This window comes from Diabrotica undecimpunctata, chromosome 9, assembly GCF_040954645.1.
Source record: "Diabrotica undecimpunctata isolate CICGRU chromosome 9, icDiaUnde3, whole genome shotgun sequence".
Lineage (NCBI taxonomy): Eukaryota > Metazoa > Arthropoda > Insecta > Coleoptera > Chrysomelidae > Diabrotica > Diabrotica undecimpunctata.
The window spans coordinates 101,308,328-101,544,341 of record NC_092811.1 but is presented as its reverse complement, the minus strand read 5'-3'; the positions used below and the strand labels follow the sequence as shown (position 1 = coordinate 101,544,341).

Below are 236,014 nucleotides of genomic sequence, written 5' to 3'. Positions count from 1 at the left end.
CTGAAATCGGTATATACATGGTGTTCCAAGATGTTTTTAACAGCCTATTTCAGGAAGTAATGAATGATTTTATTTGAAAATTGGGAAATGTCAATTGGACCTACAATACTATCAATTGATGTATACATCAGATCTGTGACGTCGTCACGGGCGCCGTGACGTCATTACAATGGAAAAACTTCAAAGGATCATGAAGGTGAAAGTTAGGCCAAACAAAAGGCTTTTTATCTCAAATTCAATGGTGTACCATAATGAGGATATTAACGTTAATAAATACGCTAAATTTTCAATTTGATGGAACCTTTATCTAATTAACTTTTAGCATGTTTTTATAGTTTTTACAAATTGACAAGAAAATTAAGTTGCCCTTAAGATTTATTAGTTCACTCACTAATACACGTTCATTGTAGTTTTAAAACCGAATATTTTGAAATATTGTGAGTTCATACTGTAGTAAAAATGCCTTTCCTATCCACATCTAATGAATATGTAGAAATATTGTTGACTTATGGTGAATGTAGGAAAAATGCTTGAAATGCTCAAACCTTTTACACGAAACGGGTTTACACACACGAACACCATGTATATTTTGCTATAGATGAAGAGAAGATGCGGTATGGTTTATATCGGAACGGTAAACATAGAGATCATGTCAAACCAATAGAGACCGAACAAAACTTGGTGAATTTCTCAGCATATGTAACGATTAATCTATATTGGTGTGTCTTTAAATACTATTCAAAGGATTTTAAAAAACCCCCATTACCATTCATTTAAACTGTGCTTGGTTCATGAATTATAACCCACCAATTTTGATCGAAAACTAACCTTCTTCGCCATAATGCAAGTGATGATTCAAGACACTCATGACTTTTTGACTAGAATTTTGTTGAGAGATGAAACTCGCTTCATAACGAATTAATGTTTGGTGTGGGTTATTTAATGGGCGATTAATAGGTTCATATTTTTTAAAGAATATTTAAATGGTCAGAGATATCAAAATTTTCTGAAAAATAAGTTTATCTTTGTTACTGGAGAATATTCCTTTGCGTGAAAAAGAAGTTATGGTAAGGCAACAAGATAGCCCACACCCACATAACAGCGGTATTGTTAATCAATTACCTTAATGCTACATTTCTAAACAGATGGATTCGAACTAACGGACCCGTGTGATGGCGTCCAAGATCGCCTGTGCTGTAACATACAAAATGAGAAGCTATGGATACGGCGGAGCCATGACAGGACTAATCTTATCTTATTTGGGCGGCCGGAGCTTTAAGGTTCGGATATGACAAGTCCTGTCCAAGCACGGAGCTCTAGAGGCCGGTCGGTCTTGTCACCTTTACTGTATACAATATACACCGCCGATGTTCCAAAAACACCAGAAATGCTACTCTTTATGACGATGATGCAGCAATTGCGGCTAAACACAGAAACATTGATGTAGTTGTAAACAACTTACAGACGGCATCGGATAACATAGAATAATGGAGTATCCAATGGAAAATAGCCATCAACTCAGAAAAAACGCAAGCAGTCATGTTCAAAAAGAGAAGAGAAATCCCAGACGAATAGCTGACAGTGCAAAACAATCCCATCGAATGGAATAGAGAAGCCTACACTAGGAGTCACAATACCTAGGAGTCATAATGGATGGAACTAACCTTCACGCAACATGTCGACCAAACCATCCACAAACAACCACAGTCAGAGCGGCAATAAGAGGACTCATAGGTAGAAGTAACAGCAGAAGCAGAAGATTAACAGCATCATACTGCCAATAATAGCATATCCATCTCTCGCATGGGGACACATAAGTAAATCAAACAAAAAGAGGATACAAGCAGGACATAATAACAGCCGCAAAGAAGCAGTCAATATTACCCCGATACGTTTCTGAAAGTTTCTTGTTCAGAGAACTGAAACAAGTAAGGGTGACAGACATGATGGAAGAAAAATCCAGAACAAAGTTTGCTGAGCTAGAGAACCACCCAAGCTCGATACTGTGAGAGATAAGAAGATACGATAGATGCACAAAGACCAAAACAGCAAATCCTGGCCAACATATAAAATCTAGAAAATCGTAGCTCTATCAATAGAACACAACCCAGCACATAGCACTGGCAATTTTAATAATGACTAATGATATTACTTTTCAGACATCTCTCAAAAAAATTACAAAAAACTTAAAAAACGGCTTCGGTCACAAAAAAATTACAAAACTACTAACAAAAAGGCGAAAGCCACCAAAAAATTAACAAAAAACCCTAAGCCCGGACACAAGAGGCCCACATTTCAGAGGAAAGCAATTTCAGATTCGATGATAAGTCACCAGAGGTAGCAGGAAAAGAGCGCCTTACACTAACCTGCATTGATCAAGATAGGATATCATGTTTAAGTTCTTGTACCCAGAACTTCCACACGACAAGCACTTTATTGAAAGAGAGCCCCTATCGCGCATCAGAGTGCTATTATAGGAAAGAAAGTGATGTTCTAGAGCATTAGGGCTTGGTAGAGTGACTTCTGAGTACAAAAGTTATCCTCCTCACCCCAATGAATTGTAATACCCGAGTGTCATTCTAAGGGATGTACAAGTCTCACAGGCTGGGTTAAATTAAATTGATTGCTTGCTTGCCTTCGAATGCTAACGCTGAGGTTACAGTTGACTATTTTGATGAAGCTTTCTTATTTTGATGAATCTAGATTTTGCTGTTTCAATTAGGACCTAAATCTCTACGTCTAGACCCCCACTTATCATTTACTGTATATCCCAGATATATGAATCGGTGTACTCTTTCAATATGTTCGGTTTCAATATGCAGGTAGAGTTTTTTTCGTATCTCTTACGATAAATGAGTAATTGGAGTTCCTTACACTAAATATTAACTTTAACCTAAATTAATCTTTACCTTGGATTAAACCGTTTTAACGAAATCAAATTACTTTACCAAGAGAAGTAACTCATCATTGTTCTTTTATATTATAATGCTCGTATATAATTAGTTACAACACAAGAAAAGGATCATGTCTCCTTGTCCTCTTTTATGGCTTCTTCATAATTATACAGTCGTATCTCCTGTAGTTTGCTGATCATAATCGCCATTTGGTAATTAGAAATGGTAATAAAAGGTTTTGAACATTACAACAATTTGTTTCAATTTGTCAGTGGCTTTTACTCTTCAGTTATCACTATTGAAAATTCGTAGAAATTGACTACCGACAATTATAATAAGAAAATCTGAGGTATTTTAGTATAAAATTTCTAGATTTTTTCTATTTTTATCTGTGACGTAGCATTATTAAATAAAGTTATGACTTTATTATGTATAATTTTATCAATTATTATGATTACTTTATTGTATCCTATTCCCTATTGAATTCATAAACATTATCATCATTTTGTTTGCCTTTATTCATATGCAGGAAGGTTGCATAAGTTACAATCTTAGGTTATACCAATTAATTTTCTTCACAGAAACTTCATGTCTAAGCGTTTCATACCAAGTCTTCCACTGCTTCCAAGAACGTGAATTTAGCATCAATTTATTTATCCTTAATTTTATCCTTTTTTGTCGCTTCATCCACTATCTAAGCATTCTTATTTTCACGATATCCATTCGTTGTTCTTCTTTCTTTTTATAACTGTCTAACATTTAGTTGCGTTTTTCAGAAGGTTACCCTGTAGTTTTCTTGAACACTAAAGCCTCCAGTTAAAAGCGTCGATATTCCTAAGCGTATTCCTCCATTCGGTCCTATTCCTTGCAGTACGATGTCATTTGGCCACATAAACCTCCCTGAAATCTTCATCTACACCATCTGTTCATCTCAATCTTAGTCTACTTCTTCCTCTAGTTCCCTCAGCTTTCTACAATAGAATTCGTCTTGCAGGGTAGGTTTCACTTACTCTAGCTGGATATTATATATTATCATCATCATCATCATCATCATCATTATCATCATTCTCAGCGTATTCTACCGATTATGGTGCAGCCTTCCTTACATAGTCGTTCTTCATTTCTGCCCACCATTGTGTAATATTTGCTTTTCTGTGCCATGTTGTACCGGCTTGTTTCCTTCTGTCATAGTCCCATCTTAAATCTGGACGTCTTCTTGGTGACTTGACGGTTCTTGGATCTTCTTCTTCTCATTGCGCCGTCTCCTTTCGAAAGTTGGCGATCCAAATGGCAATTGTAGTTTTGGAAACTGCTGCGCGAAAGATCTCTGCGGATGAGCGGTCGAACCATCTCCTCAGGTCTTTCAGCCACGAGTTCTGGCGTCTTCCTACTGATCTTTTGCCCTGTACTTTTCCTTCCAGTATAACTTGAAGTAATTCATATCTTTCGCCTCTCAGCACATGACCCAAGTATTGCATTTTCCTCTCTTTGATTATTCTTAGTAATTCTTTTTGTTTACACATGCGACGAAGTACCTCAACATTAGTAACTCTTTGTACCCATGGAATCCTCAACATTCGTCTGTATATATACATCTCAAAGGCATCTATTCTTTTTTCTATTTCAGAGTCCATTGTCCAACTTTCACAGCCATACAGTAAGACAGAAAAAACGTAACATCTGATCATTCGGATTCTAAGCTGTAGACTAAGGTCTGATCTTGTAAAAAATGTTTTAATGCTCATGAATGTTTTCCTTGCTTGTTCGATTCTTGATAGGATTTCTTTTTTTGGATTACACTGACTATGGATATTTGTTCCCAAATATTTTATGGAATTTACCTGTTCTATTATTTGACCCTTGGCATACACCTGTACGTTTATTGGTGTCTTTGAAAATACTAAAGTTTTAGTTTTGGAAACGTTTAGATGTAAACCGAACATTTCGCTGTGGTGAACTACCGCATTTATTATATTTTGTAGTTCTTGTGCGTTGCTTGCTATTAAGACGGTATCATCAGCATATCTGATGTTGTCTATGCTGATTCCATTAATCTTAATTCCGCCTTGGACATCGTCTAATGCTTCTCTGAATATAGACTCCGAATACAAATTAAAGAGTAGCGGTGATAAGACGCAACCCTGTCTCACTCCTCGTCGGATTTGTATGTCTTCAGATGTTGTGTGCTCTATTTCAATTGTTGCCGTTTGTTGCCAGTATAGTTCTGAGATAATTCGCAAGTCTTGTTCGTCAACTCCAGTTGTTCTCAGAATTTCGATCATCTTTTGATGGTTAACGCAGTCAAATGCTTTTCGATAGTCAATAAAACATGCATATACATCTACATTCATGTCTCTGCATCGTTGCGTTAACACATTTAAAGCAAAAAGAGCCTCTCGTGTTCCCAATCCGTTTCGAAATCCGAATTGAGTGTCACTCATCTGGAACTCGCACTTCTTGTAAATTCGTGTATGGATAATTCTGAGAAAAGTTTTAAGGACATGAGACATCAAGCTTAATATTCGATAATCATCGCATTGTGAGGAATTCGATTTTTTTGGTAATGCTACGAATGTTGATTTTAGCCAGTCTGTTGGTATTTTACCTGTGTCATATATCTTATTGAATAGTGCTGTTATTAAATCTAGGCTTTTACTTTCGTTATCTGCAATTAGTTTAAGTATTTCGACATTGATATTGTCTGGACCGGTGGCTTTTCCATCTTTCTGAGATTTTACTGCATGAATCACTTCTTCTTTGGTTATTTCTGGGCCTTTTTCATTTATTCGATTATCTGTGGATGGTGGAAAACAAGGTCTATCGTCGTCAAAAAGGGTTTGTATGTATTCTTTCCATCTCTTTAGTTTGTCTTCTGTACCCATAATTATTTCGTTATTATCATTTTTTAATATTGTTGCTTGTCTCTTTTTGTGTCTACCTGTCATTTCTTTTACTTTTTTATGAATATTAAAGATGTCGTATTTTTCCTGAAGTTGTTCGATTTCTAGGCATTTTGTTGACATCCAGTTTTCTTTCGCTTCCCTGCACTTTTTTCTAATGATTTTGTTGATTCGCTTGTATTCTATTGGGCTTGTTTTATGTTTTCGTCTTACGTCCATGAGGTCCATGATCTCTTGCGTTATCCATTCTTGTTTTTTGTTGTGTTTTATGAACCATACTTGTTGTGTTTTATAAACCGTTCTTGGATACCAAAGTGTAATTCTAGTGGACCATCTTGTCCATTTTTCTCGCAAAATGTCCCGCCCACTGCCATTTTAAAGATTTAGTTCTGTGGATTACATCAGTGACCTTGATTTTCTGTCTGATCCATTTTATTCTTTTTCGATCTCTCTTCGATTGATTTTTGAGTGACTTTGAGTTTCGATATTGTCCCTTTCTTTAGTGTCCAAGTTTCGCAGCCGTATGTCATGACAGGTAGCATACACTGATCGAATGTTTTTTCTTCAGGTGGAGTGGCATCCGGGATTTGAATATAACTGAATTTTTACCAAAAGATGCCCAAGCCAGTTTCACTCTTCTGTTGATTTTGGGATAAGGTACCAGATTTATGTACTAATTTTCCCAGGTGTACATACTCGTCTACTTTCTCAAGTGTAGTGTTTTTTATTATTATATCTTGGACATCCACTAGCTCGTTGTACATGTTTTTTGTTTTTGTCAGGTTCATTTTTAGGCTAATTTCATTGCTAGCTGCATTTAGGTCGCATTAGTTCTTGTAGTTCTGCAGGATTATTAGCAATCAGAACGATGTGGTCTACAAATCTTAGATGTCTAAGTTATTCTTCATCAATGGGTATGCCTTTGTTCTGCCAGTTCATGTTGATAAATGTATTTTCTAGAGTTGCAGTGAAGAGCTGTGGTGATATTAAAATTCCCGTTTTATTAAAGACAGAATAGAAACAGACAGAAAGACTTGACGGAATATTAGTAGGTGTTAATGCTTTCTTATGTACCTCTCGTACACACTGTGCTATCTCGTATATTTAAATAGGTTTACTAGGGTGGCTCAGCAGCCTAGCGGCGCTGTAATACGATTTAAAGGGCGCGAAAATTGAAACATCATGGGGTTGCAGTTTGTTACTAATATGAGGAGGTAGTCAGTATGATTACACTATTATCCTTTGCCAGTTGAACAACGTGATATGTTACGTGACTTTCGTGATTATCGTAGATCAGTATGGAAGGGTTTTCAATTGAACTGTTGCTAAACTTGATGAAGTGTTTCATAACGTCGACAAACAGCTCGCTATTCATCCATCCACTTTGATTTGCCCAACCCAGTGTGCCAGGTGGAGCACCTTGTGTCATATGCTCCTTATAATATTTCCTTGGAAAACCATGACAGGGAGCAGAAATGTACCATTCGCACATACAACGGTACATGTGGTAATAAGAATACCCCTTTCACCGCTAGTACAACTATTCAGCTGTTTTACACCTTTCTCCGCCACGACTTTCTTAGGTTGCTGCACTTTTTTTGTACTAGTCTCATCAAGGTATCCATCAGGTTTGTCTAATATCCATCCTGATGTTGGATCTGTAACTTTCACGAGGTCACGAATCAAATGATGTTATTTTGACTGGCTCTGTCAAATGACATTTCTGTGATAATCTTGGTTGCAGAATTGAATCTTGGCGGTAAATTTGAAAAATTATTAGATTGTCTTATTATGCATTATGTCTCATTGTATACTACTCTCCCCTGTCTCAATTTTTTTGGACTTAATATCTATTTTCCAATTTAATCATACTTTGTATTTTATTTTTATAGTTTTTATTACACTCGGCCCAATCCAATTCAAGAAGTTTTGAGAACAGGATTACCTACTCTTTTTACTCATAAACCATCCCAGATTTAATCGGTTCATTTGGTATAAAATTCTAATAAGATTGTGTAATCACTTTTCCACTCCCATTGCTTAGGAAATCAAAGATAAAAGAAAGAAAGGAACGAACATGAGCACGGCCACCCCCGCTGTACGTGTAGAGAAAATCAATCTTCAACGATTACGTAGCCATTAGGTAAGCAATTGTTTTACGCTATAATAATCAGAGGATACTGCGATTAACGGGCGACATAACGCATTGGCGTAGTACCTAAATATTCCCAAAAGTTTGAGTTACGTAAGAAAATAATTGCAAAAGTGGATGTAACTTTTGTACGGTATGTTTAAATTTGCTATTTTATGATTAAATCGCAATATGGAAACTTCGTATAAAATAAATAAATAAAGCACAGATAAAATCTCTTCGTGAGACTTTGTAATTAATATTGTTGGAAATGAACAATAAATAAATAAACTATGATTATTATTTATGGTTTACTAAATACTATGGTTTATGTCGGGTCGTAGTGGGAGCTACGGTGTTACTAATGCAAAAGCCTCTGGGCGAGGGATGAATTATTTAATAACTCTACTTTCCCGTAGTTCCAGCCCATATATTCAAATGGACGTATGACCATATATGTATATCAGTCATCATCTTTTTCTTGTAGTGCCTATTCGTTTCGAATGTTGGCTATCATCATGGCAATCTGTATTTTGCAAACTGCTGCTCTGAATAGATTTGTGGTTGTTGTGTTGAACCACGTACGTAGATTGTTCAGCCAGGAAATCCTTTGCCTTCCTGGTCCTCGTTTTGCTTCTACTTTTCCCTGTAAAATTAATTGAAGCAACCCATATTTTTCGCTGTCTCTCGTGATGTAACCGAGGTGTTCGATTTTAGCTGTTTTTATTGTGGTTAACAGCTCTTTTTCTTTTTGTCTTAATAAAACGTCCTGATTAGTAACGTGGTCGGTAGAGGAAATGGTCCGAATATGGGCCCTCACTTGTGTTTTATAGGATAACAGTTTCAATGTTTTACCAATTTCCTTACAGTTTTGTGCAGATCTTCTACAAACTTTATAGCATTACGTAGTGCATTCTGTTTTCCAAAAAAATTGAGTTCAAAAATGATATTCACAAAAATTTAAAACCTTGTACTCCTACCACACCGCTCTAAATATGAACCACCTTCTGTCACCTAACTAAACACAAAATAAATATTTTCCAGATATCATTATTTGCAAAAATCACAAATATAATTGTCCTGTTCTGCGCCACAACATTGTTCATTTGCTCATAATTGGCACATGAGCCAACAAATCCATAGCTCTCCTCCTTTGTCTTCTGAAAATCGATCATCACAAAACATGCACTCTGTGTCATTGTTTTCTGGAATAATACCTACTTATTCTAAATCATTGTCTTCGTCAGCTGGTACAAAATCTTCATTTTCTTCTGAATCGCTTTCAGGTTTCTTCTGTTTTTTCCTGACTTTTTCTTTGCTAATTCAGAAGTAGCAAAAACCTTACTTTTTGCTTTTTCTTTTTCTGCAGCTTTTACAGCTGCCTTTTTCCAATGAGATCCCCAAATCTTGTTTGTACGGGGACGATGTTATAATTTTTGATTTAGCAGGCTTTCTGCCTCGGGTGGCCGTTTTCTTCTTAATAGCTGGTAAAGGTGATATGTGAAATGGAGAAAAACAAATCAGTCGTTGCTAAATATTTTCTTGAACAGCTAGGAGAATGAATGTTTTTGCTGCATCCCGGTTGCGACTTCATGTCTGTTGTCGATTTTGGTGATACCATGTCTGTTGTCGATTTTGGTAATACAACAGTCTTGTGTACAGAATCGCTTGGATAATAAAAAAGATATTTTTCTTTGCTACTTTCCGGTTTTTCCTAATTTACAAGAAGTGCGAGTTCCAGATGAGTGACACTCAATTCGGATTTCGAAACGGATTTAGAACACGAGAGGCTCTTTTTGCTTTAATTTGTTAACGCAACGATGCAGAGACATGAATGTAGATGTATATGTATGTTTTATTGACTATCGAAAAGCATTTGACTGGGTTAACCATCAAAACAATTGAAATAGAGCACACGACATCCGAAGACATACAAATCCAACGAGGAGTGAGACAGAGATGCGTCTTATCACCGCTACTGTTTAATTTGTATTCGGAGTCTATATTCAGAGAAGCATTAGACGAGGTCCAAGGCGGAATTAAGATTAACGGAATCAGCATGGACAACATCAGATATGCTGATGATACCGTCTTAATAGGAAGCAACGCACAAGAACTACAAAATATAATAAATGCGGTAGTTCACCATAGCGAAATGTTCGGTGTACATCTAAACGTTTCCAAAACTAAAACTTTAGTATTTTCAAAGACACCAATAAACGTACAGGTGTATGCCAAGGGTCAAATAATAGAACAGGTAAATTCCATAAAATATTTGGGAGCAAATATTAATAGTCAGTGTAATCCAAAAAAAGAAATCCTATCAATAATCGAACAAGCAAGGAATACATTCATGAGCATGAAAACATTTTTTACAAGATCAGACCTCAGTCTACAGCTTAGAATCCGAATGTTCAGATGTTACGTTGTTTCTGTCTTACTGTATGGCTGTGAAAGTTGGACAATGGACTCTCAAATAAAAAAAAAGAATAGATGCCATTGAGAAGTACATATACAGAAAAATGTTGAGAATTCCATGGGTACAAAGAGTTACTAATGTTGAGGTACTTTGTCGCATGTGTAAACAAAAAGAATTACTAAGAATAATCAAAGAGAGGAAAATGCAATGCTTGGGTCATATGTTGAGAGGCGAAAGATATAAATTACTTCAAGTTATACTGGAAGGAAAAGTACAGGGCAAAAGATCAGTAGGAAGACGCCAGAACTCGTGGCTGAAAGACCTACGGAGATGGTTCGACCGCTTATCCGCAGAAAGCTTTCGCGCAGTAGTTTCCAAAACTACAATTGCCATTTGGATCGCCAACCTTTGAAAGGATACGGCGCCATGACAAGAAAAACTTTCCGGTTGAGACTCGATGTCTTTCGCCGATTTTGGTGGTGCATCATTTGGTTCACTATAGTTCTGTAAATAAGCAGAACTGCAATTTCAGTTTTTTGACATTTAAGAAACGCTTTACCAAGCAACTCTGACAAATCATACGCTGTTAAAGCTTGTTGATTTTCCCTAAGACAAACACGTATTTCTTCGCCATAATATATTTTAAAAGCGCCCATAAATGTTTTATCTGAGGACTGGAGCTTGTGAGTCGTATGTGGCTGTAATACCCATCCAGTACGGGAAGAACTGGCGACTCTTTACTTAGTTTAACAAATTTGTGAAAATGCTGAAATCATTGAGTTGAACTATTCTGTTGAACCCAAACGCTAGGATGAACTTCATAAATTGATTCAGCTGACGCTCCAAGTATCAGTTGGCCGTTTCTATTTTTCCTAGGAAAAATTAACGTTAGTGGAATATATTGACCTCCAGCATTCATATAAATAATTAGTGATATAAGGTTGAATGTTCGAATAATTGAACTTTAATCAAATGAAAGGCAGATATCGAGCACAGTTTATTAATTAAATCTTGCCCAAGTACTTTCGCTTCTAGAGCATCTTCAGGGGCATTTCGTCATTTCGGGATAGGCCAAATTTGACGAAATGCCCCCGAAGGTGCTCTAGGAGCGAAAGTACTTTAGCAAGATTTAATTAATATACTGTGCTCGATATCTGCCTTTCATTTGATTAAATAAACAATTAGTGTTACCTAATATTTAAATGGGAATAAGCCACAATTAAAGGTTAAAATACATTTATTGACGTTTCAATTTCCACTTCGGAAATCGTTCTCAAAATACAAACATTAGTAAATTACTAATTTTAAATTAAAAAATTAAATTAGTAAATTTACTAATGTTTGTATTTTGAGAACGATTTCCGAAGTGGAAATTGAAACGTCAATAAATGTATTTTAACCTTTAATTGTGGCTTATTCCCATTTAAATATTAATTAATTTAAAATGCCACAAGAAAATAGCTTCAGAACAATAATTAGTGTTACCAGTGACTCATGCTCTGCCGATGTTAATGCAGCGATCTGCCTTTCGCCTTTGCGCCCCACAACTCTCGGAATTTTACTTTGCACCACTGATAGACCCGTCTCGTCTACGTTAAATATTCTATGCAGTTCAAAATTATGTTTTGAATATTCAAGATCCAATAAGTTGAAAAATTCGTGAACGTTTTCACCTGTTAAATCCAAGAGCTCTAGAAACGAAGTTCCAGTTGGCCTACGTAATGACAAAACTGTTTTATGCCTCATCAAAAACGAGTCTATACAACTGCGTCCTGCTGTTTCGTTTTTTAAAAAGTGTCTTATTCTATTCCTTACAGCTAATAAGTATGCCATATACATATGTTCTTTTTGGTCAAACCATAAAAGACTGCATGCAATGGTAAGACATACTGTACTAACTCAGCTTCTACTTCATTTCCCACTACTGTTTTTTCCCAATTTTGACTGAACTACTTTAGAAGGTTTAGCGTTTCATTTTTGACATTGGTGCACAATCACCAACACCATGTCGCTTTCTTCCATACCTTCCTAATTCGATTTTTAGGAGATTTTCTGTTATTTCCCCGTTATTATCAAATGATCATAATATGAGCCCGGGTCCATATTGGCAATAGTAGAAGGGCCCATATTGCCAACAATAAAAGGGCCCATATTAAACTCAACACGTTTGAAAGTTTTACTTGCTATTAGTGATATTTATTTATTATATTAGTATAATCTGTTAAGTGATATGATATATATATATATATATATATATATATATATATATATATATATATATATATATATATATATAACATGTTTTACTTGCAGAAATGGCTAGTTATATTACTTAGTACTTGACATTATTTAACATACTAAATTTACATTTTTTTAGAATGTAAATGTAGGAAGAAAAAGAAAAAGGCAGATAAATAGACAAAAGAAAACAAAAATATTAAAAGATTCTGGAGAGGAATATAAAAAAAACAGAGGAAGTGGTGGTGAAGTAAGCAAGAAAGCAGTTGGGCATCCATGTACATGTAAAAGAAAATGTTTTGAGATAATATCAGCAGATGAGCGATCCAAAATATTTTCTAAGTTCTGGCAGCTCTCAAGCGATGATATACAAAATACTTATCTATTCGGATGTATGCGTAGAAACAATATAAAACGAAAGACCAGAAAAAGAGATACGAGGAGGACTTCTACTTTTGAATACTCTATTCAATCAAACAACAAAAATTTAAAAATTTGCAAAAATGCATTTATTTCTTTGCATGGAATCGGTAGAGGTCGAGTGAAATATATTGTGAGTAAGCTTAAGTAGGGTGTTATTGTTCTTGAAAAAGACCGCAGAGTCCAAAAACAAAGTATTTGCAAAACGACATTGACGTAGTTCATCGTTTCATAGACTCTTTACCTCGATATGAAAGTCATTACAGCCGACCTGATAACACGGGTAAAGAGGATATGAGCCTTGATTGCAATATTAAAATATATGAAAAGTACATAGAAAGTCGTCAAGAACAAAAACTTAAATTTGTTTCTTCAGACATTTCAAGTTCAGAAGAATTTTTACAGAGGACTATAATATTTATTTTAAAACTCCTAAATCTGACACTTGTGCAAAGTGCGATGAGTTCCAAATTAATATAAACCATTCTAAAGAAATTGGTGATAATGAAAAACTTAAGGAACTAGAAACTTCTAAAGAGTTACACTTAAGAAAAGCAAAAGCTGCAAGAGACGTTCCAAGAAAAAGCAGTGGAACAGTCTAAGGAAAACGACGTACATGTGATAACGTTTGATCTGCAACAAGCTCTTCCTACACCTAAATTAACCACCGGTCCATGTTTTTATATAAAAAAAACTTTGGTGTTATAACTTTACTGTCCATTGCTGAAACAAGCCAGAAGATGGCTACTTTTTCCTTTGGGACGAATCTATTGCTAAACGAGGATCCGATGAAATTGCTAGTTGCTTAAAGAAATATTTTGATAAGTTTGATGTTCGTGGTGACACACTTTATGCTGTATCTGATAACTGCTGTGGTCAAAACAAGAATTGGACTATCATAGGATTTTGGCTACAACTCCTGGCATCTAAAAGGTTTAAAAAAAGAATTCACGTTTTTCTACAAATAGGGAACATTATGCTACGTAGTGATAGAGATTTTGCATTAGTGGAAAAAATCGCAAAAACTAAGAATGCAGTGTACTCTCCTAGTGAATGTGAAGAAGTTCTGAAAGGAGCCAAAAAGAAAAGGCCATTTATTGAAACGCCTCTTAAGCGAGAAGATTTTTAATCGAATTTTGGAATAAGCAACTCCGTGAAGCTGGAGTTTAATATTAATAATCCTTATGCCATGCTTTCTTATGACACATACAATGGAATTCCACAATCCATTAGTCTTAAAAGAAAAAGGGGTAGGGACATAGTCTCTCATTGGAAGAAGATTTTAATAGAAACTTGACTCAAAAGTATCCAGAAGCGTTGCCTATAGAAGAGTCAAAACTAGGCCATGTGATGTCATGCCTCCAGTGGATTCCACCAGTACATCATTCTTTCTACTACTCACTTAAATCCCAAGATTCAACAGTTTAAAATTATTTTTTATGTTCATTTGTTGTTTAAATTCTGTTCATCTCTTGTTTTCTTATAAACTTTGCTCAAATAAAGTTATCTTAAACTAAACAATTTTATGCTAACTTGACCCAGTGATTAATAACCTGTTAAGTGTCTTTATAGTTTCTTAACAGATTTTTATTTCCTTAACTAAGACGTATAAAAAACTTGTTAAGTACCATTTTTTTTAAATTTCTTCTTGTTAAAATTTGAATTAATAAAAAACAATGTCCTTTATATTTCTAAATTATTATTATATTTCTAAAATATTTTATTTAACGGCTGATTTCAAAAAAAATTAATTTGTTAGTCTTTAGATTCAAAATGTGATATCAATTTTTTTATTTTGTCACTTAACAAGTTTTGCGACCGAGCCCTTCAAATATTGATATTAAATCAATATATATTTTTAACTATTATGTTTTTCTGTATGCCATATTGCCATATTTATTTTCATTAATAAACTATTCAAAATACTTTCTAAAAATCTAAAATCTACCAGGAGTCTCGCGGTGGTTTCTTTTATTACGGACTGATTGGTGATCTTGTGGCTATATAATCAATAAGCAAACCATAAAAATATTTGGTATTGCACCCTTGTAATAGAATCGTCCAACCCTTGAATGGGTCTTTAAAATTAACACTATCCGCCTAAGACACACGCTTGCGCAATCTTTTTTCTCCTTACCACCCTCCATCTTTTAACAGCTGTTGCTTCCTAACGTGTTGCGCAGTTGACTATTTCCCTCCCCCGGTAACATGTGACCTCACGTAGCAGAAAAACCCGGCAGTAAATAGAGGAGAAAATATGGAGTTATCCACCTCGCGCGGGATGAAATTATAAATAGATTGGAGACGGTGCCTGAATATGACAACGGGACGGAATTGTATAGTGGTTTGGTAATTGGCATTGCCGATGACGCACGCCGGGATGTTATTAAACAAATAGATACATAACACAAAATTTGCTTTGATATTTCTGTTTTAAACAGGGAACATAATTGCTTGAAATAAAAATCATCAATGTATAAATTAATGAAACTATTATTTTTAGCAGAGGAATTACTAAAAAACATACGTGTAAGTCTGGGAAGCAATGATATTGATAAAATACAATAACACATCAAACTTCAATCAACAAACAAGGTGCTGTCTCTAATCGAGGTTGGCGATAGCTTATGCGAACTCGACTCTATCCTGTGCTTTTCTTATTAGGTTTCGGAGTTCTAGTCTTGTCCAATCCTTGATGTTACGCAGCCTTGTTTCCTTCTATTTTTCCTTTTATTATTAGTTGAAGGACGTTATATCTCTCGTGTCTGTATATGTATCCAAGATAAGACGTTTTCCGTTTTTTAATAAGTTCTACAAGTTCACGATCTCTATTCATACGTCTTAAAACTTATTTATTTCTAACATAGTCACTTCGTGGAATTTTTAGAATGCATTGGAATATCCACATCTCAAAGTTCTCCAGGCGTCGTAACGAGATAATTGTTATCGTCCAGGCTTCCATGCCATGTAAAGTTAGACCAAGATCTCGCTTTTCATTTTTAGAAATGTGTCTCTGGGTTGTTCTATTCTACATTTTACTTCTTGTTCTGAGGTGAAGGTCTCATGTATCCAGCATCCTAGATATTTAAACTTGTTCAATTAGTTTGTCATTTACTAATATGTTTATGTTTGGAGTATTCTTTTTCGTGATTACCGATTTCTGTTTCTATTTTTTTGCATTTATTTGAAGACCATATTTTTCACCTTCGCTCACAACCCTGTTCAGCAGATTTTGTAGTTCTTGTTCGCTTCCGGCAATTACTACTGTATCGTCGGCATATCTGATACTACACTGGGGTGGAAAATTAATAGGATATTCAGATTTTTTTGTTTTTTGTTGGTGTTAAGTTCAAAACTTGTTTAATTTGTTTGAATTGTATTTTATGCCTTCTTAGCGATAACGTTTTTCTCTTCTTTGAACTTGTTTAGGTGTTTTGTGCGAACAACAACACTTTTGTATTAATTTAAGTTTATTGTGGAGCTGTATCTGATTATAAGTTCGACTGTAAATTTTTGTATTGTCTCCTGTGTAAAACTTGCATTAAAGAAATTATGGCACCAGAAGAAGTAGCACAAGCTGTTGCTTTACAGGATGATGGGCGGAGCATTCGTTACATAGCAAATGCTTTAGGAATTTCTCGAAGTATAGTGTTTGATGCAATACAAAGACAACAAAGACAACAGAACAACACACCAGGAGGCCAGGTCAAGGTAGACGAAGAACCTCAAGTCAAATTGAAGATGGCTTTCTTAGGTTACAAGCGTTACGCGATGGTACATTATTAGCACCAGTACTTGTTCAACGAATAAATTATGTCCATAGAATCACTCATGTAAGAAATACCTTGTCTTTGTCAAGACAAGTCATCAGAAGAAAACTTTTACAAGTCCATACCCAGTAAATGGTCTTGGGTAGAGAAGCGTTCAATGGAGTTATTCGAAGCCCTCTACAGAGCGTCCGAGGATTTAGAAGGAGTTAAGACCCATATTAATTCCCCCGAGACGATAGTTACCATCATAGCTATCTTATTCTGAACTGCGTTTGTCTGTTATTTTTCGTTGCATAATATTTTGTAGCAATCCATATTTGGGACCTCTCATTAAATGTTCGAACTACTCCAGCTTTCTCTGCTTGATGCTTTTTATAATCTCAGTAGTCTTGCTAAGACTTTCTAATATTGTGGAGTTCGAATCTTCTCCACCCAAGAATATTTTAAAATTTTTCTATAGCACCACATTTCGAAAGCCTGAAGGCGATTTAGATCACTTTTATTCACAGACCAAGACTCGACACCATAAAGTAAGATCGAGATCACGTAGCAGCGAAGAAGACATCCTTCTAAAAACGGCTCTGGTTTGCTTAATTCTGAATCTAATTTCACCGCGACTCTCTACATTACAGTTTAATTGATATCCAAGTTAAACTATTTGATCATCTTGCTTAAGTTTTGTACTATTAACATGTATTGACGGTTTTGTATTATGTTCTTTACTTATTACGAGTATTTTGGTTTTCCTCATGTTCAGATCAAGACCCTAACAGCTCTCAACGACATTGTCAAGTAATGTTTGCAGTTCTTCTTGAGTAGATGCTATGAGTAACTTAAAGGTTTTCACTTACGAAGGTACTTTCTAAAAAGACCCTTTAATAGCTTTTACATACACATACAACTATACTGCAATGCTTTATTGATTAAAAATAACTGAATTTAATTACAATTGTATTTCTTTTATATAAAAATAAAATGCTGACAAAACTGCTGATTGGAATTGCTGACCTCCGGGGTTACTGCACCGTAATTTCTCCATTCCCTTGGAAGTTTTATGAGGGAGGAACAAAACTGAAGGTATAGATTCTGGATAAGCTGTATCTTCTTCTTCAGTTTGCTTCTTTTTCCATAACTCTCGTAGTTTGTAAACCAAAATAATGATAACGGCTGTTGCCAAGATATATATTCGTTTTTCGTTGTTTTTGCTAGTTGCCGTTGCTCCATTCAATCCAATATGTTTTCTGTCATCCAAGCCTCCTTTTTTATTTTAGCTGCCTTTTAAATTCCTTTCACAGATTTTCTTAACGGTTGTTACAATTTGATCCAATCCCTCATCGACCTTCTCACCAATATTTTCCCAAACTAAATTTTCGTTCAGTTGTCTTTGACGCGTTTCCTTAACTTTCTCGTCTTGTAGTTGGGTTATATCAATACTTTTGCAAGTCTTCATTTTGATCACCTTTTTAAATTGTAAGGTCTTCTCGGTAGTAATTTGAAGTAAGTATTCGATATAATGAAATCGTGTTCTTCGCAGAACTGGATGAGTCGATATCGATGATCATTTCTGTTTCCCAAGCTATAATTTCCCACAATATTCAAACAGCGTCCTTTGCGACTTTGGCGTTAAAATCTCCGAGGACTATGGTATTTTCTACTGCTTTAACAAGATCCATATTATCGGTAATATTTTTGTAAAATGCTTCTAAATTATCTTCATCACTGGATGATGTTGGGGCATATATCTGAATTACGTTGGTAATGAACGGCTTTGAATTAAATTTCACTAGGATTACTCTATCAGATATGGGGACATAATTTACTACTGATTGAGCTATTTTACCTACCTCAAACATGCTTCTGACGTTCCATGTGGCTATTTTGCAAGCAGTTCGCTATTAACGACCTGAGAGGCCCTGCAGTCTTGAGATTGTCTTCTCTTGTTTTGACTTAAATTATTTATAGCTATGATAGTTGAAACTAGGAAACTAGAAATAGGCCTTTAATGCAATAGTTCTGCTTTGCTTTCTGCATCCTTCCGCCGTTGACTAATTATAGTTTCTCTGCCTTCGGAACCAATTTCTCAATTCCAGGACAAAATAAAGCCCACACTTACAAACTAATTCGCCCAAAGCCGTTGTTCGGTAAGTAGGGGATTGCTTATACCGACAATCACTCTGACGTCAGAGTTTCGTTTGTTAAGCCGCAGGATGCATCGGATAATCAGAATCAAGTTCATCACACGGGCAGGTGAGGTTGACATTTGAGTTGACCTCTGAGTACAGGTTGAATACTAAAGGTGAGAGTATAAAACCTTGTCCAACTCCTCTTTAGATTTATATGATCTCAGTGTCCCCCATCTCCTTTCTAATAAATACATTTTGGTTCCAATAGAGTTCACGTATTAGTTTATATCATTGGGATCAATGTTATTTTTTCTTTTTTATTAACAGTACTAAAAAAAATTACAATTAACAACAAATCCAACCGACAAGCATAATTTCAAAAGACCAAGAGGGTATTAAAAATCTTAATTGTCTACCAAAAAATCAATCAACCCAGTTACTTAACTGCAATAGATTCTTCTATGAATAGTGAGCACTAGTTAGAAAATGTTACCTACTTCTTAATGTGCCTCATCAAGTCTCCTTGGGGATTAACAAGTCCAAGACTGTCTCTGTCTTAAGCTATTCTGAACCATGGTATAATGAACACAGGTATGGCGCATGACATTTGACTGCTGAGTCAGGCGTGTGACGTAGCAAAGATCTTTTAGGCCAATTTATTTGTAATGATAGTTTAACGACTTTTTTGACATTGTAGCAATTTATCGCGTTTTTCCTTCAGTTAAAGCATTATACTGTCTTGAAAAATACCTGTGGTGTTTAGTTGCTGTTTAGTTTATTATATTGTGTAGTAGGTTTTTTGTAAAACTTGTAGTTAACTTGTTTTTAGTGCTTTGGAGTACGGCATCAAATAGTATGAATTTTTTACGTTTTTTTGTTAGTGTTTTCTCTCAATGGATTGTTAAGGAGCAAAAATATATCTCGAAGGGCAAAACTAAGGACATACAAGATCGTAATAAAGCCGATAGTGACGTATGCTTCTGAAATAGGCTCAGAACAAAAAACACCGAGAGGTGTTATTAGTTTGGGAGCGGAAAATACTACACAACATTTTTGGTAAAAAAAATTTAAATGGGCAATGGAAAAGAAGAACAAATATCGAGCTAACGGAGCTCTATTAAGAACCCAACATATTTGCGGTAATTAATGCACACAGACTGAGATGGTTTAGCCATGTACAGAGAATGATTTCGTCAGAAAGGTACTATCTAGTGCATTGGCAGGCAAAAGGTGAAGAGGAAGACCGAGTTAAGATGGTTTAACGAAGTTAAAGAAGATAAGAGAAGACTTAACGCAACGAACTGGGAAATAAAAGCAACTGACAAAAGGAAGTGGAAAAGAATAGTACATCAAGCCATGGGTCTACTAGGCTCGTAGTGCTTACATATTATTATTATTATTATTATTATTAAACAACAGCAAGTTAACTGTATGTGTGAAAATCATAAAAGATGGCATTTAAAACATTGTGTAATATTGTGTGACCTCGCTGTTCTCATATTCAATGGCCAGTTAGCTCATCCGATCTAAATAAAGTTGACTTTATCATTATTTATTTCGATTTTGTGTTTAGTTATTTAGTATAGCATATTTGAAAATAATTTTAAAATTTGTAGCTGTACTCCACCCATTTTTATGTAGATATTACTTTTTTGTATCTTTTTAAACAACTGAAATATCGAACTCTGGAGTATAAGTTGATCATCCTGTATGTGTAATAAAAAATAATTAAAACATGTTTTATAAAGGATATCTTTATTAACAAAATAACTGTACTCAAAAATCAATAAAATTAAATTAACTACAAAATATTTTTATGATTATAATAACACAACTTTATAATCTCTGTATAATTACTATAATTAAATTAGCCAAATTATACTTAAAATTTTATGTCTTTCATATACAACTGCATTCAAATGTTGCGTGAAGAAGGGATCTTTACTACATCATGCGCGAAGAGAACCGATTTTGGTACATTATGTATCATACCTCATGATGATTCTGAACAGTTATTCGACTCTCCGTATCCTGGTTCATTATTTGACATCCGTCAACCACAAGGCTTGCTTTCTATCAATTGCCCTGCGTGCTTCGATTTTACTCATCAGTCGAAGAATATTGTACTGTTTTCCTCGCATTATATGTCCAACATATGCTATTTTCCTGGATTTTTGTAACAATTAGTGTCACAGGTTTTGTGAGTTTTGCTTCATACTTGACCTTCTTTATTATCAACCAGGTAATAATTTTCACTCTAGTTGAAACACTGGAAGGTTGATTTTCTAAAAGAACACTGCGATATGGAGCATTATCATCACAATTAATGATAACTCGTCTAAATTGGAAATAAATTCTCACTTATCCATTTAGTAAAAATTTCATTGATCATTTTCCCATGATAATCAGCTACTTTAAATTTTGAGCAAAATAATAAACTTGCTTCAGTAACAAATCCTTTCAAATAACCAGCAGCGTGAACAATTATATCCCTTGGAGTATATCCACATTTCGTCCTTAAAAACAAGGTCTCTTGGATGCACACTATAAGGATTTTCCATATATTGACGAAGGAAACTTGGCGCTTAAAGCCACAGCTGAATCAAATCACTGTCTGGAGTAATTGCGGGGTAGCTCTGCGGTTACCAAAACCGGTCCCAAGCCCGGATAAAATATGAAGGGTGATAGGCATGGTTGGCAACTTACCAATCGTAACAACGAATATTGCTCATGAAAACAATATGAAGCGTCAGAACCGGATTGATAATATGAAGATGACCACGGCAAGAATAAGAACAAGAGAAAAATATCCAAAATCCAGATGAAAATTATTACACGCAACATCAGATCGCTTAACACAAGAGACCAAGAAATAGCCCAAGTGCTGAAAGAGAAACAACTATAGACATATGCGCTCTACAGGAAACAAAAAATAAAGGAAAAGGACAATCAAAAATTAGTTGAATGTAAATGTATACTAATCTACAGTAGAGTAGCAAAAGAAAACAGGCTTTACTAATACACCAGAGGTACCAAAATCACATCAAAGAGTGTCAATTCATAAAGGAAAGGATTGTAACAGCAAAGATAAGAATCGAGAAAGAAGACCTGAACATCATCGGAGTGTACGGCCCAGAAATAGCAAGCCTCAAACAACAAAAGAAACTTTTTCTGACGAATTACAAGTAGTAGATCAAGTCTGAGCGAAGATGATAAGATTGGGGGATTTTAACACTTGAATAGGCAACCAAGTAGTACCCGGAATTAAGCAAAAACTTAAGCATAACGAGAATGTTGATAACGAAAATGGAGAACTGATGATAAACTTCTGGACGAATAGCGAACTTAGAATATACAACACATTTTTGACCACAAAGACTAACACAAATGTACATTTAATAACACCCGTGGACAAATATCAATGATAAATTATGTTATAACCAAGAAAGATATCATCATCGTCAACTAGTCTATATTTGTCCACTGCATTTTAAGTCAAACGTATATCGTTGTCTTAAAGACACGTAGACATTCCTTCTCATTTGTCATTTTGGTCACGTGGTCGATAAACTCGGCAAATTAAAAAGAGTTTTCTTTATCGCACTGGGGGAACGCGGATGTATAGCAGCGCTCAGTCTATTTCGACTCATCCAGCGAAGACTGTACTAACTCATTTTTTGAAGTTTTCGAATAAAGCAAGATAAAGTCTTGATTAGCACAAAAAATCAGGGGTTCTTATTTATTAAATTCTTTTTATATTTATCCATTGTGTTTACCGTATTGTTCCATTTGTGCTTTTAAACATGTCAATTTTGTTTCTTTATCTGGATTTTGAATGAGTTAGTACAGTATTCGCTGGAAAAAAATCGGGAATGTAAATAATACATACCATCGTTCTGTGGAATTGTATTTATGATTAAAGTCTACATTGAAGTTAAATTACAAAATATTATAAACAAACGTTATTGCAGTTCTTCGTAGTCACTGCTAGCAGTGATTTCATACTTTTCTGATGTATCAGAATGTAGACTTCTACAGAAGCCATGATACATAGTAGGAATTTTTCCAGTATCACAAAGCCATAATAAGCCAGTTAACTTCTTCTTATCTATTGGCAAAAGATTTTTGTATACTTTAGATGGAAATTGATCAATACGAGATGGACGTACTCTTTTAGCTTTTGTTAGATCACACCTGATAGAGTCGGAACTTAAATCATACTTAAAAAAAAATAACATTTGGTATGTTATACGAAGTACTGATTTCCTTTATTTGACTGATTTTGATCATTCCTTTTTCATTGTTAGTTTTCCAATTTTTGTTGCCAACAAGGTTTTTGAAATCTAGGAAGTCTTCTTGTGACATTTCTGTTACATTTTATACTTTTCCGACAGTTTTGGCTATTCTTATCAAAGTAATCCATTGTTCAGGAACATACAAGACCGACTGACGTTTTTTCGCGTTTTCAATTACAGCATCCATGCTGTCTCCCTCATTTTGGGCGTGACCCTTTTCTAAAAATTAAATATGAATAATACTAACTTGGAAATAGACAGCTGCATAAGAGAACATTGAAAATATGGTGTGGTTTCTGTTTTGCCCACCACAGTTATCCGAATAGAAGATCGGTGATTTAATTTCCTTCTTTTTTTGGGTCTCTATAAACTTCCACAAACAACTAGCAACTTCGTTTGAACCTCGTTTAGGAATTTGTTCATGCCATACATAACAGATACCATCATTGTTGCCTATATCAAATATGGTGAAGTTGTATGTAACATACTTACTTTTATAATAAAAATCGCTTTCATTCGATTGGGGAGTCGCTAAAAGTTTTTGGAGATCGAAACATGAAACGCAGATGGTCTTATCTATTAAGGCGAGTTCTTTGTCACTGTTTTTTTATATTTCTAGCCACTATTTTATTGGCTAAGTGACGTTCATAGTTCTCCCGTAAGTCGACCTTCCCAGTTTCATCAGCTAGGTTAAAGACTGAACAGAAATCGCACTGATCTTTCTTTGGTCTAAAGAAACATATTAAATTCAGTGTTAAAGATGTCTCTATACTGGCGATGCGTAGCAAGTTGTCCAATAATGTTTTCATCGCCATAAAGTTCCGTATATAGTTTATACAATTTTTGAATGCTTAAACCCTCCTCCAGATTCATCCTCTTAGAATCCTTTCGAATATAATGTGAGGGTACACACGGAAATAATTTTATGTGCTTTCTCACACTTTCTGCAATATCTGGAGTAAGTCTATGTGGTCGAACTTTATGTTTTCCACGTTGATCTGATTGTAAAACTCTAGTTTCCTTTCTTTTAGTCAATGCTGTATTTACCCATGTTTGTGAAACCAAGAGTTTTTAAAGACATATTTGGTTTTGTTCACCGCCGAGCTGAAAATGATATTGCCCAGAAAAATTCCTACGAGAGTACACACCAGCAGAAATAGTACTTTGTTTTTTCTCTATCTGTGTCACATGCTGTACAATAAAGTCCCATTACCTTGTATGATCTTGCAAGTTCCAAAAGTCTTTAAAAATCTTCTGTCTCATTTCTTGATTCATTTTTGTGTTACACTTAAGTCTGCATGTTTGTTGGCAAGGTTCGCCTATTTTTCTTGCCTTAACCAGTTTTCCCTGTCGATTTGTATGTTCCATCCCAACTTAATCTTAAAATGCGAAAACTGTATTAACTCGCGAGACAACGGCGCTTCCGTTCGGAATGCCGAGGAAGACTATACTAACTTAAGATAGGATAGTTTTCGTTGGAAAATGTATAGATATACAAGTTAGTACAATATTGAAGTGCAAAATTGGTTGCCTAAACATGGTCAAATTAACTTAGAACTTTATTCGTTGAAAGATATGACGGTAATCTACTTATTCGGGGGTGTAACTCAAAAACGCCAAAAATTGAGTTAGTACAGTCTTCGTTGGACGAGTCGATTTGTTTTATATGTCTATGTAAGCAAAACATCTTATAAATATCTATGTTTATGGTAATGGTTATTTAAAATAATTAAGTAAAAATTTTTACTTCAAGGCAACTAAAATGATTGAAAAATTTAAATAATACAAAAATTAGTAAGACATACACAAGAACGCTGTCATTTTGACATTCTTAAAACTTGAAATTTCCAGTATCTACAAATCATTGTCTGTCATTATATCCGCTATCTTTGTTGGCTATTATGTTTATGGTAATGGTTATTTAAAATAATTAAGTAAAAATTTTTACTTCAAGGCAACTAAAATGATTGAAAAATTTAAATAATACAAAAATTAGTAAGACATACACAAGAACGCTGTCATTTTGACATTCTTAAAACTTGAAATTTCCAGTATCTACAAATCATTGTCTGTCATTATATCCGCTATCTTTGTTGGCTATTATCATTATTATGGATGAACAAATGGCTATAATGTAACGGTTTTGCGTCTATAAGTAGAAAAAGACGCAATATAAAGAAATATCCATGAATAATGTAATATAATGCGCAAAAATGAAAAGACGTAGCTTATTTGTAATTTTAATTTTTCTTCGTGACATCGTAAGATTGCCAAATGTCCACAATATAAAGCGATTAGTTGTATCAAACATATTCACTTTTTTAACATTTAAATAATTTTAATCGTAATTATTGTTAGTAATTTTGTTAACGATATTAAAATAACTGTCTCGCGTTCCATGGAGAACTCTATTGCACAGTTCTGTGCGTTCCGTTATGTTCGGTCACATCTCGATGCTTGATATCGCGCGCGTCGCTTCTTTCAGTCAGTGTTTACCAACAATCGAGAAGGGACGCGCACGTTCTCTGAATCTAGTGCGGTTACATGTGCACAACGTAACCAGTTTACATAACAAGCAAGTAAAACGACGCAGGGCTTAACCTGATGAACGCAGTGACGGTTCGGCAAGGGGCTGTTATTACGTAACGTGAGAGTTCAAACAGTTGAGGAATCACAGTGTGTTGAATAATTGCGCAAGTAATACCTTCATAGATCAATAAAGTAGGCACCACATGAGGTAACTTAACATGGAATAAGAGTTACACAATGCAGCGGGAGAGTGGTAATGTATTAGAACAGGCTGAAAACTTCTTACAGAAGTACCCGGATTTGATAACCTCACTTTACAGTTATCACAAGAAGTCTAAGCTAAAGTCCGAGGGAAGGATCTTACGTAGGGACACAGAGAGAATCAGGAGGTATAGAAAGTTTAGAAAAGAGCCCAATTCGCGGCTGAAACAATTCGAAAACGCATTTTTTCAAGCGATGGACCAAAAACCTCTTCTCTTTACTTGTCCCGTGTGTAGAAGCGTCCTTAGGACGCCGGTGACCATCGAGTGCGGGCATACCTTTTGTAACGACTGTTTAAGTTCGCCAGAAAATAATTTTTCCAACAGATGTGCCGTTTGTGCCGCGGAGTTAGTGCTCGAAAGGCGGTGTATCAATGTTTTGGTTCAACATCTGGTCGAAAAATGGAGGGAACGAAATAAACACATTGATGATACAGGTAAGTCGGATTCATTTTATAGTTATATAACTCCTTATATTCCAAAGTACGCTTTTTGTGATTAGGAGAATTTTTGGACGGAAACTGACAGCATTAGGACTTTTAAAAAACATTCGAGGGGTTACATAACTCCTTATCAATTATTACGCCTCAACATATTGCGGTTGGATTATTATATTTTGGTTGTTTGGGTGTATTATTCAACAGCTCTATTGTTTGAATATGTGTGGGTAGTACTGATATCTTTTAAATTTGAAAATATAATAAGTAATATCCGCGCCACAATGAATTAATCAGTAAAATTATCAATGTTATGATTGTTATGTACCTATTAATAATCAAAATATGTATTAGAAATGCTGCTGCAATTCTATTCTTAACTTTTTAATGTCGATGTCTTTGTATATTTCATGGTACCAGTTAGTTAGGGCTACCGTTTTATCTAGTGTATCTTTCAGTAGGTAACCCCTTATTATTTTTGTTGACTGTACTCAGAAAAAATATCATTTTAATTTGTGCAATGCTGATACTTTTAATTTAAACGAAAAATACTTGACGTTTAAAGAATATTTTCAAAATAATTTCCCCAGTTCTATGTAAGTTATGTTCAGAACTTATAATGAAAGAAGTTCTGTATAAATCTGAGACATTCAAAAGCCTTCTTGTGCCGAGTATCTTGCATAACAGATAACAGTGCATCCTGAAATGCACGAATTGTTAAGAAACATACCTTGTTTCAACTTCGTATTTTGTAAAAGTTAATTTTCTAAACAAAATTTGTAGACCATGAATATTCTTATCCATATATCAGTATCAGTTGTGGCAAATATATCAGATAACATCATCAGTTCCGCGATACGTCCGAAAGTTTTGCTTGAAAGTGACTAAACAGCTGCAAGTCATAACTCTTTCACTGAAACAGCTCAAAGTTGTATTACGAATATGAATGAATGCTGATTTATTACGCTCATACTTTTCCAAAATTACTTTATAAACTTACATAACCCAATTTTCTGTATTCAACCTTCAATGTGCATGTCTTGTTATATAACTGCGGTATTTTTATCAAAAATAAGTTTTGATGTTTGCTTTTGATATATGGTGTATAACTTTTAGCGCATTTCATTAGGTTAGTAGATACTACATAGGGACTACTTTTATGCAGTAAGGAGAAGTTTTTGAAGGAAAAGGTTCGTTTGACTAGCTTTTAATGCGAGTGTTTTTTTATCTTGTGTTTTAGTCGAATTAAAATTTTCTTACATTTTGAATCAGTTCAAATTTTGAACCCTCCAATCAATCTATCACCTTCTAACCACTGTATTGTTTCTTCTGAATTCAAATTCTCACTGCTTGGTAGATAATTACAAAGCTGTCCAATTTAATAAACTGTAACAACGTCCATTTCCTCTATTGAGGTTGTTTCATCTGTTCTACATTTTAAGATCAACTCATGTACTGGCAGCATCGCAATCGCAAATAGTGTATGCTTTCCAAAATTCATTCACAGAATTTACATCATTACTTAAATGTAAACAAACTTTCAATAAAATAGTTTCTATAACAGTGTTTCATGTTTTCAATGATGCATTGGTTCATGTATTGTGTGCTTGAAGTTTTATTCCCTGTAAGAAAGAAGCATCTTGTTTTGCCATCGTCACTTTTTATCTCACAATTAGAGTGAGTTGGTGCACTATTCATTAGCAACAATGCTGTCTATGACAATGGTAATTTCGACAATGAGCCTAATCTTTGGCAGGTAGATGATCAATTTTTTTGAATTAACGAGGCTTTTGTGATTTTCCAACCACTAGAAGGGGTAGTCTCTAGTTGCCGATATAATTTGCTCAAACCATTACCCTGATCGGATCTTTTTGAACTTTAAAACTTAAAGCAATTTTGTCAGATAGTGCTACTAATGTCTTTTGTGGCAAAGCCTTCCAATTTAGTCTGGTATAGTCAGCTTTATAGACAAATCAATGCTGAAAATGTGAGTATTAGACATTGTTATAGAAAAAATCATAATCAAAAACATCAGTTTATCAGATTTTAGATAAAAATAATTATTAAAATTATAGACTGGACTAAAAGTGTGGACCTTTTTCCATCTTTATTGGAGACCTTTTAAAAACACACAAAACAACTGTCAGCTTTAAACGTCAAGCTATTGATAATTTTATGAATTAATGTCAAAATCTGAGTAATTATTTTTAAATGTAATTTTTATTGCAATCAATTGATTTAATCCTATATAAATACAATGTTTAACATCACAAGAAATAAGAGAAAAGCAAAAAAATCACGATAAGAAATTATCATTTGAAGAGCTCAAAGCTAAAAGAATGAGGGTCCATTATTTGTCATTATGCAGATAATACTAATTTCTTGTACTTGTGTCTCATGTAAAATATTTTATGGTATCTAACTAAGCACAAAGGATAAAGGTGTACAAGCCATTCAGCTCTGAAAAATTCGCCTTTTAGGCTAAAAGAATGAAGGTGCTACATATGCCAGCTAAAACGATGACAGTACATCTAGTTCAAATTGCTGACCACACAGGTCTCTGCTATTAGTGATGTTTGTTGCCCAGATGTTTTGTAAACATACATACCTGTGTTTATTTTACAGCTTTCTATTCTGGTGTAGATTGGTGTTATGGTTATGTATCCATGAGTTAGGACCAGACTGTAAGTGTTTAAAACTTGAGTGCTTTAAAAACATAAGTTTAAGTGAAAGACAAGATATTATTTCAAGTTCAACCTGCTCTCATCACATGACAAACAATAAATGTATCTTGGTGGACTGATAGTATGCTGTCCTATCATGCACCATAGGCCTAAAAAGCCCGAAGCTGAAGCAGATTTTCACACATTTTTGTATACTTACAAGGTAAGAGTAAGAAATGAGCAGGTAGTTAGAAATACCTATATGGTATAAAGCATTTCTGTCTCTTCACGGCATCACGGCCAAAAGAGTACAGAATTTACAGAGCCTAAAAACTACAGGCGTAGCACCATTGGACATGCGAGGAAAGCATTGTTCGAAGCCTAATAAGATTCCAGATGATATTATTGCCTCTGTAATTGATCACATTAAATCCTTCAAAACTAGAAACTCACACTACGGGTTAGCAGAATCCAAAAAACAATACTTAACTGAAGAGCTTAATGTAAGTAAAATGTATTCTTTATAAAAAAAATACCTTATCCAGATAATAAAGTATCTCTGGAAAAGTACAGGCAAATATTTAATTCTAATTTTAACTTGTCTTTTGGCTATCCTAGCTGGGACACCTGCAGCACCTGTGATGAACTTACAGTAAATATTGACGCAATATAAACTAAGTTAACCCTACCTGCTACAGCCGATAATCACAATGATCTTGCAAAACTAAACTGTGAACTAAAAATTCTTTTGCAAAAAAAAAGAATTGCATTTGAGGAAAGCTGCTTCTTTTTACAAAATTAAGAAAAGTGCGAGGCTTAAAGCACAAAAAGACAAAACAAAAGAAGCGTTTGCAATGGATTTCCAAAAGAATCTGCCTGTCCCAAACATTAGTACTTCCGATGTTTATTATCGTAGGCAACTATCATTTTACATGTTCAACATACACAAATTTTCAGACACAGAATCTTTTTTTATACCTATGCAGAAGTCTATGACATGAAAGGAGGAGATGAGGTTTGTTCCTGTCTTTGGAGGAATATGGGCTTAATCAATCAAAAATCTGTGGTTGAAACTCCTTTTGAGTGGAACGAAATGTGAACACACCAGATCCAAACCAACACCATTTTGAGATATTTCTTGCGAGAACCAGGAAATATTTAAGTCATGGACTAAGTTTATTTCTCCGGTGGATAAGTACAAAAAGTCGTCCTTTCAAAACACGACTTGTACGATAACTAAGCATCGTTTCTCATCACCCTCGAATGATGTTACATCATCAGACTGTTAATGACCTAAATGAAGAAAGTATTGTTGCTAAGCCTAAGAGGCTACCAGAAGCCTGTTTTCACCTGCCAGAGCCAGCATATTGTGGACTTTTACAACTAAATAAAGCGGAATAAGACGATATTCAGCATTTGAAAAAATTTTGTTCTATAAAGTCTCAAGCATAGTTTGACGCACTGCCACATGCTTAAAGCTTTTCATTGCATCCATTACTACCAATCTTCTAGTGTATTTCTGTAATCAACAGGAGCAGATCTGTATATTACTTTTGAAAATATAGACTAATCTGTATTTTTAGTTTCATTTTAAGACACGTTAGTGGACCCCCATCCATTTACCCTGAGATTTCATGACATCAAAAGATAAATAAATTTATATTTGTAGTATTCATGAATTAGTAACCAAAATGAGTCCTTTCGTTGTTATTTTTATATCTAGTTTTAAAACTTAAAAACCTAATTTCTCAAAACTTGTTTTTTTGGACCCCCATCCTTTTAGCCCTGACCTCTTCATTTGTATGATACAATATATACTTTCAAGACTACTTTTCAATAAATTTAAACGTATAAGGTAATTACTTTACCACAAATAGTGTTAAAGGTATGTTTGTTTTGATAAGTACAATACTACAGGCGATTATGACTATGCCGCTGACTTAGAGTGCTTTTAATTTCAATTATTGAAAAATTTCTTATCTTTCATTTATGACTAATATAGTTTATCTACTTACACCATATTTAAACACATCGCAAATAGTGCTGTTAAAAGCTCACTGTCCTACATTATCATTTAAAATAGATACCATATTGATGTCGCGTTACGTAATTTCCTATGTAAAAACAAAAAGCATTGTTTCAAATTACGCATATAATAAAAACTTTATACAACACGAAAAGTAGATAATCAGTACTCTGGCGCCAATAAAACATTGTGAAGACATGCTCAATTTGTTAAGCTCGTTTTAATATAGCATATATTGTAAATTGTAACAAAGTTATGCTTGCTTCAGAGTTCGTGATGTCACCGAGTAGAAGGGAACTGTTAATAGTAGTAGCCTCGGTTGTTAAGTGGACATGATTTTTCGGTACCAAGTGGGTTCGAATCCCATCCTCCGGAGTTCTTCGTTTGTCTCACAAACCGCGCAGTAGACCTTTAAAGGAAATAACGAAATTCATTCGTTTTCTTACTTTGATCTTTAGTGACAATTATATTTCTTTTAGCTTAAAGTGAGAAAGTTCCCGACGTTTGATACGTTGTATACCATAGCAGTTAAAATACTTTACAATGAAGTAAAAACATCCCAGTATACTTAATTGGTATATGTTCAATTAAACGTTAAAGAACCAACTGGGTTACAATTGTTCAGAACGAACATTTTTGGTCTTATTAGACCGTCTTCGATAAACTTCAGTGACCTTGCAAGTACTTCTAATAGGTTCACTGAAGATGGTTTGATAAGAGAGATTTGTTGTCTTTAAAAAGACAACCACATGCAGCGATGACGGTAAAATTCTTCTGTTAGTGATCCCATAATATATCATGAGGAAAAAATCTCATATTATCCCGACGTATATTTATAAATAAAAAGAAAATACCACTGTTGGTGAGTCAATAACATTTAGAGGATACATCATTTATGTTTTTAAATAACATACACAAAAAATCAGAATTTGGTGTTTATATTGAGAGTAGACTAAATGTAAGACAAAAAACTTACCATCTCGGGATAGTATCATGAGGTTTTTTCCTGTTTTTTTTCTCATGATTTAGTATGGAATTACCAACAGGAGAATTTTACTGTCATCATTGCATGTAGTTAGTTGTCTTTTTAAGGCAAGTAAGTGTCTTTCAGCTATTATTTTCACCTACTAAACCAATATAAAATTACAACTTGTTCTTTAGCTAAATTATTTCCTCTTTCATCGATCAATTTTCATCAATCAGTCAACAATTATTTCTCTAACAACATTTTACACACAACCAAAAACAATTTTTTTTCAGGTACCAAAATTCAACCACTTTCAACATACAACTTATTATTATCTAAGTTACATTAAACCATGTCTAACAACAATAACCCCCCACATTGTGTTAATACACCTACAATCATACAGATAATACAAATTTTCTCAGAATCCGTTTAAAGTTTAATAGGTGGTAAGTACATTAAAGGATCATCTTACCAATCCATATACTCACTCATACATCTATCCACATTATTACACCTTTTTCTTTATTATGTGTATATATGTATGTATTGATGTTTGCCTACCTATATTTCAAATATTGTCTAAGGTCATCCCATCTATACAATTGTTCTAGAATTAACCCTTTAAGGGGCAGAACTATTTTTTTTTTGTAAAAATATGCTTTTGAATATACTCTGTTCGCTATTCACAGTCCGAACTGTCTAGTGAATTTAAAATTATTTTTTTGCGAAGTTAGTTACTTTTTGCCAGACTAAAAGTGGCTGGAAATTACTATACAACCAAGCACACGTACCCATAGCCAATATTAATAGTAAACAAACTAAATAGTAAATAAAATAGAACTTTGTGAATTACCGATAATCAATATTTATTTATCTGCACCATATAATAAATAGTTATGTTAAATTATAACAACTAAATTATATATTATTTAAATATATACTACCCAAAATTTGATGCGTTTAGTATACACTTCCACTATTTAGAATAATTCTTCTTTTTTTAAAGAAAGAAGTCTGCAATAGTAGGATACTTGAGCTATTAATACTGAGAAGTAGGAATTGTTGTGTTGTAGGTTTCCGACAATGAATCTGTCAAAATATGCCCGAGCTAAGCGAATGAAGTATAGTAAAAGTAATTCATTATGCATCATTAACAAGACAAAAAATATTTAAAAAATTCTTTCTTTCTCAGAAGGACTGGAAAGGGTGGTAGATGTGCATTTTGACAAACAAGTAATACTTAGGGGGCAATGGTATATATAGCGACCCGTAAAAACAATTACAAAAATTCATAAAAAAATACTTTATTTTGAAAATATAAAAAAAACTAAATACAGGAATATTTTGAATTTAGTATCTAAGAACATTCTATCTACTATGGTACGGTGCAAAGCAGTCTTTGCATAGAGCAACTTTACAAACTTGACAAATTACATTGCTGCTCATTTGTTTCTTTTTATATAATGCACAAAGGGCACCGCGCCTATAAGTTCCTTTGGTGGGTAAGTGTGAACCAGCATTCAAAGTTGAGTTTGATAGAGGTCCAGTCTCCTTATATAAATTATAGCTTTTACTATTGCTGCGTCTAAAAGGTAGTAAAATATTATTACCCACCAACGTCTTGATTTCCTTGTGATGGAGTAGTTAGCATGATATTTATCGAATAGATCTACTCCATCCATGTATTTGTGATAATCGGCTATTGCCTGAGGACATGGTACTTGATCTCTATTTCCGATTTTGTTTCTTGTCTCAAATTATGTTTTTTCTTGAAAATTATGTAGGGTACTTACAACACTAACACATTTTAAGCTTCTATCTTTCCATTATACACAGATATTTCCCCAGAACTAACCGAATCTGACTGATGTTGGGAAAGCTCTTTATCGACACATACTTAATATTTGTTTTGGAAAATATTTTCTTGTTTGCCTTACAGTGCCACAAGCAAAAGTGTTCATTCCAGTAGTTTCTGCATCAGTGGTATTTTGGTGGAAAAATTATCAAAGTATACGCAATAACCACGATGATATTTCGACGTAAATTCTAAAAGAACACGTTCGCTTAACATATTTGACTTGATTCAGTGGCTTTTCCTTGATATATTTGAAAATTTAGAAGATATCCCATTTTAGCACATGCCGATGCCCAAATTTTAAAGCCTCTTTTTATTGGTTTCATTGGCATGTACTGTTTTAGTGATGTACGCCCTTTGAAAGCACACCTGCTTTCATCAATAGATAGGTGTCTATATGGCGTAAAAGCATTTTGAAAGGTCTCTAAAAGATATGAGATATGAGTGGTCTAAGTTTGTAGAGCCTATCAAACTCTTTAGTTTTCGGTTGGGGCGTATTTTCATTATTGTTTAGATGCAAAAATATCAAGACTTTCAGGAACCTTTTTAATATAAATACTTTAGTCACACGTTCATCATGGAAGTTTTCATTGCTGGACCAGTATGACCTTATTGTTGGAAGGCTTTGGAACCCCATGACTCTAAGTATTCCCAAGAAAGCGTCGAGTTTTTCCATATCCATAAAAAGTAGCGAATTCTTCTTTGTAGCGTAGAGGTTCGTTTCTTTGGAAGTTGTTTGACAGATACTCTCACTAAAGAAAACTCTGAAGAAGTCGATTGGCTTACTCGAATTAATGTCAACATTGACGCTTGAAGACTCAGTAAAATCAAATGATTCGAAAAGGAGATTGGGGACAGAGCTTGTTCCTCTTTCTCGTCTTTATCGCCAGGAGTTAAGGAATTTGTTGCTTGAAGTAATATTAACAGTTGTTTATCCTCGTCTTCTTCATCAGAACAAATTTTTTTTAAGAAATAACCTAGCCAACTTGTTGTGTTTTAAACCAAATCGATCATCTGGAGCAAAGTCAGGATCTTGATCCGAATCATTAAAATCTTCGTTTCCGCTTGAATTATTTGTCTTTCTTGTAAGAGTACATTGGCGCACCCTTTTTAAGTGCTGTACTGAAGTTCTGGAACATGTCGGCTGGCTGTCTATACAAGTAGCCGAGGATTGTGACGGAGTTCTAGAAATTGAGTTTATCTCAGGGAAATTGTCGTCCGCATCCTCATCGCCATCAAATTGGGAAAGACAATACTCTTCATCACTTAGATGGTCCGCTATATACTGTAGTTCAGCTTCTGTAAGCGGTCGGTTTTGAGACATCTAAAAAAAACAAATAATGTACTGGAAAAAAGGTAATGACAAATAGGCCTAATAAATAATTTAAAGTCTTTTAGAACCTTGCCTAGCAAATAAATACTAAACTTTGCTTTAATGTATCCGTAAAAATTTTAGTATTGTGCGTAAACTACGATCTCGATATTTTTTTGGTTTAGTATGTGAAAAAATCTTTTATTTGCTACAATCCCCAAAATGATTAAAAACATTTTTCTAGCGCTAATGTCTAACAACAAGATTTTTATAGAGATTTGTTGCCACAATATTGTTTATTAACTGGCATAAGTTTCAAAACTAATAAATAAAAATTGTTTTTATGCCGGGATAATAAAAACAATGAATTTTGGGGTTAGAATTCTTATGAAACATATTTATTCCTGCAATAACTATTCCAGTGCTTTTAAAGAATTATCTGATAGTTAAAAATAATGAAAAAAGTACACTTGACACCTACCTTCAATTTTTGTCCAAGTATTTTATTCCAAATGACACGTGTGCAAAAAAACAAAAATAAAATTGAACGATTTTTTACATAGACTGTTGCAGAAAGGCACGCTGGTAGCTTATCATACCAGTTTTGTGAAAAGCACGTGGTTGCCACGCCGTATACAGGTTTTCGGTATTTATAGCTACCAGCAAGCATTCAGTGTATGGATTGCGCCTATAAGGATTGTTTTCACCACAATTCTGAAGGCAAAATAAGCCTTAATAGCTTGTGGTATATATATCTACCAGATAGCGTTAAATGGTTAATAAGATAAAACCGGTAAGTGAAAAAACCAATAGCTGCAAGAGAAAAGCAAAAACAGAAATGACTAGATCTCTATTGACCTAAAAATGCATTCAAAGAGCCTGTATATACAACTAAGTATATTTCTTATCTATTGAAATACACCTATAGTCATATAATATTTTTTAAAATAAATAATCGATTTTTGCAGGCTCCATAAAATTTTTCTCGACTATTTAAGTACTAATCGCATGTAGTAATACATACTGATTAGGAAAATACATTATATACTTTTTAGTCCAATTACAGAGTTACATAAGTCGATTCGAAGGATGAAAATTAGTCACGTTATTATATAAGTCGTATTATATTTCATATATATTTCATACATTATTAATCTACATTGTTTGGTTGTGGCAAATTTATTCTAAAGGTTATTTTTAATAATATGGGTACAATACAATTGTTATACATTTGATATTCAAGCGAACACAAAAAGATTTTAAAATACGGCTTGTAGACGATTACTGAACATCCATTGAAACTGTTAGAATAAATAACTTTTAATATTTGAATATTTGCATACTTTTTCTTGTACATACATTTCCCTTATGGCTTTTCATTTGGTTGCTTAAGCTGTCATCTGTTTGCTCTATCTACTGCATCTTAACGCAATATACGCCTACCCGCTGAAAGCGTATAGCACTTAAAGAAGAAGAATATCGCAGCGAATTTTAATTTACTTTACTTGTAACTTTTTTAGATTTCTTTCTGTTATTGAAGCGATTCTTCTTCTTCTTACGGTACCTATCCGCTCCGGATGTTGGCCATCAGCATAGCTGCCTAACTTTACTTGCAGCTATTTGGAATAGTCCAGTTGTAGACGTACTGAACCACTTCCTTAGGTTTTGAAGCCAAGATATTCTTCTTCTACCTGGTCCTCTCTTTCCAAATACCTTGCCCTGAAGAATGAGTTGCAATAAGCGATATCTGTGTTCATTTCTCATAACATGGCCAAGATATTCTAATTTGCGCTCCTTGATTGTGTTAGTGATCTCGCATTCCTTGCCCATTCTACATAGGACCTCAATATTAGTCACACGATCCACCCATGACATTTGTAAGATGTGGATGTGTGTAAGAAAATACATAGCATCTGATAGAGATTTTGGTACTAAGTGGTAAATCGTGACTTCTGAAAAGAAACTTTATCTTTACCACTTGTTGGTTTACCAAAAGATGTGTATTTAATATTTCGCGCTTACTAACTACCATGTGCTTTGTTTTGTTCGTATTGAGATCCAGCCCATATTCTCGACTTATATCTGATATGCGCGACATTATTGCTTGTAAACCATTTAGGATATCTGCAAAAACTCCTGCGTCGTCAGCATATCTAATGTTGTTTAGACGCACTCCGTTAACTAAGACGCCTTCCTGTTGTTGTCCCAGTGCTTGCTCGAAGATACGCTCCGAGTACATGTTAAATGGTACTGGAGACAGAATGCATCCTTGTCTCACTCCTCTATCTATGGAGATTATCTCTGTCAACTGGTTATCCACTTTAATGTTGGCAGTTTGGTTGTAATATAAATTATATATAAGTAATTCGCAAGTCTCTATCATCCAAACCCGCTTCTTTCAAGATGGATATGAGCTTGTCATGTTTTACTCTATCAAATGCCTTTTTGTACTCGATAAAACAAATATATACATCACAGTTGACATCCCTGCACATCTGGATAAGCACTTGTATAGCGAATAGAGCTACTCGGGTGCCTAAGGTATTGCGGAATCCAAATTGTGTCCATGACACTTGTTCTTCACATTTTCTTCACTTTTAAAAACGTTTTAAGTAAGTGGCTCATTAGGCTAATTATTCTGTAGTCTTCGCATGTTTTTGAATTGAATTTTTTTGGTATAGTTACGATGGTCGACTTTAACCAGCTTTGGGGAATATTTCCAGTTATATATATTTTGTTAAATATTGTCGTTATCCATTTTATTCCTTGTTCGTCCATAAGTTTCAGGAATTCTGTATAAAATTTTTCAGGCTCTACAGCCTTACCATCTTTAGTTTTTCTAATAGCTGCCGTGACTTCTTCAATGGTAATCGGGGGTCCTGTTTGGCATTCTATGCAATGGCAATCTGCCTTTCAATTGCAAATGGTACTTCCACATATTTCTTCCAAGTGTCTAGTATCCCACACTTACTAGTGGATTACCTTGGTTGTCTGCCAAACATCCAACTCTTCTAGGCTGGTATAAGCCTACAGCTTCTTTAACTTTTTTGTGCGTATTGAATGAATCGTGCTTCTGTTGTATTAGCTGTATTTCCGCACATTGTTCTTTCAGCTGTGTGTCCTTAGCAATTCTGATTGCTCTTTTGATCTCTTTGTCTATTCTTTTGTATAATGTCTTGTCCTGATCTTTGACTTTTCGCTTCTCTTCCATCATATCTAGAATCTCATTTGTTATTCACGATTTTTTCTTAATTTTTGGTAGTTTGAGTAATTTTTCTTGTATGTCTTGTGAAACTCTATGCAATTTTTCAACCTCCTAGTCTATTAAATCCATATGAATAACGGTATTCAAATTGCTATGTATATACTTATGGTCTAACTTGATATCGGATGCGATTCATTTGTGAATTATCCAACAGCGCTATCTCAGTTATACTTTCAAGAACTACTTATACACTTTTTTAGTTCTTTCAATAGGGAACAGGGTAAATTCAGAAATATGATGAATATCAGTAGAGCACCACAAGGCTAAAGTGAACAAACAAGGATAAAACTAATAAAAGCAGGTTTTATGAAGCTGAGCTAGACTTTAAATAATAAAATATATCCCCAATATTTAAGAACTAATATCTGCCTCGACAGTCGAGCATAGTGGGTATTCGCTTCTTAAGCGAGAAGTCAGGAGTCATGAAGTTAGTGTACGAAGGTATCCTGCGGACCTGCAGCTTAAATATATAGGATTCACCAATTGAAGAATCTGCGCCTCTAGGGGTATTCCTACTTAACACACGAACGTATCACTGGACACAAAATAAATCAAAACTTCTGCAAACATATCTTAGTTACCTCAAACTAAAAAACAAGAAGAATAAGAGAAGTGATAGAAATAGAAGCACGAGAAAGCTTCAACAATACAGAAGGCGTCTTAAACCTCCACAGGTAGTTTAAATCACTAGTTCAAACGATTCCCAACATAGGATTTTACAACAGACAACCACACTGATGATACAATCTAGTAAGTACGTGTCTTCTTCTTCTTCTCGTAGCACTACAACCCGGCGTGGGTCTTGGCTAATTGCATAACTCACTTGCATCTCGAACGATCGTCGATAATAGTTGGGTCAATGGGTAGCCCCATTGTTCTTAAATCTGACCACATGTTTGTTATCTCTCCATCGCATTTGCGGACGTCTTAAGGGCCTTTTCCCTATCGGGGCTTTCTCCCAGATTAACTTGGTAAGGCGGTTATTAGACATTGCCAGCCCATCTTAGACGTTGGGATTTAATCTCTTGGGCTATTGGTTTGTTTTACCTTGGCGTTTGTCCTCATTCGGTATTGGTTAGTATTCGGGTCGTGATAGGGTCCAAAGATTCTTCTGAGGATTTTTCGCTTAAAACATCTGAGTTTTCTTTCCATTCCTTGTGGCAGTGTCCACGTTTCGCGCCCATACATGAGCACCGGTCTAATCACTGTTTTATATATCCTGATTTTTTATGTTTGTGTTAAACGCTTTGATTTAATAGTGTTGTGGAGGCTATAAATACATCTGTTGGCTGGCTGAATTCTCCCTTTCATCTGTTCCGTGATATTGTTATCTGTGGTGAATGTTGCTCAGAGATATTTAAAACTCTTCATTCTTCATTCTCGGCTATTTTGTCTGTTGATGCACATATAAGTATTTGGTTTTCTCTTCATTCTTCAGACCGGCCTTTTTTGCCTCTATCTCTAATTTATTCAAAGTTTCCTTTACATTCGTGACTATGTTTGCCACTATGTCAATGTCATCCTGTAGCGAAATAAACGCCACTTAATTGGGTAACAATGGATATAGCTTCATTTGACAAGAAATGATCTGAGTAAACGACTTAAATTTTCTGTAAGGACGTGATTTTTCTGGCTCATGAGAGATTAGCCCTAATTATACTTTAGGCGAGAGAACCGTTTCGGGTAAAAGAACTTTAGTTTTTTAAGGAATTCGGTATCTGGGCTACAGAAAGCGACATGTGAATGGGCTTAGGAAATGTGTTCCTAAATTCACAAATGGCAAAAGGTTCTTAGAAGCGAAGGTTTGGAAGACGACAAAACACACAAGCTATTGAGTTGTTTCGGAGAAGGAAATGCTCATATGAATACAATGATCTGTCCTCGATATGCCAATTAGAATGCGTAGTATCAACCTTCTGAGGATTTCTTAGCCATGGGCGAATGGGCGTAGCTAAAATAAATTTCTAAGAGAAAAAAATTGGCAGAAATTGCGAGATTATGGAGAACATTCTTCAATCCGCGTAGGCTAGCAGTGATTTTGGTCCGCTTACTGTCAGTAGTTCTGTGTTAATGTGTGCTGTTCTTGCCACTTTCACCAGGATTATATTAAAAAGGAGAGGTGACAGCATGTTTTTTTTTAATAGTACGAATTAGTGCTTACGATTAAATGTAATACGGAAAGAAATATTTGGTAAATTAAAGCGACGTAAAATTTTATTATTCGTTTAAATGACTAGTGCAAAAATCCACAATCAACAGGAAACTTACAAAAGATTGTTAAATCAAGAAGCAAGCATGCTAAATACTATGTATCTATGGTGTTGTCGCGGACCACAGTATAAGCCACCCCTAACTTATATTGTCAAGCATCAAGAACGATGATATGAACTATACGTCAGTGCTGGTGTTGAGGTAAACAAACAACTTGCGTGCACCATTCCTAATTAAAATTTGTTAAAATAAACGTTTTTAATAACTTAAAATCAGTTTATTGCTTAATTTGCTACTCATTATAAATGCTCAATGTCAGTCAATAATGACGTTAACGTTATATAATTTTTTAAAATTCTACAAGTTCATAATGGTGATTCAATAGGGTCTTGGTGTTATGTAACTAGACTTATTATATATTCAATTTAGAATAAATTATTCTGATTGAGACGTGGATTATTTTATTTGTATATTTTTATCAAGTCGAACAGTGTTATAAAATCGTTTTTAATCATTAAAATTATACAATACTAGTAGTCTGAATTGCTTCTATTAAAAATGGGATATTCGATTGGATTATCTAGTTCGTCTTCAATTTCTTATGCCCTGTTAATTTGGGATACTGATATCGTCCAGGGAAAATATCTTCTTCTTCTTAAGGTGCCCTCTCCATTAACTACAGCAAATTGCTCTCTATCTTGAGTTGTTCTTAGTATCGAATGTGTGTCCATGCCTATCCAGTCTCTTACATTTTTCAGCCAGGAGCATTTTCTTCTTCCTGGACTTCTTCTTCCTTCCACTTTCCCTTCCATTATCAGTCGTAGGAAGTTATATTTTTCTCCTCTGTAAATATGTCCTAGATAACTCGTTTTTCTGGTTTTTACAATATTTAGGAGTTGTCTCTCAGTCCCCATCCGTCAACACCTCGTTGTTGGTCACGTGCTATGTCCAAGAGATCTTCAGCATCCTTCGAAAAACCCACATCTCAAAGGCTTCTACACGTCTCATACTTGTGATTCCGAGAGTCCATGTTTCCACTCCGTATAGCAATATGAAATAAATGAATGTTTTTACAAATTGGTGTCGGATATCCAACGATAAGATAGAATTTATTAGTAATTTTTTCATTCTTTGAAAAGCAGACCTAGCATACTCTATACGACCAAGTATTTCAACGTCGTAGTCAAGATGGTTTGTTATCCAGCAACCACAAGCTACTGGAATTTTTGTACGGGTTCTATCTGTTTGCTGTTGATACGAATATTAATGTCGGCATTTGGTGAACGTGTAACGGCCATTACTTTTGTTTTATTTGTGTTTATATTCAACCCCAAGCTATCTCCCTCACTGGTTATGGCATTCTAAAGTCGTTGCAAACCCTCAGCACTGTCCGCAATAATGACGGTGTCGTCTGCGTATCTTAAGTTGTTTACATATTCTCCGTTGATTTTTATTCCTTCTTTAATATTTTCGAGGGCATTTTGGAAGATCTTTTCGGAATATATATTAAACAATAGTGGAGAAAGTACACAGCCCTGGCGAACTCCTCTTTTTATTGACATTTCTGCTGTCATATGATTGTCTATTTTAATCGACGCGACGCCATTTGATCCTAATATAGGTTTTTAATAAGGGAAAATGTATAAATTCTATAAATAATATCAGCCAAAACTTATTCAGGAGCGGACATATCCTCCGACCACAACCCGGTTGTTTTGTTGATGAAAATAGAAACTAAAGACTGTAAAGAGAATCTGTCAAGAAAAGAGGAGGAGTAGGCTCAAACAGGTCATATACAGAAAGGAAATTTAAAATGCACGAGAACTTAAAAAAATCAAAAAAGATAATGCGAAAACTCTCAACTGTTGACCATTATTGAAAAAAAAAATCAACTTACTTTGTCTCTTTTGGGAAAAAACCCTCAAACCGACTCTCAAAACAAACCTGAGAAGTACGCAGAAAAAAATAAAGCAAAATATCTGAATAAATACAAAGAAATTCAAGGAAACTTAACTGTTAAGAGAAATATTACACACACAATAGAGAAAAGTGCAGTGAGAACATAATTAAATACAACTTTCCTGAACGTTGGATTGTTCGTGGTAGTCATATTCCTTGGTCATGTGGTGAGATATTAATATAATTATTTAATTCATAAAATTCCCAAACGAATACTTTATTATTATATTATGTTTATTATATATTATACTTATTATAAATACTGCAACAGTTTTTTTAGAACCAATGATGCTATTTAATACGAGACGATCATTTATGAAATGTTTTGACAAATGAATTAAAGAAAATGGTGGACATATCGAACACTTACTTTGACAAAACGTTTAATGTTATTAAGTTTAACTATTTCTTAATTTGGTTTATAAATAAAATATTTTGATTATGACTTTAATTTAATACAAAACGTAAAATGTTCGATGTAAAATCCAATTATTCTGTTATTTTGTCAAATCCTACTATTCTATCCTGCAAATATAGTTATTTTATTTAATATTTCGTTAACTATTAACTTTATTAAATGCATTTTATACCAAAATTCAGAACTATTAATATTTTTGTCTAATTTTCTTTCGTGGCTTGGAGTAATTGCGTTAAATCTGAACTATGTAGTTGATTTGTAAAATGCGATTATCTCGAAAACTGTTGAGTTTTGAAGTTATTAACAGGTATACCTTTTTTTTGTTAAAACAATGTGTCTTTAATATTTTATATCACAAACACCGGTAACTTAAAGAGCAAAAATGTTAAGTGCAAATGTATGCTACATATGTGGCATATGTGGCGCCCTCTATTAGCTACATTAAAGCATGCTTCAAATTATAATTTATGATGTTCAATAGTATCCAGTTATGAATTTTGACACATGAATGTTTACAAACATAAAAGTTATAGCAAAAATTAAAATTTTAAATGTCCACTTTAACACCCTGTATCTTTCTTAATATCAACATTTTATTAAAGCAATTTGGCTTAAATCGTAATATTTTAAAGTGTACAATCTACGGTTTCTTTTTGTACAATTACTTAAGGACCACTCTGTATAACTAATGTTTGGGGAGCTATTGATGATTTGATTGGAAAATAGCTGCTTTCGAAAACAAAAGTCGTAATATCTCAACTACTTTCTTCTATTTCCTCTAGTTTTCGGTATATCCTCACTTAGTTTGTTGTCATTTCAGAGTGAATCATTTTGTTGTCTTTCTGTTAATTAATTTTTTTTATTAGTAATTATCTTTTTTGTTATTTTAAGGTGCTAGCGCTCACTATGAGAGATATGCGCCTTTCCTAGGGGGTCGCGTCCCACTGTTTGAGAAACGCTGGATTAGACGGCTCCTTAACTTTTCCTTAGATAATTTCTGATTATCTCCCGTCTCATTAATCGTCTTATAATGTTTTGAATAAAAATTAAAATGGTGCATGTTTATTAATTGGATGCCAACAATCGTAGCGATAACATTGATTGTTTTGCAATTAAGATTATCGTTTTGAAACTAATAATCCTGATAAAGTTGATAATGCAAAAATACAAAATGTGTTAATTATATTGAGGCACGATGATAAAATGGGTAATGTTTTCATGATTTATTTATGTGAATGAAAGCTAAACGATCGAAATGCAATCAGATTGCGGAAAACTTTTATGTATTCTGTATTGTTTTTCAAGTGTTATCACTTGAATTATGACTTTTGAATTAATATTTTATTTTACATACATTTTACATTGTAAGCTAAGCAAAAAGATAAATTTTATCTAATTCCGTATTAAATACCCTGCAAGCTAGACGTCGAAGATTAAACAAGAAAGTAGATATGTATGTTTACTTTTTTAAATCGTCTTCCTTATTGCTCACTTGTTCTCCGATGTTCTTCATTCTATTGTTAAATTCTTTTTTAATGTTATCTTTTATGCTTACATAGTCAAAGTTAAGTATATTGGTTTTTGGTGTTTGTCGCTGGTTTCGTTTTAATCTTAGTTTAATATTTGCAACACAAGAGGTTGGGGATCAGTTCCAAAATCTGCTCCTGGAAATGTAGTGACTTTTTTGACGGCATTTCGGAAGCGCTCACTTACAATTAGATAATCTATTTGATTTATTGAAGACCCAGGGTTGCTGCCATCAAATTCAATATCTAGTAATTTATTATTTCGACATCCCTTAACTTTCTTCTTTAACCATTAACGTTTTTCCAGATATTCTGCTTATTATCCTCATGTCTGTTGTTTCCAGTATTTCTCGATATTACCACTAAGTCTGTACAGTGGGTGATCTAATTATTTTGATCGCTGCAAAAAACTTTGTATTTTGGTGTTTAATAAAGAATAAAACTGCATATAAGCATCTTATGATATGAGTATAATATAAAAATAGATCAGGAACACGTTCTTTTACAAAATTTTGAAATATTTTTTTCTTTGACCTTAAATAAAACTTTTTTTTAATATTTCGTGTGATCTCCTTTGGCTTCGATGACAGCTTGGATCCTTCTTGGCATGCTTTGAATGTTTTTAAGGCAGTCTTCCTTTATTTTATCGTCTCTGCCAGGTGGCATTGAGTCTATCGATTAACTGCCGCTTATTTGTGACAATTTCTTGGGCAATCCCCCTCTTCATGACCTCCCATAGATTTTCGATTGGGTTGAGGTCTGGGGAATTACCTGGCCACTTCAGTACTTTAATTTTCTCTTTTCTCCAGGTATGATGTTACTGTTTTTGCCTTATGACACGGAGCTGAATCGTGCATAAAGGTAAAATCTTCCGATTCGCCAAACTAGTCTTTAATTTGTGGCATAAGCTTTTTTTCCAAAACTTCAATATCCCTACTGATGTTGGTTCATCATTCCCTTCATAATTACAGCCTCCTTACTGATCACACACCATACCATGATCTTAAGAGGATGCTTTACTCACTTCACTATGCAATCCTTGTGATATTTTTCACCCACCCGTCCCGAAACAGTTGTTTATAGGGATTTAAACTTTAATAGTGATGTAGTTTGCCTTATTTATTCCAATCCTCAATTGTCCAATTTTGGGGTTCTTTGGCAAATTGCAGTCTCTTTTTAATCATTGCGACGGTTAACTTTGTCTTTTTGGCAGGGCAACATGATTTGAAACCTTGCCAAATGGGATGCCAAAAATTGGTGTCCCAGCTTCACGAATAAGTCTCGTGAAAATTTTTCGTGATTTCTTTCTGTTGGTTTACGAAGATATCCCTCATTTTTCTCTCTGGGTGTAGTGACACGCTTTAGACCACATTTTTGGGCACGTTGAGGGGTCAGGGGTTTGTTATTTTCTTGATATTGCTCACTGCTGCTTGCGTTTCTTTTCATTGTTTACCTATCAGACGTTGAGAAAGCTTTGTATTCCATAAAAGTGTCTTTATCTCCACTATTTTAGTTTCAGGAATGTCTTTAACTTTACATATTACGATTTTATTTTCAAAAATTGATATTTTTTAAAAATGTCTTTAAAATTAAAACTGATAGGTAATCTTTTTACTCACAATCGCCACTAATACATTTCAAACATACTATATAGATAAAATGATTATTAATCTTGCAAAAACAAAGTAAAAACAGACAAATTCAATTCTAACCTCCACGCTCAAAAACTTAAAATTTTGTGACTGATCATAATAATTTGATCACCTAGTGTATGTCGTTATTGACTGAATCGGAGTTTTAGAAATTCCAGCCTAGATTTGATCTCTATTTTATGTGTTTGCTTCATCACCATATCACTTATTTAGGTATACTGCTACTCTTGTCACTTTTGCAATTTTTTGACATGTTCTAGGACCAGTTTCCATTCCTTCCTATTCCCGTGCGATAATATCTTCAACAGGCTCTAAAAAATTATCCCCTTTCGCCAAAATTTACAGTCAGTCTACTTAGAATGCCCAATACTGCACTTAGTCTCTTTGGTTTGGTCTCTCAGGTTTCGCTGTAAATTCAGCCGAAGATAGCACACCAACAACTACACCAACGCACACTCTCATCCAACTACACCAACTCGATGCTGATCTATACTTCTCTTAATTAAACTCACTCCGTTTTGAATTTACCCTTCGTTTCAATGCCTCTTCCATAATAGTCACTGTCACGACCGCAGATGCTTAGCGGAGTCTGGTTAGCGGAGTCCACAAGCAAGAATCCTCAGCGGCATGTGAAAACGCATCACCTCACCATAGGAATGTTCCACAAGATATCTGTGCATCTGCGGAACACACGTACTCATATTCAAGCTCTCTAGTTCACATATTACATCCTCGTTGGTTTTCGTTTTGTACTTCTGTTTTTAATTTTTAATTATGCTAAATGAGACCAATTGAGTCGCAAATTCCTCAACAGTGTGCAGTAGGATCTGATCACCCATATTAAAAGAAGAAATCAATGAAACGAAAATACCACTATTAGTAACTGTTTTTTCTATGGACGCATTGCCCTTCTACCATTCTCCAAAAGTCTTTTCCGAACAGTTGAGTCATCAATCACTACACCTGATGCTGCCAGATCTTGTTGGAGCTCTTGGCTTGTTTATCTTGGGTCTAATTTGCTCTTTTGAAGTAAAAATCTTTCATCTGCTGGTGCACTTTTTCTCTTTCTTCCTTGTTCCGCATTATTCATTCGCACAATACTATAGGTTGGATATGAATGGGTGCTAAACCACCCTTCCACTCGACCTAAGAGGTCTATGGTTGCTCATCCCTAGGCTAAAGTGGTCTTTTCAGTCCAGCCTTTTTAATAAAGTCATAAATTATGGCCTTTAGTGACACTAGTCGTAGAGCTCCCGTTGGTAATGCTCAAATTATAAGCCTATCCAACCCTGACAAAATCTGCAATCCGCTCTTTCTGTCAGTTCCATTTTATTCATGTCCTCCTTGAAGCGATAGTGCCCTGTTAGGAGATCTACGATAATTCGCAGATCATTCCTATTCATATCAAGTAGATATGATCTGGATCTCTTCTTTGAAGATTCATGTATAAAAGCCTTCGAATATTTAAGACGGAATTGTTTGTACCAGTGGTACCACTTTTGGCTGTGCTTCTTATCATGCCAACGGCAGTTTCTGGGCCTATGAATGTTTCTTTTGCTCGTCATCTGTCAAGTATGTCCGCTTTTTTGTTCCCTTCAGTTCTAGTATGTCCAAAAACCCAGACTAAACTTATTTTGTAAGTTTTTTCGATCCGAATCAGATTTTGAAAATAATTCCAAACTAACTTCAATTCGATTCGATTTTAGTGCCTTTAATACCGCCTGGCTATTTGATATAATTTTTATAGATCTGTCCATGTAGTTTCTCTTTATTAGTTCCTGCTGGCACATCTCTATAGAATAAATTTCTGCTTGGAAGATAGTGGAGTGATTCAATACTCCATCACTGGATTAGCAATCATATTCATACATGATTGCCACTTCGCTGTTAGTTATATAGGGTGTATACGCCACATCCATTCTAATGGACGGCTTCTTTTTTAAAGTCGCTCTCTACCATTTACGCAATTTATATTCACTCTTCCTTGTAAGAATCTAAGTTTTTGTAGAGCAAAAAAACAACTGGTTTAGACGTCAGATGAACAGGCAAATACGACATCAGACTGGTATATTGTAAATTAAATTGTAACTATAAAAATTAATAATGTCCGAGGTCGGTACTGCAGAGACATGAGAAAATGGATGCGTGCAGTAAAATTAAAGCACGATGTATAAAATGGAAGAAAGCGAATAGTGTGTGACAGGAAAAGTTGTTTATATAAAATTGAGAATAATACTAGATGAGCAAAATGACCAAAAAAAGTTCGGGTCTTGTTTTTTTTACAGTTAGTTTTTGACAAATGTTCTAGTAAAATAAAGTGAGATAACACAGATAAAATAAGGTGAGAAACGAATATTACATAACTATTTCATATAAATAATATCTATTGTTATAAAATTATATCTGCTTTGGGTATAAAAAAATTCATCCACTATAAAGTCATACTTTCTAACGAACCTTATATAGATTCGTTGTTTGTGAAAAGTACCTACAGTAAAGATAATATTAATCCGCTAACGCTATATATAAACACAATTAGGTTGCATAATATCGATAACTTGGTCGCTTAGGTACCAATTTTATCATTTTTTACGTTTGTATAGTTATGTAAGCGACATTGAAAATTTTAAGTTGTTTCCAAGCAGGTATAGTTAATTTATACAATGAGTTCAACATTTGGTTATTTATAGAAGATTTTTCGTGTCCACGATAAACATTTTTAGAAAAGAATTAAATATTTGAGTCAACGTGGATTTCGCTCAGTATGTTGGCGATCATAACGGCAATTCTCAATTTTTTAATACGCTTACGGAATACGAAAGGGGTAAATGGACTGTCAGATGCATACTGTGATGGACAGAGAGAGAGCTAGATGCATGTGACGGCCAACATCCAGTCGCAGAATTAGAAGAGGACAATATATTTCAAACTGACTGTTTGAGTTTCAACTTTAGATGTATGTGTACAGTGTAAAATATCGATCCACCTACATAAAAATGTGATGCAATTTGTTAATTTAATAGTAATAACTGCCTTGCGATTTGTCAAAAGTGTGGCAGTTGAACTTCGAGTTTGAAATTTGACATTGTCAATGAGGGCAGTAGTTAAAATTTATACTTTTGGGATTTCGGTGTGTATTCATGTCTGTGGTGGTATATTTTGCTTTTAGTGTGAATGTATCTCTATTTTCTTCTACCTTCTTTTAATACTTACTAATCTTAGAGTATGAGAAAACAGTGAGTCTAAATTCTTGTAATGTATCTATTGAAATCATATTTGAAAAATTAGCCAATTTAGACATTTATAAGGGCTCTGGGCCAGATGGAATTCCACCCATACTATTAAAAAAATGTAGATGTACTTTAACCCATCCCTTATATTTTCTGTTTTCTTATTCACTTGATTCAGGTATTTGTCCAAGTTTGTGGAAATCTAGTTTTATTGTTCCTATTCATAAATCAGGTGACAGGAGTAACATAGCTAACTACAGACCAATAAGCATTCTTTCTTCTATTCCTAAAATACTAGAGAGTATAATATGTGACTCTATTAAAACACCTTTATGCAATGTACTAATTGAAGAGCAACATGGTTTTCTTTCAGGTAGATCAACTTCGACAAATCTTTTACTTTTCAAGCAATACATATCTGATGCTTTGGAAAGGAGACTACAGGTGGATGCTATTTATACAGATTTCTCCAAAGCATTTGACACTGTGAATCATAAATTGTTGTGTAACAAGCTTAAAACTATTGGATTTACAGGCAATCTGTATAACTGGTTATGTAGTTACCTAACTAGCAGAATACAACTTGTTAAAATTAAACACTTTCAATCTAGTGAGATCTCCGTAACATCTGGTGTTCCACAAGGAAGCCACTTAGGGCCTTTCCTTTTTAATATATTTGTTAATGACATTAAATCTCAAATTAACTCTAAATTTTTGGTATTTGCTGATGATTTAAAAATCTATAGAATTATCGAAGACGTTTCAGATTGTGAAAAACTCCAAATTGATATTAACAAAATTATGGCATGGTGCAATTGGAACCAAATGAGCATTCATGTTGGAAAATGTCACTTTATTAGTTTCTGTAGAAGAATTAACAACCTCTCTTATAATTACAAATTAGCTGAAGAACCACTGAAGGCTGTCTCAACTGTAAGAGATCTAGGTGTTCAATTAGATTCCAAACCAAATTTTTGCGCTCATTTTGATTATGTGAATAACCAGGCATTTAAAATGTTAGGCTTCATTATTAGAACCTCTAGATGTTTGCATAACATTAATTCCATCAGACTGATTTACATTTCCCTAGTTAGATCTGTTCTTGAGTATTGCTCAGTCGTTTGGTCACCCACTTATGAAGTCCATATAGCCAAGCTTGAAAAAGTCCAAAATAAATTCATTAGGTACTTAAGTTTTAAATTACACAAACCTTTAAGCGACCATTCCTACTCCTACTACGAAATTAGAAATACATTAAACCTTCCTAGGCTACCTTACAGACGGATGTATGCTGATGTTTTGTTTCTTCATAAACTACTGCATTCAAAAATTAATTGCAATGATCTACTGTCTCTAATTGACTTTAATGTTCCCTCTAGAGTTACTAGAACATCTCATAATTTTGCAATTAAATTTCATCGCTCTAACTTTGGTAGGCATTCTCCACTGAGTAGAATCATTCTAAATGGAAATAGAATAGACTTTGATTTGTTGCTGTGCGCTTCGGAAAATGTCTGTAGAATGTGTTTAAAAAAAAATTTTGTAATTTTATGTGATTTATATTTGCTATGTGCTTTATATAATTTTAATATTTGTTTTTTTTTTCTATATAGCTGCATCGCCAATTCTTTTCATACATATTTACTATATCTTTATAATTATTGTATCACTAGATAATACTTGTAATACTTTTGTGTATATATTAAATTGGGTGGTATCCCGTTAATAAATAAATAAATAAATTTTAGAATTTTTTCCAGAATTAAATTAAAAATTACAGTATACTATGATCTATCATCTATTATCTATCATCGATACTGAGTAGCTTTTATCATAAGCAAAACTATTAGAAAATCAGTGCTAGGTGTGATTCAAATCTCAGAAAGAATAATAATGCTAAAAATTCAAGCACGGAACTGTAATATTAATATGGTCCAAGTCTATGCTTCCACAGCTGATAAGATCGAAAAGTTTTATTCAGAATTGCACAATACAATCAAGTTAACAAAATCTAGAGATATTACTTACATTTTAGGAGAGTTTAATGCAAAAATTGGAGTAGGCACAGTTGAAAATATAGTTGGACAGTTCGGATTAGAAACTAGAAACGTGAGAGGAGAAAGTCTCATAGAATTCTGCCAAGAAAAGAATACGGTAATTACCAATACTTGGTTTTAGCTTCCTAAGAGAAGACTATATACATGGACGTCTCCTTCACATACAGAAAACCACATTGTCAGAAACCAGATAGACTTTATACTCGTAAAGTTCTGGAAGCGACGATACTTAGGTCACTCGAGCTGACCCCCACACACCGCCCTATCATCATGGTGACGGTTCTGTTCAGGAGAAACTGCCACATTCCAAATCTATTTGACAGAACGAAGTCTGTCGGGTCCGCTAGTTTCATATAAATATAATCTCGGATTTTTACAATTATCAGTAATATATTATTTAAATTTAAGAAATACAGAAAACATAGCATGAAGCTTTGCGCTACTCGACTGTACCGCCTGCTGTACCACTGTCTTTATTGTTTGAATGCAAATGTTGTTTGTATCTTATAATTATTTTGAGACAGTTAAATATTTAGATAAACGTTTGAACGTAAACCTCCAAAAGGAATTTAAGATAATTCTAAAGGTTCTTGATGACAAATGCTAAATACTATCCGGAATTTAAGATAATTCTAAAGGTTCTTGATGACAAATGCTAAATACTATCCTAATTTAAAACTGAATTTTATGGAGGAAGCATACAGTTCTATTCTCTTAACAAATATTTGCGGCAGCTGCTATTGATTTAGTTACCACCAGAGTACCTGCAGAACTAAAACTTATTTTTCGTCGCGCTTATGTACAATGTTTTTAACGTTACAATCAGTCACCAACGTCTTTTTCTACCTCTCATCATTGGCGCAACTGTCTCTTTCTACTTCGTGTAATTCATTTAAATAAGTTTAACCCATATTGTTACGATAATTCAAATGAATTTGACCTGATTTAGCAGATACACTTTAAATATTTTCAATGCCATTTGCAAAAGTTACATAACTCTTTCTTAAAAGAATACAATTGGTCACGACTGGTTATATAAGTATTATTATTTCTTTAACTACATAGTAGCGAGTGTGTCTAAATATAATACGGATATTGCTGAGCACTATGAAATAATCTACACTGTACGAGGGATTGTAAAGAAGTAGACAACAAAATTAAACAACATACAGAATGTTTTAAATAAAAGAAAAGTCTATAGGATTACCTGAAAACTGATATAATTTTATGTAAACAGTGATCAGTAACGGATGGGTTGGAGGTAGAGAATGTTGACAAACAAGTTCGAAACTGGTTATTAAACTTACATCACATGCAATATAAAGTTTCTGATACTCCTAATTTCGAATAGTATAAAACAGATGTTTAGCTTTTGTATATTTCACTTCAATATTATTTTGCATTTTAATAATTATCTAAAAACAAGGTATCTATAGTACAGTGTAACCTCAATATAACGAAACTGAAGGAAATTAGAAAATATTCGGTATACCAAGGAGTTTGTTACGATGAATTTTGTTATATAAAGGTTAGGTTGGTCTACGATTCATCTTAACTAGGTAAAAAATGTTTATTAATCTCAACTTTACCTAGGTACTAATCTGCTTACCATGTTATAACGTACCATTTTAACTAAGAAATGAAAACACTGTATTTTTTATTTCTAAATTGTTTATACAGGTTTGTTATAAAACAATAGTGGTACGGTTTAAAAATACAAACAGATCTACACCCAACTTAACACTGAAGTTAAATAAAGACCGTTGCAGAGTGGTTTCAGCTCTTTCCATTCAACTAAGATGAAAGGCCTTCATCCATCATGTATCCTGGTAACTATGTATTGATAAACTCCATGACCAGTACAAAAATTCCTTTAAATCCCTTCTAGGGTACCGTACTTGCATTAGGAAGATTGGTTTGTTGCTATTTCCGAATATTGCCTGGTGTTTACCCGAGGTGATAGTGGCAACTATCTGTCGAAATACCTTATAGTATTTTACACTAGAACAACACCTGAAAAGCAGAGTTAAAAATCATGTGCTATCAAGCGCTGCTTCTTCAGCCAACGTCCATTATAAACACTTGCACAAAAACAATATAAATAACCAATTCTGAAGAAGGCTCTAAAGAGAGATCAAAAATTATAACATTTGCGGCTCCAAACGATTCTCATTTAACTCTGAGTACATTGTGGACTTGAATTATTGTGCAAAAATTCCACCAGTCGGTTTTTGCCACTGGAGACACTGCTTACCTAAGTTAGCAATAGCCTAGCTTTCTGCAAGGTAGATAAATAAACATCTAAAGTAGATCATAACAAAATATCAGGAGATTTTTTAAATAATTAAATCAAAATCCAACACACCCTGGCATGACCTTATGACCTTTAGAAGATCTAACACCTCTTAAAACAGTGAGATGGAGAACACGTAGATTGGGTTCTTCTTATTTGTTTATCTTTAAACTTTAAAAGTGTAGTAATGTACTTGCCGGAATATCGTCTACTATTGTATGTTTTACTTTCATAATTTCCCTTATTCTGTTGTTCGTTACTTTTTCTAGTCTAGATTTTCCAGCTGAACGTCTCCAGAAATCCATTTCCGTTGCCTCAAGTTTTCTCTTGTATCTTTCCTTTATTTGCCATACTTCACTACTGTAGGCAATTATACTTTTAATGATTGTATTATATATCTTGTGCTTTTTATTATTAGAGATTGATTGATCCCACAGGATACCATTGAGAAGGGAAATTCCTCTTCTTGATTGGTTGTTTTTCTCCTCAAATTTATATGTGTTGCAATGTTTGATAACTTCTCCATCTTCCAATATGAGGTCCTGTCCATATACTCGGTTTTTTGGATATTTATTTCAAGTCCCCATTTTTTATACTCCTCGATTAATTTTCGAGTCATATACTCAATATCTTCATAAACTTGTGCTATCACTAGTTGATCATCTGCAAATGACAAAGTGTATATGTTATTGTTGTTAATCGGCATTCCCATATTTCTACATTTGCGTTTCCACAGTTTTAGAGCCTGTTCTAGATAAATTTTAAATAATGTCGGGGAGAGACAGCAGCCCTGCTTAAGGCCTTTATTCATTTGGAATCCACTTGACAGATTATTTAAAAACCTTTACCTTTGAGTTAGCATTAGCGTACAGTTCCTTCGTCGCATTTATTAAATTCATGCTTATGTTTGTTTTCTCTAACGCTTCCCATAATTTATAACGTGGTACGCCTTTCGTAGGTCTGCATACAATAAATGTACTTCTTGATTAACGGCTATTTTCTTTTCAATAATCTGTGTAATGCAAAACAAATGGTCAACAGTAGATCTACCTGCCCTAAATCCTGCCTGTTCCTCAGCCTCTAAGTCTTTATATTCGCTTTCTATTCTGTTTTTAATTACTTTTTCGTATATTCTACTGACCGAGTTTGTCACGGCAATGCCTCTGTAATTGTCACATTCATCCCTTCTGCCTTTTTTTGTGTATAGTGGATATGAATGATGTCTTCCACTCCTCTGGGGTTGTCATTCCATTAATGCAGTTTTGGAACAGTTTGGCTAAACTTGTATATAATTTGGTTGTACCGTGTTTAATTAACTCTGCAGGGATGTTACCTGGACCCGGTGCTTTGTTTTTTTTTAGAGATCTACATACATCTTCCACTTCTTTCGTTGTTATTCATATGGGCGAAGTTAAAATATTTATATTTTGTGTTTCGTTGCTGTCTTTAAATTGCGGTCTATCTTCCCTTAGGAGTTTTTCAAGATATTGGTCCCAGTCATCCATATTTATTGTTGACACTATGTCTCTCTTCTTATCTTGTCGTAAATATTTTAAGACTCTTCAACTTTCTGTGCTTCTTCGTCCTCCTAGATGTGAATTTATCATGTTACATTTTTGTTACCATGCTTCATTTGTCTTCCGACATATCATTTTTCGTACTTTAGCTTGAGACTCCTTGTAGATTATTTTATCCGTTATATTATTTGTATTTAAGAATTTTTGATATTGATCTCTTTTCTTCTTTATTTCTTGTTCTATTTCTTCGTCAAACCAATATGGAAGTTTTCTTTGATTCTGGATTTGGTATCCAATGGATTCTGTTGCTGCCTCCTGGAGACACCTTTTTATGTGAGTGTAATGTTCTTCATTGTTATTAAATTGTTTATTTTCCAACTTTTGATTTAATCTATTCCTGTATAATTCTCTCACGCTTTCTTGTTCTAAGCTGATTAGGTTATACCTCTTCTGTATTACTTTCTCCCTTTCATTTCCTTCTTTAGGTTTATTTACTACAAATGTGATCTTAGCTTTTAATAAGTGGTGATCGCTTCCACAGGTAGCTCCCCTCAAGACTCTTACATCTTGTACAATCATATTTGTCTTTTGTCGTATGATTGTGTAGTCTATGATTGATTTTAACCCTCTCTTATTTTGCGTCCATGTATATTTGTGTATGTCTCTGTGTTGAAAAAATCCATTTGCAATTATCATTTCATTTTGTTCGCATAATGATATTAGATTTTTGTGCCTATCCTATATCTCCTGTATTGTCCATGTTTATCGTTTTCGGAAGTCTTAGCGGCTGATGTCGAGGCCGTGTTTTCAGCAGGCCGTGTTTTTTCTTTACTATTTTTTCGTAGTTTATCTTCATCTTCGGAAATATGAGATGTAACTGGATCCAGTTCTATAGTTTCCAAATAACTGCTTAGGTTGCGTCGTTCCTCTTACTTGTCTTGTTGTTCCTAGTCCATTGTCGTGCTCATTGTGCCATAAAGCCATCAAGTCGATAGATGGCTTGATTGTATTTATATAGCTTTGTTCAGATGTCTGCGTTTTTGACTTGTTTCGCCTCTATATCGATTTTCCCTCATTGTATGTCCCAGATAAAACATTTTCTGGTGTTTAGCAGTCTTTAGCAATTCTCTGTCTTTGTTGACCCTCCTTAGTACTGCTTCAGCATTTGCCTATGAACCCACATTTCCAATGCTTCCTTCCCAAGTTGTACCCGATGGTCGAACCGACCGATGTGGTTGTACAACCGTACAATCTATCTAGTCGGGACGTGACAACACTTTTTGTCGGTCAACAAGCCTACACACACGCGCGCACCAATCGTCGGGCCCAACGTTGTCACGGCAGTTGAGTGGTTTTGTCTTCTGGAAATTCTTCATCTCTGTTTTTATGATGAGTAAACTTATTTATGATTAGATGGTTTGAACGTTTGAATTTAATAGAATATTGAAAATTAAAGTACTTTATTGATTGATTACATGAATTATTTGAAAATTGTTATTGAAATCTGTTTTATAAACCTATCCGAAATCGAAACATTAGCAAATTACATTACTTTAGTTGTACACAGGGTATACTCGTATATTTTTGATTAAAAATATTGTCTTAATAATAAAAATCGTATCCAACCCTCAAATACGATAATCTTCCCTTTGTAATCGTTTTACTAAACTTCCCAATACATTATCCTGATAACGGGATTTAAAAAAACTTGTTGCTTGTTTCGCATATCCAATCGAGACCTCACTTTTATTCTATTGTGCACCATTCTACGAACAAGTTCATGTTCACGGTTTTTGCAACATTGTCAACTGCTATTATTATTAATTTTCCCGCTTCTTAATACTAATTAGATAGTGGTTTGTGATGTACAAGCTATATGTCACGTTCAATTAAAGTGTTTAATGGAAATGTTGCACTCGATTGTAAGTAATATACAATGATACCAGGATCGTAATGCGTAGGAAATAATCGTAATAAAATTTCGAGCAAATGTTTTTTTCTCTTTCTGGAACGAAAATGCTTTTCTAAATTAGTATATAAAGTCCCACCGTTCCCAACTATTTTCTGAACCATAAGCCTTAAATGCATACATTTTTGTAACTGAACTAAGACTCCTATCCAAACTTTTTAATGTGTAATCGTCATTTAGAAGTTTGTGTGTCACTCAGTATGGTCCTACAGTTTTGTGCGGTTCTGTCGTGCTGTTGCAAGAGGGCAACAGTTCGATGTCGAAACTGTTCTACTGAACTGAAAATGAACTACCATTAATAATTTAGTCTATTACAATAATTTATATATAGAATGCTAGAATTCATTGACATTTATCTTAAATGACAATAAATGCCGGGTTACATATTATTGAAAGTCTTGAATATAACTTTCACACTGTATAATCGTCGTCCACATACATTAAAAGACGAAAGCTGTACAAACCTCTTGATGTATCAAGGTCATAGACTCATTTTCATTATAGATGGCGGCTTAATGCGAAACATTTCCATTGGGGTTCCAGATTCAGTTCCAGAAAAAAACGATTATACTGCAATAAACAATTATAATTTCTCTCTGTAGGTAAACTCACCTATTGACCAAAGGTTCCAAATAAGATACCTGTCTTAATTACCTTCTATGTCGTAAAACATATTGCGTCTAACTATATACACGTGGGAGAAGCATGGAATATAAATTCGGATCATTTTCCTATTTTCCTTAATGACTTTATTATACAGAAAGAAAGCTCACCACGAATAACAAATAAAAGATTGAGCTTGCTTCCGATTATAACTACAAATGACTACTGACCTCTCTGGTTCATTGATAATCCCTGAATAATTCCTATAAGGCTGTAGAAAAATTGACCAATATGTGAATTCACCGCCGATGAAAGCAACTAAATGGTTCAAAAGGCCAATTCTGCAGAATCCTCCTAGTTAAGAATAGCCATGGTACTTGGACGTGCAGTAATATAAAAAAGCTACAATATTTGCAGATCATCTAAAACCACATGATGGAGGAGAACTTCAAGAATTAATGGAAACCAATGTTAAGATGATAAATCATCATATATTACTCCTATATATAACTAGAAGCAGATATAAAAAACAACATGAATCCGAAAAAAGCGCTTGGCTTTAATCTCATAACTGGTGAGATATTATACCAGTTGCCGAAGAAAACTATTATAAGATTAACTCACATTTTCATTACCTCATATAGATTCAAATATGTTCCTAAGTTGTGGAAAGTCGCGGAAGTGATTATGATACCTAAACCTGACATGGCACCTTACTAGATATCGTCATATAAACCCATGTTACTCCTTTCTGGGATTTCAAAGTTTTATGAAAAATGGTCGTAAAAGACTGAATCCAAAAATTAACGAAATAATTTGGAATTAAAGAAAGCCATTCTACTATTAACCAGGTGCACAGGATCACTAACATCGTAGAAATGTCATTTAAAAAAAGTTTGCACCACCGTCTTCCTGGATATGGCCTTAACTTTTGTGAAGGTATGGCATAAAGGATTCATACCCAAACTACAATATTATCGACCAGAACAGTACTATCTACTTCTAAAAGCATAATATCAACCAGATGCTTCAGAATCAAGTAGGAAGCCATACTCTGATTTGAGAGTGATTAGACCCGGTGTCCCACAAGGAAGTGTTCTTGGATCAGTTCTGTACATTTTATACACCAGAGATATGTCCAAACTAAATCAAGATGCTATTGCCACATATCTCTAAACTTAATAAGATATATTCGCTGATGACATGGCAGTTATGTCAGTTAAGTGATATTACAAATGCAGAGCATTTGGTGGTTGGTTTTCCTAAGGTGGTCTGCACATTTTTATTAGCGACATGATGGAATGCCGTACAGCATTGGCTGTTTTACGTTATTCCAATTATATTAGTTATATATTCTGTTTTTATCTGCTTCTAAAGGCTTAGTTTGTGTACAACTTTTTTTATTTGGTTATTCAAATAAATTTTTCAACATTTCTTTATAATCGTTGTATATCATACATAGGATACAAGGTTTGTTGGCGTAAGTTTTCGAGGATATTAAACACCCAAGTTCAACAAGGGTACATACAAACTTGTAGTAAGTCACAACTCAATTTTGTGGCCAACATTAGATTTTGGACGACATTCACTAAATTCATCCTGCAGTGAACCACAACAAATATTTTGAACCTGTTCATTTTTATTTTATAGTTATATACAGAGGTTTTTATACAGAGGTATATTTTGTAAAGAAAAAAAATCAATATCAAAGAAAAAAGAAACACAAGCTTCGTTTAAAGCAGCCACGTTAGTACGACTAGAACAGAACATTATAAAGACTTTTAAAATAATATAATTTTTGTGATCTTTTGAATTACATATGGTGCGAACGGCTTGGCTTGGTTGATACCCAATTGAGCGCGATTTTTTAATAAAATAAAATATAGGATCATGAACCAAACTTTGATATATTTTGTTTAAATTTGTATTATTTTATTTTCCTAATACGTTTATACTTGTTTCAGGTATGTGGAGCACTATATCAAAACCTGCGTACAGGACTAATCATAAGTATCGAAGGACCATTACTCATTTTTAAAATTGTTAAGCTAGTAGCTAGGTAGTCTAATTATTGTCTTTTGTTTTGCAACTTGATGATTTCCTAGAAAATTGTGGACAACTTGTTTAAAACTAACCAATGCTTCTTATAGTACGTAAGAGTTATAGTTTTTTCAAAATTGTCATCTTTCATTAGCTTCCTAATGTCAGTGCCTACAAAAACACCATCAATTGTGGCTGCAGATAAATTAGGAAATGCAGATCGAAGATGTTAATAACACGCATCATCTTCATCGAGAGCTTTTGTAAATTGTTTCATTAATCCTAATTTTACATGAAGAGGTAGTATAAGCACTTTCTTTGAGTCAACAAGACTTTCATGTAGAACGTTGTTCGGACCAATTACCCACTCTGATCTTTTTGGCCACTATAAGCTGACAAAAGGATTTAACATTTTGAAATTTTCAACAAATGAGCCATAAGCCGAAAACAATAAAAGCCGACATTAATAACTCGCTAACTCTAATAAAATCAAATTACTGGTTGATTTCTTTGGTTGTAGTTTTTTCTATCCCTTAGATTTTTTGCTCAATCGAACTAAGGAAGTCAAGACTTTTGACTCAACTAATATATCCTGCAAATATAATCTCTTGAACTAGTTTAAATGGTCATAAAATCCAGGCGCCAAAAAAATCCTAGAAGTAAATTGCGACGCACAATTTTACCGCCACTCATAAAATTTATTAATATCTCTCAAAATAAGTAGATATCCGTTACATATAGAATTTATAGAGATGTATTAGTTATGTAAGATGCACATCTTGATACGTTTTCATCTACAGAAAGAAGTTAAAATTATCAAATTGTTATGATATTCCAAATGTTCATAACAAAAGATAACGTGGCTGTATTAGTGGGAAATAATTGAAACGTTGTATAACTAAAACAAACACGGGTTATCGAACTCGAGAGATCTTCTCCAAAACTAATATTTGAGTTCAACAACAGGTTCCAATTTGATTATTACAATCTGAATATTTAAACTGTCATTAGGAATTGTTAGTTAAATTGTATTAAAAACCACTTACTAAAAAAGTTATTGTTATAGCTTCTACGTAGAACGAAACGTTGAATATTTTATCGGGTACAGTACAGGATTGAGTATTTTCACTTACTGAGATTGATTTTTTTCTACTTTGGACCGATTTTTCTGAAGCGATTCTTATGTGGCGATTTTACTGTTGTAATTAATATACAATGGAATGAAATTAACAAAAATAATTGTATAATCTCATTATATTTTCTTACATTTTTAAATTACAAGTTTTGTACTTTTTTCTTCAAAATCTCATATATTCTTTCAATAAGCACCGGACTCAGACAGGGAGACCCGCTGTCCCCATTACTATTTAACCTAGCATTGGAATATGCAATGCGAAAAATCTATACCAGAGTCAAACCAGACATAACTGCCAGAGGAGCAAAGATTATTCTCGCATTTGCAGATGATGTAGATGCAGTAGCACAGACAACACTGGAAGTTAAGGATATAGTATCGAACTTTGAAGAAGCAACACTAAGCGTAGGCCTGAAAATAAACGAAGAAAAAACTAAATACATGGTCGTATCAAAAAAGGAACGACAGCGAATAAGACAAAACATTACCATAAACGATCATAATTTTGAGGTGGTCAAAGAATTCAAATACCTAGGAGCAACAATTACCAGTGAAAACACAGGAGAACGGGAGGTTGAAATAAGAATACTGGCGGGGAATAAATCATTCTTTGCCATTCAACATCTAATGAGGTCAAAGCTTCTCTCAAGGCGTGCCAAAATCCAAATGTACAAAACCATAATACGACCAGCAGTGACATATGGAAGTGAAACATGGACATTGAGAAAGAAAGAAATCAATAAGCTATTAGTATGGGAACGCAAAATCCTGCGAATTATATATGGTCCTTGCAGGGACAGCGTGACAAATAAATGGAGGAGCAGATACAACAATGAAATAGAGACTCTCTTCGGGAAAGGAAACATCGTAAGATACATAAAAGCCAATAGATTAAGATGGGCAGGCCACGTGGTACGGAGTGATGACGACAGACTGATTAGCAATGTGTTTTGGGAAAGACCAGATGGTAGAAGATCGACAGGAAGGCCTAGAAAAAGGTGGAAAGACGCAGTCAGGGAAGACCTGGAGAAGATGGAAGTAAGGCCATGGGAAATAATAGCACAGGATCGGAATCAATGGAAGGCAATAGTAAACGCGGCAAAAACTCACGAAGAGTTGTAAAAGCCAATGATGATGATGAAGGCGAAGAACTCCATGGTTTTGTACAGAAGTGAAGGAAAAATGTAAACAAAAGAAAAAAACTTACCTGAAATACATGTCAACCAAAACACAAGAGACATACCATAATTACAAGACAATTAGAAACGAAACACATGCACTTGTAAGAAAAATAAAAAATATTCACTGGGAACGTTTTTCGAAAGAAATGGAACATGACTTTTACGGTCTGCAAAAGGAAGTATGGCGCTTCATAAGAGATCAAAGAACGGAGGTAAAGGAACTAATAGGACCAAAACACATAGAAAAGGATACGTGGATTGACTACCTAAAAAAGCTCTATGCAGAGGAAGAACAAACGGCGCTAGAACCAGAAACACCAGAAATTACCGCAAATGAAGAACAATATAAATGTTCAGTAATTTCGGAAAATACTTGAAAAGCTGAAGAACAGAAAAGTGTACAGTGTATAAATGAATGGACACAAAATAGAAAAAAAGAATGGAATAACCACATAAGCAAAAAAGAGGAGACCCGTGTCGTCAAAATAGCAAGAGATAAGTCACCAATCGGCAAAAGAAATATCGGACAACCGCGCAAAAGATGGAGCGACAACCTTCCATAGAGGTATTAATTCACCAATGAACAAGCAGAATTATTTATATAGAGGAAGAAGAAGAAGAAGATGATGAATTGGTTGATATCAAAACCTACACCAATTTTTAATGCAATTCATTTACATTACTTAGGCTCTTTAATGCTCTGACGTCTTTGTGAGTGAAACTTTATTATCTGGTGCCAGTTCATTAAGGAGTAAGTAGTGCCGACTCCACTAATGAAAATTCGCTATAACCATTACTTTTTCCTTCGATTTTACCCATCATAATTCGCTGCAACAACTCGTACTTCTTATTTCTAAGTATTGCCCCAAATATGCTGTCTTTCTTCTTTTAATGATGGTCAAAAGTTCTCTGTCTCTTACCATTCTGTGCAACACGATTTCGTTCGTAATATGATCGGTCCATGGAATTTTCAAAATTTTTCTAAAAAGCCATATCTCAAAAGCTTCCAGCTGTCTCATTAACTCAACAATAACAGTCTAAGCTTTGGCACCATAAAGAAGAATAGAGTGGATATAAGATTTTACCATACGATATCGGATTTGCAGATGGAGACTTTGGTTACTTAGTCGGTTACTACCAGTAGGTTATCGGTTTTTATCTCGTCAATTACATCTTCAACATTTTTCTATAATACCATATGTCAAATAACTTGTTTGTATTGTCTTTTTTAAGTACCCCATTTTTTAATTCCATATATCAATCTTGAGAACATCTTAAATTCAAGTATTCTTGTTCACAGTTTCTTTAAAATATCCTGACTGTATAGAAACGTTCTCATTTTATTGAAAACATTTCTGGTTGTTTCGATCCTTGTTCTCGTTTCTCCCTCTTGGTATTATTTTGTGTTGTCTAAATCCTCAAATATTTAGAGTTTTCTAGTTTCTCCAACTGCACTTGAGCTGAGCCCAAAAATTGGTTCCTCAAGTCCGGTGCCAATAATTTTTGTGTAGTTATTCAACAGATCATCATGTATTGTTGACTTTGAGTTTTAGGATAGTCCCATAAAAAATGAGCGCTCCAACAAGAGGAGATTAGTGGTAGCCTCTAAATGATACTATTCCTTTTGTGTCTGTATATTTAGGAGCGTTTGTGGGAGAGTGGTGAGACTGGATGAACACGTCATTACTGATCCACATTTACATGTTACCAGTGGACTTATCACTGTTGTGTACAATCAACAGATTGTCACTATTAACCTTCGAACCTCAGAGTGTATGAGAATGAAAGAAAAGAAAAAAATCTGGAGGGACATCGGAAAGATATTACAAAGTGCTGTCTTATTAACAATAGGTACTCGGTTTATTCTTATACTTTACTCTAAGATCCTGACATCACGATATGCAACATTAATACCAACATTTTGGTAAATTTCAGGTGACCTAGATGTATTTGGTATCTTTGTTAGTCGATCATTAGGCAGAGCAATTACTACAAAAAGTCAAAACCTATCTCTGCGTACAGAGTATTTGTTTTAATATTGAGCCCATTTACAATTTCGTACCTAATATATCGTAAAGATATGTTTGAACAAAAGCAGTCAAAACGGTGGAGAATTCGAGATATTTTGTTGATTTCACCAATAAAAGGAGTCAATACATTCCAGTCACAATAAATTTATTCTGATATTTATTCCCGATGACCTGGCACCCACCAATTTAACCCTGTCATGCTCCTCCAATCTATCAAGTTCTCGGTATTCCTACACTAGCCTAGAGACTAATTTAAGGCTCCTAAAAGCCCTCATAGCCGCTTGACTAAATGTTCACGATATATTGATCTGCTTATGTTTAAAAGCCCGCCTGTTGATTTCACTTGCACAATCCAAGAATGCATAAATTTTTTTCTGGAATACAGAGGTATATTGTTCCTCTATTAATGTGTGTTCCCTGTGTCCCATTTCTTTCGTGGGTGGATGTCCATTTGAAATCGCAAATACGTTACGAATGGCAGAAAAAATTACGAAAATACGTCGGTTCGTAGATCTCACGGGGCATCTTCATAATTGAATGTTTGCAGTATTTGAGAATTATTTTGATCATTTTAATATTTATAATGAAAAATATTTTCCACATGAAAATATGAGAACCAAAGACAGAGGGCAGTACTAAATTCTAAGGAACAGAATTTACATAGACCTGTTCTATGCAAATCACCTTTTTCTTCATATAATAGAAGAGTTTTTGTAACAAACAAATACCAGTATTCCACCATGTAATTGTATTTTTGCTTACTGTTTCATAATTTTACCATTTTATATAACTGTCGAGACGTAAAAAAAGAACTGTGAAGGTATTCAATTTTTTTCCGTTAGTAATGATTACCTGTCGTGGTTTTTGGACCTGAAACCCGAAAGACAGATGTTTTTACCCAGCCCGGTGTCAGATGTTTCAAGTTTAGAGTTCAGTGACCAAGAAATTCGGCGAGTTTTTAAAAATAAAACATTACACACGGCAAAAGGCAAGTCAAGAGGCAACAATGACGATAATTCTTTAGATAAGCACAATATTTACAGTTTTATTTTGAGCTCATTAACTTTATCATGTAATTAATGGTAAATATACATAGTGATATTATAAAACATAAATGTACTATTTGCAAATAAGCTTGAATTGGGCTTAAATTTATGTATATACGAGGAGCAGTCAGTTCGACATTTGAAAAATGTTTTTTTTTTTAAATTTCTAATTTATTATATATTACATATTGTGTATATACTAAAAAATCTAGGATGCATAAAGAGGCATACAAAACAGTCTATATGAGAGTTACAAAAAGTACAGCGTTGTATAAATTACTGGGAAAGCTTCCTAACTTCATAAAAAGCAATTGAATGTTGAAGAAGAAGATTCCATATACATTCAATAAAACAAGAAATATGTTTAATATGAAAATTAATGAATTCCAAAGTAGGTACTACTTGCTTCTTCGTTATTCTATTTTCTCTCTCTCATCGAAGACGAAACCTTGGGACACTGGACGGAATTTTGTCTAAGAAAACTACTAAAATTGACGTACTTACTTACCTATATAATGCAAAAAAGTTATATCGTCAATTAAATAATGCAAAAAAATTATATCGTCATTAAAATAAACTTAAAAAAAACGTTTATTCAATACTCAAAAAATATAACGGCGCATATTAACATCAATTACCTTATTACTAAATAGATTGCGACCCTTAAAAAATCGATATAAAAGATTATTTGAAACTTTAAAATTAATTACTACTTAAAATTTCACAAAGATTGATAAAAAAGGAGTTCAAACTGCAATATTTCAAACCCCGAAAAAGCTTTTTGAAAAAAAGACACAACATTCTTGTAATGTTAAAAGAATGCGTAAAAATACATACAAATGTAATTATAAGATGAATTAATATTTTTATTTCAATCATATGGAAAAATTCTTAATCATTAAATGTCACAATAAAAAGATTACGTAATGCTCGATAAATAAAATACGTATAAATTCATTCATAAAATGAATTATACTAATGTCCCTAACTGGCCTTAAACTATTAACAAAAATAGTCTATAAAACAATATTTATACTCACCATTGGAAGTTGTTAACCTGTGGAGACCATCTGTTAATGCAAAAAAACATTGAACATCAACCCTTGAACCAGGTGGAATTACCTTCTTGCCTCGTCGATGAAAAAGGAAGATTAATAACATATTGACGAACGGCGTTAAAACTGCATAGGTGATGGGTACGGCTACTGGATGCCGCAGGAAAAAACGCAATCACACAACCGTATTTTAACGTCACCAGCCATTTTTCTTCTTCATGTCACATGACCTTTTAGAAGGTTGGTTACCATCGTAGCTATCTTAATTTTATTGACCAGCCATTGCAACAACAAAACTAATAACGAATCGAAGTATGGGCGTTTGTATGTTTTATACCCTTTTTTTTTCAGATAACTTGTAAAAGTTCATATCAACATTTTTATTGACTACGACTATTTTATTTCTATGGACGCTAGAATCGGAAACACCAGAAATTACCACAAATGAAGAACTTAATATAATAAATGTACAGGAAGTTCGAAAAATACTTGAAAACCTGAAGAACAGAAAAGCAGCAGGTAAAGACGGGATACCAAACGAGTTACTGAAATATTGTGGAGCAGCAATGAAAGAACAATTAACAACATTAATTAATAAGATTATAAAATACAATAAAATACCGGAAGAATAGAGAACGAGCGAACTAATTCTACTATTCAGAAAAGGAGATAAAAAACAGCCAGAAAACTACAGAGGTATAAACTTGTTAAATACTACGCTAAAACTTACAACTAAAATTTGTGCAAATAGGTGCTAATAAATCAGAAGATAAGTTTAGCAGATGAACAACAGGGTTTTCGTAGTGGAAAATCGTGTACAGATGCAATATTCGTTATAAAGCAAATTACCGAGAAATCACTAGAGTATAATAGAAAAGACATTTCTCTGTATAATTGACCTAAAGAAAGCGTTTGATAGAGTAAGACTCAAAGATGTAATTCATCTTCTGTATAATAGAGAAGCTCCCCTAAATATTATAAAAACTATCCCAAAACAACAAAATGGAAGTCAGAATAGATGGACAACTTACAGAACCTATAGAAATAGTCAGCGGAATAAGACAAGGGGATTCATTGAGCCCCATGTTTTTCAATTTGATCATGGATGAAATCATCAAAAGCGTTAACAAAGGAAGGGGATACAGAATGGGAAACAAAGAAATCAAAATATTCTGTTACGCAGACGACGCAATATTGATAGCCCAAGATGAAGATAGTTTGCAAAGACTGGTCCACAGATTTAACACAAGAGCAAAAGAATTTAATATGACAATCTCATCTCAGAAAACTAAAACCAGAGTAGTCAGCAAAGAACCAACCAGATGTAAAATAGAAATTGATGACATCTTTATTGAACAAGTAATGGAAATAAAATACCTGGGAATTACACTGTCTAGCTAAGGAGACCTGGACAAAGAAGTGAGAGATCAAGTACAAAAAGCAAATAGACTGGGAGGATTCCTTAATAACACTATATGTCGAAACAGACACATTAACACTGAGATGAAATCAAGAATTTATAAAGCCAGTGTAAGACCAATAATGACATATGCCTCAGAAACAAGACTTGATACAGCCACAACGCAAAGGCTACTGGAAACGGCAGAGATTAAAGTACTGAGGAGTTACAGGAAATACGCTGAGAGATCGAAAGAGAAGTGAAGACATTAGAAGAAAATGTAACGTACAATGTATAAATGAATAGACACAAAATAGAAAAAAAAAATGGAATAACCACATAAGCAGAATGGAGGAGACTCGTGTCGTCAAAATAGCAAGAGATAAGTCACCAATCGGCAGAAGAAGTATCGGACCACCGCGCGATAGAGTGACTTTCATAGAGGTAATAATCCGCCAATGAACAAGCAGAATTGCTTATAAAGAAGAAAAAGAAGAAGAAGAACATTTTTATTAGGTACATGGGGGAAAGAGAGTGCAACAGCGAATATAATAAGCAATTTGTTTCGTGAGAAAAATTACTAACTTCTAAACATAATCACACCCAGACAAAACTAATCGCATGAGAACTGAAGTACTGCGTACTTAGACGTAATAAAAAACAGCCTACGAGATAGTATAGTCAGATTTTGGTAAAGCACTAACAAAAATTTTAAAGGCTAGAGAAATGAAACGCTTCAATACAATAATTTTTTTGGGTAATTGCTCAACCTGTGGACCAAATCTTGAAACCTCTGTTGCCGTATGAAAACTAGCCAAGCCTCGGCTAAATATTTCTCTCATGATTATATATTCGTATTTGGATTTAGCTATTTCTTCTACAGTTCTTTCTGTCAACACGCATTTTTTTTATTTATTTTATTTTCCGTCCCGTTTGCCCTTCATCATTTTTTCTTTGAATCCATTTTATCCTAAATAGTTTCGCCCTTTTTCTTCCTGATAGTTAACTGATCTTGATCATTGATATACTATTAATTCATTCATAATTGTTTTATTATTATTAGAATATTCATCAAGTCTAGTGGTTTTGTTTGTTGGTCTAGTGGTTAATTGTTTGTTTGTTTGGAAATCATTGAATATAATTTTAGATTTGGATATAGTTGGAGATATAATTTGACGGGAGAGTGTGAGAAATAAGAAGGTATACCTTACTCGAATAAGATGTCTGGCATATATATGGAGCCACAATCCATATAATTTAGAGAAAATACCAATCTTCAAACGTTATAGGTCTTTACTGTCATCTGTTATCTGTTCATAACTTGATAGAGCATTGATTCGTGATAAAAAATATCATTTAAACAAAGCAATGGTTTGATAATTATTTGGACTCGTTTCTTTGGAAACAAGCGTTTAGGGATGCTATGTCGCCCACAAATTAGGCAATTTTTTCGGAAAACTTTCGAAAAGTGCGTAACATATAATAGCAGCAGCGTGCTATAGCAGAGAAGTTGAAGATATCAGTAAGAAGTGTATTCGTCATTTTTGACATATCGCGTGCCGCTTTTTTAGTCACAGCAATCGTTGTTTTCAACTATTTTAGTTAAATAAATATGTTAGTGCACATTATCAGCCAAAGCAACGAAAAGAGCAAACATCTTCTACCAAGGTTTTGGCTTTCCGTTTTTCGGGAAGCACAAGGTATTTTATTTTGCAATTACTTTGAAAAAGGAAGAACCATTAATACAATGTTACTATGAAGCGTTGTTGGTTGTTGGTGTGTGGTGAAGAAAGAATTAAAAAAAGGACCGGCTACGAATAAAGAATCATAAGTGACAAAAGTACATAAACTGCAATTCAAATTATTTTCGCGTCCACTGTATTCTTTAGATCTGATTCGCAGGGACCAATAACATTTTGTAGACCTTAAAAGGATGTTCAGGGAAAGAGATTTGGATCAAATGAAGTCTGAATGAATAGTCGATATTATTGCTTCATACACCATAGAAAAATCGTTCTACAAAAAGGCATCGAATTTTTAGAGAAACGTTGGTGAATGACGTCAATGTTTCAAAAAAGGATCATTCGACCATATTTTTTTCAATCTATTCCTACTGATTGATCATTTTTCTTTCTGATTTATTGGGTTTATCAAGATTTTTTAATTGTTATTATTTGAGTAATCAATTCAATTATTTACGAGGAATTCTACAAAAATTCGCACCTTAACTGGAGCCAAATATGTTGATATTGCAATTTGCTGCCCGTACCCCGCAATAACAATTTTTTTCTGTAGGTTGATACCAAAAAACACGTTTTCAGGTGCGAGCCTCAAAAAAAAAGGCAAGTTTAAGTTTTTTCCAACAAAAAACTGATTTTTTCGCTAAAGCTATTTCATTCTTCTAGCGATCTGCCTCGAAAAACGAGTGAAAGAGACTTCTATACTTGGAGCACACGTACATATCAGGTACCAATCGCTTCGTGTTGGTCTCCAGAAGGAACTCTGACCCTTTGAAGAGCCAAGAAACACCTGCTCAAAGCGTGGCAAGCGGCTATTCAGTCCCTAAAATCGACGTTTTTTTCATTTTTTCGCGATTTTCCAAACTTTCCTTCAACAACTGAGTTTTCCAAAGGCGATTGGATCGTAGTAATTTATGATCAATGCATACACAAAACGTTTTATCAACTTAAGTTTTATGTAAAATAGAATCGCCAGAACTAACCACATTTAGAAATAAAATAATGTACAATATCAGTGAAAATCAGAAAAAAATGATTGAAAATAATGTAAAAAATAATATAATTATATGATATATTTGGTATAATTTATATAATTAATATAATTTCTTTTTGAATCTAAAACAGTATTAAAATTTTGTTTATTTCATATTATTCGAGCTTTAATATTTATTGTTTCTGTTAAACACAAGATTATTTAATATTATATGCCAAGTTCTTTTTTATAGTATTTAATTATAATTATAAATATTTAGAATATTTTTGATGTATTGTATTCTATGTATTTATTTTTTTTTACTTGACTAACTTTTATCTCGTTCTAATACTCATACTAACAAAAAAAAGTTTGTTATAAAAAAAAGAAGAAAAAAAATTGAATCGTATTTTCTTACTTAAAACACGATAAATTAATATGTGAAGGTTTTCAGCTATATTACAACTTACTATCTATAATTTGATGACGGATCAGGTTACATACTGAGGATCAAGGCACCAGCTTCCGATAGGTAGATGAACCTCACTTACAGAAGTCATTTTAACTTGATTTTCCGGTAAAATCGCGAAAAAATGAAAAAAACGTCGATTTTAGGGACTGAATAACCGCTTGCCACGCTTTGAGCAGTTGTTTCTTGGTTCTTCAAAGGGTTAGAATTCATTCTGGGGATCAAGACGAAGCGATCGGTACCTAATATGTATGTGTGCTCCAACTATAGAGGTATCTTTTAATCTATTTTCGGATAAAATCGCGAAAAAATGAAAAAAAACGTCGATTTTAGGAACTGAATAACCGTTTGCCACGCTTTGAGCTTTTTTTTTGGTTCTTCAAAGGGTCAGAGTTCATTCTGGGGACCAAGACGAAGCAATTGGTACCTAATATGTATGTGTGCTCCAACTATAGAGGTATCTTTTAATCTATTTTCGGGTAAAATCGCGAAAAAATGAAAAAAACGTCGATTTTAGTGACTGAATAACCGCTGGCCACGCTTTGAGCAGGTGTTTCTGGGCTCTTCAAAGGGTCAGAGTTCCTTCTGGAGACCAAGACGAAGCGATTGGTACCTGATATGTACGTGTGCTCCATGTATAGAAGTCTCTTAGCGAACAAATCAGTTTTTTGTTGGAAAAAACTTAAATTTGCCTTTTTTTTTGAGGCTCGCACCTGAAAACATGTTTTTTGGTATCAACTTACAACTGGTATCAACTTTGGTATCAACTAGTACAGAAAAAAATTGTTTCTGCGGGGTTCGGGCAGCAAATTGCAATATCACCATATTTGGCTCCAGTTAAGGTGCGAATTTTTGTAGAATTCCTCTTACACGTTTTTTTCATATATGTGGCAGCTAATATTTGTACTAATATATTATTTAATACAGCAAGGAACCTTCAATAAATTCGATCCAATTTATTTTTTAAACGAATCTTACGAAATGTTCAAACTACACAATCGAAAATTTTGTCAATGACTGTACGAGTATATGTAACAACTGAAAGTTGATTGTGTAACGTTCTCTTCACTCTCTTCTCTTTTCATAATTGTTATTTAAGCAGTCTCCTTTTTAATCAGATTATGTTTTAACAAATTACTTTTGTTAAAAAATAATCTTTATTTTTAACTGAACGAGAGAGTTCTATTGAAATAATAGATGTCATCTCGAACAAAGTAATTTTATTAGATTAAATATCAAGAATTACCCAATACCACGACACATTTTTACACCAGAAACTTTGAGAATTGATTCGTTTAAAGAAAATAAAATTTGTCAAAATGCCATATCTATAACTAAGTTTTAGCTATGATACAACGTCTTTGGGTGTTCATGAGGCTTGTGTAATTGGGAAAAGGGCCTCTTACATATTTATAGTTTTTTTACTTTGCGACAGTTATTTCTGTAGAGCACATTGAGCACATCTAAGTCCATTGATAGGTTTCACTTCTCAGAGATCTAAGTCCATTGGTATGTTTTACTTTCTAAAGATCTAAGTGCCATCACAGAGTATTTCATAGTAGAAATTTCTGTTTTCTTCATCAATGAAACCTAACATGCTTCCAAAGTCCTTTTTTTGTTTTCTGCTAGTGGAACCTTTGTTGGTAGAGTAGTAAGCTCCATGGAAGCTATGTATTCAATAGAAATATTTTTCTTGAGGACGTAGCAATTTTTGTCAAACTCATACACTTCGCTGAAGTTTTTCTTGGTAAGTACGTAGCCAGGTTCGTTTTTATCAATCTTGAAATAAGACACTTTGGATATCATTAAATCTTTAGTGTTGATACACGTTGCAGATGCTTCATCAAAGTTAAAAAGTCTATCCACTTGGAATGGTCTTGATGGTCTGGCTAATCTAATTACGTTTTCCACATCTTTAACAGTTTGCATTTTTGCTACCTTAGATCTCTTTTCTATAACTGCGAAGTCCCGGTCTGCTGCAGAAAAGCTGTGACCAGGTACCAAGAACTTATGCTCTACATACTCAAATAGGCCCAAAGATACTATGTAAATGTACAAGAAAACCAACATACGTTTTTTGACTTGACCACCGCAGTTGTCACTCCATACAAGTTTTTTCTTGTAAGCCGGCAACATATCTGTATTTAAGGCTTGCAATGTACAGGAAGCCATCTGACTCCCTCCTCTTTCTGATTGGCCCTCATGCCATACACTCATAATACAGTCATTGGTATCGGTAATATGACTATTAAAATTGTAGCCTTAAGATAATTGCCTTAAATATCGCTATGTGTAAGTTTCGGAAGAGGAAATTCCTTTTGAAGGTCAATCACTACACAACACACTCCACTATTTAGCATTGTGCTGTCAGATACATCTTTTTTTAATGTACTTAAGGCTTTTTCACTTTTTCTATGATGTAGTTCTAGCTCTGCCTTGGCTTTATTTGCTGCAGCAACATCTCATGTTTTGTGGTCTGAATATGAAAATAACCATGGCTAAATGGGCTTGGGCCGGACATGTTGCCAGATTAACGGATGATAGATGGACCAGAAAGATTCTGGAATGGCGACCAAGGCAAGAGGCATATCGAAGCCGAGGACGACCACCGACTAGATGGACGGATGATATCAAGCGCATCACCACAAACTGGATGCAAGAAGCACAAGATAGAAATAGGTGGAAAATTTTACGGGAGGCCTACGTTCAGCAGTGGACAAATATAGGCTAATTGATGATGCTGATGAAGATAGTCGCACGTTTTACAAGTGTCTACCCTTGGTCTTTTGAACGATAAATTTGGGAAGTCTTTTAAAAATACTTTTCGATAGAATTTCGATAGCCTAGTCATGTTCAATTCGGAGCTTAACTACTCCTTTTAGGACTTTGAACGGCCGTAGTGGTCCTCTTCTCGGGGCAAAGAATTAATGTGGTTTTTAATATGTTTCCTCTCATGCTCCGCAAATTTAAATGTAGTGGGGCCACCACGATTATCTTTAAAAACCACGTCATCACTTTTCTTCTTCTGCACAATAAGGGAGATTTTTTGAGGTGAAACTCCAAAAATATTTAGAAAAGTTTTTTTACATACTATAAGGAACTCTTCGCCATCAGGTACCTTGTAACTTAGAGTCCTTTGCCTTCAGCTGCTTTCTGGCTCATCGTAAGAACCGTTTCGCCGTCTGAAAATAGGAAGAATGTTTATCAAACCCATCAAATAAGAACCTTGGTCATTCAATTCAAGTTGGTGGTAGGACTTAAACAGTGTCCTCTTCATTTCAAATGAAACTTGATTGCATCTGTTTTTACACTTGCAAATTACCTGAAAAAAAAAAAAAGAAATGAATTAGGGTATATGTTTTGAATGGTAATGTGTAAAATGTGGATCGAATAGTGATACCGGTAACCAAAACCTATTCATTAGATTCTAATAGGAAACTGTTAAGATAAATAAACTTGTTATTAACGATCACACATGTACATAAACAGCAGAATGACCTAAATTACAAAATTTTGTAAATAAATATACTAACCTCTTCAAACGGCAGTGGCTTTTTCTGGTGTGACTTCTGAACCCTGGTTAACCACTCGCCTTTAATTTTTCTATCTCTTCGGGTGTGCTCTGTATCTTTGTTTGGCTTTTATACAGTTCTCGGTAGAATTCTTCGACTGTTATAAAGATTTCATTGCTGTTAGATGTTGTTTCACCTTTTGTGTTTCTCAGCTTTATAATTTCTTTTCTGTCGCTATTTAGCTTTCTTCTCGGAACTTTCTTGCTTTGATTTTGTTCGATTGCTTGTTGTGTCTGCTCTTTATTGTAGCGCCTAATGTCATTTCGGATACTTTTGGAGATTTCGTCGTTTGTAGAACTTATTTCTTGAGATTTTAGATTGATGCGATTCAACTCTCTTCGTTGTTCCATAATGCTTTGGTTTGGAAGCGAATTTTATCCTTTGTCACGCTTTTGATAGCGTTCGTTGTTGTGTTTATTAGTGTTTGTTATTGTCTTGTTTAACTTGTTAATATACGTGAACTCTACTGGAACCAAAACGCCTCTGTCAGAACTGAAATGGGTGATACTGAAACCATAAACATCCAAAGAGGAGTTAGACAAGGTTGTATACTGTCACCATTATTATTCAACTTGTACTCAGAGGACATCTTTGCACATGCTCTAGATGAAGCACAAGAAGGAATAAAAGTCAATGGAAAAATCGTGAACAATATCAGGTATGCCGTTGATACAGTACTGATTGCTGGCAGTGAAGAAGAACTACAAATTCTGTTAACTAAAATAGTGCGAGAAGGAGAACTATACGCCCTTAAGGTGAATGTAAAAAAAAACCAAAACAATGGTAATTTCAAAATAACACACACCAGTTATAAACATACTAGTCAACAACAATCTAGTTGAACAAGTGAAAAAGTTTAAGTATCTAGGCTGTTGGATACATGAAACCTTAGACCAAGAACAAGAGGTTAAATGTAGAATAGAACAGGCAAGAAACACCTTCTTAAAGATGCGACAGTTACTCACTACCCGTAATCTTGATTTGTCCCTACGATACCGCATGATAAAGTGTTATGTATATAGTGTATTATTACACGGCGTGGAAGCTTGGACGTTAACGGTCAGCTCATTACAACGTTTAGAGAGCTTAGAGAGATTTGAGATGTGGGTATTTCGTCGTATGCTGAAAATTCCTTGGACCGACCGCGTTAGAAATGAAGAATTTTTAAGGCGTATGAATAGAGAACGTGAACTCACAGAAATTGTCAAGAAGCGTAAAACGTCTTATCTTGGACATATATTTAGACACGACAGGTATAACTTCCTTTAGCTTATTATAGAAGGGAAAATAGAAGGCAGACGCGGCCCGGGTAGACGACAAATGACCTGGCTGCGCAACATCAAAGATTGGACAGGATTAGACTTTCAAAGTTTAATAAGGAAAGCCCAAAATAGGGAAGACTTTGCAGAGGTCATCGCCAACCTTCGCTAAGAAGACGGCACCTCAAGAAAAAGAACTTGTTAATGTCTGTTGTCTCTGTCTTCAGTTACAGTTTTTTCGAACTTTTGTGAGTTTTTATCTTGCCTTGCTTTTATCATTCGCGATTCAATTCATGCATTGAGCTGTACATAGATTGTTATCGAGGATTGTGTGTATTTTCCCGTTGTGCCATTGGGTAAGTACATGGAGATGCCTGAAATATAGCTGGAACACGATTAATGAAGTGGATGTAGACGAATTTGGTAGGAGACAAAAAACTCTTTCAGGATCCTAATATACATACTACCTACTCTTGTGATATCACTACAAGAGTAGCCAATTATTGGTGATATTTAATGCTGTGTAGTTGAAAGTAATGAAGAACGATAAATGCATGTTGCAAACTTAAGTGCAATTTAACGAAATAAATTAAAACGATTTGGTGGTTAAAGATTGTGAAGAAAAGAGGAAATTGATGTTTGGGAAGAATATTAACGCTACTTTCAATACTTTATAAACTTATTAGATGTGACAGGGAAAGCGCCAAGAAAATAATGAGTAACCAATTCCACGTAAATATTTAGCATAATCAAAAAAACTTTTAATTCTGATTTAAAACTTTTATTTACTTGCATTCTTTTATATAATTGTTTTTCCTTAATATCTAATTCTCCTAAACTATTTTAATCCTTTTCCTAATGTCTAAAATTAGATTTATACAAAAATGAAGTCAATTTTGTCGAACTTCTGAGATCATATCGTATAAATTAGTGAGTAAAGTGGTTGGTATGCCGTTTCCGGTTAGACAAATATCCTGCTTTGCAGAATTAAGATACATACTCATACTTTGTTATTTTAATGTTGGACTTTAGTTGTTTTATATCCACATCGTTTCATCTGCAAATACAATAACAGCTGTATTAATCGACGCAAAAAAAAATTATGCACGGGAGCAGAAGTTGTTGCATTTTAATTTTATTGTCCTGTTAGAGTAGCGACCCAGATCTTTTTAAAAGAGATTTTTCTTTTGTCATCTATTTCTAGTTAAATATCATCATGACTTCTTTAATCGTATTTGCCGCTGTGATATTTAAAAAAATCGATTTTTAAAGTGTGTATACGAATCTTGAATTATACGGTATTCTTTGGGACCAAAATCCACAGCAGATATGTCGATGAGGACAAAGAGAATCCACTAATAGAGAAGAAGTAGAAGAAGTTCCTTTTATCAACAAGTAACAGAAGGATTATTATCCCAGAACATTCTGAAAACTCAAATATCGATATAAAAACGGAGTAAGAAAAATCTGCCAATTTTTCTGCTAATAATAAGATAAGCAAATGTTTACGCATAACCAAGAAATTAAAATAATCATATAATCTTCTGTTTTTATGTAGACATATTGCCTATGTTTTGTCTAAGTTTCTTTTCGAATTTTCATCCATTCATTTATGTTGTCTATCCTGCACACGTTTCTGATGTCGTTACTTCTTGATCTCCCCACAGCGTCTTTCCTGTTCTTCTTATGATACTCAGTTCTCTTATTTTCAAGTATTTTCCTGTTGGGTTATTTTCTGGTCTAGTTTTTGAGTCTTCACATATGTCATGATATGTTTGTCCATATTGTATCGTTAAGGCGTCTTGCTACCCTACTTACTTTTGCCAGTTGTTCCCTCACTTCTTCATAGATATTGCTGTCACTTGACAAATTATTTCCAAGGTATTTAAATTTCATTATTTGTTGACATTACAAAGCACAGGTGCTGGCTGGTTTATTGTTCTATAAATTTCTTAACTTTTCGCCTGACTACAGAAACCGCATCGTTAATAGATCTTTCGCTTCTGAATCCTTTTGATTCATCTGATATATTAAGTATTTTTGATTTTTTCGTTCGTACTTTTGTTAGAAGTTTCCTCTGTGATTGTTAATTCTTACATTAGTTCGTTTGCTATTGCATGTTTTCCGGAGCCTTTATATTTTGCAATTTCTCTAGAGGTTCTTCCACTTTCAATACATTTTGGGGAAGGGAATATGCCAAGGATGCATTTTATCTCCCTTATTACTTCACATCTATACAGAATTCATAATGCGCAAGGTATTTGTTTGGGAGGGAGGAGTAAATCTAGGCGGTGTCAAGAGATCTAACGTACGTTTCGCAGATCATACTACACTTCTAGCTTCTTCTCCAGAAGAAATCACCTAAAAACATTCGAGGTAGAAAGTGCTAAGTTTGGACTTTACAACAAAACCAAAATCATGGTTATTGACCGGTTATTGTTCCTGAGACCCAAACTATCGCGGGATCCAAGGTGGTCTCTTCTATGATATATCTTGAAGCTCTGGTTAACACCACAGGTAGAATTTGAACACGCATACAGCTTGCAAGAGTGGCAATGACTCAGTTAAACCGAGTCTGGCATGATCGTTACATTACACTAACAAACCAGAAGATGCTCGTTTCAACTCTAGCCTTTTTCATATTTTACTTTACATGCGAGACTTGGACGATTAATGAATCGTATAGACGACGCATATCGCTTTTGAGATGTGAGCATGGTGAACTTCGAATTCGATGGACGACTCGCCGCACGAGTATCTCGGTTCTGAATGAAATTAAAGCCAATCTATGTTTTTCTAGTGCAGTTTACTGTAGAATTTTAAAGTTCTTTGGTCATATCCATCGAAGCCATTATAAAATGGAGTGGTTGTTTGTCCAAGGAAGGCCTCGAAAGTCAGCCCCAACGCGGTAAATCTCTACAGCGATGGGCATACATTACAAAAAACCTTCTCGACAAACATTACACTGAGGCGGCACATATAACAGTTAGCCGAGACCAATGGAGAAACATCATTAACTAAACTATCCGAGCTACTGAAACTCAATTATGAAGCACTACACATCTGTCAAGATGTTAATGGCTATGGTAATGATGATGATCTTCCACTTCACTTTCCGTTATTTGCGTTAATTCATTTGATGTTATTTCCGGTGTTTCAGAAGTTCTATTAGTTTCCATTTTTTGGTATGCTTATTATGGTTATTTGAAGTATGTTATCCACTTATCTTTGGTAATATGGTTTACATTTATCAGATCTTTCATTTCCGTTCTTTGCCCTGCTATGAAGCTCCGCATCTTATTCTGCAGTCCGTAAATGTAATACTCCATTTCTATGGAGAATTTTCCCCACTTTTCTGTTTTTCTCTACCTTACAAGTGCATGTGTCTCATTACGACCGCTGTAACGATCGTGTAATCATGTAAGTCTTAGTTCAAGTATTTCAAAATCCTTTAACTGGATAACTTTTGGTTGACGCTTTATAAAGCGTCGTGTGCTTATAAATTCGAAGGAATGATTTTTATTGAACACAACGGGGTAACACAAGATGCCGAGAAGATCGGAGTCGGCAACTGGAAAATGCAAGCGAGGGACAGAATAGAATGGCGTAGAAAGCTTGAGAAGGTCGAGGCCCTCTAAGGGCTGTAGCACCAAGATGATGATGATGATGATTTTTATTGAACATTTCTTCAAGATCTCTTTATCGGAGCACTTTGGTTTACTGGCAATTCACAAAATTTAAAAGTGTTTGTGTTATTTAATCCAAATTGTCTTGGGTAATCGTTTCTCTATAATATCTGATAGTATCTATTAGCCTTAGTAGCTATCATTTATCTAATTTTTCTTCTTTTCAATTTTTCAATGCAAGTAGGAATGATCCAAAGAGCCACGCCCACATCTCCTCCGATCCTGAGCAACGCGACCTGGTTTATTTGGTGTGCCCCAAACAATCCATAACGTTTTGAGTACTACAATGCTCTTGTTCTATTTATAGAGTTCCTGCGTTCTTTTAGATGAATATTCCAAGTAAGAAATTTTGTTTCGTCAGAGAACCGCAGTACGCACTTTTTTGTTTGAATTGTTATTTTTTTTTCTCCAAAAGTTTGCTGCCCTCATATTTTTTTTGTTAATATTTGTTAATTTTTTGTTCCTTTTATGCCTAATGTTTTTCCTTGTTCTCAGTTGTTCCCTCAGCTTAGTATCGAAACATTACAGAAATAGTGCAAAATGTAAAGGATAAACACTTAAAGACAGATAGATTAATGAAGAAAACATCATAGATGGCAGATGAGATCCTGAAACTAATGGACGAGAGAACAGAAGCCAAAAATGACCCAGACTAATATAAAACCATAGATATATTAATAAGAAAGAAAATCAGAGAAGCGAAAGAAAAAGAAGCAAGGGAAAGATGCGAAGAAATTGAGACTGCAGTCAAAGTACGATAGTCACAATGTACATAGGAAAGTTAAAGAACTCACAGGGGGACTAAGACGAAGGCAGAAAGAAAATATAACTGATTCTGACGGAAACATCAGCATCAGCAGTATACGCATGTCTGGTTGATTACGAGAAAGCGTTTGATCGAGTACAGCACGCCAAGATGATGCAAATACTAAAAGAAGCAGGAATTAACAACCAAGATCTGAAAATAATTAGAAATCTTTACTGGAATCAGACAGCAAATCTCAGAGTTGAAGGTGAACACACTGACTATGTGAAAATCATGCGTAGAGTGAGGCAAGGCTGTATTTTGTCTCCTCTAATTTTCAATCTTACTATGAAAGAATATTTATCGAAGCTTTGCACGAAACTGAAAAAGGTATTCTACTAAATAGTTACCAGCTAAACAACATTAGAAGACCTACAAGTTCTTATAAACAAAATCATGTATTACAGTCAACAATATGGACTCAATATAAACGTTATGAATACAAAGCGTATGATAATTAGCAAGAAAAGGATAACAGAAGTTCAACTCTACGTCAACCAATCGCCTGTAGAAAGAGTGACGCACTACAACTACCTCGGCACCATAATAAATTATGAATGGACCAACAACCAGGAGATTAGAGCACGCATCGGAAAAGCTAGATCCACTTTCAATCGAATGGGGGGCCTTCTTCAAGAGTCACAACCTCTCTCTTGATACAAAAGTAAGAATGCTGCGATGCTACGTCTTCTCTGTCCTTTTTTATGGTGTTGAATCGTGGACCTTGAACAAAGTAATATGCAGAAAACTGGAAACATTTGAGATGTGGCTATATCGGAGAATACTTTAGATCCCGTGGACTGACCGAGTCACAAATGAGGAGGTCCCCAGAAGAATGAATAAGAACCGAGAGATACTGACCACCATCAAATCTCGTAACTTACAATTCTTCGGACATATTAAGCGAAATGAATCCAGATATGCTCTCCTTCAAGCCATCCTGCAAGGAAAAATATTTGGAAAACTAGCTCCAGGAAGAATAAGAACATCTTGGTTAAAGAACCTCAGAATCTGGTTCAATACAACATATGTGCAGCTTTTCCGCGCTGCTGCAGATAAGATAAATATTCCCATGATGATCGCCAACATTCGTAACGGATAGGCACATCAAGAAGAAGAAGACCAAGAGTCTCTCCTTCTTTTTCCTGAATTGGGACAGGCAAAGATACCGGAAGTAAGTTCTGAGCTGTTAGATCCATCCATTCATAGCCCCTTTTACTTTTGGCGAAGTTTAATTTCAATACTACAAGTGAATAATGGAGGGAACTAAATGCTTTCCGGAACAATTCGTACCGACAACAATACAGAACCAGGAAGGCCGTTATAACAGAATATTGAAGGATTTGCAACAGAGACATAGTACAGACCTACTGCACATACCAGTACTTCGTAGTAGTAAAGTAAGTAGTAGTAAACTAAGTAGTCCAATATCATTACCAGAACAAACGGACAAAAAACTTTTGACAGGAAAAAAAAAACCGCTGTTTGTCTAATTAAATTATCAACAATAATTTATTCGATAAATGGCGTCTAGACATTTTTAATACAAATGATCAAGATCGCTTCAAATGATAGGAAACGATAATTTACAAACTATACATTAAAAAAAAAATTAAAGAAGTGTACACTTTTTCGTTCATATAATTATAATTTTTTCTCAAGTTACAATGCCTTCCTGTTCCGATTTTTTCAGTCTTGTGGAGTACCAGTAATACCTGTCTAATATTAACTTTTGTTAAATACTAAAGAACAGTCATCGTTAATGTTTATCCTATTAAAAATATGTAACCTCGAGACTGGATTTCTCATTTAAACATTTAAACGAGCAGAAATGTTCGTTTCGACTTCCTGTTTTTACATTAGATGATAAAATCAGTGACCCCGTCGTGTTAATGAATCTTTTTTACCTTCCTGATTGAATTAAAATGTTGAAAAAGGTCATTACGGAAGAGCTTTCAAGCGATGCGGATGGTATTTTCTCCATTAATAAGACGTACCTGAACAGTCGGAAAAGAGAAGCCATTAACGATTGTTGACCGTGGAATGACGTCAAGGTCGGACACCAGAGACGTTATTCAGTGATTTATTGTTGTAGCAGGATTTTTACACTGATAAATTGGGAGAAATTTTACAATTTTGTGACTAAAAACTACGGAAAGGTTACAAATGAATTCATCGTTATCGGTCTGTCACTGTTTGTTTCATGTTATCTACTGAAATTATAGCTGATGCTATATTTAACACTTTAATTGCATGTCATGGTTTATCAATATTTCCTCAAATATAGTAAACATTCTATTGGATAAAACAGAATGGAGCATACAACAGGTTTATTTTGAAAAACTTGTATGTGCATAAAGATTTGATTACATTAAACATGTTGCAAGGAAAAAAGTTCTCGATCTAATATACTTCCTCAAACGTTTCTTCAATAACAAACAAAAAACGTTTTTTTAAGTATTGGCAATAGAAGGAAGTCAGAAAGTGGTACATTTAGGACATAGGGAGATATTTTAATAATTAATTCTTCAACTGTGTCAGTTTTCCAATTGAGCCATTACCAGGTGGTAACTTTTACCTTAACTTACTACCAGGTAAAATATTCATTTTGAAATATGTATCAAAAACTAGGAGTTGTAAACTTTCCAACTGATGTTTTTAGACCCAGATCAACGCGTATGGATCCCAGGTCAGTAATCCGGATCTCGAGTAAGTTGGATCTACTGATAGAATTTCCGTCTTAAAAATACAAGCTTAAGTTACAGTTCTTCGGACATATTATGCGAAATGAATCCAGATATGCACTCCTTCAAGCCATCCTGCAAAAAAAATATTTGGAAAACGAGGTCCAGGAAGAAGAAGAACATCTTGGTTAAAGAACCTCAGAATCTCAATACAACATATGTGCAGCTTTTCCGCGCTGCTGCAGATAAGATAAATATTGCCATGATGATCGCCAACATTCGTAACGGATAGGCACATCAAGAAGAAGAAAGAGTCTTAATGTGTCTAACGGATCTTCAGTTAGTTAAAAACGGTAATAAACTTCTAAAATAATAAAAGTAAAAAGAGTAATAAAAATAAAAATTTTAGTTATACAAATTATTCGCAAATAAAAAATAATCACTTGTAAAGAAAGCGAAGATGCGGTCCTCGGATCACATTCGATCCGTCGTCTAAGGCCCTCGGGGAGGTCGTATTGGGACCGTCAATGTCAAGATCTGGGCGTGGCGTGACGACCCATCACTACCCATAGCTGGGCCCGTTGTTTTGGTTTAGGTAAAAGTGATTAATGCACGTTTCCATCTTCTTCTTCTGGTGCACTCCACTATGCGATCACTACATCAAAATGTTTTCTATTCTGCGCCACTCTTAGTAATTGTTGACATGCCTCTTCTTCGGCCCTCTATCTTCCCTTCAATTATTAATCCTAGCAGGTTATATTTGTCATTTCTCATTATGTTCTTTTCTTAATCGTTTTTGTAAGTTCTAACTCTATTTATGGTATTTAATACTGTTCGATTCGTAGTGCGTTCTTCCCGTGATATTCTGACCGTTCTGCGATAAAGCCACATTACAAAGGCTTCTAACCAGCCGTCTCATCTGATTTGGCTCTCCTAATATTGAGCATCACTCTCTCCAGCGCAGCCGCACTCTTCATTGTCTTCCGGGCTAACCGCCATATTAGTGTAGCGTCGCTCCCAGATATTTGACGCGTTTCTTTGATGTTAGCTGTAACCCTGCACATTGGAGTTCCATCCCTTGCCTTTTCCGTTTACCCTTCAGATTGATGGCTTCGGTCTTCCCTGCCGCGAGTTCGAGTCCGTGATCTGTCATTGGGTCCTTCACGACATTGCCTGTATGTCTTACCCGAAATCCGACTCGTCCCGCGCTGCTACCAGCACAGAGAGATCATCCGCAAAAGCGAAGAGGGTTATATCTTCATATTTTATGACCCCGTTATATTCCAGGTTCCATAACCTCAGACTCAAGACCGATCCCTGTGGTACTCCAGCCGTTACGCCAACGAGCGTGCCCTTCTTAACCAAGATCCTTCTCTCGGAAAGATATTTCGCCATCACATTCATCAGATAGCTAGGATACTCCCTCTCCTCCAATGCCCGCATCACCTATTTCCAATGCAGAGCATATATCAATATAAAGTTTCCATATATTTGACATCCTTTATTTTTTGGCCTTTTTTCATGAGACCTATTTCGTTTTCGATTTCGGATACCATTTTGTATAGGTAGTTGTTGGGGACCACTGCTATTTTGATCCCCATTAGAAAAATTCTTAACTTCTACCGCCACAACATTTGTTTCTTGGTGTTTCCTTTGATGTTATGTAAATTGTTGATGGTTTACTCCAATGTTGGTTTCTTTTCCGATGTTGAGGAGAGTGGCGACCCTTCCTTAGTCTGCTGTAGATTATTCTGTTTGGAAGTACTTTTTGGGTCTTTCTTAAAGTTTTCTGTTTTTTATGTTTGTTGATTTGGTCCATTCTGGTTTCCTGATTATGCGAGAAATAAGGATCCATACCTAGGAAGCTCCCAATATAGGTATAGGACTTAATGTAAAAGAAGGTGTTCCTGGAGCTTTCGCTAGACGTGCGTGATAGTAATTTTAATATGCAATAGTCAAAGACGTATACAATATACCTTTACCTTGCGTGAACCTGTGCTCTTGGTCTTCTTGCGGTGGTGGTCTGCCTGGCCCTTAAGCACATTAAGCACGATGGAGAAGATATACATATGTATTACTTAAAGTGGAACCAACTTGGTAAAACGAAAACTGTACCTAAAAGTATTGTGTAATAAAATATTACGCAAAAGTTTTGGAGATTTATTACATTATTGATAAAATTATAAAAGACTGTTAATACTTCGTCTTATCATCTCCTGTAACATTATTATTTATATTTTCGAGACTAGGAACGCCATAGACTATTTTCACTAAATTATTTACTGCGGGAATCTGTTAAAACTCACATTTCGATTACGCTAAGTGATTCATCCGGTTTCCTATCAACAACATGATGTCAGCGTAAAACTTTTCCCAGAATTGTAGGAGAAAATACGTTAATAACATAACAACAAAAGCGTCATAATCAGTAGTATAAAAGAATAACAAACATGACTGAATGCAAATGCACGTCTGCGGTTAGCAATAATGCTTCATCGTTGGTGCATTGACATTATTATTATTTTTTTAACGGCGCAGGAGAACAAAATAAATTGTCGTCACCGAGCCCATTGTTTTATGCCCAGACGAATTTGTCTCAAACGGGGTCAAACTCATTTAAGTACTGTGCAATAACGTTGGCATGCTCTATTAAATTTTAGTGGTAATGTATATGTATACCAGGCTCGCTCACAGAGCAATATGTTAATGTTGCATCATTATTGATATTTAAAACCAGTGTCGGGTATTTAGTAATAATTGTAACCTTCTCATCGTCTCTTAATGAAGATAAATGTATTCCCGGTGTTTCTGAAAATAGACTATCATTATGAAATATGATGTTCTTGCATCTTTTAAAAAATGGTGTCTAACTGTGGAAGATCAAACATTAATTATTCTTCTCTAATAAACGTAATATCTTTATGGTAGACAATATCGGAACTTGCAGAGAAAAAGTAGTAATAATTATAATAATTAAGGGCAAAAAATGGCATTGAACACACATATGAAATACACTATATGAAAAAGTATACTTGAAGGAGGAGTTTAAGGGAGGCCTATGTCCAAAACAGGCAAAATTTCGGTCTAAAAATGTCCACCGAAATACAAAGGTGGGAATCTATAAAACCTTAATTCGACCAATAGCATGCTATGGCAGTGAAGCATGAGTCCTAGAAGAAACATCCAAAAGCAAACTCGATTCATTTGAAAGGAAAGTACTGAGGAGCATACTAGGACCTGTGAAGCAAACGGAATCTTCAGAAGTCGATACAACAACGAGTTTTACCAAGTTTATAAGGAAGCACCACTGACAGACTTCATTAGAATACCAAGATTGCAATGGGTCGGACATGTGATAAGAATGGGAGAGGATAGGCTACCAAAAAGAGCACTGAATGCTAGAATGCAGGGAAAGAGACCGGTTGAGAGCAGCGGCCAAGAAAGCGCTGGGAAGACACAGTAAACAGCGACGCACAAGCCCTTTTAGAAGTCCGTGTATGGAGAAGATCAGCCACAGACAAGCAAGGGTGGAGGCAAAAAATAAAGGAGGCCAAGGCTCAATTTGGGCTGTAGTGCCGTAGAAGAAGAGGAAGATATATTTACAGAGTTTATCTGTGCTAAAAAACAGTAATTATTTCAATAGTAATTTTTTGAGATACTAATTCTAACCTCACTTTTTGTGCAGTTGTAAATGCATATTTACTGTTATATAAATTGAGCAAATTTTTCCTTTTTTTTTTAATTCTAGTTTAATTTCATCAAGCAACATTATTTTTAACTGATTGTTTTTTAATTTTAAGACCAAAAATATGAAATTATTGGAACATATTTTCTTAAAAAAGAAATAAATTTAAATTCAAACCCCAAGAAATTCGTGTATACTTATACTTTTCAGCCCTGGAGATGGCAACGACTAAATGAAAAAACGTCGGATGGTCTAATTAGCAATTTCGTACAATACTCACGTTAATTTTAACATTTAAACAATTTATTATTATATAACCTAATTGATTTGTAATGCTCGGCGTAATGTGTACAGCAAGATGAATTTCATATAAAAGTGTGTTATACAACTATGGATCAGACTTCAAAACGAGACAGAGATGGCTCTTGATTTTACTTGTTTTTGCGGGAGTGTTTTAGTTCATTATTGAAAAAAATGTCTTAACATGTTAGTTACAGTATTTCAGTATTGGTAAAACTTAAATCTATCCGTCGTCTTGTTATACTGCAATTTCAATTTTTCAGTAACTATTAAGTAGTCTTGAAATTTTTAAAGCTGAATATTTGTGATAGTTTGTCAAAGTTTTTTTGTGTATTTTTAGAAAAGTTTAATATTAATTTTCAAAAAATCGACTTTTGAAGATATGTTTGCGCAACAAATTAACAAAAATAACTTTACAGAAACCCTCTTTTTCCCATATAATTCACCGGTCTTCACCTTAAGTATTTAAAATCAAATAGCGACCTTACATTGTTTATAAGTAAAAAATGACGTTTAACCTTTTCCTTATTTGTTTATTACATATTGTTTTCACCAAATTTATCAAAAGCATTTGTTAGATACCTGTTAGATACCATCACCGAATGCCATAGGAAAATCGTTAGTTCTCTGGTCTAAGTCTCGCTTACTTGCGATTCATTATTCAGATGTGTTGTAATCATCTGATAAACCGAAGTGTTTTGTTTGGTACTTCACAGAAAGACTGTCGAGACATTAGAGGACGTTTAATGCCGATATTCACAAGGCAATCCGCTGCCTAATCTTAAGTCCAACTTCTGCAGTGAGCTTTGCCACTAGTTACGCCGGCTACACACATGGGGGCCAACGTTGGCCCCAACAGTGTTCGTCCAATGTGTGTACTGCTAAAACTGTGTTGGAGCCAATGTTGGCGCCAACGTTTTTATGACTTGCTCCAACGTTGGGAGTTTTCCGTGGAAAACGATGCGTCGTTGATGCGTTGAAACGAAAACGGGTCGTTGATTCCGACCACACATTGGCGCTACAGCAGTGTTTCAATCGGCGTATAATTATGCTATTTGCGCATAATTTAGTTGTTGGCGCGTAATTTAGGTTTCTAATTTTGCACAATCTAGCAAAGCAAAAGAAAGTAAACCAAGGACAAGCCACAGTTTATAAAAAGAGTCCTCGTCTTCTTTTTTATCTTAAAACACTTGTGCTACCATTTTACATAGCATTCTTTTTTGAAAATAAAAATTACTTTATAAAAAAAAATTTCCATTCCATGACGGCATTAAAAAACAAATTTACAACATGTAAAAATCGATCTTCGGCCACCTGAGCCACCTCTGAGTTGTTTAGGATTAACACTCCGATACACGACGGTGGTCTATCAGAACGGGGTTTATGCTCAAAAGGCGATTTCTTACATAAATATATAATATACTGTTTTTTTCAGTACCTTTCAGGCGCAAAAAAATGTACATTTCTAAATATTTAACAAAAATATATCCTTTTAATTTTGGAATATAAATCATTTTGTACTAATAGACCACCGTCGTGTGGTCATGTAACTTTTAAAATATGTACTTCCATATATCGGCTGTGGATTAAAGTCACGTTTGATGTAGACTATAGCCAAAATAGAAGGCTAAGAAATTTGGGAATTGAGTTAATTTTATCAAATATACTTTTACTAATACCTAAAAAAGTGTTAAATTTTTTGTTTATGTATTTTTATAATTTTTTCAAATAAAAGTGTAAAAATATCAAGCTTTTCGTTGACGTTGGCTCTAACTCTAGAGGAACACACAGATATCGCCCCAATACTCAACCGAATGTGTGGATGCCTCACCGAACGTGGGAACACAGTTGACCCAACGTTGACGCCAACGTTGGATCCCATGTGTGGAGCCGGCAATAGTGTCACTATCGTTCATTTTAAACTATTTTAAGTGATAACCACTGCTTAATTTTATTGTTTCTTGAGAAATGACCGTTAGAATTACTTAACTTCTTTAAAAATTAAAAATCTTCTTCTTCCCCTTTATAAGCAATTCTGCTTGTCCATTGGCGGATTAATACCTCTATGGAAGGTTGTCACTCCATCTTTTACGCGGTCGTCCGGTACTTCTTCTGCCGATTGGTGACTTATCTCTCTATTTTGACGACACGGGTCTCCTCCATTCTGCTTATGTGGTTATTCCATTCTTTTTTTCTATTTTGTGTCCATTCTTCACTTCTCTTTCCAGTTTTCAGTAGCCTTTGCGTTGTGGCTGTGTCGGGTCTTGTTTCTGAGGCATATGCCATTGTTGGTCTTACAATGACTTTATAAATTCTTGATTTCATCTCAGTGTTAATGTGTCTGTGTCGCCATATAGTGTTATTAACGCATCCTGCCAGTCTATTTGCTTTTTGTACTTGATCTCTCACTTCTTTGTCCAGGACTTCATAGCTAGACAGTATCACTTTCTGTGATATATGTATTTCTGCTATTTTCGGATATTCTTTTTTGGAATAGCTCTCTTGTGGAGTCATCCTGTAAGCTTTCGACTTTTATCTTTGTGATGTATTCTGGTGTTTTGTTATCACATATATGTGTTTTCATTTGGATTTTGCACAATACTAATTTATGATCGCGTCCTATTTCTACTGATGTTAGTGCTCTTACATCCAAAATTTGAGAGGGCTGTAACTCTCTATTCGACAGAATATAGTTTATCATTTATCTTTGTCTTCTACTGTTTTCAAAAGTATATTTGTATTGTTTTTTGTGACGGAAAAATGTATTATTAATATGTATCTCGTTTATGCTGCAGATGTTCGTCAGAAGATCTCCGTTTTCATTTCTGATGTTATCGTCATATCCCTGTTTTATTCCTGGAACTATATCATTTATAACACGGGCGTTAAAATCATCCATAATGGTTATAAATTCATCATTTAGGGTCTCGTTTATTACAGTCTGAAAAAAAAATTAAAAATCACCGTGGCATATTTAGCTATATTTTGGGTTATATTTTGTTCCTTGTTTAAATAATAAGTCTAAAGCTGCATGACAAAGAAGTTACGGACTTATAATAACAAAAACTTCTTTTGGTATAATACATTTTGTTATTTATTTTGAAAAATAGGAATCTCGTAGCCTGAAACCATCACTGCGTAGGATCAATGAACAAAATTCATCACTCGTAGAGCCGCGTAATCGGCGTTCAGAAACAAAACAGACACTTTCGTTACATAATTTACATTATGGGAGGCTGCGTAATGATGTTACGCGAGAGACCAATGCTTCTGTGTTCGACTACGGCTCGGTCGTAAAATCGTGACCATTTGCTATAGTTTCAATAACAGAGAATAGAAAATATGTTCTAATAATAAAAGATATTAAGCGGGAAATGACACGAATCGTGTGTCTACCTGCAGGACCGTACCGGGTGAATTTGGCTGTTTGATAATCAAGTCTAATCCTACTTGCTTCTATAGTCGTAACGTTATGTCTGTAGCCTTACTTCCTTACTAACATATTGAATACTTCTATTTTATGTAACTTGTTCCTGTTGGACATATAAATTAAGGCTTTGATGATAAAATTTTTGTTAAATTCAGAAATCAGTCTTATGTGCTTCTGGCTATTATTTTTACTTCTGATTCTAAATCTAAATCATTTCTATTATGCTTCTCGAAAATCAGAACTTATTTTCTCATTTAATCTGCTGATCGTTGCCAGGTAAGGTGTTATTTTCACATTTTATTTTTATATATACTTAAAATTTTCTTTATGTACCTTGTGATTTTCTTTGTATTCTCTCCTTTCGTTCACAATTTGTAGAATCTCCAAAGGCGCATCTATTACGGTTATTATCTGTGCTGTGATTTGCAGCGTAATATTTCGAATGCCACTGTATCATTATCATCTTTCATTAAATTTTGATTTTAGCATGCTTTTATTAACTTACTCTGTCTGTGTCTTCAGGTGGAATATTTTAATCGATTTTAAATCAACTTCACTCTAAGCTACACCCTTGATATTTTAAACCGCTTAAGACGTGATGCCAATGCAGTTATATTGAGAGTTGTTTATATCCCGAACTGTGGATTGAATGAATTAATATATTATTGGTGTATTGTTATGTTTTTATTAATTCTAATTTATTGTTTTTATTTATTTATTAAAGGTTCTATTTATAAGACTCACAAATTTATTAAAGTCTTTATTACTAATTTATCTTACACTAACAATTATACAATTTATTATAATACGTGCGTTACATTTTAAAACGCGGCGCGATCTTCAAAAACTAACTGTTCCTCTAAATAAAATGTCCCATATATAAAATGCCGTTATCTAGAAGGATCTGGCGATGAATCGATGACCTTCCACCCATTAGACGACAAGGTGACTCATGGACTGGTCTTTCGGCAAAGGGACTAGAGATTTCTGCCGGCAGGTAAACAGGTCTTTCAACTGAGCGCCGAAATTACTAGAAATAGAAAAGAATTAGTCATAATATATTTACAGTTTTATACGCCATAATATTTATTATCGTAACAGTATTGTAAATTTCAAAGGAGTCGATGGGTGGTAGACCTTTCCACACTGCGATCTGACAAATATTTTTTGTATACCCAACATACTCTAGTCAATCAAATCTAGGCTTCTAAAAAAGCCTATTACATATTAAGGAGAGATATTTGTTACCTGGCCAGGCTCTAAAAAGGCCTGCTCTAAGTACTTATAGAGCAAGCTAATTATTGCCGTGCTTGAACTGGTAGGCTCTCTAACACCGTTCAACTGTAGCTGAATAAATATTCTTCCGGCTGGGTACAAGTATTTTATGTACAAATTACTTCGGATTCTTCCTTCGACCTTTGGTGTATCATCATTAAGCGGTGGTTCTTTCTTATTTTATGGATTTAAAATACGCTGCTCTTACTCAGTAAAAATGTATAAGGTCAAATTACAAACAGTATATTTTTAAATAGTTCGTTGGATAGTTGATAGATATGTATATAGATATAGATCGATAGATAGATGATAGATGCCATTTATTTGCTCTGTGCATTGGTATAAAAAATATTGACTATAGTTGATACGTGACCGGATCGTTTTCTGGCGTAGCTGCTTTCTTCGGCAGATGAAATGTAAGAGAATGAAAGTTCGTTGTGAAATCTCAAGTCAAATTTTAGACAACGCCGTGTAGCTGCGAGGAGAAAGAAGTAAGAGCGTTGCTGCCAAGGTTGGATTAATTCCGAACACCTGCGGTTGCAGACAATATGTTCTTTGCTTTTTCGAAGAATTTTCATGTTGTTTGGTCCATTTTGGCCATTTTACAGAGATAGTATCTAAATGAGCAATGTTCATTGAACAAACACTAGATTTGCGTAGCGATATAAGGTTGTAATAACCTTTTTGCTTGCCTTAACCTCGAATATTTTCCCAGTACAACATCCTTTTTTCATTTTTGGACATCCTCCACTATACGCCTTTTTGGTACATCACAGAATAGTTTTGGTTCGATCAAAGGAGTATTTGCTCCTTGTTACTATTGGACCAATAGGTGTAAAGATACGTATCTAATGCCTTTATGACAGATGTTTGATTTTTTCTTCTTTTTTAAGTGCCATCTCCGCGGCGACGGTTGGCAATCATCATGGCTATTCTGACCTTCGAGGCAGCTGCTCTGAACAATTGCCTTGGGCTACAACCAAACCACTCTCTCAGGTTCTTCAACCAGGAAACGCGTCTTCTTCCTACGCTTCTCCTACCCTCTACTTTTCCTTGAATTATGAGTCTCAAGATGTTGTATCTTTCGCCTCTCATCACATGTCCGAGATATTGCAATTTCCTTTCTTTTATTGTATTTTCCATCTCCCTCTCTCTGCCTATTCTCCTTAACACTTCTGTATTCGTGATTCTATCTACCCATGGAATCCTTAACAATCTTGATTTTTTTATAGCATTCAATTCTATTCGTTAAATTCTATCACGTGACACCTCGCACATCCGTGCTCGTTAAACCTTTGGATGCTGCATGCCCCTTACCACCAACCCTTCATTATTTACTTCTTGAGCTACCCTCTTTCTTCTCATACGACATGATTCGACGAAGCTGTTCTATTCTCACCACAAATCGTTCAAAAAATAACCAGAATGAACCTCGGAATTTTTTTCAAAATTTCTCCAGATCTAGGGAAGAAATAAGTCAAAATGACCCGTTTTTCACGTTAAAATGTCCCGTTCTCCCCCAGATTTGGGGAAAAAATATTGTGCGGCCGTATTATAGTGCTTCCTAATTACGTGTATGTAAAGGAGCATTTACAAGAACACACTGAACAAATTTACTATAGAAGGACTAATCCCACAGTAAAAATTATAAATCTGCGAAAGTGTTGATTGAGTACCTAGGCCACATAATGGGAAATGGCAAGTATAAACTACTACGATTAATAATTAAAGGGGAAATAGAGGGCCGAAAAGGGGTACGTAGAAGAGCCATGTCATGGCTTCGCAATATTAGAACTTGGACGGGCATGAACGTTGAACAATTACTAAGAGTGGCGCAGAATAGAGAACATTTTGATGTAGTGATCGCAAACCTCCAGTAATAGGGTGCACCAGAAGAAGAATACCAAAATTATAGTAAATTTTGAACCATATGCCATCAATAAATTTGCCTTTAAATAATTTTAAAGTTTCGGCAAAAATATTGTTTGTTTGTATTGTATTGTTTTAGCATTAATCTTGAAAAGAAATGGAAGAAAATATGACTTTGTCTTACTTCATGAAATATTTTAATAGTATTAATGTGCAAGTCTTTACTCATACTAAAAACTTGATATTTTGATAAAAATACCTTCTCTGTATATAGCTTTGGTAATCAGAGAACCGTTTTTTCGATTCACGAATAAAATTATTTAGACAATACAACAATGTCACAGTGCTCTACTTATTCTGCTAAAATAACCCTTTGCCAACACTTTTTTTCTGGCAAAGAACAATAAGATATAAATCATTGTGCAAGTCGTTTGAACAGTTTAGCATTATACAATGCTCATTTATTACGAGGAGTATTCTATAAATTGTCAACTCTTCCGTAGCTTTGATATATGTTAACTATTATAGCCAAACTATTTATTTAGACAGTTCGAGAACCTAGTTTTTGGACAGTCATAAACTAGTTAAAAACATAAACAAGTTTTAAATAAAGAAGCCTTTTCAATTTAGCCAAATCGAAAAATAGAAAAATCGTTTGATAGTAAAGTGGAATCCATTTTATATTTTTTTCGCAGTTTTTTTTCCAACTATTTGTTCCAACAAGCCACCTTTGTTTTAAAAAATCCGTAAATAAACGACAAATTCTATGACGATCAACATTTTAGGTTTTGAGGCACGAACAAAAATCATTTGGACCATGATCTAGACTAGAAAGTCGTGCATTGGTTTCAGGTTTATAGGCAGGGTCTTCGTGTAATGATGCCAGAAGAAAACATTATTTGGAAGCAGGTTCTTTTCAATGTTAAGTAGTTAAGGGAGAATAACGACACATCTTTGTTTGACGAAGTCTACGTTTATTCTGATTTTACAATTGAATGCAAAAGTGTATTCTTGGAATGACACAAATTGCTTTGCACAGCAGACGCGTAGCATTACATTTCACGTTACAAAACAAAAATAATATTTTGTTAAGGTTCTGAAGCTGCTTTCTTGTGGCATGGTTAAGTTAAATATTTAGTTCTTTATGAGATTAAGCCACAATTATTGGTTGTGATTGTGATGAAAATTACATTTTTAATTAACTAATATATGGCGTTTGATTTCCACTCCGGAAATCGTTCTCAAAAAATGTTTTTTTTTTTACAAATTATGTAAAAATGTGTATAACCAAAGATTTTGTTATTGGTTATAATAATATTTTGTTATTTAATACTAATCTAGGTTTTGATTGGTCTTTCTATTATATAAAGAACCAAATATTCCTTCTCCGACTACGGCAAACGTTATAAAAGGCGATGCAGCAGTAATCTCTTCTCTTCTCATTCACTGTTGATTTTCCCCGAGAATATATAGTGTTTCTTCGAATAAAATTTAGTGTTGGTCTTGTCTGATGATGTGATGTAAACAACAGGGTTTGCTTATAAACAAAATGTGGATCTCAACGATACGAAATACAAAACCTCTCGACAGAAGCACCAAAATTTCGAACACCGATTCGAATCAATCAATCGATAGATCCCGAGGGAATACCCAAACTTCAAAGTAGTTGAATATGAAAGACTGCGATTAATTAATCTTCCTCGAAGCAAGGTACAATTCGGTGTTCCCGAAATACATGGTCGTCTCAAAACAAGAACGACGGTGAATAAGGCAAAACATTACTATAAATGATCACAACTTCGAAGTGGTTAAAGAATTTAAATATCTAGGAGCAACAATCACAAATGACAACATATTAGAGCGAAAAGTTGAAACGAGAATAATGGCAGGAAACAGATCTTTCTTTGCAATGCAACATCTAATAAAGTCAAAACTTCTTTCACGAGACACAAAAATCCGGATATATAAGACCATAATACGACCAACAGTCGCGTATGGAAGCGAAACATGGACGCTAACAAAAAGAGAAATAAATAAATTGCTGGTGTGGGAACGTAAAATTCTTCGAATGATATATGGCCCTTGCAGAGACAACGTGACAAACGAAAGGAGGGGCAGATACAATAACGAGCTAGAGTCTCTATTCGGAAAAGAAAATCTATTCAGATATATAAAGGCCAATAGACTCAGATGGGCAGGGCATGTAATACGCAGTAACGACAATCGCCTTATTAACAATGTGTTCTGGGAAAGGCCAGAGGGAAGAAGGTCTGTAGGGCGGCCTAGAAAAAGGTGGAAAGATGCAGTCAAAGAAGATCTAGAATAAATGGGAGTGCGACAATGGGAATTACTGGCACAGGACCGACAAATATGGAAGGCAATAGTAAACGCGGCAAAGACTCACGAAGAGTTGTAGCGCCATTGATGATGATGATGATTAAATATTGTAGACTTATAAGTATTTTTTATTTTATTTAAGCACAGTTAATTCTACAAACACTGTTATTTTAGAATTTTTTTTTTTTTAATAACTAAACTAAACTTTAAATGATCGCTTTGCTATGTCGAGTATGTACGTTTAATACGTAGAAATAGCGAGTTGTGCACTAAGGTGAGATAATATGTAATTGTACGTAGAGCGCGAGATGAATTGTCCGACTACAGACTAGAGAATATGATTGTGATGTGAGAGACGTGATATTGCCTATTATCTGTTTCAGCAAAGAACTAGCAATTTATATGGATTTTAGGCAAAGGGAAATTTTACGACCTTTTGTATGCTTTCTAGTTTGTAAATTCAAAACAATAAAATGTTTTTATGATCGACTATTAAAAAACCTTCTGGTGAGAATCGAGTAATACAACCTGCAGCGTGTATATAAAGGGTCGATTCTTATTGTTTTTTATAACGGTTTATGACCTGGTTTCACTTATAGTTGGCGGTTCAGATATTGTGTAAATAATATATACAAAAGAGTCTGATTTACATGTGCAGACCATTAATAAAGAAATATGTTAAACCGTATTATGGTATCTAACAGGCTGTAACAAACGTAAGACTATATATTTGTTTAGCAGCTATATAAAGGATCATTAAATTGTTGTACCACACTGGGTGATCGTTTACCAATTTTCAACCATTGCAAATAATTTCTTTTTAAACATCCCTAGCAGGGATAATAGGTTTTGGGCTGATTAAAATAAACGTCATTTATATCTTCAAGAACAAATAGTTAACATCTGTCCTTATTTAAAGTCCCGGACATAGTAGGATGCTTTTATAGACATCGATTCAATAGTCTCCACAACAGAACAACTCGTCATGCTTTCTAAGCAATCTGTTTTAGATTGTCCTTTTAAAATCGTTCAAATATTGTCAATTAACACTAATTTTTCTCTTCTCGTTCTTTGGTAGCGCATACAATTTCCCTCGTATTATGTTGGCATGCGAATATATTTTTCTAACAGAGTGTCGAGTACAATTGTTTTTTGCATATTATATTTATTACGTTTGTAGTTCTAGCTGGATCGATTACATAACATTTTATTCAAATGCATGTGTTTGAATTATTCATACGCCTGCAAAGAGTTAAACATGTTCGCCTGAGGTCTCAGAAACTATTACATCAATTGTAACGGTATCCGTCATAAAATTGTAATCGTAAAAACTACATCTAAACAATTTAATATATTGTATTACTTTATTAAATAAATCTCTAAAATTGAACCAGCTTTATTTACCTCAAATTGTTTGTGCAAGTGAGCTTTTTTATGAAACAAGAAACCCATAGCTTTTTTGTTCGGTTTTTTAAAGATAAATAAAAGTTATTTGATTCAGTTTAGAATGTGGAGGTTTTGTTTCCAAAAAGTCATTTTTCTAGACCGATTAAGATAGGAGATTTGACGTCAACACACAACTTGTTTGGAAAAAAAGATAAACAAAATGAGATATGCTAAATTAAAATGTGCAAAAGATAGGCCAGATCGGTTGAATAGTTTTTGCGAAATTTAATTTGTTTATAAGATTTTTTAAAAAATAAGCTAATTTCTAAGGCCGGTCCAGGTAATTTGACTGAATGTATCAATAATCCGGGGCTTATTTTCTGTGTTCAGACGTATATTAATAACCTATGGAAAAAAAATTACATTTATGTACACAAAATGATTTAACAATAACACTTTTAGGGCCAATTGTTCGAACGCTAATCAAAACTTGATTGTAATCAAATATTTAATTAAAATCAAGTACGTCACATTTTGAGGTTATGTTGACTGATTTATTTTATTCAATTTTATTATTTTGCGTTTTAATTTAAAATGAACCTCTTTCTGATGTTAATTTCATGTTTTTATTTACAAATCAATAATAATAATAAGCAATTTTTAATAATTTTGACAGCTGCTGTGACGTATTTGATTGTAATTAAATATTTGATTACAATCAAGATTTTATTAGCGTTCGAACAATCGGCCTATAAACATTTACAATAACTCCGTAGAATTTAGTTTAAATTAAACGGCAAAGAATACTCGGAAAGCCGGTTAAAAAACACAACTTTTAGAAAAAAAAAAAGAGTTTCTACGACCATTAGGAGCCAAGATGCCCCCTTTTTTTTTAAATCACTGTTACGTTAATTAACAAAATTAATTAACCAATTTATGAGAAAAGTAATTTTTCAAGAAAAGTTTTTAACAAAACTTTTAGCAAACAAAATTATTGAAAATTATTTAGACAGGAGTGTTGTAAACAAAGAGTACTTTTCATTCCGACTAGAGTAAAAGGAGCGGGTCTAGCCACATGGAGGGCCAGCCGCGTTCTCCAATCATCCAACACAGTTGCAAGATAGAGCGCTCGGAAAAAATGACATCTCAGGTTCTACTGGACTAAATTTGCTCTTTCTTTTTTTAAACTGGCGTACAACGTTAAAATAATAACATTTATTGCATATTCATTACAAAATTATCCAAAACAAAGCAGCTAATAACTACGGGATGTACACAACTTTTCTTAAGTCGCTTTTTATTGTTATTTTTTATTTGTTTAAAATATAATTATATTAAATAATTATTTATACCATACCATACCATTAATAACAATATTAAATTCTTATTTATAAACAATTTTTCCTAATACTCTTATTAAATTTGAACAAGTCAGTTTTTTTACTGTCTGCTAATAATTTTGGGATTTTCCATCTTTCTGAAGGCTCCCCTAATATCATACAACCTACTAGATGAGTGTCTTATTCTTTTTTTGAACCTATATCATAAAAAGAGTAAAATAATCGCTTTTGATCTTGCGAAGTTATTTTTGCAAAACATTTTTCTACACGACAGTTAAGGACAACAGAAAATGTCTTATCCTGTACAGTTTTTCCCGTAAATTTTGACACATATTCCTGACCACTCTGTCTCTTAGATTTTGCCACGTTTTCTCTCCAATGGTATTTCTAAATAAGTTTCCTTTTTGCACCTTTTGACACTGCATTATCTAAAATAGCTTTACGACTAGCCATTGCATTAAGAATACACTTAAACTTACAGTTAAAAATATAAGTTCAATCACATTGTCAGAAATTCACCAAAACAGAGTTGATTTAGAGGCACAAATCTTTCTTAGCTGTTCCAACACTTCACTAAAAAAAGTTTTGTACCAACGTAAAAAACTGTAATATCGTAGAATAATTTGGTGGACTCGCAGAGAACAACATGAAGAATTCGGGCGGGCATGTTTTCGACGCTGAAGTACCTGAGGGTCTTAAAAGTACCCTTGTTTTGGACGCTGCCGGAAGGATTATCGCAGGTACCAGATATTAGATATAATTAGGGTTTAATGATGGTCATTGAAATTTACTTAGTTACTAGTTATTAGTTTGTCAGAGAATAGTGAAAAGTGAACATGGAAATTTCAACGTTAGTAAGTAATCGTGGTAAAATTTTGCTCAAAGTGAACAGTTTTACTTTTTCTCAAGATAAAGTACTAAAATCGGGAGAAACGTATTGGAGGTGCGTAAAACGGTCGTGTAAAGTGAAGATATTCAGTAATCTAGAACATAATCACGAGTGTGATATCAAGACGCTTAATAGACAGATTGTGCGTAGTAGTGCCAAAAGGAAGGCTAAGGATAATTTGACCGAAAGGCCGTCCAAAATCATACATAGTGCGTTGAAAGAAAATGTAGATTGCTTGAGCCACATGTCTGTTAAAGACGTTAATTTAATACGAAATCAAATATACAGTGAACGGCGAATGGCTCAACCGAAACTATCCAAAAGTAAAGAAGAAACTATTGCTGCGGTAAATATTATGAATATCAAAACACTTAAAGACGAGCATTTTATATTTGCGGTTGAACTAAGTTCTAACATTATCATCTTCTCGTATCATCTTCTCGTGTAACACTAACATGCGTTTTCTGTTCGGCAGTGAAACGATTTATATGGACGGTACATTTAGTTACTGTGCTCAATATTTCAAGCAATTTTTTACCATACATGTATTTATCAATGGACATTATATACCATTGTGTTATTGTTTACTTCCCGACAAATCGGAACAAACCTATATAAAACTATTTAATGTTTTGAAACGCAAATGTGAAGTAATTGGTCTAAAATTCAATCCAAAAATCATTTTCTCCGATTTTGAAATTGCTATCCACAGTGCTGCGCGTTTTGAATTTCCAAATGTGCACATTAAAGGGTGCCGTTTTCATCTTATGCAAGCTTGGTATCGTAATATCGGTGGTTGTGGCTTAATTCGGGAATATAAATTGGCAGACAGTGAAATATCTAAATGGCTGAAATATATTTTTGGGCTGCCATTTTTACCTCCCTCAGAAGTCGAAGAATCTTTCATATATGATTTTATGGCTATTCAACCAAAGGATTCAAAAATTGAAAAGTTTTCCGACTACTTATTGGACAACTACATTGGCGACCACGCAACATTTCCGTCGGAGATGTGGGCTGCGATGAGTGAGAGTTTACAATTAACAACTAATGCTTGTGAATCGTTCCACTCGCGTTTTAATGATAATTTTTACCATGCTCATCCAAATATTTTCCATTTTATTGATGTTTTAAAAAATTTTCAAACTGAAACTTACATTAAAATTAATAGTGTCTGTAATAGTGAAAGTAATAGACTTAAAGATCCAAAGAGTAGAAAAAAAATTATGTTCGTTAGAAATAGGATACATGAGTATCAAACTAACTGTATCGATCGATTCCATTTCCTAAAATGTATGTCGTATTTATTTCAAAGTAACAAATAAACCTTATCAAGCTTAATCTCTAGAATTTTATTACCTGACTTTCCATTTACATTTCAATTACACCCAGCGTCCAAATCATGTATGCAGAAACAGGTAATTTTATTTTTCAGTGTCGAATTTTAAATTTAGCGTCCAAATCATGCACGCCCAAGAATTCAATTCTGTGTTCTCCGAAAGAATAGCCCATAGGCCTATAGGCTCTTATTTTCGCCACCGCTTCAATTTTGTGTTTCAATCCAACTAAATTTTTCAATATTAATTCATGCACAGCATCGATGTTTTTGGACGCAATAACCGTGTTTGAACAAACTTCACGAAGTTAGTTCATCCTGGAGCGAAATTAAATTTAGAAAATAAGTGAAGCATAATTATCGATTGTTGATGAATAATTGAAAATGATTACAAAATATTATTGCTCAACTATAACAAATGCGTTTCGTATTATCACTTTGGTTATTTGAAAACTTTTTTTAAGAATAAAATATAGTTTGGCTTTCACAAAGTTGAATTCATTAAAAATACTACTTGCAATCGATGCACTAGCTATCTACTAAATTGCAACTGAGTCTAGCTATTACTTAATGTTTGTATGCACTTAAATATTTAAAAGGAAATAACAATTTTATGACAATGATAGACACGTTAATTAAAAAACTTTATTACAAACTTTACTTCCTCGAAGATGAAACATCCCAAAAAGATACATATTATCTTTTGTTATGTAATTCATAGACGGGACAAATTACCGACAAAGCATTGAAGCCAGAAACAACTGGAGTCAAAATAAATTGAATTATGATAGGCAATATGTGCTATGCGAATTATAAGGAAACAGTTATTGGAAGTTTGGAAGGACTCGGGAAGTTTGAAAATCAAATAGGAGTATATTGTAAGGACTCCAATAAAACTTATGAGAAGCAAGAATAAAAGCATCAATAAAATGTTGGGGGACTAAGAAATATGTACTAAAAAACTTACATACCTCGTCTCTTTAATAAATAATAAACCATTACAATAGACTATCGAAGTATCAAGAAAAACAACTTGTTTTAACCTTCAGAATAATCGCAATTTGTATGCCTTAGAATCTCATCGGTTTGACGATATGGGACGTGTATTTTCGAAAAATTTATATATATATATATAGACAATCGACAGATAAATAAGTTGTGACGAGTTTGAAGAATATTTCGACAGCCTTGTTAACAAATTTCTTGCCGAGGGTAACTATAATTCCAAACATACCTTTTGGGGATCTAGGATTATAAACCCTAAAGGAAGATAGCTCCTCAGAGCTATGCAAAATAACAACCTTATCCACCTGTCCACTGGAGATCCTACGTATTGGCCTACTGACAGAAACAAAATGCCTGATCTGCTCGACTTCGGTATTACCAAAAGCATTCCAAAAATACTTTTGTCTGCAAAGTCATGTTTTGACTTATCTTCCGACCACTACCTTGCTCTAATAACGGTAAATTCTAAAGCAGTTATAAGGGACAATCCAACGTTTCTCAGTAATAACTATACTAATTGGAACCACTTTAGAATCATCTTAGATGAAAAACTGCAACTAAATATCCCACTAAAAACTAGTTCCCAAATCTACACAGCCGTAGAACACTTCACCCGTTTAGTACAGGCAATCTACGCCTAATCAAAGAAAAAATATGTAGTACAATACTTATGACTTACAATCACTTAACAATTACGAGAATTTGGGCGTTAACAACTACCTTGACGCTACGAAAAAAATTAGCCCCAACTCCTAATCCACCCAATCCGTCGGGAAATGGTAACTGGTCCAGAACTAACCAGGAAGCAGCTGAAACGTTTGCTAACCACTTAGACGGCGTTTTTCAACCTCATCTCTTGAGTCTGAACCCCAAGGAAGACAATGATATTTATAACCTCCTGGACAGTCCGTTCCAGCTTGAAATCCCACTTGCAAATTTTAAAATCAACAAAGTTAAAGAAACCATTAACGCTAAAATGAACACAAAGGTGTCTTCTGGTCACGATCTCATTACAACGACAATAGTTAAAGAATTACCTATCCAAGAGCTAAAGGTTTTAATACAAATCTGTAATTCCGTTCTAAGGACCGCTCACTTCCCGACACAGTGGAAACTAGCGAAAGTTATACTCATCCTCAAGCCTGAGAAACCTCTGAATAGTGCCACCTCCTATAGATCAATTAGTCTGTTGTCAATTCCAGGAAAACTACTTGAAATGCTTTTACTCCCAAACTTAGAATCCATATTGAAAAATCTCTAGATAGTACCAAATCGGTTTGGGACCGCAACACGCAACCATCGAACAAATACATCGAGTAACAAAAAAGATGTCAATACATTGAAGACAAACTGTATTGTTCTGCGGCATTTTTAGACATTTCCCAGGCACTTGATAAGGTCTGGCATACTGGTCTCTCCTATAAATTCAGAAAACTTCTACCTGTTAACCATTTACTGATTCTCCACTCCTGCCTACAAAACCGACAATTGTCGTGACTCAGTATGAAGACTACTCTAGCGTCCTTCCAATCCAAGCTGGAGTTCCTCCGGGCAGTGTGCTTGGAGCGGTCTTGTACCTTTTCTACACTGCCGACTTACCAACGATAACGACAGTTCACCCCATTATAGCCACATATGCAGACAATACCGCCATTTTGAGATCACACTCCGATCAAATTACCGCTTCACATCGACTCCAGAAAATGATAAATGATATCCAGAAGTAGTCTGTAACTAAGAAACAATTAATTTTTGGGTCTTGGAGCAATAACTTTTAATCAGCATGACCAAAGCTACATCTCGTCAAAGTTTCAGCGAATTTATTTGAAACCACTTTTACATCAGAAAAGTGCCGGGGTCCTTTATTATTAAAAGTAATATTAATATTAAAATCATGAATGTGTTGCTTGTGTGAGTCCATTTCAAAAGGTAAAAGAAATAATAAATTAGACTTACTCACAATCAATTTAATTTAACTATCCAGACGACCGGTTTCGCTTTCTACAATATGCAAAGCATCTTCAGGTCTCGATACAAAGTTAAATAAATGCTGAAATAATAAACCCATATTAGGGTGTTGTCTAATAAAGATAGACAAAGATAGATGATATAAATTATATAAATTACAGTAATTATGCCAATATTACATGTCTGTGGTTTTTCAAAATGAATAAAATGTTTAAGCAGACAAGGTAAGACCCACAAATTGGTAACATAGTCTATTAAACTGTAATGAATTAATAAATAAACAAATAAATAAACATTACTTACATGCCGGTACTCTATTAATTGATGGTTGAAAGAACATGGTTCAAACTATCCTGTATTGTTGATTGGAGAACTCAAGTCTGCTATTGTAATTGTTTGACAGTAAACGGGGAAGTTCTTGAGGAGACAGATTTTATCCAATGAAGTAGAGATAGGTGTAATGTAATTGTTTGTTTGATGAAAGTAATGTTCTATACCATTGAGTTATTTAAAAGTTATTTATATTTATTCTAGAGATATATTTATGAAATATGTGTTATTTATTGAGATTTTATTTTTGAAGGTGACTGTTGTGAGACAATAATTACAATTAACTTGTAATTATCAAATTTCTTTAATAAAGTTCTGTTGTAATATGTGGCTCATGGTTGTTAAGTCCAATAATTAAAGTTAAAAAATTAAAAATTAAAATTGAGGACACTTTAAAAGACACACAGAAAACACTTAAAAAAGGGGGGGGGGCGAAACAGACATTAAATTTAAAAAGGGGGAGGATTTGAAAGCACTACATCTCTTACTTGGAGACAATTAGTTTTTATGTTATTTATTAGATTTTAGAGGTAAATTTGACAAATGTAGGTTAAAGTGTGACAGTTCTTCTTCTATTTTAAATGCTGTAAGTTAAGTTATCCATGCCAGTCGTCTGGATAGTTAAATTAAATTGATTGTGAGTAAGTCTAATTTATTATTTCTTTTACCTTTTTTAATATTAATATATTTATTTTCGTCCCACTGGATTTTTTAAACTTATAAATTTTGTAGTTTATATACTTTCAAAATGTGTCTTTCTAGTTAAAAAAATATAAAAAATAGTCCAACATGATAGTACATTGTTTTCGGGGTAAAAAGTTTATAGTCTGGAATTGTTTGTTCCTGAAGTTGCATCGGCAAATGCGACGGGCATTATCAAAGACAATGCAGCGAAACTTGAGGAAAAAACAATTCCAGGCCAAGGCCTATAAACCTCGGTATTATAACAATTTACCATCACAAAACGTTGACCGTGAAAGTCTACACACCCATTGTAGTTGAAAATAAATTCTTTTTGAGACAATTTGTCTTAGCTGATATTTTCGTGAATGTTTTTGTCATGTTATAAAGGCATGGTTAATAAATTTTATCAATTTTCGTATTATATTTTGTCTCCAAACTTGACCTAACCCTAAGTAAAAAATCTTAATAAGTACTGACATTCCATTATCTAGAAGTGTCAGATAAAAATTATTTTTGTTTGCACAAATCAAACCAAACAAACACTGACGTCATGCATTTTAATGTTTACCTTCGCTTTTTAAATATTTTTTGTTTTAGTAATAAAATTAAAAAGAATTACTTTATCCTCATCCACACCTTCAGTGAATTTAGGATGATGGCCTCAATATCTCTTGTTTTATTGCCCAGTTAACCTTGCCGTGTGAAACAACAACTGTTTCAATTATTTTAAAATCGACGGCACTTTTGTAATACTGAGCGTGGAAAAATAAGTATTTAATTAGCGGATAATACAATTTTAGTAGAGCATTTTATTTCTAATTCAATTACAGTAAAACGAAAGATGTTATCTTTATGAAGTTTATGAAATTGTCTTATTATGCTTTATCAATTTTAATCCTTAATTACTATCGTTGCAGATATGTCACATAATCGATAACCTTAGAGACTTAACATAGTCTCACAGATTCCCAAAAAACCAATATATTTTTGAGGAGCTTAAGTTAGTTTTTTATCAGTGTAAAATCAGTATTACATTTATTAGAAGTCATAAATTAAATACACTTTGTTTAGTGGAATGTTACTAAATTTTATTGGCAACATTTTTAACTGATATGCTTAAAACTGTAATATTGTTCTAATCTTAGGTATAATGCTTTAAACTTTATTTTATGAAAAAAATTTAACTGATGTGTAAAGCATGGCTTCAAAACATTCAAAAAAAAGAGCAGTTTTATTAACTTAAGAAATGCAAATATACTTCGTGTCTTTTGAAGTGGATAATGAGTATTGTTAACTGATTAAATACTGATTTCTAAATAAAATCTCACTTAAAAAACTTGGCATGACATTTTCAACGAAATAAAAATTGAAAATAATTGTCGCACCTAAATTCTCTAAAGTAGAATTTGTATAAGAAAAAAGCAAAAATATGGCAGATTTTATTGGTGAATCTTCTATTCAATATCTTATAGGAACCTTCTTCTTCTTAAGGCTGCCTGTACATTTCTAGGCCTGCTCTTAACCAGGGAGCGTATTTATCTTTGATTCAAATCTTGCCACTTTTCTCTTGAAGTATCGGAAATTTCCTTAAGTGTCCCAGATTGAAGATCGCGAAGGCTTAGCTGTTTATAGAAACGATCCCAGACTTGTCCGATCGGATTACAGTCCGGCAAACGAGGAGGCTACTCCATACGAAGAATATCGAACTCTTTTAGAACCAAATTCACAATTTCTGCTCTGTGAAGTCGACGAGTTTTCACTCACAATAGCAAAATTTGTGCCGAACTGACGAAAAAATCGGTCAAGCATCGAACCATGTGGCATATCTGTAACTATTCATTGTGGTCGTGTCCAGAATAAGCTTCTCCGTGAACAATTTTAAAGAAATTACAACCTTAACACTAACATAATTTCCTCCAAATACTTAACTTGAAGCTATATTTTTTTCGAGGCGTTTCTCTCTATCAAAGTCAGAATAAATTCGTTCTGTTCTGGCTCTAAATCCATTTGCGTGCAATATTCTGTGAATGGTAAACAAACATACTTAATTCCAATTTGTGCCAATGTAGATTTCTTTCAGCTGTCTTAATGACAAAATGGCCCTGTCATCTGGACGATGTTCATTGTTTGTCAACTACCCCCGTGCCGTATATTAGCTCTATTAGGGTACTGGAAACGATTCCAATTACACTCTGGTTATGGTTATGGTAGATTCAGACAGGGTCCATTTGTGAGCCCCTCAGACAAATAGACCTCATAAGGCGGGTCCATTGTATCACCTCTATCATACGGACTAGGCCCATAAGGACCTGGTTTTCGGCGTTTTGGATCCCAAGCTGTTCCGGCCTTCCATATCTCCTAGAATCAGCAGGGGCTCCAAATCTAAGCTTTTCCTTCCGTTCCGAATGTTTAATCCTTTAGTAACTTTGTGGTCTCTCAAAAAGCCACAAGTCTCTTTAAATTCCTTCATTACATCGGCTGCTAAAGGGCGACGGCCAGTGCCGGGCACTTCCAGAGTACATGTGGGGAGGTTTTCTTCCCACATGTTCATTAGAGAGCATCTTCTACGGTTTAGAAGGAGAATTTGGGCTTTGAGACTTTTGGATGGCCCCACTATGTGGAGCCTAGCCTGTCTCATACCTGCACCACATACTTAAGGGTACTCCAATCACAGGTTCGGGTCCAATCACTCTGAAAAACGTAGATCATTTGGTATGCTACTTCGCTGGCGGAGAGGTTATATGTAACATATCTGTGGAATTCCCAAGGGCTTGAATAATATTATATGGAAGATATATAGTAAGCTGCAAATGAAAATCGTACTTTTACGGCAACAGTATCGAAAGGGCTAAGGAGTACCTGGCTAAATTTTATTTTAACGACATGTCACACTGCCACAAGTCTTCCAAGGAAAATACGTACCAAAGGAATCGGCTTTAAACCTTGCTTTTCTTATAAAAATTTCATATGAAATATAAGTTTTCATCATCATTCAATCTTCGCTTATCCACTGCTGGACATAGATCTCCCTCATAATTTTCCATCTATTTCGATCTTGTGCCTCTTGCATCCAATTCCTATGACAACGTTTTAGATCGTTAGTCCAACGTGTTGGTGGACGACCTCTGCTTCGGTAGGCATCATCTCTTGGTCTCCATTCCAGTATCCGCTTTGTCCATCTATTATCTGTCATTCGAGCCACGTGACCTGCCCAGTTCCATTTCAGTGTTGCTACTCTCTCTACTTCATCAGCCACTCCTGTTCTTTGTCGTAGCTGGCGATTTGGGATCTTGTCTCGTAGTGAAACGCCCAACATAGCACGCTCCATCGCCTTTTGACACACACGGATCTTTTGAACTGTTCTCCTTGTCATGGTCAACGTTTCGGCACCGTAAGTTAACACTGGCAAAACACACTGATTAAACGTTTTTCTTTTAAGGCATATTGGTATATCAGACGATTTGAAAATATGGTTCAGCTTGCCGAAGGCTGCCCAAGTCAGTCTTATACGACGGAGAAGCTCAACGGTTTGGTTATCTTTTCCTATGCGAATCTCATGACCTAGGTATTTATAGGCCATTACCTGGTCTATGGATCTTGTTCCTACGCATATATCTTCGCTGACTACAAGATTTGTCATCATCTGGGTTTTAGATATATTTATTTTCAATCCCCCTTCTAGCGAGGAAAGGTAGAGCTGATTTAAAAGTTCTTTGGCCTCATCTATCCTATCAGCTATTAGTACAATAGCTGATAGGATAGCTATGAAATATAAGTTTTACTATACAGCGTTCCACGTTAAGAAAATAACATTGCGGAGATAGGGCCATGTATTTCTTATGGACGATAGAAGCGCAGCGATGCCACGATGAACACAAGCACGATTCAGGGTTGTATAATTTGTATTTTCGTTTTCACAGACATGAATTAAATAATTGTTTTTTAACGTAATTGACCAAAAGTGTCCATTCGAAACAAGAGATGAAAAGTAGGGAAAATGATTTTAATTAAATAAATAGTATGTATTTACAAAAGATAATTTTATTTTATCTTATTTTAATTATAGTAACGACAGTTTATTTGTTTTTCGGTAAGAATATCATATACCATGAATCATAGACATCAGTAGAAAATATTGCTTAGTTAAATCATGCACTTTGCCGGCAATTAAAGATTTAAAAGCAAATAAACGAACCGCTTGAAATGCGTATATCTAATTACTAATTGCAACTTAAAATAATACGGTGTGCGTATGTCAGCGATTTTATGTCGTTCTCTGAGACTACATAATGATAATAAGGCTTTGTGGTTCTTCAGTTGTTATTCTGACTTTACAGTTAAATGTTAATTGAAAATGGAAATTCGAAAAATATATCGACAATCTAGTAAACCGCATGCCTGAGAGTTTTGGCAACACTGATCTCCATAAGCCTAATGTTATTTTCTTAACGTGAAACGCTCTATAGACGTAAAATCCTCAACTTGAAAAATATTAACTTAATCTTATCTAAATTATATGGTAAATATTATTTGTAATTATTTATTTGGTTGGCATTCTTAGTACCTTATCTATAAAAAGAATTCAATACGGTCTGGCGTAAAAATTTATTTAAAGTACACATTGCAGTTGTTTAGTAAATTGCAGTTCTAATATATTTTTCCTGTGCCTTGATATTAACCTAGTATCTAATCCGGAAATGTTTAATGGTTCCTTGTATATGTGTTCACCTTCTCGGCACCGACGAGGTAATCCCTCTGAAACACACGGAGGGCAATATCAGTCATCTATTTTAATGGCAATCTAGACCAGAGCTTTTGATGAAATACACAACAAGTTTATGCGATAACAGTAAGCTTTTAAAACAGTTGTATTGCTTCTCAAAGCATTCTAGATCAAGATTTCTCATTAATTGCCAATTAATTAACATCCTTTTTTTATTATAAAATATTTTGGCGTTCCTTTCCTCTAGTAGCTGTAGTTTCTTCCATGACTGTGTTAGTTGTAGGCTCCAACATAGCGTCTCCTGAGAACTCTATTTCTTATTTCTGGCTAGTGATTTAATTTGAATCCAAGATTTTTCCATTGCTTTCCCTTCGTGCAGGATTGTCCTTTTCCAAGTTTGCTTAGGTCTGCATACTTCCTGTCTACGGAATGTGTGACCCAGTTATCTTTATTCTCTTCATCTTATTTGCTTTATGACACAATGCCATTATATAGCTGTCTAATATTACTACCTATCACGCCAAAAAAACTCCATTACAAGTAGCGTACACCAGTTGTTTTTTGAATTAAAACCTCAACAAAACATGGGACGTGACCTCACCACTGATGTTAGGTGTTAAGGATGTGATAAGTTTTATAGACATGATAAATACATTCATAAACATTTGTAAATTGTACGAAAACACAAAAATAATGTTAGACATTAAAAATGCGTTCAGAAAATAAACGAAGACCAGCTACGTATTGATTGTTTTATATAAACATTACCGATTCTGTTTGTAAAAAAACTAGAACAACCGATGCACAAGAAAGTATAATAATTTTGCAAAATTGTTGTTTTTTTAACAACAACCATAATAATAAATAATATGTTGTTAATAAATACAATGTGCGAAGTTGATTACTTATAATTCTCTACGTTACATCATTGAATGACAAACAAAACAATGTGGTAATCAATACAGAGCCATTACTAATACACGTTTCCAATTATTCTTTTTAATATATTATTAATGGATCTTAAAGTATTCTATCTAGGGTAGGAATTTTACTACAATTTTTATATATCTACGTTGAAAATACCACGTAGCTTTATTAGATAGAAATGGAGTTCTATTAATAAAGAAATTACTATTTCCATAATCATTCAGTACAAAGGAAATATGATCTCGAAAGTGGTTAGTGTGAAATATTTATTAGTTGACCTTGACATCTTCTTGTAATACCTACCTGATGCTGATGTTGTCTGACATCATTGACCGTTGTCCTAAAAGTCCTGTTGTAGATAGTAGTCCTATAGTAGATAGTAGTCCTATAGTAGATAGTAGTCCTTCTTCCTTCTGCCTCCTGGACCTTCACCTTCCATACTCTTTGCCCTGCAGTATGATTTTAAGTTGAAGAAGCTTGTTCATTGTGCATTATTATGACCTAGATATTCCAATTTGCATCGTTTGATGGATATATTTCTCGACTCTTTTCTCATTATTTGTAGAATATTTTTATTGGTAATCCCTTCTATTCAAGGGACCCTTAATATGCGTATATAAGCACCACATCTCAAACGCTTCGAATTTTTTAATTGACGTCTCAGTTAAAATCCACGATGGAATTGCACACAATTATTATTATAATTCTTTGCTTATACTATTATCTCCTTTTATCTGTCGCCTTAGTTCTATAAGGGCTTTCGTAGGTTGACTTAGTTTTTCATCTTTTTTGTGTGTTGGACAATATATAGTTTGAACCTGTTGCATTGTGGTGACCCTTTGTTCAGTATATAGATGTCTGTTATTGCCTCTTTCAATGACGTTCTTCCTGCTAAAATATCTAGAGCATCTTTTTGCTCCCGTTTTCGACAAACCTGCCTTTTTATTGTTGCTCTCATAGTTATGAGAACTTGGCACTGTACTTATTCCAATTTCTATGTGAGTGCTCACTCACACATGTCACTCACTCACCAAGCTCACTCATCTCACTCACTCGCTCACCTCAATCATTCCCTTACCTCAATCACTCACTCACTCACCTCAATCACTCACCTAACTCACTCCTAAATGCTTATAACACCATCAATTTTGCTTCGAACACTTTGAGATTTTAACTGAATACTCTTTCCCTTTTTCCTAAATGAATAAATATTGATGGTGAGATGCTTAGTCATCTACGATTCGCAGATGATATTGTTCTGATTTCAGATGACCTAAAGTCTGTCAGTGATATGTTGAATGAACTCAGTGATTCAGCACGTAAAGTAGGTCTAAATATTAACTACCAAAAGACAAAAATGATGACTAATTTAGTTCCGAGCCATCCTTTAAGGGTAGAAGACGTCGAAATTGAAATTGTTGACAGCTACATATACCTTGGACATACTGTAAAAATTAGCAGAGATAATCAAACTGCTGAGCTGCTAAGAAGAATAATACTGGGATAGGCAGTATATGGAAGACTGCGTGATATTTTTAAAGGTGATATACCTATCAGCTTAAAAAGAAGAGCCTTTAATCAGTGTGTCTTGCCTGTCCTTACATATGGCGCAGAGACACTTACCCTAACAAGGACATCTACACGAAAAAGTGACGCAACGTAGAATGGAAAGATCATTGTTAGGCATAACGTTGCGAGATAGGGTAAGAAACGAAGAAATCCGTAGAAAAAGTGGTGTAGAAGACATTATAAAACACATAGCCAAAATTTAATGGAGGTGGACAGGACACGTCGCTAGAATGAAGGATAATAGGTGGACCAAAAAATCTTGGAGTGGAGACCGAGAGCGGATAGACGAAAGCCGGAAAGACCACCCACAAGATGGACTGACGACATAAAAAGGATTTGTACCAACTGGATTGCAGCAGCGCAACATAGACCTGAATTGAGGTGTTTCGAGGAGGCCTATGTTCAGCAGTGGACGACTATGGGCTGATGATGATGATGATGATGACTCTTGAAGAGTTATGCTATCAATTAAAAAAATTTTAAAAACGCATAAAATACCCTACCTGCTCCCCTACCCTACGAACCAAATATAATTCCTGTTTTCTTGTTTGATCATTGAGTAATTGTGATCTATTATATTATAAAATCGCATACAAATCATACAACGACGTTCTTAGAAAAAAACAACACAATAATTAGATTATTTTCTGTTTCCTAATTTTAGTTTTATAAAATTTTTGTTGTTGATCTTTATAAGGCAATATTCTACCACACACGTTGTATTTTTGTCGCAAAAGTAGACTTAAATTGCAGTTAACCTTCTGAAAAGTAGAACACTTCTGACAACTTATCTTAAAAAAATCTCTTGGCATTTTTCACAGCACTTTTCGTTCCATATACCGCCACACTCCATTTACTATTTTATCGATTTGTCCTTAGAATATTTGTTATATAATATGTTGATCATGACATATACGTAGTCTGTTGAATATATCATGTAAATTATATAATTGTATGAGTACTAACAACAGGATTTCAGAGTTATTTTTATAGAAATATGTTTTTTCAGACACGGGCGTGTTATGTAATTTTTATTGTTTTTGTAGATTTTACGTTATTGTTTTTATTATTTGCGTTGTTATTGCCAATTAATACTTGATTAGTTTTTTATCAAGTACGAGGTTCTAGGAAAGCTGACTGTTATGCAATATCAAATTAAATGAAATATAAAATTATTATCGATAATATTTTCCTGCGACCTCCAAAAACAAGATTATTTGTGCCGGACAGATGTTTGATTCGATATGTTTTTTTTTCGGATCGCCCTCTTTTTTATCTTTATAATGTATTGTAATTTTATCTTTATAATGTCTATTTCTTGTTGGAATATGGTTGCTGGTGTCCAAGAAAAGGAAGACCACATAGCATTAACATTTATGGTAAATGGAAAAGTTAAAGATAAGATAATCCAGTTTAAAAGACTGGGGTAGCAGATAGGAATATACGCGGGACGTCACGTCCCGCACTTTTGTCCCGCGGGACCGGACAGCGATTTTTGCTGCGGGAAGGGACAGCGTTTTTTCTGCGGGACGGGTCCGGCGCTTTGTGCTGCAACAACTGCACTGGTATGTAAAAAATGTTTTGGTTTAGGTCCTCCTAATAAACCGTCATCCGACATTACGGTGACACCACCAGATGATGATACCTTTGGATCTGAGCGTGAATCTGATAAATAAAAAGAACTTTCTTGCCCTTACTTTCTTCTGCGTCACTAATTCAAAATTAATACCATTCAGAATCCAAGAAGCACAATGGGATTTACTAAAACCAATTGAAGGTTTCTTAAAAAACTGCAAAAGAGAAGAGACAAAACTCTCAGTGACAGAGATAGTGTCATTTCTTTTATTTTATCAATTCTAATTAGCGATTAGACGCTTGCTGTCAAAAATTCATTGGTTTGTCAGTGCATCCTAGATTAAATATCGATATATAGACAAATTGTAAATTAATAGGAAATTTAAAAAAATAATAAACATGTTATCAATAATACAATTTAATAATATCACTCCAAAATTCCTCATAAAATTCCAATATTTCATTTAAAATAAGAAAGCTTACAGCGATTTTCAGTCTAACCAAAAGTAGTAATTAATAAAAAAAAATTAAATCAGAAGGTGGAGCCTCTTTTACCTCCCCCACCTGGTCTAAATTTTCAGAAATATGTGACAATAAAACATTGAAAACTTCTAATTAAATTGTTGTGTGAATGATCCTATATAGTATAGTATCTAAAACAATTTAAACGGGAGAAATTCCAAAGAAATAGACATTGTTAAACAATATATTGTACAGGAAAAGGGACCACTTGTAGAAACTGAAGTAATTATTCAATTGGTCTAATAATATAATTTGTATGTTTAATTGTTAAGAGAATTTGTAAAAACAAAAGATCCTCAGAAAAAAATATAAATTATAATTTGTCTTTCTACCATTATTATAAAAATATATTTACTTATTTAGAAAAAATAATTTAGCCTTGCGGGCACACAATGAAAAACAAAATCGCACTCTCTTAATTTAGTTCCCGTAGAAGATAGACGTTCTTGGCTGCTCTCTTAGTGAACGACTACTCAAACAGAAAGAGACAAGTGATTTGAAGTACCGCGAATCCGTTAAAAACAAACACCTCGAGTTTGAAACAAAACTTATAGACTAGGCGGTCTCTGTAGAAATTTAGACCATAATGGACATTTTCCATAGGAAGCTATTTTTTTGCTGGAATCCCTTCAGGATGTGCCCAATATCGATAATCACGATCTGCGTCAGTCGCAAATCCTGTGCTAAATTTTTTATTTAACAAAATCTGAAAACAATTGAAAATTTCTCATTTTTTTGCTCTTATTTTCGTTTATAATTCGGAAAATATTGATCCTAGAGAAAAAAATTATAAGAAGTAAAAAGTTTCGTTATTCAATTTTACACAATATTTCGTTAGCTAGAAATTAAAAATTTAATGTTTATTGTTGAAAAATAGCAATAATTGGAAAAAAAGTACAAAAAAATGAAGTTAATCCTTTAAATGTTTTCGACTTTCTAAACTTGACTTACAAGCTCCATATTCCGCCTAAAAAAACCTTTTAATATGTTTAAAACGTGTGCTAAATTTTGTTAAGATCGGTTGGATAGGTTTTGCATAATAATTTTGCAATCCAGCATACTGGAAAAAAATCCAAATTTTAAAATTTATAGTAGGCCCTAAATAAGACTCTCAGATACTTGCAAATTTTTTTGCATAGATATAAAGGAAGGCTCAAACTTTCAAACGCTTTTTGTAAAATTCAAATCGGTTCACTAGGAGAGCCTAGAAAATTTTTTATATGACCCAGATATTGAATCTTTCTAATTTTAACAGTTTTTATGACTGCACATTCTTTCATTCTTTGTAACACCTCTATATTAGTTACTTTTTCAGTCCACGATATCACGATTCCATGCCGTATAGTAAAGTAGAAAAAACGTAACAACGTAGCATTCTTGTGCGGATCTCTAGATTAAGGTTACGGTTGCAAAGTAAGTTCTTCAATTTTATGAACCCGTTTCTTGCTATTTCTATTCTAGATCTGATTTCTTTTGTTTGATCTCCATCTTCGGTTAGCCACGTTCCTAAATATTTATATGTTGTTACTCTTTCGATCGTTGTATTATTGATGATCAGGTTATCTACATTTTGTGTTTTTTTTTTGAGAATATCATTGATTTCGTTTTCTTGAGATTCATTTGCAGTCCGTACCTTTCACATGCATTGTATACATGTTGTATTATGTACTGTAGACCTTCCATGTCACTTGCAAATATGACCGTATCGTCCGCATATCTAATATTATTAATGCTATTTCCGTTGACCAAAATACCTTCCACAATATCCAATAAAGCTTTTTGAAATATCACTTCACTGTAGACGTTGAATAAGAGTGGTGAAAGTATGCACCCTTGTCGAACTCCTCTAAGTATACTTACTTCCTCTGTCAGTTCTCCTTCGACCCTTATTCTTGCTTTCTGATTTTGATACAGATTCGATATAATTTGTAGATCTCTACTATCTATGTTTTTGGTCTTAAGAATACTTAAAAGCTTTTTATGTTGAACTCTGTCAAAAGCTTTTTTAAAGTCTATGAAGCAAGCATATATGTCCTGATTCATATCCAGACATCGTTGTGTCAGAACATTGACTCCGAATAATGCTTCTCTAGTTCCTAGACCCTTTCTAAAACCCATCTGTGTATCACTTATTTCTTGTTCTAATTTCATATGGATTCTGTTATGTATGATTTTAAGGAAGGTTTTCAATGTGTGGCTCATTAATACAAGCAAGCAAGCAAGCAATTTAATTAAACCCAGCCTGTAAGAAATGTTCACCCCTAAGAATTACGTTCGGGTGTAACAATTCATTGGAGCGAGGTGTATTAACTCGAGTAAAAACAGGAGTCACTCCACCGCGCTCGAATGCTCCAGACCATCCCTTTCCCCCCTATAGCACTCTGATGCGCGATAGGGGCACAACTATCAGCCAAATGCTCTTCATGTGGAGATCCTGGGTAATAGAACCCCAACATGGTTTCCTAACCGAATTCAAAACTCAGGACAGCGCATTGTCGCTATATTCCTGTTATCTTAATGTGGCTTATCCGCGAACTAAAATTGCTTACTTGGGCCTCAAGTCTCCGCTCTGAGCTAGGCTCAGTTCGGCGACTTGGTGCTCAAGGGGTTGGGCCCTACATGCCCGAGTTTTTAGTGGTTTTTGTTAATATTTTTTTGTGGCTTGCGCCGGTTTTTGTTAGTAGTTTTTTGATTTTTTTGGTGGCCGAAGCCGTTTTTTTGTTGTTTTTTGGATTTTTTTTTGTAGGATGCCTGAAACATAAAATCAGAATTAGTGCATATTTATATAATAAATTATCTACATAAAATTTACTGGGTCCACGCTGTACGTTGCGATTGTCCACAAGGGTTATGAGCTACGAACTATCTTCATTGTGCGTGGTTGTTGTTTTTTGAAGTGTTTTCTCTCTGGTGTTTTGTTTTCTCTCTGGTGTGATTGTTGATTTTCTCTCTAGTATTATGATTTTATTCTACTATTTGTTGTTTGGGTCTTTTGTGCTTCCATCTGTGGAAAGCGTCATACCTCAATATCTCTCGCAATATGTGGTTGGGGTGGTTCTCTATCTCCGCGAACTTTGTCCTAGCTTTTTCTTTCATTGTGTCGGTCACTCTGATTTGTTGTAGTTCTCTAAAGAGAAATCTTTCTGCTACGTATCTCGGTACGTTGACTGCTTCTCTTAGGCTGTTGTTATGTGCCGCTTGTATTTTCTTTTTTGATGTATTGCATATGTGTCCCCATGCGAGAGATGCATATGTTAGTATAGGAAGAATTATACAATTTATTAATCTTATTTTTGTTTTCAATCTAAGTTTGCTTTTTCTTCCTGCTAGGCCTCTTATTGATGCTCTTGCCATGTTGGCTTTTTGTACTGTAGCTTCTACATGTTTGCTAAATGTTAAGCCTTTGTCCATGATTACTCCGAGGTATTTTGCTTCACTTTTCCACTCGATAGGATTGTCTTGCACAGTTACCTGTTCTTCTGGTTGTTGGTGCCTCTTTTTGAAAAGTACAGCCTGTGTCTTTTCGGAGTTTATAGCGATTTTCCATTTTAAACTCCATTCTTCTATGTCATCTAGCGCTGTTTGTAAGTTGTTTACCGCTATGTCTACATTTCTGTGTTTGGCCGCTATCGCTGTGTCGTCGGCATAGAGGCTTAGTAGTGTACCTGGTGTTCTAGGTATGTCTGCTGTGTATATCGTATACAGTAGAGGTGACAGTACCGCTCCCTGTGGTACTCCAGCCTCCGGGTTCCCGAGTTCGGATAGGACTTGTCCTATCCGGACTCTGAAACTACGATTGCTTAAGTACGAAGAGATTAGTCTTGTCATTGCTCCGCTGTAGCCGTATCGTCTCATTTTGTAGATAAGTCCTTTATGCCAGACTCTGTCGAAAGCTTTGCTTACATCTAGGAAGACAGCTCCTGTGAATTGTTTGTCATTAAATCCAGCTGCTATGTACTCTGTTAATCTGAGTACTTGTAGCTCACTGGAATGTTCTGATCTAAAACCGAATTGGGCTTCGGGTATTATATCTAATCTGTCTGTTTCAGCTTGGAGTCTGACGAGTATTATTCTCTCTACAATCTTGCTGATTGCAGGTAGTAAGCTTATTGGCCTGTAGTTTTGCGGGAATGTGCTGTTTTTTCCGGGCTTTGGTAACATTATGACATGAGCCTCTTTCCATCTGTTTGGGAATTTCTTGAATCTTAGCATCGCGTTGATAATATTTGTTAGATATACTATGGCTCTCGCTGGTAAGTATTTTAGAGCCCTGTTCGTTATTTGATCAGGACCAGGTGCTTTTTTCGGCGAGCTATTTTTAATTAGCTCGTTTATCTCCTCCGGTGATGTAGGAGGGATGATTTCGTTCGGGTTTTCGGGTCTTCCTCTTTGTCTTTCGACTTCTTCTATGAAGTCGATGTCCTCATCTGGGTGGTAATTTAATGTACACTCTCTTTCGAGAGTACTCCTCATTACTTCTGCTTTTTCCTCTGTGGTGTAGACTATTCCGTTTTCTCCATGTAATGGAGGGATTTGCTTTCTGTCGTTTCTCAGTATTCTCTGGAGCCTCCAAATATTTTGCATATTTGGTCCTTGCTCCTCCATGTCTCTTATGTGGTTTTCCCAGCTTTCACTACGGTGTTGTTGTAGTGCTGTTTTGACCTCTCTGTTTAGCCTATTTGCTCTATTTTTGTCTGCGTGGTTCCTTGTCCTTCTCGCTGTCTGCTTTGCTCTGTTCTTTTCCCTTATTAAGTCTTTTATTGCTTGTGGTATATCCTTAAATCTTCCCGTGTGCATTTCTACTTCCTCTTCTGTAGTGCTGTTTCTGAGTGCTTGTTGGATGATGTTTTCCAACTCTAGGACTCTGTCTTCTATTTCTCGTGGGTTGTCTATCACTGGAACTATGTTAATTCCAGTGCTCACGAGTCTTTTAAAGTTTGTCCACTTTGTTTTCTTTTTAACTCTTTTGATTGTACTTTCTTCTTCCCACGTTCCTAGTTCTAATAGGATGGGGTTGTGGTCCGTTGTGCCTTCGTTTAATGTTTGTATTTCTGTTTGTAGTCCTAGGTTTCTTGCTACTACAATGTCTATGTGTGTAGGAAGTCCGTTTCCTGGGTAATGCGTTGGGTCTGTAGGGCCCATTGCCATAACGTCGTCATTATTTTCTATGTATGTGTTTAGTAGTCTTCCGTTTCTGTTCGTAGCTCTGTCGTTCCAGTTTGGGGATCTTGCGTTTAGGTCTCCTATTATGATTGAGGGTTCGTTGTTTAGGAACATATTTAAGTCGTCTTCAATCAGTAGGTCTTGTGGTCTTACGTAGGCGGAGGTAATTCTGACTTCTCCTTGCCTCATTTGTACTCTTATTGTTGTTGCTTGCATAGTATTTAGTTGTGGTGTTAGAATTCTGATGTGACCTATGCCTTTTTTCACTAATATTGCTGTGCCACCTGATCTTGCTGTGTTGTCGTTCCTGTATATGTCGTAGCCTGGAAACTTGATGTTGATGTTGTTCGTGAGCTTTGTTTCCTGTATTGCCACGACGTCCATTTCATATCTATTGACCAGTTCGTCCAGTATATTCTGGTTGGTCCTTATGCCTCCTGGGTTCCAGGAGCCTATCCTCAAGTATCCCCTGTTTGCTTGCACTAGTTCAGTGCTAGCTTTATATCTGCAATCGCCTCGTGGACAATTCTAGTGACCAGTTCCTTAACTGAGTTCACTAGGCCGTCTTGCTGTTGTTTCGAGATCAAGATGGTGTTCTCGGTATTTTGCGCTTTTGCTGCCTGTGCGTAGGAAGGTCCGCTTGATGTTTGTTGCGGCCTTGTTTGCGGGGCTTGTTGTCTCTGTGGTTGTTTTCTTCCCCAGGTTGGGCATCTGGGGCATCCTCTGAAGTTTGCCGGGTGTTGACCCTGGCAGTTGGCACATTTTGCCTTTTGTTCTCGGGGCATTTGGCAGTTTCTTGTGGAGTGATTTTCTACGCATCGTACGCATCGAGGTGTCTTAAAACACGCTCTCTGCGCGTGGTGGTACCCCTGGCAGTTGAAACACTGCGTGGGCCCAGTTGCTTTTCTGAGGTCTTCGATGTGAACCTTCATATGCATCAGATTAGTAATGCGCCTGGCTTTTTCCACGTCCTCCTTCTCCAGTGTCAGCACAAACATTGGTAGATTTCTTTTATCACTCTTTCTGGAAATCATATTCTTTATTGATTCACATTCGATATCATACTCTTCTTTGAGAGTATTGAACATTTCTGTAACGTCTGTGTTTGGAGGTAGTCCTCTTAAAACCATTCTTGGTTTTATGTCTTCCTCTAGTGGGAAGGCAATCCACTGTATAGGTGTTTTTTGACTATACTCCTCTATGATTTTTACCATAGACCTATAATCTTCTGGATTTTTCGCTTGTATTAACGTTTCTCGTCCACTTCTCGATAGTCTATTCGACGTTATCACCTTCTTTTTCTGAGCAATGTCTAGTATTGCTCCTGTCTGGCTGACGCTCTGTAATTTAATTACAGGCGGCTTTGGTTTCCACGTTGGTTTATCTTGTTTCGTGGTTTGTTCTCCGTCGGTTTCCATTGCTTGTGCTTGGCATGGAGTCGGAGGGCGTGGTGTAGCGCGCGCATCTCTTTCCTGATGACACTCTAGTTCTGTTGCACTAGGGGTCGCTAGTGGAGGGAAGTCTTCCTTCACGGCCTTCTTCTTGCTGTTTTTGGGTTCTTCTGCTTGTTTTCCCTTTTTTGTATTTTCTATTGTTGTTTTTGTCTTTGGGATTGTTCCCGTGGACTTTTCTGCGGTTGCTTTTGTCTTTGGGATTGTTCCCGTAGACTTTTCCGGTTTTGACGCCTTTTTGGCTTGGGTTTCCCATGTATCTTCTTTGCTGCTCTCTTTTGAGACCGTTTCTGTTGTCTTCTTGGTTTTTTTATTTTCTTTTCCATTGCTAAGTTCTTGGAACTTTGAGTCAATGTGGCCAATTATTGTTTTTTGCGAGGTTACTATCGTATCCTGCAGTTCTTCAATTTTCTGTTTTAGTGCTGCTATTTCGGCGTCCTTTTCTTTCAATATCATCTTCATCTTTGCCAGTGCGGACTTTTCGTCCTCACTGCTCCTCTGTCTCATCCTTTTTGTAGTGGCTCGTTTTTCGAGTGGTACGTCGTCGTCAGTGGAGTACATTTCTTTTTCGCGGTTTCCCTCCGCGCGGTCTTTTGTTCGTTTTTTCTTGGTCTTGGGGCGTTTGAAGTCCCCTTCGTGTATGTCCTCGGTGGGGAGATTTTCAAAGATCTCGTAATTTGTGTCCTGGTCTTCTAGGAGGGCATCATAGATATTATAGTTGAGTTTATACCTCGAACTATAACCATTGGGGCTTGGAGTGGCCTTTCGGCAGGGTGGGGATCGTGACCGATCCATAATCGCGTGGGGTGGAAGTCCTAATCTTTGGAGGAAAGCTTATTTTTTTGACCGTCTGACCCGTTGTCAGCACGGCTTCTGGGTGCCACCCAGTACCTTTACTCGGAAGTTCACGCTCTAGGCAGAACTAGAGTGGGATCCGCTTGAATTTCTTTCCTCCCTGACCTTGGGGCCGTGTCTGCCAGGTGTAATTTCTAAAATATTACACCTCACAGTGTCATCCCAATCGTAGTACAGGAAGTATCCCGACGGGCTAAGCCCGTTTACTTTTTCACTTGCCTATGCCTTGATTTTGGCCTCCGTGAAGATTCGATTAATACAAATCTCCCCGGTTCAGCTTTGTCTCGGCATAGGCTTTTGCCTCTAGTGGCCTCGGCCGCGGCTAACGCAAGTCTCCGCTCTGCCGTGCTTACATTCACGGCACAGACTGATAAGTCCGGCTTCGACTCAACGCTGCAGCTCCTCGGCGGTCTTCAGGTGTCGCTTCTACTGCACGTCCGTACTGTTCAGCGGCTGACGCTGAACTTCATTAATACAATTGCCCGATAGCCATTGCAATCTTTAGCATTTGTGATTTTTGGAATCGTTACAAAAGTTGAGAGAAGCCATTCTTTGGGTATGTCTTCGGGTCCTGGAGCTTTTCTACCTTTTGTGTGTTATAAATTAAAAATATAAACAAGCACCGGTTAATTTTAGAACAGAAGTGATAAAAGCCAAAAAACAAAGTTGAAAAGACAAATTCCAGGACCTGGACAACACATGTACTGTAGGGCAAAAATTTAAAGAATGCTGGAAATTTATAAAAATCTGAGAACAAACAAAAAGGGAAGAAGTGGTGGTAAACCCCATAACAGCATCGAAATGGGAAGAACATTACAAAACAGTATTGGAAGAATCAATACCAGAATATAGTAGTCCATCAGTAGATGTTTTGCAGGTTTTGGATTAAGATAAATGAGGAGATTAAAAAAGCAGTAACTTTGTTAAAAATGGTCCTAAAGGAATACCTGCAGAACTATAGAATGAATCTACTGGATTAAAAAAATACTCAAGTGTTATAACAGATACATAAATGGGGAGCCTGTACCACAGATATGGAAAGAAGGATGGACAGATTCTTATTTCTTTTGAATAGTTATTATGGTTCCTTCTTAGGAACTCCCAGACATTTTTGATGGGGCTTATATCTGGGAGTTGTCGGTCATGGTAATAGAGGAATTTCTTGTCTCTTAGAAAACTTTCAATGCTTTTAGCCGTATGACAAGGTGCTCCATCCTGCATAAAAACCTTTCGACCATTAAACCATTCGTTCATTTGAGTCTATTTTGTCTGCAAGACTCTTTTATACTGTTACTGTCGCATATTTCGTTCTACCACATAATAAACGTCCCATTCCTTTGCTATTCATTACAGACCAGATCATTACTGAGATGTGATGTTTAATCGTTTTTATTACACGCCCCTTTTCATATTTTTCCCTGGACGTCTTCGGCCAAATCATCCATAATTTGAAATGTTGTTTCATCGCTAAATCAAACACGCTAGAGTAAATAAAAATTATAAAATATGAAAACAAAATAATTTATCCAACTTTTTCCCAATAATCAATCGTCCAGTTTTTATCCAAATTGGCCCAAGCTAAGCCTTTCTTAAGCATTTGTGGTGTTAGTTTAGGCTTCTTAACAGGACTGCGAGATTTGAATCCCATGTTGGAGTACAGTGGCCAAAGATACTGCACACCCTGTTTCTTACAATTTACTCCTTAAGTATGTCTTTATGGGTGGCCTTTTTGCGTTTTACAGCCAAAGTCTTTAAAATTCGTTTCCCCCTTTAACTGGAAAATTTCTGCCACAGCGACTTTTCCGAATCAACGCGACTTTCTTGTTTTTGTTTCAACCTTCGATTTGACGATTGGGATACGTTACATTTTTTTGTAATGTTTTTTTAACTATATGTGGTATTTTCTAATACAGCAGTAACAGAAGAGATTTGCTCATCAGAAACATATTTACATTTACCTATATAAAAAAATTCCAATCGGAGATTAATTGTCTTGTTTTAGGGTTATGATTTCACCACATTCAAAAATAACATTCCTATAGAATAATATCTACACTCACCACTACAAATTTTGAAACCGGTCCCTAATTTAATTAAACACCAAAGTTGGAAAAAGTTAAGTTACTGCACGCTTTTAGCATATTCTATTGCCACCTGTCAAGTTTTGACAATTCAATCAAAAAGTTCCACCATTTTTAAGTTTCTTATCTAACATGATTATTCACTTGCTTTTTTTTATATAGACATGACCTCATCTGTTTTTCAACGTGCTTCCAGTAAGTTGTTCCATCATTTTCATGGTCTTCTACTGATTATCTTTCTATTGAGGAACAGTCTCTTGCCGTCTTTACTACTCTATTTGTTGTCATTCGGCTTATATGATCGATCTATTCTACTCTTCTATTTCTTACCTTGTCCTTGATATTCTCCACCTTGCATCTACGTCGTATATCTATACTTCTGGCTCTGTCCCATAGTGTTTTACCTTCAATTTTTCTAAGTGTTTTCCTCTCTGCTGTTTCTAACATCCTTTTTGTCTTCGCTGTGCCAGGTCGTGTTTCTACTGCCTGTGTCATTATTGATCTGATGACTGTTTTGTAAATTCTGCCTTTCATTTCTTTCCATGTATTTTTATTTCTCCATATTGTTTTATTCAGGAAACCTACGACTCTGTTTGCTCTATTCACTTGATCTTCCGCTTCTGCTCCGAGCTTTCCATAGCTAGATAATGTGATGCCTAGATATTTAAACTCCATCACTTATTCTATTATCTGACCTTCCAGCTTCAATTTACATCTTAGTAAATTTGCTGTTATAACCATGCATTTTGTCTTTCTTGGGGAAATTAATATGTTAAATTTTCTGGCGGCTATATTAAATTGGTGCAGCATACGTTATAAATCATCTTAACTTTGAGAGAGTAGTATTGCGTCGTCTGCATAGCAGATTATTTTAAGCTGTTTTTCTCTCATTTGGTATCCTTTTTTTGTTCTTACTCTTTTTATTATTTCATCCATAATCAGGTTGAACAATAGAGGACTCAGGGAATCTCCCTTTCTAAGGTACACAAAACAAATATATGCCGGTTGGTTGTATTTTAATGATTTCTCTTGCGCTTGCGTCCAAGAGAGATATTAGGATGCTTAATCTCCATTCTTGAGGAATTCTGTTTTGTTCTATTATTTTTTTAATTAGTTTTAGTAGGTGTTTGGTCAGATCTGGCCCTCCGTACTTCAGAAGTTCGTTTGGTATTCTGTCCTCTCCTGGTGATTTTCTGTTTTTTAATTTCCTTAATGCTGCCTTCATCTCTTCCCCTTTAATATTTATTTCTTCGTTTGCCGTCACCTCTATTGTTGGTAGTTCATTATCGTCACCTTTAGCAAATACGGATCGAAAGTAGTCTGCCCATGTTTCCTTCTGAATGTGTTTCGTTTTTATTAGTTCGTTCATCCCTTTTCTTTAGCCTCTGATTATTCTCCATATTTCTTTCTGTGTTCCATAGAAGTCGTGTTCCATCTGTCTTGAGAAGCTCTGCCAATGTTCCCTTTTTATTTGTCTAACTAAAGTATTCGTTTCATTTCTGATTCGTTTATAGTGGTTGCATACCTGTTGTGTTTGTTGTGTTCTGTATTGTAAAAAGCCTTTCTTCTTTTATGATTGCATCTTAATCTTCTATGATTGCATCTGCTGAGTTGAGGCATCTTACGTCGATTACTTTTGGTGGATGTAGGTATATCTCTGTTGGTTATAACGTACTATATTCTATATCACTAATTGTTTTGCAACCTATTTAGCAGCTCTTTATCACTGTGAAGATACTTTTACGGCGCTTGAAATTAAAAAACTGGAATTTGTATGGTGAGTCTAGCATCTCAACATCGCCTAGGTCTGAGGCGTGCTGAGGTTCTTTGCTTTTATGTAGCTCTTCAAGATACATCATGATCTTGAACAAAACTTTTGATTCATTCCGATGACTGAAGTTCCACCTACTGGAATTAGCTTTCAAGTGTATATTTTTTTGTTCACACCTTCATTTGATATTCATTATATTATAAGAAATGTATCCACCTAGCTAGAAGATAGCAGACTGGAAAGGCAATAAAATTGTTTGTAATTCATGAACAGTCCATGTAACACCAAGCCAGTCACGTTGTGCTTAGACTATTCTATTCAATTGTTTGTTTCATATTGCAACATTTTTTTTAAAGTCCAGTAAACGATGGGAGTCAGCTAGGCTTGATATTTTGATAATAAAGTGTTGTATGACTTATGATCCTGGAGTATAGTTTGTCAAAGAAAGGGAAGACACCTGAAAATTACCTTGTTCCCCCATTATCTCGCAAATAATTCTAAAGAGTCAGCAAAACTCCTGAGGTGTGGTGAAGGGATTCGAGGGAAGGCTAATCCCTTCAGCTGCGCTCATGACAATAGGTAAGGTATATATAGAATATCGAACGCTGGAATGTTACAACTGAATCAACAGATGTCATTTATTCGCCTGGTAATAAAGATTTATTCTTAAATAAATCTAAAGAGAACAATACGAACACAAAATATTAAAGTAACCGATAATTAAATGTTACATTTAATTATCGGTAATGTAAAAGGTACATTTTTTGCAATATCCTTGACTAGGATTTTATTATTTATTACTAAAACCAAAATAAGATTGTTTAATGCCATGCAAAAAGTATTATTAAAGAAACAATTTTATTGTAAATTTACGTTATTGTTACAAAAGTGTCATTTATTTGGGTCGTAACAAAGTGATTTATCCTTAAATGAAATCAAAGGAGAACAGAACGAGCAATACAAAGTAAGAAGGTAACCGATAATTGTGAAACGAGCACAAGGACTTATTTGAAAGTGCGCGGATTAAATTTTCATAATTTACCTACTACTATTATTCAATACGGTAATTATTATTTATGCAATGCAATGTATTTCATTAATGGTTTTTTATTTTTTTCGCCGTGCGTTGTTTACTTTATTTTTGCAAAACAATACAGCGTGAGCACATTTTTGCGAGAGCCTACAAAATTTCTAGATCGGAAAAACGAGGCCACTGATCATTTTTGTTGTTGCAGATGTTTTGCACAAGATGTGAAAGAGTGTGTGTAACTAGAGATTGTGTATTCTAGGATTTCATATTTTTTAATGATAGTGATTGAGAGATATTATAAAAGTAATAAATAATATTATAAAAGACTCCAAAATAACTTATATAAATGATATTTTTTTAGTCGAGAAGGTGTCTTTTAGTAATATTAAAACGTTCCACGTCGCCTGGTTGCATCTATCGTATATTTATTTTAAAAACAGGTTCTTTTCTGGAAGCAGGAAATACAAATAAGAATTTAGGATTAAAATGCTGGTTTACATTCAACGATATACTTATTACGTTTAGCAGGATTTTAGCAGATTAAGTTTATTTTGGTTCTCCAGGATCTTCTAGGAAAAGCTGTATTCCTTCTAGCTATATGGCTGCATTCTGTAATTTTTTTATCCATCCCTGTCGCTGGCCCTTCATATATATTGTTACCTTTTCTACAGGCTGACTCAGAGGCGTAACAGAGGCCCCCGTAGCGTGAAGCTTGTGGGGGAGCCCAATATATTAGGGCCTCATCTTGTCACCTAATATATGTAAAAATACGCAACATTTTTTAAGCAGTGCCTCAAAATATTTAAACACAATACATACTGCTCCTCTCATAAACGGAAACTTATTCCTTTCCAGTCTCTATGTTTGTTCGGGTTTGTATGTGACTATTGAAAGGTTTGAGAATTGCAGTTTTGGGAATTTTAGTACAATATTTCTAGATCTAGAAATGCGTTTTCAGTTTATTGAGATTCTTAGAAGGAATAACGAAAGGGGGCATTTAACGGTATTTTTTGGGGTAAAACCCCGCCGCTAGCCGCCGGCATAGTTTGGATATTACGTGCTGTAGAGTTGAGTTAAAGCTCTCATAGAAGTCAGTCGCAAAATCTCGCAAGTCCATTTTTATCTTTATCTTCTTCTTCTTCTTAGCCTTCTCTCATTAATTTTTGGACATAGGCCTCTCCCAACTCCTTCCATCGATCTCTATCCTGAGCAACATACTTCCAATTTGTTCCGGCTATTATTTTGATATCGTCCACCCATTTCATCTGTGGTCTTCCTCTTGGTCGTCTACCGTTGTAAGGTTATATTATTCTTTATAAATATTATTAAATCAATAATTGATAGTAATTAGTATTTTTTAAAACCGCAGTCATAAGTTAAATACTTTCATTCAAACCTGTGTTGCCAGTACTTCGCTTTTAACATAGAAATGACATTCCGCCAAGCAATTATACTTATAATTAAATATAATATTGAAATTAGCCGCAGTGAAAAGTGTAGTGAAATATTCCACAACACGTTGTTACCGGACAGCTGTCAGAAATTCCTATTTAATCCTAGTATTAAATATATAAGTTAGTGTTTAATCTGTTTTTCATTCCAACCTAGGCTGGTGGTCCTTCGTTTCTTCTCTTTACACTTTTTTACACCAGGTATAATAAAGTTTGTTTACAACGGAAATGTTAATTAATAAATGTCTTGTATAAATAACAAATTTATTTAGTCCAAATATTTAAATTGATATATTTTTTTATATTCCAGGTAAGCAGTTTTCTATTGGTTGATGATCACGTTCAGATTCGTACTAGTTTTTTGTTTGGTAATGGTAAGTAGCTACTTTCTATATATATTTTTACCCTTGTTTATTAGCTGTTCTGTAAATTACAAATATTGTGAAATATGTTATTCGAAGGGAGAAAACTTTCGAAAGAATAATACCAAAGTCGGTAAGACAATTACGCAGAGTAATGATTACAGACACATGCCAGGATGTCGAGAAGTCTGAATCTGAAATTTTGCGGAAGGAATTATTTACTATCTTTTAGCACTTTTTCGTGATGGATATCATAAAAGTTTCTTGAGAGGTGTTAATTTGCGTGTTACAAATCTTCAAAATAGAAACACTTTTATAATTGCGTCTCAAAATCTTCGAAGAGAATAAACATGGCCAAATTATTTATTACATTAGCAAATGCTGCTAACAGAATCTAAGTGTTTGTTTGAGATATACCTCTGGGACGTCTGAACGGAAAATATATATAGAAGTGGAAGGAAAAGAAGTTATATTGTTCTGAAGCTTTTTCGTTGTCGCATGTTAATGCAATTTCTTTTTTTAATGGGAATAAGCCACACTTTAAGTTTAAAATAAGTTTATTTTTGACGTTTCGATTTTCACTTCGGAAATCGTTCTCAAAATACAAAACGTCGATAAATTAAACAAATTTTGTTTTTTTGTTACTTGGTGAAAAATTCTTCTAATAATTTAATTTTATCTGACTTACATTGACAATTCAGACATATATTATACATTTTAATGTAGACGACTTTAAAATGATATTGCTAATATTGCGGCGTCAGATAAAATTAAATTATTAGAAGAATTTTTCACCAAGTAACAAAAAAACAAAATTTGTTTAATTTATCAATGTTTTGTATTTTGAGAATGATAAAAAGCAGTGGAAAGTAAATAGCAGTACATGCAGTGTGAACTATAACTTCTGTTTATATAAAAGACTAGACAAAATTAGACAAGTAAACAAACAACTTTTTGTACACGATCTAAATTCTCGAAAATTTTATATAATCGATCCACCTACTGCACTACACACAAGTTGAAAAACAGGTCGTCCTCAGAGGTCGTTGAAAATTTTCAACACGCGATCTGTTTTGGCTCAATTTGGGGATGTGGTCTCACCAAATTGGTCGTTGGCTTGTGGTTCACTGCAGTATACAGAGTGTCACATTGTAAGCTGAAACTTAAATTGGATTTCTAAGTCGTAGAAGGGTTATTTATTAATCTATTTTGATCTGATAGGGATCGACGATTACTACAACACTTCACGGGCTATCACAGTACAATGGAACGCAGGAACAGGAAATTTACCTATTAACGCAGTTCTGTAGGAAATAAATACACAAATCAGGAAGGACTCAGTTTTTATAAGATTGAATCGTATTTTTTATTGGATGCGTAATTTGTTCATTACTCAATGATTTAGGCGAAAGAAAAACCTCTGTTAACAGAAAAGCAAAAAAACAAATCGCTTTAATTGGGCACAATCGAAGATTTCGTGGGTCTAGGAAGATGGTAGTGGAAAGTACAATTAAGGAAGGTACAAGGACAATAACGTTAATGTCCTCTCATGCCCTTTGAACACACCAGGCCTTAATGTCATTGAGACATTGTGACGTAAGATGAAAAAGAAATTACGCAATGATACCCAGAGATCCGTCGCAAAATTGAAGAGAAAATTAGGTGAATTATGGGATAGTTTCGACTCTGACTTGTGTCAATCCTTAGTAAGAACAATGCCAGACAGAATTACCGCAGTTGTAAAAACGCGTAGCGATGTAACCCCATATTAAAATAGTAATTTCTTGAATTGTCCGAACATTTAGTTGCCATTTCGGTTTATTTTTCTGTAACACTGCAGTTGAAAGTTTATAAAAACCAATCCATTTCAATATGTACTATTAATGATAGACTTTAATATATTATTGATCTCGTTCTTTAAGCAAGGATATAAATATCAACGTTTTCAATAAATTTTTGAATACATTTTCGTTTGACCGAACATTTAGTTGTTAGGGCTCGTATCTTGGCAATACACGGTTGGTGTGGAGGGTATTATCGCCTAGAAGGCATCAAATGACTTAAATCATGTCAAGAATATTTTAAGCCGATAAAAAATTGTTTTTGAATTTTAAGAATATTTTGTGGGAATAAGGACTCTTAAAGTAAAAACCTGTGACATATCAGAGTCACTACATAGCTACGGCAAAACGATTTTTACAAATGTACGAACAAATACAGTGCGTCATGTGATGAATGTACGACGGAGACAATCGGTACAAATATAAAAACATCATTGTCGCTACTCATCAGCATCCATACAGTGGTTAAACGACTTCAATGGGCCGATGGCGGTGATGGGTTCGAATTTGTTGTTGTTAATCATTATGAGTGTCTGGGAATGTCCTAACAATAAGAGGCTAATGGGAATGACCTGTGAATTTACACAGACAGACCCGCAATCAGGATGTTGTTGTTTTGTAAATGAACAAATAACCAAATATAGTTTTTGTCTGTTTACATTTATATTTAATGTCTCTATTAACAAATTAAAGTCATTTATGCTGCAAAATAGCCACCATAATAAAAACAATTTGCGAAACAGTTTTTCAATAAGTATCTAAAATAATTTAATTGAAAAGACTTTTTTGTTTCTTCCTGTTTACTGTTTTATTTATAAATATAAGACGTTATATGAGTACAAATTAAAAATCTTTGTTTAAGTTTCACCATTTCGGTACATCGTTAAGCCTAGTGTAAATTACAATTATGTAAGACAATATTAACGTTTCCTTAACACCACTTGGACATCGCAGCTTGACATAAGATGGCCACATCTTACTGAATCCGTCATAAGTTTTTTCTGTATAATCTTCTGTTTTTTCAGAATCTGTATATATTGCAGTTTTGTCTTGAATCCTTAGAAGTGTTACGTAAAAATATGAGTCATAGTTTTTAACCTTTAAAACATGTTTTTATTCTAATATGTTGTAGAGATTACGAGAGGCCTCGATTTACCTGAGCGACCTTCCAGAACCAGTGCGAGGGAAATCCAGTTTGCCTTTACCGTTTCGCCATCGAAGGTTTTGGATTTTTCGAGATAACGGCACTGGTATATAATAACGGAACTTTATTTGGAAGGGACAGTTAATTCGGACGACGCGCTCGCGATAAAATGTTACGTTCGCTTTTTAATAAATTATGTATGTTTAGTGAAAATAAATAAATATCAGTCATTGTGCTTTTTAATGAATTAAGATAAGAACAAGACATTATAAATTCAAGACTTAACAATTAATAAATTCACAACAAATGGTGTCAGAGTGAGATCGAACATAAATTAGACTTATAATAATAATACAAGTGAATATAAAATAAATTGTGAAAATGGCTACGATTTATGAGCTGACAGTGACTAATTTAAGAAGACATCTTGAAGACAGAGAATTAGCTTCTACCGGAAAAAAGGCTGAGTTAGTCCAACGACTAAAGAACGCTTTGCTAGAAGAAGGACTAGATCCAGAGACTTATATATTTGAAGACAAACATGATGCTGTCCTCTCGTCGATTTCGAAAATTTCTGGTGACATCGCATCATTAGAGAACAAAGTTTCCGGCGACATCGCTTCTTTGGAAGACAAAGTTTCTAACGAGATTTCTTCGCTGGAAAGCAAAGTCTCTGCTAATATCTCTTTGGAAATCTCTAAAGTCACTTCTGAGATGTCTGCCCTGGACGATAGAATATCTTCGTTAAAAAACCAAGTGGCTGCCGATATGTTGGCCTTCGAAGAAAAGATATGGAAAGAGATGGAAAAGAAGCTGGAGGAAACAGGGACAGCAGAGAGAGGAAACAATCCAATTACAGTGGAGACAAAAGAAGACGAGACGAAATGTAAGTTGGAAACACGACCGAAATTTGAAGGAAGTGGAGGTTCTGTCCATGTTAAAGTCCCAACTTTCGACGGAAAATCATCATGGAACAACTACATGAAACAGTTCGAATCAGCCGCAAGAGCAAATGGATGGTCTGAAAAAGAAAAGGCGGTAAACCTGACTATCGCTCTTCGAGGAGATGCCTTAGATGTGCTTCAGACCATAGCAGTAGAGGAGACCGATGATTTCGAACAACTGAAGAAGAGGTTAAATATGCGATATGGCCACGAACATTTGGAGCATGTATATCAGTCGCAGCTTAAAAATCGTAGACAGAAGAAAGATGAGGCTCTTCAAGAATATGAGGTAGATATTGCCAGATTAGTACGATATGCTTATCCAACAGCTCCCGAAGACATGATGGAAAAATTGGCCGTTCAAACGTTTATTGATGGTCTTCGTGATCATGAAATGCAGAGAACACTACGATTAGCTCGTCACAAGACGCTGGTTGATGTCTTATCCGCCGCCCTCGAATACGAGTCAGCTACGCAGGCCTCTGGTGGGTACAGTAAAGTTAGGACTGTAAAAGAGGAAGGAGATGAAGATAAACTTGACCAGCTCGTTAATATGATGAAAAGCATGACATATAAGAAAACGAAGACCATCAGATGCTGGAATTGTGGCGAAATAGGACACGTGCGAAGCTCCTGTAAGCACCCTAGGTACGACGCAAATCAAGAAACTCACCATCAGGAAAACTAGAACGGGTCAGCCTTAGGGGGGCAGCTTCGACCCAGAACTTTTCCAAAGACCCTCTCATACTAATAGCTTCTTTGAAATGTCGTGAAGATAGTGTATATGTAGATGGAGACATAAATGGTAAAAAGCATACGTTGTTGGTGGATACCGGAGCGACCAGAACCATTATACGCCCGACAGTTATAAACAGCCGAAAGAAACTGTTACCAACGAGGTTACGACTTCGGACCGCTACAGGTGAAAATGCCAACATTCATGGAGAAATCCAGGTACAATTGGGAATTGGGGCAGAAAAGTTTGTCCATACTGTTATAGTTGCTGACATCGAAGAGGATGTTATATTAGGAATGGACGTAATGAATATGCATGGATTCCAATTGGATTTTAAGAATAAGGTAATCAAAGTTGGCAACGAGGAGGTATTTCTCCATCCACATAATGACAACACTGTGCAAGCAGCCATTACAGAAGATACAGTCGTGCCTGCGAGAAGCGAAACGATCATAGTAGCGCGACTACAGGGAATTGTAGACGAAGGGAGACCTGTTATGATGGAGCCTTGGAACCACGACGATGAGGTTGGCCGTGGAATCATAATTGGAAAGGAATTGGTGACTTCGGCTAAAGAAATTCCTGTGAGACTTATCAATGTCAACGACTACCCAGTGACCATAAAGAAAGAGACAAAAGTAGGAACTTGTGTACCTGTGACATCCATAATTCGTCAGGCGACAACATCTGATAATTCCAACGACAAATTCGACCAAATGGTTGCAGTTGCAGGACAGTCTCTAAATCAGATGGAGAAAAGGAAATTAAGGGAATTTCTTCCGCAGTATCGTGATATTTTCGTACCGAAAGGAGGAAAGACGGGAAGAACTACCGTTGTTAAGCATAAAATTGATACTGGTAATGCTAAGCCAATTCGTCAAACAGCTCGACGATTACCACAGGCGAAGAGAGAGGAAGCTGAAACGATTGTTCAGGAAATGAAGAAAGACGGGGTGATAGAACCTTCTACGAGTCCATGGGTCTCTCCGGTGGTCCTGGTTAAGAAGAAAGACGGAACGACGAGGTTCTGTGTGGATTACCGTTTGCTGAACAACGTTACCAAGAAAGATAGTTATCCTCTGCCTCGGATCGATGACACATTGGACACATTGGCTGGAAGTAAATTGTTTTCTACTTTAGATTTGAAGTCTGGATACTGGCAGGTAGAAATGGACCCAGTCGATAAAGAAAAGACAGCCTTCACCACAGGATCTGGATTGTGGCAATTCAACGTTATGCCATTTGGACTTTGTAATGCTCCTGCGACATTTGAGAGGCTTATGGAAAATGTGTTGAGAGGGTTATCTTGGAAAACATGCCTGGTTTATTTAGATGACATAATCGTCTTGGGGGAGACATTCGAAGATCATTTGAGGAATTTAGAAAACGTTTTTAATCGACTTAAAGCTGCCCAATTGATGCTAAACCCCAAGAAGTGCCAGCTATTTCAAGGTAAAGTCAATTATCTGGGTCATATAGTCAGTAAAGAAGGAGTGGCCGTGGATAAGGGAAAAATCGATTCCATTAAGGAATGGCCAAAACCAACTGACAAACATCAAGTGAGAAGTTTTCTTGGACTATGTACTTACTACCGGAGGTTTATTAAGAAGTTTGCAGATATCGCTAAGCCGTTAACGCGACTTACAGAGGAAGCAAGAGAATACCGCTGGGATATAGACTGCCAAAATGCCTTTGAAACGTTGAAAAAGCATTTAATAACCGCACCAATTTTGGGGTATCCACTGCCAGAAGGAGAGTTCATCTTAGATACGGATGCAAGTAACGTGGGAATTGGAGGAGTGCTGTCTCAGATTCAAGGAGGACAGGAACGAGTCCTCGGATATTGTAGTAAAGTCCTTTCAAAACCTGAGCGGAATTATTGCGTCACGAGAAGAGAACTTCTAGCAGTAGTTAAATCAGTAGAGCACTTCTACCAATACCTCTATGGCAGAAAGTTTCTAATCCGAACCGACCATGCCGCCCTTAAGTGGTTGATGCAGTTTAAGAATCCAGAGGGTCAGATAGCCAGGTGGATCGAACGACTCCAAGAATACGATTTTAAGATTGAGCACCGGGCCGGAGTTAGCCACAGAAACGCTGATTCTCTTTCCAGAAGGCCATGCCCAGCAGAGTGTTCCCACTGCAACAAAACGGAATCCAAGGAAGCAGCAGTGCTAAGAACGACGATTGTCAACGACGACTGGACGCCTACTAAGATAAGGGAAGAACAAGAGAGAGATCCAGTTATACAGAAAATCCGAAAATGGAAAGAGGAAAACCGTCGACCACCTTGGCAGGAAATATCAAACCTATGCTCAGTAGTTAAGACGTATTGGGCCCAGTGGGACTCATTTATCATCGAAGATGGCTTGCTCAAACGAGTCCTGGAAAATGATGACGGTTCAGAGAAGAGAAGACAGTTGGTGATCCCAAAGAGCAGAATAGCCGAAGTACTTCGTCAGTTACACGACAGTCCATCGGGAGGGCATTTTGGTGTAAGGAAAACCCTTCAGCGAATTCGGGAACGGTTTTATTGGATGAACAGTTCCGACGACGTAAAAGACTGGTGTAAGAAATGTACTATTTGTGCTACGAGTAACGGGCCTCACCGGAAAAGGAGAGCTCCTATGAGACAATATAATGTTGGAAGCCCGTTTGAAAGAATAGCTTTGGACATTGCAGGGCCATTTCCAGAAAGTGAAAATGGGGGCAAGTACATGTTGGTAGTAATGGATTACTTCACTAAGTGGGTCGAGATTTACGCACTTCCAGACCAGAAGGCCGCCACCGTTGCAGATAAGTTGATCCAAGAATATATCAGCCGATTTGGAGTGCCTTTGGAGATCCATAGTGACCAAGGCAGGAACTTCGAAAGTGATCTATTCCAAGGAATATGTGATAGACTAGGCATGAAGAAAACAAGAACTACCGCGTATCATCCGCAATCGGATGGTATGGTAGAACGAATGAATAGGACAGTTGGCAAGTATTTGACAAAGATGGTGTCCGATCATCAGCGAGACTGGGACCAATACCTTCCGTTCTTCACAATGGCCTACAGATCTGCTGTTAACGAATCAACGGGCCAGACACCAGCCAGAGTCCTATTCGGACGCGAAATGCGACTACCTTGTGATCTAGAATTTGGGTGTCGACCTGGAGAAGATGTAGCAGGTGAAGATTATGTGATCGAATTACGAAGAAGAATGGACGATGTACATGAGTTGGTCCGTTCCCACCTTCAGATCGCTAGCGACCGAATGAAGAAACGGTACGATACACAAGCCGAAAAGGGTTGCTTTAAGAAGAACGACAAAGTATGGCTGTATAATCCCAAGAAGCGAAAAGGTTGTTCTCCCAAATTGCAGCAGTTTTGGGAAGGTCCATACCTCATCATGGAGAAGATCAACGATGTCATCTACCGAATAAGCAAGATTCCGAGGGGAAAACCGATGATAGTACACCATAACCGGTTGGCATCTTTCGAAGGTGACCACGACGTAGATGAAGAAGTGGAAGTAAACCAAGTCCAAGATGTGTCTGACCTCACGTTTGAGGAATTCATGGGTGCCTATGGAGGTACCGGTAAAGCGAGACATGGTGTTACCACTGAAGAAAAGCAAGATCTACTCGCGCTCCCCGATGACTACTCGCTGGCCCTTACCATCCCGGCCAGTATCAAAGACGCACCAGGGTTGGCATCCGTCTTTCGAAGGAAGTTTGGTCGAGTTGCAGAACTTCAATGCCAAGTGCCAGCTCCCGGTAAAACCTTGAAACTCCAAGATGCATCACGTTACCTTTTCTACCTGGTAACAAAAGACACTGCCCGTGACCAACCTACCTACCGAGATGTATGGGAAGCCTTACTTCAATTGAGAGGGCACGTACTAGAGTCCGACGTGCAAAAGTTAGCCATGCCAAAGTTGGAGTGCCGCCAATTAGATTGGAGAGTTATCCGAAATATGGTGGAGGAGATCTTTAAAGACACCGAAGTCCAGGTGTTAGTCTGTTGCAATCCGCATAGTTACTGGTGCGGAGAGAAAACCGTCCCTTGTCATTTTTATACAACTGGAAGTTGTAAAAGAGGGTCCAGTTGCCGATACCAGCATACCGTTCCAGTTCTAGTCCCAACAAGGTTCCAGGAGGAACCATCTTTTGAGAGGGGGGCAATGTTACGTAAAAATATGAGTCATAGTTTTTAACCTTTAAAACATGTTTTTATTCTAATATGTTGTAGAGATTACGAGAGGCCTCGATTTACCTGAGCGACCTTCCAGAACCAGTGCGAGGGAAATCCAGTTTGCCTTTACCGTTTCGCCATCGAAGGTTTTGGATTTTTCGAGATAACGGCACTGGTATATAATAACGGAACTTTATTTGGAAGGGACAGTTAATTCGGACGACGCGCTCGCGATAAAATGTTACGTTCGCTTTTTAATAAATTATGTATGTTTAGTGAAAATAAATAAATATCAGTCATTGTGCTTTTTAATGAATTAAGATAAGAACAAGACATTATAAATTCAAGACTTAACAATTAATAAATTCACAACAGAAGGATAGATGGACCGTACAGAACTAACACATTTTTTTAAATTTTACTTCGATCCAAAATTTAACGCATTATTATGGTTTTTTTCAAATTTCTTAATTTGCAATGTATCATCATCAGCCCATAGTCGTCCACTGATGAACATAGGTCTCCTCGAAAAACCTCCATTCAGATCTATCTTGCGCTGCTTCAATCCAGTTGGTACAAATCCTCTTTATGTCGTCACTCCATCTTGTGGGTGGTCTTCCCGGGTTTCGTCTATCCGCTCTCGGTCTCCACTCCAAGATTTGTAATGTATACAATAATAATATAATTTATCAGTTCATTTACTTAGACATTTTTCTATAACCAGTCACCTTAAATAAATGTATTGTGTACTTAATAATAAATGGTTCGTTGGTTTGGGAATGTGTTTTTTGAATATTGAAAACTTTAACATCCTAAAACGAACATAGTTGCATTTTAGTTTCATTGGATTTTTACTGACCCCTAACACATCATTGGCATCCTTCCATTCCATTCATCCTGCTCTAACTCTACTACTAGCATCGTCATCAATTTATCCATTGCTGTGATTATAGACAACTAAAACTAAAACTATTAATTTTTACAATCATTTCACCGGTTACAGCCTTTAACATATCATAATATGTCTTTATTAAATACGCCTTTATATTATATTTCCTTGTAAATATATTTACCGCAAAAAAGGTGGAGTTTTCGTAAAATGTCTTTTTAAGTTTGTATCTCATAAATCACAGACCTTTTCATATACACATTCTAAAAAGGATTCTTTACAGAATATCTGATTGGCCAATCCAACATTATCGGTACAAAACAAACAATTTGAATCGATCCTTTTACACACCTGCATATATAAATCAGACCCTTTTTCTTTTTCTTCTTCGTCTTCCTTTTATAAGCAAGTCTGCTTGTTCATTGGCGGATTAATACCTCTATGGAAGGTTAGCACTCCATCTTTTTCGCGGTTGTCCGATACTTCTTCTGCCGATTGGTGACTTATCTCTTGCTATTTTGACGACACGGATCGCGCCAATTCTGCTTATGTAGTTATTCCATTCTTTTTTCTATTTAGTGTCTATTCCTTTATAGACTGTACGTTACATTTTTTTCTAATGTCTTCACTTCACTTTCGATCTCTCAGCGTATTTCCTGTAATTATTCTCCAGTACTCTCACCTCTGCCGTTTCCAGTAGCTTTTGTGCTGTGGCTGTATGGGGTCTTGTTTCTGAGGCATATGTCATTATTGGTCTTAAACTGGCTTTATAAATTCTTTACTTCATATCAGTGTTAATGTGTCTGTTTCGCCATATAGTGCTATTAAGGCATCCTGCCAGTCTATTTACTTTTTGTACTTGATTTCTAACTTCCTTTTCCAGGTCTCCATAGCTGAACAGTGTAATTCTAGGGTATCTTATTTCCATGACTTATTCAATACTGATGCCATCAATTTTTTTTATATCTGGTTGGTACTTTGCTGATTACTATCATTTTAGTTTTCTGAGATGAGATTGCCATATTAAATTCTTTTACTCTTATGTTAAATCTGTGGACCAGTCTTTGCAGATTTTGTATATATAATTTCACAATAACCGAAGTGCTAATTTCAAGCGTCAGTAATTTAGGTCAAAATGTCTTTTGTGCTCACGAGAAACAATTCAAACCACATACATACCTGCATTTTTTATCTATTCTGACTAAAAGTTTTAATAGCCGGTCATAAAATATTTTATTGCTTTTGAATTTGAACAAAACTACAAATCCATAAAAAACTAGTAAAAAATCTTCCCTCGTTTAGAATCTTTATATAAGCTGGTTCTTCACACCCTCAATACAATCTCTAGTCAGCAGTCGGACAATTATCTAGACGCTCTATACGCATTGTATATCGCAGTTCTCAGTTAATACAACAATATCTCGCCTTAGTTCACATCTCGCTCCCTCTTCGTATTAAACATAAATACTCGACATAGCAAAGGGGTCATTTAAGCTCAGTTATTTTCAAGATAAATTGTAAAATAAAAGTGGCTGTAAATTTAACTATGCTCGAATAAAAAAATACTTAACTCATAGCACAGTATTTCTTCAACATACAATTTGTACCTTGCTATCAATTAATCGGAGTCCTTCATAATCAACCCCTTCGAAGTTTCGTTCTCGTCTTATGTTGGAGGAAAGGGACATTTATAACATCACCATCTAAAATTGATTATCTTTTTTGTAGTGGTGACTCTGTATTTTAAAATGACTCTTATTCAATATTCCTATTTTTGTCAGTTTCAAACCTATTTCTTCAAGGAAGATCCTTTCGTGAAATGTTTATCACTTTTTTTGTAGGTATATATTGTGACAGCCAAATGCCAATATTTAATTGTAAATCTAAAACACAGTTTTGAGTAATAATTTAACACCAAGTTTCATGATAAGGATAATCTATGCGTTAATCAGAATAACTAAGAATATTTATTGCTGTCTTTCAAGTTTTACAGTGATACATTTTGATACTCAACTTCAAGTTTATCTTGATTGCTATCGATATGTATTGTAAAAACACTAAACTTGTACTAGAACAAATGTTTTAATAGTATCATAGGAAATTCTCCACGAAAGTCGGTCGTCAGAAAATCAAATGATCTTTCACTAATGTTCACGTCCTAGGTACGCATCTCACATACCCGTTCAAGTTGTATTTAGAATGAAAAAGGTTAAGTAAAGGTAAGTAGAGTGGGCGAAATTAAATTCAATGCGAAGTACTATTCAATCACTTCGTTCAATTCAGTTCATGTGTCAAGGGAGGTAATTGTATTCTATAAAATAAGATGGTAATTTTGAATAGTGAAAAGATTTTAAAAACTAGTGTCATCTCTCATTTTTGTTGTACCCGTTTGGACTTATCCATGTTTACTTTCGTTGAGGTTCGTTCAAAAAATGAGTTCATCACAGAAACCTGTTTCTCTTCCTAATAGTTCAGAAGTATATGGATTCTATCATTCGTTTTATCATATCCATACTTTTCCATTCTGCTTGCATATGTAATTATTTTGCTTGGTAATTTGGAGGGCATTGAAACCTCCCGTTATCAATGTTAATCTTCCAATTAACGACCGATACATAACAGGCAGCTTCCAGAGAAACAAAAATGGTAATTTATACTTCTTTTCTTATAAGGCGATAGGTAATCTTTACTTCTTTTCGTATAGGCCGATGGAAACCTGTTCAAAGGATTCTTCTATATATATATCATCATCGTTATATGTACTTAGTTATTAGAGCACATGCTTGGATGATTGTTAAGTAAGTTTTTTCATTTTAAGTATAACATGTCTATATAATATATCCTTTGTAATCCTTACGTGAATTTTTCAATTTTGGTAGATCGTATTCTGTTAAAGCTGTTGTCATTATTGACTTTAAAAGCAGATTTCCAGATAATTACGTGGTTTGCTAGCTTTTTTTGCTTTTTGTTTTACTAGATTAACGATATCTTTCCTCTTCTTCGGGTGCCATCTCTGCTACGGAGGTTGGAATCATCATAGCTATTTTAATTTTTGAGGCAGTAGCTCTAAATAGTTGTTTTGAATGTTTGCATCCAAACCATTCTCTCAAGTTCTTGAGCCATGAAATTCGTCTTCTTCCGATGCTTCTTCTGCCATCTATCTTTCCTTGCATTATGAGTCGCAGGATGCCATACTTCTCACCCCGCATCACATGTCCGAGATACTGTAGCTTTCTTTCTTTAATTGTAAGTTCAACTTCCTTTTCTTTACCTATTCTTCTCAGTACTTCATTGTTCGTAACTTTACCCAGGAAACCCTCATAATTCTTCTATAGGTCCACATTTAAAAGGCGTTAAGTCGTCTCATTGTGTCTAGATTTAACGTCCATGATTCCACTCCATAGTATAGTACACTGTATACGTAAAATTTTGTTAGGCGTACTTTAAGAACTAATGTTAAATCTTTGCCACATAGGACCTTTTTCATTTTCATAAAATTAGAACGTGCTTTTTCGATTCTGACTTTGATTTCTGAAGTGTAGTCATTATTTTCTGTTTTAAGTGTTCCTAGGTAAGTGTATTTTTTTACTCTTTCGATCTGCTGGCCTTCTACTGTCAAGATTTCGTTAGTATTATGGTTGTTTTTACAAATTTTCATAAACTTTGTCTTTTTGATATTGAGCGAGAGTCCGTACTCCCTACTACACATTACTATTTTACTTATGAGTCTTTCCAGATCTTGTAAACTATCTGCTATTATTACTGTATCATCTGCATATCTGATGTTGTTAACTAAGACTCCTAAGACTCCATTTACTCTTATGCCGACTGTTTCATCTTCAAGAGTTTCTCGAATTACCTCTTCAGAATAAGCGTTAAATAATAGAGGTGATAGTATGCAGCCTTGTCTGACTCCTCTCTTTATTTCCATTTCTTCAGATGTCTCTTTTTAATTTCTTACTATTGCTCGCTGATTCTAATAAAGGTTTATTATTAGCCGTAAATTTCTTTCATCTAGGTTTTTATTTTTTAGAATTTCCATGAGTCGGTCATGTTTTACTTTATCAAACGCTTTATTGTAGTCTATAAAACAGACGTAAAGAGGACGGTTAACATTCAAACATCTCTGCGTCAGCACGTTGATGGAGAATAGTGCCTCTCTGGTACCCATACCATTGCGGAACCCATATTGTGTGTCACTAATATCCAGCTCCAGTTTAGAGTGAACTCTGGTGTGGATAATTTTCAACAGAATTTTCAAGGTATGTGACATTAAGCTTATGGTTCGATAGTCACTGCACTCTTTGGCATTCACTTTCTTTGGCAAACACACAAATGAAAACGATATCTTACTACATATTAAATAGTTCCTCCTCCAGTTCACGAACCTTTATATTTTTTACCATGGTTCTTATATTATTGGTTCCAATTTTATTGACTGTTCCTTGAAGCAAACCAGGTTACAGGTGTGCAATTGTGAATGGTTATCTGTACCCACTTGTGGTAATAATCCTTTTGATTTATTATTAGACGTTCAGTGCCGGGCTTGTTACACAAGTTAACATTTCTTTCAACCTCTTTCAAACTCTAGAGGTTTGTGGCAGTAGAAACTCGTTAACCACCTTCCAACGTTTTTATTGTAGTCATAACTCAGGCAAACATGTATACATCCATTGGCAATTCCTCATTGTAGTTCTGCTAATTATTACCTGAGTCTAAAACCGTAGATGCTTATTAAGAAAAAGTCATGAAGAACTTAAAATACATGCAAACGTATGGGTTAATAGGCCAATATTCAATTTGATTAACAAATGGTAAGCTCCTGCTGGGTCGATAAGTCTTTAAACAAGTTTGATTTTATGGTATTCAATTATGAAAATGTACTAGTTAAAGCAAACTGACCGTGACTCAAAAATTATATACTTTTGATTGGAAACCGTTGATAAGGTAATTAAAAAAAAGTCTGGGAAGATGAATAAAGGCTTTACTTGCCTTTAAAAATATTTGAAAATACGCTGATTGAACTTAAAAAAAACATGTCAAAAGAGTTACATGATGTCTGTTTTTGCAATGTTTTATATTTTTACTGTTAACATAATAAACATAAACTAACAACGGAAACATTTTTTTTGGAAAAATATAAAAATTAAATCAAAGATTACGTAAAAAAATTAAAATGCAAAACAGGAAAACATTAAACAGTAATCCAAATTTACGCACTTACATACAAATTTAAAAAAATTTAATTTATATCTTTGTACCAAATTAAAATTAACATTTTTTTCACATTGAGACTCGGAAGTCAAATATTCGACAAAACAAAAAGATTACAAAGAAAAATTTAAATTTTAAATTAACTTTAAAATTATATACCAACGTCCAAGGTCACTGATACATTTAGTCATTGAATACGTACTTTTTACGCTGGTATAGCAAACGCTATAGGTACCACAGTTGTGGTGAAGTTTTCACATGATATAGTTTTGACTGACACTGACAGATTTTAAAAAGATTCTTTTGGGTCGAGTTGGTTAAGTAAATCGCGGAAATGGAAACTGTGGTGGGTGTATGTCTGAATCACAGATGGAACTTACCTACTCTTAGCATTAACTAGAAATAGATACGCCACTGAATGAATATCGACCTTCTGATCGGCATAAAACTTTTGACAAACTTAAATAAGCAAAAATGTAATAGATACAAAGCTAGCTACAATACCAGCATACAAAAAGATATTTTATATTATTGGAATTACAGTAATAATAAACAGTGGTTATTTTAGTATGTTCTTAGAAAATATGGTCTAAAAACAAAAGTCGTTGTGAAAAAACAAAATTCATGTTAAAAAACATGAAAAACTTGAAAACCGTAACCTGTGAAAGCTGTGGTACACACTAGACATTCAAAAGATAAAAGAATCTTAATATAGCTTGTGAACTGCCCAAAATAAAATTGATCCAACATAAATACAATGGAATTAAGAATTGTTTAAAGAACCTTTCACCTGCGAACAAAACAAATTGCCAATGAATGTGCCAATCGGAAACAAAATTGCGTTTGGGTTAAAACCGACATAGATAAAGCATATACGTTTGCAAATCATATATGCGATATCTTTCAACCGCATCAAAGAGAAATCTCAGTTGTAGAAGAAGCTTTGTATGAAGTCATGGATGCACCATATCAAATCGCTCCTATTAAACGTTTAAGAAATCTGAAATCAAGAAAGTAATTGATAATTTGGAAATTAAGACGTCACTTGGATATGATTTATATCTGGTTTGGTAGTAAAAAATATATCTAATGAAGGTGTAAGTTTAATAATTATATTATATATAGGTTACTTTCCACACAAGGAAACACTTTATCATTCAAATAGCACGTAGACACGAGTTCTTGTGAGCACTAAAAAATTTCAATCTGATTAATCATTCACAAGTTAGCTCTGACTTGCCATAAAATGACTTTTGATGCAAGTTCAGAGAAATTCATTTGAAAATTTGCCAAACTCATCTTTTTGAACAACAATACATCCATTTTCGATGATAAATATTTTTATTCTTATTTATCTGTATCACAACTTTCGTATATTATCTCGTTTGTATCTGTCACATTCAATAACACAGTCAATGTCACTACACAAGAAATGAAAATTATTCAACCGATAAGATATACATTTCATGCATATAAGTTATTTGTAAAGATTATATGGATTCAACAAGCTTGAAAATCAGCAGATAGCATTTATTATTGTCAACAGGTCATAAACAAAGCCCGTATTTTTTTTATTCGTTACACCGAAGCGCGTGAATGTATCAGGGACAATAACAATGCACCAACTCACTCCATGTTGTGAGACCACACCCGTAGGAAAATGTTTTATTCGGTTTCTTTGTGGATTCTTATTCATCTCCTTTTTATAAATCTGAAGGGAGCCAAGCGAAATTTTTTTGCAAAAATTGCTTAAACAATATTTTTAAACTAATTTTAAAAATCACCATTTTTTGCCGCGAGGAATAAGTTTTTGAGTAATTTTAAACAAAAAAGGTCTGTCATTTTTCTCTAAAGTTGACAGTTTTCGAGATATAAGTGATTTAAAATCTGAAAAATTTGAAAACACGCATTTTCTAGGCGAGGATATTCCTCTATTTTGTTAATTATTGCTTAGGCCGTTAAAATAATGTTACCTAAAGTTAAATATAAACTACTATATCTATTATTATTAAGTAACATTAGTGCTAACTTTGGAACTTTGTTTGACATCCATATTGGATAAATTTTTTGGCTTTGTTACTTACACTAAAGCTTTTTTAACATGTCTGTTCTTTTAACTTTTACAAAATTTACTTTTTTTGATAACCCAAACGGAACTTTTGTACTTTTTAATCTATATAGGTCATAAATTAAGCTATTTTCTTCACTTCCATCATATTATTGCTGCATATCATTTGTAAGATGAACTGATGATGTGTATAAATTTAATACACGAAACGTCTTCAATAAAAGGATGAAGTAGCTGATATCCCTTTATTTATTCTCCAACTGTTGACCGAGAACCCTCCACTATGTTAGTGAACCACTTTTATGTCATGAATATAGAAAGGTTATTTGAGATTTGAGTAAAGGCAGTTAACGTAACACAATGCATTCAAAGGATAACTAATTAACTGGATACCAGAAATTTTAGCCGATACTGTAACTACATAGCTATAGAAAAATTGACAGACCTTATATTATCTATTATTATTGGCAGGATTTTTAGATAAAGGCTCTGCCGTACGAGAAATAAATTTGACGCTGTTGTTTCACCACTGCTACGATTTAGAAGATATTCCCCACAACCTTAAAGAACAAATAAAAAGGGGTAAAAGCAGAACCGTCTTCGAATAAAGTTCTATCCCTGCGAAAACATTCAATCCATGTAAATCCACAGTTTCATCTGGTCCAAACTAATGGATAGTGAACGCTTTACTTACCTCGGAATAAAGACATTATATGGATAATAAAGTAACAAAACAATCAAGCAGTCGAACTATTATGTAATTGAGATATATAACATGGAACGGAAACGCGTTGGTAATCTATAAAGATGATTTTAGGACTGATGAGTGAAGATGTTAAGAACTATTAAGAGGAATATAGTTTAAATACAAATTAACGATTAAAGATATATTGAGACAATCAATACCTAAGGATTTGGTGTATGAAGTATAAAGTAGAAATAAAAGAAAATTGTTCAAAAACATACTAACCTTACACAGCTTATTCAAGAATTGGTATGAAAGCTGGACAAGTAAATTTCTGTTCCTCTAGCCTTACAACAGATAGTCTGTGTAACAATTGCATTCCATTCCATTCTTCATTGGCGACTCTTTTCTATTTTCGAACTCCCATAATCCTTACATCATTCTCGACATTCTCTAGCCAACGTTTTCTAGAGCGGCCTCGTGGTATATGTACGTCTGGTCTCCATTCGGTGACGTTTTTGTTTTTCTGTCTTTGCTCATTGGAAGCAATAGCTGATCAAGCTAAAAGTTCATGCAGGTTCTGTATCCCGAATAGGCCCAAAAATTTTCCTGAGCACTTTCCTTTCAAAACATTTCATGGCATCTTCACCTTTTTTGAGCAGAGTCCATGTTTCACAACCATAAATCACAAGAGGTCTTCTTAGTGTTTTGTACTGTAGCGTTTTCGTTTTTCTAGTAATAAGGGCCCTTACTTTGATGGTGCTGTACATATATTATCTGGTAGACTGTTTTTATTACGTCATGTTACTAAGTACGCTATATTTCAAGCTCCTCTATAATTAATTTTGTGTGTTTAGTCTAGTGAAAAAGTACGAGTACTTCTGCCGTGTAACCGATTTTGTATTATAAACACAAATGCACTTTCCTTCTCGAAGTACTAAAAATGTTTATATTAGCAGTTAGTTCAAGCTGTCTGGCACTACGGTATAAAATACTCTGACGTCAAGATTTGATTCATTTTAGTTTGGTGTTACGATGGCTGCCGACGTTAAGTAAATATTAGTAATTTATCACCCCATATTTGGGTGATTAAACTGTGTATTTGTTTCCATAGTGCTGGTCCTCCATTTCTTAATAATTCAGATGTTATACCAGGTGCCTTATTATTTTTTAAAGAACTTAATATACTTATAATTTCATCAGGATTCATGAATTTCTCTACCATCTGTTATGAGTACAGGTGCATTTTCTATCTCTTCTGCATTCTCATAATTTAGTAATGAATGGAAATATTGCTCGTCTCTATCTCTTCTATTTTTAATTCGTGGTTCTCGAGTTTTCTTTTTCTGCACCCTTGTGTTACCTCTTCTGTTTTGATCTTGTACTCTTCTTTGCTACTTTTTTTTCCTAGTTATAAATATTTTATCCTCACATCCTCCTTTTGCCTTATAATCAATTTACTGTCGGAGTCAAACCACTCTGCGTTTTGATGTTTCTCCTGTTCTCCTATTAAGGCCGCTTTTAGTATACTGTTCTTGATATGGTGCCGCATTGGCCAGAAGAGAATTTACTAGAGCAGAAATGATAGCAGAATGAAAATAGAAGAAACTTTATTAACTAATAGATATACTTTGTGCAATTATTCTTAAAATTTGAAATTGAATTTGTTAATGTAGAGTGTAGTCGAGAGGAGAGTTACTTTAAATTTGTATAATAAAGAGACAATATTTTCTATTTCTACCCTGAAATTCCTTGTACAATTTAACATAAAACTACATAATATCAATTATCTGTTTACCTACGTTACCTTTTGCTGTTTAACGGAAATAAACTTTGACTGGTCATTCAATTTTCAATAGATATGTTTTATTTTGCACGTAGTACCTTAATGCGGCCCTGAATTTGGCATTGATCTTCATAGTGGCTGAATAACAATCCCAGACATATGTCTGTCAATGAAACGGCAAGAAAATTCCTTTTTACCTTTGATATTTTTAGTCGGACGTGACCTACACCACGGTTTTGTTTTTTTGTACGTCAGGCAAATAGTCATTATCTAAAAACTGCTGTATTCTCGGAATATCTGCGTTGTTGATTCAAGATCTTTACTCGGAATGATTGTTTAGAGAAAAAAATGTAATAGATATATTTGTGTTGATGAAGTGTGTTATCTTGTCATTAAACAAAGCGTGTTTTTGGCAGCCGAGCAGTATGTGCTGTTGGTAAACAATTCGCGCAAATACAAAAAATTTCTTGTAATGGTATATTATTATATGCTTGCAATACACAATTGGCTTTATGTTTGACTATCTTAATATTAAAATAATATTTTATAAGCTACATCCCCATTTAATTTTAATTTTTAAACTTTTAAGACAATCTGCGGAATATATCCTATCTTAGATATTATTGATAGGAGATATCACATAAAAAAATTGTCATAATGTTCGATAATCGATCAACCATTATGGTAATGAGTTCACAGATACAAAATCATTCCAATATTATAGACTTCTTATCAATAGACTCCTCTAGCACATTAATCGCCATGTCGGACATATATGGCCGACGCGTCGTTTATATTTAAATGACACATATGTATATTTTAGCTTTAGTCATTACATGCGTGGCCACCTAAATTTATTTTTTAATTCAAAATAAAATGCAAAATACTCAATTTCGTTTATGATTGATTCCAAAACGTTCCAAAAAAATAAATGGTTCAGATGTACAATCCGGGCAACGTGTCGTCCTTCGTCTTCTTTCATCTTGGCGTAACAAGAGACACACATTCCTCGAACTTCGTTTTGTTATTTTCATCCTTTTTTGTTTGTAAGAAATGTATTTTATTTATGTTACGAGTCTTTGTTGCTATTTCCGTTATATTTAGAAGATCTTGTACCATTTGTTCCCTAAATAATCGTATTTTCGTGAGGTTTATTTGAGTTTTAAAGGCTGTAGGACTTTTAACAACCTTATAAATTAGAAATGCATTTAGAATTCAAATTCCAAGCATGTATTCAAAGCCAAGCTTTCGATACCACTTAACGCCCTTGCGTAATGTAGAAGCATAAGTGGATAGTTGGTCGGACACATCAATTCCTGGTTTTTCCTTGTACGCTACCACTATCTCCGGCTTTTCTTTTGTTAGAGTTTTTTACGACTCTTACTTTGCATACTAACGTATGGTCCTAAAGTTTTGGGAAAAATTTCACCTGGTCTGATTGAGAAGCAAAATGCATTTAACAAAGAAGGCCATGGAATTGAAATGTCATCAGTTATTGACATTTAATAAACAAAGCAGAATATTTTGATTTGTGCTCTGCAAAATGTCTTATAAAATTGATATTCATCGAGGTGTTTATAATATGGTTGGGCGAATGTCGAAACGAGATATTGTTAATATTTATCGAGATCAAAACATAAGCAAATCGACAATTTATCGCACAATCAGAGAATGTGAAGAAGGGATACCATGTGTTAACTTGCGTAAAAGTGGCCGACCGCGGATTTTGAACCATATAAGAGAGGCAAGACTGATTGAAGCAGCTAAGAACAAAATTGGGGTTTCACAGCGAAAACTGGCCAGAAGATTTCATGTTGGAAAGACTACAGTATACAGGACCCTATCGAGTAACAATATTATCTACCGGAAAAGAAGGAAAGCTCCAAAATACACAGAGGATCAATTAGAGAGAATTCCGAGATGTTGCCGCGCGTTAAGGCGAGTGCATTTCGTCAACAAGTTAATCGTGATGGACGATGAAAAATATTTTACTTTGTCCAGCTCTGAGATGAAGGGTTTTACACGAACGATTACGAAAATGTACCTGATGAAATAAAATTCAAAAGTAAGAAAAAATTTGAGGACAAAATTTTGGTATGGTGTGCAATTTCTGAGGCTGGCTTTATCTCACAGCCCTACATTGGTGTTGTTCGAGGCGAAGCCTTAAACGCAAATATTTATATTCAAAGATGTCTCTCTAAATTGCTTCAATTTGTGAACACACATCATGCAAATGATCAAATAGTCTTTTGGCCAGATCTTGCTTCATGTCATTACGCGAGGATCACAAGGGACTGGTACGAAACTAACAACATTACCTTTGTACTGAAAGCAGACAATCCCCCCAACCTACCTCAGGCTCGTCCAATTGAAGGGTTCTGTGTTCTTAAGTCGGAAAGTCTATAATAACGGATGGGAAGCACAAAATCAGGAACAGTTAAGACACCGCATATATACAAAAATTAGAGAAATTGACGCCGAGGTCGTCCAAAGGATGATGCAACGTGTCAGGGGAATTATTAGGCAAATCGAAAATAATGGTTTCTTGTCTGTCATTTGAATTTTGATTTATAATAAGGATAGTTAAGTTAAATTGTTGAATAATTTAATAAAAATATAAGATTATTGTGGTCAGAGTTATATGCTTTTGAAATTTTTCCCTAAACTTTAGGACCATACGTTAGTACTTGGATGATTGTTTCTCTCTTCTCGTTGAGTCATATTTGGTGAGTGTTTTGTTGATAAAATTTTAACATCTCGAGTGTCGCGCCATTTTATTACAACTATCCCATTTTCGTCTTCTCGTGCTATTGATTCACCTCTTTTTAATTTTGCAGACATAACATTTTGGGGTAAGTGTTTTCTCTTACTTCAAGCTGTTCCCACAATGTGTGTCTTTCTATCAAGAAGTGACAATGCTAAGTTGTAACTGGTGTAGAAGTTGTCAATATATAATGTAGGTAGTTTGCCACACCAAGGAACTAACGTTTCGTCTATTACAAAGTCTTCTGGAAAATACGTCGTTTGGAATTTTCTATGCAAAATATCTACAAGAGACTGTATTTTACTTAGACGATTTTGGGAACTACTATTCTCCGAAAAATGAATAAAACGAAGCAGCAACTCAAACCTCTTGCGAGACATTACTTTTGAAGCAACACTGTTTTGATAAATTTGTTTGGTTGACCAGTAAGATGCTATACTACCATATTTCATTAACCTCATCCAAATTAGAAGACCAAGAAATTGTTTTATTTCTTGATTATTTTTCGAAACCCATTGTTTCAAGCGACTATAATAGATCATGATATACGTGCTGTTTTCACTTGCGCTTCAGCCTATTTATTTGTCTAATCGACTATAAAATATATAACCTTATCGTCCGATATAGTATTCGGTAAGCTGATATAGCAGCGATTCACAAACAGTCGATCGCGACAACTTCTGGAGTCGATCACAAATGAATTCGAAAGTATTCTCAGGTCCTAATCGAAATACTCTAGGCATATGAGGCAATGTGACCGCGCTACGTTTGGCAAATGTTATCAATTGTTCCCAAGTGTTTATTTCATATATAACAAGCTGCGGTGACGGAGCATTATGTTAGTCTTTATTAAATTAAGAGGTATTAAATACGAGTTGAAGAAGTAAAATAGCAATATTTAAAACACGAAATGAGTACGTATGAATATCTCACATCAGGCTTACGGTTAGTTAAGAAGTGAAAGGCAGAATTCACAAAACCGTCATCAAAACAATAATGACTTAGGTACGCGTCAGAAACACTAACACAGAGAAGACAAAAAGGATGTTAGAAACAGCAGAGATGAAAACACTAAGAAATATTAATGATAAGACACTATGGGACAGAGCTAGATGCAAGATGGAGAACATCAAGATATGGGTAAGAAATAGAAGAGTAGAATGGAACGATCACATAAGCAGAAAGACAATAAATAGAGTAGTAAACACGACAAGAGACGGTTCCCCAATAGGAAGACGATCAGTAGAAAGACCACGAAAACGATGGAACGACAACTTACTGGAGGCTCATTCAAAAACAGACAGGCTTACGGTTGGTAATTACGCAACATCTTACAAACAATTTATGGATGATATGCAGTACTATGCAACATTATTGCTTTGCAACTATTAGTATTACATGCATGATTAGATGCTCTAATTATATTTTGTGTTTATACGCATTTTCAAAAATCTACGAATTTTAGTATCTAGGTTCCAGTGTAGTTGTAGTAGTCGGTAGTCGATCGCTTGTCTAATAAATATATTGTGATAGATCGGAGACACTACAAGTCTGAGCACCCTTGCGATTATAGTATTCGGTACATTTACCTGCAGGTCATGCTTTCCTGTAAAAGGAAAATCTTGATGACCCTCGTATAAATTCTAATTTGTTTAAACGTATTTTAAACTGAAATTGTAAATCATTCCCATTCAATATAATCAATAAACATTTATTTATTGTTTGTTGACTGGGGTTTTACATGAGCTTCATTACTTGGAGGGTGGCTCTGTTTGTTTTTGGATAGTTCTTTTATTTTCCCCGTTTGGTGAGCTAATCTGGGTAAAAAATGATGTGTTTTGCGGTTAAAGATTTGGTTGTCTCGGCAGATACGAGGCAAATGATATAGGATTTATTATAAAAATATATTATATATAAATTTAGTTGGTTTTTTTGTGTTTTAATTACTAAAAACGTAAATGTTCAATAATTAATATGTTTTGCTGTACCTATAGAAATTTATAAAAACAAACTATGTTTTTAAATATTATTTGTAATATTCTAGATTTTCATGGACAAAACTTGTTTATGCTACGTATCAATTACGTCAAAATACAAAAATACTTCTAAAAATATACAATTTACATATTATATTTTTATAAGTGAGCCATAAAACGGTGTTAGATAACCAAAATAGTTTAGATCCATCGCGATATCATTAAAAACAAAGTCAAATTGATGCAAAAAAGCAGACAGGAAAATGGGAGCTTATAAGTAACTAAATTATCGAGTTATCGTTTTTAGCACAACCACAAAAATATATGGATGTTAGGTATTTTACATACACGAAAATTTTCAAGGTCACTTACTACGTCATTCGGAGTAGGTCAAAAACCGTGTGAGTGTAGTAATTTAATAAAGCGAGAAACAAATCTTGGTCCATAGTGGCCAATAAATAAATGAAATATTTATTTATTTGCTACTATAATAAATTAATGTATTCCAGCAGCTTTGTTAACGTTAGGTCTCCAATTTGCCATTTTTGGCTTCGCATTTTTCTTTTGCTAGTTCTCGATATCTAGATATTCTTTTCCACCTTTTGTCCTCTCTTCTGATTAACTGCCATGCCAATTGCAATTTCAAGGTAGATCTTGAATTCTTATCTGGTATTACAAATCCAAGAGATCTGTATCTCAACCCTTCGATTTTTCCTTGGATTCATGGATTACTTTCAGATTTTCTATGTTGATTTTTATAACGGAAGAAAGCGTATGTTCCAAGGGCGGATCCAGAGAGTAGGCCATTGCCCCGCCCGAAAATTTACAAATATATAAATTTAAATATTTTTAGTTCAAATATTTGTAGTTTCAAACACATATTCCGCTTGCCACGAGAAAAATGTTTTGAGGGTAGTAGAGGTTGTTCTGAATGAGATAAAGTGTGAGGTAACCTACACTTTAGTATGTATAACACAATCGCGCTCCGTTGGAGAAAGCAACAGACTGAGCGTCTGCCGTCTATCGTCCATCCTTCCATCTGTGATGATGTCTTTCTGGTTCTGGACGGGGATGCTTTACCTAGCAATGAGGGGAATTTCAGAGAATTGTTAAGGTTTATAATCGCATCAGGAGATGAGACACTTAAACAACACCTCTCTACAGCATCTTCCCGAACAACAGTAGCACCAGTCAAAATCAATTGATAACGTGTCGTGGATAAGAAATAATTGAACAAATAGTGAATCAAATAATGGTTCAAAGTGAAAATTATTACTCTGTCATACTTGACGAAAAGACCGACGTATCCCACTTGGAAAAACCTTCTCAAAATTTGAGGTATATACACAGTAACAACATTCGTGTTATTGTGTTAAGTGACAAGTTCATTACCGCTATGAGAACATAAAAATATTTGGTGAAAATCAAGAAAGAGGGGAAGAACAACGCCTGATAGAAGAAGCCTTCGGGAAAATAGTATTAAACTTGTTGAAAGAATTGCACTTGGATCCGATAAAATGTGTATGAATCGGTACTGGCAGTTGTAGCGTAATGAGCTTTGAAGCAATCGGTGCTGTAACAGAAATAAAAAAGGTCGCAACAAATGCAGTTAAATGTCCTTGCCTGAATCATATTTTAAACAACTCCCTTTTAACTTCTATTAATGTATAGTCCATCACAAACACAGTGGGAACAATGAAGTCAGTACCTAATATCATTTTTCAACATGTCAGCCAAGAGAAATTAAGTTTAAAAACTGAAACTCAGACAAAATTAACAAGTTTATTCGAAACAAGATGGACTGAGTGCTATGAAAGCGTAATCCAGTCCAGATCTGTCATTTTACATATAATTGAAGCACTAACATCTATCTCCACATGTAAGGATCCCAAGACCTCTACACTTGCATCAACTTTGCTTAATTCTTTATGCACATATGAGTTTCTAGTGTTAATGATGTCACTGATTAACATACTAAAATTAACATTGCCACTAAGCCGACTTCTACAAATAAAATCTCTTTATGCTAACCTGGCGACTAATACTGTTTCCAATGCCACGTCGACTTTGAAAGATAGAAAATCTAACTGCGAAGAAAGTTTTAGTAAGATTTTTACCGAAGTTAAAGAACTAACAGACGAATTGAAGTGAAGTTACCTAGATTTGCGGGTAGACAGACTAAAAGAGCCAAACATAAAGGTGGCCCAGAAGACGTTCAATTTACATTTTATTATTTTTTAGTCAGATAGATCCTACTCTATGCTAAGAAGAGTGAAGACTTGGCTGAGGGCAAGGATGAAGGAAACCCGACTCACTTGTCTTTGCCTCCTTCATGTTCACCGAGACATGAAGTAGACAATGAAAAAGTTATAGAGCGATTTGCACATCAGCGAGCCAGACGACTCGAATTTGTTGTATGAAGTTTAGTCTACAAAAATCATTCTTGTATTAGACAAATAAAGTAACTTAGTCAATATTATTTGCCTTTTATTTATCCTATTTTAATTTCATAAACTAAATTAAGTACATTTCTTTATTTGCACTTGTTGGACTTTAATAACGATAAGTATGGCACTCAAAAATGTGTGAAAAGTGCCTTAAAACTAACCATTTTAATCCCAATTTTTAAAAAATTCCCTCCAGATCTCCCGGTATCCCCTCCAAAAAAGTTCATGCCCCCCCCCAAATCGGTCCTGGATCCGCTCTTGGTATGTCCTAGTAGAGGGAATGCATTGTTTGTACTGTAAATACTTTTGATTTTTTTTATTTCTATGAAGCATTTTGTGTCTGTTAAAAGTTCCATAAGAAAGGGCCGTTAAGATAGGCAAAATGCCCCCACTCCCAGAATTAATTTTTTTACGTTCTATGTGATGAATAAATAAGACTCGACGTAATTTTAAAAAGTTATACGCTTTTAAAAAAAATGCATCTTTAGCTTATGTAAACGGTTTTAAAAATAGACTTGTTCTTTAAAAGCCTCAACTATGCGTGTGACTTTTTGAAATGTTAACGGGGGTACCCTTTGTACGTGAAATTCTCATTCGTTATACCTTTAGCTTAACATATGAGACATACACAATCTACACACCTTGTAGATTGTCGTATAGGGTCGTATGGTTATTTAGCAGCCTTTGTACACGAACTATCGAGATCTTTTGTTCGTAACCCTTTTGTGCATTCTGTTGTGTAATGTGTTGAGTAAGTTACTTCGGCTTTATTGTCTTTGTGCTTAAAATATCTGAATGGCTGAGCGCCCACTGCTCAAACATAAATATGAAATGTTTTTTGATTTTATAGAAAAATTCCCGTGCACTTTGTCTGGAAGAGGTATTTTTTTCGTATTTTTTTCTGTTCCGTATGTTTGTTCTATATTTTTTAGGTGCTTTTCACAATTTTTTCGAATTTTAAGTTGTACATATCTTTTAAAAACGATCACTTTTTAAATTATTTGCTATAAACTGCCTGTTAATCGCGTCTTAGCCTTCTAGTAACCCAAGCTGTGGGTAAAAAAGGTCGATTTTATGCACTTATTAGTGAATTTTTGAAACTTAAGGTGGGTACACATATGCGAGCCGAACGGTATACGTACAGTACGCGTACAGATCCTTGAAAAATATTCTACATCGTACTAATCGCATACTTATCTCGATCCATGGAAAGCGACAAACCAACAACGAACACACATGTGCGAAATGATTCATTTTATTTATAATTTGGGTACTGATTTATGTTCCTGTTTTTGCTTGTTTAACAAAAATAAAATTATGTACAGTAATCATCGACGTATAAATAAAGATTTTATCTTTATTTATACGTCCATGACAATAATCAGTTTACTGTTTTCTCACGTCTCTCTAGGAAGGAACACGTCATTCACACAATGTCGATTTGATGACACAATAAAAATGTTCGCTGCGTCTAGTAAGCGCCGTCCAAACTGAAAGCCGAGCTTCCTTTGAAGTCGTGAAATAAACCGCAACAATTTGGTTCGCGACGAGTCACGATGAAACAGTACGCAAGCGGTTTTTTCTGCTGTACACATTAACGAATATAGCGTTCACAAACGGTTCGCGAACAGTTCTGCTCGCAAATGTGTACCCGCCTTTACTCTTGTGTTACAAAGGACGATGCCAGGAACAACTCCTTAGTCTGTGTAGCAACAAATTTTTGGTTATTTATTTAACAGACTTTGAAGGGATTAAATTTGCTTTTTTTAATTCATATTTTTGCGAAGCCTTGATATAAAATTAACCGATATCGATTTTTTTTATTTTATAATTATGAAAAATGTCAATTATTAAAAAAATCATGTAAATTTTTGTAAGATAAAATATAAAATTTAAAAAGTCAGTCAGATAATCATTATCAGTTAGCGGTACAGCCCTTCATGAGCCCTGACCTACCTCAAAACATTCTTCCATCCTTCCCTGTTGAGTGTGTCTTCTCCATCCCCTTACTGAATCTCCCTTAAATCATCCTCCACATCGTCCAGATACCTGAGTTTAACCCGCCCCCTTCTTCTTCTTCCGACCGGTATATTTAGCGTGGTTATTTTAGAAGGATCACTTTCATCCATCCGCATAACGTGGCCCACCCATCTTACGCGGTGTATTTTGATGGTTTTTTGCATCACCAAAAAGTCTATAGAGTTCGAAATTATATTGCCTTCTCCACAGACCCTGTTCTTTAACTCCGCCATATATAGTCCTAAATACTTTTCTTTAAAAAATTCGTAGTAACTCTTCATCTCGGGTCCGTATGTTCCGTATGTTTCCGATCCGTATATGAGCACTGAGCGTATTATTGTTTTATAAAGTTTGCACTTTGTTGCTCTTGACATATTTCCTGCTCTTAGTTGAGGACCTAAGCCAAACTAACAGCGGTTAGTCACGAATATTCTTTTTCTGATTTCTTTGGGCGTCTTGTTTTTACAGTCAACCAGTGAGCCTAAGTAGCAGAACTCTTCCACCGTTTCTATAGTTTCGTGTTGCACCCGCAAAGTTATTTTGTTGCATTCTTGATATAGCCGGCATATATTTAGTTTTGTGGGTGTTAATCAGAAGCCGATGTTTTCTGCGGCGAAATACTCACACGTATTACTAAGCTTCAACTGCTTCATTTCGGGTTCTTCCAATGATAAAGATATAATCAGCATATGCCATTATTTGTATACTAAGGATATTATATCGTACCCGTTAAGTTTATTCCCGAAACTTTTTCTAATGCTAGGTTGAACAGCGTGTATAATAGCGCATCTCCCTGGCGCAGTCTTTATATGCACCCTTTTTTCAAAAACGAAAAACGCACACCTTTAAATAGAAGCACTCTGCGGTTTTTTCATATTTGGGGGTCCATTGACGGCATGAAAGAATAAAACCCCTTTAACGTTGTAGTTTCTTTCTAAAGTACGTAATCAATAGTCTAAATTATTATACAATCATTTTTACAAAAAATGTGGCCATTTTAATAAAGTACCGTGTTTCAACTTTGATCGCTAATTACGCAATAAAAATTAATCGAAATTGAACTTGTAAGAGTTTAATTTAAAGCTTATCTAATGTACTTTTACAATTTTATAACTATATTTTATAAAGTCACATATCTAATAAATAATAATGTTTATACTGCAGATCTGCATGGTTTGATGGATGATAAATGCAAAATAATTCAGTATGCAGACGATGATTGTTTATATACTAGCCATAAATTATATGATGATTGTGAAGATAAAACTTAGCTTTAGTAACATAGATAAGCGGGTAAAACAAATGGGTTTTAGTATATCACAAGAAAAATCTTCGATTGTATGTTTCCGTAGACGTAGACAAAAAGTCACAGGTAAATGCTAGATAGGTGATTATATTTTTCTCTTAGCAGAAGAGTATAAGTATCTTGGTATGATCCTAGATAAAAAAAACTCTTGTGGTGCAGCCATATAAAGAATGTAAAACAAAAGTGCGAGCGTGGAATTAACCTTCTGCGTTTCGTTTCCAAAAAAAGATGGGGTGTAGATCAACATATCTCTTTAATGTTTTATAAACCCTACATACGATCCATTCTGGATTATGGTAGTATTCTTTACGGTTCAACAAGCAAAACAAATCTATTAACACTTGACCGAATACAATTTAAATTAATGAAAATTTGTCTAGAAGCTATAATGTCTTCACCAAACCAAGCAGTTCTAGCAAGAAGCCCAGGAACCACCTTTACACATACGTAGGCAAATTTTAGCCAACAAACGTCTAATAACATACAGATCGTTTAATACAACTATAGTTCACAAAATAGGTTTACTTTTGACAGAAAATTTAACAAATTTTTACTGGAGAATAAAAAATTCTCCTCCCCTTGCAGAATCGTCTATTCATACGAATTCATTTCAGTCTTATATATTACAGCTACCAAAACTTCCTTTTTACGAACAAGACTTTGAAGTTCTGATAGACAAACCGACCATTATATTGCCCTCTTATTCAGACTTGCCAATTTTAACTAATCTGATATTTAAATCTATACGAAGCAAATTAGGGGAAGATTTAACAATAATTTATACAGATAGATCAAAAATTGTTGAAAGTGCTGGTTTCGCATTTTTTTCTTTGAAACAGCAATTATGTTGAGCAATATCGAATTCCTGAATGTTGTTCTATTTTACAGCCGAGGCTGCCGCTATACAGAAAGCACTAACTTGGTGTGTCACTTATTGTGAGAACATCGTAATAGTATCAGATTCACAAGCAGTATTACAAGCTATTCGTAGCCATCCATCAGATAGTTTTCAAAAGTCCATTATACTTGATATCAAAAAATTATTACATGAACTAAAATTCACAAAACCAAACAGTTACTTTACTCTGGGTTAAAGGACACAATGGAACAATGGAGTATTTGGAAACGAATTAGTGGACAGTATGGCAAAAAACACATCTGAGATATCCGAAATTACAAACGTTTACTACTTTAAAGATATTTTTTCGATTATCAGGAGTATCGGCAGACAAAGATGGATGTCAAAATATAAAGAGGTTCAAAAGACTTCAAGAAACCATTACTTTTCTATTCATCCATGCTTACCAAAAAATATTCCCCATTTTAATTTTAACTAAAACTAACTAAACCTTAACCATGGCCTCTTTCTAAAATCTATCGGAGATTTGAACCACTTATTTTTCGATTGTCTTAATCATAGGAAACAGACTCGGAGCCTATATTTAGGTTTAATCGATCTCAACATTAGCCTACCTGAGAACATCAGCAATCTTATTCTGACAAATCTATACATAATATTCTAATCAAGTTTATAGACGATTCTAAGATAAAAATTTAAACTTCTGTGACAAAAAGATTCTTTGTCTAATGCCATCTCTCTCTCCACACACGTAAACACTAGTAAATAATAACCAAAGATTTGCTGTTGCACGGACCGGGGAGTTGTATTTGACATCGCCCTCTCTAACACAGAGTAGGCTTCAAAAATTCACTAATTAATGTGCATTATTTCATCCACAGCCTAGGCAATAATATCTTTTTGAGAGTAAACCACAAAAAAACCTTCATTTGAGTTTTGTACTCAACAACAGAAGTCGTTTCTCCAATACACTTGTGAAATTTAAATGAAAAACAATTTTTTATTTGTTTAAATATTAAACAGAAAGTTTTTGCTTCATTTCTTTATTTTTACTTTTTATTTTTTAATTATCCCTATTATTCATTACATAATGCGTGCATTGATTAAAAATTATCTGGTAAAAATATATATCTCACACTTAACGTAATAATTATAGATATCCAAGTTCAATCAATAACTGTTCCTTTCAGTGAGTTTATAAATAAGTCATCGTTTTTGGTTTTGACAGCAAAAAATCAATTTATCTATAGCTACTACGCTCCTGTTCCTGTTAGGGAAAATAAACACGTAGTGCAGTGGTTGCCAAACTTCCTAAAATTAGTTTTGTTGATTATTCAATCTCAAAGAAGATATGCCAATTTTTTTATATAATATCTTTTTTATTAATATTTATATAGTTAACAATCAAACTATTTTATATTATATGAATTAAAGTGTGATTTGATAGTGTTGTAATTCTCATTGGTATGACGGGTTTTCATCCGGTGAAAAAGCTGTAATTTATCTGGAAGTTCTCTTTGCGTTCAATTCATTAATCCAGAGATATGTAGATTTTAATCAATTCAGCTAAGTCTGTTTCATACACTATAAAAATTACCGAAGTTAACAGTCTATTGCATTTACCTTTGTAAATTCCATGAGGATTGTTTTTCGTTACTGAAGTCCTTCCAATGTTTTTCTGTGGCCAAACAATGTTTTTAACAACTTTTTATTAAACTGATGATGGAATGATTCAATTCCGAAAAGATCTTCTTTAAAATAAAAGTTTTAAGCTTTTAAAAAGCATTTTTTTATATACCTTGATACACACGAACACCACGTGCTTTGTAAATAAATTGTGTTATAACAAATTAATTAGCACCCTGCAACGACTACTTGCTTGTACTGTCATTACTCTGAGTTAGGTTATTACACTTCTGTCATTACACTAAGTTAATTTCCCAGTTTTGCATATTTTCCACAGTACTACTTTTTGGGATACCGGTAAAGTTCTGGTCCAATAAGAGGAGTACTAATGCCAGTAATCTCATTAACAGAAATTTCTGAATGTTCTGTCCCAAATGTAACAAAGTTACTTTGAGTTGCTTAAGAGATTGCTGTCCCAAGCTGTTACGGACTCACAAGTTTTAGACTTTAGAATCTTTAATGTAGTTTGACTGCATTAAAGAATATTCAAATTCATTCTAGAGTAGAAAATCAGAATATTTTGATACCAGTATATAATTGTGTTTTTGTTATTGGAATAAGTTATCTCTAAATAAATTTTAAGAAGTAATTTAAATAAACGTTGCAATGCATGCATTAAAAAATTATTGGTGAATCATAAAAACCTCTTCTTAACATTTTGCTATAAATGTAGGAGTAAATTTTATGCCATTTGCATAAAACTAAGGTTTGACAACACAAATCACCAACTTTTATTATCTGGGTGCAAACTTAAATGAACAGTGGGACCAATCGACGGAAATTAAGATAAGGGTCGAGAAGGCAAGATTAGCTTTCGTCAAAATGAAAAAAATCTTTAACAGCCACGATATAAAATTGGAAATAAAAGTTCGTTTACTAAAATGCTACGTATTCTCCGTTCTTTTATATGGCGTGGAGTCATGGACCTTAACTGAAGCATCACTGAAGAGACTCGAAGCATTTGAGATGTGGTGCTATAGACAACCTACTTCGGACCATACTTCAAGGTTAAGTGCATGGGAAAAGTGGTCCAGGACGAAGAAGAATATCCTGGCTGCCTAACCTGCGAAAATGGTTTAACTTAACCACTACCCGACTTTTCAGGGCAGCAGTCAACAAAGTCAGAATAGCCATGTTAGTGTCCAACATCTGTAACGGATAGGCACCATAAGAAGAAGAAGGTTTGACGTTTACAAAAATTATTGTAGACAAGCTATAAAAAGTTAGTTATTCTATATCGCCATACTATTGTCAATCTTGATGTGGGATATACTTAGTTAATGTGAAAAAGAATATAATAAATAAATATGTCAGGATTCTGGCTCTGTCTCGAGCAATTGTTTTCGACATTTTGGAAACCACTGTTTTATATTGTGTAACGGTTTAATGTTTATAGAATATAATTTGCCCCAATTCGAAGGAACTGTATTTAAAAACGATGTGCTTTATTTAAAATGAAAATAGCCGCTTTCAACTATCAACTATATCATTACAGCGTTACAATTCTCTTGCATCTGTATAATTCCGCAAATGACCGATCAATGATCTTGAACTTGAAAAACAACCAGTTGCAAACAGTTCACAACTCGTTTTCTATATTTACCGATCAAGACACAGACATAACATACCTTCCACCTAACGACAACTTACTTTTTGTTTCCCAAGATTCGAGTAACGCTGTTGATTTGCTGGATGTAATATTATATATAATTATGTCGATGTAATACATAAAACCATTACGTAAATCTGATAATCTAATAATATAATGTTTAGCTTTGTTCTAAATTAAACTTAGGTTCTTGTTAAGTCAGTTTTATTATACAGAGTGGATATAATGCAAAATTTGTTATGTAAAATGTTATAATCGCATTCTTCATAATCACTAACTCTCTGACTTGTCCATCTTAGTAAGGTGAAACGTAAGGGGAGTTATTTTTTGGCCACTTCGAGGTTTTAGGCAATTGATTTTGTTCCCAAGCTTGTTATTATTGTTCTACTAGATTCCTGCGTTTTTGAGTTGTTTGAAATACTCCCACGTCTTTATCTAGTCATCTTAATACTACTACTGGATATATGGTCCTTCCAGGGAATCCTGAAAATCGTATATGTCCACATTTCAAAATCCTCTAATTTTTTTATGGGTGCATCTATAAACGTTCATATTTTGGCACTGTGGAGAAGTACTGGAAGCACATAGCGTTTAAGCAGCTGAATTTTTTTTGTATGTATGAATTTTGACAACCTTCGAAAGAACGATCTTGCTTTTTCTATTCTGATCTCCAAAGAATTGGCATTTATCGTTGTACCGAAATCTGTTATTGGAATGTTTCGTTATTAATATATAATCTTTTATGGGAGACAATTGGTTTGCTTATGAGCATATATTTTGTCTTTTTTGTATTGAGGCATATCTCGCATTGCCTAATAATTTCTGTTACTGTGCGAACTTTGGGTTTTACAGACTTTTTATACTTCATATATATCATCTTGGGTTTTATTAAATATATTTTCTGAACGCCAATCAAACAACTTTGAGGACAATATGCATACTTGTCTAATCCCTTGACTCCCCTTGACTGATGTCATTTATTTTCCCTGCTTCTATTTCTTCAATTGCTTGTGTGACACACTTTATGATAATCTATAAAACAAACATTAATGGTGGCTTTTACGTCTCGCATTTCTGAAAATAGTTTTTTTTCTACCCATTGTATCCATTGCGTCTTAAAATCCAAATTTTTCTTCCCATCGTATTTTCAAATTACTTGTATATTTGGAGGTGTATTATTTTTGGATATTGTTTCAATGAACTGCTCATTAGACTAATGTTGCGATAGTCAATACATTACTTTTTATTGTTCAATCCTTTCGTTGTCAAATTAACATGTTCTTTTGTATTCCAGGTAAGCCGTTTTCCATTGGTTGAAGATCATTTAGAGATTAGTAATAGTTCGTGTTTGGTAAGTAGCTAACTTTTATGGTTATAATAAATATATTAAGCTTCAAAGCATATATATTTTACACTTCCTTATTCCTGTATACTGGTATGTTCTTCGGTTCAGAGCTGGCGGTGGGAGTGCTAAAAAGCATCGTGTGCGACCGAAAAAAGACCTGGATTCAACAGCAGCTGAGAAAGGAAATGTCACTGGGAAAACATACCCAGTCAAATATTTAACTCAACGAGAGTGATTCATGGAGACTCTGTAACGAAACAGTCAACCATATCTGCGATATATGACTGACAGGCATTAGATGCAACAAAAAGTACCTCAGTACTTTAAAGTAAAGTAAAAACCTCAATTTCAAAATCATTACATAATTCCTTTTACTAACTTTAAATCCAGCCCTTTAGAAAGACAGACATTTTTGGACAATGAAAAATAAAATCGCTCTCTCTGATTTTGGTTCCCATAGAGAATAGACATTTTGTTCTCCTCTCTGAGTGATAACGACTAATTAAAAGAAACAATGACGTATTCAGATGAATCCTCTAAAGACAGATCAAACTCATACGTGAAACCACCGCGTGTGAAACCTGCTTAAGTGATAATTGCCAGTGCGTGAACACCGCGAGTATATACAACAGTAATATTGATAAGCATTTTTATAAACTTAATTTAACCACTTTCTGTATATTATTTAATTACCTCTCCTAATTATTTTGAACCTCAGCTATTGATACAGTCCTAACTACTCTAAAATTATTTTATGATTTCGCATTTGCACATGACCTTAATAATTGTAATAAATACAAGATTCTAACCATTATCTCAGTTAAATAATGCCTTTATACTTTTTACTACTGATTTTTAATAATACTTTATTAAAAAGTAACAAAAATATTTAACGGAAACTATTAGGTCAATTTCTTGAATCTGGTTTTACAATAGCAAATATCACATTCTGTATTATTTTATTGATTGTATATTTTATTTAAATATGGAGTGAAGGTTGCTACAGACTGTACAGACAATGATGACCATCATAAAATCCTTCGATAATTATTGTAATATTCTCAAAGCAGCGACTAAGGTGATCGGTGATCACGTTTAAAGCAGTTCTTATTTATATATACAATCAAAGAATTTTATTGTTTGTTTTAAGAATGCTTTTTGTTCTTCGTATTAGGAAAGCAGCATTCATACAATTAAAATATATGATGTCAGACATTGTTCGTGAATGTTGTGAGTCATGCGAGAGAAATCTGAAAATCAATACTAAACATAAAAATTGTACAAAAAAGTATTCATTGGCATTAATTTACATACATCTGTAATTATAAAAAAGCTATTAGCAGATTACGTCCTCTTTTAGTTATCTTTTTCCCTTTGTATGTTTTTTATCAAAGAGCTTATTTTGGACCTCGTTTTTCTATTCCTCTTCTTCCGATCATAAAATTTTGGCAATTATTTCATAATTTTCGTAAGAAATTATCTTTTCCAGTACAAAATATATTCTCTCGGAGATACTAATCTTTCATGTTGATATGCCAATAATTTTCACCATTCACACTCAGATAGTGTTGCATAACTTACAATGAATGTTTGGATCAGCCTTATGATGAACTAAAAGTAGCACTAAAACAAGAAAAAATCTTCTATACTCCGATCAAATCAGACTTGTAATAAAAAATAAGGAAAGCGGGAGAATGAAGGAAAATCTATAGACATCCATGGAAACGAAAGAGGTCAGACTCTTGTGGACCTTATGAATTAAAAATGTTAAACATCTTCTACAAAAAGAAAAACACCAAGAACGAAATTGATTTTGACATTACCAACAAAGAACATTATACGAGACATCACTTACTCAATCAAGTAGTCCTCAAAGTTATTGACAACGACCAGTAATAATTCTACATTGATTTTTTTAAGTTGCATCAAAGGTGTAATCCAGTATTACTCGTTAAGAATAGGAATGACTTTCGAAATTTTGTCCGTCCCCGTCAACGCAGGGTTGATTAAGCGTAGTTACAGGTCGAGTTTACTTCTCCTACTAAGGTAATTTCCAGTAATTTTGCTGTCGCTTGTCGAATTTTTAAGTTTTGACAAACTTGTCGTGGTACTATTGCTGTTGATTCAGTTCTGTCGATTGCAGTTGATTTATTTTAGTCGATTACGGTGAGAATGGCGTCAGTAATTTTTAATTAGTTATGATTATTTTTGAATGTGATCATTTTGGACGTACTTAAATATCATCATTTGTGCATACCTATTTTTTTTTTCAAACTTACTCACTCCGTGGCGTTACAACCCTTCGTGGGTTTTAGCCGACTCGACAACATGCCTCAACTGTTTTCTGTCTGGAGCAACCTCCATCCAATTCTCCACGCCCATAGTGCTTAGGTCTCCTGCTATATTATCTCGCCACCGGAAACGAGGGCGTCCGCGTGGTCTCCTTCCAGTTGGGACTTCCTCCCACACCAGTTTGTCAGAATGTCTTCTGAGGTGTCCTGCCCATTGGAGTCTTGTGGACTTTATTTCCTTTATGATGTTGGCGTCTGGGTAAAATTCTTCGAGCTCTTTGTTAGTTCTTATCCTATATTGTCCTGATGCTTCATCCAGCACAGGGCCAAAGATCTTCCTTAGGATTTTTTTCCCAAACACATAGTCTCTCTTCGTTTGCCTTTGTTATCGTCCACGTTTCGCTTCCATACATCACAACGGGTCGTATGATTGTTTTATAGACCTGTATCTTCATACGTCTTAATTTACTAAAACACGATAATTTATATCAATTTATTAAACCACTGTACAACAATTTATTTGACTAATAATTACATAATTTATCTATCGGACGTTACAATTTAAACGCGAGTGCGAGCTTCTTTTTTGACTGACTGTTTTCTCCAAAAAGTCTTGTTATATACCCAATACCGTTAGACTAGAAAAGTCGATGGCCTTCTGGACTAGACCGAGCGGCGAATTGGTCTCAAAACTGGTATGTTTACATCGGCTCGTCTCCAGAAAGTTCGATTGTTGTTTTTTTATAACGGAGGGGGACCCATCGTGTGTCAGGTAGGCATTACCTAGAAAATACGTGAATGAATGAGAATATTAGTTACGGTTTTGGGTCAGAATTTATCGTAACAGTTGTTTCGATTTTATAAGATTTTGGAGGGCAAAAAGACATCTGTTGTCGGCCTGGATCCTGTTGTTTATTTCTTGTGATCCGTTATTGTCTTTCCAGTTATTGTTGTTTCAAGATACTTGAATTCTCTAACGCGCTCAAAGTTAAAGCCATCGATGGTGATGTTCTGACCGATTCTGTCTCTGCTTTTTTTTTAAACATTGTAGCTAAAACATAATATAGTAAACTAATTGGTCAAAGTGATTTATATTCAGTACGACTTTTAATATTAGGATTAGGCAACAATGAGCCATATACATCACGTCAAGCACATCAAGTTTTGGTTGATAGGATTATTTTTTATAAAAATGCAACCTCTTTATCATTAATACTTGCAGCTAATTAAATAAAAATGCTTTCTAACTATAAAAATAACTTTCTGCATTTTATAGTTTCCAGTGTATTTAAACCTCGTCTAAGATTTAGAATATGGTATTATTTTTGTTAGCGTATATCCAGAGCATATTTAATATTGATTAAAGTTCCGTAACACTTCCTCCGAATATTTTATTCCATTTTTCATGTTCAAGAACAGACGTATAATAAATACAACTTTTCCAGCCTCCGCTCTATTAATTTTTGGCTCGATGCCGGCATTTTCTGCCACGCGTTGTTTATAAGCGCATTGTTATAGTCGCTCCATCGTTTGTCGGAACATATTTTTTAATTGTCGACACTCTTTGGAGTCTAATTCAAGTAATTAACATTCTTATCGCGGTTATTTCTGTTTTCCACCGGGTTGTTACTCCCCTCAAATGTAAGAACGGCATAAAAAATGTTTACTGTCGCCATGCAGACATTCCGTTGTATTTTTAGGTATGTGTTTTTGTACAATTAGCTGTTTTGGAGCGAAATAAAAACGATTTTGAGACAAAGCATCAGTTCACTTTAGATCAGGGATATATCACATACCTTCGGAAACGGAGAGTTAGGCAGAGTTCTTTGAGTTTTGAGCGGGGTTGAAGGTAAAAAATCAAAAAAAATTCAACAAAAAACCACAAGGAAACTAAATTCCTGTAGTTGGCTGTATACCATGTATCACAAAAAATTACTAACTATGATGTTACTATGATGGAATAACTATTCCATCATCAGTAATCTGGATTTACATGTTTGAAGCCATTAAATGTATGGGTAAAAACCCTTTATATTTGAATTACATCTTTGATATTAAAAAACTATAAGGATGTTATAAGGATTATAGGATGTTTATTAATGGGAATAAGCCACAATTGAAGTTTAAAATAAGTTGTAACAATGTCGAATCAACCATAGGTTATTAGCGACTACAAAAGATATTGTGATATATATGATCGACTAATACAGTTTTGCCAGGAGAAAAACCTAATTATCACTAATACTTGGTTTAAGTTACCATTAAGAAGACTGTACACTTGGACGTCAACACAGGACAGGATTGGGTACATCGTTAGAAATCAGATAGACTTTATAACAATTAACAAACGATTCCGTAACGCAATAATATCAGCCAAAACATATCCTGGAGCTGATATAAACTCTGATCATAATCCTCTTGTAGCCCAATTACGAGTCAGACTAAAAACCTTAATCCAGAAACAGAATAACAAAAGATTAGATATGGATCAACTTAGAAATCCCGAGATAAAAGTCAAGCTTACAAATAGCATTAATAGTAATGTTGCTTTAACAACCAATACTGATGATATTGAAAGAGACTGGATCAACTTAAGAGACGCTATATGCAACGGTGCGAAAGAAGTCATTGGTGACTACGAGCGGAAGAAGAAGAACGAATGGATGACAGATGAAATATTACACTATATGGACAAAAGGAGGGAAAATAAGAATAATCCCGAACAATATAAAGAAATAGATAGAATTGTCAGCAGAAAGATAAAAGAATCCAAAGAGAAATGGTTACAAGAAAAATGTCAAGAGATAGAAGAGATATAACGAAGACACGATAGTTTTAATATGCATAAAAAAAATCAAGGTGTTTACTTATACTTACAAGAAAAAACAGTTTGGTAGGTTAATAGACGAGAACAACAAACTTATTGTAGATAAAGAAGAACAGATACAGACTTGAGCAAATTACATAAAAGATTTGTTTACTGATTATTGTTTACGTCATATTTCTACGAACACTCTTGATCTGAATGGACCAAAAATATTGAAAAGTGAGGTGATAAAAGCTATAGATCAAACGAAAGATGGGAAAGCAACAGGATGCGATGAAATACCAGTCGAATTTTTAAAAGTTTTTAACGAGAACAACCTGAATGTAGTATTGGAACTGTTTAATAAGATATACGATACTGGTCAAATTCCATCGGACTGGTTGAAATCTACATTTGTGTCCCTTCCCAAGAAATCGAATTCTAAGACGTGTAGTGAATATCGCCTTATAAGTTTAATGAGTCACACCCTTAAAGTATTCTTGCGTATTATTCATTCCAGAATACGAGCAAAATTAGAACACAGCATAAGTAAAACACAGTTCGGTTTTAGATGCGGTTTTGGAACTCGAGAGCCGCTTTTTGCAATACAAGTCTTGATTCAAAAATGTCTGGATCAACAGAAAGATGTTTATGCCTGTTTTATCGACTATGAGAAAGCATTCGATACTATCAAACATGTCAAACATGACAAACTCATAGAACTATTACATCTTAAAGGACTTGACACTAAGGACATCCAGATTATAAAAAATCTATATTGGAATCAAACAGCCCACATGAAGAATGGACATATGGTGAGTGAAAACGTAACCATTTCGAGAGGGGTTAGACAGGGCTGTATTCTTTCGCCACTGCTTTTTAACCTGTACACGGAATAAATATTTCTAGAGGCACTGGAAGAGTACAACAAGGGCATCAAGATTAATGGCGTACCAATAAGTAATTTTCGATATGCAGATGATACTGTTATACTGGCCGATAACAACGAAGATTTACAGATGATGCTAAATAGAGTAAATACAACTGGCAACCAATTTGGACTGAAGATCAATAGAAAGAAAACTAAATTTATGGTGATCAGTAAAAAGAACATTCAACATATCGACCTGAATATTGAAGCCGAACGTATTGAAAGAGTACACCGATTTAAATATCTGGGATATACAGTAAATGATAAGTGGGACCCAGACGTAGAGATTAAGATCCGAATTGAAATAGCAAGATCCAAATTCATCAAAATGAGAAAGCTCTTAAGCAACTGCCACCTAAGTGTTAACCTCCGATGGCGCGCCACGAAATGCTACGTACTCTCTACGCTACTTTACGGAGTTGAAGGGTGGACGTTAACAGCAGCAACTATAAAGAAGTTAGCGGCTCTAGAAATGAGGGTGTATCGACGCATACTGAGAATACCTTGGACAGACAGAGTGACCAACACAGAGGTATTAAGACGAATGGGTAAAGAGGTGGAATTGTTAACAACTGTTAACAGGAGAAAAGCGTCATACCTGGTACAGCTTATCGCGGAAGGCAAGATTGAAGGTAGAAGAGGTTTGGGCAGAAAGAAGAAATCCTGGCTGAGAAACTTGAGAGAATGGTTTCAAATACCAGAAGCTGCGAACATAATACATTCGGCACAAAACAGAGAAACCTATCGTTTGATGGTCGCCAACCTTCGGTAGAAGACGGCACATAAAGAAGAAGATATATATGTATAGATTTAAGATTAAATCTATTAGATTCTCTATCGGACACATATTATTATTATTATTACAAACACATTTTTTATGTTACCAAACAGACGATTGTATACATGGCGATCGCCCGCAGATACATCGGAGAAAGTAGTCAGGAACCAGATAGACTACATTATGATCAATGAAAGATACCGTAATGCTGTTAAAGCCGTGAAAGCATATCCTGGATCAGACGTGGCCTCAGATCACAATCCACTTATAGCCAAAATTACACTCACCCTTAAAAATATTAAAAGACATCAAAGAATCCCTACAATAGACACAAGAAAACTTAAAGAACTTAAAGTAAAAGAATGCCTCCAACATGAACTGCATGTGAACTGCAACAAATTGAACACAAACACCAACGATATTGACGAGTACTGGAATCGACTAAAAGATTGTCTACTGGAACCCTGTAAAGAAATATTAAAGACTTCCTCATGGAGAAAAGAGGAATGGATGAATGACGAGATACTCAATATGATGGAACAACGGAGACAATTTAAAAACAAGAATAACAATAAATACAGAGAGATAAACCACGAGATTAGAAAGACGATAAAGCAGGCAAAAGAAAAATACTTTGAAGAGCAATGCAAAGAGATCGAAGACTTTCAAAATAAATATGATCTGTTTAACCTACACAAGAAAGTCAAAGAACTGGCAGGACTAAGAAAACAAAATCCCACTTGTGCAATTCTGGATAGACACGGTACTGCTATAACACATACGGACGAGAAAATACAAAGATGGGCAGAATATATCGATGAATTGTTCGATGATGAAAGAGGAGATCTGGAGCACATAGAACTTACGTCAGAAGAAATAGGTCCATATATTACAAAAGAAGAAATATTGCACGCATTAAAAACAATGAAGAGCGGGAAAAGCCCTGGACCTGATATGCTTCCTATAGAAATCCTAAAAATTCTAGATGAGAAGCACATTGATGTTTTAGTGACACTTTTGAACCAAATTTATAGTTCAGGCGTATTACCCAAAGAGTGGTTAACATCTATTTTTATTTGTCTCCCTAAAAAGAAAAACGCAAGAGAATGCAGCGATTACCGCACCATTAGCTTAATGTCTCATACACTAAAGTTACTACTTAAAGTCATCCATAACCGAATATATCACAAACTGGACATAGACGTTAATAATACACAATTTGGTTTCCGCAAAGGCCTAGGAACACGTGAAGCTCTTTTTCACTTAATATACTAATACAAAGATGCCTGGACGTCAATCAAGATATATACGCATGTTTTATTGACTATAATAAAGCATTCGATAAAGTACGACATAAACATTTAATGAATGTCCTGAAATCAAAGAAGATTGACTACAACGACCTCAGGATCATATCAAATTTATACTATAAACAGCGATTAAAAGTACGTGTTAACGAACAGCTGTCAGATGAAATTAAAATAAGATGTGGAGTGAGACAGGGATGCGTATTGTCGCCAATTCTTTTTAATGCCTACTCCGAAGAGATCCTGAATAACGCTCTTAAGGGTGAAACAGCTGGAATAAAGGTAAATGGAGTTCCCATTAACAACATTAGATATGTGGACGACACTGTGATCTTAGCCGAAAATATTGAAGATCTTCAGAGACTGGTGACCAGAATAGCGGAGTATGGAAAAGAGTATGGTCTAACAATGAACGTCAAGAAGACGAAATTTATGAGAATATCGAAAACTCAAAGAAATAACGAGAATCTTCTAATAAACGGAACCAACGTCGAACAAGTGGACAAATATGCATATCTGGGAACAATGATTAACTCCACAAATGATTACATTCTGGAGATCAAAATCAGAATAGAAAAGGCTAGAGCAAATTTCAACAAAATGAGAAGAGTGCTATGTATAAGGGATTTAAAATTGGAACTAAGAGTTAGGTTGGCGAGGTGCTATGTTTTTTCGACTTTATTTTATGGAATGGAATCTTGGACCTTGAATGCAACATCAATGAAAAAACTGGAATCATTCGAGCTGTGGGTGTATAGAAGAATTCTGAAAATATCGTGGACACGTCACAAACAAAGAGATTCTGAGAAAGATGAATAAAGAAATAGAAATTTTAAATATAATTAAAACAAAAAAATTGGAATATCTCGGACATATTACACGTGGAGAGAAATACACCTTGCTCCAACTGATCATGCAGGGAAAGATCCAAGGAAAGAGAAGCATAGGGAGGCGTAGAATGTCATGGCTGCGCAACCTGAGAGAGTGGTACGGATGTACATCAAATGAACTTTTCAGAGCAGCCGTCTCAAAAGTTCGAATAGCTATGATGATTGCCGACCTCCGCCGCGGAGATGGCACTTGAAGAAGAAGATCGGACACATATTACATAGCTTCACAAATAGATTATTGGGTATACCATAATGAGACCGTTGTTATTCATAATGTTGGCAGTCTATTAATATATGCTTAATGCTTAAAGATGTGTTGTACAGTTTGTACCTGGGAACGTCACTGTTTGTGAAGAAGTATAAATGTGTTAGTTTTTAGTGTCCTAGGCGTAGTGTGGTTAGCACTGTTCTTAGGCGGTTGTTGTCATTTCTGGAGCTCCAAGGTATTATGTCGTTTTTGATAGATCGAAGTTTAGAATAAGATTATTGGCACCACTCTCGTTTATATGCGCACAACACTTTCGACTTAAGCCACGATTTTAAGTCACTTGTAAGTATTCACTTAGTATTTTACTATCCTAACTCGTTGCTGCATTCCGCACACTTTTATCTGCTGCTTCATTGCCCTCGATGCCGATGTGTGGTGGGATCGATACAAATTTTATTAGCTTATTTATTTCCTGGGTTTAGATTAGATTTAACTTTCTCTTCTGGGGTGATCTGCGATAGAGCTAAGAGAATCGGTAAGAATAAGAGCTCGTGGAATGTTACAAGTATTTAATTATTTTATAGCTTAGTATATTATGGTATAAAGTTCTGCTGTGAAGATGGTTGTTTTTGCGGGAAGTTTGAACATAAGATTAGAAGTTGATGAAACTATAGCGGAGGTTTGTTGGCACTACGATTGGAAAACTAATATCTAGTGACTTCAGAGCTGTCCTCACCCGCTGGTAATAAGGTTTTGCTGTGGGGTTTATTATCGTAGAGATATTGATAATTTTGTGTAAATGCATTTCGAGATACGAGGTGGTTTTTATTTGGTGCGATGAATATGGCATAAGAGTGAGGACTGTAAGACTATGTTGTAATGATGGTTCTCCGCATTCGTTGTACAAACTTTCTATTTGCAAGGGCAATTTTAAGTGCATTGTTATGTATGTGGTCAAGTGGTTTTAACATTGATTTGGTTGTGGATGAGCAGGCAATTGAACCATAGTCGATTTTTGATATAAGAGATAAAGCATAATCAAGGTGGAATAATCTGAACCCCAATCGCGGTTTAAAAGAGTTTTTTAGTTAAGTATTTTACTACAAGTTAGTGTGAAGTGATTCATGTGCTTCTAGTGTTTTAATGATAGTTTAAATATAAGTTTTTTATTGTAGAAGAAGAGATTAGGTGTAGTTGCTAATGTTTTGTTGGAAAATATTATTACAATGGTTTTTGAGACTGAGAATTCAAAGGACCATACACCTAATTGGAATGTCTGCAGAATTGAGGACTTATTATAATATATATATATATATATATATATATATATATATATATATATATATATATATATATATATATATAAGAGTAAGAAAAAGGAAGTACTTGTGACTCGTTTGGAAAAAATATATAAATGTTTTTGATGGGTTGGAGTCAATAAAAGGGGCTATTGGTTAACTATTTAATATCTCGAGCTTTCAATTGTGTTTACAATTCTTATCAAGAGCTGCTAAAAAAGACAAAATATCTTACAAAGTTGAACTATAAAGAAAAAAATTTTTTGTTAACTCACCAAATAAAATTAGTTTCGTTAATAAAAATTGCTGCAAATATATGTCAAAAAGAATTAATACTAAAATGCCCTTATCTAATAAATTCTTCCCTGAAATTTTAATAATTTTGAAAACAGCAACTTGTAATTGGTTGCTACTTTAAACTATTTATAAATTCAATTATTTTTTTTGTTAAGAAAATGTTTTCAAAATTATTAAAATTTCAGGGAAGAATTTATTAGATAAGGGCATTTTAGTATTAATTCTTTTTGACATGTATTTGCAGCAATTTTTATTAACGAAACTAATTTTATTTGGTGAGTTAACAAAAAATGTTTTTCTTTATAGTTCAACTTTGTAAGATATTTTGTCTTTTTTTAGCAGCTCTTGATAAGAATTGTAAACACAATTGAAAGCTCGAGATATTAAATAGTTAACCAATAGCCCCTTTTATTGACTCCAACCCATCAAAAACATTTATATATATATATATATATATATATATATATATATATATATATATATATATATATATATATATATATATATATATATATATATATTTGGTTAAAAAAATCTCGTTTTGGTGATAGTTGGTGATAGAATATAAAAGTAGATGAAGATGCGATAAGTACAGTTAAAGCGAAATCGATGAAATGGAAGAAAGTGAGTGTTATGTTCTGTGATAGACAAATTCAAAAATGAGTGGTGAAAAAATGAGAATGCTCGATAGATGGCTGAAATGACGGAAATATGTGTATTAATGTTCTTATAATAGGAGAGGATCACTGTTCTCTGTTTTCCAATGATAATGATGACAATGATCTTGACATGTTTCAAATTTTATCTCTTTTGTTGTTTATGTTTTTTGTACGTTTTCTTAGTTTAAGTTGTAGGAGTATTTTTTTATTCAATACTTCTTACTTATATCACTTATTTGTGTACACTAGTGAAGTTACTGCAAAGGCAATAAAAGTTTTTTTATTTTTAGTGTAAATTTCATCTGCTATATGACGTTTAACGTCCCCGTATCCAGCAGTGAATATTAAAATCGATGTGTAATGTGTTCTGTTGACAGATAAATAACACATGAATATTTCAGTATTACCACAATTTGAACTCATTTCTATGACCTAATAAACATGTCTACTATATGACCTTCACTTTTTGTTGGGAGCTCTTATATAACTATTGAACACAAAATTTATAACAAGACTTTTTTTACAAAATGAGAAATACTTTGTTTTCTTATTTTTTATGAAATTAGTTATATGGGAATAAATGTCTCATTTTTCATGCTGCTCTGAGACTGTGTGTCTAGGGTAGAAGCTATCAACTGATTAGATGTTCTCCAGTGCTCGCGCAGGACGACTGGTTAGGAAATTTCTGAGAACTGGGGGAACTGGGGAACTGAGAATAGGGCACAAGAGATACATCTATTTCATTAATTGAAGATTTGTTGATTGAAAATATTACACACTCGCACATATACAGATGCACAAACACAAAATACACATACACACCACTGTGCACAGGGAATGCATGATACAGGGTGAAAAGTGTTACTAAGCGATGCCCCAAAGAGCCGGCGATTTCTGGGGAATTATATCCTTGATATCGCATGGGCGCAGTGCCGTATTTTTCAGTATTTCGTTTTAACTGGTTGAGAACAGAACAGACCCGCAAGAGGACTTGGATTCTTCCGAGTCTACAAATAAAAATATAAAGGGACCAACCAGAAAGGCGAAACAACACACAAGAAAAAAAAAGGCCAAATAGATCTTTTAAACTACTCAAAACTAGATATATGTAAAAACGCTATCTGATCTCGGAAGCTAAAGCACATATTTATTAATAAAATCCTTATAAATAGTGAAAATGTGCTAGGTACGATATATGTACTTTTTTGAGACTACCAAATATATAAATTTCAATCATCTAAAAACTGAACTCATTATCAGTAGTAATATCCCTAGGACATTGATAACAGACGAGATAATTTCATGACAATCGAAAGCTCGTTCCTTGGTAACAGCACTAAGCCGAAGGCTGAGTGCTGTTACCAAGCAACGAGCTTGAGAAATTTGTCATGAAATTATGAGGCATTCATCAATGTCCGAGGGATATTCGGCGGATAATTTTTCGAAAAAAAAAATCATAACTCAACATAACGAAACATTTATTTATTAAAAGTACAGTTAGTGAAAGTACAATTATTAAAATTTAAGTTAACATTAGTTTTTCTTTCTCATATTGACGGCCCAATCTTTTAGTATCAACGCCATTTCTTCTAAGCTTCTATGTTTATTCAACTCATATTCTCGTCCGCAGCAAAATTCCATGAATATTCCCCAAATATATTTGTGACTGTAGGTTGTATTTCTGGGAATTTTTTCTTTGATTAGCGCATTTATACTTTGAACAATCTCATTGCCGAAACGTGACATTTTGAAATTTATTTGGATGAAGTTGTCAAACTCGATCGTGTTGTCATAGGGATTGAAAATTGCACTGAATGCAATTATCAGTCTAATGTTGACATGATTGGGTGAAATTGTTCCACATGACACAAAATGACGAAATTTGAATGGTTGTTAGAACAGCCGAAAAATTATCAATGTAATTATCCAGCAGAAAGTAACAAACATTTGCGTTGACAAAAAATCTTTGATTTATTTATTTTTTGAGAAATCATATTATTGCACTGACATCACAATACTCCCAAATATTGAAATATATCTCATATTGATTCCCGCAGAAGCAGAATATTACATATAGAAAAACAATAATTTTACAAAAAATCTGTTAATAGCGGTAAAATAAGCCCTTTTAAAGGTGAAAAATTGCGTAAACACCAGTTGTCTATTTACGGACTTCGCACATTTAAGAAATTGTGTACTTACCAAAATCGTTTAAAACTTGACGAGAAAAAGTGTATAAAAGTGATCATTTAAAATAGAGGGGGATGCTTGTATACTCTCTTATTTTTAGACGACCAGATAGTGGTTGCAAGGATGCATTTACTTATATTAATAGAGAAGATACTTCAGGCTGCAGAGATATACAAACAACATCAACAAAGGCGCTGAAAACATTACAAGGCAGTTTCCACGAATGTTTAGAAACGGTTAGTGGATGAGGTGTAATGACTGAGCCCTGGAGCTCTCGTAGCAAGGATACGCATGTTACAGTGAGACGCAGAAACCACGAGACTATTTGAAACGTTAATTCAAGATAGCAGGACATTCCGACATATAAGTCAACTCAGGAACTCCTGCAAAGAAGGTTCCAAATGTTAGAGATGTTGAAAAATGAAAATAAAAGGGTAGATCACAGACAATAGGCAAAAAATAAAATAATCTGAATGGTATGTCATGAAGAACATAAACTGTTCAAATGTACGAAGTTTCTAGTTACAAGTACGTCGAAGAAACAAAATCTTAAAGGAAAAGCAATGGTGCAATAGACGCCAACTACACAAAATGGGAGTACCATGTTATTCCTCTCATAAATGTGCAGAATCTAATGGACATCACCATTCGTTGCTACACATAGCAGAAGGTCGGTACGATAACAAAAGGTATTCTGAAAACCGAAAAGGTTTTCATCAGAGATAACAACAATTACGAGGGACCGTCAAAGAGACGAGAGACTACCGTGAACTGTCCAAGTCATCAGAATGAAAATTTGCTACTTTTAACGGCATCAGTACGAGTAAGAGACTTAAGAAGGAAGCAGTCAATAAGAGCATTGATTGACCAAAGCTCGTAGTCATCATTAATTACGGAGCAAACCGCTACAAGTATCGGAATAAAAAGAAAGGCCACATCCAGATATCTGGAATTGCCTATCAGGGAAAAAGGACGTCAAAATGGAGCCTGACAATAAACTTAAAGAGAGAGAGAAGAAATACGGAACCACAGAAACTTAGTCCTTCCGGATATAAAATTTCAATAAAATGGCCCAATGGATATTCTATTAGGAGCCAAAGAATCTAGTTTGACATTACCTGAGGGAATAAATCGAACGAAGGATGGTTTGCTCATATAAAATACTAAATTGGGTTAAATAATGGCAGGGATTGCACATCAAGCAGTACTCAGCATGATCTCTAGGCAACAGTTGGATGAAGAAATATAAAAATACTAGCTGTACCCTGCGCGCATTACTACGCCACCAACTAAAATAAATTTGAAAGAAGGACATTACATAAATATTCAATTCATTTTGAGTCATTTGATTGATTTTGTTCATTTCGAAAAAAATTTGACATTGCAGCGTTTCGTTTCAATTCGATATTTATTGAAGTGCCGTGGGATACACAATATTTCTTGTTTTTCCTTCTGATGTGTAAACGAATAAATCAAAAGGTTTTCCGAAGCGTGAGCAGGCCGTATGGAGCTGCCCATGTGAGAAGCATGGATTCTCCAAATTTAATCCACACACTTGCAACGATAGTCTTTGTACTTTGTTTATAGTCATTGCGAAAGCGAGTCGCACTGGAAACTGTAAACGTTTGAATTCGAATGGTATATCTGTCGGGATCATTGGGATACGTGGCAACAATACGTCTTCACCTTTGAATTTTCCAGTCAAAATTGTTGGCAGTTTCAATGCCGAGTGCGCTGTTCGGCGACTATCCAAAAGATTTGTGTCAATTCCAGATGATGCAATGTGCAGTGCAATATTATTTTGTGATCCTACGGTTACCAAAATGACTGAAAGAAGAAAAGTCTTCCCTGCACTACCTGGATGTAATTCTGGCAGTTTAACTTTTCCACTGGTGCAGCACATTTCTTGTGTTTAGTTCTTAAATTTGAGGGCGCTACAATACTTGCTATCCATTTTTCCAATGATGACACTTGGATGAAGACTGTAATCATTATTACTGTCATAATAGAATTCACGACGATTTAAATCAGCGTGCACTGTTCGTTTTGATCGAGCGGTGCTTTTTGCATCCTTCTTGTCAGTTGTTTAGTTGTCTTAGAATAACGGACCTGAGTAGTACGTATTGTTGTAGTACGTCTGTTGTTTAGATTATTCAGACGAAAGGGTCTCAGCGGCATGTACTCGTGTCATTCTGAGGCTTGTAATACTCTTTTCTTCCGCGCTTGAGGTGTAGATCGGCCACTTGCTGGTCGCTTTTGAGAGACAAAGAGACTCTCAAAAATGCCTCTCATTGTTCTCTCAGAGAACAATGAGAGGCATTGTTCTCTGAGAGAGAATGTCTCTCATTGTTCACCTTCGAAGTGCTTATACTATGACGGTAAACAAATTAAACACTATATAGAGCATTTATTAAATAAAACTACAATTTTAAAACAGTTACACTTACACTTAGTGAAATTAATTAAAATCTGAAATGTTCATTGTTGTTTTTGTATCAAATATTAATAATAAACTTTTAAACAGTTAGATTAAAGAATTTTTTTAACAACTTTACTACAAAATCGTTGCTAAACTTCTCACGATTTTGTTAAACCTAATAAATATTTAATAAACGATGAAAACTGCATAAATTAAACATGGGATTTTTTTAAGAGTGTTGTATGTAATAAGTAGGATAAAAAGTTCTTACAACTCGTCGTAATATGTAAAGAGCCAGTTTGTCGAAATCGATAAATTTGATCTGGCGTGAAGTTTATGTAACGTAATGCTACGTAACGTACGTGAAATAACAATCATTACATTAATAAAAAGTGCGCAATGTAAGAGACGATATAAAAATGGACGATGCGAACTGTTATCCAATCATTTTGTTCTGTTTTTGAATTGTTTAGTTTATAGAATGATAATATAACTAAAGTGTTAAGAAATATATAATTAGGATAGATAAAAATAGCAATGTATAACACGAACATTTTCAAATACAAAAGATGGGGCAAAGAGTAGGAGGGATGTTATCCCATGAATTTAGTAGTTTAACCCTTTCAATGCCACTTTTAGATTCTATTATATCTTCCATTTTAAATGTATAGATCAGGTCATATGGAGTTAGAAAACATAAATCCTGAATTTTAACTTTTTGCATAAACTAGGTTTTGAAAAAAGCGGAAAACGGAAAAACGAAAAAAAAAATTTATCCCAGCAGTAATGGATAATCGGATAGATATGTACCAACAGTAATAATGAAACAGTATAGTATGAAAGAAAAAAAATATTTTTATGATAGGGAGCATAAAATTCAATACAAAGACGTACTTGACACTAACAACAAATAATTTTTGATTTTTTTTCGATTTTAACATTTATACAGTCCACTTTTCAATTGGAAGATAATCACAGTGCCATGACACACGCGGCGGTTTTGACCGAAGCATTTACTGAAAGTAAAATCTCGTAAAATCAAATCGGGAGGTTGTCTATGTGGAGTATATGGGTAGTGACAGACCGAGCGGTACCCGCCGCCTCGTCGTTTTGAAACCGAGTCGGTTGATGGTTGGGACGACTTCCCGGTTCGCTTTTCACTATTTTTTGTTTGTTTTTTCTTTAATATTTTTGTCTGAAAATGCTAAAAAAAAATATGTTGATAAATTGATTTGGCAGTCCGTTCGACAATTGTAATTGTTATCTTTAAATTTTTATCTGTATATATAATAACGGATTTATTATTATTATCTTTCTTCTTTCAGTAGGGATCCATTCTAGTAATCTTCTAGGCCATCTGTACTCTGGCATTCTTTTAACATGTCCGAACCAGATTAATTGTTTTCTTTCTATGTCATCATTGATATTTCTCTCCATTTTCATTTCGTTTCTTATTTGTTCGTTTCTAACTCTCTCCAGTTTCGATCTACCGCAGCTTCGTCTCAGATAATCCATTTCTGTCGTCATAAGTTTGTTTCTATTAGCTTTGGTGACGTCCCATATTTCCGAACCGTAAAGTGTAATACTTTGGACTATACTACCGTAAATGTGTTTTTTGGTTTCTCGTCGAATTGTTTTTTGCCAGAGAAGAGAGTTTAAGGCACGGGTCGCTGCGCTGCTCTTGTTTATTCTTTCCCTGATTTCATCTGCGCTATTTCCTTTCTTGTTGAAAATGACCCCCAAATATTTGCAGGATTGCACGCCTTTGACTTTGTCGTCTTCCAAGACTAGGTCACATATTATTTCATCTGTTCCCACTGAGAGATATTCACATTTTGTCATATTTATGTTTAGACCTGCCACCTCATATTCTTCTTGCAGTTTTCTTACCATATAGCTAAGATCGTAGCTGTCTTCGGCAATTACTACCTGGTCATCCGCAAAGAAAAGTGTATATAGCTTGTTTTCTTTCACCGTTATTCCCATGTTTCTACATTTTTTTACCCATTTCACTAAGGATCTGTCCAAATAGATTTTAAATAAGGTGGGTGACAGACAGCAGCCTTGTCTTAGTCCCTTTGTTGTTTGAAAAGGAGAGGTGATTTCTTGTCCCATTTTAATTCTAGCAATGTTTTGTTCGTAATATTTTTGAGTGGCGTTAATAAGAATTGGGTTTATTTTCAAGTTACCCATTTCTATCCATAGTTGGGAGATCGGTACACTGCCATATGCTTTTTCCAAATCTATTAAAGCTATATGAGTTTCTCTATTTCTTTGCACTCGTTTTTCCATTGCAATTTTTAATGTGAAAATATTATCTATAGTGGAGCGTCCGGCCCTAAATCCCGCTTGTTCTTCGGGTTGTTTGTCTTTAGCGCATTCATAAAATAGTTGTGCGCCTTTGGAAATTACCTAAATTGAAAAGGTATAATTTGAGATGCGAGAACTGATTTTTGCTACCCCTCCTATAGATATTTTGATATCCAGTTTTGTAACGTAGAACATTTTTGTATCATTCAAACGTGAGCATGTAAACATCGCTGTCGCAAACAATAAACATTCTATTAAGCTATTGTTGTATAATATTTTAAATTAATAAAGTAATAGTATTTGCAATTACATACATATGTATTACATACAAGTCGTGGGTGAAGACAACAGTAATAGAATTATCAAAAACAATACTGGAGAGATGTTTGCTTCTGAAGGGATGACGACAGCAGTAAAATTAAAAAATTGCTTCTCATGACTCCTCAACTCAAAGAACAAATTATTGAAGTGCCCTTTATCTTTTCTTTCTTATATAATTGGGTGTATCCACATCTTTCGAGTTTTCCTTCTTCTTTTCCAGAGGTAGTAGAGTCAACATCAATACTTCTTCGTCTTTATCACTCATTTCAATAAATCACAGTAATTTTGAAAGTGAAATATTTTCATTTCTTTCTGAAATAACTGAAAAGTCTTGTCGTGATAAAACTGTCTGGTTAAACTAAGTCGAAAACAGTAAAAACCTTTTTCCACCATTCTGTCCAAGTCATAGAGAGTAATAATTTAGTCAGCGTGATCGAGGCCGCTCATATATTGGTTATAAAAAATTGTTGCGTCTGGGCAACCAATTTCTTTTAGACTGCCATATTTCAGCTTTTGTTTTATCAATCTGTTTGTGCTGTCGTGACAACTGCTCCTAACTAGTAAACCCTTGGTGTCTTCACATCCACCAGCTAATATACCCTCTTTACATTTTCTATTTCTAAGCGGCCTAAGTACAAATTTTGATATGTTTTTTCTGTTTGAAATGAATGTTTCAACACAAGAATATTTTATTTATAGTATAGTAATAACTTTGAGTGCTGAATCGGAATACGTCTCTATCTATTAGTTTTTTCAATCCCATACTGGACAGACGGACGGACAGACAAACATAATCTGTAGAATCGAAATTTTATTTTCGTATTATTATTTCGATCCATTTATTGTATTAGCATTGGGTATGGTACGACGGTTTTTGAAAGTAGTAAATATAAACCCATACCTGAAGTTCAAGTTCTTCCGGTGAACCTCCTCTTGTCAAAAACATTTTAATGGTTTAAATTCCAATTGAAATGTTTTTTATCTAGACTTATTTTTAATACGTTATTTCCTGCATAACTTTAAGTAATTGCCCAAGTTATTTCTTCTAATTTGATAGTTATTTTCAAATGATTGGTTGATAAACAGTACTAATTGACAGAAAAAAAATCTACTTAGTTCTAATAAGTCTACGTTGTTATCAAGCAATTACTTCAATTATTACTAGGATGTCAATAACAGTTTGTTGATGGTAGAGTAGACGTCAACGTTTTTTAAAAAATAAATTAACCGTTTATGCAATAACAACAATAAAGTTTATATTGCTTGTTGAATGAAATTACGCTACTGTTCATTGATTGTCTTTAGATTATTGGTGAGAACTAGTGGAGACTAGGATTAGCATAATAGTTTGTATGTGTACAGAGAATTTATAAATGGCAATAAGAGAAGAATAACAGTGGAACCTTTAACCATACTTAACCGGTAAAATATAATTCGGATCTGCTGATCAAGAAAATTACGAATATTTTCAATAAATGTCTTAACAATGAAGACAAGCATCCCTCAAGATTGGCAACTATCTTTTATCGGCTTAATACATCAGGGAAGATGATGATAAAAATTTGTATCTGTCCTGTCATTTTCTTCTTTGTTATCTACCAGGATCACGATTTCCTTCAATTTTTCCTTCTATTATTAGTTAAATATATCCAAGTCTGAATATATATCCAAGATAAGATGTTTTTCATTTTTTAATAAGTTCTGCAAGTTCATGATCTCTATTCATACGTCTTAAAACTTTTTTAAAACGTAGAATTTTTAGAATTAGGCGGAATATCCACATCTCAAAGTTTTCCAGGTGTCGTAACGAGCTGATTGTCATCGTCCAGGCTTTCATGCCATAATATTCCAGGTATGTCCAGATATCGTAGAGTTAGATTGTACCCTACCTAGTGATCTAGATTCTTCTTCTTCTAATGGCGCTACAACCCTTTGTGAGTCTTGGCCTGCTTAACAACATTCTTCCATTCTGTCCGTTCTTCCGTTCTTCATGGTTTTAAGATATTCCTCCACCCACCTTTTACGGGGCCTTCCCCTTGTCCTATTTCCTTGGGGTTTCCATCTCTGAATTACTTTTACAGCTCGATTATCTGGCATTCTTTCTAAGTGATCTAGATTATAAGAATTAATCTTAGAACCATATCCCGAGGCTTGGTTTCAGTATTTTTAGCATTACCATTTTTTCCAAGAATGAGTTGCTGGCCCATTGCTAAAGGGTTATAGCTATCATTGCGAGTTATACGTGCATTGAATTCAGTACTATGGCAGAAAAATATAAGACCGAAAACGAAAAAAAGAATATATAATACCATATTGAAACCAGTAATCGTCTATGGCTCAGAAGTATGGCAGTTATCACGACAAGGTAACCTATTGGCAGTTGAAATGGATTTTTGGAGGAGAGCAGCGGGAAAGTCTAGATTAGAACATATGAGAAATGAGGACATAAGGAATCAAATAAATGTACAAAGATCAATTATAGAAGACATCGAAAAACAACAATTAACATGGTACGGACATGTTAGACGTATGGGGGAAGAAAGACTACCAAAAAAATATTAGAATGGATACCACCAGAGAAAAGAAAACGAGGACGACCATCAACAGCATGGATGCAAGGAATTTCAAAAGCAATGTCAGCAAGAAATCTATCTGAAGAAGATAGGCAGAACAGACAGATTTGGCGAACGGGAACCCAAAGGCGGATTACGCTATGAACGAGATATATATATATATATATATATATATATATATATATATATATATATATATATATATATATATATATAATCTTAGAACACCGATCACTATGGCTCGAAGGCTCCGTTGCTCAGCACTGGTAGATTATGGGCAGAGTCGTTTGTAGCGGTGAGCAACACAAGAAAGAATAGATACTGAACAAAAAAAAAAGAAATAGAGAAGAGTACAGCTCTTCAAAAGAAAAGGGCAATACTATTTTTAATATATAAATCCCAAAAAACATAAGTGCTAACCTCTTTGCAATGGATTAACTGTGCAAGTAAAACAAAATATACAAACAATGATAAATACGCAAAAGAGAATACAAAAATTTACTGCTTCGATAAATCCATTCCGATTAAACATGTTTAATAAAGACTTGTACTAAAATTATTAGTTAACATTAAATGCGTTATAAAAGATCATAAAATATGCACTATGTCATATATGACGAAGAATTTGGGAAAATTGACGTCTATATCCAGTCTTTCGTATTATTGTTTTACTTTCTTAACTTGAAATAACTCAACTTAAATCGGATGAAAATACATATAAGAAAAACTGTTGATAATAACTTTGATCTATAGTACAGGTCAACTGATCGTTGACCTGTGTAGTCAACTCTTGAATACACGGGGGCCTTCATACCTATCTGAGGTTAAACTTATATTCGGATTAACTCGGATTACCTCGGGACTACGTTTGGAGCGAACTTAAAAATTAACTCTGGACCACGATTGGATTATACTTGGACCCTAATTGAATAAAAATAACAAGGTAAAAATAGGCGAAGAAAACGAAAGATAAATACGAAAGGTATCAAAAATATCTTACCCTTGGACAGGGGTCTTCAAAATACACTAGTCAAACTCCACTACGTAATGCTCAGCGGAAAGATGCAGGTAGATTGAAAATATATTCCTTTTTATAGAAAAATAACGACAGAAGGAAATACCGTTAATTTGTGTGTGGTCCAAATTAGACGGAACTAAAATTTACCTAACTAACAGCATATTTTCGGCAGTTTCTTTGAGGAATTATATACTATATTTACAAACAAAAAACCACCGAGAACAGCGGAGTGAGTAGTTTTAACGGGAAATTATATGTAAGTCAAGTCAAAATCGATAAGTGGGTAGTCTTAGCAAAATGATCTAGAGGGAAAATATTTATAGGAATTAAAATGCGTACTGAATGATTTCATAAAATACACGAAAATCCATAGACGAAACCAAATTGTTCTGGGTTCATATTCTCTTCTGTTCTTCATACATTTTGTAAATTCTGTTATGAATTATTTTCAGAAATAACTTAACATCTAGGATATGAGACTTCTCAATCGAAAGTCGTTACATTTTTAGCGTTGTTGGATTTAGGAAGGGGTACAAACGTAGATGTTAGCCACTCTTGTTGAATTTTGCAAGTTTTATATATATTATTGAAGATTTTTGTCTGTCATTATCTGTCAATGTTATTGGGACCAAGTACAGTTTTAAAGGGAATAATTAAAAAGCATTTTCAATACATCTAAAAACAAATCGGATAATTGATTCATTTGAAGAATCATCAAATACATTGTTGATTACCTTATGTGTTTACTACGATTAAATTAAAGAAAAAATTAAAGTATTTTAATAACTCCTGTGATAACCCTAACATTATGTTACAAATTGTAGAATAACAGATCAATAAACTTTCAAGAGATATTGTAACAAATAAAAATAAAAGTATAATTTGTGATAAACGGTTGAATTTTGGAATTAATTCTTTTCCAACAGTCTTAAATAAATTGTGACCCTTCCGTTACATAAAAATATAAAAAACTGTAGTTAGAGAGCTTGATGAATAGAACAATTAAGTATTAGTGGTACGTCTACACAAATTCTTATTTATTTATGTTTATTAAAAACACTAAATGCATATACATGTACACTCCTTATCAAGATAACGTTCTCTATCGACCTCCCTTTGCTAAAATATTTTTTGGAATGTATCGATATGGAAGCGGAATGGAATATGGCTAAAAGGCTGATTTGTTTCCTATGTAAGCATATGTTACTGGAACGATAGCGTATCGAGATCACGGCGATAATATGAACAGACCCTAAAAAGCTCGATGCACACTTACATTTTTGCAAGTAGCGTGCGATCGCTGGCGCTGGCGGTTCAGCAGTAGTGGTGGGCTTCATAGTTCCTTTCTAGGAACTAGTTCCTTGGATCTAGTTCCTAAAAAGGAACTAGTTTCTGGAACTAGTTCGTTTTTCGTTTTCGTCAATCGAAGAAATACTTAGCAGTTCGCATAAATGACGGTATCAAATATAAGATCAGCAGTGACGTTAATAGTTCCTCGGAACTAATTCCATTTAATTTTCGGAACTATTTCATTTATAATATAAAATGAACTAGTTCCAGGAACTAGTTCGTTCCGGAACTACCCACCACTATTCAGCAGTACCTACATGAAATTTATTGTAATGACTTAATGAGGCAGTGCACACTCGAGCGGAGCTGCAGCTTGTAAGCTACTAACAAGTGCGGGCCGGGAAGACACCAGTTTCTGCTACGCAGCCATGTGAACGCGGCTTCCACAACAATTCGGGCGGCCGGGCGGCTTAGCAGTATGTGCTAGGGCTAGGCAATCAGCAAGTACACATTGGCCGCGCGATGGATTTCAACGTGGATGCAGAACTGTTTTTTGCTGCTGTTAAACACCATCCTGCCATATGGGATACGGCATCAGAATATTACCATGACAGGATTAAGAAGAAAGGAGCCTGGTGCATCGTATGTTAAGAGGTCTTCGAGGGATTTAATGAGAAATCCGACCAAGAAAAAAAATTAGACGTAACGCAAATGCAACACGTTGCCTGTTGTACTCCATGCTGCTTGGGAGACGTAATGAGACATGAGACTGAAACTGAAGCGTGAAGACACCGAGAAACTGCTCGATGTGTAGTGACGGCCACGGCAAACAAACAAGCCAAGTGCACGCAGCTGGCAGCTTGCTCGCAGTGTGCATGCTACTTGCAAAGACGCAAGGGTGCATCGAGCCTAATACAATACTTTAAAATATCTTAAAATGTATAATTTACCTTCGCTAAAAGTAAATTTGGAAGAAATTTTTGTTGTTCACTTTATATATTTATGAATATACGAGGTGGATAAATAATTATTTATAGAGAGTAATATTTTACCCAAATAATCTCAGGTTATGTTGACAGACGATACATGCCACATGTAACATGACTGGCAAAGCTACTTAATTTGCATTTATTGTCGCAAATAAACTACGTAAATAAATTTCAGTTAAAGCTCAGTAATTTAAATTCCAACATTAAACTCTAAAAAAAGTTCGACACATCCCGCTGAGTGCCAACTGAATGTAAATTTTATAGTAAACGTCTAAAAATGCGTGTGTAGTAGGGTAATTGACCTTAGATAACTGTAAACATATTCCAATCCGTCGATAGTATTATGTACTATTTATATAGACGCTGTTCATTACACTTAATTTTTAGAAGATAACATTAAAGTTTATACTGAGCCTCTGAGATAAGCATTATTTCCACGGTAGATAAATTTACTGTTATTGAAATTGTTAATTATAACAGCCTATACAATGTATTTGCATCATCAATATTTTTGATTTTAATTGCATGGTACAAATATTTTTATTTTGAGAACGATCTTCGACGTGGAAATCGAAAAATAAAAAAGACATATTTTCAACTGAAATTGTGGTAATTCGTATTAACGATAGTAAATAACATAAAAATGCCATAAGAAAATAGCTTCAGAACCATATGGTACAAACATCTAGTTATCTGTTTGAATCAATAAAGTTAAAAACGATATATTGGATAAACGTGTGACAGATAATATGGACAGATGCCAGCTGACTCCTACACTGTGCTTATGTATAATAACTGTACATAATCTGTGTCCGGTTACATGAAATGACAGGTGAAAGATATCATATCTGATAACGGCGCCAAAACTAGGAAAACAGGGATTCGTTACCGACATCGATAATGCACAGGCGACACTTTTAAAAATATATATCCTGTTTATGAATGGATACATTATTTAAATGTCTAATAACATATAAAGAGCTCAGGGTTAAAAGGATGAGGGACCAAAAAACAAGTTTTGAGAAATTAGGTTGCCTATACTTTTCCAGAGATACTTTATTGTTTGGATAAGCTGTTTTATACAAAGAAAACATTTTATTTACAGCTTTTCAGGTTAGTATTGTTGTATGGATTTTCCTAAAGGTCGGTACACATATACGAGCCAAACGGTATGCGAACGCTATATTCGTTAATGTATACGGCAGAAAAAACCGCTTGCGTACTGTTTTATCGTGACTCGCCGCGAACCAAATTGTTGCGGTTTATTCCACGACTTCAAAGGAAGCTCGTCTTTCAGTTTGGACGGCGCTTACTAGACGCAGCGAACATTTTTATTGTGTCATCAAATCGACATTGTGTGAATGACGTGTTCCTTCCTAGAGAGACGTGAGAAAACAGTAAACTGATTATTGTACATATTTTTATTTTTGTTAAACAAGCAAAAACAGGAACATAAATCAGTACCCAAATTATAAATAAAATGAATCATTTCGCACATGTGTGTTCGTTGTTGGTTTGTCGCTTTCCATGGATCGAGATAAGTATGCGATCAGTACGATGTAGAATATTTTTCAAGGATCTGTACGCGTACGGTACGTATACCGTTCGGCTCGCATATGTGTACCCACCTTAACCCGTAGTGTAAGTTTCTAGTTTTGAAGGATTTAATGTGATCAATTACAGAGGCAATAATATCATCTGAAATCTTATTAGGCTTCGAACAATGCTTTCCTCGCATTTCTAATGGTTCTACGCCTGTTGTCATTAGGCTCTTTTGTAAATTCTGTACTCTTTTGGCCGTGATGCCGTGAAGGGACAGAAATGCTTTATTTATAACATAGAAGTGTTTCTACTTCAAAAAAATTACACCGGATGATCCAATGGATATTTCAGAAAGCCATAAATGGAGAACAGCTCCCAAAGGAATGGACGGCGGCATATATGACATCTATATTTAAGAAAGGAGATAGAAAACGATGCGAAAACTACAGAGGAATAAGCGTAATATCATCAATAGGAAGATTATATGGGAAGATACTGCGAGAAAAGATAGAGCAAGCGATAAAAGGCAAAATCGGGGAGGATCAGGCAGGCTTCACGGCAGGAAGATCATGCATAGACCATATATACACTGGAACAACTGTTGGAAAAGAAAAAAGCAAAAAATAGAGATATACACTTGGCATTTGTGGACCTGAGAAAGGCGTATGACTCTGTACCAAGGTCAGAACTATGGGAGGCAATGTACAAATTAGAAATACAGACGGAACTCATAGAAGCTACAAAAGCTCTGTATAAAGAAAATAAAGTGTCCATTAAAATGGGAACAAGAATCATAGGAGACTTCACCACAACAAAAGGGCTCCTGTAGGGTTGTTCCACATCTCCAACCCTATTCAAAATATACTTAGAGAAAGCCTTGACTACATGGAAAAGAAAATGCGAAGGCATGGGAGTACCGGTACGGAACGAATACCTATATACGTTAAGTTTTGCAGACGATCAAGTAGTGATTGCACAAGACCAAGACGACCTCAGCTACATGATGAAGAAACTACAAGAAGAATATACCAAGGCCGGCCTAGATATTAACCTCGCGAAAACAGAGTACCTATCTACAAGTGAAGAAGACATAGAAGATCTACAGATTGATGACAACGTAACAATCAAAGGAAAGGATAAATTCAAATACCTGGGGTTTATAATCACGAAAAAGGTAACAACAGAGGAAGAAATTACACAAAGATTAGGACAAACAAGAACAGCAATCCGACAAATTAACTCAGTATGGTGGGATAGACACCTAAATATATGAAGACAAAAACGCAGATTTATAAAACATTAGTGCGAAGTATTATGACATATGGGGCTGCAAATTGGATCATAAACAAGAAAAACAGCAGTAAGATAGTAGTAACAGAGATGGAATGCCTGCGAAGATGCTGCAGAGTAACAAGAATGGATAGGAGAAGTAATGACGAAATAAAGCAAAGAACATCAATAGAAACAGACATACTAACATATATAGAACAAAAAAGACTAAAGTGGTATGGACATGTAAGAAGAACTAGCGACTGCAGATGGATAAAGAGAATAACCGAATGGAGCCCCATAGGAAGGAGGAAAAGAGGACGACCCCGAAAATCCTGGAGGAACGAAGTAGACGACGCCATGAGTAGGAGAGGACTAAACAATGGAGAATGGAACAACACAGAGAGATGGAAACGGTTGAGCGAGGGAAGGCAGTGAATACTGTAGAATCCCTAAATATATGTATAAGTATTTCTACTACCTGCTCATTTCTTACTACTCTTACCTCGTCAGTATACGAAAATGTGTAAAAAATCTGCTTCAGCTTTGGGCTTTTTAGACCTATGGCGCATTATAGGACAGCATACTATCAGTCCACAAAGATACATTGATTGTTTGTCATGTGATGAGAGCAGGTTGAACTTAACAATAATATCCTGTCTTTCACTTAAACTTATATTTTTAAAGCACTTAAGTCTTAAAAACGCTTACAGTCCGGTTCTAACTCATACATAACCAGTACTTCAATAATAAAATGACACCAATGTCCACCAGAATAACAGAAAGCTGTTTAATGTACACAGGTATGTACGTTTTTAAAAACATCTGGGCAACAAACAGCACTAATAGCAGATACCTCTGTTGTGGTCAGTAATCTGAACTAGGTGGACTGTGATCCTTTTAGCCTGCATATGTAACACCTTCATTCTTTCAGCCTAGAAGATGTATTTTTCAAAGCTGAATGGCTTTTACACCTTTATCTTTTTTGCTTAGTTAGATACCATACAATATTTTACATGAGATAAAGTACAAGAAATTAGTATTATCTCCATAATGAGAAATAATGGACCCTCATCCTTTTAGATTTGAGCTCTTCATATGTCCTTAGGTTAGGTTAGGTACATATTGTATTCCATTTCTTATAATGTCTATGATTCCATCAAACTAGGCTAACGATGCTGTATAACTATAGACATTATAATACCTGTATATCAATCTGATATAATTAGTCCGATTGTTAGTTTAAATATTCTAAAATTTTTATTCTGAAGTCAAGCTTGAATGGTAACTGTTTTAGATAATTTAATTTTATTGTGATGCAAAGCCTGATCAACTGATAACTAAATGAGGTATTGATGTCTAATTTTAAGTATTTTTAAAGTACCTTACATCACATTAACTTAAAAGGTATTCTACAAAATACCGAAAACATATGGGAAACAGAAGTTGTTCTAAATGAAAAAAATCTGAATGGGTCGGTAATTAGTTTTAAATTCTTTTTTATTAATGTTCTTGGCAGAAGCACCGTGTTTAAATTAAAGAAATACTTATGGCACACAAACGAAAGTTCTACTGTTGATTAAAATCTTTCCATTTATAAGGAAAAAGCTAACAAAAGTAGATGATAAAAAGCTGATCATTCACGAAGAACACGTTGCTTAGTTTGGGAGCTTCATTGGGGGTAAGTAAGGATATAGATTAATAGAAAAGTAACAGATATATAAATGACAGATAGATAAACGATAGATAATAATTAGATCAGTTTGACTAAAAAAAAACAAGAAACACTGAATATAGTCAAACTGCAAAATAAAATGCCAATGAGTATTACCTTGAAACTTATGAAGAAACTCAAGATTAAATTGAACTAAACATTAGATCGACAGGGCGGTATCCTGGCTTTAAATGGTTTGGTCGTCATTGGAATAGAGATGGTTAGTGACACCCTATTAAAAGATAAAGAACCTGTGTATTTATCGAATAAATTAACGATATATTGACAAATCTTATCACATAAAATGCAGGTTACATCACAACTAAACAACAAGAGATATTTAGCTATGAATATAAACATCATAAGCCATTTTCGACAGAAACTAAGACCTGACTGACTTTTATAACTTTTTTCATGAGAAAGTAATTTTTAAGCTCTGAGATTTTATCTAGTTTTATCCAGTGAAGTTTCCATACCCAGAACTAATTTTTTACGAAAAGGGAAACTTTTTAAGTACACATACTTGACGTATTCGGTGCGGTAAAAATTTCTAGATAGGGTTAGCGGGTTAACGTGAAAATACAGTTTCGTTAAAAGTTTTAAAATTAAGGAAATTAAAATGCTACACATTTGTAAATATAAACTTATAATAGAACAAAAATGTATTATCTTTACATCAATTTGAGTTAAGTAGACCAGGTCCACAGAATCACCAATCAAATAGAAAAAGCTCTAGGAAAAAAGTATGTTCGGTAGTTTTTCAGGATGCTGCCCAGGTTTTTGATAAAGTCTGGCATGATCGGTTAAATACAAACTGGATTTTTTTTACCTAAAGAACATAATCAATTACTAAAAATGTAAATTAGTGAAAGATTGTTTATAATATAATACTCGTATGAAGACTACTCTAACTTGAGAACAATAACTAACCTTCTCAATCCTTTATGTCACTTATGCGTATATAACCATAATTATGTGTCAAAAGATGAAAAAAAATATATTTAAAGTTAGAAATTAACATTCTTCTCAGTGAACGACTGATATCATCCCTCCAATTTATCAAAATGTCATATTTTTTACACCAGCTCGTTATTTTTACCTTATTTTTTATTCAAACAAACGAGGGTGGCATCTGCATTCATTCAGAGATATGGATTTAATCAAAAAGGAAGGAACGGTTTGCTACGTTTACAACTGACAATGAGATATTATGAACTTCAGCTGCTATTGCTGTACGCAAATGCTGTTTAATAAATCAGAAGATCTAACGGAATATTTCGAAGGTTTATCAGATTATTCTTTTACAAAGAGAATTAATAGCTATTTGCATTATTATTTCCAAATTCGTCTTCAAGTCCTTCTATCGGTGGTTGGAAATCATCATCATCATCTAAACTTAGTCGCATATCTAAAGAATTCTAATGAACGGCAACAAAACCACCATATTTTATATCTCAGCCAAGGTAATCTTCTTCTGATCGGGTTGCTCCTTATTTGCATCTTCCCTTGCATAATCAATCAAGTAATGCATTTCCTCTCTCCCATTATAGGGCCCATATATTGAAGTTTTCTAATTGAAGGGCTTGGTGCAATAACTGCCCACGTGCATATTGCGTAGCTTTGAGAAAACTGAAAAAAACGTGTCATTTAGTCATAGTTGAAATTATGTAAATTTTATTATTTTACATTTGTAATATAACCAAAAACTCATCTTTTCTAAGAATATATGTATACATATGTTCACTTTGGTTTTTTAGTTGAAAGTTGATGTTAAATGTGGCACATAGAGGGTTATTGCTACCAAAATAAAAAACATTGTCTGAAAAAATTATAAAAATGCTGTGTTTTGCAAAAAATCTTTTTATTGGGTATAACAGAACTAACCTAAGAACAAAGTATTAAATACAATAATAAATTCTTCTATACCATCACTTTAATAATGCAGAAAATCAAAAATAAAATAAAAGAGGACAGTCTAAAACACTCTAATCAGAATCGTTATTTTTTTAGCAATCAGCATCTGCCCGTTTAATTGTATCATAAAATGTTTCGCAAAAAGGGGGAACATATTTATTCACTAAAGGCATAATTCTGTCGTATTTTTCTGATTTCAGTGGAATCTTTTCCATATTCTCCAGAGCAGTTCCGTTTAGGTCAATAATCGTGTCTGAACTTTTATTTAAAGCATATGACGTTACAGAAAAAGGGTTATGTTACCCAAATATTCTCAGGGGATGCAGAATCATATATAAATAATCTATATTTTGATAAAGTAAAAGGGCGCTTTTTAACCGCAGAGGATTTTTTTAATAAAATTGACTAAAACAAAAAGGTTGCGGTCCTCGACGTTGATGCCGGTGAAGTTCACAGGGTGAACGGAAAATAAATGTTAGCGGCGTTTAGATGGGTAGTATGAAGGAATGTTATTAGTGTTTCTCTTATTATTCAAATTGCACCAAAATCTCTTACGGTCAGAACAAAGTAAAGTAATTGATATAAAATAAATTAGCAGGCGTTGTTGATGTTACGAACAGGCGTCAGACAAGACTTTACACCTAGTTATAAGATATGAAAATATTTTATAACTAGTTATAGTCCTACTAACTTCATAGTTCATGTGAGCAATTTTTTTTTGCTTAATACGTTGTCTAACTCTGCTGAGAACCAGCTAGGATATTTATGTAGATGTTGTGTATCTCTTAAAGGTACAAAAAGAGATATTGCCACATATCTATTATATGATAAAACTTTAAAGATCTACAGATTGACGACAACGTAACAATCAAAGGAAAGGACAAACATTAAAGTACTTGGGGTTTATAATCACGAAAAATTCAACAACAGTGGAAGAAATTAAGGAAAGATTAGGACAAACAAGAAGAGCAATCCGACAACTTAACTCAGTATGGTGGGATACTAAATATAATATGGACACCTAAATATGAAGACAAAAATACAGATTTATAAAACATTAGTGCGAAGTGTTATGGGGCTGAAAATTGGATTATAAACAAGAAAAGCAGCAGTAAGATAGTAGCAACAGAGATGGAATGCCTGCGAAGATGCTGTAGAGTAACAAGAATGGATAGGAGAAGTAATGACGAAATAAAGCAAAGAACATCAATAGAAACATACATACTAACATATTGTTGTGAATTTATTAATTGTTAAGTCTTTAATTTATAATGTCTTGTTCTTATCTTAATTCATTAAAAAGCACAATGACTGATATTTATTTATTTTCACTAAACATACATAATTTATTAAAAAGCGAACGTAACATTTTATCGCGAGCGCGTCGTCCGAATTAACTGTTCCTTCCAAATCAAATGTCCTTTATATATGCCATTGCCTTTACGCTAGAATCATCGAACAGCCTTCTCGATTTGCGGCGAAATTATAACGGTAAGGCAAACGGGTATTTTTTACATCGGCTCGACCGTTTCTGGAAGGTCCATTCAGGTAAATTTCTGCCGGCTAATAGAATACTCTCGTAAAATCTAAAAACAGAACACATTAGTCATAATATTTACGGTTATTTTAGGCCAGGATAATTATCGTAACATTGCCCCCCTCTTAAAAGATGGTTCCTCCTGGAACCTTGTCGGGACTGAAACCGGAACTGTATGCTGGTATCGGCAACTGGACCCTCTTTTACAACTTCCAGTTGTATAAAAATGACAAGGGACGGTTTTCTCTCCGCACCAGTAACTATGCGGATTGCAACAGACTAACACCTGGACTTCGGTGTCTTTAAAGATCTCCTCCACCATATTTCGGATAACCCTCCAATCTAATTGGCGGCACTCCAACTTTGGCATGGCTAACTTTTGCACGTCGGACTCTAGTACGTGCTCTCTCAATTGAAGTAAGGCTTCCCACACATCTCGGTAGGTAGGTTGGTCACGGGCAGTGTCTTTTGTTACCAGGTAGAAAAGGTAACGTGATGCATCTTGGAGTTTCAAGGTTTTACCGGGAGCTGGCACCTGGCATTGAAGTTCTGTAACTCGACCAAACTTCCTTCGAAAGACGGATGCCAACCCTGGTGCGTCTTTGATACTGGCCGGGATGGTAAGGGCCAGCGAGTAGTCATCGGGGAGCGCGAGTAGATCTTGCTTTTCTTCAGTGGTAACACCATGTCTTGCTTTACCGGTACCTCCATAGGCACCCATGAATTCCTCAAACGTGAGGTCAGACACGTCTTGGACTTGGTTTACTTCCACTTCTTCATCTACGTCGTGGTCACCTTCGAAAGACGCCAGCCGGTTATGGTGTACTATCATCGGCTTCCCCCTCGGAATCTTGCTTATTCGGTAGATGACATCGTTGATCTTCTCCATGATGAGGTATGGACCTTCCCAAAACTGCTGCAATTTGGGAGAACAACCTTTTCGCTTCTTGGGATTATACAGCCATACTTTGTCGTTCTTCTTAAAGCAACCCTTTTCGGCTTGTGTATCGTACCGTTTCTTCATTCGGTCGCTAGCGATCTGAAGGTGGGAACGGACCAACTCATGTACATCGTCCATTCTTCTTCGTAATTCGATCACATAATCTTCACCTGCTACATCTTCTCCAGGTCGACACCCAAATTCTAGATCACAAGGTAGTCGCATTTCGCGTCCGAATAGGACTCTGGCTGGTGTCTGGCCCGTTGATTCGTTAACAGCAGATCTGTAGGCCATTGTGAAGAACGGAAGGTATTGGTCCCAGTCTCGCTGATGATCCGACACCATCTTTGTCAAATACTTGCCAACTGTCCTATTCATTCGTTCTACCATACCATCCGATTGCGGATGATACGCGGTAGTTCTTGTTTTCTTCATGCCTAGTCTATCACATATTCCTTGGAATAGATCACTTTCAAAGTTCCTGCCTTGGTCACTATGGATCTCCAAAGGCACTCCAAATCGGCTGATATATTCTTGGATCAACTTATCTGCAACGGTGGCGGCCTTCTGGTCTGGAAGTGCATAAATCTCGACCCACTTAGTGAAGTAATCCATTACTACCAACATGTACTTGCCCCCATTTTCACTTTCTGGAAATGGCCCTGCAATGTCCAAAGCTATTCTTTCAAACGGGCTTCCAGCATTATATTGTCTCATAGGAGCTCTCCTTTTCCGGTGAGGCCCGTTACTCGTAGCACAAATAGTACATTTCTTACACCAGTCTTTTACGTCGTCGGAACTGTTCATCCAATAAAACCGTTCCCGAATTCGCTGAAGGGTTTTCCTTACACCAAAATGCCCTCCCGATGGACTGTCGTGTAACTGACGAAGTACTTCGGCTATTCTGCTCTTTGGGATCACCAACTGTCTTCTTTTCTCTGAACCGTCATCATTTTCCAGGACTCGTTTGAGCAAGCCATCTTCGATGATAAATGAGTCCCACTGGGCCCAATACGTCTTAACTACTGAGCATAGGTTTGATATTTCCTGCCAAGGTGGTCGACGGTTTTCCTCTTTCCATTTTCGGATTTTCTGTATAACTGGATCTCTCTCTTGTTCTTCCCTTATCTTAGTAGGCGTCCAGTCGTCGTTGACAATCGTCGTTCTTAGCACTGCTGCTTCCTTGGATTCCGTTTTGTTGCAGTGGGAACACTCTGCGGGGCATGGCCTTCTGGAAAGAGAATCAACATTTCTGTGGCTAACTCCGGCTCGGTGCTCAATCTTAAAATCGTATTCTTGGAGTCGTTCGATCCACCTGGCTATCTGACCCTCTGGATTCTTAAACTGCATCAACCACTTAAGGGCGGCATGGTCGGTTCGGATTAAAAACTTCCTTCCATAGAGGTATTGATAGAAGTGCTCTACTGATTTAACTACTGCTAGAAGTTCTCTTCTCGTGACGCAATAATTCCGCTCAGGTTTTGAAAGAACTTTACTAAAATATCCGAGGACTCGTTCCTGTCCTCCTTGAATCTGAGACAGCACTCCTCCAATTCCCACATTACTTGCATCCGTATCTAAGATGAACTCTCCTTCTGGCAGTGGATACCCCAAAATTGGTGCTGTTATTAAATGCTTTTTCAACGTTTCAAAGGCATTTTGGCAGTCTATATCCCAGCGGTATTCTCTTGCTTCCTCTGTAAGTCGCGTTAATGGCTTAGCGATATCTGCAAACTTCTTAATAAACCTCCGGTAGTAAGTACATAGTCCAAGAAAACTTCTCACTTGATGTTTGTCAGTTGGTTTTGGCCATTCCTTAATGGAATCGATTTTTCCCTTATCCACGGCCACTCCTTCTTTACTGACTATATGACCCAGATAATTGACTTTACCTTGAAATAGCTGGCACTTCTTGGGGTTTAGCATCAATTGGGCAGCTTTAAGTCGATTAAAAACGTTTTCTAAATTCCTCAAATGATCTTCGAATGTCTCCCCCAAGACGATTATGTCATCTAAATAAACCAGGCATGTTTTCCAAGATAACCCTCTCAACACATTTTCCATAAGCCTCTCAAATGTCGCAGGAGCATTACAAAGTCCAAATGGCATAACGTTGAATTGCCACAATCCAGATCCTGTGGTGAAGGCTGTCTTTTCTTTATCGACTGGGTCCATTTCTACCTGCCAGTATCCAGACTTCAAATCTAAAGTAGAAAACAATTTACTTCCAGCCAATGTGTCCAACGTGTCATCGATCCGAGGCAGAGGATAACTATCTTTCTTGGTAACGTTGTTCAGCAAACGGTAATCCACACAGAACCTCGTCGTTCCGTCTTTCTTCTTAACCAGGACCACCGGAGAGACCCATGGACTCGTAGAAGGTTCTATCACCCCGTCTTTCTTCATTTCCTGAACAATCGTTTCAGCTTCCTCTCTCTTCGCCTGTGGTAATCGTCGAGCTGTTTGACGAATTGGCTTAGCATTACCAGTATCAATTTTATGCTTAACAACGGTAGTTCTTCCCGTCTTTCCTCCTTTCGGTACGAAAATATCACGATACTGCCGAAGAAATTCCCTTAATTTCCTTTTCTCCATCTGATTTAGAGACTGTCCTGCAACTGCAACCATTTGGTCGAATTTGTCGTTGGAATTATCAGATGTTGTCGCCTGACGAATTATGGATGTCACAGGTACACAAGTTCCTACTTTTGTCTCTTTCTTTATGGTCACTGGGTAGTCGTTGACATTGATAAGTCTCACAGGAATTTCTTTAGCCGAAGTCACCAATTCCTTTCCAATTATGATTCCACGGCCAACCTCATCGTCGTGGTTCCAAGGCTCCATCATAACAGGTCTCCCTTCGTCTACAATTCCCTGTAGTCGCGCTACTATGATCGTTTCGCTTCTCGCAGGCACGACTGTATCTTCTGTAATGGCTGCTTGCACAGTGTTGTCATTATGTGGATGGAGAAATACCTCCTCGTTGCCAACTTTGATTACCTTATTCTTAAAATCCAATTGGAATCCATGCATATTCATTACGTCCATTCCTAATATAACATCCTCTTCGATGTCAGCAACTATAACAGTATGGACAAACTTTTCTGCCCCAATTCCCAATTGTACCTGGATTTCTCCATGAATGTTGGCATTTTCGCCTGTAGCGGTCCGAAGTCGTAACCTCGTTGGTAACAGTTTCTTTCGGCTGTTTATAACTGTCGGGCGTATAATGGTTCTGGTCGCTCCGGTATCCACCAACAACGTATGCCTTTTACCATTTATGTCTCCATCTACATATACACTATCTTCACGACATTTCAAAGAAGCTATTAGTATGAGAGGGTCTTTGGAAAAGTTCTGGGTCGAAGCTGCCCCCCTAAGGCTGACCCGTTCTAGTTTTCCTGATGGTGAGTTTCTTGATTTGCGTCGTACCTAGGGTGCTTACAGGAGCTTCGTACGTGTCCTATTTCGCCACAATTCCAGCATCTGATGGTCTTCGTTTTCTTGTATGTCATGCTTTTCATCATATTAACGAGCTGGTCAAGTTTATCTTCATCTCCTTCCTCTTTTACAGTCCTAACTTTACTGTACCCGCCAGAGGCCTGCGTAGCTGACTCGTATTCGAGGGCGGCGGATAGGACATCAACCAGCGTCTTGTGACGAGCTAATCGCAGTGTTCTCTGCATTTCATGATCACGAAGACCATCAATAAACGTTTGAACGGCCAATTTTTCCATCATGTCTTCGGGAGCTGTTGGATAAGCATATCGTACTAATCTGGCAATATCTACCTCATATTCTTGAAGAGCCTCATCTTTCTTCTGTCTACGATTTTTAAGCTGTGACTGATATACATGCTCCAAATGTTCGTGGCCATATCGCATATTTAACCTCTTCTTCAGTTGTTCGAAATCATCGGTCTCCTCTACGGCTATGGTCTGAAGCACATCTAAGGCATCTCCTCGAAGGGCGATAGTCAGGTTTACAGCCTTTTCTTTTTCAGACCATCCATTTGCTCTTGCGGCTGATTCGAACTGTTTCATGTAGTTGTTCCATGATGATTTTCCGTCGAAAGTTGGGACTTTAACATGAATAGAACCTCCACTTCCTTCAAATTTCGGCCGTGTCTCCAACTTAAATTTCGTCTCGTCTTCTTTTATCTCCACTGTAATCGGATTGTTACCTCTCTCTGCTGTCCCTGTTTCCTCCATCTTCCTTTCCATCTCTTTCCATATCTTTTCTTCGAAGGCCAACATATCGGCAGCAACTTGGTTTTTTAACGAAGACACTCTATCGTCAAGAGCAGATATCTCTGAAGTGACTTTAGAGATGTTAGCAGAAACTTTGCTTTCCAGAGAAGAAATCTCGTTAGAAACTTTGCTTTCTAAAGAAGCGATGTCGCCGGATACTTTGTTCTCCAATGATGCGATGTCGCCGGAAACTTTGGCTACATCACCAGAAACTTTGGCTACATCACCAGAAACTTTGGCTACATCAGAAGAAACTTTCGAAATCGACGAGAGGACAGCATCATGCTTGTCTTCAAATATATAAGTTTCTGGATCTAGTCCTTCTTCTAGCAAAGCGTTCTTTAGTCGTTGGACTAACTCAGCCTTTTTTCCGGTAGAAGCTAATTCTCTGTCTTCGAGATGTCTTCTTAAATTCGTCACTGTGAGCTCATAAATCGTAGCCATTTTCACAATTTATTTTACGTATTCACTTGTATTATTATTATAAGTCTAATTTATGTTCGATCTCACTCTGACACCATTTGTTGTGAATTTATTAATTGTTAAGTCTTTAATTTATAATGTCTTGTTCTTATCTTAATTCATTAAAAAGCACAATGACTGATATTTATTTATTTTCACTAAACATACATAATTTATTAAAAAGCGAACGTAACATTTTATCGCGAGCGCGTCGTCCGAATTAACTGTTCCTTCCAAATCAAATGTCCTTTATATATGCCATTGCCTTTACGCTAGAATCATCGAACAGCCTTCTCGATTTGCGGCGAAATTATAACGGTAAGGCAAACGGGTATTTTTTACATCGGCTCGACCGTTTCTGGAAGGTCCATTCAGGTAAATTTCTGCCGGCTAATAGAATACTCTCGTAAAATCTAAAAACAGAACACATTAGTCATAATATTTACGGTTATTTTAGGCCAGGATAATTATCGTAACAATATATATAGAACAAAAAGACTAAGGTGGGGTGGACATGTAAGAAGAACTAGCGATGAACAGCAGATGGATAAAGAGAATAACCGAATGGAGCCCCATAGGAAGGAGGAAAAGAGGACGACCCCGAAGATCCTGGAGGAACGAAGTAGACGACACCATGAGTAAGAGAAGCCTAAAAGATGGAGAATGGGACAACAGAGAGAAATGGAAACGGTTGAGCGAGGGAAGGAGTGAATACTGTAGAATTCATGATATATATATATATATATATATATATATATATATATATATATATATATATATATATATAAACTTTAAACCAATTGCGTTAATATTAGTTATGCTATGAATCTCAATGTAATTTGTTATACTGAAATATTTTTTTAGAACTGGCCGCTTACTGAATATTGTTGACTGTAATCTTGTGCCACGTTGAGATATAGCCAAAATCAAATTGCATTAAAAATATTATCTTTACCTGACTCACGCCATAAAAATATAATAAAAAATCGACGATAAAGTATATATTTTAGTACAGCGACATTGAATGTTAAACACGTGTTGCGTTACATAAATTGTTTTTACTTATTTTGATCCCAACTAGTACCAATAAAAATCTATTTTTGTCAAATATATTTTTCAAATCCATGCACTTTGATACTTTGGGTTACGTTGACGCTTCTGGTGTTGGTGTACCGACATTTGTTGCGCGTTAGTTTAAACATTTGTTTATTCTTTTATAAATTGCAACAAATGCGCCAATGAGTCGAAAATCTTTCAGGAACACTTCTAGACATTATTTAGAAGAGGAAGATAAAGAAAAATGCGTGCAAAATTAAGTTACATTTATATAAAATTAAAAAATAAAAACTTAATTTTTTCTTCTTGTTGTATTTGCTCTCCCAATTAAGGTTGGCGACCATGTTTATTAAGTTTCTCAATCCTATCTTCAGCAACTTAAAAGAATAGCACTGTACCCATATCTGCCTAGTCCTAGACGCTATTCGACTAACCTAACCTAACCCGGTAAAATTCATTCTTCAGACAATGTGCAAATTAAGTAATGAAGGAAGAGATTGATTAATACAATTATATCAAGAACATGGAATAGTAATAACATTCATAGTTCTTTAAATTACCTGAAAACCTAAGTACCTACAGTAAGCCTGAAAACATAGTAGGGAAGCAAATATTATAACACATAGAAAAGGATACGTGGATTGACTACCCAAAAAAGCTATATGCAGAGGAAGAACAAACGCCGCTAGAACCGGAAACACCAGAAATTACCACAGAAGAACTTAATATAAATTTATAGGAAGTTCGGAAGATACTTAAAAATCTGAAGAAGAAAAAAGCAGCAGGTAAAAATGAGATACCAAACGAGTTACTGAAATATTGTGTAGCAGCAATGACAGAACAATTAACAAAATTCATGAATAAAATTATAAAGCACAATAAAATACCGGAAGAATGGAGAACGAGCGAACTAATTATATTATTCAAAAAAGTATATAAAAACAGCCAGAAAACTACAGAGGTATAAACTTGTTAAATACTACGCTAAAACTTACAACTAAAACTTTAGAAGTGCTAATAAATAAGAGGATAAGTTTAGCAAATGAACAACAGGGTTTTAGTAGTGGAAGATCGTGTACAGATGCAATATTCCTTATAAAGCAAATTGTTGAGAAATCACTAGAGTATAATAGACCAGCATTTCTGTGTCTGATTGGCCTAAAGAAAGTGTTTGACAGAGTAAGACTCAAAGATCCATCTTCTGTATAATAGAGAAACTCCCCTAAATATTATAAAAACTATCGGAAACATCTACCAAAACAACAAAATGGAAGTCAGAATAGATGGACAACTTATGGAACCTATAGAAATAGGCAGCGGAATAAGTTAAGGGGATTCATTGAGCCCCATGCTCTTCAATTTGATCATGGATGAAATCATCAAAAGCGTTAACAAAGGAAGAGGATACAGAATGGGAAGCAAAGAAATCAAAATACTCTGTTACGCAGACGACGCAATATTGATAGCCCAAGATAAAGATAGTCTGTAAAGACTGGTCCACAGATTTATGGAAATAAAATACCTGGGAATTACATTGTCTAGCTATAGAGACCTGGGCAAAGAAGTGAGAGATCAAGTACAAAAAGCAAATAGACTGGCAGGATGCCTTAATAACACTATATGGTGAATCAGACACATTAACACTGAGATGAAATGAAGAATTTATAAAGCCATTGTAAGACCAATAATGATATATGCCTCAGAAACAAGACCCAACACAGCCACAACGCAAAGGCTACTGGAAACGGCAGAGAAGAGAGTACTGAGAAGAATTACAGGAAATACGCTGAAAGATCGAAAGAGGAGTGAAGACATTAGAAGAAAATGTAACGTACAGTGTATAAATAATTGGACACAAAATAGAAAAAAAGAATGGAATAACCACATAAGCAGAATGGACGAAACCCGTGTCATCAAAATAGCAAGAGATAAGTCACCAATCGGCAGAAGTATCGGACGACCGCGCAAAAGATGTAGTGACAACCTTCCATAGAAGTATTAATCCACCAATGAACAAGCAGAATTGCTTATAAAGAGGAAGAAGAATGAATTGTTTAAACTATATTTCTATAAACAAACAAACTTACCGCTTATTTTGTCAGACACGCAAACTATAACATACCAGGCGAAAACATGTAAAGCGAACTGCCAACCGGTAAAGTACCTCCCGACATTCGTTTGTTTTGGATATATCTGGCAGTTGATTATAGATGGCGCGACAATATAGTTTTTGCCATTTAATTAAATAGGGATTAAAAAATTGATGCGCCCAATTACCCGACGTGCACCATTAGCCGACTCTCTCCTACTTGGATCCCCTGGTAGAGCTTTTTATTGATATTAATCAATCTTCACGTCCATTTGTTTCCAAAAACAGAAAAAACTAGATAATTCAGCGATCACCGCATCATTAGTTGTTTGTAAAGATTGAAAGATCCAAACATTGACATGAACATATAAGAAACTCAATTTGGATTCCATGAGATACAGGTTCTTACACGAGAATCTCCATTCTATGTATTAATCCAGAGATGCTTGAATGTTAACCAAGACATGTAACAAACAAACAAAACGGATAAACTACAATGACCTTCGAAATATAGTGAAACTGAAAACTAAAATGAGGATATCACAAAACCCAAAATTTTCTGAGCATTAGATTTAACCAGGCCTAATGTTTTTTTTTATTTTCGCAAAGATATTTTCGTAATATTTGGGAATTAACGATAACATTTCACAACAACTCTTGTAACTCATGTACAACTGTTCATTTTAGTATACATTGTAAGAAAATTGACAGTCTATATTTAAATTGAAATTATTTAAAATGACAATTCCATCTTATTTTTTAATTAACAAACAATTTCTGATTTGGTTGTTTTTTGTTTCAGAGATGGCAGTTCCAAATACAGTAGATATATTAGGAGTAGAACCTAGATACCATCTACGATCTGGTTATGCAGGGCTACAAATCAAAAATAAAACAGAAAAAAGGGTAAATATTTCTTGTGTCAACTATTGATCAACTTTTTTTGTACAATAATCTGTAGTTGTTTTAGGCAACCAGTAATACAGTTAAGTACATACTTCCTTTGTGTTTCAGATTTCAAATTTTTTAGAGGAATCCTCGGGAAAACTGCCAAGGTACAAACATGATAAACGAAAACCAAAAACTACTAACATATGCAATAATTCCTTTAAAAATTTTTGGCTAGACGGAAATGATGATAACTACAAAATATTTCAAGAAACTTTAGATAACGTATTTAAAGAAGTCGATGATATCAAAGGTAAGCCATTGGTTTGATATAAAATTTGTGATAATTGTGCTTTAAGGTGTAATTGGCTCAACCTGACACAATTTTCTCCTATTGCTTGTGTTATTTTATTTATTTAATGTATAACCCAAGCGAAAAAAAAACCGATACACACATACATATATATTTCCGTTGGATTTATCATTTTACTAAAACATCTAATGATGCAATCTATTTATTGTTCTCCGAAAATGTGAACATAAATGTTTGGCAGACGAAATAAAACACCTAAAATGTGCTCAGATAGAATGTATATGCTCCAAGGCACATAGAACGATCTACGTCCGAAAAGAGTCCATCGCCAAATCGACTAAAAACGAAAAACAAAGGGTAAACGTGTACTAAAAGCGTAACAGATACAAAAACGTAACAAAATCTTAGCAAAACATGACGTCAAGTCCGTCTTAAATTCAACAAAGACGTTAAAATAAAGTCAGTAGTTATGGTTCAGTGTACATTGGAATAACAAAACATAGTACAAGTACTGCTTTGGCTGAACAAACAAGAAACTGTAGGCTCACATTACTCCACTATCAACGTATATTCAGAGAGGCTATCGAAATCCATGAACATCCAACCAATTTTAACTATACAGAAGGGAGTCTGCAACCTTCTTTATCCAGGATATGGAGCTTAGCTATACAAAATACCAAATCTCTCCTCAGATGCACCGAAAATTCCAGTACAGATAGCAGCAGAGGTTTCGTTTGCTCTACTGTGTATGTATTATAGACGAAATTATTGGAGAAAATATAAATTTCAGCATTTTTATGTACAAATATAGAAATCTTTTTTAAATATTTCTTTTGTTTTTCAGAAGATGCTTTGAAAGCTAGTTGGAGCTGCATATCATCCACCGATCTAGAATGCATCCTCTGTAGCCGATGTCTCTTGGACCCGGTAACCACTGGTTGTGGACACACCTTCTGTAGAGGATGTCTCACGAGGGTACTGGACCATGGCCTCTCGTGCCCTCTTTGTATGTCTTCTCTTACTACGGGAGACTATTCTAGAGCATCGACTGAAGTTTTGCTGCAAGCCATTCAGTTTCTAGTGCCACAAGATTACAATGAAAGAATGTCCATAAGTATTAGGGAAAGTTTGATCTTGGAGAGGAGCTCAGATGTAAGAAATTTTGGAAATACAATATCTAGCGTATATATTAATGTTTTTGTTCCTTTTAGATTCCAGTATTTATTTGTACTAACGCTTTTCCTGGTGTAGCATGCCCGTTGTACGTTTATGAAGCAAGATACCGTTTAATTGCCCGAAGATGCTTGCAATCCAGTACGAAAAGATTCGCAATGGCCGGGAAAGACTCCAATGGAGACAAGTTCGTACAATATGGTACCATACTAGAAGTGAAAGATGCTGTAAACTTGGAAGATGGAAGGTTCATTTTAACAACTATTGGAGTTAGAAGATTCAAAGTTGTCAGTAGGAATGAACAGGTATGCATGTCGTGCCTCTAGATTATTATTACAAAATCGGCAATCATCATTTTGAAATAATAACCAAGAATGCCAGTGTTCAATTTAATATTCCTTCTTTGTTTTCATATTGGTAAAGGGTAGGATTTGAAACCATCAGAATTGTCTCTTTGATAATATTTTTGACTTCTTCTTCACTCTGTTTTTGACCAGTGAACTTTAGTTCAGTGAACAACTTTTTTGAAATTTTGACCAGTGAACTTTTCCACTACAGACACCTCTAACATATGTTAAGACTAATCGATGAGGACTTCTATTTACATTTTGATAAATATCTGCATAGAAATATCACATGTGTCATCAGCATCGTAAAGCTGACTTTTATTGCTGAAATCGTTAACAACGAATGCATTTTTCACGAATGCATCAATGACTTAAAAATTTCCCGACCAAAAGACCAAATTAGTTGTCTCGAGAAATTACTATTCTAAATATCGTCCAATATCAGCTGTTGTGCATGCAAACATCACACCGTCACTACGTATGGACTAATATTGTAAGACCAACATGTGACTTGACTGTTTTAAAGGACCAATCTGTGAATGTGATTTTGAGTACCATGAGTAGAAATACTGACTAACAATACGATTCAGTAACCACCTGGATCTCTCTACTTAATTCCAAATTTTACTGTTACAAAAGTTTGTCACAGTTTTTATTGTATTTATCTTCTCAACCGTTCCCTCCAACTCTTTTGATCCCGCAAATCTCTATCTTGCAGGCTTCTTTGGTCCATTGTCTCATCTATTTCATCTCTAAACGGAAAGAGAGAAGTATTCCTCTCTTGCTTCTTCCTATTAGAGTCTATTATGTACTAAAATATCGAATTATACTATCATCTAAATAATTATCGTTAATATGAATCATTGAATAATGACCTGAGCTCTGCTGCTTATTGACTTACCCAGTTTTGTCCTTCCAACAAAGAACCAATTATGAAGGTCTTGTATTGTAAATATTTCTTAATTAAATCATTGTATCTCAATTTATATACTGGTAACAAATATATAGCTGGTATGTTTAACATAATTTACTTCAAACTTTAAAATTATCGTATCTACACATTTAATTCAGCGTCCTTTTTTTACAGGATGGTTATGACACAGCCAAAATAAATTATATCAAAGACAACGATGTTCCTGCAGAAAAACTACAAGAATTGATGCTGATCCATGAAAAAGTATACAGCAAAGCTTCTAAATGGATAAAATCTCTAAAACCGAAGGCTCTGAGAGAGGTCGAAAGACTGATTGGAAAAATGCCAAAGGTAGAAAAGGATTGGTTCACTTTACCAGATGGACCAGCATGGGCTTGGTGGTTGATGCCTATTCTGCCACTCAGTTCACAATTGCAGGTATGGATAATGCATAACTGAAAGTAAACACAAATAAAGATGTATGATAGACGTACGATATATGTATACGAGGTGTAGGTGTTTAACGAGAAGAAGCGACATTGAAATCTGTGAAATTTAATTTTTTTTTGTGATGCATTTTCAGTAATTATCAGTTAAAGTATATTCCTTTAGTTTAGGATGCTGTGTACTTTTATTTTTGAAACGTTTTCTTTTATTGTTGCTAAGATTACATGAGAATATCCTCTTTTTTAAAATATCTGCACATTTTGGTTCTGGCTATAGTGTTTTCAGAAAGAATTTCAATTAGCAGTGACGATTAAACATTTTTATTACGTGTTTCATCACATTTAACGACGGTTGTCTTTTTAATTTTGCATATAGCCGCTTGGAGGTCGCCACCAATAAAACCTTCAGACCCAAATGTAACCTCAATCTTTTGTTGACATAAATCGAGAATTTCATTGCAATACAACAAATCGTTTAGATACAGTGAATTTTTAAAATTAGCAAGTCGGTCGAAAAATGGATCTAGCAGAGAACATTTTCGTGCAATAATTTTTTACAATTTTCGAAGAGGATTATCCCAACAGCAATGTCTCGCTAAAAAGGTTTCTGTGTTTTGGAATAAAGCGTCACACCAGTCAACTATTTCCCGCTGGTATTGCGAATTTCAACGTGGTCCTCCAGTCTCAGTGACGAATCACAGCAGAAACTAATGTGGTTCGTCAGCTAATGAAGGAAGACCGCTTTGTAACATACCGGGAGATAGAGGCATCTTTGGGCATTTCAAAGAACTCGATCCAAAAGATCCTACATAAAGAACTGGGTGTTACTAAGTTGGTTTCCCGTTGGATTCCTCATTTGCCCACAGAAGAGCAAAAAGAGGTTCGCGTCAATTGGTGTCGAAAAACATTGGAACGGTTCAACAAAGGAAGCTCAAAAACGTTTATTTATTGTATTGTTAGTGGCGATGGCGATCAATCCTGGATTTACTCCTAAGAACCGGAAAATAAAAAACACCAAAAAAGTGATCCGTTCTCGAAGTGTGTCAAAGAAAATGGTCGCAACTTTTGTGTCAAAATCTGGTCATATAGCAACAATTGCTTTAGAAGATCGAAGAAAGGTTAATTCTAATTGGTATACAACCGTTTGTTTACTAGTTATATATACTTATAAATAGTCACACGAGATTAAATCTGGCGAATAAGTTAATCAATTCAGATAGTTTTTTCTGTGCAAAAAAGCGTGTGTCTCGAAAAAATCCAATAGACTTGCAGATAGTCACGCGAATTATTGCTGTATCTTTTTACAAACAATAAAATTGTTTTTCATAAGAAAAATTCACCATCGTATTTTTGATCCATCAGGTGGATTTGACCTTCGCAAATAATTTGACTTTAACCTTTAGTTGTGGCTTATTCCCATTTAAATAGTAATTACTTAAAAATGCAACAAGAAACTAGCTTCAGAAAAATATTCGCAAATTTTAGTATCTGGAAAAACTCTCACGGAACTGCAAAAATACTTATAGCTAATACAGAGATACTGTCACGTCTGGAGAAGGCTGAATGTATTCTTCATATGGAGACAAATCTAGGCTGTAGTTGTAGCAGCATTGATGTTGGCTATAATGCTGGTAGCGTTGGTGTTGACTAAGTATTAGCTAGAATTGTAGCTTCCTACATACTTTTAAGCAATTGTTGTGGTAAACAAAGATAAAGCCCAATAATAAAAAACTACACCAAGAAATCTTGTGTTGGCTGACAGCATAAAGTTACTACACGGGAGTATACGGAGGATAGACAAAGAGTAAATGAGGATAGAACTGAAATAATTATAATTTAAATTAAAGAATACTAATTAAACAGAGTATTTAGTTGAGGGAAAGCTGAGCGGCAACTCTTTTTAGAAGAAAAGTAGTAAAACAACAAAGAAACTTAACAAAATAATGAAATCAAAAGGAATTAGAACAAAATAATTATTTGAAGGAAAACAACAAACCTGTGACGTTTATAATGTTATTGTGTTGTACCTTCATGATTTATCTTATTGTTTTGTTCTGTTTCTGCTGCACGTCTTCAGAAATCCATTTCTGTGTTGCCTCTAGTTTCCTCTTATACATTTCTTTTAGCGGCCAGGCCTCGCTACTATAAGTGATTGCGCTTTTGACAATGATCTTATATGTTTTTTGTTTGTTTTTAATGGATATCGATTGATCCCAAAGGATAGCGTTGAGTATGGTAATTGCTTTCCTTCCTTTGTTTCTTTATTTCAACTTCTTCAACCTTGATGGTCTTTCTAGTCCATTTCCGATACTCATATTTTCTTCTTCTAAACAGAGTGATTCCTTTTTTTTAAATTCTAAATGCTGTATTTTATTGATGGTTTAGGAAGACTTTTATAGTTGTAATTGATTTGTCAATACTATTATTATTACAATTTTTTTCACCAATCATTTATCTTTTGTTGTAGGTTGGATTTTTGAGCACTACCAGCTTGGAAAAACGGTTAAGAGCCATTGACAAAATGTTGGAGCACATGAAGATCCGCATGAAAGCTCTGGAGCGAAATACTGTCGCCTGCTCTCAAGAAGTAGACCCGTCGGACTACTGTGAAAGTGGAAGATCTTTAGAAATGCCATATACTAATAATTAATTTATTTTAATATTTATTAAGCGAGTAGATAATGGCAGTTTTCCTACGATGTACAGGGTTTTTATGGTCTTAAAGAAGTACATTAAATTCTAGTCTATTGGAATGAACTATATCATAATATTAACAATAGTACAATATGAAAACTTTGTCGGTTTTCATTATTTAAATTTATATAACTTTACGTTTTTATGGTCATTAATCAAATTTGCTGCTTTCCAAAAACTCATAAATGTTTACATCCAATATAATAGTGTTATTTCCATATCTATGTATTTCTTCTTTGCAATTTATTTTTTCTTATGTTTTAACATTTTCCAAGACTTTTGATCCATTTTCTATGAATCGGCTTCAAATATTATGTTATGTTATCATCTTTATTGTGCTACTCCCTAAGTCCATGAAAGAAACAAATAAAAAGAAGAATAAAAAGAGCAGTATTAATAATTTGGTGTTCTCTATTGATTTATTATTCTTTTTTTACCAAAGGCTGTATCTCTAATTGTACATTACTCAGTATTTATTCTCCTGCTTTTGGAAATTAATTGTGGAGTTTCAAAAATATATAGGATTTAAGGTTAGTAGATTATGTGAATAATCGCAGACCAACTTGGAGTGATAAAAATGTATAAATATGTTTTATTAATATAAAGTAAGAAACTTTAATGGATAATACAGATATACTTACCTAAAGAAGAATTGTACATTTATAAAAAAATTCGATGTTTTCATTCCTAAATATTTTGTTAGTATAGACTGTAATAGATTCGTGTATGATAAAGATAATATTTAAGACGTATCCATCGATGTTACTTTTTAAGAGTTGTTCCTTCTTGCGCAGGCGCATGTAGCAGCAAATCATAATTATTAATATATTAAGTTCGACATCTGACATCTGACGTCAAACGCGCCATCTAAGCTCAAGAACTGTACTTCTTTAAGACATTATTTGTCAGGATATGTTTCCTACATAAAATAGTATTGTTGTTACCTGTACCGTATCGAAACTTGTTTGCTCGCTGTAATAACTATAATATTTATATCATATTTATTATAAAACAATACACTAGGCGTATCTATAAAATAATTGCAACCTTTTCGAACTTCAGAAGTTTCCTGTTCCTAAAAAATTCACCACTAAAAGTACATGTTATCGATTTTCCTACCTGAAATAATAAAATAAAACACTGTTCTAGCTTTTAATTCAATCGTCTGTTTGAAGAATACGCTAATTAAACGGATATAATATTTAAATATCCTCTTCAGGTGTATGTAGGTCAATATATACGGTTTTTATGGGTTTGTCTTTACAATTATAATCCCTCTCAGTGCCATTAAGAGTTTCACTAGCTTCATTAGCACTGAATTGATTTATGGTTGTAAAAATATTTAAGAAGTCAAATTCATAAAACAGTATATCTTGTCTTGTACTTGAATCCGAGTTCTCTCTTTGGTTCATTGTGATAAATGTCTTTACTTCATCCCTCTATCTGCACAGTTTTCTAACCTGTATCAGTTTTCAATATACAATAATTTTAAATACTTGTACAAATTGTTTATTGTTGTTCACATCATCGGAGTTGTTTTTCCATCACCATAGTGTTTCGGAGCCATTTGGGTCCATGATTCACTGATCCAGTTATTATATTCAATTCTATTCAATTCTATTCAATTCTATTCAATTCTATTCAATTCTATTCAATTCTATTCAATTCTATTCAATTCTATTCAATTCTATTCAATTCTATTCAATTCTATTCAATTCTATTCAATTCTATTCAATTCTATTCAATTCTATTCAATTCTATTCAATTCTATTCAATTCTATTCAATTCTATTCAATTCTATTCAATTCTATTTAATTCTATTCAATTCTATTCAATTCTATTCAATTCTATTCAATTCTATTCAATTCTATTCAATTCTATTCAATTCTATTCAATTCTATTCAATTCTATTCAATTCTATTCAATTCTATTCAATTCTATTCAATTCTATTCAATTCTATTTAATTCTATTTAATTCTATTCAATTCTATTTAATTCTATTTAATTCTATTCAATTCTATTCAATTCTATTCAATTCTATTTCATTCTAATCAATTTTATTCAATTCTCTTCTATTCAGTCCTATTCAATTAAAATGCTATTCAATTATATTCCAATCTATTCAATTCTGTTGAATTGTAATCGAGCATCGAGATTTGTAGATCAACGCTTGATGATTTGTTTGTTATTGTTTTATATAATATTGAAATTTTATTTGGTTTTCCCTCCATCATACTTATATGTTTTAAGAAACTTTAGTGTAAACTCAGTTACTTACTGTATACCTACAATATCCTTTTTTTAATTGGCGTATTCTTTCAAATCTTCTATATAATGTAAAGAGATCTTCAAATTGTTATTCTAACGCACAAGAAAGTTTTATCCTCAAAATCTCTGCTAATCGGTTAATCTGTTTAAAAAATTATTTTATATATTGACTTTCCATATCTTACTAAAACAGAATGGATTTAAAATTTTAACATTTGTAAATTGTTTGTTGATATCTTTACAAAAAAAAAACACTAATAGCAGGAGGATACGAACAAGTATTTGGATCACTTTTTTTATTATACTTATATTTTTATTTATACTATGTTTGTAGCTATAATATAGTCATAACCAGAAAAAGCTGGTGAAATGCATGAAATCCGCGTGATCATCTTTCAGACAGCATATTAATCCGACGAAGGATAGTAAAGTACGCTAGAGAGAGTAGGAGGTGAGTCCTATAATGTTGAAGTGCGGTTTTTCTTGGATGCGAATAGTTTACAAGTATCTCAAGATAAACAAACTATTGTTAATTCTCTTCGATATATGTTTCGCTAAACATTAGCAAAATCGGTGGATACCTACAGTAAAGCTGTAAATTCTTGTGGTATCTTAGACTTTTTTGTATAGTATCTGTTGGTTTGAATATGGACTTCAAATCATAGGTATTTAGCTTTTTGTTAGTCGAATTATGATTGATGTTGTTTTTTGACATATATATTGTTTGATTTTAGTTGGTGTATATCCGTTTTCTCCTAAAACTTTTTTAGATGTTCTCTAAAAGTTTTGATCGCTTCTCTCTTTTATCTTGGGTGATAATTCGACATGTTCTAGGTTTTCGTTATACTGTTGATTGAATAACCCAAAGTTGTCCAAATTTAAGTTTACTTATAACTAGAACGTCTAAAAAGGCCATTGAATTGTTTTTATCTATTTCTGTAATAAACTGGGTCTTAAGGTTGAGAAAATCTAGCAAATTCAATAAATTTGTAATTTCACCTTCACCATGGTAACAGATCCTGTATTGCAGGTCCTGTTGGACTGGAAATATGTTGTAAGGTAGTGACAAAAAAGATTTGCGATGTTTTCTGGGAACTGCTGACTAATGCTGACCGAATAACATACTAGTATGTTATTCGATCTTATTGTAGTATCTGACATACGGTTCAGACTAGTCAGAAGACGGTTTTAGCAATGTCTTTTAGATTTTTGCGACCTTGTATCTACATCTAAGGGAGCCAATTGCACTAAAAATCGGTTTCAATGAACATCTTGCTATTTTAAGAAGGCCACACATCCGCGTTGGTAGTACTCTATCTTTCTTATTTTTAACAGTAGTGTTGTTACAGTAATATTTGTACTACTGATAGAAAAATTTTTAGTTTGTATCCAGATATTTGTTTGTATCCTCCTGTTTAATATGTTTACCGATATTTAGCAATAGATCATTTAAAAATAAAAGCAATGGTATAACAACAGTAAATTTAAACGTCCAGTATTTTAATAGCTTTCCAAACTGTAGTGTATTGTTCAGTTCATAAAAACTATTTGTATTTTGCCATTTTCTCACGCAAATATACTTATGAAATACTATAGTAGAAGAAGAACATTGACAGTCTAATATATCGCTAGGTTTTTTCGTAAACCACTTCATTTAGTTAGTGGAAAATATTTGTTATTATTGGTACCTAATTGCCGGATAATACTAAAAGCAACGTGGAATTTTTTTAAAATATTTTCATTTTAGCTTCACTGAACACGTAAATCGAATAGTCTCGAGATCGCCAACAAATTTAGCGATAAAGATATTTTTTAATCATATGTATTACAACAAAAGTAATTCAAAAAGTGAGTGAAAGAAGGTAGTTATAATATGTACTTTAATTTCAATATTGATGTCCAGATTTAAATGTTTAGTGAAATAGTGATTCTTAATGGCTTACGGTCGTCATTTTGTAAAATTATTTTTTAAGTGGGATCTTATGAAAAGTAATATTTACTGAGTATTTTCCGAGATTTGGAACGATTCTGTCACGCTCGAACTGGTCAATTTATATTTCCAATTTCCCATATAGATACTGATACAATTCATTTTGTTTTTATTCACATATGTCAAAAATATGACGTCATCGTCATAGACATTTTAAATGACAATGTAGTATGGCATGTAATACACTATTTGAAACTTCTTATATCACTTATTATGTTTGTAAAAACGAGAAAGAGAGAGTTGGTTTTATAAATAATTTTCACAATTATCGAGAATATAAATCGGAAATCGAATTCAGGATTTGGGCCAAAACTGTGTTTTCTAAACGTTGCGTAACAAAACAGACGAAGAATGCACCGAAATGCACTGGTGTAGGATTTATAAGTCATTTTGGAATACTATCGATGTCGACATTTTTAATAGATATAAAAAAAACAAACTTTTCCATAAAAGCTAAAGATTCTTAAATTATGTGAGGTAGTCCAATTTATATATATATATATATATATATATATATATATATATATATATATATATATATATATACTTAGTCGCTATTAAACATATGAACCATTTTGGAACGGCATTACAGAATCTCACAAATATCTGGAAGTGTAATAAGCAACACAAAAATGTTTACAAAATAACGTCATTTTGAATGAAAAATTCACTAAAACATCCATCATAAAAACAATTTACATCTACCTTAAGTATTTTACCCAAAAATTTAGTAATCTACATTTTATGATTGAGAAAATATATATATACAGATGGGAAACACAAGTCATTCAATCTCATTCTGTTCTGGCACTCACCTTATTAATTGTTATGATGATAGTAAATTTGAAATCAGGGTTTTTGTTAGATTTTGTTGATATACAAATAGATGAACAATTATTATTTTTATTCACAGCAGACTGTGTTTTTTTTTACTTTTTTCCGATAGATTATAATATAAGTAATAAATTGAAGTAATCCTTATACTTATATCTATATAGTCGTGTTTTTACTATTAATGGTAAGTACTGATTGTTACTTGTAGACATTTGAGAGTTTTTTGGTTCTCGTTAAATGAGATGATTACTAAAATATTATTACTCTGTCTTTTATATGGAGCTATTATAATGTGCTAAATATTTAATTAAAATGTTTCATCTTTAATATCAATTTTAAAGAATAAACTTTAAAAAATTATTATATTACAGTGAACTTTACATCTAGTAAGGCTGTCAATATTTTGTCTTCTACAAATTATATATATAGAAATATTCTCCCTTTTCTAATATATATCGTACAATCATTTTTATCTAGAACATTTTTGACTATATACTGTAGTTGGTAGTAGTATTCTGATTATATTTAGTGATCTACCAAGGTATGTTCAAAGAAAATTTTTGATTTTTGATTTTTAAGGGGAAAAAGGACCTTTATACCTAGAAAATTATTATTTTGCATGTGTGGATAGTATTTGATTTTTAATTGGATTTGTGTCATATTTTTTCACTTAATAATTAATTCAAACTCACCGTCCATGATATATCATCTTCGAATAGATTAAATAGGTGTTAAGACCAATCATTTTTCTCCTTTATTTAACACAACAATTGAAGACTGGATATAAATCGTGTGAAATTAGATACAACAAGCTTTTTGGTAAATTTTAACCGATTATTACTATTATTTTATAACAATTAGTCTTATTTTCTAAGTTGTAAGGCCGGTTTTAGAATTTTTAATTTAAAGCAATTTTAATAGATCAATTCTTTAAAGAACGGTATTTTTTATCGAAATAAAAATTTTAATAAAAGCGATACTTTGTTTCGAAAAACTGATTATGGATTCAGATTTTGCATTATAAGTTAACTGCAGGAAATTATAAAACCAACAAATTTTAATTCCGGTTCCGAGAAAACCCTAAATTATAATAGCTATTGTGTACTATACACCATATTACGTCAATCTTAGGTATCTAGAGTTGACAAGGAGATTTAAATCATTGTTTTAAATGCATTTTAAATATTAAAGACAAAAAATGTATCGTTTAAATCATCATAAACAGCTTTAATCGTTAAATAAAATCAAAGAAATAATATAAATTTATTGTTACACATTTATGGCCCCACGTTAGTCGCCAATGTGTAATAACGCAAACAGCTAGATCATTAAGTAAGAATTGTATAGCAATAACGCGTTAGGCGCCAATGTGTAACAATAAAACAACCACCTAGTTCTTTGGCTGCCAATTGTTTAACAATAAAACGACACCTTGTTAGGGCTTAAAGCTGTAGGTATGTCTTATCTTAATGCAAATTGTACAGTGAGAAATTTGGCAGAGATTTATTAAATATAAAGAAAACCAAAATTTAGTGAGCAAATATTGCCTTAAACTAAAGATGTACTTGTGTCTAATACAAAGATACTGTCACTTCTGGAGGAGAGCTGGTTGTAGCTTCACATGGTGATAAATTTAAACTGTAGTAGCAGCAGCATTGATGTTGGCTTGATACATCTCTTTAATAAAAAGTCGTTGTGGTGGACACCGCACGTGGTGTTAATTGGGTAGTCTGACCAAAAAGGGGGACAAAAAAAGCTCAATAATAATAAAAAAACCAAGGAGAAGATTGAGAAATAAAATGTATTTTTGAGCGAAACTTTTTGTTTAAATAGAGAAGACATATCCCTACTTCAATTAGTTTGAAGTGATAACTAACAATTGGAATTCGAAATTACTACCAGACAAACAAAAGTTGAGAAAAATGGTAGAACAAATCAAAGTTAACTAATGAATAAAATCAAAAGAAAAAAAAAATTTTTGAAGAAAAATATCAAACATGTGACGTTTATAACGTTGCAACTTATTTTTCTGTCCAGTAAAGTTATCAGAAAGGTTGTTGCTATAAATAATGCCAATTATTAGCTGTAAGACCGTTACTTAGGTCCTGAAGCCTCTGCCTGTGGTGCGGCATATTGCTTTTATGACATCTATTAAGCATTTTATGAACTAATGCCATGATCTAGGTAATTAACGGCCTTTTTATTTTTGTCGATGGGATTTAACTCATTTTTTCACACATAGCTGATATAGCTAATGATATCCAATCCTCAATTATTATGATAATGGTAATTTTTACAAACTTCTTACCAACATTTTTGTGTATAACACTAATAGCAAATGTTGACTGTTTTCATCCACTGTATTAAAATATTGACTGTGATATTGACATATACAGCGTTTTGAAGGCTTCCAAATATATGTATAACTATTATTTTTGGGTCCAAATCTTTCCAGCGCTTAAATAAACAAATAACTAGAAGTAGATAGTCATTTTTATCTCTTTATTGAAAGTTAAGAGATATTATTCTTAAATAAAGAGGAAGGTTTTTACATAAAATTGACAATGGTTAATTTTAGCAATTTTTTTAACAGGTTGTACTTACTCCGAATATTCGAATGGTCCAGAATGGTTTTCTATCACTTTTGTTCAGTGATACATTGTTGTTAGTACTAAGATTTTTTTTATTTTTAAGACCTTTGGAGAATATTTTAAATATAAAATTGCTATTCTTTCCATTCGGGTATTTAGGTCTTTGAAGACTTTGTACACTGTAAGCAAGAAAAACAATATCTTTGCATTTTTTGGGAAATCTTTTCTTTGGTAGTGGTATGAATATAGAAAGCAACCAATCGTCGGGAAACTTTCTGGGAGATGGTATTGAAAGGTTTTATTATATATTATTTTTATTATATACAAATGTTTGAGGACTTATCCATGAATTTTATCAGGTTTCGAAGCTTTATAATTTTTTATTCTTTGGATGACTCTCTAGCTACTTTTGCTTTTGACATATGAGGGCTCTCCTCCTCTACTTTAACTTCTTCTTGCGATATTATTTTACTGGAATATAATTCTTCTATATATTCTTCCCATCTTTCCCCTCTGTTTCCCATAAGGTGTTTTCTTCTCTATCTGTTAATATTTAGGATACTTTTTTTAACCACCCGGTTGTTTCATTCATTTTCTTGTGCATATTGAAAGTATTATGCTTTTCTTCGAGGTCTTCAATTTCCATGCATATCTCTAGTAACCATGTTTCTTTTGCTTCTTTGCAAAATATCAATATTCTCAATATTCAAGATTATACCTTCTGCGTCTATAATGCATATATTCGTTTTCCACCCCTATTAAATAATCTATTACATTTTTTCAGAGCTTCGTTGAATTTTTTTTACTTGTCTAATTAACTAGAGAACAACAACTTGACCATTATTGCAAACACAGTTATCAACAACATTCCTTTTGATATTCTTTACTATAAGCAGCTTTTTTACTAAATATTGCTTTTTATTATAAAGATCTTCCTCAAATTTAACTAAAGTTAAACTCTAGATTTAATTCTGTGAGTACTATATCACGATATAGTAATACTCACCAACAAAAGTAAAGTTTTCTTGACATAAATAATCAAAGCTAGATTTAAACAAAAATCGACATTAACATTTCAAAAAATTGTATAGTTGAAATGGAATTAGTACATTTTTATTTGAGTATTTACACCTCTATATTTGTAATAATGCTTTAAATATTTGAGTATTTTTAACAATTATGCAATTTTTTCGTCGGGATGTAGTTTTGCTTTAGCATACCTTAACATTTTAGCAACCAATAAAAGAAAACAAGTAGTAAACTTGATCAGGGTATAATAAAAAATTGTGATTTAAAAAACTTTCTTCATCAAATATACGAAAATTTTCATGAACATACACGATGATCAAAGATAATTCTGGATTATTTTTGTGATTTCTTAGATGAAAAAGTGTACATGTGACCAAAAATTTATTTATTTTTCTAAGAGATTTTATTTTACTTCTCTTGTAGTTGTAGCTCTTACGGATAGGTATATTTTTTTATTTTTAATATTTCACTATTTGAAACTATCATCTGGTTATTGTCGAACTCGAAATATTTCACACCCATTATCAAAGATTAGTTGTAACTCCATTTTCTGAATTTCATATTTGTTTCATGTGATACTATTTTAATGTCATAATTTATTAGTATATTTGGTTATGAAACATTTTCCAAAATAAAACTTTTAATTCATTAGTTTAGTTTTTATTTATTTACCTGTTTTTAGCCAAGCAAATTCTTTAGATTTAATCGAGATTAAAGATGAAGGAAGATGAGGAATTTTCAAGGATTAGGGCCAAAGAAACAAGATATAAACGACGAACTAAAAATCATAAGATAAACATCGTAAGATAAAGTCTTAACTAAAACAAAAAACGGGTGAGGCAGTGCAGTGGGACTGCCGGTGGAAGTTAAACTTCTATACACGCGTTCGCCGTTACAAATTTATATGAGAGTCAATCTGCACAATCATTACATATGTAATGCTATAGGTAAGAGAGAGCAGAAAGAGAAAAAGAATTAGGTATATAGGTATATGGTGCATCGTTTGCTGTATATAAACATTTGACCTGTAATAGGAGTATAGTAAATAAAGGATTGAATCAATATTTTAATGAAAATATATATTTTTATTCTCATACATGTATAAAAGGAGTTGAATGCAAAACAAATTTTTACACATACTCTGCAGTAAAATGTATTGTTTATTTTGTTATTAATTTAAAAATACAATACAATACACTGCAACATAATTCAATATAATAATACAATACAAATTAAAATGCAATATTCATAAGTATTTAAAAATGACAATATACATAACTTATTTACGCATATGCTTAATTTACCATGATAATAATATTAATAAAAAAATAATAATATTAAATATATTTACAAAAGGAATATTTTTATTCTCGAGAGAGAAAATATATCTGCTATCTCTTTCTTACCTATATCTTACATATGTAATGATTTTGCCGATTCACTCCCGTATAAATTTCCAACGTCGAACGCGCGTATAGAAGTATAACTTCAAAAAATGGTTGTGGAAGATAAAAATAAAAAACCAACAACTCGGATTAACCAACAAACACGTTGATGCGAAATTCGCAATAAAATGTATGCTGTTGCTCGGGAGACGGTATTTCATTTTGGTCCTCACAGACCACACCCGACCGAAAGTGTTTCAGAATGGTCACCCGATGAACGGAGGGTTAATAGTGTTGTCGAGTAAATATTTAACGTTTATTTTAAAAATCCCCTGTAATCAGCGTATCGTCTCTCCGGCTGCGGGCTGGTGAAGGCAATTAAAATTTAATGACTTTTTCGTCTGAGAATGTAGGGGTATCGAATATCATATATTATAAGAATATATTCAATTACCTAGGGTTAGTTAGTCGAATTTGTATCACCGAAACATACTGAATTTAATAAAACTTTAAGTCACATTTGTATATTCTAATACAAAAGTAATTTTTTTGTAATAGAAATTTAATTTTGTATTTTTTCGAACCAGGAGTCTCTTGCGAAAATTAATCGTGGGACATTCCAAACGTAATATTTGGCGACCGTGACAGGACTTATATACGGGTGTGCTTAAAAGTTAGTTATTTTCGCTTATTTTAGTGCAAACTTTTTTCCGGCGAATAATTTTGTTTTTGTCGTGATTCTCGGTAAAAGTTAACCTTTTTAAGCGAAAAATGGAATCAGATAAAAAACGCAGAACGGTGCTTCGTATTGCATTTACGAAAGTTGCTACTGTTTTGAAAAGTTTATTAGCTGAACTGGTGGACACTCGACCCTGACAGAAAATTAGTGTACAGTGGGAACTTTTACAAGTAAAGTATAATGAGCTTTGTGAAGTGGAAAGTGCGGTACTTGAAAGTATATTGGAAGAAGCTTCCGAAGAAGAGTTAATCAGTGAGATGGAGGCAAAAGATAAATATAGTGCAAGGTACTTTGAACTTAATTACAAATATGATGACAGAACAGGTTCAGTAAGTTCAGAGTCATCAAGTATAAAAGGTAAGCGCAAAATTAAATTACCTCCAATCGAGTTCAAGAAATTTAATGAAGACTTGAAAGATTGGCTTTCTTTTTGGTCACAGTTCAAAGTAGTGCATGACGATCCATCAATTGATTTGACTGATAAGATAGCTTATTTGAGACAAGCCACTGTAGAGTCTACTAAGGCCAGACGATTAGTGGAGAGTTTTGCTGCAGTAACCGACAATTACTCAAAAATTATTCAGAGTTTGCAGTCTAGGTTTGGTAGAGATGATCTCCAGATTGAAGTTTACATTAGAGAGCTCTTAAAGTTAATTTTGAGTCGAGATTCTAGTAGTTCTTGTAATATTTCTGCTCTTTATGATATGATTGAAAGTCAACTTCGTTTACTTGAGACCTTAGGCATAACTGATGACAAGTATGCGGCAATATTGTATCTTTTTATTGAGTCATGGTTGCCAGAAGATATGATTCAACTATGGCATAGATCTTCACAGTTTTTAAGGCCTTATGTTTGCGTGTCCATGGAAAATATCACAGAAACTGCAGAAGTTACAACTTTACAAACAATATTGAGTGGGCTAATGAGCTTTTTACAGAGTGAAGTTCAAAATGAACAAAAAATTGATTTAGCAACGGAAGGTTTTGGTTTACCAACTGAAAATAAATATAAATTCAATAGTCTCGTTGCCAAGAAAAATGCAAAAATTACCTAAGCAAGGAACTGATCAGCCCTTAGCGACCGCTGCTGGGTTAGTAAATTATGAGGTTTACAGGTGTGTATTTTGTGAAGGGCAGCATGAATTGCACAAGTTGTTTTAAAGCACAAAAATTTACTATGAAGCAGAAACGTCGAACATTGTCAGAAAAGACAGCCTGTTTTCGATATCTGAAAGTAGGACATTCTTCTAAAAAGTGTAGAGGACGTTTGAACTGTATATTATGTTGTAAATCACATGCTGTTTTGATGTGCCCTAATTTGCCTGTTAATAAAATTGATACATCGAGACCTCAAGTACTACCCGTTCGGAAGAAAATATAACTGAGGATCAGACTCTTGCCAATTTGAATAATACACAGGTTTTTTTACAAACTCTGCAAATAAACATAAGAAGTGCACATGGTACTAAACAAGTAAGGGCACTTATTGACACTGGATCGCAGAGGACATATCTTTTACAAAGTACCGCGCAAGAAATGGGTTTTTCTGCTAAGAGAAAGGAAAAGATTGTACATGCATTATTTGGCGGTAGAAGCACTTCTGAACAACGACATAAATTGTACGAGGTAACTGCGCGTGAAGGAACCTACGCTTGTTCATTTGATGCCTTAGATCAACCAAAAATTTGTGCAGATGTCTCTTCTATTTATGACGGCCCTTGGATTAAGGAACTCAGTGACATATGAATATTTCACTCAGCGATGTCGGAAAGACAGCACCGATTGAGGGAGCTGATATTGTAGGCAAATTGTATACAGGGAGAAAATATCAGTTACAGTGTGGTCTTGTAGCAGTTGAAACTTTGTTAGGTTGGACTCTTATGGGCAAGGTGTCGGCAGTTGCTTCTAATTTTAGTACAAGTATGATTACATTTTCGTTGTTTGTTAATAATTCTTCTGTAGCGAAACTCTGCGAGCCTGATGTTATTGGGATAACCGACCCTGTAGAAAGAATGACACGAGACGTGGCAGCCAAAGAGGCTAAGAATTTTTTCTACGAGACTGTACGATGTGACAGCGAAGGCAGGTATGAAGTTATGTTACCTTGGTTGAACGAGCATCCTTTAATTTCAGATAATTTAGTTGTCGCTAGGAGAAGGTTAGATAATACTTTAAATAAGTTGAAAAGTTGAAGTTGTTTGACTCGTATAACTTTATATTCAATGAGTGTTTGAACGAGGGTGTGATTGAAATAGTGAATAATCTCGAAGAGAATAATTGCGTGCATTATTTACCTCACAGCACCGTTATTAAAAATAATATTAAAAATAACCACAAAAATTAGGCCACTTTTTGACGCATCATCTCATGAACAGGATTGTCCTTCTTTGAATCAGTGTTTGGAGGTAGGGCCTAAATTTATTAAACTTATTCCTTCTGTTCTATTACGATTCAGAGAACAAAAGGTAGGAGTTGTGTCGGATATTCGAAAGGCTTTTCTTCAAATTTCTATACATTCAAAGGAGAGAGATTTTTTGAGGTTCCTATGGATGAACGATAAAGGAAAGGAATTTGTATTTTGACACAAGAGGGTTGTTTTTCAAGTCAATTGTAGTCCATTTCTTCTGGGTGCCACTATAGAGTTTCATTTAACAAAGGCGCTGGAGAAATGTAATGATAATCCGTATTCTAAAAACACAATTGAAAAGCTTATTACTGGGTTTTATGTGGATAATTGTGTGACGAGTGTTACTGATGAAAATGACTTGAGAGTGTTTGTATCAGAAGCAACTGCCCTTATGGAAGAAGCTAAAATGGACTTAAGAGGGTGGGAGGCCTTAGGTAATACAAAAATAGTTGTCCCTGTTCTTGGCTTTCTCTGGGACTCTTCAAGCGACATTCTGAAAATCAATAGTGAAACTTTTCAAGGAATGGAATTGGAACGTCCCATAACTAAGAGACGGATGCTTTCCATAGCTCAAAGTATATTTGACCCTATTGATTTTACCTGTCCAGTATCCCTATTCCCAAAACTGTTGCTGCAGAAACTTTGGGAGAAGCGCCAGGGATGGGATGCTCCAGTCAAGAACGATATGGCTGAAGAATTTTTTGATTGGGTTAGTCATCTTCCTGAACTGTCGAGTATTGAGATTCCACACTGGATTCAGTCTGGACCCATGGAAGCTGATCATTGGAGCTTGCACATGTTTTCAGATGCAAGTAATAAAGCTTATGCGGCTGTAGTATTTTTAAGAGTTGTTCGGAATGATGTTGTCTTAATTTTCCTTGTAGCAGCTAAGAGTCGTGTGGCCCCTTTGAAGAAGATTTTTATACTCAGATTGGAACTGTTGGCAGCCACTACTGGTGTTAGACTTTATCAGTCAGTAAAAAGACAATTTTCTCAATATGTTGAGTCTTATTTTTGGAGCGATTCCACTACTGTTCTTTCTTGGATTCAACGTAAGGGTGACTGGTCTATTTTTGTTTTTAATAGAGTTCAAGAGATTAGAAATTTAGTCATTCCTGAGTGTTGGAAATATGTACCTGCTACTCTCAATCTTGCCGATCTTCCATCAAGAGGCTGTGCTGTGGGAAATTGTTCGACTCTCGATGGTGGGAGGGCCCGGACTGGTTGTACAGAAAAGAAAATGATTGGCCCCAACAAAAATTAGAAGTTGATGAAGAAAAAGTCTGTACCAAGAAAAAGAAAAATGCCAGTTCGTCACTATTGAATATAACGTCTGACGATTGGCATCTGTATTACTTTTCTCAGTACATAAAACTTTTAAGAATGATAGGTTACGTGTTACGATTTTGTTATAATGCAAGAAATTCACACGAAAAACGTACAGGTGAATTGGTCGCTAAGGAAGTCGATAAAGCCGAAATATTTGTATTGAAGCTGGTGCAGAACGAAACGTTCGGTTCAGATACGAAACGAATTTCCTCGCTAAACACGTTTGTTAATGAATTTGGACCTATACGTTTAAAAACTCACGTTACTGAGAGACTTGACACGGAAGATTTTCGTCTGCCTATCTTACTTCCGCGTAAACATTTTATAGTGCGTAAGTTAATTTTAAGCCTACACAAAAGCTCTTGTCATGTAAGCACACAAGGACTACTTAGTTTACTTCGCGAAAAATATTGGACTTTAGGGGGTAGACGGATTGTGCGGACCATTTTAAAAGAATGTGGTGTGTGCAAGAGACAAGAAGGGAAATTGCTCGAAGTACAAACGCCTCTGTTGCCGGCTGATAGAGTTCGGGATACTACAGCTTTTGAAATTTCCGGAGTGGACTTATCGGGACCTCTTTACTTGAAATCGGGTGAGAAAGCATGGATTTGCTTGTTCACTTGTGCCGTTTATCGTGCAGTTCATATGGAACTCGTTACCTCGTTGTCAACAAATGTCTTTATTTAAGCATTTCGTCGCTTTGTTGCAAGGCGAGGATGACCGAGAATAGTTTATAGTGACAATGGAACAAATTTTACGAGATTTGAGAATGCACTTAAGCAATTGGACTGGAATACTATCGCGGAATATAGTTCTACACAACGTATTAAATGGCGTTTCAATCACCTACAGCTGCATGATGGGGTGGATTTTGGGAGCGATTAGTAGGTATTGTGAAATGACTTTTGCGAAAAGTTTTAGGTCGAGCGTCTCTCAATTATGAAAACTTCTTGACATTATTGTGTGATTGTGAGAGTATAGTCAACTCGCGTCCGTTAACGTATCATTCGAACGATTCTACTGAGTTAACCGTGTTAACTCCAAGTATGTTTTTAAAGGAACAAGTCAGTTATGAGTTGCTGGAATGCATGCATTTCTGCATTTTTTTGAGAAATTATGTCAAATTTCTCAAGGTGGGAGAATGTCGAGTAAATACTTAAGGTTTATTTTAAGAATCCCCTGTAATCAGCCTTTCGTCTCTCCGGCTGAGGGCTGGTAAAGGCAATTAAAATTTAATGACTTTTTCGTCTGAGAATGTAGGGGTATCGAATATCACATATTATAAGAATATATTCAATTGTGTAAAACTTCTGTATTTTAATACAAAAGTAATTTTTTTGTAATAGACATTTAATTTTGTATTTTTTCGAACCAGGATTCTCTTCCGAAAATTAATCGTAGGACATTCCTAACGTAATAAGTGTTGACCAAGCGATGGAAAAACTTGAATTTCTAAAATTTTGGAAATATGTTTCTGAACTTAGAAATGGATTAAGTGAACAAATGTTTCTCAATATTGTAAAACTTGTAAATAATATTAAAATATTACCCCACAGCAGTGCTTGTGCGGAAAGAATTGTTTCCAGTATAAATTTAAATAAAACCAAAACAAGAAATAGGTTGAACTCTTCCATATTATCTGGAATTTTACATTCCAAACGTTCATTTAACGATGCAGACAAAACATGTTTTAATTTGAAAATAGATAAAAATGTCATTATTAATATGAAAAGTAAAATTATATACGACCATAAAAAAATATTGTCATCATCCGAGGAAGAAGATAAGGCTTAATAGATTAATTATTGCTTTTATTCGGTTATATACATAGATAAATAATATAGTATATAGAAAGTTATATAGATAGGTTATTTGTTTTTCTGTATATTTTTTTATTTTGGATTTTTTATATCTAGTTTTTTTTTTATTTTTCTTGGAATATGAATGGTTCTGTCTAATATATATTTTGTCAAATAAATTTGTTGCATAAACAAGTAGTGGATTGCTTAAACAACCCACTTATACTTAGTAAATTATTGAAACACCCTACTAGCCCAGGGAAATAAGCATTTTTTCGTGACACTCGTCCGGCCAGGCAAACGACAGTTGTTTTGAGTAGTATGGACCTCTGTAACAAAAACCTATATGTTTCCTGCAATCGATTTTTGGACTTAATTAGTTATTAACAAATTAAGGTCAAAAAACGCAAAATTCTTGCTTTTTTCGTCTATCGACAAAAAGTGAAGCATTTTAAACAAATTTTACAAGAAAAGAAACTTTTGAGTAATATAAAAACCTTCAAAATGACGTTTTCTACATGTTTCTATCCTTATTTGTTGCTTAGGAAATTGCAAAATAGTTCAAAAATTTCGGTTTTTTATAAATATTAATAACTTTTTTGAAAATAAACTTATAATATTTATATTTCATGTAATGATGTGCCTTGTAGTGCTTAAAATATGGTCAAAAATTTAAAGTGATCAGTCAAATAGTTTAAAAGTTATTTATTTGTTTATCCCAAATTAATTTTTTTTGCAACAATATAAGTCAGAATATTATATAGTTTTAGTAATTGTAATGATAGTTTCTGGAAGAAGAAGACTTGTTCTAATATTAACATTAAAAAAAATTAAGAAAATTAATTTTAAATATTGCAAAATAATTTTGCAAGAACATGTCGCTTTTTTGCTTATAAACAATTAGAATAACTTTTTAACCATTGCTTGCAAGAATATTATTTTTTTATATTTAAGAAGCCTGAATTTTTTCACAAATTTAAAAGAAAAAAAATAATTTGCGACAAAGTTAGCCCCTTTTTTATTTTATTCATAGCAGCTTTGTTTATAACAATTAATAAATCTAATTAGCGTTATTTAAAAGACCATATTTTATAGCTTTAACGTACCAAATTCTAAAAAGATTTCCCCTTCAATAAAATCGTCCACAAAGCTTCAAAATAAGGTCCTTAAAATCGGCTGGTTTCAAAACTCACGGGAACCGAAGGGAGGGGGAAGGAGATGTTAGCTATGTTTCTGGTTCTTCTTTATGGATTTCGACGTTCCTTTTTTTAATTTATATGTACTGTTTGCGTACATTACGAATATGTATTATTTCAATAAATAAATTGTTAAATAAACTATCTAATTTGCTTCAAATTATTTTTTAATTTTTATTGTAATATTTGAGATAATTTTAATTTAAAAACATAAATATTTATAATTAATTTATACCTCTTTAATAAAATGGTAAATAATTTAATTATAATAGATTTTATGAAAACAACAAATTGTCGTATTCAATTGTTTCTAAAAATAGTATTGCTTTGGAAATATTAATTAAAATGATTTTTCTAATGGCTATTCTTTATTATTTTATTATTATTCTTTTTAAGTTAGAGTTAATTTCATGTTATCGAATGAACTATCCTACAATAAAGTCGTCCCAAGAATGCAACTCAGTAATATTGGGAATATCATTTTAAAGTCATCAACTTTAAAATATATGTTAATGTATATATATATATATATATATATATATATATATATATATATATATATATATATATATATATATATATATATATACAGGGTGATTGATTGGTGCAAGGAAGCTCAGTAGATCTGTTATAGTAAAAATTACAAAAAAAAAAGGTATTAACAAAAATTGTAGGCAGCTTTAAACTCCAAATTTTAAAATTAGTTACAATCTTACAGGGTGTTCTATAAGATGGTGGCAGACCAAACTTTTGTTTTTTTAAATGGAACACCCTGTATTTTATTTTAAATTTGAAATCTGCTTTACTTCCACATCACAACAATGTAAAGTTTTATTATGTTATACCGGGGATTTAAAAAGTTATAACCAATATTACCTGAAAATCGTATTAAGTTTAACTCCCTGTATAATTAAAAAGGAATATAGTAACATTGATCTATTGCAACCGTAGTTTTTTAATAATTGTTAAAAATTTTAAAACATATTCGTTTTTATAATATTCGTTAAATCAAATACAGGGTAAGTCAAAATGCAAGTACATTATTTTCTTGGTAATTTTAAATAGAACACCCTGTATTTTATATCACTTTCAAAAAGTGCTAATATCGTACTTCAAATTTTATAAAGTATTCCCTATACCTAAAGTTATTAGTTTTCTAGATATTTTTATTTTTCTACCAAAGTATTAATTTGCTAGATATTTTAACGTTTACCAATAATTATTTTGAGTCGGCCATGATTGATTTGTCAGAAACTGACAGTTTCACATTATTGTTTATTAATTCAGTATTCGGGTACACCGTAAATTAACAACAATTATTATTTAGCAATTTAGTAATTAATTCAATTTAAATTAGCAATAATGAATTTTACTACTGATGAAATGGTAGATATGATCTGGATATTGGGGGAATGCAATAAAAATTCATTACTATGAGCTAGAACTTATCAAGAACGGTTTCCAGATAGACGGCAACCTAGACAAGATATATTTGAAAAATTGAAAAATCGATTTAACCGCACTGGTAAGGTGGTCCAAGGTCACCAGAATTCAATAAAATGGACTCACTTTTTGGAGTATATAAAATACCTCCAACAAGAAGGGATGATATGAAAAATAGAATCCGAATTGCATTTCAAAATATTTCTTTACAAATGCTTAGTAGCTAATGTAACCAACTCTTTCAATGGCCCCTTTCAAGTATGCATAGAATTGCCTCACAATATAATTATTGGTAAACGTTAAAATATCTACCAAATTAGTACTTTGATGGAAAAATAAAAATATCTAGAAAACTGATAACTTTAGGTACTTTATAAAATTTGAAGTACGATATTAGTACTTTTCGATAATGATATAAAATACAGGATGTTCTATTTAAAATTACCAAGAAAATAATGTACTTGCATTTTGACTTACCCTGTATTTGATTTAACGAATATTATAGAAACCAATATGTTTTATAATTTCTAACGATTATTAAAAAACTATGGCTGCAATAGATCAATGTTCCTATATTCATTTTTAATTATTCAGGGAGTTAAACGATTTTTAGATAATATTGGTTATAACTTTTTAAATACCTGGTATAACATAATAAAACTTTACATTGTTGTGTTGTGGAAGTGAAGCAGATTTCAAATTTAAAATAAAATACAGGGTGTTCCATTTAAAAAAACATAAGTTTGGTCTGCCACCATCTTATGGAACACCCTGTAAGATTGTAACTAATTTTAAAATGTGGAGTTTAAAGCTGCCGACAATTTTTGTCAATAGCCTTTTTTTTTGTAATTTTTACAATAACAGATCTACTAAGATATCTTAATTGTTATAAACAAAGCTGCTATGAATTAAATAAAAAAAAGAGGCTAACATTGTCCCAAATTATTTTAGGACAAATTTTTTTTCTTTTAAATTTGTGAAAAAATTTAGGCTTTTTAAATATAAAAAAACAATATTCTTACAAGCAATTGTTAAAAAGTTATTCTAATTGTTTATAAGCAAAAAATTGACATGTTTTTGCAAAATTTTTTTGCAATATTTAAAATTAATTTTCTTAATTTTTTTTTAATGTTAATAATAGAACAAGTCTTCTTCTTCCAGAAACTATCATTACAATTACTAAAACTATATAATTTTCTGACTTACATTGTTGCAAAAAAAAATAATTTGGGATAAACAAATAAAATAACTTTTAAACTATTTGACCGATCACTTTGAAATTTTAACAATATTTTAAGCACTCCAAGACACAGCATTTCATGAAATATGAATGTTATAACTTTATTTTCAAAAAAGTTATTAACATTTATAAAAAACCGAAATTTTTGACCTCTTTTGCAATTTCCTAAGCAATAAATAAGGATAGAAACATTTAGAAAACTCCATTTTGAAGGTTTTTATATGACTCAAAAGTTTCTTCTCTTGTAAAATTTGTTTAAAATGCTTAACTTTTTGTCGATAGACGAAAAAAGCAAGAATTTTGCGTTTTTTGACCTTAATTTGTTAATAACTAATTAAGTCCAAAAAATCGACTGCAGGAAACATATAGGTTTTTGTTACAGAGGTCCATACTACTCAAAACAACTTTACTGTCGTTTGCCTGGCCGGACGAGTGTCAAAAACAGGGTACTTTTTTTGCTTATTTCCCTGGCCTATACACCCTACACCTCGAGTCATGTAGCATACATTTTTCCCATTTAAATTTTCAATTGAATTGACCCCTCACTGTATGCAGTCAGCGTTGCATCGTCGTTCGTCATATTGTGGGTATTGTGGCTGAGACTTGAGACTCACACTCACCATCATCGAGTCTTTTTGCTCGGTGCTCACCATAGACCATCGAGCAAACTCGATACCATAGACTCACACACACTAAAGTTTCTGTTCTACGGATTTTTGAAGCGCCCTCTACATTCAGCTGTGGAGTGTGGAGTCCATCGAGCAAAAAGACAAAAGAGGGAATCTAATCGTTATGAAAAGGCGACCAAAAAAGTGGCCTCTGATGGCCGACATATCCGGAAATGCGAATGCGCCAAATTTAAATTTTCCGACACTTATTAACAGTAGCTATAAAATAGTTTTCAGAATGTGTCTTAGACGAGAAAATTTTAATTAAATATTAACGATAACAGTCTAAAATGTGAAACAATTGTTAAAAAACTTCAATATAAATAAGATTTCATGTGACAGTTGGGACAAATAATAACATAACCCAACTAAATTTGATTTCTTAAACAAGGAAAGACTCTCTTTCCTTGTTTAATTTGGCCTCTCAAGATGGCACTTCCTGTCTAACAATATTTTTGCCCCCACTACCTTTACATTCCCTCTTTTGTCTTTTTGCTCGATGGTGGAGTCACAGAATACTGTATTCTGTGGTGGAGTTAACAATTCAATGAGATGGAGTATTCTGTGATTCAATAACCCTGTGGGGGACAAGGAAGGAGCCTCCACGAGATCGGTAGTGCCACATCAACTATAAAGTAAGCACTATTGACGGCGTCCCCTGGAAACGTCTACTAGTAGACGGCTAATCCTTCCAACACCGGACCATACCAAATTAGATGGCAAACATCAAGCCACAACGGTTCTTCTCAGAACCAACACTGACAGTAGCGAGCATAAATATCGAGGGCATCACTACGGCCAAACAAGACATCTTATCAGAATTCTGCAAGAACACGAAATGTGAGGTATTGTGCATCCAGGAAACACACAGAGACCTAACTGCAGCGAGACCGAAAGTCTCCGGTATGAAACTGATTGCGGAGATACCACACAATAAGCATGGAAGCGCGGTATTTGTGAGAACTCAAACCATAGTCTCATCTGTGGGAACAACAAATGTACGCGGTATAGAGATAATAACCACTGAGATAGGAAAATGCACAATAACGTCGGTATACAAGCCACCAAACCAGCCTTTTATATTTTCACCCCCAACTAACTTCCAATCACAACCCAATCAGCTTATACTGGGAGACTTTAACAGTCACAGTTTACTCTGGGGCTATGCAAATTCGGACGCAAATGGAGACGCAGTAGAAGCATGGGCCGAAACGAGTGGCCTCACGTTAATCCATGATCCTAAGCTTCCACCATCTTTTCAGAGTAAAGTCTGGAAAAGAGGATATAACCCGGATATCTGTTTTTCAAGTAACAACCTCGAAGACCGATGTACCAAAGTAGTATATGGCCCCATACCAAAAACTCAGCATAGACCTATTGGTATAAATATCTTTCCAATCGTCAGACCACAAACTATTCCATTCAGAAGGAGATTTAACTTCAAAAAGGCAAACTGGCAAAAGTATGCAGACATGCTAGATTCTGAGCTGTTAAGTCTTGAACCAAAAGTAAAGAACTATGAAAAATTTGTAGAGGTACTCAAAAATGTGTCTAGAAAAGCTATCCCCAGAGGATGTAGACAACAATATGTTCCCGGGATGTCCAGCGAGTCCAAAGAACTAATGAGAACATACGAAACCCTCTATTCCACTGACCCTTTTAGCCAAGAAACGGTTGACTGCGGAGCAGTACTACTCCAACAGCTAAGTCAAGCCAGACAGGAAAAGTGGATTGAGACCCTGGAAAAAATGGACATGACACATAGTAGCAAAATAGCATGGAACCTTGTAAAAAAACTTAGCGGTGATCCAAAAGAACATAAACCACCTTGCAAGGTTACAGCAAACCAAGTCGCTGCTCAACTCCTTATGAATGGAAGAACTACGAACCGATATAAGAGCCCAAACACTAGAAGAAGATTGGACTCGGAGACAAACCACCTAGGTACTCCTTTTACACTAAAAGAACTCCACGACGGTATGAACAGGTTAAAAAACGGGAAAGCTGCAGGTGTGGATGATATATGCAGTGAACAAATAAAACATTTAGGCCAAGGAGCAAAAAACTGGATCTTGCAATTTTATAACACGTGCTGCAAAACCTGCGAAATTCCAAAATCATGGAGGAAATCTAAAGTAATAGCCTTGCTAAAACCAGGAAAGGACCCAGAAAACCCCAGTAGCTACAGACCTATCTCGCTGTTGTGTCACTTTTTTAAACTATACGAGAGACTCATACTCGCCAGAATAGAAAAAAATGTCGACAAGCACCTCATCCCACAACAAGGAGGATTCAGACCCGGTAAATCTTGCACCGGCCAAGTCCTCGCACTAACAGAACACATTGAAGAGGGATTTGAAGAAAAACTTATAACAGGGGCTGCTTTCGTAGATTTGACAGCAGCCTATGACACAGTAAGGCACAAAACATTGCTCCACAAATTATACGACACTCTAAATGACCACCATCTGGGTAAGGTCGTATATTCCTTACTGCAAAACAGACGTTTTTTCGTTATGCTGGAGGGTAAAGTAAGTAGGTGGAGAGTTCAAAAAAATGGCCTTCCACAGGGAAGTGTTTTAGCACCGATGCTCTTCAATATATATACAAACGACCAACCTACGCCGACCGAAACCAAGCACTTCCTCTATGCTGACGATCTTGCAATATGTGCTCAAGGAAATAGTTTTGAAGAAGTGGAGAAGAAACTCGAAACTGCATTAAAAACAATGACAGCGTACTACCTGCAGAATTCCCTGAGACCCAATCCCTCTAAAACCCAAGTCTGCGCTTTCCACCTTCGCGCAAAGGAAGCCAAGCGAAAACTCCAAATTGTGTGGAATGGTAATACATTAGAACACACAAGCCAACCTATATATCTTGGAGTAACTCTGGACCGGTCCCTCACCTACAGACAACATTGCATAAAAACGAAAGGGAAAGTAACAACTAGGAACAGCATACTCAGAAAGCTAACGGGAAGTAAATGGGGCGCACGTCCTGGCGTTTTAAGAACAACGGCACAGGCACTGTGTTTCTCAACTGCTGAATATGCGTGCCCCGTTTGGGGAAGATCTGCCCACACCAAACAAGTTGATACTGCGCTAAATGAGACATGCAGGATAGTAACGGGGTGCATGAAACCGA

The 236,014-nt window shown here is 34.5% G+C and overlaps 3 protein-coding genes across 3 annotated transcripts; all 3 read left to right on the top strand.

Annotated features, from left to right (window-relative positions):
• The first annotated feature begins 25,678 nt into the window (after positions 1-25,678).
• Positions 25,679-213,727, top strand: LOC140450330 (LON peptidase N-terminal domain and RING finger protein 3). The gene is made up of 7 exons (XM_072543911.1): positions 25,679-26,416; positions 205,978-206,081; positions 206,190-206,376; positions 207,221-207,528; positions 207,588-207,854; positions 208,984-209,247; positions 211,723-213,727. The coding sequence occupies exons 1-7, from the start codon at positions 25,957-25,959 to the stop codon at positions 211,903-211,905; spliced, it is 1,773 nt and encodes a 590-aa protein (XP_072400012.1). The 5' UTR covers positions 25,679-25,956; the 3' UTR covers positions 211,906-213,727.
• Positions 213,728-224,527: 10,800 nt separating this feature from the next.
• Positions 224,528-226,456, top strand: LOC140451266 (uncharacterized). The gene is made up of 2 exons (XM_072545008.1): positions 224,528-224,943; positions 225,400-226,456. Exons 1-2 carry the CDS (start codon positions 224,528-224,530, stop codon positions 226,454-226,456), a joined length of 1,473 nt encoding a protein of 490 aa, XP_072401109.1.
• A 119-nt stretch (positions 226,457-226,575) lies between these two features.
• Positions 226,576-227,208, top strand: LOC140451265 (uncharacterized). Its single transcript, XM_072545007.1, has one exon. It carries the CDS (start codon positions 226,576-226,578, stop codon positions 227,206-227,208), a length of 633 nt encoding a protein of 210 aa, XP_072401108.1.
• The last annotated feature ends 8,806 nt before the right edge of the window (positions 227,209-236,014 follow it).

Bases quoted from the DNA above. Each gene is read 5' to 3' on its own strand.
- LOC140451265 (XM_072545007.1), top strand. From the start codon at position 226,576: ATGATAGGTTACGTGTTACGATTTTGTTATAATGCAAGAAATTCACAC.
- LOC140451266 (XM_072545008.1), top strand. From the start codon at position 224,528: ATGAATATTTCACTCAGCGATGTCGGAAAGACAGCACCGATTGAGGGA. The intron at 224,944-225,399 runs GTTAGATAATAC...AGTCAATTGTAG, and splicing joins TTAGTTGTCGCTAGGAGAAG to TCCATTTCTTCTGGGTGCCA.
- LOC140450330 (XM_072543911.1), top strand. From the start codon at position 25,957: ATGCAGCGGGAGAGTGGTAATGTATTAGAACAGGCTGAAAACTTCTTA. The intron at 26,417-205,977 runs GTAAGTCGGATT...TTTTTGTTTCAG, and splicing joins TAAACACATTGATGATACAG to AGATGGCAGTTCCAAATACA. The intron at 206,377-207,220 runs GTAAGCCATTGG...TTTGTTTTTCAG, and splicing joins AGAAGTCGATGATATCAAAG to AAGATGCTTTGAAAGCTAGT.